General features: G+C 42.6%; 1 protein-coding gene across 1 annotated transcript; it reads right to left on the bottom strand.

Moving 5' to 3' along the window:
• Positions 1-16374: 16374 nt before the first annotated feature.
• On the bottom strand, positions 16375-188915 carry CDHR2 (cadherin related family member 2; the record flags this gene model as incomplete). The annotated part of the gene is made up of 28 exons (XM_082253570.1): positions 16375-16575; positions 23941-24001; positions 31527-31610; positions 33606-33719; positions 35613-35737; positions 44279-44339; positions 44719-44796; positions 89886-89966; positions 91291-91379; positions 101650-101752; positions 101852-102003; positions 103736-103785; positions 107256-107327; positions 108099-108716; positions 126883-126952; positions 128049-128288; positions 128378-128621; positions 133676-133737; positions 136326-136490; positions 138084-138239; positions 147555-147785; positions 154185-154303; positions 154386-154461; positions 164415-164558; positions 171572-171715; positions 182885-182974; positions 188724-188813; positions 188883-188915. The coding sequence occupies 28 exons, from the start codon at positions 188913-188915 to the stop codon at positions 16465-16467; spliced, it is 3663 nt and encodes a 1220-aa protein (XP_082109696.1). The 3' UTR covers positions 16375-16464.
• Positions 188916-202509: the final 13594 nt, after the last annotated feature.

Below are 202509 nucleotides of genomic sequence, written 5' to 3'. Positions count from 1 at the left end.
AATGGCATTTCTCTGGGTGATCTGGTTCTCATACTTTCTCTGCTAAAAACCCAGAAGAAGCGTGCAACAGAAGCAAAGTTCTTCCCGGTCATTGACTCAGAGAGTACAGAAGCCAGGGAAGCAGCATGACAACCAGGAAATATGCATTTTCTGAAAGATTGGTCAGCAATGGCAGTTACCAGGCTTCTTGCAATAGAGAGTACAAAGTAATTCCTTGACCGAGGTTCTATTCTGCAGATCAGAACAATACATCTCAGCCTAATAGCTATTGACAAACAGCTTAGAGAACCAGATGCAATAGGGAGAAGGTCTATATTTTTACCATCGTTTGTCAAGGGATAACTTGCAAGAGGTTCAAGAGACAGCTTATCTGTAGAAAAAGAATGTGATTCACATGAGCTTATATCAACTGCAATGTAACTGTGCATTGCATGTTCAGTTATACATGGTAAATCTACCAGTGATTTTGATTTGTCTCAAAAAATTCTTAATATGAAAAAATGGGTAAATAAATTTGATAGGAAAATGCTAATTTTACTTATGTACTGCATTCTTTGTTGTTCTGATTGCGATATGGCGGAAGGGTGGGGGGCAAGGCCAGGAGGCAGATGGATATTTGTCCCCCAGATCAGTACAAAGAATTTAAAGGTGGTGAAGTTGTAAAGCATCTTAAGTTCTTCTCTCCTCTCCTTCCTTGTGCCTCTCCTTTTTTTAAGCTCACTGTATTAGTCTCTTTTCTCCAGTTTCTCTGAGAATTGCTGTGATCTATCAGCCTCCTGGACCGCTATCAAGCTTTCATGATGACTTCTCTGGCTGGCTATCTTACTTTCTCTCCTCTGAAATACCCTCTAGCATTCTTTGCAACTTTAACATCCCTGTTATAAATGTTAACACTCTACCTATCTTTCAACTACTCAGCCTAAGCTCTTCTTTTGATCTAGCAATGAACACACACTTTTATTCATTGATGATAAATGATGATGGCAACACCCTTGACCTTTTATTCCTTCACCTCTGCAATTCTTGCAACCTCTACAACACTCCATTTCCTCTCTCCGATCACAACCCTATCTGTTTCACACTCTGCCTGTATTCAACCCCCTAACCCCTCCAACCAGCAAACAGTTACCCACAGAAACCTTTATCACTTTATCTCCTCCCTAGTCTGCAACAAACTACCTCTAGGACAAAATCTCACCCCTGTCCTGCCCCAAACTGACCACTTTGGTCTACAACAGCTTTTTTTCAACCTTCCTGGAAACACTCCTTATCAACTCTTTTCTACCTTTAACTCTCTACTTTGTCCTCCACTGTTTCCACCCACTAATTCACTCATTGCCCAGGAGATTGCCAATCATTTAAAAAACAAGATTAAAGCAATTTGTAATGATATTTAGACAGGCCATAGGCGATGCAAAATTATTTTCTGAAACCATGGGTTGCAGGAAAGGAATTCACACAATTCTTCTATCAACACAGACAGTGCTGACAGGGGAATCCTTCCTGCTGAGCAATTGTCTGCTCCCGGTGGGGGCAGGGGGGCGGGGGCAGGCAAGGGAAGCCATCCCTGCTGGGAAAAGACAGTGAATATTGCTGGAGGCTATAGCAGCCGTTAGCGATTAATCTCAAGTTAATACGGCAGGCTGGTTGTACCCTAAGTTGATCATTCAACTTGGTACATTCAGCCTACCCCCACACGGTTCGAATCTCAGTTGGTTCCTGCTGAACCGGCCAAGATTTGAACCATCTATGGCCAGTCTTACTCTGTCCAGAGCCTTCAACCCAACATGCCATGACTACCACTACATTTAAATTCTCCTCTTTTGAATCTGTTACCACAGATGAAGTTGCTAAAGTTTTCTTTATTGTCCAACTAACAACCTGCTCCTGGACCCTGTTCCCTTACAACTACTACAGTCACCCTCTTGCTTAATTCAGAGCTTTAAAACTCACATCTTCAATCTTTCCTTCTATATTGGCATCTTCCCTAACCATCTAAAACATACACTGGTCAACTTTACTCTTAAAAAGCCTAAACTGGACCCTACCAGTGTGAACAACCTAAAACCTTATACTTGCTCCAAAAACTTCTAGTCCACAACCACCTCAATGATAACAACCTTCTTGACTCCTTTTAGTCTGACTTTCACCCACAACACTCTACAGAAGCAGCTCTTCTAAAAATCACTAACTACTTGCCGTCTGCTAAAATCAATGGCCACTATTACCATTATACTCTTACCATTAGACCTTTCTGCTACCTTTGATACAGTTGACAATCTGCTCCTCCTCAAAAAACTTCCACTCCCTTGATCTCTGAGATCCTGCTCTTTGCTGGATCTCCTCTTACCTATCTCACCACACCTTCAGTGTCACCTACAACTCTAACTCCTCTCCCCCAACACTCTGTCCTCTGACCCTTCTATTCTCTATCTGTATCTCCTTTTCTATCCACACCTCCACCTAACTCTATCTCTCTACTCCTCTGCTCACACCATTAGTCTTCTCTTCTCTTAGTGTTTCTCAACTTTTTCAGTCAGGACACCCCTTAGAATTGTGCATAGTCTTGGTGCACACCAGTCTAAAGGGCTTGTTTATACTGGGAGGTGGAACACACACACACATTTGCCTGATGCGTGGTGATGCCAAAAAGAGGCAATGGCTTCTGTGCGCATCTACAAATGGCGTCACATTTGTGTGCAGTGCGGAAAACACGTGTTTTTCCACGTTACTGCCTGCACCTGGTGTGAACTAAATTTGCTCCCACATTATTCATTCTTTTTGGGACTATTATATAACAATGACTCACCCCCACCCCTCCATTCCCCCACACCCTTCCACTATCCAACCTTCTGTCCCAACACGCACACTTTCCCCTTTTACCATATTCATCTCTTTCCTCCACAGATTGGTACAGCTGCCTTTTTGCTTCTATCCACAATCCATTTATTTGCCTTCATTTCCTCTTATACACAGTCCAATTAGCTACCTTCCCATTCATTCTCAGTCATTCATTTGTTCTGTTTTTTCTCCTTCCTCTGTTGTAAGAGGAAGGGGTGGGCTCACAGATGTAAACACTACATTGTTTACATCTGCGGTTCTTGTGATTGATCTCTCCATAACCAAAAGCATAGTGATCCCAAGATACAGAATGGCTTGGTACACAGAGTCATCCGAGGTACGCTAAGTTCACAGGCATTAACGGGCAGATCAGGTGAATGATAGTGCTTTATCTAATTCCAACCTGATCTGTATAGGTGCTCCAGTTTTTACAGGCACAATTTGGTTCACAGGGGCTAAAAAGTTTTGTTATTGCACAACTAACGAACCTAAAAAATGTATTGTAATTTCCACAGTGCCGTAGTCATTAAGTTAAGTTCATAATGTACTTGTATACAATGCATGCTTTACAATCCTGTTTTGGCATATACAACATGTATATGCTAAATGATGTGTTACAAAAAAATGATGTCTTTTAAGATAGCACCCACCTTTTACCATGGCCATCATTCAATGCAGCCTAATTCACTTTATTTAGTCCGCAAGAAACTATTCCTATCATAAAACGGCCAGTTTGTTGCCAGTCCACTTCTGCTGTGATAATCAGTATCTGATAGTGGATACAATGATAGAGGCATGACCCCAAACAAACTTTTTAATCCATAATATGGATTTCTTGATTTTAAGTATATTGAAACATAATTAGTATAAAAAACAATATATTTTTATTGCCTGCAATCCTTATTGCCATTAGGGTCATAAATGTTATTTCTTAGGATTTTCCTTTGTGGCCAACTATTTAAAGGGTTTTATACAATGTTACTCTTTTCTGCAAAGTTGATTTAGTGACAATATCATAGAGACACATCGTATATTTTGTTTTTGCCATTTTTCTGTTTTTGTTAATCATGAAATCTCTCAGCCCACTAAGATCACTAACAAGACCATAATATAAAAAAGCAAAAAAGGTAATTTGCCCTGTGATCAGACTTAAAAAATAATGGAATCTGGATTGGAGTGCTTAAAAAACCATGCTCAAATTTTGAAGCTCCTAGAGGGCAAATGATTACAAGTTTTCAAGAAGTTTTTTCACTTCAAACTTTGAAATTGCCCTTGCTACGTAGATATCCTTGCTTAGATTAAAAAAAAACGAAATCAATATAATGTTATAACTAAAAACAATAAATCTTGCCATGGCATTTTTAAACCTTTGATACATTTTTATCTTTGTTTCACCCTGGTCACTAATGTCAAAGTCAATTCTGTATATCTGGAAAAGTTGAGCACTTTTATTTAGAGTAAGGTGCCTCTGTAGAAGAATAGAAGGCTTATTTATTGTCAACTGTTTTGTCCTTTGCAGCAGCATAGTCTATACAATCTGTAGATGCAAAAAGCAAGTACACCCTCCTGCGCTCAAGTGCTGTGTTCAAGGTACGCTATATTGCTGGCACTTAGGATCTTGCTGCCCTTTCAGGACAATGGGTATACATATAGACTGAAAACATAGAAAACAAGAGAAAACAAGAGAAGGGCGCACCGACCTAGTGCAATATCACAAGATATTTATTTATTGGAAAATTAAAAACATACCATACATTATACTCACAAGCATATGCTGGAAGTAAGCATAAAAGAAAAAGTTATTTTTGCAATCAGGAGACCTCCAAGACAAAATATGCTTTTTGGTAAAGCAGGAGAACTGGAAAGCATCTGTGGTGATGGGGCTGACGCATTTCAAGGGAGAACCCTCTTCATCAGAGCCAACTGATGGCTCTGATGAAGAGGGTTCTCCCTTGAAATGCTTACTTTCACCATATGCTTGTAAATATAACGTATGGCATGTTTTTTATTTTCCAATAAATATCTTGTGATATTGCACTAGGTTGGCATGCCCTTCTCTTGTTTTCTATGTTTTCAATCTGTAGATGCAGTATGGCCACCCCTGTAAATCAATTTTTTTCATATATACAGTATGTTTACACATATTACAGGATTTTGTGGGTGTTTTTCAGTGTAATCACACATTTGGTTCAAAATTTTTTGATATATTTTATATAAAAAAAGCTAAAAAGCTGAAATTAATATATACACAGCAGTGCTTACTACCCAAATCCTTCTCATACACAAATAAAAAAATCAACAAAAGTCCATATATAACCAAGTGTCCATCAAATCAACTTGTGTAGGTTAAAATAAAAAAAAAAAAAAAAACAAGAAATACTTAAAAAACTCAAAGAAAAAAATACAACCCATAATTAATAAGAGTTCTTTCACTCTTCAGACTTTAAATCATCAAATCGTCATCTGATGACGCCCTGTGGGAGGGTTGAAATGCGTTAGGCGGAGACCATTGCTGACATCACATCCAGCCGATGCAGAACACAATGCAGTGGTACTTCCGGTTTGGCAAACATACTTTTGAATATCTGTCTTTTTAAGTGAGTGTAAACCAATTTTTTTATAAAAGTTTTTAATAAATGGAGTCACACTATGTCTGCCCTTCTTGCTATTTGTTCCATATGTGGACATCATCCATGAGGAGGTGAGATCAAGTGGTGGAGAACTACAAAGCTCAGGAGTTCCAATTCGTTTTCACTGTGGAGAATACTAGCACTAGCATTTTTATAATCTTATATGCCTGGAGGAGCAAGCTGAGAGAGATGAGGATTACTAGTCTCAGCAAGCCCAGGATATCTGTAATATAAACTGCAACTGAGTTCTAACATTAATTTGTTAGGGTCAACAACACTAGGTGAGTGTGGGACCATACGAGGGGAGCATATCTGTTCATTCAAAGTTTGAAGAGTGTACAAACTATTTTTTTTTAACTCATTAACTATTTTTTTTTATCTCATTAAGTTTTTTAGTGAGTGTAAACCAATTTGTAAATTTGTAAATGGAGTCACGCTATGACTGCCCTTCTTGCTATTTGTTCTTTATGTGAACAATACCCATGAGGAGAGTGGTAGTGGTGGATAACTACAAAGCCCAGCAGTTCAAATTTGTTTTCACTGTGGAGAATACAAGCACCAGTGTTTTCTTTAACCCTATATGCCCGGAGGAGTAAGCTGAGGAAACATCATAAAGAGGAGGATTATAAGTGCTAGCAAGCCCAGGATGTCTGCAATCTAAAGCGCAACTGACTTCTAACATTTATTTGTTAGGGTCAACAACACTTGGTGAGTGTGGGAAATACATATAAGTGAGAACATTTGATGGTTTAAATTCTGAACAGTGAAAAAAAACCTTCTATTTATTAATTTTTTTTCAAGTTTTTCAAAGTATTTCTTGGTTTTTATTTTTTTTTTTATTTTAACCTACACCAGTTGATTTGATGGACACTTGGTTATATATGAACTTTTGTTGATATATGTTTTTGTGTATCAGAAGGATTTTGGCAGTAAGCAGCACTATGTATGCAGTATATTAATTTAATTCTAGGGCAATTAATTGCATTGTCTCAGCTGCAGCTCATAATAATATATTTCATCCACAAATGTTTCCAATTTTTAGAAGCACATTTATTTAGATCAATAGCACACTGGATTTTTCCACAACGCGAGATTTAGCAATTTTTTTTTATAAATAAAAGCTGCCCATACAGTTTAATTGTAGGAGAGGACAAGAAGACAAGAAAAATATATTCTTGCAAGGCACTAACAGCTAGTTTTTGACCATGCAGCCACGGCATGCACTCTAAGCAAATAGAAGTAGACTACTGAGATCTAACGGGTTGAAAGATTTATACTAACCTCTTCATAATAACTATCAGCCTCTCCCTAAACTTCTGACTTTCAGAAATAAACTTCAATTGCGTCATGCTTAATATATGCATAGTTAAAACAAATAGATGAAAATAGAACAGACTGCCTTGACGGAGAAGAAACACAGTGCACTGTACTGTGTTTAAACTTGCTAATGCTTATGTATATCATTCCACAGGATGCAAATCTATTTTTACTTCTCTTCTACCCTACCACATTCCATCAAACAACAACTCATGCAAAGCATCATATAACTGCTATTGAACATACCCTACCCATACCTTATATGCAATTAACTTCTGAAGCAAACATAAATACATATTTTTAGTTTGTGCCTAATGTACAAAGTACTTCACTAAATAGTCATCTTGCCATAAAAAAACAGGACCTTTAAACTGAAAATAGAATGGTATTAAAGTAGAGTTGGACATTTTAACTATGTATGGTACTTTGGCATGTGAGCAACCAATTGTTAGAGGGCCCATAAAGTAAGTATAGCAAATGCCTGCTTGAACAATGGTGACAGTGGACCCTTTGTCAGACCTCCTGTTCAGTCCTTTTCATTTAGGTCCTCAGCAGATTTCCAGTATCAGTAGAAATAATAAAGTATTGGGATGTTACAGAGCATTACAAGAAGATGAATAGCAGGATATATCACAGAGCAAAATGGTTAGATGTTCTTAGAAAAACTTATAGGCATAGAAACATGTACTTAGTGTAGCTAAAGTGAAAACCGGCCAGGAAGCATCTTTGAAAAGTAATACCCATTCTTGTGGTGACCATTAAAAAAGAACCAACATTGTTTCTTGCAAGTGGGCCCTAGACATTCAGTGTTTACTGCTTGTTGTGGATTAAGAGGCAGTCTAGCTTTGTTAGTTTCGTAAAGTGTGTTACTGTATTTTTTATACTACCTCTGTAAATGTTACTTTGTGTGGAAAGGAGTGATATGAAGCTTTCTAAAATGCAGGAATAAGACACAGAAATTTAAGAGGACTTCATTGGAGGCTGGTGGCACCATGGCAATCTAGTCTCCTAGGGCCAAGAGTAGCTACTTAATCCCCCCACCACCTTTTTCCAAGAAACACACACTGTTTAAAAGGAAGTATCCTTCCAGACATTCTTGAACGAAAGTGGGGACACATCTAGGGAGACCAAATTCCAAACACACACACTGTTTTAAAGGAAGCACCCCCTGATACATTCTTGAAGAAAACTGGGGACACATCTTGGGAGGCCAAATTCCAAACACACCCACTGTTTTAAAAGAAGTATCCTCCCAGATATTCCTAAAGGAAAGTGGAGACACATTTTAGGAGACAAAATTTCATACACTGGGACTTTATTTTTTGTCATATGAAATAATATCTGTTAGTTTGAGCAGTTCTTACCTGACTATATGAAGTGCTTTCCGCTTTGTTTTGGATATAAATTCCAAGGTGATAACTGAAAATTTAAAACATGATAATTCATCTAAAAAAAATCCCTTAAATGCTTTGCATGGTTTATTGTGAATTTTTTACTGACTTGTCGAGCTATTAATTTTAATAAGTGATATTGCTAATATTGACCGTAATGCAAGCTATGTATATTTTATGACTGTACACATAATAGTAAACACAATGTTCAAAATTGTAACACAATAAATTGAGTTCCGCAAAATCAAAATACAATGCTGTTATCTGAAGCCTAAATATCCAATATGATGTTGAAGATCATTTATGAAAAGAATAAATATTTCAGTAGTTAAACTAAAACAGCACATGCTAAGATTTTCGTGGAAGTACATGAAGTCTGCTTACACAATAAGAAGATTGCTACTATGGTCCAATAACAGTCATTGACGTTGTCAAAAATTTGGTCTCTTCTGTCAGTTTCCATAGAACGTCAGATTTTCAACTTTTTGCTTGTATCAGCATTGAAATGTAAACACATTAGCTATCCACTACGTTGTACAAATGTTTTGTGTATCTATTTCTAAAAAGTAGACACCTGAGCCCATTGCACTAAAAAATTATGTTTTCCATCTTTGATAAAACCACTGTTTCGCCTAATTGATAGGATGTGATAATATAATTTTGAGCAGCTACTTGAGCCTTTACACTTTACATAATTTTGATTTTTTTAATCTGAGTTGTGCTCCTGAAAGAATAGGCTAAGCGCAAAGGGTGTTGTGTGATTTTGAGAGCATTTAATGGCACAGCAGCTGAAGACCATAAGGCCCATGTAGAGAAACAAATTTAACATCAGAATTGTTAGATTGAGCATTGCCTGCCAGAGTGCCTGAAGAGCAGGTAAAGCTGCAACCAATATTACTTTAAGTAATAACAAGTGTGTGAATAGTGTACAAAGAGATTTATACTTAATTACTCACAGCCATTTTTGCTGGAAAGTTGTTTGAAAAACAAAACTGACAAAACTGTGAAGATCACTTTTAGAATTACTTTTGCAATGAGGCTAGGTTGATGATTATCTCAGGAACCTAGAGGACTTAACAGCATAGTGAATGACTGGATCATAAAGCCAGTTTTTTTTTTTAAGTGGGATGAACCCAAGTCTCCTGGGGGGAAGCTTTGTTGTAAATACAGATCAAACACAAAATTGACTAAGCTTAACTTTAACTAAGGGCAATCACTCCCATCCAAGTTTTTTATATTGTACTTATTAAGGTGAAAGGAAGGCGGCCTGTCCAGGATCTGTTGGCTGGAACTGGGGGTCAAAGTAAAACATTGTTTCCTATGATGTCCCTGTCCTGTCATCACACATGGTCCAGTTATCAGGAAATTTGTCATTTTAGACTTGATCTGGCAATGAATGAGCAAGGGCACAAAGGGCCCAAGACTAATACTTACAACTTGTGTTGTCCTCACACAATCTGGATTTGGCAGAACTTGTTATTAGATCTGATGCTCCAGTCTTAACTTGCATAGTGAAGTTAAATTTTGCATTCCATTAAATTCAGTTGATAGTTTTTGAAATTATGTAATATGATTGTTGAGATAGCCAGACATGATGTGATGTTTTTTTATGTAAATAACCATAACCACTACAGTGAAGATCATAGACAGAATTGCTAATGAAATAAAACATTACCTCAGACCTTGAACTTTGAGAGTGTATTACCTTTGTACATAGGTGTAAGATTACCAGACCTAATACTGGCCTGTGCTCCTAATGTATCCTACAACTTTGCATGCATATTTTATTTGCCTGCAGGCTTATAATATGTCTTAGGAGCGTTGGCACTTTTTCACATGGGAGACGATAGACTGCATTTTATATAGTACAATGTGAATAATAGAGACAGACAATCATGAGTAAGGTCACCTTTGTAGTATACCTAAAGATGATCAAACTCTAATGTGCCTCATTGTTTAATCGAATCAGGTAATTCAATGCAAAACATCACAGGTTTAAATCATAAGAAGTAAAGTGCCCTTACTTTTAATTGGAGGAGTAACCATCAACGCCTTGGCTACTAGAGATAGGGTTCTGCGTTGATGTTAAATGTAAGTTTTAGCTTTGTTAAATTTGAAGACTGTAAAAAGAAATCATTAGTCACAACCTATAGCAACTGTTCATTTAAAATGTAACTTTTCCTTTATTCCTGAGCATAAGAACATACCATCACTTAATGAGGTGTTAAAGCACAATCTCAATGGTTTTATCATTAAATTATCATACAATGGCTTTAATTCGGCAGAGTTTCTCCATGTACTTTTTATTGTAACATCTCTTGGTAATGTTGGTTTCTCTCTTAAAGCAGACCTGTCTTTAAAAAAATATCCCCTTCCTGGTATTCTGTTCACCCCATTACATTCAACTCATAAAACATAGCAGAAGCAACAAAATAGGTATTTATACTGCAGAATATGCTTGTCTGGCTTTCTGTGGTGGTCATTTAGGCATGGAAATTCTGCTGAAGGACAGGATCAAAGATCAGACTTGCTGGACCCTCTTCTTTAGAGATCATGTGCATAGATGTTTAGGCATTTTGGCAAATGACTGGCCTCCATAGAATGGTGGCCCAATGGTTTTGGAAGCAAAAGTAAGTATTCAGTGCCTTCGGCTACCTCTAATGTCTTCGTGAAGTGGGTTGGACAGGTTATCAGTGAAGGGGGTTGGGGAAGGGATCATATTTATATAGGTCTGCTTTACCAATTTGCCTTAGCCCCAGTGACAGATTGGTACCAGCCAGGCAGCTGTCTCTATCTTTAATATTCCTGTAGTTTCAGCAGCTGCTTTCCATTCCTCCTTCTTTGCTGTTCTAGTTAAAATGTGAAGTTCTAACATGTGCCATATAGTCCCTTATAATTACTTTAATGTGATATGGTGAAATGCTGTATTCCTGTCTTTTTTCCTTCTTTTTCCCTATCCACTTTGTTGTGGGTAAAAGTTGTAGAGCTGGACGTTGGTTAATAAAATCTTCAAAATACTATCTTTTTTTTGTCTTTCTTTGACTTTGCTTCTAGGTGTATAACTATAAATGTTTGTAGCAAAGTATCCTATCAACATAGCTCCTTCTGAAATGCAATGTCATTGCCTAAATCTGATTGTTTCATGTAACGCAACAGTCATTATGTAATGAATATCAATAACCACAGTAACAAATTATATCATGTTTATAATTCATTAACAAGCAAGACAGATAGGCTGTAGGGATTTATTTTTCAGGCCTGTTGTGGTGCTGAGTCACATAGTAGTTGCATTGGCTTATTTGCCTACAGTTATGTCCTTGATTGCCTTTTCAATGATTATGTACTACATCAAGTTTTACCACTGAAAGTTTGGTTCTTTGAAGTTCTTAAAGTGAATCTGTGCTTTTTCATGAAAAATGTACTGTATACAAGTTACCTCCGCTGCCTACCCTAGGTCTAAATTGTTGCTGTAAAATGTCAAAATCATAGTTCTACTTTAAACCCTTATTTTCCATCCATTTTCCATTCATCCCCCTTCAAAGGTCTGGAGTATAAATAATCCATAAACCTCAAAAAGTGAATCCTGTCTTGTGGACTTCTACAGACCGCTCTCTTTTTGAGTTATACAGTTTCAGTTATGCCGGCTGCTACAGGTTGCTGGGGTTAAATCTTACACAGCAATTGACCCAGCACTGTGACATGTAAGACACTTGTTCCTCCATGCAACACAAGATATTTCCTTCTGCTTTTTGCAAGGTGGAGGAATGAAGGAAGGTTAAGTATATTCTACTGGGGATGGTGGAGTTAACTGTTACAGGTTAAATGGGCATAACATAGCATCAGATGCATGTAGGGGAGAGTCAAAGGTGGGTTAATTTGTATACAGGTAAAAAAGAAAATGTAACTGTGGGATGGTAGCAGAGACTTAGAGAAATGTGATGCTATGTTTTAATGGACCTTCTTTAACGGAGAGGTACTTTATTTTGTCTTGGCAAAAAGTCCATGTGTTACTACTGCAAATATTATACTAGTATATTCACCTAAAGGTACAAAATTCTACAAGCTTCATGCTTTTAGCCAATAGGTAGATTCAGAAAAAGGTCAGGGTGGTCAATGAAAAAGTAAAGTCAAATATAACCTGAAGTCAGTAACCAGCGAAGTAGGAATACAGGGCCGCAGGAGCTAACACAGACTGGAGCACTGGGCTAGGAAATTAACCTAAACATTTTTCTTTAACTGTAATATTGGTTAGGACAAGGAGTAATGTCAGATGACATTCCAACTGCTTGAATAGATCTGTCATCTGTCCGTGCATTTAGCAGCCTCATGTCAGTAGCCTGGGTCAGCTACTCTGGTACATTCATACATGAGATGAAGAAAAGAGCAGTCACAGTGAACATGGAAAACTCTACAGCGCTTCTGGAAATATTGGAGGTACAGAGAACTTTGGGCAGAAGGAGCAGAAAAGTGGCACTTGAGAAATCACCAGAGTATTTAACCCAACAACATGGGCCCCCTTTCAAAACTGTTTGGGGTGCAGATTGTTGAGGGTGTAAATAAAGCTGCTGTAAACTACAGCTTCTGGGCACCCCAGAAAAACTGTTGAATGGGCTGTTGATGCACAGTAATGTAGACTTTAAACTACCTGACTCTTTTCTTCCAACATAACGTGCCATGATCCACAGAGTGTTCATAAGGAATTGCACCGAAGTGCTGCACAAATAGACCTGTTTGCTGTGGTAACCCATGGTAAAACACGCTTCTTACTATACATTCCTGAAGTGTTTTGATGTGAATCCTTTTTTAAACTCACCTTTGCTCACTCATATCAAAACTTTGCTATAAAAAATAATAAATAAATGCTGTGCTATCACCAATAGTTTATCTGCGAGTAATAACTGTCTGTGAACTGATGCTGCATGTGTTTTCAGCAATCATCAAAGAATCAGAAAAAACTATCAAAGACTCAAACAATAAAACAGTAAAAGTCTATATATTTGTGAATGTGGTAGTCCATACAACTTGCAATATATATCACTCCTATGTAAGTGCTGCAAAAACGTGCAAATAGAAAACACCTCCACCACGGTGAATCTCTTTTGGGCAAACTCCCACCTCACTGTATTGACAAAGGTCAATATGCATGCCAACACAACACAGACTCCTTTCCTTCTTAATCAGCAAGGACTCTGGCTCTTAAAGAACCTCAGCAGCTCAGGTGGGTGGATGGATGGACGATTCAGAATGTATTTCCATGTTAAAAGAGAAATGAGAAACGATATAGTACTCATTGTTATTTTATTTAAAAAAGCATAAAAAATGAAATCCACTCACATGTGTTAAGACCAGACATAAGACTATACAGCTTTAAAAAGTTCCTATCTGAAACCATCAGGACAGGTGGTAATGGATTGGATCCCTTAATGAGAGCTTCCACTGTCAGCTTGCTCTCTCTCCCAGTGCTGTGAAGCAACGCCTTGACTACACCTGTGAGTGGCTTTCTATTTTTATGATTTTTTTAAATAAAAAAAAACATTGAGTACTATATCGTTTCTCATTGTCTTTTAAATTGGAAATACCAATTGAATCGTCCATCCATCCACCCACCTGAGCTGCTGAGGTTCTCCAAGAGACCTCGCTGATTTAGAAGGGAAGGAGTCTGTTTAGTGTTGGAGCACATATTGACTTTTGTCATGGGGTTCAATACAGTGAGGTGGGAGTTTGCCCAAAAGAGATTCACCATGGTGGAGGTGTTTTCTACTTGCATGTTTTTGTAGCACTTACCTAGGAATGATATATATCACAAGTTGTATGGGACTACCACATTTCCAATTATATGGACTTTTACTGTTTTATTGTTTATGATTCGGTAATAGTTTTTTTTTCTGCTTTTTATGATTCATTGATGATTGCTTAAAACACATACAACATCAGTTCACAAATAGGGGGTATTACACACAGATAAATTATTGGTGATAGTGCATTTATTTATTTATTTTATACACATTCAAGTGATTATTTTTCACTTCATGCTTGCGGCTTTATTTTTTCACATGCATATGCGCAGATAATCACATACACAAAACTGTGCTACGTAGCCCAGTAGTAGCTATACCGATGCCACTGCAAAGTGTTTCAGTCAATTCGCTTCTGCTCATGCGCAGACAATCTACAATGATTCCTTTGAAAAGGCTTTCAATTATGCATTACCAATGGTGGATAGACTCTCCATAGCAACAAATGGAAATTTATGCTATGAGCTCATGCACACAGGCATATTTGCAGGTGAATGAGTGTACAGCATAAAATACGGCTGTATTTGCAGCACCTGCAAGCCTGAGGTGCTATGTAGTTCTACCCAAAGGAATGAATTACAATATACACTGTACACAGGTTTAAGCATTTAAACACTGGTACTTACGTTTACATGAGCACATGGGTGTATTTTCCTGAACTTGCAAGTGTCACATTTGGGAAAATATGCAGGTGCCTGAAAAAGCACGTACCGGCATTTACACATATATACCTTATGTACAGCGTATTTTGTAAATCATTTGTATGGGCTCCTAGGCACCACAAATGCAGGCATATTTTTTGCTGTTCACCTTTACAGTATGAGCCCTATTAGTACCGTTACCCCTTTAAAGAATTTTCTTACAATACCTGTATCTATCTATCTATGTATCTATGTATCTATGTATCTATGTATCTATGTATCTATCTATGGAGATCTATCCAATCTCCACTTCCACCTCTTGACAAGTATACAGTAAAGATGTCTAGTTGCAGGTTATAATTGAGGGTGGACACGTAGCTCAAACAGAGTCATTTGCCTTCATTTAATGTTTATCAGCAGAAAACTGATCATAATCTTATCTCTTATACATAATAATAATAATTTCTAGTAATATTTTTTTATTGTTAATAGATGAAGAACATATGGCCTAGGAGAGGCTGTGAAGTGGACATAATGAAGATCTTGCAGTTAATAACAAATGGCTCTCTTGTGTGTAATTATTTCTATATTTCTTTGCAGCTGAATTTATCTGACACTATATACATCTCAAATTATACAAATTACACAAATTTAACATATGTATATTCTTTGTAACATGACAGAAATTTAAATAAATCTTCAAAGAAAAGTTGTCACAAAAAAAAAAAATCCTGAACCCACTCCTTTTTATGTGTACCAGGCATTCCCCAGTACTTAATTTCACTCTTAACGTTCTATTTAGAAATGTTTTCTTCCAGGATTCACACATTTTTCCAAAATATTAGCAATATGCAGGATTTATAAATTATTGACAGTTTGCGCAGCGCTTTACAATATAAAGGGAAATGGTACAGTTTCAATACACAAGGATTAGGAGGGCCCTGCTGGTGGAGTTTACAATCTAAAAGGGAGTTGGAGGTGGTACAACAGCTAATAGCTGTAAGGGAAGAGCTGATGGAGGTAGTCAACGTACAGTAAAAGTTAAAAGCGCGGAAGGCTTCTCTGAATAAATAGGCTTTGAGTCTACTTAAAGGCAGACAGGGTAGGAGATAACCAGACAGAACAAGGTAGGCATTTCCAGAGGATGGGAGAGGTTTTGGAGAAGTATGTGGAGGTGAGTATAAGAGAGTGTGACAAAAGAACTAGGGAAAAGGGGGTAGGAGGAGCAGACTGAACAATTTGGGCGATATATCAAGATGTGGTTGGCGATGTAGCTAGCGTCAGTGTTGTGAATAACTTTGTTGTAGTTAGTATTTTGAATTCTATATACTGGGCTAGTGGAAGCCAGTGGAGGGATTGGTAGAGTGGTTGAGTCTAACAGCAGCGTTCATGATGGACTGGAGGGGGGAAAGCCTGTGTGGAGGTAGGCAAGTGAGAAAAGTGGTGCAGTAGCTTCTGAGTGAATGTTTTTTTTTTTTTGTCTTCTAAACACTGCTTACTAAATAATTCAATTAGAAAAATATGTGAATCTTGGGTGAAAGTTATGTGAATCCTGTGTGCAAACATTTAAAGACCCCGGAGTATCACTACCCCTGAGTGCTACTCTAAGTAACTGAAGGTATGTGCCAAACCAACTGCTCTCCCAGAACGCAATGCTCAAGGTCTTAATGGCCAATTACCAGTCCCCGGTTCTTCCACATGGGTGGAGAGGAATATGTCAAACATTACTTGGTATCAGCATTTGCCAATAACTCACTCAGGGTTGATTTAGGCACTGAGGGTCCATAGTTTAAAGAATTGGGTGGGGGAGTAATTTAATGGGTTTGTTTAAATCTTCTGTTGTGAAAGGTTACAGGTCAGTTGTGTCCAAAGCTGTATTGTTTTTTGACATTCTTTGTCTCTCATTAAGAGCAGCCGCCAAAGGTTCTTCGCCATCTTTAGCAGTGGAAGGTGCAATTTCCTACAGAAAAAGAAAAAAAAGGAAGCATAAGACTATCATATGCACTGCAAATATTGCTAAATTTAATATTGAGTCTGTTCAAATGTAAGAGGTACCACTAGTGACATTTACCCTTTTCCAATCTGGTCCTCATTGTGTTATGCATTAAAGTGTTAAAAGCATTAGGGCAGCCCATTGATTGTGAATAGGCTGCCAATGCACCAGAAAAGACAAAAAAAAAATTGACACTCCACTGTTCTTCTGATGCAGCACAGTGTGTTACTGTGCGTTGTGGTGCACTGCAATGCATGTGCCTCGGAGTTGCATTGCCTTAGAGCCAGTTCACACTGCCCCGATAGCTGCCGCAAGCTAAACTTTATATTCATGTTTAGGTGTGAACAGGCCCTTAAGCCTAGTACACATGATCAGAAAATCGTATGAAAAATACCACTTTCTAAGTAATCGTATGATAATCTGATCGTCAGTACACAGCTTTCGAGAGCCTATCAGGACAGGTTGTGCTAAATGATCCTATGGGACAGGCAAGAACATTTTTCTCTTACAATACCAGATCTTATGCTTTGTCCGAAAATACAATGCAAATACAATATAACACATTACATCACTTTCAAATTTGTATTCTGTTTTACGAGAGTTTTAGTAACTTTAGTAACCTCTTTATTTTCAATATGAAACTAGCATGCAAAAAAAAAAACAGACAATCATTCATCCAATAATCTCATCATGTGTACCAGGCTTTGGTGCAGTGGTCCCCAAACTGCAGCCCTTTGCATGCTTTTATCCGGCCCTTGATATACTATTTCATGCACTGGCACATGGGGCATAACAATGATGGGGCACAAATCCCCCCCGCAGACAACATTGATGGGGCACAAATCCCCCCACTGACAAAAATTAATGGGCACAATTCCTTCCCATTAAACAAACAATGGGGCACAATTCCTCCCACTGACGCCAATGATGGGGCACAATTTCTCCCAATGACACCAACAATGGGACACAATTCCTCCCAATGACACCAACAATGGGACACAATTCCTCCCAATGACACCAACAATGGGACACAATTCCTCCCAATGACACCAATGATGAGGCATAATTTCTCCCAATGACACCAACAATGGAACACAATTCCTCCCAATGACACCAATGATGGGGCATAATTTCTCCCAATGAGGGGGCACCATTTCTCCCAATGACACCAACAATGGGGCACAATTCCTCCAAATGACACAAACGATAGGGCATTGTTTTTTCCCACAGATGCCAGGACCTACTTCTAGTGGCCACAATCCAGCCCCCCTAAAGTCTGAAGGACAGTAAACTGGCCCTTTGTTTAGAAAGTTTGGAGACCAGCTTTAGTGCATTGGAATGCCATTTAAAATGCAACACTGGAAACCACCTTACCTGTGTCTGTTTGAATCCTTTGTGGTATCAATGCTTTGTTAGCTTTTTACTTAGTTGAGCTCTGACATTTCTTCTGTACAGTACGCTTAGTAAGCCCTACTTTTGGTTACATGTCTGTTCCCAGCTTCCACTTCCTGACTGTCGAATGCAGTGTGTCCTCTGCAGCTCCCTGGATAACCCATGGAGTCCCTTAATAAATGTTTCTTGGTAACTGTCCTGTCTTCATTGCTAGCATTGTTATTTAGTTTACTTGTACTTACTGTGTGTGTCTAAACTTAGTTAACTTTGTGTGTCCTTGATGTGATGTAAACCTTTGGTACCCACAACTCTCACAAGTACAGGAAGGGGTATGTTGAGTGGTCAAATTTAGAGACAACCAAACTCCCTAGCAGTTCATCCAAACCAGAGTAGAGTGACACAGGGAAAAGCTTATCAGTCTAAAGCCCTGTACACATGGCCTGAATGTTAGGCAGCATCAGCCAGTTCAATAGAAACCATATGACATCCAGCCCATGTGTTCTGCAGCCAGTCCGACAGAAGCCAGCCTATGGTCCGGCTTCTGTTGAAGGGGTATTACTGAAAAAGGTCTGCAGACTGGCTACCGATCTGCACTCTCAGCCAATAGCAGGGCAGTCCCCCTGTCAGAACACAATAGAACAGCAGGAGAGATTTTGTATTGTACGTTATATTGTTAGTACAGCGACTCCGACCTTAGCTGCCTGTATTTTTTTGTTCAGCCCGCTGGGTCCAACAAAAAAACGTAGCAGTGTATACTAGGCCTACGAGATGTAAACCAAGAGGAAGGTATGAAGCTGGTAAAGTAGAAGCGATTGTAGTGCACCATGAGTGTAGGTAATTTGAAAGAAAGGTTGTGTCCAATCTCACTAAAGGGGGTGTTTCTTATGCAAATGGATTCATACAAACATCTAGGAGACCCCACACTATTCTTCTTATTACCAGAAAAGTCTTGCTCATATGTCAGAGTCTGGATCTAAAGCCCAGAGATTGGCTTTATGTGTTGCAATAACAATTTTAGAACGAAGTGTAGTATAAAAAAAAATCATCATGTTCCTAATGACTAAAATTACTAAAAAAATACATACATAGTGTAGGGTACATAGTGTACGGTACATAGTGGACATTGTACAGCGTAGAAAACGTAAGGGTCTAATGTGTGCAATATACAGCACAGATATATTTTTTTCTTTTTTTATTCCATTACATACTTCCTCTGGAGTAAAGCTTGCCATAGATGACTAATTTTATTTCAAACAGCCAGTGAGCTGATTGGAAAAAAACATGGATTCCTCATCCACACAAGCAAGCTGGATGGAGGAATCCCCCCACTGTACAATTATATTCTGACAGTGGGATTCCTCCACTGTCAAAATACAATTCTGTCGAATGTGAACAGCTATATATGGATCTAATTCTATATGAAAAAAAGTCAGCACTAGTCACTAAGGTCAATATACCAAACACCTTTCCCTATATACCAGATGTGCAGCGCCACAAAATAACAATTCTGTGAATAAATAACATAAAAGTGCTGAGCTACTATATCAATAAGTGAAAAAATAAAATAAAACACAGAGTTCACTTAATTTAACTGTGTGCCCATTAAATATAAAGTCCAATATCTCCTTATTTTGTGTCCAATTTGTGTCTTCCTCCGAACACACATGAAATGGGCCATATGAGAATATACAGTATATCCACCAGTGTCTCCCTTAATTACTATGCACTCACCAAATAATAAGCTGCAACAATAAGCAGCAGAATGTGTACAGTGAAATCTTATGCACTCTTCCAGCTCCAATCTCCTCCAATAAATTTAAGGTAATGACATTCCTCACTGACAGGAGGCAGAAGATGCAGATTTTAAGCATCAATAAGAATATTATACTCCAGCTCCAAGCTTCTTCAGGCAGTTTACCAGTCAGTTCCATCATCACCACCGGAGGCCAATCACCAATGTAAAGTCTACTTTCCGAAAACAGGACATTTTGGGGGTGTTTGTACTTTTGCAATGTCAATTTGGTGAGCTTAAAAACATGGTATGCGATTTGAAATATTTACTGGATTTTCTGGAATCCTAATTCCTAGTACGCATCTTGTCACTAAGAAAAAAAAATGCACCGCTGCTGCATTTTCTATGCGTTTCTGATTCCTTTCCTATAGAAAGTTGTGTTTTTTATGAACTTCAGAAACAAGGATGAGAGTTGCGTTTTTTTATGCACTTTAGAAACAAGGCACCATAGATGCTGCATGCAGGATTTTTCAAAATGCACCGCATCTGCAGCACACTGATGTGACGAGATCCATAGGATTTAAGGGGAAATATTTTTATTGCACTTCTGGTTCACTTTTCAGATGCGTTTGAGCACAGCTGAGGGCAACAAAGGGCATCGGTGTGAAAGGGAACTTATACAAAACTAAAAAAGTCCCCCATAGTATGTTTTTTCTTTTTACTTACCTTTTTTTCTGATATCTTCTAGCTGCTCATCTGACATACTAGGTTCTCTTACTATTCACTCTTCTCCCCACTTTGGCTGCTCCCAGACAAAGCAGAGCCGATGTGATTACGTCTGCACCAATCTCTGTATAAGTACACTATGAGTGCAGGGTGCTGTGGTTAGGGGGCAGAGCCATGCTGCCCTGCAATCACAGTTTTTCTTAGTCACCTTTAACCACTTGGCGCCCCCTTTGGCTATAGAGTGGGCACTCTGTTATAGCCAAGTCCATGGAACTCGTCTAAACACTAATCGGGGTAAAGGGCCAATCACAGCGGGCCCTTCACCACATGATCAGCTGTCAGCCAATGACAGCTGTTCACTAAAGTAAACATAAGCCGGTTTTTGGCTTTTTTACCCCTCACGCTGTCAGCAGGAAAAGGAGAAAGTGGTTAACAGAATTCTGTTAGAGGGACATCGGTCCCCTTAGTGCCCACCAGTGCTCCTAATCAGTGCCCACAAGTTTCATCTATCAGTGCCCATCAGTACTGCTAATCAGTGCCCACCAGTGCCACCTATCAGTGCTGCCAATCAGTGCCCATCACTGGCTCATCATCAGTGTCACTTATCGGTATTCATCAGTGCCGCCTACCAGTGCCTATTAGTGCCCATCAGTGCCACCTATCAGTGCCGCCTCTCCGTGCCACCTATCAGTGCCCATCATTGCCACCTATCAGTGCCTCCTGATCAGTGCCCACCAGTGCCACCTCCTCAGTGCTTATCAGTGATGCCTATCAGTGCCCATTAGTGCTGCCTCATCAGTGCTCATCAGTGCAGCCTATAAGTGCCCATCAGTGAAGGAGAAAAATGACCAGTTTGCAACATTTTATAACAAAATCTGAAAAACGTTCTGTTTGTTTAACAAGAGTTAAAAAAAAAAAAAACAAGTGGTGAATAAATACTACCAAAAAAACTCTATTTGTGTGAAAAAAAATGATAGAAATTTCATTTGGGTACAGTGTTGCATGACCGCGCAATTGTCATTCAATGTGTGAGAGCAAGGGGGTATAATTGCCCAGTAAGCAAGTGGTTAAGTCCCCTATGAATTAGCGCTGAATTAGCAGGAAACATATTAGCTGTTGCCTGCTGCTTCCCCTTTTTGTAGTTGTGGCTTATTATTTTTTAGAAGAATCTACACTAGGTGGCTTTTAGATGTGCAGCCAACCAGTTTTCTTCCTTTTCCTTTCTTCAATTTGTGGATTGATTCTGTGAGTCTTTCTTACTGCAAGACTGAAGACATCTTGTTGTCAAGAAGAGGCACTGCAGGGGACAACTCTGGACTGACGGTCAGTGGTGTATTTTAGTTTTGTGCTGCCCTAGGCAAGACTAAATTCAGACGTCCCCCTCCCCCTATCTAAAATTTGTCCCACCCCTTCCTTTCAGATAAGCATTCCACTAGGATCCTCTTGTCTGTTTTTCAGGCTGACTTAATCGGACCCTCCATTCTCCTCTGTGGAGCAGCGGGTGTAATCTTCAATCCAATTCGGTCCGCTAAAAACAAGCAGAAGGGAATCTGTTCCCCTCCGTCTGGGCAGATTGGATCCAATTGCAGTCGGGTGTAAACGGACAGCAGAGTCTGTTTACATCAGCCCGCCCATAGAGCAAAGCAGGCTCAGCAGAGGGTGTGTCTGCGGCTCACTGTACGGTGGCGGATAGACAAGTAAGTAACTTTATTGTAGAAGAGTCAAAGCATGTCTCCTCTGCATTAAATTTCTCCTGCCTGTCCGCCCATTTAAAAACTTAGGACCAAAGTTCCACTTTAATATACTGTAGGTCTTATAGTTTCGGTCCTTTCCTCACTACAAGCCTAACTCCCTCCATTCTCCCCCCAGTACATAGAGCTCCCCCCACCCCCTAGCTCCCCCTTTCTCCCAAGCCCCAATACATAGCTTCAACCACCCCTAGCCCCCAGTACACAGAACTCTCCCTTTCCTCCCAACCTCAGGGCACAGCTCCCCCCAGAACAGAGCTTACCCACCCCTTAGCACTCTGGTACCCAGAGCTTGAGCTCCCCCTAGAACAAAGCACCCCTTCTTCTATCACTACCTCCCCAGAACAAAGCGCCCTCTTCTTCTCTCACCCTCCCTCCAGTACACTCAGCTACTCCTGCCCCTAATTCTCTACATACCATGAGGTTGGGGGAGAAGCCTGTCGATTGTCATGTGAGGAAGCTCCTCGTGTGAGCTCTGGCTCCCACTCCTGCTCATGTGCAGCCTGCTTGGCATTTCCCGGTCTTCTGGTGGCGGCCGGCTAGTCTGTGGCTTACCAGCGCCTCTGTCTTTGCTCAGCCGCAGATGTGTGTGCCCTACTTGTGTCCCACCTGTATCCCTGCACTGCCTGCACACTGCACTTCCCCTGTGCCCCCCATCCTCAAGTAAACTGTTGCATCCAGGGCTCCTGCTTCTTTCGCATCCCCTAGTCCTGGCCCCGCTGCCTGTCACTGTGCTCTGCAGAGCTGGGTAAACGTGCAACCAGGCTGGGGGGCGGCCCTAAAAAATGTCTCCTCATGACAAATGCCTTGTTTGCCTTATGGCAGGTACACCCCTGCTGAAGGTGAGCATTGGAGATCCAACTGCTTTTTTTTAAGCTCCAGAGGAACATTTAAAAAAAAATGCCTGGGTTCAGACTTGAGCTTATGTTTGTGTTCCCGCTTGTATTTTTTTTTTGCACATTTTGGAGTGTTGCTGCTTGTTGCTTCAAGTGAATGGACTGCCCTACGTGTGACAAACACCCCAAAGAAGTTCCAAAACCTTTTTTTGAGTGTAGCCTTATGTTTTTTTTTCACTATGGGCTTTGTAGTGCGGCAAACGCATGCCTGCTATCTGTGCTTGGGGTTAATGGCACCCCAAGCACAGTGCATTTGTGGCACGTTCTGGAAATGCCAAGTGTGAATGGTACCCCAAGCACAATGCATTTGTTGTGCATTCTGGAAATGCCAAGTGTGAATGGGCCATGAGAATTGAGAATGTTCAGAAATACAGATATCCACATAATTGTTACCTTTGGAAAAAGAGAGTTTAAAAGAAACCAACAGAGACAATATAAAGGATGCCATTAATGACCTGTCCTTCTGGTATGTTAGTTCCCTGGCTGTCATACTGATCCATTGAGTTTATTGCTCTATGCCTCACTGAGCTAAAGCAATGCATGCAAACCATGAGTTCTGACTTGGATGCGTGCTTCTTGCAAGTAAGACACTTATTATTAGAGTCAGTGACAGCCAAGCTAATATCATTTTTAAGAATTCAGCCTATAAATATAAACATATATTTGTACATATATACTGTATAAATAGGGGCATAAAGGAACTGGCTCCATGAATGTGCCAACAAACTTTGCACCAAAATAAAAAATCTAAATAAACACAAAATAATTTTGTATAGAAATAAAACTTGAGACACCAGCCAAAGGATGTGGTTAAATACAATTAGCTACTAAAACTTACCGGATATATAGATGTCTGACCTTTTATCCCAACAAAGATATTATTGTAATCAGAGTGCACACTGCAAAAAAGGGAAAATATGTAAAAATAGGCATTAACACCACATACAGAAAAATGAAAATGCTTTGTGAAGAATGTGAACAAGGTATACAAATTATTAAAAGCAGTTTTTTAATAAAAAAATAATTTTACCGCTTTTGAGCTGGGTAGGCTCCTGTCATAATGTGCAGGTAGGTGAAGGCCATTGCTTCTCCTTCTGAAAACATTATCTGGCAAGGTGTCATGCTAATTCAGCAGCTTTATTCATTTCTGTGACACTGACTGGCAGATCAGGGGTTCAGTATGCAGATCAGGGCTTCTCACTTTACAGCATGCATGCGTGTTCTATGTCAGTAGTGTATAAAGAGTTAATGCTAGAGACTATCAATCAACTAGAATGTTGAAAGGTAGGTTGGTAATGGTAATAGTTGGTAATTATATGACATAAATTACTACCCACCCCATGTTGAGGGCAAGCCGTCTGGTATGGTTCGGAGGGGGGGGGGGGGGGGCGCTCGCTCGTCCCTTCTCCTTTCCTGGCCTGCCAGGCTGCATGCTCAGATTAGGGTCTGGTATGGGTTTTGGGGGGATCCTATGCCATTTTTTTTTACATTTTGGCGTGGAGTTTCCCTTCAAAATCTATGCCAGACCCAAAGGGCCTGGTATGGATTTTAAGACGGACACCACGCCCTTTTTTTTTTTTTTTTTAATTTTGGCATGGAGTTCCCCTTCAAATCTATACCAGACCCAAAGGGCCTGGTATAGATCTTTGGGGGGACCCCATGCCATTTTTTTTCTTAATTCTGTCATGCGGTTCCTCTTAAAAGCCATACAAGACCCAAAGGGCCCCCCAAGCTGTTTTTACCCCAATTGTTTTTTAATTTACATTTTACAATTTTTTTAAATTTTACAATTATTTTTTTAAATTCAGCTCTCAGCAGGGAAGCCTTAACAACCTATTGACTGTGCACTCAGCGGGCGAAAATCCTGCTAAGTGCCGAGAAATTTCAGGTGTTAGGCAAGTACCTGAATGGCCGATGTTTAGGCCAAACCTATGCTCGGCTCAAACCGTTCATCCATCCATAGTAGTGCCTGAACATTGTAACCCCTCACAATTACTCTTGCTGGGTGCAGAAACAGGCCCTGCTGTTAAAAATTAGAAAAAAAAAAATGAAATTGAAATGGCATGCACCTGTCATACAGGTACAGAAAAATTGGGCCTTGGGTGTTGGTGGTGCCTGAACACTGTAACCCCTCACAGAAACGGGCCCTGCTGTGTAAAATTAGTAAAAAAAATTGAAATTACATGAACCTGTCAAAAAATTGAGATTCTGAGTCCTCTGGGTCACTAAGGATGACATTGTCAGGAGCAACCTCTCCCCAGCCATGTACTACTCCTGGGGTTTCTGGAGAATTAAAACCATCCCTTGAAGACTGCTGTATGTTATCCTATCCTCTATATCCACGCTGCCACAATCCTCCTCCTCCCCCTCCCCCTCTTCCTCCTGTGTGTTTTGTGGCCCTGCAGGAATGATATCTGCAAAAGGAAGTCCTCCTCTTCTTCCCACTGTTCTGCCTCAAGTGCCCTGTCCATGATTCCATGTAGCGTGTGCTGCAGCAGGAAGACTAGAGGGATAGTGTCACTGATGCATGCATCGTCACTGCTCACCATCCTCAAACAGTGACAGGACAGTGCATGCATCCTTTATCAGCAGCCACTGGCATAGCGAAAAGAAGGGGGAACGTGAGACCGTGGAGTTCCGGGTTGGTGATACGCAGGAGCAGAGGAGCGTCCCGTACACCGAACCCATGCTGCATTTACCGCATGAAGGCATTTTGTTTCTGATGTTTGAGTAAGTGCAATTTCATTAATAAACCCTAATATTAGAACATACTACACTATTGGAGTTTCCTTATCTTTCTCCCCATAACATCTTGGAATTACTTGGAGTTCCTTATGCGAGCTGAGCCATATATAAAGGGACCTGAAGGATAGCTTGGAGGCATTTGTGGACCATTTACGCTGCTTTAGACCCCCTGTAATTAAGGGGTCCACCAGCTTTGGTAAGAAGTATTTACCCCGAGCACTGGGTGGAGAAAGTCCCTTAAGGTGGAGGTCCCTCACTTGAAGTTAGAGTGATATTCAGTCATTGCTGAGAGATCTGTATTGCACTGGGCACTTTAAGGACTGTTGATATATTCATTTTACCAAGGACTTTTTTCACATTTAGGATTTTATTTATTTATAACCATTTATTCACATATTTATGGACACAAGCACTTTTTGGTTGTGTTTTAAGTGCTGAGCACAATTTATTCCACTCTTTTCACATTTTATGCGTTTTATACGTTTTTATTGCAGCTTGCACTATGGAAGCAATTCCTCTTATATATATTTAATTAATATATTTAATTAATTTATGACAATTTGATTGATTAATTTATTATCGAATATCACCATTTTTTGCGCAGTTTCTTTTGGGCCACCAAAATTTTTTCATTTATAGCGAAAAGAAGCCAAGCTCCCCTGAGCCTGTCCTTGTGCCATACTCCCACGGGTACTCAAAAAAAAAACACACTGCTGACGCAGAAGGAAGAGCACCTGCGACGCAGAAGGGGGGACAGCAATTATGCCCTAAATAATATTAGTGCTGCTGTGCCACTAAAAAAAACCCCTGCTGATGGAATAGCACCTGTGAAGCAGAAGGGGGGACAGGAGTTATGCACTAAATATTATTAGTAGTAGTGCTTCTACGCCAAAAAAACCCTGCTGATGCAGAAGAAATAGCACTTGCAACGCAGGAGGGGGGCAGCACCTACGCCCTAAATATTATTAGTGCTGCTGTGCCACAAAAAAAAAACATTTTAAAAAAACACATAAGGGGGAGTACTAATATTGCAGCAACAGAACCTGATGCTGAAAAAAAATACATATATATATCAATGAAAAAAAAATCGGATCAACATTGGTGTATACAGACGTGCTGTATACACCAACACATCAGTGGCACCACTACACTGTGTTTCACAAGAATCAGCACAGCACTACACTGACAGCACTACACTGACTGCACTACAATGACTGCACTACAATGACTGCACTACACTGTGTTATACAAGAATCAGCCCTACACTACACTGCACTGACTGTATTAAATTGACTGAAAGCACAATCCACTAACTACCTGCCTAATCTCCACTCCTAACACACTACACAGGGCTTCTGTGTAAGCAGCCTTTTATAGTGTGGGGCGTGGACTTAGCCCCTGAGCCATGATTGGCTAAAGGCACCCTCCCTTTGACCAATCATGGCTCTGACAGGACATTGTGCTGTGACTGGCCAAAGCATACAGGTCAGGTGCATGCTTTGGCCAATCACAAGCACTTAATGCACTGCAATCGTGCAGTGCATTATGGGTGCTCGTCGGCATATGTATATGTTGAATCAAGAAATTAGGTCATATAGCATACAGTGTATTGGATAACCCTTTTGTAGGAAATGAAAGAAAAATAAAACTGACAGGAGACGTTATACCCTCCCTTACTGAACATAATGCCAATTATGTTCAAAAGATCTCTGTAGGCATCAATACGGTGATATGATGATTAAAAAAACAACCTAGAACTTTTAAATATAACTTATTCACCAAAACTAGACCCTAGCATCTTGACAGCTTCTTTTTTTGTCTGACCAGCACTAAAAATTAGAGTTTTGAAGAATCTTTCCCAGTTCCAAATCATGTCCTTACAGCGGCCCTTTAATCTCTTCAAACTGGCAGAATGCTTCTACCTGAAGCAGAGAGGAATTAAGGACCACACTTGCACATGTTAGTGGTATGGAGCAAATTGGAGCATGAATAAAACAGACTCTGTTATCACAAAATAATATTTGAAATGTAAACTTGAACCAATTACCCAATATCATTCCTCTGCTCTTTACATGGAGATAATGTAAAAAAAAAAAAAAAAAAAAAACTCAACTCCTAGTTTTATCACACAACTTTTCCTTTTTCTTTCTATTTTCTTGCCTACTTTCCCTTTCTCAACCTTCTTTAACAGCTTTTCCCTTGGGCCCATGCCCTACATTGTTATAATTACTGTCTGGTAATCCTTTTTCCTTATTCTGTTTCTTCTGGTTAAGTAACTGTCAGATTCCAGAGGTAAGTGCATTTTAGTTCTGTTTTGACCTCTTACAGTACTTTTCAGTGCTGCCTAAATAGAATCAAACTTTATAGCAATTTATGTTTCCAGGGAGGCCCGGAGTAAAGGAAGAAGAACGTGAATGGAGGGCTGGCATGACAGGGGTTTGTTAGCTGGAGTCCTATTATTAAAAATATATATATGAGCTTGTATTATATTCATATGATTGGGTACAAGGTGAAGTGGGTGGAGCTGTAGCGGGGGGTGGTTAAGCAGCGTGGGGCAGGGGGTCTTCAGTTAGAAGAGAGATTAGCCAGGGAAAACTTCACTCCTGCCCGCCCCTGGTATTTTACCCTATTTCTTGTGGGCTGTTTTGTTTGTTGGTTGTTGGGGTGATTGTTGTCAGGCAGCCAGTAGGGTGCAAGGTCCTTGTAGGTTACTGTGGGCACAAAAAGATACTTTATAGGGACCCTTCTGAGGTACGGCTCCCAGTTGTTCTAATGGATTTATCTGGGGCTGGTTCTCTCCAAGCCGGTGGTGTTGTGGCTGGAGGCCTGTTTTATGTAGATTGCAGGTACTTTCTTTTGATTGATGCCTACTAGGACCTCGAGGCTCCAGTTATACTGTATTTACACAGTATTTACATTGTTATGTTTTTTATACAGTATGTTATTTATTAATTTGGTTAATAAAAGCCTGCTTTGGCCATTAACTCCAGCTTTTTGTTTTGTGGTCACTAAAAGCTTTGAGGGTGAGGTATAGGTCAGAGCAGAAGGGGACAAGACATCTTTAGTACCAGTCATGTTCCACCTTCATCACAATGCATGGAAATTGTTTCAGCGATTTTTAGCGGGACTGTGACATTGCAGCGGACAGATCGGACACCTATCTGACATTTTTGACACTTTTAGGGGGAACAGTGACATTACTACAGTAATCAGTGCTAAAAATATGCCCTGTTACTGTACTAATGACACTGGCAGGGAAGGGGTTAACACCAGGGGTGATCAAAGGGTTAAATGTGCCCAGGTGCTTTATAACTGTGGGGGGGGGGGGGGTGGGCTTGCTGAATGAACACAGGGACCTGTGTTCCTAAATAAGAGGAACACAGAATCCCTGTGTTCATTACTGACAGAACAGTGGTCTGCCGCGTTTACAACGGCAGACCGCCATTCTGTCTCCACGGGGGGGTGATCGCGGGAGCCCAGTGACAATCGCGGCTGCTGGACCCGCTGATTGGCTCCCCTTGTAGCCAATTGGCATGTGCGTGCGTCCCCACTAGCGGTTCTGTGAAACGACATACAGTGACGACATACAGTAACATACAGTTATGTCATTTCGTGGGACAGCGCCAACTTGCCGCGGTATATGTACTGCTGGCGGTTGGCAAGTGGTTAACATTTCAATTTATCTTTCGTTCGGCAGAAAATTTCCAAACTTGACCTAAATTTTTTTGGCTCAAAAACGTCACAGCCGATTACCGATTTGTTTCCATTAACTGGCCGAAAAACAAACGAACTGTCCAAATCGGCCAATTTTTCGTAAAGTGTATGGCCACCATTAGTGCATTTAGCTCTATAAGCTTTCACTGTCTTTCCTGTGTGTCAAAAAACATAGACATTATCCCAAATAATGCAATCTCGAGAGTCTTTCCCTTCAATTTACAGCTCATTTCTCTTCACTGATTCTTTAGGAACCTCCACCATTCATGTATTCTGTCATTGCAGAGTCATGCCAGTAATCTGGCTGCCAAATACACCACATTCTAAGCCTTGGCACCAAGTAGGCAGCAACCTTTTCACATAAAGCCTAACTCCAACTTCAACTTTTGTTTAAAGTTTTAGAAGAGGTGTTTCTATTTCTGCCTGTGGCACCACTAGGTGATTTTTCTTTATTTCCTGACCCTTAATGTCTGTGCAAGAATGAAAGGAAAATGGGCATTTTATATGCTCCCTTTTCCTCATGGGATAAGTGGCAGGGCTTAAAAATTAGTTTTTAGTCAGAATTTAGGCAGGTAAAATACATAGAAATTTACCTCAGGGAACCTGCCTGGAGATAGCTTAGTATAAGTGTTACACATCCTGACAGGTGATAGGTTCACTGACTGGAAAAGTGGGAAGGTGTTTTAGGAAAATTCTAGAAGATTCCAGGAGGCTATATAAGGAGGTTATATTACCTGAGGGGCTCATTCACCTCAGAACATTTCAAGCTTTGAGTTCCCCAACCCCCCCTCCCCTTATGTCGCGGCTGTTTGTTATGTGGTAAGTCACCTTTGTAACTATGCAAAGGCGGACTAGTGTGGGAGTTGTCTTGAAAGAAAAAGTTGTTTATTTATTGATGCAGCCTGAGCTGTAATGGCTAGGTTGTCTGGAATGTTTTTAATAAAATATTTGAATTTATTATTTATTTATATTTTTAACCAGTAATAAAGGGCCGCGGCCAATTTAAGCCAAGATTTCTGGGTCATTGTCTTTTTTATATAGGTAGTTTTAAATAAGTTTTTGTTTTATTTTAAGGGTTAAAATTAAAGATCCTGACTACGATCCCATTGGGATTGTAGTAGTTACAGGAACCGAAAAACAAAGACTCTAAAAAAAAAAAACACTCAAAACATTGTCAGAAGCTCAAACCATTTCCAACTCCACCTAAATGTGTTTTATTTCTCTCTCTCTGTGTCCTAACAGGAGGTTGAAGGGAATTTTTCCCAGTAGGGACACCAATGGCATCTGGGTTTTCTATTCCAAGATCTTCACTTAACCTGGCAACATTTTTTGCGCGCTTTTCTTTTCTGACACAACCTTGACACCCTCACTAGCAGTATTGGGAGTAACTAGTTACAAAGTAACTGATTACAGTAACTACATTACTTTTTTTGGTAACTAAGTAAAGTAACTAGTTACAATACTAATATTGGTAACTACACTACTTTACTAGGCTATAGGAACGCGCTTTCCTGCGTTACCCAAGCCGTGCGATACAATCATTATTTCGAAGAATAGAGAGGGATGAAGTTTATGACTTTTTGTTGCACTTTATGTTTTATTCTGTTTTTTCAGGTTTTGTTCTCATGTTTCCCAAAGCCTGTGTTTATACAATAAACTCTATGCAGAAAGAGTGTCATGTATCTTCTTCTACACGGTCAATTAAGAAAGAGGAAGGTAAAGTAATAAGTAGTGAAGTTACTTTTCAAATGCAGTAACTAGTAAAGTAATCTCATTACAATTTACAGAAGTAACTAGTAACTAGTTACATTTTTTGAGTAACTACCCCAACACTGCTCACTAGCTACAAATTAAAGAGTCCAGCTCACAGCTGGATTAAAAATGTGACTTTTGGTTGATGTCCCAGATGATAGTCACAGTTTAGGCAAATCTAGAAACTCGACATAAAAGTATATATAAACTCACCTGGCAGAATCACTAACAGAACTGTTTTCTTCAAAGCCCAGGTCTAAAAAGGTGCCCATATCAACATTCAGCATGGGGTTGGCACTGGAGATAAAAATACATTAAACATAGTGATGAAAAAAAAAATAAGAAAATATATATATATATATATATATATATATATATATATATATACACACACACATACTGTACATATACAGTATATATACACACACACACACACAGGGCTTTTTTTTCAGGGGGAATGCGAGGGAACGCAATTCCAGCGTCTCCAGCACTGAATGTATGTAATGGCAAGGGGTTCGGGGTGTGCTTGAGGGTCTATTGATCCTGGCTGCTGGGGAATCTATTATCACTAGAGGGGATTTGTTTTTGTGTGAGGGTCTGTTGTTGCTAGTGGGGGATCTATTGTTGCTGGGGGTCATACAGTATGTTGTTAGCACACATCTACTGTTGAGGGAGAGGTCTATTGTTGATGGCTGCTGGAGGACCTATTGATGGAACGCGGGGGAACGCAGTTCCGGCACCAACAGCACTGAATGTATGTAATGGCAAGGGGTGTGGGGTGTGCTTGAGGGCCTATTGATGCTGGCTGCAGGGGAATCTATTATCACTAAGGGTGATTTGTTTTTGTGTGAGGGTCTGTTGTTGCTGGTGGGGGATGTTGTTTTGTGTGATGGGGGGTCTGTTGTTTTGTGTGAGGATCTGTTGTTGCTGGTGGGGGATCTATTGTTGCTTGGGGCCATACAGTATGTTGTTGGTAGAGATAAACTGTTGAGAGAGAGGTCTATTGTTGTTGGCTGTTGGAGGTTCTATTGATGCAGGCTGTTGGGAGATCTGTTCTTGCTGCTGGGGATATACTGTTGCTAGAGGTGGCATTTTGTTGTGGGTGGTCCATTGCTGCTGCTGTGTGTGTCTGTGGGGGGGGGGGGGGGTAGGTCTATTGTTGTGTTGGGGGAACTATTGTTGCTGAGGTGGGGGTCCATTGTTGCTGGGGGGACCTATAGATGCTGGGGGAGTCTACTGATGTGTGGGGGACTATTGTTGCTGGGGTGGAAGCTACTGTTGCTGGGTGGACCTATGGATGCTGAGGAGTCTATTGTTGCTTGGGGGAACTATTGTTGCTGGAGTGGGGTCTATTGTTGCTGGGTAAGTCTACTGATGTGTGGGGAACTATTGCTGCTGGGGTGGGAGCTATTGTTGCTGGGGGGACCTATGGTTGCTGGGGGAGTCTATTGTTGTTTGGGGAACTATTGTTGCTGAGGTGGGGGTCTGTTGTTGCTGGGGAACCTATAGATGCCGGGGGAGTCTACTGATGTGTGGGAGACTATTGTTGCTGGGGGGGGGAGGCTACTGTTGCTGGGGGGACCTATGGATGCTAGGGGAGTCTATTGTTGTTTGGGGGAACTATTGTTGCTGGAGTGGGGTCTATTGTTGCTGGGGAGTCTATTATTGTGTGGGGGAAACTATTGTTGCTTGGGTGTGGTCTATTGTTTCTGGGGAGACCTAAGGATGCTGGGGGAGTCTATTGTGTGAGGGATCTATTGTTGTTGGGGTGGGTCTATTGCTGCTGGCTGCAGGGGATCTATTTTACTGCTTTTCTTGTTATCATTAAAAAATTACATACACAATATATAGCACCATAAAATCATACTTGGTTCTGTATTTTCTGAAAGGGGCAGTACTGGGAGGTGGGTAAGGGGTGGAACCAAGAGATGGTGCTAAGAGAAGGGTAGGGGCGGAGACAATGGGGGGGGGACTTAAAAAAGCCCTATATATATACACACAGTATTTCATGCAGAACACCAGATGTTAGTCAGTGATAAAAACATTTAAGTTATGATATTAATCCCTTTAGACCAGTGGTCCTCAACCCTGGCCTACAGGGCCCACTAACAGGCCAAATTTTCAAGATAACTGAAATACATCCCAGGTGATATCATTTGCTGCTCAGTGATTGCAGTACTCTAGTCTGCATCTCCCCAAGGTAATACCTAAAATCTGGCCTGTTAGTGGGCCCTGTAGGCCAGGGTTGAGGACCACTGCTTTAGACAACTATAGTCAACTATAGTCTCTTACCCATCAGAGTTGAATTTGTTGGTACCAGGTATGGCCTCTGCTCCTTGCACAGCTTCTCCAGGTAAGGATTTTGCAACCTTTGAAGCTTTGACAGCTCGTAATTTCCTCTTATGACTTTAAAAACAAAATACAGGGGTTATATCTTTAAACCAAATGTATTTGTTACCAGAATATACATAGATCTGGAAATATTATGCCCCTCCAATTGTAACTGTTTTAACAGAACAGACACTGCAGAAACAACATTGGGTCTTTGGCTTCTTTTTCCTCTCCTGGTGAGAGGATCCTAAATGCTGGAGAAAGCAGCACCATTTCCTAACAAAAAACCCTCTACAAATTAGCTACATACCCCTTAAAGCCTTGAACTTCTACCACTCAGACAAGAAAGTTGCCAAAGGTATCTCCATGTTCTATGACTCTCTACTGCACAGACCAGACCCCCTCAAATCGGTCCCCATGATTATATGGGAACGGGACCTTGCTTTCACGTTTACCCGGAACAATGGTCGAAAGCTTATAGCTCCACTTATCAAGATTCCCACTGTACGTCCCACTGGGAGATGATGTTGAAGTTCACTAACAGGTTGTACTATACCCCATACAGGCTAGCTAAAGTTTTCCCATCGCATTCAGATCTTTGTTGGAGGGATTGTGTCCATACTGTAGTATTTTTTTTTATAGTTTTTGGAACAGGGTCTTCCGCTGTATAGCAGAATGTACTGGTATCTTACGCCCACCTAAGAAAGAACTGGCGTTGTTGAATCTAGGTATAGATACGTACCCAACTCCCTATAGACAGATGGTCCTACATATCCTCCTGGCCTCAAGAACGCTGATTCTCCGCAGATGGAGAACCCTAGATATTCCTAGCTTCTCTGAGCTGGTCGACATTGTTAATGCTAACTACCACTTAGAACGATCTTTGGCGTACAATTCCCTCTCCTTTCACAAGTTTAGTAGAGCTTGGCAGCACTGGAAGTACTCCCACTAATACTGACATACTCAGCAACGTCTATGTCCTAGCCTCGTATTCCTCCTGTAGTGGACAGCTCTACTCTCCCAGCGACTTATGTTCCCATTTGGGGTGTTGGGGGAGTAGCTGCTACTCCACACTTGTGCTATATCTGAATCTGAATCTAAACATTTAGAACTATTGTATCTCAGTGCCTACAGTGCCTAATTACCTCGAATGTGCCTACTATAACTCCATACATGTTGTTATTTGTTTACGGATACACTTTCTACTCCCTACCTCCTCACAGCGTGTACCATGGTGCTGAAACATCTCCAATTCTCCCATTGTTTGTACTACTTCTTTTGTTGATTTTATGGTGATTAATGCAATGTTTATATGCTTGGTTGTTAAAATCTCAATAAAATTATTAAAAAAAAAAAAAGAGAAAGCAGCACCACATAACGATGTGGCAGCATTCTCCTGTATGTTAAGGTTGAGGTGGAGTTATAATACACTGGTTCACAGGACATGGCTTGAATGGCATTATTCAACCTGGAAAAGAAGGAGCAATGGATCCCTAAATGAGTGAGTCTGTAGGGAACAGTGCTGAAGATAGGACGAGAACAACCAGAGACCCTTCTTTTATTTTTTGAGGCTGGAACAGAATCTAGGCTCCGTTCACATTTTAATGCATGCATTGTAAAGCAAAACAATGCATGTGCCCTAAGAAGCAATGTTATTCAGTGAAGCTGTTCAGACCTATGGGATGCGGAGCGGTGTTGTACAGCGTTATTTGAAAATGAGGCAAGCCTGTTTTCTCTATGCATTTTCACATACTGTGATTCCCAATAGAATAATGAAAAATGCTCTACGCTGCATGTTAAAAATTAAACAAAAGCGGGCGGGCAGAGATGTGAACCTGGCCTTAGACCATTTTGTCCAAACTGGAGTTGGGCTTTATGACTGATTACAACATTCTTACATTGGTCCAATAATGACTGATTCTTTTCCAATACATAATCTACAAGATTTTGTTTGCAAAGCCCAAGTACCTTTTCCTCATACAGACTAAAGAGATGATCAGAATGATGATAAGAAGGATCACAACACCACAAAGGCCTGCAATGATTCCAATAAGTATAGTATTTCCTGTTTCCAGGGGAGCTGCAGAATTTCCCTGTTTGAAGAAAATGAGATATAAGATATAATGTATAATATGGATATTATATACATGTCCAATGAAATATATCTATATTTGAATGTCAGTGCTGCTATTTGCAAATACTGATCCCATGAAAGTATAACATAGTTACAGAACAACATTGTTCAATATAAGAATACAGTGGTATGGTTTGTGTTGCATGACTCATTGCTCAAGTTTTCCTATTAAAAACATGTACTGTATATACACCTTATTATCAGAATCACCTATGCAGTTTCCACGCAGCCACATTTGCACAGGCACAGCAGCCTATTCAAATGGGAAAAGGTTCTTGAACCTTTTGTAAAACCATAATGCGCTGCGGTTATCAATGTGTAGGGGTGCCTTAAAGGCAGGACTGGCCTAAGACACTGTGCTGTCTGGGTCCAGGAATAAAATGCTGCCCCCCCCCTAAAAAAAAAAAATAAATCACACCCAACAAAAGGCACCCCAAATCCATTATTTTAAATAAATATAAAATTTAGAAAATATTATATATACTGTTATCTTCTACCAAACACCCACTGTCTGTCCTCAGTCCTCCTATCACTACTGTGTCTGCCACCGCCCTAGAAGATCCAGCCTGCACTGCGTGAGATGGAGTGCGCTGATGTCTGACGTCATTGCGCACACCACGATCACGTGAGGGATGTTCCCTGGAGGAGGCACTCTGGCTCCTTATACTTATCAGTTTGCACTATGGGCGGCAGTATGAGATGGAGGAAATGCCGCCCATAATGCGCTGCAAACTGAAACTGGGAAAAAAAATCTTGGGAGTCAATTTGCTGCCCCTCTCCAAGAGCTGCCTGGGTCCAATGGACTCAGTGGGACCCATGGTGGGGCCAGCCCTGCTTAAAGGGTAAGTCCACCCTAACACAAAAATCTCTACATCTACAAGCATCCATTATCTAACACTAACCTATCTAGCCATGTAAAGAAGAAATCATACATAACTTTTCTGAAGCCGATCAAGTCTGGTCTCCAGCGGCGGAAGCTCTGCAGAGGACAGAGCCGACATTGGCTGTGAAATGGCTGGAAATTGATGTCACCCTAAGAGTTACTATAGGGGTTCTGTTGTCGGCTGCCTCCTCTGCACCCACCTCCACAGCAAACCCACCACTGACAGCTCATCTCGGGACCAGACCGGAGCGGCTTCAGAAAATATATTTATACTGATTTCTTCTTTAAAGGGCTAGATAGGTTAGTCTTAGACCATGGATGCCTGTAGATGAAGCGATTTTAGTGTTAGGGTGGACTTCCTCTTTAAGAATTAATGGCACCCCCATGTGCCTGCTAACAGCAGTGAGTCTTTGCTGCCTCTGCAGGAAAGCATGTGATTTACACACAGTCCTGTTCCCGCATAGATGTGAACCTAGCCTAAATGAAGATTCAATACGGCATTCCAATGTGCACTGCTTACAAACACATGATCGCTGCTTACAAACATGTGATCACGGCAATAATTGGATTTTTGACTTACCGTAAAATCCTTTTCTCTTAAGCTCATTGACAGACGCAGTCCTCTTTGAGTAATATCAGTAGGGTTATACTGCCCCCTACAGGAGTAGGACACTAGGCAGGAAAAACGTTCTGGCCACACCCTAGGGGCAGTCCCAGGGGGTATATCCTCTCACTTCTTGCTATAGGATGTCAGTTATGTAACAAAGCAGTGTCAGAGAATTCAACCCAACCCAACTCAAAAATAGAGGGGCGGGTACTGCGTCTGTCAATGAGCTTAAGAGAAAAGGATTTTACGGTAAGTCAAAAATCCAATTTTCTCTGTCGCTCATTGACAGACGCAGTCCTCTTTGATTAATATCAGTAGGGACGTCCCAAAGCAATGCCACAAATGAGGGGTGGGATAACAGAAATCAAATCCAATCCAGAAGGCTCAAACCGGAGCCAACCAGAAGCATCAAGGACTCGTCGAGCAAAAGGATGAGACCCAAGTGAAGAACCCAACAAACCCTCGAGGTAGACCAACGGTCTCCTCAAACAGCGGCCTGCAGAGCCTTGCGGCCAAAAAGAGGCATCCGCCGATGCCAGCACATCACCTTATAAAATTTTGTAAAGGTATGAACCGACGACCAGGTAGCCGCCTTGAAAACCTGAAGCACCGACGCCTGATGGCGGAAGGCCCAGGAAGCACTAAGCGCCCGAGTGGAGTGCGCTTTAACAGGGAACGGAGGAACCCGACCCTTAATAGAATAAGCCTGCACCACCGTCTGTCTGATCCATCTGGAGATAGTCGTGGCAGACGCAGGCAGCCCCTTTCTAGGGCCATCCATGATCACAAAAAGTGAATCAGTCTTACGAAAAGAGTCCGTAGTAGTCAAGTACACCCTGATCGCCCGAACCACATCCAAGGAGTGTAACGCAAACTCCCGAGGATGACTGGGCTTAGGACACAGGGAAGGTAGCACAATGTCCCCATTCAGATGAAACTCTGAAACCACCTTAGGAAGGAAGGATGGATTCGGACGAAGAACCACCTTATCCCTATGAACCACCAGATATGGGGAATGACAGGACAATGCGGGCAGTTCTGACACCCTGCGTGCAGAAGTGATAGCCACCAAAAAGGCCACCTTCTGGGATAAGGTAAGCAAGGGAATCTCCCTAATATTTTCAAAGGGAGGTTTCTGAAGAACCGACAACACCAAATTAAGATCCCAGGGCGGTAAGGGCGCCCGCACCGGCGGAGCCAGGTGCCGCACCCCCTGGATGAAATTCCGCACCAAGGACTGAGTAGCCAGAGGCTTCTGAAAGAAGATTGCTAATGCTGAAACCTGACCCTTGATAGTGCTCAAGGCCAGTTTCTGCTCAACCCCCTATTGCAGAAAAGCCAATATCCGGGCCACCGAGTAAGAACGTGGAGAAAACCCAAGGGATTCACACCACGCAATGTAAGACTTCCATGTGCGATGATAGACCTTTCTAGAAGTCGCTTTCCTCGCTTTAATCAGAGTAGGAATAACTGAAGCTGACAAACCCCTGTCCTTCAGCACCTGGGTCTCAACAGCCAAGCCGTTAAAGCCAGCGATCGTAAAGCAGGATGGAAAATCGGTCCCTGAGACAGCAGATCCTCCCTGAGAGGAAGTCGCCAAGGAGCGTCCGCGACCATCCTGACCAAATCGGCGTACCAGGCCCGATGAGGCCAGTCCGGAGCCACAAGGATGACTGGAATTCCCTCCACCTCTATCCTGCGAAGAAGTTTCGGCAGCAACTTGAGAGGAGGGAAGGTATACAGTAGCTGGTACTGCCCCCACGGAGCGACCAGCGCGTCTGCGGCATCCGCCTGAGTATCGGAGAGAACTGGAACAATCGTTCCGCCCAACGAAGGATGCCAGCCACTATACGGCCGCCAGAGCACTCTTGGTGCCCCCCTAGTAAGCCACGACCGTGGCATTGTCCAACTGGATCCGAACTGGGCTGCCCCGGAGCTGCTCGGTCGAGTGAACCAGACAAAATCTGATCGCTTTCAGCCAATACATTTATCGGTAACCTGGATTCTTCCAGGGACCAGAGCCTTTGAGCAGATAGTCTGCCGAGAACCCCACCCGGATAGACTGGCATCCGTGGTGACAATCGTCCAATAAATTGGGAGGAATGACTTCTCCTGACTGAGCATCGGAGACCAAAGCCACCAAACCAGAGACTCACTGGTCCGCTCGCTCAGCTGGATCCGATTGTCCAGGGAATCGGGATTCTGGTTCTATTTGAAAAGAATCTCCTTTTGGAGAATTCGGGTATGAAACTGGGCAAACAGTACTGCCTCGAAAGAAGCCACCATCAGTCCCAGAACCCTCATGCAAGTCTAAAGGGAAAGCCAGTTGACAGACAATAACAACTGAGTCGTCGACTGAATCTTTTGGAGTTTCTCCGCAGGGAGAAACACTTTTGCCAAGGATGTGTCTAAAGTTAGGCCCAGATAGTCCAGTCTCCTGGTGGGGGCCAGGGATGACTTCTGCAGGTTCACCAACCACCCGAACTCTTCCAAAGAGATCATGGTGATTTCCAAGTTTAGCAACAGAGCCTGCGGAGACTCCGCACGGAGAAGAAGGTCATCCAGGTAGCCTAGAACCGATATGCCCTGCTGTCGCAACAGCGCCAAAACCGGGGTCTAAAAAACTTTTGTGAAGACCCGGGGAGCAGAGGCGAGACCAAAGGGTAATGCCGCAAACTGATAATGGTTCTCTCCCACGGCAAAGCGAAGGAAACGCTGATGTCCTGCGTAAATGGGAATGTGAAGATAGGCATCCTTGATGTCTATGGACGCCAAAAAATCCATCTGATGCAGGGAGGCCACCACTGTGTGAATGGATTCCATTTTGAATTTTTGCACCCGGACAAAACAATTGAGCGCCCTCAAGTCCAGAACTGGACGCAGCTTGCCCTCTTTCCTGGGTACTATGAGCAGGTTCGAGTAGAACCCCTGAAAACATTTTCCCCAAGGAACCGGACCACTCCTTGTTGTATCAAGTCCGTCACTGCCCCCAGCAGAGCCTTTAAGCGATCCGGGGATAGTCTTATGATGGAAGGGAAGAACCGCACCGGTGGAAGTGATCGAAAACTCGATCTTGTATCCCGACCGTATGACCTCGCGAACCCATTTGTCTGGAATTCTGGAAAGCCACGGGTCCGGAAACCGGTGAAGACGTCCCCTCACCCCAGATATGGGGGAGGGTGCACCTTCAGGCTGTAGTGGTCTTCTTTTCAGGTCTGGAAGGACCGGATATTTGTTTAACCGACCAGCGTTAAGCCTACAGCACCTGGTATTCCCAGGTGGTCCCTCATACAGGTACTAAACAGGCCCAACCCTGTTTAGCTTCCGAGATCAGACGAGATCGGGCGCATTCAAGGTGATGCGGCCGTAGGCCCCTTTGAAACCCCCTGGGGGGTTTTTGGAGGACTTCGCCTTATCACTCGCCTCAGAGGAACGAAAAAACTTTTTATGAACGGAAAAGGAAGGTCCCCGTCTGCGACGAGGTCCCTTACCCTTCGTAGCCTGTGGTAGAAAGGTGCTCTTGCCTCCAGTGAGACCCTTGATAATCTCATCCAAGGTAGCACCAAACAGGCGATCCCCCTGAAAGGGGAGATCAGCCAAGGCTTTTTTGGAAGCTTAATCCGCCGACCAGCACTTTAACCATAACATGCGCCGGAGGACCACCGCCGAGATCGATACACGCCCCAACAATGGAGCGGTGTCCAGGGCAGCGTCACAGACAAACTGTAGCCCTCGTACCATCTGCTCCAGCAAGTCCGCTACTGCAGGGGGGAGACTTCTCTCCTCCAGGTCATGGCGAAACAGCTTGGTCCATTCTGTCAATGTTTGTGAAACCAGAGCACTGGTAAACACTGGCCTAAAGTCCGACCCTACCAGGAAGAATCTGGAGCGGGATATAGATTCCGCCCTACGATCCACCGGATCCCGAAAGGACGGAGAGTTCTCCAACAGGATCACAGTAGCTTTATTCAGTCTGGAAATCGGCAAATCCACCGACGGTGGTACCGTCCATCTTTTAAGGAGGGATTCTTCAAACGGGTAGCGCCTAGCAATCCGTTTGGAAATACCAGGGGTTCGTTTTGGACGGACCCACTCCTCTTTAATTATGTCCTCAAAACATTTGGACAAAGGAAACACCTTCGCCATCTTGGAAGGCTTGTGGGTACCAAAAGCAATTTCAGTATCAACTGCCTCCGCCGGTTTAACCTCAAGCTTAAGGTTTCCCGGACAGACACAGAAACGTCATCCTCTTTCTCCGAGGAGACAGGACCCGAGACAACAGCCCCAAAGGAGGAACCTGCAGCAGCAGCGACAGGCTCAGAATCTGTATCTGATGTGTCAGACGAGATAGGGGTAGGCGGGGGTCGCTTTTTAGCCCCCCGCCCTGACAGGCCACCTCCACCCGGGATACCAAAAGACTCCAAGACCGCTGATAGTAAGGGGAGAATTGGAGGGTCCCGTGGTCACCTCGAATGGATCAGTTGGGGACACATTTGTAGCAAGGTCCATGGCAAAAGCCAGGAAAACCTGTCAGCAAACAAATGACAAAAATTGAAAAAAAGGAAAACTCTTTTTTTTTTTTTTTTAAAGTAATCCCCCAGCGCAACAGCGCTCTTTAGTGACCACGTGCTTTGAAATCCCTCACAGAGAGAAGAAAGACCCCCAAAGACTCACCACCTGATGCACAGAAGTTCCTACAGGACTGCTCTCAGCGCTGTCTTTACAGAACAGGAAGTCTTGTGGATCGATTTACCTGGGCAAAGGGAGGGGCTCCTCCCCTTTAAACGCCTTCCGGCACTCCCACCGCTGCTTAGCCTCAAGCCAGGGCGAAGCTGGGTGTATCAAAGATGGCCACCGCCATACAGGGGACATCAAGGCTACGCCAAAATGGCGGCCCCACGTGGCCCACGAAAGGATGGCGCTCCGTGCGGGTGCAGCCGACCGATCGATCGGTAGGTGCTTGATAATATCATGCATGATTGTTTTAATGGTAACGCTTGCGGCGCCCTACTCCATCCTTGACCGACCTCAGTCATGGATTCTTCCATCCTTTATATAATGCAGGCCCCTTGCAGCGATAAACTTACAGGATTGTCAGCTCCCAAACCAAGCCTGCTGGAGTGATATCCCGGAAGGGGCGGCCTGGGCCCGAGCGGTACTCGGCTCGGCCTGCCGGCGGGAGGGGGTGCGCAGGGATGGATTGCGGCCGCCCCATTAGCGTGGGGGAGATAGGAGGAGTATGTTTACAGGATAGAGGGGAACCCGGATCATGAGGGTCCGACCACCCCACGGAGGGGCCCGCGTCCACCCGACAGAGGGAGAGGGGGACATTCTACTCACCATACCGGAACAGGCGGGCACCAACTCCTGACAGAACCCCTCTCCACCGAGGTGGGGGGGCTGTTGGCCAACACAGACGCCGCGACTCCGTTTCAGACTGGTCGTGGGCGACCTGGCGAGACGTTTAACTCGCAGGGCCAGTCCCTGTCCAATGGGACTATGTCGCGGCCGACCCAGCGCGGAGCTAGGGCCTGCACGCGCTCGTAGGCCGGCTGGGGTGACCACTGGATCTCAACATCCAGCCCGTCGCCCAGATCCAGCATAATTGCTTGAAGATCTCACAGGAACAAAAACTGGAGAAAAAAAGCTAACTAAAAAAGATTTATCTAAAAAAGCTTGCCAGGACCAGAGATCCCAGCAAGGAACTTAGGTCCTTACTCCTGACTAGGCAGAAAAAAACTGACATCCTGTAGCAGGAAGTGAGAGGATATACCCCCTGGGACTGCCCCTAGGGTGTGGCCAGAACGTTTTTCCTGCCTAGTGTCCTACTCCTGTAGGGGGCAGTATAACCCTACTGATATTAATCAAAGAGGACTGCGTCTGTCAATGAGCGACAGAGAAAGGCTGCATTTGGCCTGCTTTGCTTTCAAAGCAAATGCGTCTCAAAGTGATATGCTGCATTCAGATAAATGCAGCACAAAGCAGGTCAAGCAGAGCTTCAGAACTGTCATCCCTGCTGCACTATTGATGTAAATTAGAATCTTCTGACTTGTGCTTGACATGTGTTTTAAACATTGAAAAACAAAATGCATTGAGGTGTTCTGCAATGCAAACTCATTTAATCCATGACTTGGCAAATGAAGAGAAACCCACATTTATATGAGATTTCTCTTCGGTATATTCAAGCAGGCTGCAGCTAAATGGCCAAGATATGAGATAGAAAAACTGTGTAATGTTGCTACTAGATCATCCGTTTTTCAACCTTTTTTACCCTAGAGCAATGGTTCTCAACTCCTGTCCTCGGGACCCACTAACAGGCCAGATTTTAAGTATCATCTTGGGGAGATGCAGACTAGAATACTACAGTCACTGAGCAGCATAATATATCACCTGTGATGTATTTCAGTTATCTTGCAAACCTGGCCTGTTGGTGGGTCCCGAGGCCCGGAGTTGAGAACCACTGCCCTAGAGGAACCCATCAAATAAATTTCAGGCTTAATGAACCCCTGTTATTTTATTCATGTGGTCAGTAAAAAGATTGCCCCCTTACATTGGAGGTCAGTGGGAACAATGCCCTCCCTACATTGAGATTCAGTCTGAAGATTGTCCCCCTTACATTTGGAATCATCAGGAAGAATGCCACCCTTACAAGGGTGGTAAGTGAGGAGAATCCTCCCTTACAATGGTGGTCAAAATGTCATCCTTACAGACAGCTAAAAAGATCATCGTTGGACCTAGAATTATGCAGGCACCATCAGATGGGAGGTTAATCAGCCATAGCTCAAAAAAAAAACATAGCAACCTCTGTAGGAACCCTAGCCTTAAATTACTACTCTAGATGGTGCCTCCTAAGACCAGATCTTTACTTTGCTAATTTTAAATAGAGATGTGACTGAATACTGTGCTATTTGTTTTAACATTTAGGCAGGAGCTTACTGTATGTGCTCAATATCACAGTGAGGATTATAAACAAAGGTAACTAAATGGGTTTTATGATGTGAACTACTTACAATGACAGTGAGGCCATATGCCAGTAGGGTGCGCAGAGCATCTTCATCACCTTGTATAATTCTGAAAAAAAGGTAATTCATATAAGATGGAAATCCTGCGCTGTGTGTGTATAATTAACAATATGAGGGGCAGTTCACACATAAGAAGTATACAAAACATAACAAAGATAATAAAAAAAAGTGTAGCGCCTTATTTGCAATCAAGCATAACAAAAATATAAACACACTAGATGGATTAAGAACCGCTGGTTTTTATGAGACTGCAATATCTTGTAATACTTAGTATCCTATAAATGTAACACAAACACAAGGACCCAGACTTAATAGTACTGTATTATTTTAAAGCATTTTGTAAATTGATGTTGGATAACTGTAAGAAGTGTGCACAAAGCAAGCTTTTTTTTTTTTTTTTTTTTTTTACAATACACTTCAATACTGACCTGCTGAGTTCATCTGGTGTTATGGCAGTCCCATTGGTGTACACACAGTATACTGAGAGGATACTTCGTTCATTGGCTCTAATGGAGAGAATCAAGAATTGGTAGAAGAACACTCTGAGCTTACAATTGTTTTGAAGTGTACTACCAGCCTAATGATATGTAGAACATTGCTGTAGACTTAAAGTAAATGTAAAGGTTTTACGAACTCCAAGCCCTATCAACAGCAGAAGTAGATTATTACAAAGGACTTTTCTTCAGACCCGCTATTCTATCAAAAACATTTACCAAAGATATATAAATATATATAGATACATACACATTCATACCTCCTAGAGCTAGCAAAAAATCCTTTTGCTAAACTACTTTCTACTAATAATGGTTTTTCTAAAGATGTTTGAAAGGAGAACCAGTATTTCTAATGCATCCAAAAACCATGTGTAGTTATATATTTTTTCATCTAAAGTATTGCTATGGGAACCAAAAGATTAGTCTTGATATAAGCAGTGTGTGGGCAAGGCTTAACCAGTGTAGCACTACCTCTGTAGGACCTGCTGGTTAGGATGGGTCCTCTACTCTTTGCCTCAACCTCCAAATGAACTTCAGTCCCTCTGACACACTAAGTTGAGTGTACAAAGCATGCAATACCACAGGAAATCATTGAAAGTAATATATGGCAACCTGCAATAATACCATGTCAAGAAAACAAGCACTGAATCAATTAGTAAAGGCAAACTTATTATATTGTCACCGAATATGGTAGGTAAAGAGACAATCATGAAAATGGATTAAAAAGGGCAACAACACAATTTAGCATACAGAGTGATTAGTATTAAGGAATGCGCATATTATGACACTTGCCACCCAGATCAGCATAAACAGTTGCAAGGTTACCTAAAGTGCAACAGTGGGCAGTAATAAATATTGATTTACTGAATTTGGAAAACTATACTGACAAAGTGCATTAATGGTGACTATGCTAGGCCTAGACTGACTGGATGTGCACTGTCCAAAAAATGAAAGAAAGAGAAGGATCAAAAGGGACTTGCAGGATGGTTTTGCTGCAGGGGTGGTCCTTTATGTTGCTCTCCTGCTGGCTATCATTGGGGTCCTTTAGGAAGCAGTATTGCACTTAACGACAGTTTTAGTAAACAAGCATGCAGTATAGTTGCAGTAAAGATGCAGTCAAGATTTGGTACAGGTGGTATATAGGAAAGATATTAGTATGGTACAGGTACAGTGTAGATGTGAGTTAAATGCAGTGACAGTTCAATATAACTGCAGAATAGGGTTGGTATGGGCAGGGTATAGGTTTGGTAGAATTGTGGTATAGGACTGTTATGGCTTAGATGCACTTGGTGTCCTGTTTTTTTTTAGTTCAGTCTCTGCTACCAGTGTGAACAATGGTCAGATAACCCTCTCATCAGTTCCCTGGGTGCTGCTGAGAGCGCTTGCTGTAGATGGGGGCCCCCTCAGTCTCTTCCTGAAAGCCTCTGGTGATTAGCAGTGCAGGATCTGTAATGTGGACAAGCGAGTGAAGCACCTGGATGTCAAAACTGCTGTCCCATACAGTCACAACAGACATAACAGCCCAGTTACCATCTGACCTTGCAGCAATCTACACACACTATTTCTTAGACCTGAGGTAGGCATTTTTTCACTGTAGTCTGCTGTTTATATTTTTGCTCTCATGTTATACCAGTACAGTAACTCTCTGATTATATGATATATAATCTCTGCAGATAGTGGAGGCTCTACTCCTAAGAAGATTGCTTCCTGTCCCTATTGTAGCAGTATTTCCAGGCATTAGGCCTGAAATGGGTCTGCCATTGTTACTGGTGATACTTCCAACACATTTGAGTTGTGAACCAGGTGTGAGAACTGAGACAATGACCATTCCGGCATCTTAGGTTTGTTTTGTTTATTGTATTTTGGGGATGGGAGAAGGGAATGAGTGGGATACTCCTCTGGCTCAACTAGGTTTGTCTGGGACACTATACAGAAAAATGCCTGTTGGCGCTGTCCTGACGCCAGCTGAATGCCGGCCAGCGCTTCCTGGTGCTGGCAGATACTGTGATACTGAACTTGTGCTTAACCCTCGACTTTAACTTGTCTGTTAACTCAGAAGATCCAGGACTGTAGACACTTGACTCCTGACACTGCTTTAGCTCAGAAATCACTGAATAGCTCCCTTCACTGACTGAGATAGCTCTTTGTAAATGCTTGTGCTGCTGCAACTCTTAACTCGGTACACTTAACACTGTACACTGACTCTTCAGGGCCCAACAGCTGGGGCCCCCTTTACACTTCAGGGTCCTCTGACTAGGTACCCCCTCTAACACTTCAGGGTCCTCTGACTAGGTACCACCTTTAACACTTCAGGGTCCTCTGACTAGGTACCCCCTCTAACACTTCAGTGTCCTCGGACTAGGCACCCCCTTTACAGCTAGCTGACTCCTGGATCCCTGGGACCTTCATTGGAGTGGTCCCCTCTAACACTAGGCTAACCCCTTGGGGCAGTTCACAGTACTCACGGCCTTGGCAGGCTTTCCTGGAACTGAACCCCACTCCTCCACTGGTCCTCGGCTCACCGGATCCCCCCTGCAGCCCAGCTCAGCACTCTCTGGATTCTCAGGCAGCCATCCTAGACACCCGATCCTTCTGACAGGAGGAGAGACAGCCGTACTCTCCCTCCTGGGACTCTGCTTCTCGCCAAAGACGCTGCATCATGCGTTACCTTCAAACTTATACCCCCTCCCAGAATCCTCTGTGGCAGAATCTGCCTTCTGGGGTAGATACAAGCATGAATAGGCCACTGATTGGGTTTCCTCCACTGCCAAATGAGAATCCTCTAACAGAGCCAGTGGGGAGACTCCCCCTCTCAGTAGCCACACCTGGGAGACATGACAGCCCAGCTGAAATCATGGCCCTGCTGTTAGGCAGCAAAGGCCCACTATACTTTTACCTAGCACCTACCTGTAGGGTGCTACATCATCTATTAGGACATTTTTGACTACTCAACCCTACTTCAAATTTGTTACATTTAAATATTTGAATCAAACAAAACATGTATATATGTTGATATATATATATATATATATATATATATATATACATACAGTGCCTTGCGAAAGTATTCCGCCTCCCTGAACTTTTCAACCTTTTGCCACATTTCCAACTGATAGAGACATACCCCAAGCGACCACAAGCGACAGCTGTAATCGCCGCAAAAGGTGGCGCTACAAAGTATTAACTTAAGGGGGCTGAATAATTTTGCACGCCCAATTTTTCAGTTTTTTATTTGTTAACAAAGTTTGAAATATCCAATAAATTTCGTCCCACTTCATGATTGTGTCCCACTTGTTGATTCTTCACAAAAAAATTACAGTTTTATATCTTTAGGTTTGAAGCCTGAAATGTGGCAAAAGGTTGAAAAGTTCAAGGGGGCCGAATACTTTCGCAAGGCACTGTATATATATATATATATCCTTCAGGACTGACACAGTATATATTGTTTGTTGATCAAAATTTTTAATTATAAAATTACTGCTTGGCACCCTGTCTATAAAGGTTTTTCTCTGCTGCCACATATGGTATAGTCTTCATTCCCCTTAAAGGGATATACCCTGAGATTTAATACCAGTGAAATCAGTAATGCTGAAAAACTGCTTGCACCCCATTGGCATTTACATGTGTGTATTTATCATTTAAAGGTAACTTTCAGTTACATACTACTATGCCTCATAAGTGGTCTACATAATTTACTATTTCTATTCCACTCAAATAGCGTTATAACACACAACATGTGCTTGCTGTGACTTGCCCCACTGAATCACAGGTCTGAAGTCTGGAGAATAATAAATTAATAAATAATTTACAATAATACTTCTCCTACCTTCACTTTTGATTATTCACATAAATGTCTAGTTACATCTACACTGGTATGAACAACAACATAAAAAAGAAATGCGTATATTATTGTATTGATGCTATATATGCAATATTTTTAATTGTTATGTTCTTATTTTAGAAGATACCCTAATTTGCTAAATATGTTCATGCACCCTGAAGAAGAAAAGAAAAAGAAATTACATTTCAAAATGCGTTGGGTGTCTATCATTTGAATTTCCTGTTTGGTGCTATCAATTGGAAATCCGAGTGTACTAGAGAATATCTAGGAGTTGTGCAATAATCATTTTAATATTATGTAATGTATATATATTTTTTATATTTCCGTTACAATAAAAAAGATTTTGTAAAATTTTAACAGTGTATTTAAAATCAAAACTCTTTATGTTTAACTATGTGTTGCCATTAAAAGTCCCATTATGAGGGTTTTTCTCCATAATTCTACAGTTTAACGGATGTTGGCAACTGTCAGCTACTATTTCCATTTCTAGTTCAGTTTGGGTAGCAAATAACAACCCCCCCACCCCTATCCTCACCTCATACAGTAGCTGTTACCTACAACAATATTTTGTCAAAATTATAGATTTTTTTTTGTGTTAGGACTGACTATTAGGGTTGAGCGAACACGGACTGTATTATTCGTGTTCGTACCGAATAATTGGATTTTTGTTACCCGAACACGGACCCGAAAACTTTACTGTATATTCGGGTAGAATTCCGTGTTCGGTCGTTTTATTTCCGGGTTTTGCATGCTTTGGCGCGCTTTTCATGGCGGGCTTTCAACAGCCAATCAACAAGCGTTTAACTGGTGTGCCTAAGCCATCCCAGCCATGCCTACAAATGTATCAGTAGCTGTGATTGGCCGTCTGAAGCATGTGACCAAGTCTTTATAAGTTCGAGGCAGCGCCGCTGCGGCGTCATTCTGCTGTTTAGTTCAGGGAGAGAGCACACATCAACGTGCTGCCTGCTGATTAGGGACAGACAGGAAAAAAAAAACATTTGTGTCCGGATAGAATTGAGGGACAGGTCGGAGTGTGTTAGGCAGGGCAAGTTGTAGGCATTTTAGGGAGAGAGTCTGCTGATTTTTAGGGTCAGTGTGTTCTACAAACTACAATCGATATTGCTGTGTGGGGTGGGGTTTGCAGTGACCGATCTACGATCTTATCAATCCTTTTAGGGAGAGAGTCTGCTGATTTTTAGGGTCAGTGTGTTCTACAAACTACAATCGATATTGCTGTGTGGGGGGGGTTTGCAGTGACCCGATCTACGATCTTATCAATCCTTTTAGGGAGAGAGTCTGCTGATTTTTAGGGTCAGTGTGTTCTACAAACTACAATCGATATTGCTGTGTGGGGGGGGGGGTTTGCAGTCACCCGATCTACGATCTTATCAATCCTTTTAGGGACAGAGTCTGCTGATTTTTAGGGTCAGTGTGTTCTACAAACTACAATCGATATTGCTGTGTGGGGGGGGGGGGTTTGCAGTCACCCGATCTACGATCTTATCAATCCTTTTAGGGACAGAGTCTGCTGATTTTTAGGGTCAGACAGTGTGTTCTACAAACTACAATCGATATTGCTGTGTGGGGGGGGGGGGGGGTTTGCAGTCACCCGATCTACGATCTTATCAATCCTTTTAGGGACAGAGTCTGCTGATTTTTAGGGTCAGACAGTGTGTTCTACAAACTACAATCGATATTGCTGTGTGGTGTGGGATAGGAGATAGGCAGGTGTCAGTGGTCCACATCCATTTTGCTGTGTGTGGGCTGCAGTGAACACAATCTTTTTGGGGTGCAGTGAACACAATCTTTTTGGGGTGCAGTGACCACAATCTTTTTTGCCCACTGAGGAGGAGGGAGAAAAGTATTTTTCTATCAGGCACTGTGTGCAGCATTTTTCCTTCAGCTGTGCTGTGCTGAGTGACTGATCATACACTGCTGTGTTCAGTTCACATGTGCTATTGAGTGGTTTCAAAAATCATACACTTTTTTTCTATTCCACTATTCAATATACAGCCTTGGGTTAAAAAAAATTAAATTGTGGCCTGCAGCAGAGCTGAATGATATTTGGGGTTTTTGGGGTTCATCTCATACTTCTGAAGATTTGAGGGTGCTGCCTGTTTCAAACTCCTCCTACTCCTCATCCAGCCTTTCAGGGGTACAAACAATAGTAATTGTGGCCTAGTGTGGTTTTGTACGTGTTTGATAAATACACTTTTTTTGATCATATTTTCTATTCCGCTATTCAATAAAAAACTTTGGGGATCAGTTAAATTGCGGGATAGTCTGTGTTGGTACGTGTGAGATCCACCTTTCCAAGTTTTTGGGGTTCATCTCATACTTCTGAAGATTTGAGGGTGCTGCCTGTTCCATACTCCTCCTACTCCTCATCCAGCCTTTTAGGGGTACAAACAATAGTAATTTGGGCCTAGTGTGGTTTTGTACGTGTGAGATACATACACTTTTTTTGATCATATTTTCTATTCCGCTATTCAATAAAAACCTTTGGGGATCAGTTAAATTGCGGGATAGTCTGTGTTGGTACGTGTGAGATCCACCTTTCCAAGTTTTTGGGGTTCATCTCATACTTCTGAAGATTTGAGGGTGCTGCCTGTTCCATACTCCTCCTACTCCTCATCCTGCCTTTAGGGGTACAAACAATAGTAATTGGGGCCGTGTGGTTTTGTACGTGTGAGATACATACACTTTTTTTGATCATATTTCCTATTCCGCTATTCAATAAAAACCTTTGGGGATCAATTAAATTGCGGGATAGTCTGTGTTGGTACATGTGAGATCCACCTTTCCAAGTTTTTGGGGTTCATCTCATACTTCTGAAGATTTGAGGGTGCTGCCTGTTCCATACTCCTCCTACTCCTCATCCTGCCTTTAGGGGTACAAACAATAGTAATTGGGGCCTAGTGTGGTTTTGTACGTGTGAGATACATACACTTTTTTTGATCATATTTTCTATTCCGCTATTTAATCAAAACCTTTGGGTATAAACAATTAAATTGCGTGATAGTCTGTGTTGGTACGTGTGAGATCCACCTTTCCAAGTTTTTGGGGTTCATCTCATACTTCTGAAGATTTGAGGGTGCTGCCTGTTCCAAACTCCTCCTACTCCGCTTCCTCATCCTCTACCGCCTCCTCATCCGGACAGCGTAACACCTTCACCACCAACTTCAGCACGGCCAGGGGTAAACGACAGCAGGCAGTTTTAAAACTTGCCTGTTTGGGGGACAAACCACACACCGTGCAGGAGTTGTGGAGGAGCATGGAACAGCAGACAAATGAGTGGTTGCTGCCAGCGAGCCTCAAGCCCGGCCTGGTGGTGTGCGATAACGGGCGAAATCTCATAGCAGCTCTGGGCCTAGCCGGTTTGACGCACATCCCTTGCCTGGCGCATGTGCTGAATTTGGTGGTGCAGAGGTTCCTTAAAAACTACCCCGATATGTCAGAGCTGCTGCAGAAAGTGCGGGCCGTCTGTGCGCACTTTCGGTGTTCTCACCCTGCTGCTGCTCGCCTGTCAGCGCTGCAGCGTAACTTCGGCCTTCCCGCTCACCGCCTCATATGTGACGTACCCACAAGGTGGAACTCCACCTTGCACATGCTGCAAAGACTGTGCGAGCAGCAGCAGGCCATAGTGGAGTTTCAGCTGCAGCACGCACGCGTGAGTCGCTCTGCGGAACAGCACCACTTCACCACCAATAACTGGGCCTCCATGCGAGACCTGTGTGCCTTGTTGCGCTGTTTTGAGTACTCCACCAACATGGCCAGTGCCGATGACGCCGTTCTCAGCTTAACTATCCCACTTCTATGCCTCCTTGAAAAAACAATTCGGGTGATGATGGAAGAGGATGTGGCACAGGATGAGGAGGAGTTGCCCACATTCTAACTTGTGCTGATTACTGGGTGGCCACGCTGCTGGATCCCCATTACAAGGACAACGTACCGTCCTTAATTCACTCACTGGAGCGCGATGGCAAGATGCGCGAGTACAAGCGCACGCTGGTAGACGCGATGCTGCTGGCATTCCCACCTGACAGCGGGGCCACAGTGGAAGCACAAGGCAGAGGAGGAGGAGGAGGAGGAAGAGGTCGCCAATGCAACCAGGGCACCGCCAGCACCTCAGAAGGCAGGGTTAGCATGGCCGAAATGTGGAAAAGCTTTGTCAGCACGCCACAACAAACAGCAGCACCAGCAGCTCATATGGAACATCTTAGCAGGAGGCAGCATTTCACCAACATGGTGGAGCAGTATGTGTGCACATGACTACATGTAGTGAATGACGGGTCTGCCCCCTTCAACTTCTGGGTCTCCAAATTGGGCACATGGCCTGAGCTTGCCCTTTACGCCTTGGAGGTGCTGGCGTGCCCTGCAGCCAGTGTATTATCTGAACGGGTATTTAGCACGGCTGGGGGCGTTATCACAGACAAGCGAAGCCGCCTGTCCAGAGACAATGTGGACAAGCTCACGTTCATTAAAATGAACCAGGCATGGATCCCACGGGACTTTTCCGTACCTTGTGCAGAATAGCGATGGATACCGACCTTACCCACCCATTGTTCCATTTTTGCTCTTTCTCACTCTTTTGGGGTGTACCCTCATTTAAAATTTGTGAAAAGAAGCAGTGTTGGCTACCTCGTCCTCCTCGGGGCCAGATTAACGTAGGGGCTATACGAGCTGCAGCTCCAGGCCCCTACCTTTATATAGGCCCCGGATTGGCCATATTCACTGTTACCGCTCTTCTGTCACTTGTAAACACAGAAGTCTGGCTTCTATGCTCGCTTCCCCAGGCAGCTCCCTCAGAACCTCCCCACACAGCACGAAGGCCGGACAAGGAGGGACAGTTGCCGATGCATGGATGTGTTTATGGGCTTCAGAGACAGCATCCCATGTTGAATTAGGCATGCATGGCTGCACCCTTCCTCCTCTGGGTGCATGCCAAGGCACGGCCCTTAAGGCCCTTCAAAATCCTCAGCACCAAGCCCATGATGCTCTTAATCCGGCCCTGGTCCTCCTCCACCGCTGCTTCCACCTACACCGCCCATAGGTGTGCGCAGCCTATTGCATTAGGGTGTGCACCCCAAAGTTTAAATACACATGCATGTGTTTGCCTACATGTACATGGCCCCGATACATTACTCTCCCTGCTGGCAAAGTGAAATAGAGCAGAGCAGGTCAGAGGGAGATCTTTCCCATCTCCTCACTGGCAAACAGAGCGATAATGCTAATGTGCCCTAGGTGATTAGGGTGTGCCCAGGTACACCCGGCACACCCTGTGCGCACGCCTATCACACTGCCACATCCACCACCACCTCAACCTCCCTCCTACTCCATATGGGCCTCGTCCTTCCGAGATGAAGAACATTGTTTTATTTTTCTGGTTTTTTTTTGTTGTTTTAAGTTATTTCCCTATCCACATTTGTTTGCAGAGCACTTGCCATGCTCTTAACTACGTTTTGCTGCCATTTGCAGCACTCTAGCCCTTTCCATTGGTGTTTTAGAACCATTTTAGTGCCTGAAAGTTCGGGTCCCCATTGACTTCAATGGGGTTCGGTGTCCGGGAAAAGTTCGGCAAAAGTCCGGGACACGGACCCGGACTTTTTTTTAAAGTTCGGCCGAACCCGCCGAACACGGACATCCAGGTGTCCGTTCAACTCTACTGACTATCGTTTAAAAGAATGGGACACACTCATGTCCCAGTTCTATAAAAACTTTGGACGAAAAGAACAAAAAGATACCAAACTGACTTTTCTATTTACACAATTGAGGAAAATACTTGAAAAGAAATCATCATCATTCTGGCACATCAAATCCCTTCACAACTACCTTAAAGAAAAAATCAACCCATTTGGTCTAAGAGTACAAATTTTCCCAACTCTAGACAATCTTGACTCTACTTTTAAACAGCAATGGGAAGAGATCCTACAAATATGTTCCAGAGATATGATGAACCTTCCTATGGATGAATACAAAAAGCAAATTGTCGGATTAGACAAAAAGATTGACAAAAAATATTCTCAGAAAAGGGGGATAGAACCAAATCAAAGAACACTATTGATACAACAGACTTATTTCATGAAAACTTACATTTTATTATACATATCTTAAAACAGACAATAACAAAGGGTGACTGTCTTGTGGGAATATGCACATACAGTATATTGTAAACTTCAATTTCCGACTGGTTTCGCCGGACTGGCTTCCTCAGGGAATTGAAGATATATACAAAAAAGCTGTGGCATGGAGTCCTGGATTTATTGTGAAGTTTTGAAGAAAATAAAAAGGACTACACCTCCAAATAATCAAGGGCGGTGCGCATGGGACAGTGGCCCCCACCTGATGGGTGTCCCACAGAGGGGGTATGGAGCCCCCCAGAAGACAGCTTAGGATAATTAAAAGCAAATAATATAAGTTGTGTCAAAAATGCCTGGCGCGCCTAGGGATATTTCTTGATAAGAGACCTCTAGAGTGTGGATCTCAACAGCAGACTTTCCCAATGGATTTCAAGAAATTACACGCTGCACTCCCTGCGCCAGGTCCAGTCTCATTTGTGTAAAGGTGGATTATACTCCATATCAAGTAGTGGAAATCTGACTACCCTTTCTTTCCCTTGGATGTGCTTTACAACTTTTTTGATATATATCATCTGATGGCACTTTACCACATACTTATTTTTTTTAAATCCATTCGCAAAGCTTGCTGTTGAGATCCACACTCTGGATGTCTCTTATCAAGAAATATCCCTAGGCATGCCAGGCATTTTTGACACAACTTATATTTTTGATTTTAATTATCCTAAGCTGTCTTCTGGGGGGCTCCATACCCCCACTGTGGGAGACCCATCAGGTGGGGGCCACTGTCTCATGCGCACAGCCCTTGATTATTTGGAGGTGTGGTCCTTTTTATTTTCTTCAAAAATTCACAATAAATCCAGAACTCCATGCCACAGCTTTTTTGTATATATCTTCAATTCCCTGAGGAAGCCAGTCAGGCGAAACCAGTCGGAAATTGAAGTTTACAATATACTGTATGTGCATATTCCCACAAGACAGTCACCCTTTGTTATTGTTTGTTTTAAGATATGTATAATAAAATGTAAGTTTTTATGATATAAGTCTGTTGTATCAATAGTGTTCTTTGATTTGGTTCTTTGAGTACCTTTAAAGTCCCACACCCTAGATATCTATCCCCCTTTTCTTTGATTATTAGGGATGTTGGTACTCAAGCAGGTCTACTTGGCTCCACCCACCACTTTATAAAAAATATTCTCAATTGCCGTCTCTCAATACACACCCAACTTACTCACTACAAGAAACCTTGTTAAAAGAACAGGTTAAAAAATATAATAGAGAGAGATACTAATTAAAAAAGAAAATACATTTTGCCAGGATAAAATGGCATTCCAAGAGAATAAGGCCTATAGATGGCAAAAAGAATACACACAATGTAGAATAACAGAAATAGAAACAATGCTGTTTTTGATGATACACACTCCATTGTGTCACAACCTTCATCTCACTCTTCCGCTTTTTTCAAGGGTCCTCAAAATTCACAGGTCCTTGGAAAAACAAGAGATGTTTCCAGGGAGATAATCCGCAGGACCGAACGCACAAAAAACGCACAACTGAACAATCTTTACCGACACTTGCATGTGATGAGTCTAATTTGGTGGTAACTAATATACACGATGATGAGCAACCCCAGACTAGTTTCACGGTTGACACTGCACCTAATCTTCTCACTATTCACCCCAAAACCTCTTCACAATGACACATACCTATTTAGGATCTTGATCCTGTTTAATTTTCCAACACACTTAAAGCCACACCTCTAGCCGATAGGCCTAGTACTGCCCCTAACGAGACTAAGTATGAAGAAAGTAGACTGAATGTAGCTACCCTATCTGACTATGGACTTACCAAGGATGCACTATCTGTCATATACAAAGGCTTCAGCTTGTGTCCTACCCAAAATATAGACAAATTTGAGGTCATAAAAGACCTTCAACTCTTTGCCAGAAAGTTGATTCTTAAAACATTGTACAGTATAGTCACCAAGCCACAAACGATAAAGTTACTGCTACTTCTAATACCCTTGATTCAGAGTCAATCGAGGACCTCATCTCATCACTTGATTAATTGATCATCTTGATCTGTCCCAACTTCTACATCAAATTGAACAATTTAGCTCTGTTAACCCTTCAAGCTCATCTACACGCAAAAAGAAGTCCGATAAATTTCCTCCATTAAGTTTGAATTCAAATGTGTCAGCTTTTATCAAGCTGACGTAAGGAAACCAATAAACTAAAAGTAACTAATTCAGAAGGTACCAAACGGAGCAAGAAAATTTTGCACTATACAATTTATCTATAAATTTGAATATCACAATTAAGCCCTCTGATAAGGGGGGGGGGCAACATTGTGATATTGAGTAATGAACAATACATTACTATGTGCATGAAAATGATCAAAAATGAATCATGGTATCGACCTATCTCAAATTCAGTAATCAAAAGATTTAACAAAGAATTTTATTCATTAGTTCCTTTTCAAATGAAGCCATCACAAAAATTGACTGGGAATTCCTTGGAAATGAATATCCCCGAACACCTACTTTTTATGCCCTTCCTAAACCCATAATATCGGGCAATGGTTCCCTTATGGAAAATCTAAGCAAATATTTTGATGACCACCTAAGACCTCACACAAACAGTTTCCCTAGTTACATTCAAGACACTATTCATCTTCTTTGCATTTTAGATGGTTTATGTACAGCTGAATCTGCATTATTGGTAGCTATTGATGTAGAGGCACTTTTTAGGTGTATACTACGGATGGGCCGAACATCCCCCTGTTCAGTTCGCACCAAACATCTCAAACAGAAAAAAAGTTCTAGTGAACATCCAAACTCTATTAAAATCTATGGGACACGAACATGAAAAATCAAAAGTCCTAATTTTAAAGGATTATATGCAAGTTATTGCCATACAAAGTGTATGGGGACTTGAGTACTGACCTGGGGGACATGTATCAATGCAAAAAAAGTTTTTTTAAAACTATCGTTTTTAAAGGAGCAGTGATTTTAATAATGCTTAAAGTGAAACAATAAAAATAAAAAATTCCTTCAAATATCGTGCCTGGGGGTTCCCCTGATGTGCCTGTAAAGTGGCGCATCTGTACGATGTATGGAGCCTGCTGCAGCAATACTGACATTTCTAAAGGAAAGAAAGGCATGTAAACTTGCTCACGGCTGTAATGTATTGTCGGCTCCCAGCAATACAGGTTAAAAAAAATGAAAAAAGGCCATAAGGTCCCCCCCCAGTCCATACCAGGCCCTCCCCCCAAAATCCATACCAGTGGCACGGCCTCATTCTGACATCATGTGACTCCAGAAGGGGGCAGTGCCACTGGGTGACGTAACCCGGGTGGCCCGGCCCCTTGCCTATAAAAGAACTGTCAAGGCCAAAGATCGGCCAGACGGCGGGTAGCCTCTTAAGAGACTAAGAATTTTTTTTAAAAAAAATTATATTTTTTGGGTCCGTCGAGCACCATGATTGACGGTGGATTTGCATACTTTTTTTTTTTTAATAAAGGACTTGCCAAAAACTGTGTTCTGTGGTTTTTACTTTTTTACATGTAGCACTGCCCCCTTGAGGGCTGATGAATTCTTCACCTTTTCGGGTCCCTCTGGGTTACCGGTAGAAACTGCACGCAGAAACTTAATACGTTACTCTCCAGCTCAGTCAATGAACAGTCTAGGGGTTGTTGTTTTTGTTGTTTTATTTTATTTTGGGATGGGAGAAGTGGGATACTCCAGAACTTGAACGATTCCCAATGCTGAGGACTTCTATCTGAGGATGCGGCTAGGCCGCCGTTTCACCTTGCCACTAGAAGAATCTGAGGTAAAGGTCCTGAATAAACACTTGCTTAGCACTTATCTTCAGGGTACTCGCCTAGCACCCTCTTTTACTTCACCAGCTGACACCCATCCTCTGACTACCCTACTCCGAAGTGGCCCCCTTCCTGGTCAGGCCCTTAGGCACGATCCCCTGTACTCAGGATACTGCTTTTCAGATTCTCCAGTGTCTCAACTCTTCCTAGTCAGCTCTTCTGGACCTCTGGGTTCAGCTCCTCACTTCTGGCTCACCAGGCCGACTGCCTGTGACCATACACCAACCGCTGCAGAAGAGGAGGCAGCCGTCATCCTCCTTCTGGGACTCTGCTCACCAGCCAAAGACCACCGAGCACATGTTCTCCTGGCTTTTATACCACACCCCACAATGCACTGAGAAAACCAGTCTGTGCCAATCACTGGGGCTGTATCAAAGCCTGTGTACTCATTTGCCAGGTTTTCTTCACTGTCCAATGTGCCTCCCCATTGGACCAGTGGTGACACTCCCCCAGACCATATGAATCACACACTGAGCACATTGAGCAGACCTAACTCACAGATCCTGCTCCCTGTTAACTAGAGAGCAATGTAGAATTTACCTGCTGCTCCTCTGATAGTCAGACAGAGCCAAATACTATACTCGCTCTCTAGCACCTACCTAGGAGGGTGCTACATACACTTTTTTGGTGAATGGGTAAGGGTACGATGTACCCGATACCCATTCACATAGGGGGGTGTGGGTCTTCCAGATTCCGATAAGCCCCCCACTTGCACACCCCGACAACCACGTCAACATGGGGACAAGGTGCTTTGGGGGGGCAGGTATGGATTTTGGGAGGGACCCCACGCCATTTTTAAAAAAAAAAAATTGCGTGGAGTTCCCCGCAAAATCTATACCAGACCAAAAGGGCCTGGAATAGATTTTGGGGGGCCCCACGTCATTTTTTTTTTATTCTGTCATAGGGTTCCCCTTAACCACTTAAATACAGCACACTTTCACCCCCTTCCTGCCCAGACCAATTTTCAGCTTTCAGCACTTATTGGTATCTATGGGGAAAATTGGTCAGCTTGACATGGCACTGCTCCCTGTCTTTAACATTGGCGTCTATGGGAAATATTGGACAGCTTGACATGGCACTGCTCGCTGTCTTTAATCACTTAAGCCCCGTAAGATTTTACCCCCTTCCTGACCAGGGGGTATTTTACGATTCGGCACTGCGTGAATTTATTGGACAATTGCGCGGTCGTGCGACGCTGTACCCAAATGAAATTGACGTCCTTTTTTTCCCACAAACAGAGCTTTCTTTTGGTGGTATTTGATCACCTGTGCGATTTTTTGATCATGCGCTATAAACAAAAAAGTGACAATTTTGCAAAAATAACAATATTTTTCACATTTTTTTATATGAAATTCCTCCAAAAAAAATCAAAATTTTTTAACATTTTAGGCCAATTTGCTTTCTGCTACATATGTTTGGTAAAAAAAATCGCAATAAGCGTATTTTGATTGGTTTGCGCAAAAGTTATTACGTTTACTAACTAAGGGAAAGATTTAAGTCATTTTTATTGTTCTTTTTTAACGAGTAATGGCGGCGATCTGCGATTTTTTTTGCGGGACTGCGACATTGCGGCAGACAGATCGGACCCTTGACTGACATTTTTTACACTTTTGGGGGTACCAGTGACATTACTACAGTAATCAGTGCTATACATATGCACTGTTACTGTAAAAAATGACACTGGCAGGGAAGGGGTTAACTTTATTGGAGAAGGAGGGGTTAAGTGTGTCCCTAGGGGCGTGCTTCTAACTGTTATGGGATGTGGCTGTTTGTGTAACTACAGAGATATATGATCCTGCATAGCAGGACCGTATGATCTCTGCACTTACACAAAGGAGAATGACAGGCGGCTTTGTTTACATTAGCCGCCTGCCTTTCTCCCTCTGTAACGGACGATCGCGAGTGACTGGCGGACATCGGGTACGCCGGTCACACACGCGGGGATCACAGTGAGCGAGCGGGGACGGGAGCATGCCTCAGGCGGCGCGCGCTTGCCCCCTATTGGCTCGCAGTCGAATGACGTACCTCTACGTCACTTTGTTTGCACGGGGCTGACCGCCGCAGTATATGTACTTGAGTCGGCAAGCGGTTAACATTGGCGTCTATGGGAAATATTGGACAGCTTGAAATGGCACTGCTCCCTGTCTTTAACCACTTCCCGCCCGCCCTATAGGCGATTGATGACGGGAAAGTGGTTGCATTATCCTGACCGGACGTCATATGACGGGGGGCGCGCAGAGCAGCGATCGGTGATGCGGCGTGTCACACTGACACACCGCATCTCCGATCTTGGTAAAGAGCCTACTGACGTAGGCTCTTTACCATGTGACCAGCCGTGTCCAATCACGGCTGGTCACATAGTACACAGGAAGAGCCGTTGATCGGTTTTCCTCAGTACGTGCCTGACAGGCACGAGTAAAGGAGAGCCGATCTGTGGCTCTCCTGACAGGAGGGGGGTCTGCACTGGTAATCAGATCATTGATTACCAGTGCAGACCCTCGGGGGGGTGCCACTAGAACCACCAGGGATGCCCACCCATGACCCCAGGGATGCCCACCCATGACCCCAGGGATGCCCACTATGGCCACCAGGGATGGCAATCAGGGCTCAGGGAGCCCGCCAGTGCCCTCCCCATCAGTGCTGCCCGCCAGTGCCCTCCCCATCAGTGCTGCCCACCAGTGCCCATCATTGGCATCTATCAGTGCCGCCCACCAGTGCCCATTATTGCCCACCAGTGCTGCCTATCAGTGCCCATCAGTGCCGCCCATCAGTGCCGATCAGTGCCGCCTATCAGTGCCCACCAGTGCCGCCTATCAGTGCCCATCAGTGCCGCCTATCAGTGCCCATCAATTCCACCTATCAGTGCCGAGCAGTGCCGCCTATCAGTGCCCACCAATGCTGCATATCAGTGCTACCTATCAGTGCCACATATCAGTGCCCATCAGTGCCGTCTATCAGTGCCGCATATCAGTGCCACCCCATCAGTGCCACCCCATCAGTGCCTCCTCATCAGTGCCTGTCAATGCAACCTCATCAGTGCTCATCAGTGCAGGAAAAAACTTATTTATTTACAAAATTGTATAACAATCAAATGAAAAAAACATTTTTCAAACTTTTCGGTCTTTTTTTTATTTGTTTAGCAAAAAAGAAAAAACCTTGGGGTGATCAAACACCACCAAAAGAAAGCTCTATTTGTGGGGGGGAAATGACAAAAATTTGGTGTAGGTACAGTGTTGCATGACTGCGCAATTGTCATAAAAGCTGAAAATTGGCCTGGGCAGGAAGGGGGTGAAAGTGCCCTGTATTGAAGTGGTTAACATTGGCGTCCATGGGAAATCTTGGTCAGCTTGACATGGCACTGCACCCTGTCTTTAACATTGGCGTCTATAGGAAATATTGGTCAGATTAACATGGCACTGCTCTATGTCTTTAACATTGGCATCTATGGGAAATATTGGTCATCTTGACATGGCACTGCTCTCGAACTATCAGTGACAGGGATACAAAACTAAGGGAGCACTGAAAGGGGACCCAGGACTACAACATATACATACATTTCAAAAGTGGAGTATGCCTGTACACTACACTGATTGAACTAAACTGACTGAACTAACTATCCACTAAGTACCTGCCTAATTTCTATTGTCACACACTATACACGGCTTCTGTGTAAGCAGCAGCCATATATAGTGTGGGGCGTGGACTTAGCCAAAGGCAGGGTGCCTTTAGCCAATCATGGCTCTGACAGGACATTGTGCTGTGACTGGTCAAAGCATACAGGTCAGGTGCATGCTTTGGCCAATCATCAGCAATCAATGCACTACAACAGCGCAGTGCATTGTAGGGCGCTCATCAGCAGGCGAACTTTCCGCCGAGTGCCCCATTTGTTTGTGTGTTTTCAGCGAACACGCGAACAGTTGATGTTTGACTCAAACACAGAGCCCATCCCTACTGCATACCTCATGATAAGGGTTTGTCTTGTATCATTCATATCTTATCACAACGTTCACGTCATCAATGGCAACTTAATGAGTTCATCCTGACTTCTCTTGACTTCATCTTACGCTACAATGTTTTTACATTCAATGGCTCCCACTACCTCCAGGTGCAGGGTGCAGTAATGTGGACCTGTTGTGCCCCATCCTATGCCAACCTGTACCTGGGGGAGTGGTAGCATGACCTTATGGCCCAGGAAGCTCTATCTATGTATACGGACCATGTCACATTATGGTACCGTTACATAGATGACATCTTCGATATTTGGGATGCCTCTTTTGATTTACTACAGTCCTTTCCACATACCCTCAATGGGAATACACTAAATCTCCAATTCACAATGAATTGTGATCTCAACTCCGTAACATTTTTGGACGTAGAGATCCACAAAAACATAGATGGATCTCTATTAGGCAGCCTCTTTAGAAAAAGCAGAGCAGGGAATTCCATTCTCCATGCTACCAGCTTCCATCAGCAGCCATTGGTTTCATCAATACAGTACAGTCAGTATCTTCGAATTAACTGGAATTGCTCCAACAAAATCACTTTCAAACATAAAGCTGATCAACTAAGACAGAGATTACTTGCACAAGGCTATTCCATTACATCCCTCAAAAAAGCTTATAAACGCATAGTTTAAAAAACCCGTCAGGTACTACTATATGGCCCAAAAAAAAGGTACCTCTACAAATCTGCTATGAATTATTACAAGGTTCTCATATCAGCAGTCCCAGATCATCAAAATTGTATCTAAATATTGGCATCTACTTGCTATGGACCCCTGTAAACGACTAGGAACTTTCACCTCTGGGGGATGCAATTATTGCCGATACATACAGTAAACACTTACTCTTGAGTTTGACTGCCAAATGGACAAACTTACAAACCCCAAAACTATGCCAACTGCAAGACCTATGGCGTAGTATATCTCCTTATGTGCAAATGCCACTACTTCTATGTAGGAAAGACTAAAACGAATTCTGGAAGAGAACATATAGACACATTCTGTCCATGAAAACCTGCAATCCTGAATTACCTCTTGGCCGCCATGTCACCAAGGAAAATTTCCCAAAATACAGTTTTTTATTACTAGATCATATCCACCCTGGTCTACGAGGAGGGGGACTGGAACAAACATCTCCTCCAATTAGAGCTAAGGTGGATTTTCAATTTAAATGACACAGTATCTCCGGGCCTTAATGAGGTCAATAACTATAGACCCTTTTTAGAAGGGTTCAAACCAGGTGGCATGGAAATTCGATCTCTACATTCATTTAACAACATCCCTCACATAGTCAATTAGCCATTTCCCCATTTTGTTTTCATGTTCATATATGCATTAATTTATTTTTTCATCTATTCAATTATTCACATTTATTTTCATTATACCCACATTCCTCACACTAATATTCCCCTTCCTTTTTCTCCCCTCTCCCCCCCTTCTCTTTCCCTTTCTTCCCTTCTCTTTTTCCCTTTTGCTTCTTCATTTTTATCATTTAATTTAATTATTTTAATTTTTATTTTTTATTTTCAATAATACTCTCCCAGTGTTCTCACAACATTGGTAAAGTTCACATGTGTTCATTACATTGTTTTCATATGTGTTCATATACTGTTGTATACGACTTGATTTTGTTCTGACAACATTTCAAATGCAATTTCTCTGTTCGTCCACCGGGGCGGCAGCTGACGCCTTAGCAAGTCCACTTGTGTCCCCACCCAGCGCACTAAGGCCATTTCCTGTCTTTTCCAGGGAGGTCGATGCTGCTTTAACATTGGCTGGTGCGGGGTCAAGGGGGAGGTCATCTGATCCCACTTCTTTACACGCGCCTTCAGTAATTTCATGTGTGCCGGTGTTCTAAAATGTTGTTGGACCTGTTCTAAAATTTTGTCGGACCCATGAAAATACCGGACCTCGTCATTTCCGGTGAGACTACATCATACAACAGCTGATGTGATTCACCAGTGCGCATGCACGAGTCACCACTGCGCATGTGCACAAGACATTCTCGAGGTTTGGAAAAATGATAAGGGTTAATACGGGTTTGTCTTGTATCAGTCATATCTTATCACAATTTTCACGTCATCAATGGCAACCTAATGAGTTCAACCTGACTTCTCTTGACTTTATCCTACGCCACAATGTTTTTACATTCAATGGCTCCCACTACCTCCAGGTGCAGGGTGCAGTAATGTGGACCTGTTGTGCCCCATCCTATGCCAACCTGTACCTGGGGGAGTGGTAGCAAGACATTATGGCCCAGGAAGCTCTATCTATGTATACGGACCATGTCACATTATGGTACCGTTACATAGATGACATCTTCGATATTTGGGATGCCTCTTTTGATTTACTACAGTCCTTTCCACATACCCTCAATGGGAATACACTAAATCTCCAATTCACAATGAACTGTGATCTCAACTCCATAACATTTTTGGAAGTAGAGATCCACAAAAACATAGATGGATCTCTATTAGGCAGCCTCTTTAGAAAAAGCTCAGCGGGGAATTCCATTCTCCATGCTACCAGCTTCCATCAGCAGCCATTGCTTTCATCAATACCGTACAGTCAGTATCTTTGAATTCACTGGTATTGCTCCAACAAAATCACTTTCAAACATGAAGCTGATCAACTAAGACAGAAATTACCTGCACAAGGCTATTCCATTACATCCCTCAAAAAAGCTTATAAACGCACCGTTTAAAAAACCCGTCAGGTACTACTATATGGCTTAAAAAAAACAGACCTCTACAAATCTGCAATTAATTATTACAAGGTTCTCATATCAGCAGTCCCAGATCATCAAAATTGTATCTAAATATTGGCATCTACTTGCTATGGACCCCTGTAAACGACTAGGAACCTTCACCTGTGGGGGATGCAAATTATTGCAGATACATAAACACTAACTCTTGAGTTTGACTGCCAAATGGACAAACTTACAAACCCCAAAACCATGCCAACTGCAAGACCTATGGTGTAGTATATCTCCTTATGTGCAAATGCCACTACTTCTATGTAGGAAAGACTAAAAATGAATTCTGGAAAAGAGCATATAGACACATTCTGTCCATGAAAACCTGCAATCCTGAATTACCTCTTGGCCGCCATGTCACCAAGGAAAATTTCCCAAAATACAGTTTTTTATTACTAGATCGTATCCACCCTGGTCTACGAGGAGGGGACAGGAACAAACATCTCCTCCAACTAGAGCTAAGGTGGATTTTCAATTTAAATGACACAGTATCTCCGGGCCTCATTGAGGTCAAAAACTATAGACCCATTTTAGAAGGGTTCAAATCAGGTGGCATGGAAATTCGATCTCCACATTCATTTAACAACATCCCTCACATAGTCAATTAGCCATTTCCCCGTTTTGTTTTCATGTTCATTTATCCATTCATTTATTTTTTCATCTATTCAATTATTCACATTTATTTTCATTATACCCACATTCCTCACACCAATATTCCCCTTCCTTTTTCTCCCCTCTTCCCCCCCCCCTTCTCTTTCCTTTTCTTCCCTTCTCTTTTTCCCTTTTTTTTCTTCATTTTTGTCATTTAATTTAATTATTTTCATTTTTATTTTTATTTTTTATTTTCATCCATACTCTCCCAGTGTTCTCACAATATTGGTAAAGTTCACATGTGTTCATTACATTGTTTCATATGTGTTCATATACTGATGTATACGATTTAATTCTGACAACATTTCAAATGCAATTTCTCCGTTCGTCCACCGGGGCGGCAGCTGATGCCATAGCCATTCCACTTGTGTCTCCACCCAACGAACTAAGGCCGTTTCATAGTTACATAGTTACATAGTTAGTGAGGCTGAAAAAAGACACAAGTCCATCCAGTTCAACCTATGTGTGTGTGTTTGCTTTTAACCGTACATTGTATACCCCTGTATGTTGTGGTCTTTAAGGTGTCCATCCAATAGTTTTTTGAAACTATCAATGCTCCCCGCTGATACGACTGCTTGCGGAAGAGAATTCCACATCCTTACCGCTCTTACAGTGAAGAACCCCTTACGCACTTTAAGGTTAAACCGCCTTTCCTCTAGTTTTAGTGAGTGGCCACGTGTCTTATTGTATTCCCTTACTCTAAATAGTTTGTTCCTTATGCTAGGGTCGCCAGTACAGTATTTGTACATTGATATCATATCCCCCCTCAAGCGTCTCTTCTCCAGAGAGAATAGGTTCAGTGCTTGTAGTCTTTCCTCATAGCCGATGTCCTCCATTCCCCTAATTATTTTTGTTGCCCTTCTCTGGACTTTCTCCAGTTCCAGCACATCCTTCCAGAGGACCGGTGCCCAGAACTGGACAGCATACTCCAGATGTGGCCGGACCAGAGTCTTGTAGAGTGGAAGAATAATCTCTTTATTTCTGGAGTGAATCCCCTTTTTTATACAACCCAGTATTCTGTTGGCTTTGCTTGCAGCGGCTTGGCATTGCATGCCACTTCCAAGCCTGTTGTCTACCAGTACCCCCAGGTCCCTTTCCATCCTAGACTCACCCAGAGGTTCCCCCCCCTAGTGAGTAGCTTGCTTTCTGGTTTCTGGCCCCCAAGTGCATTACTTTACATTTTTCTACATTAAATCTCATCTGCCATGTAGTTGCCCACCCCGTTATTTTGTTCAGGTCTGCTTGCAAGATTTCCACATCCTGCATAGAAGATATTGGCATGCCTAATTTAGTATCATCTGCAAATACTGAGATTGTACTAGATATCCCCTCCTCTAGATCATTTATGAATAAATTAAACAGGATTGGTCCCAGGACAGAACCCTGGGGGACCCCACTTTCCACACCCGCCCAATCCGAGTACTCCCCATTAATCACCACCCTCTGTACTCTCCCCTGGAGCCAGTTCTCTATCCAGGTACTCACCTTATGGTCCATACCTACCTTCCTTAGTTTGTACAGTAAGCGTTTGTGGGGAACGGTGTCAAAGGCCTTTGCAAAGTCCAGATACACCACATCCACAGGCTTACCTTTATCTAAGTGGCAGCTCACTTCATCGTAGAAGGTTAATAGATTGGTTTGGCATGAACGATTTTTCATGAATCCATGCTGATTACTACTTATAATACCGTTTTCATTACTAAAGTCTTGTATGTGGTCCCTTATCATCCCCTCCAAAATTTTGCAGACTACTGATGTTAGGCTGACCGGCCTATAGTTACCCGGGATATATCTCGGCCCCTTTTTAAATATTGGTACCACGTTGGCTTTTTTCCAATCAGCTGGCACCATACCTGTCTGTAAACTATCCTTAAAGATCAAGAATAATGGTCTGGCAATCACCTGACTGAGCTCATTTAGAACCCTTGGGTGCAAGCCATCCGGTCCCGGGGATTTATTTATGTTAAGTTTCTCTAGTTTAGCTCTAAGTCTATCCTCTGTTAGCCATGGCGGCACTTCCTGAGGTGTATTATTTAGTTCGGCCTTACAAGCGGGGTTCGTGTAGCCCCCCGATTCCTTTGTGAAGACTGAAGAAAAGAAATTATTTAACACTTCCGCCTTTTCTCTGTCCTCAGTGGCCATTTTTCCTTTATCATCTTTTATGGGGCCAATGTGTTCTGGCCTCGCTTTCTTACTGTTTATATAATTAAAGAACTTCTTGGGGTTCTTTTTACTCTCCTCCGCTATATGTCTCTCGTGTTCTATTTTAGCCGCCCTGATTTCATCTTTACATTTCTTATTACACTCTTTGTAATGCTTGAATGCTGCCAATGACCCCTCAGTCTTGTATTTTTTGAAGGCCTTTTCTTTAGCTCTAATATACATTTTTATGTTGGAGTTTAGCCACCCAGGGTTTAGTTTTGCTCTTTTAAATTTATTTCCCTGTGGAATGCACTGGCCCACCCCCTTGTTAAGTATGCTCTTGAAGCACTCCCATTTTTCCTCCGTGTTCTTTGTTCCCAGGGTTCTATCCCATTTGATATTTTCTAGCAGCGAGCGCAGTTTAGGGAAATTGGCTCTTTTGAAATTCAGTGTCCTTATATTACCCTTGTGTTTCCTATTACTGTAATTAATACTGAAACCAATTGACCTATGGTCACTGTTCCCTAAGTTGTCCCGTATTTCTATATCCGTGAGCAGGTCTGTATTGTTGGTAATCAGTAGGTCAAGTACCGCATTGTTTCTTGTCGGTGCATTCACCATCTGACCCGTGAAATTGTCCTGCAAAACATTTAGGAACTGCCGAGCCTTGGCTGAATGCGCGGTTCCTTCTGCCCAGTCTATATCAGGATAATTAAAGTCCCCCATTATAATGACATTTCCCATCCTTGCTGCCAATCCTATCTGTAACATGAGGTCCACCTCACCCTCCTCCCTCTGGTTTGGGGGCCTATAGCATACGCCCAATATTACCTTCCCCACCGTGCCTTTCCTTTGAAGCTCTACCCATAGGGATTCTGCCTCGTCCATAGCTCCATTATTAATATCATCCCTCATATTTACCTGTATACTGTTCTTAATATACAAACATACCCCTCCCCCTTTTTTACCCTCTCTATCTCTGCGATAAAGGGAATACCCCTGAATGGTCGCCATCCAGTCATGAGAGCTGTCAAACCAAGTCTCAGTTATCCCCACAAAATCTAAGTCCTCCTCAAACATCAGCAGCTCCAGCTCTCCCATCTTGTTGGCCAGGCTTCTGGCATTGGTATATAAGCCTCGTAATTTTGATGTTTTTATGCTGCTCTCTTGATTTTTCCCCGTACCCACCCTGGGTATAGGGGCTCCGAACACCCTACCGCTAATGCCCCCATTTCTGCCCTCTGAAACTTGCTTTCCACTGGCTAATTCTACATCTGTACCCTCCCCCCCATTCCCTAGTTTAAAAGCCCCTCTAACTTTTTGGCCATCCTCGCACCCAGTACGGCTGCACCCACCCCATTTAGGTGCAATCCGTCCCTACCAAAGAGCCGGTGACCGACTGAGAAGTCGGCCCAGTTCTCCAGGAACCCGAAACCCTCCTTACTACACCAGCTCCTCAGCCACTCGTTAACTTCCCTAATCTCCCGCTGCCTCTCTGGTGTGGCTCGAGGTACAGGTAGTATTTCGGAAAATACTACCTTAGAGGTCCTAGTCCTCAACTTAGCGCCTAAGTCCCTGAAATCGTTTAGGACTCTCCGTCTTCCTCTGCCTATGTCATTGGTACCCACGTGTACCATGACAGCTGGGTCTTCCCCAGCCCCACCCAATAATCTGTTCACCCGATCCGCGATGTGCCGAACCCGAGCGCCCGGCAAACAACAGACTGTTCGGCGCACACGGTCTTTGTCACAGATTACACTATCTGTCCTTCTAATAATTGAGTCCCCTACCACCAGCACCTGTCTTTCCTTTCCCTTTCTCCCGGCCTTACTGGAGGAGTTCTTCCCCTGGCAGCTAGGGGCGTCGCTCTGCTCCAGCAATGCTGGTCCCTGACTGGTTTCCCCAACATCACACAACGGGGCGTATCTATTGGGGTGCTCCAGCCCAGGATCAGCCTCCTTGACTTGTCCCCTTCTACCCCTCCTAACTGTCACCCCTCTGCTCTACTCTGATGCCTGCACCTCCGATACTCCGCCCACCTCTGTGCAGGCCCCTGTCTGCACCTGATTGGTACAATCCTGGCTCTCCTCCGGTATGGACATTCGTCTCAGTGTTGCCAGCTGCTTCCCTAGATTCAGGACCTGAGCTTCCAGGGAAGCAACGTGCTCACATTTTGCGCATTTGTATTCGCCCTCGATCGCATGACCGAGGAACGCATACATATCACAAGATGTACACCGAGTCGCATCTCCACACCCGCCGGGCATTGTACCTACTATCTAATCTAATGGGGATTCAGCGATTTAAGTCTATCCTATGTGGCTATTTCCTGGCTTCCTAACGCTACCTTCTCACCCTCTGGTATTCCGCTCCACTCACTTGAACCCGGTCAGTCACCCAACACTCACAATCTCACAGCCCAGTCAGACGCACAACGCTGAGTCGCACAGCCTGGTCAGACGCACAACACTAAGTCGCACAGCCCGGTCAGACGCACAACACTAAGTCGCACAGCCCGGTCAGACGCACAACACTAAGTCGCACAGCGCGGTCAGACGCACAACATTCAGTCGCACAGCCCGGTCAGATGCACAACACTGAGTCGCACAGCCCGGTCAGACGCACAACACTGAGTCGCACAGCCCGGTCAGATGCACAACACAGAGTCGCACAGCCCGGTCAGACGCACAACACCGAGTCGCACAGCCCGGTCAGACGCACAACACTGAGTCGCACAGCCCGGTCAGACGCACAACACTAAGTCGCACAGCCCGGTCAGACGCACAACACTCAGTCGCACAGCCCGGTCAGACGCACAACACTCAGTCGCACAGCCCGGTCAGAAGCACAACACCGAGTCGCACAGCCCGGTCAGACGCACAACACCGAGTCGCACAGCCCGGGCAGACGCACAACACCGAGTCGCACAGCCCGGTCAGACGCACAACACCGAGTCGCACAGCCCAGTCAGACGCACAACACTCAGTCGCACAGCCCGGTCAGACGCACAACACTCAGTCGCACCGCCCGGTCAGACGCACAACACTAAGTCGCACAGCCCGGTCAGACGCACAACACTGAGTCGCACAGCCCGGTCAGACGCACAACACTCAGTCGCACAGCCCGGTCAGACGCACAACACTCAGTCGCACAGCCCGGTCAGACGCACAACACTGAGTCGCACAGCCCGGTCAGACGCACAACACTGAGTCGCACAGCCCGGTCAGACGCACAACACTCAGTCGCACCGCCCGGTCAGACGCACAACACTCAGTCGCACCGCCCGGTCAGACGCACAACACTCAGTCGCACAGCCCGGTCAGACGCACAACGCTCAGTCGCAAAGCTCGGTCAGACGCACAACGCTCAGTCGCACAGCCCGGTCAGACGCAAAACACTCAGTCGCACAGCCCGGTCAGATGCACAACGCTCAGTCGCACAACCCGGTCAGACGTTTCCTGCCTTTTCCTTTTCCAGGGAGGTCGGTTCAGCTTTCACATTGGCTGGTGCGTGTGCGGGGTCAAGGGGGCGGTCATCTGATCCCACTACCTTACACACGCCTTCAGTAATTTCATGTGTGCCGGTGTTCTAAAATTTTGTCGGACCTGTTCTAAAATTTTGTCTGACCCATGAAAATACCGGACCTCGTCACTTCCGGTGAGACTATGTCATACAACAGCTGATGTGATTTACCAGTGCGCATGCGCAAGTCACCACTGCGCATGTGCACAAGACATTCTCGAGGTTTGGAAAAATTATAAGGGTTGATAAGGGTTTGTCTTGTATCAGTCATATCTTATCACAACTTTCACGTCATCAATGGCAACTTAATGAGTTTATCCTGACTTCTCTTGACTTTATCTTATGCCACAATGTTTTTACATTCAATGGCTCCCACTACCTCCAGGTCCAGGGTGCAGTAATGTGGACCTGTTGTGCCCCATCCTATGCCAACCTGTACCTGGGGAGTGGTAGCGTGACATTATGGCCCAGGAAGCTCTATCTATGTATAAGGACCATGTCACATTATGGTACCGTTACATAGATGACATCTTCGATATTTGGGATGCCTCTTTTGATTTACTACAGTCCTTTCCACATACCCTCAATGGGAATACACTAAATCTCCAATTCACAATGAACTGTGATCTCAACTCCATAACATTTTTGGACGTAGAGATCCACAAAAACATAGATGGATCTCTATTAGGCAGCCTCTTTAGAAAAAGCACAGCGGGGAATTCCATTCTCCATGCTACCAGCTTCCATCAGCAGTAGGGTTGAGCGGACACCTAGATGTCCGTGTTCGACGGGTTCGGCCGAACTTTAAAAAAAAGTCCGGGTCCGTGTCCCGGACTTTTACCGAACTTTTCCCGGACACCGAACCCCATTGAAGTCAATGGGGACCCGAACTTTAAGGCACTAAAATGGCTCTAAAACACCAAAGGAAAGGGCTAGAGTGCTGCAAATGGCAGCAAAACGTAATTAAGAGCATGGCAAGTGCTCTGCAAACAAATGTGGATAGGGAAATAACTTAAAACAACAAAAAAAAACAGAAAAATAAAACAATGTTCTTCTTCATCTCTGAAGGACGAGGCCCATATGGAGTAGGAGGGAGGTTGAGGTGGTGGTGGATGTGGCGGTGACATAGGCGTGCGCACAGGGTGTGCTGGGTGTGCCTGGGCACACCCTAATCACCTAGGGCACATAGCATTGCCAGTGAGGAGATGGGAAAGATCTCCCTGGGACCTGCTCTGCTCTATTTCTCCTTGCCTACAGGTACATGGCCCCGATACATTACTCTCCCTGCTGGCAAACACATGCATGTGTATTTCAACTTTGGGGTGCACACCTTAATGCAATAGGCTGCGCACACCTATGGGCGGTGTAGGTGGAAGCGGCGGTGGAGGAGGACCAGGGCCGGATTAACAGCATCATGGGCTTGGTGCTGAGGATTTTGAAGGGCCTTAAGGGCCGTGCCTTGCCATGCACCCAGAGGAGGAAGGGTGCAGCCATGCATGCCTAATTCAACATGGGATGCTGTCTCTGAAGCCCATAAACACATCCATGCATCGCCAACTGTCCCTCCTTGTCCGGCCTTCACGCTGTGTGGGGAGGTTCTGAGGGTGCTGCCTGGGGAAGCGAGCATAGAAGCCAGACTTCTGTGTTTACAAGTGACAGAAGAGCGGTAACAGTGAATATGGCCAACCCGGGGCCTATATAAAAGGTAGGGGCCTGGAGCTGCAGCTCCAATAGCCCCTACATTAATCTGGCCCTGAGGAGGAGGACGAGGTAGCCAACACTGCTTCTTTTCAAAAATTTTAAATGAGGGTACACCCCAAAAGAGTGAGAAAGAGCAAAAATGGAACAATGGGTGGGTAAGGTCGGTATCCATTGCTATTCTGCATAAGGTACGGAAAAGTCCCGTGGGATCCATGCCTGGTTCATTTTAATGAACGTGAGCTTGTCCACATTGTCTCTGGACAGGCGGCTGCGCTTGTCTGTTATAACGCCCCCAGCCGTGCTAAATACCCGTTCAGATAATACACTGGCTGCAGGGCACGCCAGCACCTCCAAGGCGTAAAGGGCAAGCTCAGGCCATGTGCCCAATTTGGAGACCCAGAAGTTGAAGGGGGCAGACCCGTCATTCACTACATGTAGGCGTGTGCACACATACTGCTCCACCATGTTGGTAAAATGCTGCCTCCTGCTAAGACGTTCCATCTGAGCTGCTGGTGCTGCTGTTTGTTGTGGCGTGCTGACAAAGCTTTTCCACATTTCGGCCATGCTAACCCTGCCTTCTGAGGTGCTGGCGGTGCCCTGGTTGCGTTGGCGACCTCCTCCTCCTCCTCCTCTGCCTTGTGCTTCCACTGTGGCCCCGCTGTCAGATGGGAATGCCAGCAGCATGGCGTCTACCAGCGTGCGCTTGTACTCGCGCATCTTGCGATCGCGCTCCAGTGAGTGAATTAAGGACGGTACGTTGTCCTTGTAACGGGGATCCAGCAGCGTGGCCACCCAGTAATCAGCACAAGTTAGAATGTGGGCAACTCGGCGGTCGTTGTGGAGACACTGCAGCATGTAATCGCTCATGTGTGCCAGGCTGCCCAGAGGCAACGAAAGGCTGTCCTCTGTGGGAGGTGTATCGTCCGTGTCCTCTGTATCCCCCCAGCCACGCACCAGTGATGGCCATGAGCTGGCCTGGGTGCCACCCTGCTGTGAACATGGTTCCATCTCCTCCTCCAGCTCCTCCTCCTCCTCATCCTCCTCATCCTCCAGAACTGTGCCCCTGCTGGACAATTGCGTCCCTGGCGTTTGCGTGTGCAGGAACCCACCCTCGGAGCCCCTTGCGAATGACTGCCCTGAAAGCCTTGGAAATGTTACCTCTTCATCCTCCTCCTCCTCCTCATCCTGTGCCACATCCTCTTCCATCATCGCCCGAATTGTTTTTTCAAGGAGGCATAGAAGTGGGATAGTTAAGCTGAGAACGGCGTCATTGCCACTGGCCATGTTGGTGGAGTACTCAAAACAGCGCAACAAGGCACACAGGTCTCGCATGGAGGCCCAGTTAAATTAAATAGCGGAATAGAAAATATGATCCAAAAAAAGTGTATGTATATCACACGTACACAACCACACTGGGCCCCAATTACTATTGTTTGTACCCCTAAAAGGCTAGATGAGGAGTAGGGGGAGTATGGAACAGGCAGCACCCTCAAACCTTCAGAAGTATGAGATGAACCCCAACAACTTGGAAAGGTGGATCTCTCTCACACGTACCAACACAGACTATCCCCCAATTTAACTGATCCCCAAAGGTTTTTGATTAAATAGCGGAATAGAAAATATGATCCAAAAAAAGTGTATGTATATCACACGTACACAACCACACTAGGCCCCAATTACTATTGTTTGTACCCCTAAAAGGCTAGATGAGGAGTAGGGGGGGTATGGAACAGGCAGCACCCTCAAACCTTCAGAAGTATGAGATGAACCCCAACAACTTGGAAAGGTGGATCTCTCTCACACGTACCAACACAGACTATCCCCCAATTTAACTGATCCCCAAAGGTTTTTGATTAAATAGCGGAATAGAAAATATGATCCAAAAAAAGTGTATGTATATCACACGTACACAACCACACTAGGCCCCAATTACTATTGTTTGTACCCCTAAAAGGCTAGATGAGGAGTAGGGGGGGTATGGAACAGGCAGCACCCTCAAACCTTCAGAAGTATGAGATGAACCCCAACAACTTGGAAAGGTGGATCTCTCTCACACGTACCAACACAGACTATCCCCCAATTTAACTGATCCCCAAAGGTTTTTGATTAAATAGCGGAATAGAAAATATGATCCAAAAAAAGTGTATGTATATCACACGTACACAACCACACTAGGCCCCAATTACTATTGTTTGTACCCCTAAAAGGCTAGGAGTAGGGGGAGTATGGAACAGGCAGCACCCTCAAACCTTCAGAAGTATGAGATGAACCCCAACAACTTGGAAAGGTGGATCTCTCTCACACGTACCAACACAGACTATCCCCCAATTTAACTGATCCCCAAAGGTTTTTGATTAAATAGCGGAATAGAAAATATGATCCAAAAAAAGTGTATGTATATCACACGTACACAACCACACTAGGCCCCAATTACTATTGTTTGTACCCCTAAAAGGCTAGGAGTAGGGGGAGTATGGAACAGGCAGCACCCTCAAACCTTCAGAAGTATGAGATGAACCCCAACAACTTGGAAAGGTGGATCTCTCTCACACGTACCAACACAGACTATCCCCCAATTTAACTGATCCCCAAAGGTTTTTGATTAAATAGCGGAATAGAAAATATGATCCAAAAAAAGTGTATGTATATCACACGTACACAACCACACTAGGCCCCAATTACTATTGTTTGTACCCCTAAAAGGCTAGATGAGGAGTAGGGGGGGTATGGAACAGGCAGCACCCTCAAATCTTCAGAAGTATGAGATGAACCCCAAAAACTTGGAAAGGTGGATCTCTCTCACACGTACCAACACAGACTATCCCCCAATTTAACTGATCCCCAAAGGTTTTTGATTAAATAGCGGAATAGAAAATATGATCCAAAAAAAGTGTATGTATATCACACGTACACAACCACACTAGGCCCCAATTACTATTGTTTGTACCCCTAAAAGGCTAGATGAGGAGTAGGGGGGGTATGGAACAGGCAGCACCCTCAAACCTTCAGAAGTATGAGATGAACCCCAACAACTTGGAAAGGTGGATCTCTCTCACACGTACCAACACAGACTATCCCCCAATTTAACTGATCCCCAAAGGTTTTTGATTAAATAGCGGAATAGAAAATATGATCCAAAAAAAGTGTATGTATATCACACGTACACAACCACACTAGGCCACAATTACTATTGTTTGTACCCCTAAAAGGCTAGATGAGGAGTAGGGGGGGTATGGAACAGGCAGCACCCTCAAACCTTCAGAAGTATGAGATGAACCCCAACAACTTGGAAAGGTGGATCTCTCTCACACGTACCAACACAGACTATCCCCCAATTTAACTGATCCCCAAAGGTTTTTGATTAAATAGCGGAATAGAAAATATGATCCAAAAAAAGTGTATGTATATCACACGTACACAACCACACTGGGCCCCAATTACTATTGTTTGTACCCCTAAAAGGCTAGATGAGGAGTAGGGGGGGTATGGAACAGGCAGCACCCTCAAACCTTCAGAAGTATGAGATGAACCCCAACAACTTGGAAAGGTGGATCTCTCTCACACGTACCAACACAGACTATCCCCCAATTTAACTGATCCCCAAAGGTTTTTGATTAAATAGCGGAATAGAAAATATGATCCAAAAAAAGTGTATGTATATCACACGTACACAACCACACTAGGCCCCAATTACTATTGTTTGTACCCCTAAAAGGCTAGATGAGGAGTAGGGGAGGTATGGAACAGGCAGCACCCTCAAACCTTCAGAAGTATGAGATGAACCCCAACAACTTGGAAAGGTGGATCTCTCTCACACGTACCAACACAGACTATCCCCCAATTTAACTGATCCCCAAAGGTTTTTGATTAAATAGCGGAATAGAAAATATGATCCAAAAAAAGTGTATGTATATCACACGTACACAACCACACTAGGCCCCAATTACTATTGTTTGTACCCCTAAAAGGCTAGATGAGGAGTAGGGGGGGGTATGGAACAGGCAGCACCCTCAAACCTTCAGAAGTATGAGATGAACCCCAACAACTTGGAAAGGTGGATCTCTCTCACACGTACCAACACAGACTATCCCCCAATTTAACTGATCCCCAAAGGTTTTTGATTAAATAGCGGAATAGAAAATATGATCCAAAAAAAGTGTATGTATATCACACGTACACAACCACACTAGGCCCCAATTACTATTGTTTGTACCCCTAAAAGGCTAGGAGTAGGGGGAGTATGGAACAGGCAGCACCCTCAAACCTTCAGAAGTATGAGATGAACCCCAACAACTTGGAAAGGTGGATCTCTCTCACACGTACCAACACAGACTATCCCCCAATTTAACTGATCCCCAAAGGTTTTTGATTAAATAGCGGAATAGAAAATATGATCCAAAAAAAGTGTATGTATATCACACGTACACAACCACACTAGGCCCCAATTACTATTGTTTGTACCCCTAAAAGGCTAGATGAGGAGTAGGGGGAGTATGGAACAGGCAGCACCCTCAAATCTTCAGAAGTATGAGATTGTGTTCACTGTACCCCACAAAGATTGAGTTCACTGCACCCCACAATGATTGTGTTCACTGCACCCCACAAAGATTGTGTTCACTGCACCTCACAAAGATTGTGTTCACTGTACCCCCCAAAGATTGTGTTCACTGCACCCCACAAAGATTCTGTTCACTGTACCCCACAAAGATTGTGTTCACTGCACCCTAAAAGGATGTTGTTCACTGCACCCCACAAAGATTGTGTTCACTGCACCCTAAAAGGATGTTGTTCACTGCACCCCAAAAAGATTGTGTTCACTGTACCCCCCCAAAGATTGTGTTCACTGCACCCCACAAAGATTGTGTTCACTGCACCCCAAAAAGATTGTGTTCACTGTACCCCCCAAAGATTGTGTTCACTGCACCCCAAAAAGATTGTGTTCACTGTACCCCCCAAAGATTGTGTTCACTGCACCCCACAAAGATTCTGTTCACTGTACCCCACAAAGATTGTGTTCACTGCACCCCAAAAAGATTGTGTTCACTGTACCCCCCCAAAGATTGTGTTCACTGCACCCCACAAAGATTCTGTTCACTGCACCCCACAAAGGATTTTGTTCACTGCACCCCAAAAAGATTGTGTTCACTGCACCCCAAAAAGGATTTTGATCACTGCACCCCAAAAAGGATGTTGTTCACTGCACCCCAAAAATGATTTTGTTCACTCCACCCCAAAAAGATTGTGTTCACTGCACCCCACAAAGATTGTGTTCACTGCACCCCAAAAAGATTGTGTTCACTCCACCCCAAAAAGATTGTGTTCACTGCACCCCACAAAGATTGTGTTCACTGCACCCCAAAAAGATTGTGTTCACTGTACCCCCCAAAGATTGTGTTCACTGCACCCCACAAAGATTCTGTTCACTGTACCCCACAAAGATTGTGTTCACTGCACCCCAAAAAGATTGTGTTCACTGCACCCCAAAAAGGATGTTGTTCACTGCACCCCAAAAAGGATGTTGTTCACTCCACCCCAAAAAGATTGTGTTCACTGCACCCCACAAAGATTGTGTTCACTGCACCCCAAAAAGATTGTGTTCACTGCACCCCAAAAATGATTTTGTTCACTGCACCCCAAAAAGGATTTTGTTCACTGCACCCCAAAAAGGATGTTGTTCACTCCACCCCAAAAAGATTGTGTTCACTGCACCCCAAAAAGATTGTGTTCACTGCACCCCACAAAGGATTTTGTTCACTGCACCCCAAAAAGATTGTGTTCACTGCACCCCAAAAAGGATGTTGTTCACTGCACCCCAAAAAGGATTTTGTTCACTGCACCCCAAAAAGATTGTGTTCACTGCACCCCACAAAGGATTTTGTTCACTGCACCCCACAAAGATTGTGTTCACTGCACACCAAAAAGGATTGTGTTCACTGCACCCCAAAAAGATTTTGTTCACTGCACCCCAAAAAGATTGTGTTCACTGCAGCCCAAAAAGATTGTGTTCACTGCAGCCCAAAAAGATTGTGTTCACTGCAGCCCAAAAAGATTGTGTTCACTGCAGCCCAAAAAGATTGTGTTCACTGCAGCTCACACACAGAAAAATGGATGTGGATCACTGACACCTGCCTATCTCCAATCCCACACCACACAGCAATATCGATTGTAGTTTGTAGAACACAGTTTCCCTAAAATTCAGCAGACTCTGTCCCTAACAGGATTGAGAAGAGATCGTAGATCAGGATTGAGTGCAGATTCACCCCACCCCCCACACAGCAATATCGATTGTAGTTTGTAGAAGACACTGACCCTATAATTCAGCAGACTCTATCCCTAAAATGCCTACAACTCGCCCTGCCTAAACACTCCGACCTGTCCCTCAATTCTATCCGGACACAAATGGTTTTTTCCTGCCTATCTTTCCCTAATCAGCAGCCAGCACATTGATGTGTGCTCTGTCCCTTAGCTAAGCAGCAGAATGACGCTACTGCGGCGGCTGCCTCGAACTTATAAAGACTTGGTCACATGCTTCAGACGGCCAATCACAGCTACTAAGACATTTGCAGGCATGGCTGGGATGGCTTAAGGCACACCAGTTAAACGATTGTTGATTGGCTGTTGAAAGCCCGCCATGAAAAGAGCGCCAAAGCATGCAAAACCCGGAAATAAAACGACCGAACACGGATTTTTACCCGAACATACAGAAAAGTGTCCGTGTCCGTGTTCGGGTAAAAAAAATCCAATTATTCGGTACGAACACGAATAATACAGTCCGTGTTCGCTCAACACTAATCAGCAGCCATTGGTTTCATCAATACCGTACAGTCAGTATCTTCAAATTCGCTGAAATTGCTCCAACAAAATCACTTTCAAACATGAATTGATCAACTAAGACAGAGATTACTTGCACAAGGCTATTACATTACATCCCTCAAAAAAGCCTGTAAACGCTCAGTTTAAAGAACCCGTCAGGTACTACTATATGGCCCAAAAAACGGACCTCTACAAATCTGCTATGAATTATTACAAGGTTCTCTTATCAGCAGTCCCAGATCATCAAAATTGTATCTAAATATTGGCATCTACTTGCTATGGACCCCTGTAAACGACTAGGAACCTTCACCTGTGGGGGATGCAATTATTGCAGATACATAAACACTAACTCTTGAGTTCGACTACCAAATGGACAAAATTACAAACCCCGAAACTATGCCAACTGCAAGACCTATGGTGTAGTATATCTCCTTATGTGCAAATGCCACTACTTCTATGTAGGAAGGACTAAAATTTAATTCTGGAAGAGAGCATATAGACACATTCTGTCCATGAAAACCTGCAATCCTGAATTACCTCTTGGCCGCCATGTCACCAAGGAAAATTTCCCAAAATACAGTTTTTTATTACTAGATTGTATCCACCCTGGTCTATGAGGAGGGGACTGGAACAAACATCTCCTCCAACTAGAGCTATGGTGGATTTTAAACTTAGACACAGTATCTCTGGGCCTCAATGAGGTCAATAACTATAGACCCTTTTTTTAATTATTTTCATTTTTATTTTTATTTTTTATTTTCATCCATACTCTCCCAGTGTTCTCACAATATTGGTAAAGTTCACATGTGTTCATTACATTGTTTCATATGTGTTCATATACTGATGTATACGACTTGATTTTATTCTGACAACATTTCAAATGCAATCTCTCAGTTCGTCCACCGGGGCAGCAGCTGACGCCTTAGCCAGTCCATTTGTGTCCCTACCCAGTGCACTAAGGCCATTTCCTGCCTTTTCCTTTTACAGGGAGGTCGGTGCAGCTTTCACATTGGCTGGTGCGTGCGCGGGGTCAATGGGGCGTTCATCTGATCCCACACTCCTTACACACGCCTTCAGTAATTCCATGTGCGCTGGTGTTCTAAAATTTTGTCGGACCTGTTCTTAAATTTTGTCGGACCCATGAAATTACCGGACCTCGTCACTACCGGTGACACTACGTCATACAACAGCTGATGTGATTCACCAGTGCGTATGCGCGAGTCACCACTGCGCATGTGCACAAGACATTCTCGAGGTTTGGAAAAATTATGAGATAGCGGACAGCTGACTGAGAGGAGGCGGGGCTGATGTGGGATGGAGGACACCGCCGCATCATCAAATCCTTACAGGGGACAGGGAGGATTGTGAGAGCTTAGAGGAGGCGGGATGGAGGCACATGCAGAGCTGACTTAGAGGAGGTGGGACGGAGGTGCGGCCGTGTAATGAATGCAGGGCTTAAGCGGCTCCTTCTGTTCTATACTTAATAATAAAAAAATAAAAATAAGAAATTAAGAAATACTAAATGTAATGAAATACTAAAGATAAATATTAAAAACCAAATATGAAATATTAGGATAAAAAAAAATATATATATATATATATTTAAAAGTGGCTCCTTCTGTTCTAAGTATACTTAATAATAAAAAATAAATAATAAGAAATTAAGAAATACTAAATATAATTAAATACTAAAGATAAATATTAAAAACCAAATATGAAATATTAGGATTAAAATAAAGTATATATATATATATATATATATATATATATATATATATATATATATATATATACATTATATTATATAGTATACCTTGCCACTTTGACCAGACCAGACATAGCTGCAGCAGTGGGCATACTCTCTAGAAAAGTTTCAGCATCCTGTGAGTGTGACTGGAACACAGTAAAAAGGTTGATACAGTAACTAAATGGAACAATTTGGGTGAAGCTATGGCTACCAGCAGTGGCAAATCCAAAATGAATTGGGTATATGGATGCTGATTAGACCAGGGACTGCACAGATTGCAAATCTACAAGTGGTTATGTCTTCCAATATAGGGAAGGAACCATAAGAAGGTGTAGCACCCTCCTAGTTAGGTGCTAGGTAGTGAGTATAGTTTTGGCTCTGTCTGCCTATCAGAGGAGCAGCAGGAAAAATCTATATTGCATTCTGCTTATCAGGGAGCAGAATCTGTGAGTTAGGTCTGCTCAGTGTGCCCAGTGTGTGTGATTCATCTGGTCTAAGGGAGTGTCCCCAGCTGATCCAATGGGGAGGCACATCGGATGCTGGAGGAAACCAGGCCAATGACACGCAGGACTTTGGTACGGCCCCAGGGATTGGCACAGACAGTGGTCTCGGTGCATTATGGGGCAGGGTATAAAAAGCCACGGGCACACGAGGTAGAGGTCTTTGGCGGGAAGCAGAGTCCTAGAAGGAGGGTGGCGGGTGCCTCCTCTTCTGCTGCAGTTGGTGATGGTCACAGGTGGTCAGCCTTGTGTGCCAGTGGAGTGAGGTTGAACCAAGAGGTCCAGCTGACTGGAGGAGTTGGAGTACTGTGAGACTCTGGAAAAACAGTATCATGAGTACAGAGGATCTTGCCCAGGGGTCTGCCCAGAAAGGTGACCACTCCAGGAGTATAGTCAGTGAACGGGTGTCAACAATTGCATAGAAAGGGGGTACTGGGGGAGTACCCTGAAGAGAAATACAGATAGGAACACTTACCTCATCTTCATTGAAGTGGCAGGATGAAGTAGCGGCTTTGCTGCATTCTCAAGCTAGAAGTCCTCTGAATTGTGAATAGTTCAACAGTTGGAGTATCCCACTCATCCCTTCTCCTATCCAAAAATACAATAAAACCACAAAAACAACCACCCTAGACTAAACATTGACTGAGCCAGGAGCATAAAGTGTTAAGATTTCTGCAAGCAGTTGCTACGGGTAACCCAGGGGAATCCAAAAGTGTAATTTACCAGCAGTCCTCTAGGGGGCAGTGCTACATAGGTCTACCCAAAAGAACATGACTGTTGCACTTTCAACTGAAGCTGAGTGCATTGCAGCAGCACATGCATGTCAAGAAGCAATATGGATTTGCCAACCTTTAATGGACATTGGCTTAGACTAGTCAAAATCCATTCCCATTTTTGAAAGCAACCAGTGATGTGTAAAGCCGACACAATCAGAATGGATCATTCCTAGGATCAAGCAAAATAAATGTGAAGTATCATCTACTTAGGGACACTCAAGAGCAAGGTGTTATTGACATTCAATATTGTCCATCAGAAGAGATGACTGTGGATGTACTCACCAAGCCATTGTTAAAGGAGTGTCATAGTCTTCTTCAGAAGTACCTCAACATCATATAGCAAAACACATGCTGCTGAGAAGGGGTGTTGGAAGTGCAGCAGCATGTACATTGCACTCTGAACTATAGATGGCGCTGTAGTGATATACTGGCAGCTGTGTGTTTATATACGTGTGTCTGAATATTCTGCACAGGAAGGATGTTTTTTTCCTCTATGCTCTTTCTTGTAATGCTGTTTTCTCAAACGTGTACAGCATATTGTTCCCCTATGCAAGTAAAGCTGAATTCTACATTCCTCAAGATCTCAGTACCTCATCTTATCACATAACCAAAGTTTAATACTCTTGAATAATTCATCTTCCAATCCCTACTTTTGGTTACCTACTTCAGTTTTTTTTTTTTTTTTTTTTACTTCTCTTAGCATTGCATACACCATTGTTCATAAACTGATAAACTGTGACAAATTATTCTAATGTAATGTCAGAGCTATATTTATATTATTAATACAAAATGTATTTGCTTTCCTTATACTGTATACTGTATGTCATGTTTTAAAATTTTAAATATTTCCAAAGCAAATTATTAAAAGCAACAAATGACCAATGTGCTGATCTTTTGCAATAGCAATGTTATAAGTAAAATAGTTATACTAAGTTATACTAAGCACAAATAAAACCTCAAAAGCCAAATTGTTTTCCAGTATCTTAAACATAGCAAAATATAACATCCCATTCTGTTTTAACCACTGTTGATTTCTGGATTTTTTACTTCTGTTGAGAATGTACATTGATAATTCAAACAACCATATTTGGACATTCAAAACTTCATTATAAGCAAAAAATAATGAGCTGAGTTTCAGAAACTCCCACATGTCAGTCCTACTGCATCTGTTGTCAAAGCTGTCAGTCTGACATTAGAAATATGCCTACGGGAGGGGATAGCATAGATATGTCTTCATAAGTGTGCTACCATTCTTTCAATTTCCTATCAGCAGGGGATGAGAGGAGAGGTGACTAAGGAAACAGAACCTAAACAGCAATTTTATGCCCATAGATCTAAGGTCCTTTTCACATGGCACCTCCACTTAAAGCGGTTGTAAACCTAAAAAAAAAACCCTGCAAGACAAAGGCATAATGAGCTAGTATGCATGGCATACTAGCTCATTATGAATTACTTACCTTAGAACGAAGCCCCGACACAGACCCCCGGACACCGCTGTGGGAGCTGACATGATCCCTTGGTGTCTCTTACGGGTTCGGCGGCTCCGGCGCTGTGATTGGCCGGAGCCGCATGCGCGCGGGAGTCATTTTCCGGCAAGCTCCCAGCAAGGAAAGCGTGAGCGGCTGCATGCAGTGCAAATATCTCTAAACCGTGCCGGTTTAGGAGATATTAATTGTACCTACAGGTAAGCCTTATTATAGGCTTACCTGTAGTTAAAAGTGGAAAAAAGCGGTATACTACCGCTTTAACAGAATCTACTTGCTCAATGGGGGATCGCTCCGCTGATCCCCGCTGAGCGGGCGGATGACCAGTCCTGTGCACTCCGCTGTGCAGAGTGGACTCGGACAGAGTGCTCCAGTCCTCTCCTCTATGGGGAAATCAGGTGAAAACAGGCTGCCTGCCCAGTTTAATTCGATCCTGTCTGATCCGATCTACCAGGCGCATGGGAAATAGGACCACCATCCATCGGGATTTTGCAGGCAGCAGCAGTTGTTAGCGGACACGTGTCAACTAGGGTTGCCACCTTATCCCTTTGAACCAGGACACACATTAGTTACACAGGTTCTGAGGATGATTAAGGTGGTAATTAAACTCACTTAGTGCCCTATGTGCATTCTAATAGCCTCAGAACTTGTGTAATTAATGTGTGTCCTGGTTCAAAGGGATGAGGTGGAAACCCTAATGTCAGCTGAAATCTGCTGCTTCATAGGGGAGACTGGAGAGTCCGATCAGGTTCGATTAGCATGTACTGTATTGGGAACACCTGTACTTTTGCTTAATCATACAATTATCTAATCATCCAATCATGTACCCGGCAACACAATGCATAAAGTCATGCAAATACAGGTCACGAGTTTTGGCTAATGTTCACATCCAACAAGAGAATGGGGGAAATGTGAGTTTAGTGATTTTCACTGTGGCTGATTGCTGGTGCCAGGTGGGATGGTTTGGGTTTTTCTATAACTTCTGTCATATCTTTTTTTTATTTTTCATCTTTTGTTGTCTTTTACATCTGCTTGTCATACTGTTTGTGGATTTTTTAACATTTTTTTTTGTCATGTTGAACTATATACATAATAAACTGTAAGTTTAATGTGAACCTGTGGTTTGTCACTGTTGAGAAAAGGAGCATGATCACTTTAATGTCCCCTTAGAAGCTGCACATATTCGGGTCAATTTACTAAAGGAAAAAAGGCTGTTCACTTAGCTTTGTGAATGAGGTAGGCTCTGCTGACTTCTATCATCCAGTCATGGATGATGGAAGCAAAAATACTGTTACTTAATTTCCCTTGTATGTGTTTGGGTAGTCTTCTCAAAGGGAATTTTCACCACAATCACTAAGCTAACAGAAAAATCCCTTACAAAGTAAAAACTCCCTTGCAACGTAAACAGCTAATTTGACTTTAGTAAATAAACCCCATTCTCTCTGTTCTGTTTAAAATGCTGATATATGCAATGACATGCTTCCTAAGATCCAATCTGTACACTCGCTGCCTTGGCACCATCCACAGGCAGTATAACTCTTCCAATACAAAAAAGTTGAGTCCCTTGCAATTTCACATTAGATATGGTGTTATTGCAGTCTTTTGAAGTGTAAGAACACAATTACTTTCCTAAGCCCTGTCTCTGCAATGAACTGAAACTAGCAACTGAGAAGCAAAGAGTTGCAGGGAGTGACTAGCTAAAGACTGTATAAAGCAACAACAGGAGGGGGAGCAGGGGAACATATCAAAAATAACGAAATAAACAGACTGCTGTGGTAGCACAATCACATTTCCTTTTTTTCAAGTTCTGCTCTGCTCAGCATCCTGGAGAGAGGAAAGGAGGTCCTGCATAAGCTCCAATTCACTCTAGTTGGATCTTAAACGGCGCTTTGGACTCCCTCCCTGCCTGCATTTAACAGGACCAAATCAAGCACACCAGTCATATGCCTGGATGTATTTGGTATTTTCTTATGACGGTCAAATTAATTGGTGGAGAGGTAAAGGAAAGTTGAATATGTGCTGCTGGGGAGGGGCCATTCATTGCCAAAGAACAAAAAAAATAGGCTGCTGGTACCTAGAGATATTTGCACAAATTTGCAACACCCCAAATATACTTTTACTCTGGTAGGTAGTGTCAACACTTGCCCATGCCCCCAACTCCGTGCATTCCAATTATCTCATTACTATTACGTGCTATCTCCTTGGACAATAGGAATATTTGTGAGATGGGAGTAGGTGGGCTAGCGCCATCACTACCAGGAAGTGTCAGAGCATTACCTATTCAGAATGGCCTTGCATTTGGCTATGGTACAAGGAATGGTAGCTCTTGCAGGTATGTGCTGGCAGCACTAGGTGACTACTCGCTAGCTGCTCCCTTTTTCTCCTCTCTTTTTTTAATTACAGAATCACGTTAGTTGTTTATTAAGTGAGCACTTCCACTCCCCAGATTTTTGCTTTATGCCAGCATGCATGTACACATGTGCTAGGATACAAAACAAGTGTGTGTCCTAGAGTACAAGGTAACAGAAGCTTAAAATGTAACACATATTCTTGATTTTTGCCCACAGAAGAGTGCACATTAGAAATATACTTCTAAAGTAAGGTGGACTATCATTCAAGGTCATACCATAACACAATTTTGTAGGAGTTACCAGTTTAGAGAATATAAGATTACCTATTTGGCAAGGTCCCTTTCCACCATATGGCAATACAGTGGAACTGTTTCTCAGATAATACTTTTATTCAGTTTGCAATTTTCAACATATTAGATTTAAAGTACATTTCATTCAGGTACACATGGTACAAGTGTTTGTTCTTTACAAACTTGCAGAAGTCATACTTTCTATACATAAAGTAAATGATACGTTTACTTGTTAACGAATAAATATGAGCATAACTGGAGCTCTAGGAGAAACAAAATATTACAAGTAAAAGTAAAATCTCAGTCCATTAAATAAATTTACCACTGAATTAAATAAACAGACAACAAAGGATTCACTCTCTACAATTAGCAATCCAATGGAGAATCACTGCAGTCTTCACTACTGCAGTTTTCACTGATGTGCCTGATTGACAAAAAGTGCATCTATACTAGGGATCGACCTATTATCGGCAAAGCCAATATATCAAGGGCCGATATGCACTTTCCCCGATATATATCGGAATCGGCCTTATGGATATTTCGGAAAGTGTTTGTACCGGAATGATGCCTGCAGCTAGAGGCATCACCCCGGTACCGGCGTCCATAGCCGACGGTCGGCTGTCTTGTAATGACAACCGATGCGGCTGAGAAGCCACTCGGCTGTCATTACAAGGAGTGGGAGGGGATGTCCCTCCCCCCCCTCCTGCTGCCTTCCGAGGCTCGCCCGGGTCTCCTGTCCCACCGGGAGGCCCGGGGCAACCAGCCTGCACGGCCACCGAAGTCCCGATCAAAGCCGCATTCGGCTCTGATCAGGTCTCCATGCAAAAACCCGGAAGTGATGTTATGACTTTATTCACTTCCCGCCCGCCCTATTACAGATTGACGGCGGGAATGTGGTTGTATTATCCTGACCGGACGTCATATGACGGCGGCAGGATAATACAGCTCTGGGCGCCTCCCCCGGGGGCGCGCAGATCGGCGATCGGTGATGTGAGGTGTCAGCCTGACACCCTGCATCTCCGATCTCGGTAAAGAGACTACTGACGTAGCTCTTTACCATGTGATCAGCCGTGTCCAATCACGGCTGGTCACATAGTAAACAGGAACAGCCGTTGATCGGCTTTCCTTAGTTCGTGCCTGACAGGCACGAGCTAAGGAGCGCCAATCGCCGGCTTCCCTGAAAGGGGGGGGGGGTCGGCACTGGTAATCAGATCATTGATTACCAGTGCAGACCCTCGGGGGGGTGCCACTAGAACCACCAGGGATGCCCACTATGACCCCAGGGATGCCCACTATGGCCACCAGGGATGGCAATCAGGGCTCAGGGAGCCCCCCATTGCCCTCCCCATCAGTGCTGCCCACCAGTGCTCTCCCTATCAGTGCTGCCCACAAGTGCCCATCATTGCCATCTTTCAGTGTCGCTCACCAGTGCCCATTATTGCCCACCAGTGCCGCCTATCAGTGCCCATTAGTGCCCATCAGTGCCGCCTGTCAGTGCCGATCAGTGCCGCCCATCAGTGCCCATCAGTGCCGCCTATTAGTGCCCATTAGTGCCCGTCAGTGCCACCTATCAGTGCCCGTCAGTGTCACCTATCAGTGCCCATCAATGCCGCCTATCAGTGCCTAGCAGTGCCGCCTATCAGTGCCCACCAGTGCTGCATATCTGTACTACCTATCAGTGCCACATATCAGTGCCTATCAGTGCCGCCTATCAGTGCCACCCCATCATTGCCACCCCATCAGTGCCACCCCATCAGTGCCACCCCATCAGTGCCTCCTCATCAGTACCTGTCAGTGCAGTCTCATCAGTGCAGGAAAAAACGTATTTATTTACAAAATTGTATAACATAAACAAAAAAACTTTTTTTTTTTTCAAATTTTTCGGTCTTTTTTTATTTGTTTAGCAAAAAGGAAAAAACCCAGAGGTGATCAAATACCACCAAAAGAAAGCTCTATTTGTGGGGGGAAAATGACATAAATTTGGTGTAGGTACAGTGTTGCATGACCACGCAATTGTCATTCAAAATGCAACAGCGCTAAAAGGGGAAAATTGGCCTGGGCAGGAAGGGAGGAAAGTGCCCTGTATTGAAGTGGTTAATTCCGGGTACTGGTGCCATATTTAAAAAAAATGACAGCATTCAAAAAAGCCAAATTTGGCGTTTGGAATGCTTTTAAGTGCAGAGGATGGGTTTGGGGTCTTTTAGACCCCCAGATCCCTCCACAAGAGTACCTGTCAAGAAACAAAAATAAAAAAAAATAAAAAATTTTAAATGTACGAAAATATCGACCCATATCGGCCGATATCGATACGCGATTACCAAAATATCGGTATCGGCAATGAAAAAACAATATCGGTCGATCACTTATTTATACTACTGGACCTGCACCTGGACTATGCACACTAAAGTACAAGTTTTGAGTAAGCAATTAAAGTACTTTAAAACAAGCCTTTACTCAATTCTGTAGCTATAGGCATTGTGGGGAAAGTCTGATCATGTATTGTTAAATTAGATAAAAAAAAAACTATACCTGATTACTAGCTTACTGCAAACAAACAAAAACGTCAACTTACCGAGAATACATTCTGCCTGTGCCTTCTTCAGGTTCAATCCCAGAGACAAACACTGATGCTCCAGTTGCCTTTGAAATTTGCCTGTTAGGAAAAACATTAACAATCATTGTATGAAAATGCAACTCCAAGAAAAAATCAGTTGTACTGTTAATGCTTACTAAAAAAAAAGATCAGCACTTTCCTTGTGTCACAAAATCTGCTTAAAAACTGAACTTCAGAAAAACAGGCTGTGATTGGACAAGAATGGAAGAGATTTACAAATAAAGTGCTTTCCCTCCTTTCTCCTTCTGTTGTCATGTTCCTTGCTTGCAGATGTGCATACAGTAGAGCCTGATTGGAGGAAAGTAATGAGCATCCCTCTCTCACCCTGCTCTTCTAATTCTTAATTCTCCTTAAAGCGGAGTTCCAGTCCCCAAATATAATTTTTTATTTATTTTTGAATGCTCCTCCTCATTGTTCCCACTTCTGCTTTAACATTTCGATAGTCAACAACATTTTCCTTCTTATTTGTTTTAAATTGTTTAAATCATACCTGATCTCAGAAGCAGGCAGGGTCAAGGGTGGGCATCTAAAGCCCGCTAGTCTTTATTTCTGGGATTTCGGTGCAGCTGACTACCCAGCATGCACCTCCCGATCTTGTCCCTGCACAGTAATGTCAATGGACGGCACGGATTACAGTAATAGGTGATTCCCATGGACTCCTGGGATAAATGACGCTGATATCCCAGGAGTCCATGGGAATCACCTTGTGACGTAATCACCAAGGTGGCCGGACTGGAAGGGGTGCAAGAAATAAACGAAAAAAAAAGGTGTTCAAAAAAAAAAAATGTTTGGCCATTTACAATACCATTGCAGATGAGCATGGGAATGCTTGCAGGTTGAAAAACATTGGTGGAACTCCGCTTTAAAGGGTGTTTAATAGCTGTTGGTGTCTGTGGTAAAGAGATTTTCCCTTATTTTCTGTTCCCTCCCCACCTGGACAAAGGCACTAACAGCAATAAAACACCTATATAGTATAGCAGAGAAGGGCTAGCCACTAGAACCTCATGAGTCACCCTCAGTGTTGGGGGGGAGCGGCGGGGGTAGGAAGGTTTCTCTAGGAATGGAAATGTCCACATTTGGGACACAAACAACAGTATAAACTTAACAACAATGCAAAATGATTCCTTGCTCTATACAAAGCTAAAAAAAATGGCTTTAACAGTTTAATAATCTTCATATGTAACATGGTTTTCATTTATTGTCTTGACCACTTTTCGAAAAATAAACAGGGAGTAGGATTTGAAAGAGAATGCTCATACTGTATTTCATTTTTTAATGTGTGCTTCTAAATGTATTATACAAAATGAAAAAAATCTTTGCAAATGTAAAATAGAATCATTTTATACAAAAAAATACTCCTTACGCCATGATCAAAGCAATGTTTTCTGTCACTTCATCCACTGACTTTGAAAAGCGCAATATAGATCGATAAGATTCATCTATTGTAAATATCTGCAGGCAAAGAAAGAAGAACAATAAGAAAACATTACATGAGGATTACTAATATAATGATTGTACGTAATGAAAGCAAAGAGAAAATGTTATATTTACTGTTTTTTTCTGGTATACAATAAAACATAAATGACACCTTTGTTAAACCCAAAAACAAAAATGTAATTTGTTGCAGTTTACCACATTACTTAGTGCCGCTTCACATTTCTGCAATGCGGGAACGCTGCGAATATAAAGCGTGTTCCCGCATCGCATCCGCACCCCTGGCAGTTTACACTGCCATATGCAATACGCTGGGGGTGTCAATTAAAAGTTAACGGCACCCCCAGATCAGATCGCATATCGCAGTGCGATCTGAAAGTTCGCACAGAATCGGATCGCATTAGCGTGAACCACCATGCGATCCGATTCTGCTGCGGACCAAAAAAAGGGCCCTGTGCGTGTTTCAGTGCAATTGCTGTGCGAATTCAGCCATACAAACTGTATGGCTGAATTTACACCGCACAGAGATCGCATTTAATTTTAGGAGCAGTGCGCTCCGAATTACATGCGATCTCTGTGATCGCACAAATGTGAACCGGCACTTAAAGTAATTGTAAAGGCTTGTTGTTTTTTTTATTTTTAATAACAAACATGTTATACTTACCTGCTCTGTGCACTTGCAGGTTCGCACTATAGACACGTTTTCCATAGGCACCAACAGTGAGGCTCGGCCCACCCCCCTGTTCCCTCCAACCATGATTTCACTGACAGCAGCTCCCACTGCCTCAGCAAAACCTGTGAAAGCATGGAGAGGAGAGAGAAGAGAGAAGAACTGAAGCCAGGCACAGCACTGAATTGATGCAGCCTCTCAGCAGGTGGGCTTTAATGCCGGGAGGCCGCATATATGCAGCCCTATGTATGCCTTGCGTGCTCCCAACTTGGGAGCTTTCCAATCATGTGACTGCTGTGACAGCCCATCACATCAGTCACATGACCGAAATGCCCGCCCCTGCCTCCCGGCATTTAGAAGCTCTTAAAGGACCGGGAGGCAGCAGCAGGGAACAGTTAAGGGGGGGGGGGCTGGGAGGCACTGGTATTGGAAGTTTTTTTTACCTTAATGCAGAGAATGGAATAAGGTTAAAAAAAAACCTGTTGCCCTTACAACCACTTTAAGGCTCACACTGGTATTAAAAGCAGGCGTTTGAGAGTTGTTAAAAACGCCCCTCAAATGCCTATGCACAAGATACAATAGACAGCACATAGTTCTGTTCACACTATAAAAACATGAAGCATTAGCATCGTGTTGCTTCAAAATAAAGCCTCATGTGAAGTCAAGAAGCATTTGAAGCCTTTCAATGCCTCCCATTCAAGTCTATGGTAACGCTTCGCAAATGCTTTGGCTGGCAGTTGAGGAGCATTTGTGGAGCAGTTTTAACGCACCTTAACGCTCGTCAAACGCTTCAGAACTGCCCATAGGGCATTTGGGCAGCATTTTTAACTCCTCATTAACTCTTGTAAAACACCTGTCTAACGCCAATACTAAAGATCATTAAAGGGAGTTTAACGCCCATACAAACGCTATAGAAATTTAGTCAAGTGAGAACAAGTCTTAAATGTGGTGAGTTTTTTTTTTCCTTTATTTTCAACTGGTGATTTTGCCAATAATAAACTACCTGTCTTAGGGTGGCTCCACTCTGGATGAAGGAGCAGCAGAGACACCCTTACAGCACCCATGTACAGCAGCTTTGTCAATATGGATAGACAATAGTGTTAGATGTACTAGCAAACTTAGATGATTTAACATAAAAAATGAAAGGCAAACACAAGCTAACACTTTTTAAGCAGTAAAACAAAGGGTCCCCAGCACTCTTCAAGTTAAAAGTGATGATGGGAAGAGGGGATTTTAAAGTGCCCACCTTAACAGGAACACCAGATATCATAAATGTACTACTCCACAAGTTAATAAAAAACATGGTTCAATTTTTTTAATACATCAAATGTCTAAAAAAGTATACATATTCAATGAGGTAGAGACTGCTAGCCATGTTCTGAAAAAAATGTGCATTTACTATATTTTTTTAGAAGCCTGGAAAGCGTTGCAACAATGATCAGCAGATCACTTGCACATTGTACGGGCAGGCAGTTTCACACTTACAGGAAGAATCAATGAGCTACCAGAGCGCTCAACAGCGCTGTGTTAGTTCATTGAGAACTACAAGCCCACAGCTGCAAAAGATGTTGGTACTTATAGTTCAATCATTCACAGAACTCTGTGAATGAATGAATGACGTGGCTGTGTGGGCGGAGCCCCGCATGGCTACATTTTTTTTTTTAAAAAGTGACAGCTGATACGGGTACTTCTCCCCGTAATGCTGTCACACAGAGGCAGCAGATACCCAAGTGTGACTGCAGGTTTGGGAAGATAACAAAAAATGACATACACTATATTACCAAAAGTATTGGGATGTCTGCCTTTACATGCAAATGAACTTTAATGGCATCCCAGTCTTAGTCCGTAGAGTTCAATATTGAGTTGTGTAACAGATCAACCGGCACCCCGACCTGGTACCTCCGTTGACGGATGCTCCTAGTGCTACCCAAGGGCTTCAAGCACTCCACCAGATACCATACCTAACTCAGACCCCACAAACCGTCGCAGCTTGGTTGGGGTCTCACCGTCTCCTACCCACCCTGGACCTATGACAAGGCTCCAGGTTCCCGTGGGTGACTCTCTCTTTCCCCAGAGAGTGAAGCAGGAGCAAGCTCTTACAAGAGCTTAGTAATTATCCAAGGGAGTATGAGGAACATAGCAATCCCTTGTAGCATATTCCCTCAATAAGTAACAGAACTCTAGATTGAGGGTGAAGTAGAACTCTTTATTGAACAAGAAACAGACTTGTACACAGTTTTCCCCCACAAGGTTACTGCCCAGGTGGACATTGTGGAGGACAGGACATGACATTTTACACTCCCATACAGTGTACACAATCCCTCCCCTCTGCCTGATTACAGTAGCATATGCAGATGAAAGTGTATACAGGAATACAATTAACCTAAACTAATTATCTAGCCATCTGGACAGAACAATGTGAGGTCATTAGCATTTAACAATGGGACAGGCATAATCCACATTCTATTTCAATACACAAACAATAGGGAAGTCTGCCAATGACAGTTTGTGTGTCTCTCTCACAGACAAGCACACGGAATACACATTATCTAGGAATACACAGTCTAAGTCTCCCAGTGTAAAATAGGATTAAATCTTCATATTTCTATATGAAAATATTGCTGACAAATATCACTGTTCCATCTGAAGCAATTTAAACCATTAAGTATCTGTTTTTGCTTCCAGTGACGGTGAATACCGTCACAAGTTGGCTCACCCTTTGCAGCTATAACAGCTTCAACTTATCTGGAAAGGCTGTCCACAAGGTTTAGGAGTGTGTCTATGGGAATGTTTGACCATTTTTCCAGAAGCGCATTTTTGAGGTCAGGCACGGATGTGGACAAGAAGGCTTGGCTCGCAGTCTCTGCTCTAATTCATCCCAAAGGTGTTCTATTTGGTTGAAGTCAGGACTCTGTGTAAGCCAGTCTAGTTCCTCCACCCCAAACTCACTCATGTCTTTATGGACTTTGCTTTTAGCACTGGTGCACAGTCATGTTGGAACAGGAAGGGGACATCCCCAAACTGTTCACACAAAGTTGGGAGCATGAAATTGCCCAAACTGTTTTGGTATGCTGGCACCTTAAGAGTTCCCTTCACTGGAACTAAGGGGTCAAGCCCAACCCCTGAAAAACAACCCCACACCATAATCCCCCCTCCACCAAATGATTTGGACCAGTGCAAAAAGCAAGGTCCATAAAGACATGGATGAGCGAGTTTGGGGTGAAGGAACTTGACTGGCCTACACCGAGTCCTGACCTCAACCTGATAGAAGATCTTTGGGATGAATTAGAGCAGAGACTGCGAGCCAGGCCTTCTCTGTGACATCAGTGCCTCACAAATGCACTTCTGAAAAAATGGTCAAACGTTCACATAGACACACTCCCAAACCTTATGAACAGCCTTCCTAGAAGAGTTGAAGCTGTTATAGCTGCAAAGGATGGGCCAACTCAATATTGAACCCTACGGACTAAGACTGGGATCGAATTAAAGTTAATGTGCCTGTACAGGCAAGCATCCCATTACTTATGGTAATATAATGTATATATCTAAGCATGTGATGCTGAATTCTGTGAGAGTAAAAGTGCACACCAATTGATCTGAATAAATGCCTAGTGCAATGGCCGAGCACTCCCTAAGCTTCAATAATCTTTCTTCCAGCAAGGTGATCCACACGTTGGACTTACAGTGCATTAAAAAGCAAATCTTTTTATCACAGACGTAAACAAATTAAAACTCAAAACAACAACATGGCGGTATTGTCTTTGGAGTTTTAACTTTATCTTACTGCTGTAATTTGATTATGATATTAAAAGATGAATTTGTACTATAAATCATTTGTACAGATTCTCTTGCTGTAAGAACAATGTGATAGCTCAACTGCAAGGATAGGCCAGCACCATTGTGTACAGTCAATGCATAACAATGTACACAACATTGAGAGATCACCAACATGCACAGATTAGAAGGTAAGGTGAGTAGCACTGCTGTATTTAGGCCTAGGCCGACAAGGCCTAGGCCTAGGGCGGCACTTTGTGGGGGGGGCGGCAAAAAAGCTGACCCCCTGCATGAAACCCCCCCCCCCCCCCGATTCCGCCGCTGAACCTGAAAGAAAAAAAAATGGCCGCGGCCGGCCCGACATGCGCCCTGCGCATGTGCCGCCGCTCGGGAGAACCCGAACATGATGTTCGGCTATTCCCGGGCAGGTGGCGCCTGCGCGGTGACGCAATGGCGCCGGGCGGCGCCATTTTTAAATGGAAGGCGCCTCAAGGTAAGTGAGACTCGGACTCCTCCGCAGCAGATGCCGGTGCTGCAGGCATGGTACAGGAGATTCTCCTGTACCATGCCCGCAGCACCTGCATCGGCTGTACTATGCTGCCCACAGCCCTGCATCTTTTATATTATGCTGCTCAGTCACAGTGCCCACAGCCCTGCTGCATCTCCTGTACCATGCTGCCAGTGCCCAGTGCCCACAGCCTTGCTGCATCTCCTGTGCCATGCTGCCAGTGCCCACAGCCTTGCTGCATCTCCTGTGCCATGCTGCCAGTGCCCACAGCCTTGCTGCATCTCCTGTGCCATGCTACCAGTGCCCACAGCCTTGCTGCATCTCCTGTGCCATGCTGCCAGTGCCCAGTTCCCACAGCCTTGCTGCATCTCCTGTGCCATGCTGCCAGTGCCCACAGCCTTGCTGCATCTCCTGTGCCATGCTGCCAGTGCCCAGTGCCCACAGCCTTGCTGCATCTCCTGTGCCATGCTGCCAGTGCCCACAGCCTTGCTGCATCTCCTGTATCATGATGCCAGTGCCCACAGCCCTGCATTTCCTGTACCATGCTGCCAGTGCCCAGTGACCACAGCCCTGCATCTCCTGTACTATGCTGCCCAGTGCCCACAGCCCTGCATCTCCTGTACCATGCCCGCAGCACCGCATCTCCATGTCTGCAGCCCCTGCACTATGCCTGCAACTACTGCATCTCCTGTACCATGTCCGCAGCCCCTGCACCATGCCAACAATCCCTGCATCTCATGTACCATGTCCGCAGCCCCTGCAAATTCCAGCAACCCCTGCATCTCCTGTACCATGTCTGCAGCCCCTGCACTATGCCCGCAGCCCTGGCAGATTTTCCCCCTTAATGACCAAGCCATTTTTGCGATTCAGGACTGCGTTACTTTAAAGGACAATTGCGCGGTCGTGCAAAACTGTACCCTAAAAAAATGAATGTCCTTTCTTTCCCACAAATAGAGCTTTCTTTTGGTGGTATTTGATCACCTGTGTGATTTTTATTTATTGCGTTATAAACCAAAAATTGAACAATTCGGAAAAGAAAAATATTGTTTTTCACATTCTGCGATATAACATTCCCCCCCATAAAAATTTAAAAATCTAATTTTGTCATCCTTTTAGGCCAATTTGTATTCTGCTACATATTTTTGGTCAAAAAAATCCCAATAAGCGTATTTTGATTGGTTTGTGCAAAAGTTAGTAATAGCGTCAATCTGCGATTATTAGTGGGACTGCGACATTGCGGCAGACAGATCGGACCCCTAACTGACATTTTTGACACTTTTGGGGGTACCAGTGACATTACTACAGTAATCAGTGCTAAAAATATGCCCTGTTACTGTAATAATGACACTTGGAGGGAAGGGGGTTAACCCGGGGGTGATCAAAGGGTTAAGTGTGAGCCTAGGTGGTGTTTTCTAACTGTATGGGGGAGGGGTTTGTGAAATGACCATAGAGACCTGTGTTCCTATATAGAAGGATCCCAGGCGCTCTGTGATCATTTCAGGGAGAACAACGGTCAGCTGTATTTACAACAGCAGGCCGTCATTCTCTCTCAGCAGGGAACGATCGCAGGTGCCCGGCTGCAATTGCGGCCGTTGGCCCCGTGGATTGGCATCCTTGCTGCCTAGTGGGGGCCCCCAGGAGCGCTCTCACGAGCCAACGTACCCATACAAAACAACGAAATATACAAGTAGGCACTTTGTACCCACTTTTAATGTACAGAGAGGAAGAGGTGGAGCCTAAAGAGGAAGGGGTGTGGTTTATAGATGATAGGGCGGGTCTGAAACAGGAAGGGGTTTGGCCTTGACAGTAAGGGGTGGGTCGTAGGTAAATTAGGGGGTGCACAAGTTTAGTCCTGCCTAGGGCAGCACAAAACCTAAATACACCACTGGTGAGTAGGGGAACTTGTAAGTATCTGTCTCCTAAATATAAGGTGGCAAATCATAAGATGCATTTAGATAGTATGTGGTCAAATGTGTGTTTGTCTTTGAGCTACCTGTATGCCTATAGTCAAGACTTCACAGGAATAGTGATCAGATAGTTTGAAAATATCAGTGTTGGGCAGCTCTGTTACCCATCCTGCTCTGTAGGCTAAACATAAACCATTTGTGTTAGGGGAAGTACTGTCAGTCACAAATGTCCAGTGGTTTGTCATATTCTGCCTATATGTCTGACTGTCTAGCAGTGTCAATGCCCAGCTTCATTGTCTCTCTCCAAAACTGATTTTGGTCCAGGAGTTTCTTGTAATTGTAGTGCCCTCCTACCAGGATACTAGGTTTTGGGTTAGGGTTTGGTTTTGCTTTCTTGTAACCAGCAGAGCTGCGTGTGTAATTGTAGACTGCTCTATGCTCTACAGGCTGCTAGGTCTGTCTGCTTCCCCTTGTTTTCAAGTATGCAAGTGGTGTGATAAGACGGTGGCTGGGAGGTGTATAAATAGTTTGGAACCCAGACCCAAGGGTTCTTGTTCAGGAGGAGAAGTTCCCAGCCAGGGAGGGCTACTTGCCTTCCGGGGTGTATTGATGAAGGCCCACCCTGCTCATCAGGATCCCAGCCATTGCTGAGAGGGTCTGCTCAGCCACAAACCCTTTTTAGGGACCATAAGGGGTGCCACTGAAGACTTACCTCGGGTGTACACAGGGAGAGCCTGTCTGCTGGAATCAGGGTTGCATTCTATGCTGGAAGGACACTGAGTACTGACCCAGAGGAGAGAATTTCAGTGACCATTTGCTTTTATCATCTCTGCAGCTACACAATGAACACGGCTTGCCTGGCCTGGGTCATTAATATTGGTGTCCCAATGTTGTCCACTTAATGTCCCCAGTGCTTAAGGAACCTTCCAGTAGAGCTACTGAAGAGTGTATTTATTGTTCCATTTAGTAATATGGAGTATCCAAGTTGCCTAAGCAATAAATATTAAAAAGTCAATCATTATGGACTGTATTTCCTCAGTCAGTGCAAGCGGATGTTATTTGCCTAGCTGTTGCACTAGTGGTAAAAGAACCTGGGACTTTCCACTGGCAGGTCTAATTCAGGGTGGCGCTACATTATGATTTTAGACATTTCAGTATTACAGTACCAATTTGAACTGGCTACTTCAGTTTTACTTTATAAAACCAATAATGTGATATTCTTTTTTTGCCACAACTGTTTAAAATATTAGTATAATATAATTTTAGAGTGATTAGAATGTCAAATGGATACAACCTAGAAAAAAAGATGCCAACCCATGTTTACAGCTGTCATTGTCAATATCAATATTAGTGTTTTAATCTCAGCAACAGCAACCTTACATTTAGCCCAGTACTTGTGAGATCTGAAAAGGCAAATATCAACCTATCTGTTGGTATTTTACATTTCTGTGAAACTGAATGAGCTGACACAAAAAAAACCTAACTTAAGAAACCTAAAGCAAAAAAAGGGGGGGGGGACTACTTTACACCTAATTGAATAATATAATAGTGCACACATACACAAAAAAAAAGTTGCTTTCAAATCTTGCAAGGTTACTTAAAAGCACCTGCTCTTATTAAGTAAATATGGGGATTTAGTCACACCATATGGCCATATTGTGCTTAAGCCCACCACTACGTCAGAGTACCCCATTTTCAGTGGGTCCTACACTATTCATAGAAAAGATAAATCCCACTTTTCAGAACCATAGGGCATACTCACTTCTTGCATGGCAGAAGTTTGCTAGCTGCAGATTCCTCTGCTAAAACTGCAATATAATGGACCCCTCCTATAACTACTCACAGTTGGACAATGATAATGAGGTATTGGTGTGGGAGAGTGGGGTGTTCCACCCAGAAATCTGGCCAGGACTAAAGCTAGCTAACTTCTCCCATGCAAGGAGTGAGTATGCCCTATGGTTCTGAGAAGTGGGATTTATCTTTTCTATGAATAGTGTAGGACCCACTGAAAATGGGGTACTTTGACGTAGTGGTGGGCTTAAGCACAATATGGCCATATGGTGTGACTAAATCCCCATATTTACTTAATAAGAACAGGTGTTTTTAAGTAGCCTTGCAAGATTTGAATGCAACTTTTTTTTGTGTATGTGTGCGCTATTATATTGTTCAATCTGTATATTGGTCTTTTAGCGGCACCAACCTTAGAATTGTGTGTTTAGGGTGTGCCCCCCAATATCTTTTTTGTTACTTTACACCTAAGTCGTAGTCTGGGTGTAGAGTAGTAATGAAAGAGAAACACCCAAAGCCAAACCTACAAACACGACTTCAAAACCCAGAGTCTAACACATGAATGTATAACCTTAAACTGCTTGTACCAAAACAAAAAGAAAAAAAGGATTTAATTTGACACATGAGATAACACACACACTAAAAAAAACATGGCTTGACTTAAAGCAGAACTTTACCCATAACAACTTAAAAAAAATATCCTTTATGTTATGTATTATTATGTTACCAAAATTAGTTTGTGCTGTAAATTGCCTCCAGCACTGCTCCTGTTTTGCCTTGCCAGAGGCTGCCATTTTGCTGAAGCCCAGAGCCCCTGAGCAACAGTAAATCTTTAGTGTCAAAAGATCGGCCTCTAGTGGTTCTGATTTTCGGCACAATGCTAAAATAGGAGAGCAACTGAGCATGTGCAGAGTAGGGTGAGACAGTGCAAAACTGAATTTTAAACAGTATAAGCACTTTTGTAAAATGTTTTACATAGCAATACCTGCAAAAGGGCCAACTGAAGGGATCTAGCGGGACTTTATTATCTGTTCCACTTTAAAAACAAAATATCCCCAATGGACATGACCCCCATTATACCCCAACATAATTCATGAATAATATACTAAATCTAAAAGCTCACTTATCGTTCCTTTGGTGTCTGTAGGGCTTCCCTCCAATGCTGAACCCCGGGCATTCAAGAAAATCAAAATATTATAATGGTGAAGTATTCAAATAAAACCAAGGAGCAGTATCCACAGAACCAAAAGGCACAGCATATCTGAAATGTATCTTCCAAAATAGTGTCCAACGGTTGTTATTGGATGGATATAGGGACACAGCAGACACACTTTAAATACTCTAAGTACCTCCCTAAATGTCTAATACCTCCTGCTCAGGTTTTACACATCATTCAGAGCAGGGCAGTCAGAGCCTGCCATAAAGTGTCCCATTAAAAGAGTCTAGCTTATAAACATGGCAGGAACGCCTTATAGGTATCTAGCTATAATGTCCTTGGTACACAAAATGTGTGTATTCCTCGAAACAGGAGGCCTTGAAGTCCCATCCAATCATAACATACCATCATAAACAGGCACTGGAGTTCTATCATTATAATTAACAGTATCATTTATCAATGTTTTAATGAGTCAGCTGTCTTACTGTTATAGAGCGTATGGCATTAAGTGGAGGGTTTCCTTTGTCGGTCACTCTGACTGTTACATTATATCGCCCCTTCAATGTTCTATCTAGATTGCTGGCAACTCTGCAAAGAGAAAATAATTAGCATATTCATAATTCTATATTCAGTATATCAATGTAAAACAAGGAAAATGTTCTGTTAATCATTACGTTAATAACTGACCTGATGGAGCCAATGTAAATATTATTTTCATTGACAGTGACAGCGGTGAATAAATTGCCAAGTTGCTGGACTTCACCAGTTGAAAAGATAAAATCCACTCTGTCAACGGAAAAAAATAGCTCAGCATTTAGCCCACTGTCTTTATCTTGTGCCTGCAAAAAAAAACAAAAAAAGCATAAATATTCTTTAGAATTTATATCTGGCCACAGTGGGCAAAATGGCAGTTTGCAGATTTGTAAAAGGATGAGAAAGGAAAAGGCTGTTTTTTTTCTTTACAGGCTTAGCAGTGAGATTACAATTAGTGAGGTTTGGAGGGTGCCATCAGCCCTATGACAAATACTATAATTTTAAATACACAATTACATGTACGTGTGGCGATAATATGCACACAATGAGGGACCCTGCAATACCTTTGAGATACTAAGGACTGCCTAGGATGCAAGGGTAACTCTGGGATGGATAATAACAGAGCCGCTCAGGTGAGGTGAAGTACTCCGGTGCAGGTCGGATCCGCCATCCAGATACTGAGCAATCAAAGAAAAGTTGACCGCACTCAGTATAATGAAGTAGAAGTGTTTTATTCCCCATAAAACATGAATACATGCAGTGCATCACACGGACATGGGACAGGTTGACGCGCTTCACGATTCAAAAGATCGCTTACTCATAACCATATAGTTATGTCCGTTATAACTATATGGTTATGAGTAAGCAATCTTTTGAATCGTGAAACGCATCAACCTGCCCCATGTCCGTGTGATGCACTGCATGTATTCATGTTTTATGGGGAATAAAACACTTCTACTTCATTATACTCCTGAGTGCGGTCAACTTTTCTTTGATAACTCTGGGATGGATTGTGGAGTGGCCTGTTTGGTGTGCACAGGTGACTGGGGAGTTTCAGCTCCATATGTGATCATTCCATTATATGGCTACAAATACTACCCCCGGTATACATAATTATCTACTGTATGCGGGACCTTGATATTGCCCATAGGGTCACAATATGATGAATATTCCTCCATCTACAATTTACTAAAATCCTCCTAGCTAGCGTTCCTCTACATATTCTCAGATCTATCCAGTGGTCCTGTATAAGGTTTTCTTGACAGGACTTGAGACCAAGAGTCTCCAAGAAGGTCTTATTCTGCCTGACACGCTGTCCCCCTAATTTACCACACGGCTCTCAATTCACTCCTGTAGGTTAGCATAGGGGCATATTTATTAACACCTTTAGTGATAGATGCAGTCCTATGTACTGGTTAAGATTTACATAAACAGCTCACCAACCTTTTGCTTAAACATTGGAGAAGAGGAGGAGCTAAGAGTGCCAGTGGGGACCCCAAAAGAGGAGGCTCCGGGCCGCTCTATATACCTTATAACCTTATAAACCTTATAAAGTATAACATGTTTGTAATTTTAATTTAAAAAAAGAGCCTTTATAAACACTTTAAGTGAAACATGGAGGTTGCCATGCTGCAAGTACCAGCAACTAACTCAGAAGAAGTGTGCAGATAAGGACTTTTTCCAACTTTTTTTGATATGCATACTTGTTCTGGGTGAGTGACTCAAAGAACTCAACGCAGAGGGTCAGCAAACTAGCCAGGCAACAAGCATTTTTAAAAGGAGGTTAGCAAAATTGCAATTCCCATATCTCTCTAAAGAAAGGCAGCAAGATTCAAGTTGCTCTAGTCACAGAGGGATATTTCAGTGTTCTCTGATCTCTTTTTCTTCTACATATTCTCTACCCCAAAGCAGTTGCAACGGTTCTCATGTGGTTAGGTGACAAACTTTTATGCATACAAACAAATTAGAGAATGTCTGTTATTCTGGTATTTTAGATAGAAAATTGCAATTTTACAATAAAAATAAAAAGAGAAATACCTTCACAGATGCAACTTCAGTGTTGATAACAGCAGTTTCAGGAATAACCACTATAGAGATAGAAATCAATGAAACAAACAACTCAGTCATCATATTTTGGCAAAACTATTTTCAAAATGTACATGTGTTATAACAATATAAACAAAAAATAGTAGTTAATATACTAATATAGTATAATTTTATATTGCTAATGTAGGTGTGTTTCCTTGGTTGTTCGGTTCTAGTTATATTGTGTGACTGTGGTGACCATGTTTTTCCAGGTGAATGCAGCCTCCAAGTGTCCTGTAAAGCTTATCTGCTCAGAAAACAAAGATACACTATATTGCCAAAAGCCTAGGGATACCTGCCTTTACACACACATAAACTTTACTGGTATCCCAGTCTTAGTCTGTAGGGTTCAATATTGGTTGGCCCACTCTTTGCAGCTATAACACCAGTGCACAAAGCAAGGTCTATAAAGACATTGATGAGCAAGTTTGGGGTGGAATAACTTAACTGGCCTGCACAGAGTCCTGACCTCAACCAGAAAGAACATCTTTGGGATGAATTAGAGCGGAGACTGCGAGCCAGGTCACACTCCTAAACCTCGTGGACAGCCTTCCCACAAGAGTTGAAGCTGTTATAGCTGCAAAGGGTGAGTCAACTCAATATTGTACCCTACGGACTAAGACTGGGATGCCATTAAAGTTCATGTGTGTGTAAAGGCAGGCGTCAATACTTTTGATAATATAGTGTAAATCCTCACATGTACTCTGTTGCTCAAACAGTACATGTACAGTATCTCACAAAAGTGAGTGCACCCCTCACATTTTTGTAAATATTTTATTATATCTATTCATGTGACAACACTGAAGAAATTACACTTTGCTACAATGTAAAGTAGTCAGTGTACAGCTTGTATGACAGTGTAAATTTTCTGTCTCCTCAAAATAAATCAACACACAGCCATTAATGTCTAAACCGCTGGCAACAAAAGTTAGTACACCCCTAAGTGAAACTGTCCAAATTGGGCCCAAAGTGTCAATATTTTGTGTGGCCACCATTATTTTCCAGAACTGCCTTAACCCTCTTGGGCATGGAGTTTACCAGAGCTTCACAGGTTGCCACTGGAGTCCTCTTCCACTTCTCCATGACGACTTCACGGAGCTGGTGGATGTTAGAGACCTTGTGCTCCTCCACCTTCTGTTTGAGGATGCCCCACAGATGCTCAATAGGTTTTAGGTCTGGAGACATGCTTGGCCAGTCCATCACCTTTACCCTCAGCTTCTTTAGCAAGGCAGTGGTTGTCTTGGTTGTCTTGGAGGTGTGTTTTGGGTCGCTATCATATTGGAATACTGCCTTGAGGCCCAGTCTCCGAAGGGAGGGGATCATGCTCTGCTTCAGTATGTCACAGTACGTGTTGGCATTCATGGTTCCCTCAATGAGCTGTAGCTTCCCAGTGCTGGCAGCACTCATGCAACCCCAGTCCATGACACTCCCACCACCATGCTTGATTGTAGGCAAGACACACTTGTTTTTGTACTCCTCATCTGGTTTTTGCCACACACGCTTGACACCATCTGAACAAAATAAGTTTATATTGGTCTCATCAGACCACAGGACATGGTTCCAGTAATCCATGTCCTTAGTCTGCTTGTCTGCAGCAAACTGTTTATGTGCTTAGTTGTGCATCATCTTAAGAAAAGGCTTCCTCCTGGTCTAAGCACTGACAGGCTGACCCCCCCCCCCCCACACCTTCAATCTCTGCAACAATGCTGGCAGTACTCATACATCTCTTTCCCAAAGACAACCTCTGGATATGACGCTGAGTACCTGCACTCATCGTCTTTGGTTGACCATGGCGAGGTCTGTTCTGAATGGAACCTGGCCACCGTGCTGAAGCTTCGTTTCAGGGTCTTGGCAGTCTGCTTATAGCCTAGGTCATTTTTATGCAGAGCAACAATTATTTTTTTCAGATCCTCAGAGAGTTCTTTGCCATGAAGTGCCATGTTGAACTTCCAGTGACCAGTATGAGACAGTGAGAGCGATAGCACCAAATTTTACACACCTGCTCCCCGTACACACCTGCTCCCCATTCATACCTGAGACTTTGTAACACTAACGAGTCACATGACACCGGGGAGGTAAATGGCTATTTGGGCCCAATTTGGACATTTTCACTTAGGGGTGTACTCACTTTTGTTGCCAGCAGTTTAGACATTAATGGCTCTGTGTTGAGTTATTTTGAGGGGACAGAAAGTGTCACTGCTTTACATTGTAGCAAAGTGTAATTTCTTCAGTGTTGTCACATGAAAAGATATAATAAAATATTTATAAAAATTAGAGGGGTGTACTCATTTTTGTGAGATACTGTATATCTGAGTCTTGAAGAGTGAAATGTGTGAGTACTGGGGTTTCAGTAATAATCTGCAAGCCATTACTGAATCCTGAGTTCACTTAGGGCCCCATTTATACAGCAGCATTCAATTTTTTATAATTGTAGCACCCTCCTAGATAGGCTGATATGGTGTTAAAAATATTTAGTTATTTTGGCTCCTTTGTAGTCATTGGAACAGCTTTTAATATCTTTGGGCTGTACTGGGTCTGACTATTCTTCTTGCTTTCTAGAGGCTTCTGGAACACAGGGCAGGAAGAATACCAGGCAATCTCTGGAAAGGGTGACCCAGTAGGTGGCTGGAGAGGTATAAATTGTGAACTCCAGAACAGCAGGGTCTTCCTGTTGAAGGGATTCCACCTGTCTGGGTGGAGGTAGATACCCTCTCCCCTTGGGAAGAGTTCCACTGAGTCCTGTTCCTGATCATTGAGGTCATAGCTGTGACAGACCTGGGGGGCCTGCACCTAAGGATATCCTCAACACCCTCAAGACTTTACCTGACAGATCCAGTCTTCAAAGCCTCATTAGAAGGCATCTGAAGGAAGCTGAACAGGCACAGCTTCTCCGTGGGCAAAAAAGTGATGGACCATAAGAGACTGATCGCCAGTCAAAGTCATGTGACTAAGCTCTCCTCCAATTACAGAGTGTCTCTGCAGCGTAATGCAAAGAACACTTTGCAGGACACCTCAGGAGCCACGCCACAGACTACATTTTGTGAATGACTTGCAAAACATAGGCACAGTAGAGAGTGGATAGAATAATCTGCTCTCCTCTTGCGCAAAGTCTATTTATTAAGTTCTAACTGACAGTTCAAGCTCTCGTTAGCAGTTGTGCTTTTACCAGCAGCTCTCTTTATTGGAGAATGAGATCCATTAACCTCAACTACCTAACGGCCCTATTTACTATGAGATGCTGTCACTTGCTAAGAGTTATCAAACACTAAAAAACAGGCAAAAGCATAAATCATTTGCAAAACAAAAAGTAGAAGACATGCCAAAGCTGCACACTGCGCTTTCTGGCAATGTTATTTTAAGAAAGATTGTGCATACAAACTTTTTGAAAGCCTTTTGTCCCTCAGTTTTTATTTTTAACTAGCAAAACTATATTAAGCAAGTTCCTATGGAGCAAATCTTTGTTATAACTTACCAAATGCTTGGGTAATTTCTATGAATTCTGGAGCATTGTCATTGGCATCTACTATAAGCACTCGCTGGGTCACTAAGCACAAACAAGGACAAAAAGTTATTACATAATACAGTGTAAAGCAACTTCTAAAAATATATATATATTTCTTCTATTTAGTTTGTACTAAACAACATTGTCACAATTGACATTCCAGCAGCTTAAAGGGACGCTAAACTCTGGTTTAAAAAAATATCTATTCAAGGATGTAGTCTTTAATACAAAAAGTACCTCCTATTGCTCTCAGCCTCCTCCAAATTTTCAAATCCCCCTTTTTTTTTCCTGCTGTGATCTGACTTCCTGTTATAGGTCAGCTATGTTTGTTCTTCATGGTTCAACTGTATGTAGGACCTTACCCACCCTCTCTTGTTCCCTCTTAAGATGAACTAGGGGTTATGGGATTTGTAGTGTGCATACAGCGGTGCACATGATCGCAACTAATGTGTACAGCTCGTTCCAAAAATACAGAAGAGAAGAGGTTTGGAAGCTCACGGAGGACGTTACAAAGAGGCATAAAAACACAGTAAGAAACAATTTCATGAAAAATAGATTACGGGGCCATTGAGATGTGTATGAGTTATTTTTGGAGAATGAGGATGTAGTTTAGTATCACTTTGATGTAAATTATTAAATATAGACCAAAAATAATCAAGTATTGTATACTCGATCAGTCACCTATGTAGCTGCTATATCATTGTTCTGCAGATAATACATTGTTAGTTGTATGTCTGTCTGATTGTAATAGATTTGTAAATAAAAGATCCTTAAATGGTTACTAAGCAATAATATTGTTTAATATTGCAATACCATTGTTGCTGTATCTGTCTCCAAGAAGCGTCAGCTTGTCCTCTACACGCAACAGCATGTCTATCTGGTCGCATTGCTCATAATCAACATCTTTAGTATGATTCACAAACAGCCTTCCATCAGGTGCCAGCCACAACCAGTCGTAGCAAATGCTGCCTACATCTTTAGAATTCTTAAAGCAGGAGACAGACAATGTCTGGAATTCAAGAAGATAGTCTGTGTCGGGATCAGTGGCATTCAAGAGTGCAATCTGTTCTAGACCTCCTGTCCTATTTTCAACAACATAGAGATCCACCAGAGTTGATTGGTATATATATGGTGGTTCATCATTGAGATCAAGCACTTGTACAAAGACTGTGGTATCTGCAGTGTGACTGATGCCTTGAAATCCGTAATCCTGTGCTTCAACAATTAAAGTGTAACTCTTCTGCTGTTCATAATCAAGTTTGACTTCAGGATCTACGAACAGCTGCCCAATATAGTGGCCTGAACTGTTGGCCTCATTTTGTCCTCGGATGATAAAGTTTCCAGATCCGCCTTGAGAAATACGGAAACTAATACGGTTATTTATTTCAGTCTGATCTGCATCACTGGCTTTAACTATCCCAACATAGGCCCCTGAAAGGCAGAATGGGCATTAATTGGCTATGATTGTAAAAATACATCATAATACATCCTATATCATGTGCTTTAATGATGATACATGAAATTATGCCAAGGTGCAAGGCATTGCTACTGAATATGCCCAACTGGCTGGAATTGTGTTAGTTAGTGTTATGATTTTCTGTGCAAGATAGATTAGATACAGTGAGGGAAATAAGTATTTGATCCTCTGCTGATTTTGTACGTTTGCCCACTGACAAAGAAATTATTAGTCTATCATTTTAGTGGTAGGTTTAAATTAACAGTCAAATACAGAATAACAATACAATGGAGAAAGGTTTGGGACTTTAAATGAGGCATCTCCTGACTAAGGCTTGGTACCTCCATCCCTATTATTTGAAAGAGAAAGGGGACTTGGGACTTTAAATGAGATGCGTGACTTTCAGTGGGTATAAATACAACTAACTACCTAAGGTAATTCATATATGTACATATAGGTAGAACATATAATACAATATAAAAGATTGTAATGTTGAGAGCAAATTTATTTAAAAAAAACTCATCAACAGATGATAAAATTATTGCATAATAGAAAAATACATTCCAGATACAATGGTTTCCCTGGGCTACAACTGGATCATAACATATAGAACGTATATGTGTTATGGATATCAACAAACAAAAATACATTATTATATACAGTCCAGGCGCTTGCAACCAAAAAAACCCCTGTGGAAAAATAAACCAGTGGTCACTTTAAAATGCCAAAACCACTCACAGTGCCACCAGTCCCCAGCATGGGATGTGGATGCAAAAAGTTTTGAAACAGTATATGGACAGCGCAGAGTGATGGTGTATATAGGAGAAAACCTATAGGCAGCAAGCACAAGATAAAAGGAAACTAGTTTATTGACAGTCAAAAGTTGAAATTGCGAAATGCAAGTGGTTATCACACAGTCCTGGATGGCAGTGAAAGGACCCATAATGACACTCAAACCGGTCTAGGTGCCGCTCTCTCTGTCTAGGTGTTGGGGTCATTAGATGGATTGGAGACCCTCTATGGAGCAAGGAATGGATCCAGACGGAACGTGTATCGTGTACACAAACGCCACGAGCAGCACAACTTCCGGGAATGACGTCACTCAGTTACTCAGTAACCAAGCCCAGTGCAGGAACCAGTGTGGAACGCAAGCTCGCTTTGTTGCCACGACTAGGTGTTTCGCACGCATGCGCTTTGTCAAGTCACAGGAGTAGCGGCAACAAGGTGAATATAAGCCCAAATAAGGGGCGGGGAGTGGGCAGAGCTGGCGGAGGGGCATAAAACTTCTAATTATTAACCCTTCAACGTCCTCACTCCTACCCATTGAATGGATATATACCAATGACACAGTGTAAACTAATCTACCAAAATACATTCACAAAAAAAGCTATAAAAAGCAAAAATAAATAATCAATTAAACTAAATGAAACAAAAATATTATAAAAAAAAGTGTTATAAAAAATCAGAAATATCAAAAAAAAGTAAAAAAAAAACCTTGGGAACAATAATTGCACTAAACTATATTGTGTATTTCTAGGTCCTTATTTAGGCCATTAGGCGACAGAGATCCAAACTTGTAAATCCAGAAAACGTCCCTCCTGAGAAAGGAGGGAAAAACGTTAATTGTCAGTGAGCGTACCTTTAGAAAAAGCAAAAATAAATAAACAATTAAAATAAATGAAACAAAAATATTATAAAAAAAAAAGTGTTATAAAAAGTCAGAAATATAAAAAAAAAAGTAAAAAAAAAATAATAATTGGGAACAATAATTGCACTAAACGATATTGTGTATTTCTAGGTCCTTATTTAGGCCATTAGGGGACAGAGATCCAAACTTGTAAATCCAGAAAACTTCCCTCCTGAGAAAGGAGGGAAAAACGTTCATTGTCAGTGAGCGTACCTTTCAAAATCGTTTCTATTGCCATCACCTCTAGACATCAAGCATTTTTGTTGTGTGTCTCCGAAGAAAGTGGCGAGGGACACTATGTTTATCACAGCCTTTCTGTATAAATCTGCGGCATTCCCCTATGCGCCTGCGCAATGTGCGCATGGTGCGTCCAACATAGAGCAAGCCGCAAGGGCACCACAAGACATAAATGACAAACTCAGTAGCGCATATGATAAACTGTCTGATCTTAAACGTGTTGCCCTTATTGTCACTAATAGCAGTCTGTCCATGTGAAATAGATTGACAAGCCAGACATCCCCTTTATCTACATTGAAAAATACCGATCCTATTATCAAAATAGGACCTAATGTCAATTGGGGACCTTCTGTTCTAGGCCTGTACTTTACTAGGGGCCAAAATAATTTTAATAGTGTGTGCCCTTTTGAACGAATTAATGTTTTTTTTTTTTTTATAATATGGGATATGGCTCTGTATTGATCATTCAAACAGTAGTAAATCTTATGGTGTTTGCATTATAACTAATCTTTAGTGAAGGAAGCTTGAAAAATGTACTCCTATCTTCATTTTTCAACCTGCCATCATCCGGCTTGGAAACACAACATCCCCAATGGACAATTTCACAGACTAAGGAGAAATTGTTCCAATAAGGAAGATTATATGACACAGAGATCATTGCTGATTAAGAGATTTGAAGATAAGGGTTACCCCTCATCCCTTATAAAAGATGCCTTCCATATGCACATAGATCCAGTTTCAGTGGTTAATGGACATACAAAGGTTAGTAATAATGCAAACACCATAACATTTACTACTGTTTTCAATGATCAATACAGAACTATATCCCATATTATAAAAAAAAACATTTTAATATTCTTCAGTTGGATCAAGGTTGGCCCCTATTTTGCCTCCTGTTCCTCAGGTGACGTTCAAAAGGGCATGCACTATTAAAAATATTTTGGCCCCTAGTAAAGTACAGACCTAGAACAGAAGCCCCCAATTGACATTAGGTCCTATTTTGATAATAGGATCTGTATTTTTCAATGTAGGAAAATGGGATGTCTGACTTGTCAATCTATTTCACATGGACAGACTGCTATTAGTGACAATAAGGGCAACACGTTTAAGATCAGACAGTTTATCATATGCTCTACTGAGTTTGTCATTTATGTCTTGTGGTGCCCTTGCGGCTTGCTCTATGTTGGACGCACCATGCGCACATTGCGCAGGCGCGTAGGTGAACAACGTGGGTTTATACAGAAAAGCTGTGATAAACATAGTGTCCCTCGCCACTTTCTTTGGACACACAACACGAATGCTGGATGTCTAGAGGTGATGGCAATAGAAACGATTTCTAAAGGTACGCTCACTGACAAGGAGTGTTTTTCCCTCCTTTGCAGGAGGGAAGTTTTCTGGATTTACAAGTTTGGACCTCTGTCGCCTAATGGCCTAAATGAGGACCTCAGAATACACAATATAGTTTAGTGCAATTATTGTTCCCAAGGTTTTTTTTTTTTTTTTTTTTTTTATGTTTCAGATTTTTTATAACACTTTTTTTTTTTATAATATTTTTGTTTCATTTATTTTAATTGATTATTTATTTTTGCTTTTTATAGCTTTTTTTGTAAATGTATTTTGGTAGATTAGTTTAAACTGTGTTATTGGTATATGTCCATTCAATGGGTAAGAGTGAGGACGTTGAAGGGTTAAGAATTAGAAGTTTCATGCCCCTCCGAAAACTCTGCCCACTCCCCACCCCTTATTTGGGCTTATATTCACCTTGTTGCCGATACTACCGTGACTTGACAAAGCGCATTAGCTCAAAACGCATAGTTACAGCAACAAGACGAGCTTGCATTCCACGCTGGTTCCCGCACTGGGTTTGGTTACCGAGTGACGTCATTCCCAGAAGTTGTGCTGCTCGTGGTGTTTGTGTACAACGGCCGGTACACGCACCGGCGGCGTTCCACCTGGATCCATTCCTTGCTCCATAGAGGGTCTCCAATCCATCTAACACCTAGACAGAGAGAGTGGCATCTGGACTGGCTTGAGTGTCATTATGGGTCAATTTTTAATGTCCTCACTGCCATCCAGGACCCTGTGGTAACCACTTGCACTTCGCAATTTTTAACTTTTGACTGCCAATAAACTAGTTTCCTTTTATCTTTTGCTTGCTGCCTATGGGTTTTCTCCTATATAAACCATCACTGTGCGCTGTCCATATACAGTTTCAAAACAAAAATACATGTTGAACAGAAATATGTATGCAGTAAGTATAGAAACGCATGATTGTGATAAATTTGCATCAACAGGCTCACAGTGTTTCGTGGACTTTGCTTTTTTTTTTTTGCCCCACCCTGCCCCCTGTGTTTTATACTGGTATTTATACTGATATTAGTTAGTAGATTTACTGTTTGCCCACACATTTTCCTTAGCTATGCATGCATCTGCTCCTGATGAAGTGGAGCGAAGTCCACGAAACGCGTCGAGAATAACAACACTAATCCAGAAAAACACATTTCAAAAAAGTTATAAATTGATTTGCATTTTAATGAGTGAAATAAGTATTTGATCCTCTATTAATCAGCAAGATTTCTGGCTCCCAGGTGACTTCAATACAGGTAACGAGCTGAGATTAGGAGCACTTTCCTAAAAGGGAGTACTCCTAGTCTCAGCTTGTTACCTGTATAAAAGACACCTTTCCACAGAAGCAATCAATCGAATTCCAATCTCTCCACCATTTTTTTTTTTTTTTTAAGCCCGTGGTGTGTGAACACACTCAAAGACTAAAACCGGTGCATAAAAAAGTGCACACACACAAAAAGTGCACAAGGCGTACATATAGCCCTCCTCTGAAGAGGAAGGGCCCTAACCCTGATCCCCTGGGGCGCAAGACTCCTGACAGGGACTAAGGTACTCACTATGGCCTACCCAGCCGAAGCCAGGCAGACCCCGTTCTCCAGGGAGACTGTCAAAACAACCCACCCCAAGTACTTGGTGGGGCTCCCCTGAAGGGAGACCCAATAAGAGAGGGCAAACTAAGCCAGAAGGCCATATCCACCCCCTCCCAAGACGTTCAGGGCAGGCCCGAGGACCTACGCCATACTTGTCGTGCAGTAACCAACCAAAAAGGGACAAACGTGACACACAACAAAGAAAAAAGAGTGGGGGAAGGGAAGTGGAGAAGTGCTGGGTAGTGTCAAAGTGCAAGACCTTGACAGGCCCCCCAGCCAGGAATAAAGAATTCCTCTGGTGCTGGCCAAAAGGCCTGTCCCAAGAGGCAGGTGCGAAAAAAGTGTGTATATGGTGCAGTGACCAAGGTGCCAAAAACTCAAAAGTGAATTGCGCCTCACCGATGAGAATTACGGCACCCCTGGGCTGCCACCCCAGGGACACATATACCACAGGCTTTTTTTCGGTCCCAACCTCCGGCCAGACCAGTGTAGCCTATCCCCACCAGCAGACATCAGAACCTGGACAGCTTAGGGAGAGCCTACCTTCAACTGGGGACAGGCCTTTTGCAAGACCAGAATCAAAACCCAGGAGAGAAAGCCCTCCCATCGCCATCCCATTCCTCAGCCTATTAAATCCAGGAGCAATTCCACCGGCCACCCAGTCAGACCGGCTTTTTTGCTCCCTTCAAACTGGTTAGAACAGCTTAACCAATTCAAATCAGAGGGCGGAGGACCCCACATGTGGAGTTTTAATGATCATCAGAACAGTAAGGAATCAGCCCACAACGATATGGGAGAATCTTGTCAATGATCTCAATGCAGCTGGGACCAAGAAAACAATTGGTAACACACTACGCCTTGAAGGACTGAAATCCAGCAGTGCCCGCAAGGTCCCCTGCTCAAGAAAGCACATGTACAGGCCCGTCTGAAGTTTGCTAATGAACATCTGAATGATTCAGAGGAGAACTAGGTGAAAGTTTTGTGGTCAGATGAGACCAAAATCAAGATCTTTGGCATCGACTCAACTCATTGTATTTGGAGGAGGAGGAATGCTGCCTATGACCCCAAGAACACCATCCCCACCTTCAAACATGGAGCTGGATACATTATGCTTTGGGGGTGTTTTTCTGCTAAGGGGACCGGACAACGTCACTGCATCAAAGGGACGATGGACAGGGCCATGTACCGTCAAATCTTGGGTGAGAACCTCCTTCCCTCAGCCAGGACATGGGTCGTGGGTGGGTATTCCAGCATAACAATGACCGAAAACACACAGCCAAGGCAACAAAGGAGTAACTCAGGAGGAAGCCCTCATAATTTTCACCACTATATCATACCACTGAAAAAAACTAAAAAAGTGTATTTATAAATAAGGTTACAAAATACGAGAGTAATGCAGTATGCAATGATACCTTTTTATTGTACTAACCTAACACTTAAAAGACAAGCTTTCAGCGGGGCCTGGACGGCAATGGTGTAGGACACACATGAGCTGAGCTCTGCTCCTGCTATATCCTGTTTTACTATCCTGGGTGCCTCAAACTGCTTATACATTGGCATTAATTGTTGGGGAGACCGCCGCCACTCCGAGGGATATGTCCCTGCCGAAAAAGACCGCGGCGGCTGTACAACAGCTCGATAAATTCCGCCGCTTGGATCGGGATACAGAGGCCCAAGATGGAGCCGTTCCGTCGGAGACTCCTGCTGCAGACACCGACCGTGTCCTGGAGGCCATAGCTACCTGTCAAACCATACTCACAACTAAGATTGAGGAGGTAAAAACAGATGTATTATTTATCCGGCAAGACATGGCTAAATTGAGAGACAGGGTGACTGAGACGGAGATCAGAATTAGCAGAGCTGAGGATGTTTTACACCCTCTTCAACATGCTGCAGACTCCATGCATCGTCAGCTCCAGCAATTAGCACAGAAGCACGACGATTTGGAAAACAGGGCACGCCGCTGTAATCTGCGTTTTATCGGGTTGCCTGAAGGTGCAGAGGGCTCGGATGCTGCAAAATTTTTGGAGAACTTATTGATAAAGCACTTTAGCAGGGAAGCCTTTTCTGTCATGTTTGCAGTGGAGAGAGCTCATCGCATGCCAGCTCGTCGCCCACCCGAGGGCTCCCCTCCACGCACTCTTATCGCTAAATTTCTTAATTTTCGTGACCGCGATGCTGTATTACGGTTAACCCGAGAACGGGGCAATATTACCTTAGCGGCATTCCCGGACTTCTCTGCTGAAGTACAAAAGCTTCGCTCTCGCTTTACAGATATTAAACGGCGCCTAGGTGTGCAACATTTGAAGTATGCAATGCTGTTTCCAGCTCGGCTGCGGGAAATCTGTGACGATAAAGCTATCTTTTTTGTAGAACCTTCTTTAGCCTCGGAGTGGTTGGATTAACGGGAAGCTGACCGCAATCATCCTGCCTGATTACCAGAGATGTAATACTGTTTTTTTTTGCTGAAGTATTCTAGATTTATTGCTAATCTCTCTGCGTGTCAAAATTGCACTTGACTTTGTTATAAGGCAAATCCTCCTTTTTTTTTGTGTGCGTTTTTTTTTTTTTTTTATTTATTATTAATTTTTTTTTTTGTTTTGTTTTTTTTGTTCTTTGGTCAGTGAACCAATGTGAAATATTGGTCATGGAGAATGGAATCCCACTTTATACTTTAGTGGACACCACGTTTTCAAATTAATTTTGTTAAAGGGTTCCTAGTCCTGATGGTATCCTTCTTTAAGTTTTGATTTATTAGGCACAGGAATAGGACCCTTGTTGCAGGAGTGACGCTTTTATGGCTCTATTACCATCAATTACATGTGTAATTTTATGTGTTCTACAACCAATCCGATGCAATCTAGTGTATGGTCGCCCCCTATTGCCAAATGATAGTCGTGAGGAGCTGGTATTTTTTTTCACTGTTTAAATATGGGTTTTTTTGCTCAGGCAATAGCCCCATTCGTGTTTTGTTTTATATGCCTGCTCTTCATGGGGTCGGGGTATTATGCTCCCACACAGTTGATGCTGTGATGAGCGGGTGGGGGGGAGGTGGTGGGTGGGTTCAGTTGTTTTTTATGTTTTCTCACAGTTTAATTCACTTATTATGCACTTGATGTGGTTGCTTAATGGATACAATGATCGTTTTTTACTACATGCTTTTTCTAAATATAATGAGATGTGTACACCTGCCTTGGGAGTTCCCCGCACATATATATGCTGTTTTTCTTTTTTATCTTTATGCTGTAATGGCTAATGTGAATTTTCTTACGTGGAACGTGAGAGGCCTCCGGGACAAAGTGAAACGTTCCGCCATTTTTAGTTGCCTTAAAACATATAGAGCAGATATTGTAGTTTTGGTGGAGACGCACATTACTGGACAACTCCAGCTTGCGCTTAAGCGTCCATGGATTGGATGGACGTATCATGCCACCTACACTTCTGCTTCCCGAGGAGTCTCGGTTTTGATTTCTAAGCATGTGCATTTTTCCCTTATTTCTGTTCGGTTGGACTCCCAGGGCAGGTTTGTTTTTCTGCATGTGGTTTTATACAACAAGCAGTATCTGCTTCTGGCTTGTTATGTCCCCCCTCCTTACAGCTCGGAGGTGGTTCAGGAGGGCTTGTCCTTTGTGGCTCAGCACCCTGATGTCCCGGCTGTTTGGATGGGGGACTTTAACATGGTATTGGCTACGGCCCTTGACCGTCAATGTGTTGTGACGGCTCAGGGGTCTCAGCCCCTCACCCAGCTGGGACGTCTGTTCAGGGATTTCGCCCTGACGGATACCTGGCGTTATCAGCACCCCCATTTATGCCTGTACTCTTGCTTCTCAGCCACCCACTCCACGATGTCACGTATAGATTTTATTATAGTTTCAAACTCCTTACTTCCTACGCTCCGGGATTCGGGATTTGAGCCCCGCTCCCTGTCTGATCATGCACCCTGTTGGTCCTCTTTTTGTATAGCCCCCCAGGCGATCCCTCGCCCTTGGCGTCAGCATCCTTTTTGACTTACTGCTATAGAGGACCAGGAGGGTCTGACTCGGGAGTGGTCTTATTTTTTTTCCATTAACGTTGGCTCAGCGGCCGCGGGGATGGTGTGGGAAGCTTTTAAACTTCATGCTCGGGATACTCTGGCCCGCCAAATCAATCGATTCAAGCGGTCCTCGGGTATTGCTCTGGCTGCTGCACAAACACATTTGACTTCCCTGACTAATAGTTGTTCAGTTGACCCATCACCTGGTAATGTTTCTGCATTGTTTTTTAGTAAACAAAGGGTTTTTGAACAGGGAGAGCAGGCAGGTAGACTTTTGGCATATCTAGCCCATCTGGATACTAAACCTCCGGTTGTGGTTCAGCTTAGGGATTCTGATGGGACTCTTATTTCTGAACCGCCGCAGGTGGCTGCTGCGTTTCGTTCTTTTTATGCTCAATTATATACCTCTCAGTCGTCGGTTGTCACCCAGGACACCAGAGAATTTTTTCACAGTATATCCTTGCCCCAGTTATCCGATGCCCAGCGTGCGGAATTGGATGCTCCTTTATCAGCAGATGAAATTGCCAATGCCATTGCCTCTTTGGCCATGGGTAAAGCCCCCGGTTCCGATGGTTTACCCCTCGATTTTTATGCGACTTTTTCTGAATCCTTATCCCCGGCGCTCCTTTCCCTTTATACCCATGTTCATGACATCGGCCGTCTGCCAGACTCTATGAGAGAAGCCAATATTATTATTCTGCCAAAACCTGGTAAAGACCCTTTATATCCAGAATCCTACCGTCCCATTTCCTTACTACAGGCGGATATTAAAATTTTAGCTAAAGTGTTGGCGTTTCGCCTAAATAAGGCCATACTTTCCTTGATACACTCTGATCAAACTGGCTTTGTGCCAGGCAAAAATACTGCAATGAATATTCGCCGTTTATACTGTATATGAATCTGCAGGCTGTTCATGATGGGGTGGGTACTAGAGCCTTGGTGGCGCTAGACGTCGCCAAGGCCTTTGACTCATTTGAGTGGAGTTATCTATGGGAATGCCTGCGTGCTTTTGGATTTGGTCCAGAATTTATTAGATGGGTCCAAGTACTATATTATAAACCTGTAGCCAGGATATCGGTCAATGGATGGACATCAGATTCTTTCCTTCTAGGCCGAGGTACCAGACAGGGCTGCCCTTTATCACCCTTGCTTTATGCGTTGGCTGTGGAGCCTTTGGCTTCCCAGCTTCGGTGTCACCCTGATGTCCATGGATTGTGTCATTTGGACCTGACTGAAAAGATCGGTCTTTACGCGGACGATATGCTCCTATATTTGGAAGACACGGATGACTCTTTATGTTCCGCGTTGCGTATAATAGAACAGTTTGGATCCCATTCAGGCCTACGTATCAACTGGTCTAAATCTCAAATATTACCACTGGACCCATCCCCACCCTCAAAAGTTTCTGCTTCCCTCCCTTTGCAGCAAGTTGCGGCGATTCGGTATCTTGGGGTTACGATTACCAAATTTCCTACAGACTATGTGCGGGACAATATTGAACCTCTAATTGATATGCTTAAACAATGTACTCAAACATGGGCTAGGTTGCCATTGGGATTAATGGGTAGGGTAAACCTTATTAAAATGATTTTATTACCAAAATTTCTTTATGCCTTCTGGCACTCCCCTGTCCCAATCCCACTGAAATTATTTAAAATTATTGACCGTATCCTTAATTCCTTTGTTTGGGGACCTGAGCGTCATAAGTTAACATGGGTGTCACTTAAAAACCCTACGGATAAGGGGGGTGTGGCTATACCGGATTTTCGATCTTATTACCTTGCGTCGCAACTTTCCCATTTTTTTTATTGTAATAAATTGGAGGCTACCAGATACCAAACCTTAGTTTGTCAGGGATTTCCTCAAGCTGTTTACACCCCTATGCAGGTACTTTTACGAAAATGTGGTCCTTCGCCTCGAGCGATGGTGATGAATAATTTGTTGTTCCATCACCGGAAGATTTGGGCGATAGCGGCAAAAAAGTTAAATTACCCTCAGATACACACCAGGACCCCCTTATGGCATAACTCAGGCCTGCGAGAGCTTCTATCTATCCCGGATTGTCAGTTGTGGGCAACTAGGGGCATACTGTATCTGGGCCAGGTGCTTTGTGATTCAGGCGTTCGTTCCTTTCAATCACTTAAAGCTGAGTATGATCTCCCTCCGCATATGTTTTTCGATACGCACAGTTGCGTCATGCACTACATGCACAATTCTTGACACAATTTCCCATTTTACAAGATATCCCTCTGCTTGAGGTGTCTTATCTCATCCTTATACATTGAATTGCGTGGTGTTAAGAATGATCGCCAGGTGACCCGGATACAGGCTTGTTGGGCTGTGTATACGGGTCCCCTGGATGAGATGGATTAGGACGATATCTTGGTGGGCCCTAGGTTGGCTTCACCCAAACTTTCAGAGCGTGTGACTCAGCTGTACATCTTGCATAGAGCTTATCTTACTCCGCTTAGAATATCGAAATATAGGCGGTCATATAACTCCTCCTGCCCTCGTTGCCCCTTGCAACCGGGTACGTTTATACACCTCATTTGGTCTTTCCCGGATATTCAGGCTTACTGGACACAGGTTATTACGTTTTTGCACGATCATATGGGCTCCCCCTTACAGTCGGATGTTTTCTCCTGTGTGTTAGGTTTGTTCCCTGACTGTGACATTGATACATTTTTTACCATTTTTCTTCAGGAATCTATTTTTAGCGCTCGCAAACTTATTGCCAGACAGTGGATGCGTGAATCAGTCCCTACTCTTCAGGACTGGATCGCGGAAATAAATTCTGCTCTTCGTTATAAACGATTGATTTATAAACACAGGGGGTGTCCCAAGAAATTTGATAAAATTTGGAGTCGGTGGTTAGAGAGTACTCGTACATTTAATGTATAAATTGTTTGTGATTTTATTTTTCCTGAAGTCTTTGGGGGATGGTGGGAGGCGGTGTGGCCGGGGTATGGATATGACTGTTTGATTATTGCTCATAGTGACAGGATGTAATTTATATATTACCAGGGCGGGGTGCTGCTGAGTGAGATATTTATAAAATTGTATCATTGTACTTCTTCTATTGTACGGTGAAGGTATATCTCGATTCACTTATTTCACTTTAAGTGTTTCACAAGTGTGTAACTCACGTGTTAATGAGTTTTTGTATTTTGTATTGTATTTTTGCAGCACAAATGAACTTATTTTATATTTAAAAAAAAAAAAAAAAAGACAAGCTTTCAAGAGTTTTACTTTCTTCCTCAGGTATTGCTTCATACCTGAGAAAGAGGAAAAATCCTAAAAGCTTTTCTTCATAGTTTAAAGCAATTTCAGCAAACATTTTATGCAGTAATAGTCCCTAGTATTGGTGCAAGTTTACGCAGTATTAACCCCTAGTAATGGTGCCAGTTTATGCAGTAGTAACCCCTAGTATTGGTGCCAGTTTACGCAGTAATAGCCCCTGGTATAGGTGCCAGTGTCCACAGTATTAACCCCTAGTATTGGTGCCAGTTTATGCAGTAATAGCCCCTATTATTGGTGCCAGTTTACACAGTAATAACCCCTAGTATTGGTGCTAGTTTATGCAGTAATAGCCCCTAGTATTGGGGCCAGTTTATGCAGTAATAGCCCCTAGTATTGGTGCCAGGTTACACAGTAATAACCCCTAGTATTGGTGCTAGTTTATGCAGTAATAGCCCCTAGTATTGGTGCCAGTTTATACAGTAGTAACCCCTAGTATTGGTGCCAGTTTATGCAGTAATAGCCCCTAGTATTGGTGCCAGTTTACACAGTAATAACCCCTAGTAGTGGTGCACCGAAATTTCAGCAACCGAAATTTTCAGCCGAAAATGGGCTTATTCCATTTCGGCCAAAAATGGGTTAAAGATGCCGAAATTAGCGATGGCCGCCACGGGCACAGCGCAGGTTTCAAAAGTCCCGCCTCTGGCCGGCGGCCCGCCTCCCGGTCACTACTACAACTGTGTGAATGAATGAACTGACACTCCGGGCGGGCGAGCGGCCGCTAATAGCTATAACTATGTGAGCCCTTCACTTCCGTGTCAGGCGGGTATCTCCTCTGACACGGAAGTGAAGGGCTCACATAGTTATAGCTATTAGCGGCCGCTCGCCCGCCCGGAGTGTCAGTTCATTCATTCACACAGTTGTAGTAGTGACATCACAGGGAGGCCGGCCAGAGGCAGGACTTTTGAAAGGGTACACTGGAGGAGCGGAGAGTTTGCCTGTGACATGGAGGTGCTGAGTCACTGCCGACAAGGGGGAGGGGGAGGGGCGGGGGGGCTGAGGCAAGGTTACCATTGGCATTAGTATTATGCAGCATGAGGGGATTAATGTATTGCCACTGCTGGTCACTGATGCATTAGTGACCGACCAGTTGCAGTTATTTAACCCCTTTGTGCAATCAGTGTCAGTGCAACCAGTGTTAATTAACACTGATACTGGTTGCACTAATGCAACACAAAGGGGTTAATTAACTGCCACTGGTTGGTCACTAATGCATCAGTGACCAATGTGGCAATACATTAACCCCCTCATGCTGCATAATACAAATGCCATTGGTAATTAAATTGACCAGATATTACCAACAGCGCATGTCTAGAAAAAAATAATAATAAAGTATCTGTGGTGGGTGGTCTATTGGGTCATCAGAGTACATTGGAGAATTTTACACTGCACACACGGCGCTGTGCACAGACAACGTTATCTGGGTGCACAAGTAGAGGGGAGGCCGCGGACGGATGGGACCCCGCTGGACATCTATTACTAACCTCTATTGACCCACTTGCCGTAAGGGGAGTTTGAATTGCCTACACTATATTGCACTAGCACGGAGGGTGACACCACCACTGCACTATTGGAAATTTTCATCTGACCGTCTTTTTATTGGACTTTAATACTGTATTTATTGCTTGGACTACAGGTGTATGTCTCTGCCTGTTTGTGGCGTATGCCCCTGTTCCATCTATTTTAAAATAATTTGGGGGAAAAAAGTCATTTTCGGTTTCGGTTTCGGTTTTCGGCCAAGGGGGTTCTTCCATTTTCGGTTTCAGTTTCGGCCCAAAATTTCATTTTGGTGCATCCCTAACCCCTAGTATTGGTGCTAGTTTATGCAGTAATAGCCCCTAGTATTGGTGCCAGTATATGCAGTAATAGCTCCTAGTATTGGTGCCAGTTTATGCAGTAATAGCCCCTAGTAATGGTGCCAGCTTATGCAGTAATAGCCCCTAGTATTGGTGCCAGTTTATGCAGTAATAACCCCTAGTATTAGTGCAAGTTTGAAGATTGATTGGTGTTAGGCACCAACCGTCCTGCGCAATGAAACGTGAAACCAAGTTAATCCAAATGATCCACAGTGAATGGAAAACAAAAGGAATGGGAGCCGCAACGTAAACGTGGAAACACGCAAGGAATGAATAAAATTATATATAAATATATAATGGCCGCGCTCACCAATAAATAAATAAATAAATAAATACACCCTTAATTGTGTTTAGACTTATAACAATAGAATTAATAATAGTGAATGATAAAAATACCAGTGCATGGATAGTCAAACTATCTCCAGGTATCACCATAAACTATATACATATAAATTAAACAATAGTTAGGCCCCAATAAGTGGCTTCTAGCAAATCAGATAAAAATATATTGTATAAATATTATATAAATATGCAGTGATACACCAATACAATAAAAATAGTGCAAGATTTCAAAATAACTGTGCAAAAAAACTGTGCAGATAGTAGTCCCAACAGCAATGTTTAATGGGCCAAAGACAGTCCAATAAGCACCATCCAGAAATTGGAATATCAGAGGGATCCGGATCTGAACTTCTTACGGTAAAGACACCTCCACCATACAAACAGACCACCCGGTGAGTCAAACCTCTTACCAGAGATGGTAGACCCTCAAATTATAGTGGGTCAGTGAGAGCCTTTGTAAGACAGGGTTAAGGTGGATCCACTGAATACCTCCAGCCGGGGATAGACCGTCCTCCTTAGAGTCTTTGTATCAGGATGCTGGACTCATATGCATCATACAAACAGAGAAAGACTCCATGGTGAAGCAAGTCAGATTAAAGCAATTTATTGAGAGAATAACACTTACAATGTAGTAGAATCAGATAGATGTTAGTGACAAACAGCCGAAGTTTCGGGGAACGCCGCTTCCGTGTTCCGGCACTTGCTTTCCACCCAGAGCCCGGAAATGACGTAGAACGTGGCGTGATGTGATCAGACGTCCCGACGCGTTCCGTCAGCGCGCAGCTGATGTTCTCGAGAACGTATTTATGTATTCATTTATTTATTGGTGAGGGCAGCCATTATATATTTATATATAATTTTATTCATTAGTGCAAGTTTATGCGGTAATAGCCCCTAGTATTGGTGGCAGTTTACATAGTAATAACCCCTAGTATTGTTGCCAGTTTATGCAGTAATAGCTCCTAGTATTGACGCCAGTTTACGCAGTAATAGCCCCTAGTATTGGTGCCAGTTTATACAGTAATAACCCCTAGTAATGGTGCCAGTTTATGCAGTAATAGCCCCTAGTATTGGTGCTAGTTTACATAGTAATAGCCCCTAGTATTGGTGCCAGTTTATGCAGTAATAGCCCCTAGTATTGGTGCCAGTTTATGCAGTAATAACCCCTAGTATTGGTGCCAGTTTACGCAGTAATAACCCCTAGTATTGGTGCCAGTTTATGCAGTAATAACCCCTAGTACTGGTGGCAGTTTACGTAGTAATAACCCCTAGTATTGGTGGCAGTTTACGCAGTAATAGCCCCTAGTATTGGTGCCAGTTTATGCAGTAATAACCCCTAGTAATGGTGGCAGTGTATGCAGTAATAGCCTCTAGTATTGGTGCCATTTTATGCAGTAATAACCCCTAGTAATGATGGCAGTTTACGCAGTAATAACCAGTAGTAATGGTGCCATTTTATGCAGTAATAAAGCCCAGTATTGGTGCCAGTTGATGCAGTAATAAAGCCTAGTATTGATGCCATGCTCTCAGTGCGGAGGAGGTAGGGAAGAATAGTGAGACCTGCCAATCACAGTGATGAAAGTGTTAAGGCCAGCCGTGACAGTGGCGGCGGTCTTAACACTTTAAACAACTTCATGGGAGAACTTTATGATTTCCCCTCGGGTCTCCTGATGCGCTACAGTACAGTACACCTCTCCATCTGGGACTCCCTCCGCCACATGCCGTGGCGAAACTAAGGAGGAAGGCTGCTACAGCGCACTCCTCCATCCGGGACTTATGCCCCTACAGCAGGGGTGCCCAACCTTTTGAGGAGCGAGGGCCACTTTAGCGACATGGTAACCAGTCGTGGGCCACAATGACCGGAGCGGGCAGATGACAGGTCCGTGTCCACTAAGCATATGCAGAGCAGAAACGGACACAGCTCTCTTTACTCTATGGGCCCTCCAATCCGCCCAGACAGAAGGGGTTGTTGTTAGTTTACATCTGCCGCTCTATATAGGTGAATGGAGGGTCCGATTGGGTCCACCTGAAAAACAGACATGTGGAACCGATCGGACCGATCGTGTGAAAGGGGCCTAAGGCTGCTTTCACACAGATGCACTGCAGTTCACCTGTACCTCAACTGACCTCAATATTCAATTTCTCCTCAGGATTCCTGCTGGTTTCGCTGGCTGCTGCTGTCCCCCTGGCCGGTATAGCTGGTGGCTGCTGGTGGGTACTACTGTTGGGTACTGCTGGCAGGTACTGCCGGTGGGTACTGATGGCAGGTACTGCTGGCTGGTACTGCTGGTGGGTACTGCTGGCTGGTACTGCTGGCTGGTGTTGCTGATGGGTACTGCTGGGGTGTACAGCTGGCTGGTACTGCTGGCTGGTACTTCTGGCTGGTACTGGTGGTGGGTACTGCTGGCTGGTACTACTGATGGGTACTGCTTGCTGGGTACTGCTGGTGGGTACTGCTGTCTGGTACTGCTGGCTGGTACTGCTGGCTGGTACTGCTGGCTGGTACTAGTGGTGGGTACTGCTGACTGGTACTGGTAGGGGGTACTGCTGGTGAGTACTGCTGGCTCCTTTGAGACACCAACGGAGTGTGACGGGAGCCGGCACTGAAGAAAGCATGTGGGTGCAGTAGAGAGCAGAGCTGATGCTTCCTGTATCGCTCCTGTCACAAGCAGAGTACATTTGATATCACTCCGCCTGTGACAGGAGCCAGAACTATACAGGAAGCATCGGCTCTGCTTCCTCTAGTGCGGCACCGTTCTTCACAATAATACTCGTGGATGGCGGGTCGGGAACCCGCAATCTGGGCTTACCGATCTGCCATCCCAGAGCAGGAGGTAGCCAGGATCCTGTTGGGGGGCACATGGGGGGGCATATGGGGGGAACAGCGTAATGTTGGGGGGGGACATGGCCTCCTCTGCCCCCCCCCCTAGTGAAGTCCCTGTTTGAGTTTTCTAAACGTCTGCCTCGAAAACCTTAATGACTTGGAGAGGATCTGTAAAGAGGAGTGGGACAAAATCCCTCTTGTGCAAACCTGGTGGCCCACTACAGGAAAAATCTGACTTCTGTGATTGCCAACAAGAGTTTTGCCACCAAGTACTAAGTCATGTTTTGTGAAGGGGTCAAATACTTATTTCCGCGTTAAAATGCAAATCAATTTATAACTTTTTTGAAATGCGTTTTTCTGAGTTTTTTGTTGTTATTCTGTCTCTCACTGTTAAAATAAATCTACCATTAAAATTATAGACTGAGCACTTCTTTGTTTGTGGGCAAACGTACAAAATCAGCAGGTGATCAAATACTTTTTTCCTCACTGTAGATAGATTAGATAAATAGAATAAATAAATAGGATAGATAAATAAGATAAATAGACAGACGGATAGATAGATAGATAGATAGATAGATAGATAGATAGATAGATAGATAGATAGATAGATAGATAGATAGATAGATAGATAGATAGATAGATAGATAGATAGATAGATAGATAGATAGATAGATAGATAGATAGATAGATAGATAGATAGATAGATAGATAGATAGATAGATAGATAGATAGATAGATAGATAGATACACATATTTGAACATCTATTCAGGTTTTGTGGTATGATTTGCTGTGGGTGTGCAAATTTGTAGTTCCATCACAGCAAACAATAATGTTTAGTAATAGTGAGACAAAAACTTTATGCATAGACAGCAAAAACAAGGTTAAGCCACTTTACGCAATAGCATATCATAGTCTGGTAAGAACTTACCTTCTGTACTTTCATTAACAGAAAATCTATACTCTTCTTGAGTAAAAAATGGAATGTTGTCATTTAAGTCCTGAAAAATAAATTAGTATATTACGTTAACTAGAAGTCACATGTCATACATAGCAGTGTTAGAAGTAAAAGAAACAGTATTAAAGCTGAATTCTGTAGGAAAATTGCAATGGGACTCCCTCAAACTGTAATGGTTGAATGTTCATGAACCCGTTTAAAGACCCCCATGTGTGATCCGGACAGCCCAGTCAGCAACAACCACATACACCCACCCCACTGGAGCAAGTGGCAAACCAGCTCCTACCTCACCCAGGGAGGGGGAGGGGGGGAAGGTGGGGGTAGGTTAGGGCCAAAAGACCACCGTGACTGTTAGAGGGGCTGGGGGGAATGGAAGGAAACCCGGGGGGTCCAACCATCCCAGGGATGGGACACGTCCACCTTGAGGGATCACAAAAGGAGAGGGGGGACGCTACTTACCACACCATTGAACCAGGTGGGCACCACTCTGGGCAGACCACCTCCCCATCTTGGAAAGGGGGGTGCTGCGGGCCAGAGGTACGCTGCAACTCAGGTCGTGACCAGGGTTGTGACCAGGGCTATGCGTCCTCCTGAGGCATTTACCTCGCTGGCCAGTTCCCGTCCAGTGGGACTATGTCCTTACTCCTGACTAGGCAGAAAAAAAAAACTGAAGAGCTAGAGCAGGAAGTGGGAGTATACCCCCTGGGACTGCCCTATGAGCGTAGTCAAACTTTTTTCCGCCTAATGTCACTTCTATGGAGAGCAGCATAACCCAAGGGTCAAAGAAGATATGGAGCTGTGTCCATCAATGAACGAAAGAGAAACTAAATTTAGCTTAGCAGTCACACCAGACAACAACAGATTTTTTTAAGAAAGCAGTTAAGGTTAGCCTGGTAAACATGCAATCAGCGCTTAGCACCATCTGCTTTTTATTTTAATTATTAATTCAGATCATAAAGGAAGAAAATATATATATTATGCGTTTCCTTTGATTTTTTTTTTTTTTTTGTTTCAAGATAAGCCTGAATGTATCTATTATGGATCTTTTTCTATGCTATAATTGGTAGTGCTTCACTCGTAAAAGAAGTTATTGCAATGTTTTGTTAAATAAAGATATTTACTCTTAAGCGTAGCATTACCTCAACATTAATGGTCACATTAACTTCTGATGATAAAGAGGGGACTCCCAGGTCATATAATTCCACAGTAAGTACAATGCGTCCATTAAGTGTTAAATCAATTTCTTCCCGATCCAAAGGAGTCAAGCTGGTGATAACGCCAGTGGTGGAGTTAATAGTGAAATTTTCACTTAAGTAACCTTCTAGCAACCGAAATCTTATTATACTGTTATTATTGCCTGGTTCATCATTGTCAATTGCCTACAAAAAAACAAAAAACATCCATATGAGATCACAAGAAGGAGGAAGGACTTGCGTATATCATAGTAACCATTAACATGGTTCTTTACCTTAATCTCAATGGAAACCTCCTCAGTGTTCTCATTGACAAATATATTATATGTCCCTATTGCTTCTGGAGGCCAGTCATTAATATCTATTAAAGTGATCTCAAGAAGAGTAGTTCCAGTGGCATTCATTCCATCCTGAGCTCGCAGAGTAGCATAATACTGAGAAAGCCGTTCTCTATCTAAAAGATCTCCATTGACCACTGTGATTTCTCCAGTAGAAGGGTTCACTGTGAAAGAGTTAAGTCTAAAAAAAGGAAATTGTTACATGTGTATTAAGCTAACCCAAGTGATTACACACATTGAAGAACAGTAAAACATGTACCTGTAGCTGCATATATATAATACAAGAATAGAAGCAGCAGAGTAGTTTCTTTCATGTGACAGTGACCAGGCAGCCTAGCTTCACAGGTGCCTATCAGGAGTTTGATAAAGCACACTCACCCACTCTAGTTTCTTGATTACATTGATATTGAACTCAGGGTGTGGGATCTAGGAACAGAAATAGCTGTTCCACACTGACACTAAAAAAGTAGGCCTAGGCAAAAAGCAGCTGTAGAAGGCTTAAAGAAGGCTTACCAGAAATGCTACATAATTTACTTACACTGCCTAGGTTTGTTTCCAACTCTAGACTCAATCCCCCCCGTGGAGGTTTAACCCACATTTTGCTTGATGCTCTCTGCAACATTACATTGTCAGGGTGGTTTTTCATGCTGACACAGCCTCAGTGGAAGGGTCCAAGATCCCCATCACTCTAACTGTGTCTTTAGTCATCCAGGCTGAATAATACTTTATAATTTAAATCCCTATTGGGGGACTAATTAGAACAATTTGCATGGAGATAGGCTTTAAACAATATTTAGAAACCATGATCTAAACTAAAAACTGTCCTTCTTAAGGGTAGTATCTGGGTATTGATTTCAACAGTTAAGGCCTAGTAGGGAAGGTGATCAACATTTTGACTAATTTAACTTGCCATTTAGTGAATAAAGAACTTACAAAGTCTTTTTATCTCTTGTGCTGTAAATGAACCATTAAAGTTGGTTGCCCTGAAGGAAAACATGGGGTATTCACTCAAGCTGAACTTCAGCCTTACGTTCTGTTTTTCACAGTTGTACAGGCTCCTCTCCTGTACTGAAATTGTTTGCTCTGATTTTACTGCATGGTGTGAGCTTCTCATATTGTGCATTAGAAGCTGCAGAAAAATAGATACAGACCACCTCATTTCTTGACTGGAAGATGTCCAACATCATCTAGATCTTTCCCCACCAGGCTCACTGTATCTGGCCTGCTGCTTTTATTAATTGGATTTCAGTTCTTCCAATTATGAAGGCTCTGCATCATGTGTAAGCATTACCTAGTACAATCTGCTTGCAAGTGGAGTAGGCTTCAGAGCTCTCACTCCTCCATATTGACACCTACTCATGAAGGCATTGTCATATTTGCATAACTCCTCCTAGGATCAAACCCACTGCTTGCCTCAGGGCTATGAACTCTTAGGAAGAGTACTGAGGATGTTTTCAGAAAGCTATGTACAGCACCCTGTAAGCCCCTCCCACCAGCCATGATCTGCCTGCATTACATAAAGAGACACAGAACTGTCACATGGTATAAAAATGAAAAGGTTTTATTATAAAGTATTCAAAAAGGGTTTTATCCATCAGCATATTAATTGGGGGGGGGGGGGCAGGGGGACCAGGGAAAGCAAAATGTAAGTAGATTAAACTAAGGCTGGCCATACACTATACAATTTTCTTGTTCAACTTTCCTTTAGATTTACCAAAACCATGTAATATAAGTTCAAACCTGAACACTTTCAATTTGTATGCAATCAGGCAGGCCCTTGCACTACATAGTTGAAGGTAAATCTAAAGGAAATTGAATAAGAAAATTGTATGGTGTATGGCCAGCCTTAGGCTTTAAATTGATATGTTTACAAGGTCACTCTAAATATATTTTGAGGGACAGTATACACCTTGATATTCAGTTGTCACTTTGCCATTGAAATATTCTTCATGACTCAAGCACACGCATACAGTATATACCCTTATTTACTCAGCACACAGGCTGCCTTTTCCTTCATGAGAGTGTACTAACTCAGAAAACGAGGAGAATACAAACTCTAAAAAGCCTAATGTGGAAAAGAACTTGGCCAATCATTTTAATAAACTACCTGTATTGTTCAATTAAAAACACAAAACAAGTAATGCCTAAAGAATACCAATATAGAATATTAGGCCTTTGGTTCCTCTGAGATTGTCCTCAGATTCTATTCCAGCAGGATATTGCTTTACTATATTCCTGTATTGGTATTCTTTGGGACTCTACATGGAAATAAATCAATGAGTAGTATATATATATATATATATATATATATATATATATATACACATACATATACAGTGCCTTGAAAACTTATTCATACCCCTTGAAATTTTTCATGTTACAACCAAAAATCTAAATGTATTTCATTGGGATTTTATGTGATAGACCAACACAAAGTGGCACATAATTGTGAAGTGGAGGGGAAATGATAAATGGTTTTCAACATTTTTAACAAATAAATATCTGAAAAGTGTGACGTGCATTTGTATTCAGCCCCCTTTACTCTGATACCCCTAACTAAAATCTAGTGGAACCAATTGCCTTCAGAAGTCACCTAATTAGTAAATAAGAGTCCACCTGTGAGTAATTTAACCTCCTTAGCGGTATTCCCGAGTGTGGCTCGGGGTGAAATTTCAGAGCCATTAGCGGTAACCCCGAGCCACACTCAGGGTACCGCTAGGGAGATCGCTGAATCCTGTAAGAGAGGTTACTTACCTTGTCGCCAGAATCCCAAGATGTGTCCCTGCAGCATACGGTGGGCGGATCTTCCGCCCGATACTGTGAGCCCCGGCTTCCGTCTCCTGCGACGTGACGCTCACAGGGGGGAGGAACCGGCGGCAAATTCAAATAGTAAAACACACAAACACACTGATACATTACAAAATAAAATAAATTCACATTAGTTTGCCCCCAAGTGCCCTTTCCTGCAGTTTTACTGTACTTTTTATACATATATATATATATATATATATATATATATACAGTATATTTATAGTTATTTATTATTTTATAATTTATGATTTTGTGTTTCAAACTTTATCATACCCAAGATGTTATAAAGAAGAACGCACAGTAAAAAAAAAATCATATGTAAATAGTTGGTTTGGGCTCCTCGTTCTTAAGAATTACATGCAAAATAATGGTACCGCTTTCAGCACCTAAAATCAGAAACAATCATACCGCCAGGGAGGTTAACTCAGTATAAATACAGCTGTTCTGTGAAGCCCTCATAGGTGAATAAACCCTAGTCAACAAACCACATCATGAAGGCCAAGGAACAAACCAGACAGGTTGTGGAGAAGTTTAAAGCAGGGTTAGGTTATAAGAAAATATCCCAAGCTTTGAACATCTCACGGAGCACTGTTCAATCCATCATCTGAAAATGGAAAGAGTATGGCACAACTGTAAACCTACCAAGACATGGCCGTCTACCTAAACTGACAGGCTGGGCAAGGGGAGCATTCATCAGAGAAGCAGCCAAGAGGCCCATGGTAACTCTGGAGGAGCTGAGGAGCTCAGGTGGGAGAATCTGTCCACAGGATAACTATTAGTCATGCATGCCACAAATCTGGCCTTTATGGAAGAGTGGCAAGAAGAAAGCCATTGTTGAAAGAAAGCCATAAGAAGTCCCGTTTGCAGTTTGCGAGAAGCCATGTGGGGGACACAGTATGTGGAAGAAGCCGTCCTGGTCAAATGAGACCAAAATTTACCTTTTTGGCCTAAAAGCAAAACACTTTGTGTGGCGGAAAACTAAAACTGCACATCACCCTGAACACACCATGAAACCCCCACCGTGAAACATGGTGGTGACAAGCATCATGTTGTGGGGATGCTTTTCTTCGTTAGGGACAGGGAAGCTGGTCAGAGTTGATGGGAAGATGGATGGAAAAGACTTGAGACTGGGGCAGAGGTTCACCTTCCAGCAGGACAACGGCCCTAAACATACAGCCAGAGTTACAATGGCATGGTTTAGATCAAAGCATATTCATGTGTTAGAATGGCCCCGTCAATGTCCAGACCTAAATCCAATTGAGAATATGTGGCAAGACTTGAAAATTTCTGTTCACAGACGCTCTCCATCCAACCTGAAAGAGCTTGAGCTATTTTGCAAAGAAGAATGGGCAAACATTTCACTCTCTAGAGGTAGAAAGCTGGTAGAGACATACATAAAAAAACTTGCAGCTGTAATTGCAGCAAAAGGTAGTTCTACAAAGTATTGACTGGGGGGGGGGGGGGGGCTGAATACAAATGCACGCCACACTTTTCACATATTTATTTGTAAAAAAATTTGAAAACTATTTATCATTTTCCTTCCACTTTACAATTATATGCCACAACATTGTGTTGGTCTATCACATAAAATCCCCCAAATAAAAACACATTTACGTTTTTGGATGTTTTTGGATGTAACATGACAAAATGTGGAAAGGGGTATGAATACTTTTTCAAGGCACTGAATATATACACAGTATATATATATATATATATATATATATATATACACACTGTACGGTATTTTTTGTTTCAGTTTTTGTCCAATGTAACCTGATTCATTGAGTGCAATTATAGATTAGAATATTTTGAAGTACAGTCATTTTCTATTATATTGTTTTGGTTTTTTGATTATTTCTGAGTTTGTAATTCTACTGATCCAATCATCCCAGTGGATGTTAAGTGGAAGTAAACTGTCTCAATCAACATTAACTGTTTTTAATCCTTATGCTGCTATCCTTAGTAAGCTATTTCTTTGAATTTGATTTGAATTTTAAAAATTAGTTAAATAATGTTTTCGATTTGTGGTGATCCGATACAGTTCCACTCTAATATTATTTTAATTGCTTTCAGGTGTGGGTTAGGGTTTTAGGGGAACAATCACATTATTAAAGATATTTTTGTACATGTTTTATTTTTTGATTTGTGTTTATGTTTTTTTTTTTTTGTTTTTGTTTTTTTTTTGTGGGACACCTGAATCTGTTTATACATTGTTGCTGTTAGTTCAGCATCTATGTTAAAAGCTTTGACTTTGCATTCTGATTGGAGATCCACTTGGTTGTTCTCTTGTTCTAACAGTGTAAAGAAAGAAGGGTAGTGGGGAAAGTGAGAGGCTAAAGTATACTTCCGCTATGTATGTTCATTCTTATATGTGGAGAAAAGATACCTTCTTGGATCATAAATAGGCACGAATCACATACTTACATGGATGGTGGCAGCAAGCCATATGTAATTAATCCATATATTCCAGAGTCAAGGTCTGTTGCCTGAAACAAAAGACTTTAATGAGATGACTGGTGTCCTTGTCACTTCCTGTGAACTGATCTGATTTATTAAACAATGTTATCTTCCTTCCATGCTATCTTCTGCAAAATATTAATTCCTCCATCTCCATATAATAGAGATGAAGATCAGAAAAGATGTTTGTAGTGCTTTCCTAAGCTGACATCCATGGCTCCATCCATAGAAACAGTGAAGCGAGTGAGGGTAGGCACCCTAGAACAGGAAGTAAGCTATTTGTAGGATTAGGAAACAAGGAAACTAATACAGCGATCACATCTGAGGACTAGGTATCTGCAATATATTTTATTTTTGTTTTTTGATTTAGATATGCTTTAGCAAATGTTGGAAAAACATTCTTGCAGATAACTATTTACATTTGTGAATTATATTAACAAATAAAATATGTTCCATTTCCAATCTAAAATACCACAACTAACACCCAAACAGGTATCAAGGTAATTTCGATCCTTTATGGTTTTATGAGGTTACTATTCCCATTCAGACCTGATATATTAAATGATAAAATTAAATGTATTAGCTGCAGTCAGATACATTATATGTACATTCATGTACATACATGTAAAGGCGTCTTTACACGCAGTGGCAAAACTACCACCATTGCAGTCCACGTGGTTGTAAAGGGGCCCATGGCGGTGTTTTGGCCCAATAGGAGCAGACTTTCATTGTTCCTTCCCTGCTACTAAGGCTGCAAAGTGGCAGCAGGTGTCCTATGTGTTCCAACACATGGCACTGCTCCATTAGGCATCACAAGATGGCATTGTAGATCAATGCCTCCCTTAATTCAGAGCAGTCTGCCATCAGTGCTTCCACCTGCTGGAGCGTGAAGTCCCATCCTTCTACTCCCAGTCATGGACTCATCAAATGACTGGGGAAAGTAGGAAGTTTCACTTTTCAACAGCTGACTGTACTAATAGGGGGAGAGGGGTGGATTATATGCTGCAACTCCCTTCCCCCATACCCTACTCCATTACCCTTAAGGCACCCAGGCAGCTGCAAACCCTCCACAGTGCCTCCTAGTTCCCATAGTGCCCCCAGCTCTTATAGTATCCCTACATACCACATTGCCTTTAGCTACTACATAGTGCCTATGAGCATATGCTATAAAAGCATACTATCTGCATTCGGAGCATATGGCTGCATATGTACAGGTGCTTTACACAATTCCCAGCACATAACTATGTACTGCCACATCTTCTAATTCATCTTAATGGGCGGGTGTATGCAGCATTTGTGAGTCCCAGGGCAGTGATTATGCAGGATCTACAGATTGTATGGCCCTTGTATGCCTGTGTGCATGAAGCCTAAGGCCTTTTGCGCACAGGCGGAAAAAACTGCTGCTGTAGCCAGTTAGCATTTTGTTTTTTACAGATCTGAACACAGGTGCATTTTTGTCAACGGGACAATCACATGGCTGCATAAAGTCCCATAATGCAGCAACGCTCTCAGAGGCAATATAAAAAAATTCTGCGGATAAACATCAGTAAAATATTATGTACAAGAGTGCCTAACAGAGGAAGTGTTGTAAGCACACAACTGGAAGTGTAAAGCTCATTGAATTTCTTGCAGGATCAACAGGTATTTTTCAATACTTGCAGCATTTTTAAGAGACAAAACATTGAGAAAAGTGCATGTATTACAGAGATCTGCTAAAAATATTTTTTTTCATTTTGCCCATGTACATTTTAAAGTGCTTGTACAGCCTAAACTTTATTTACCATAATGCATTCCTTGCATTAAGGTAAAAAATGTTTAGGTGTCAGCATCCCCCCTCACCCCCCCCTTTTACTTACCAGAGCCCTCATTCGATCCAGCACTGTGCACATTTGCGGCTCTTCTCTCCCCTCATTTCTGTGTGTCGCTCATTGGTTCCTAGTGCTGTCAATCAAAGCCAGTGATGAGGGAGCGGGGGCAGGGCTGACATGTGAGCACGCACGAGTGCCCCCAAGGGGAGTGGCTTCCCATGGGGGCACTGGACAGAGGGAAGGGGCCAGAAGGCGCCATTGGGGGACCCCAAAAGAGGAGGTTTGTGGCCGCTATGTGCAATTCCATTGCACAGAGCAGGTAAGTATAGACATGTTTGTTTTTTTAATTTTACCTTTACAATCACTTTCATTTTTTATTTTATTTTTGTTTATTAATTTTTTTTTTTATATAGTGTGCAAAGTTTAGTCTATTTATTCCACTGGGTCATGTTTCAAGAAAGAAAAGATAAAAACACAGTACCTAACCATTTAACTTTTATTTTCTCTGTCAACTCCTCCTCACACAGTTATTACTTTTTGTATCACTTGCTCTTCTCATTTAGATTGTAAGCTCATATGAGCAGAGCCCTCCTAACTCTCTAGTTTTGAATTGTATTGCAACCATACTATCTCCTTTTATATTGTAGTTCAGCAAACTATTGGCCCTATATAAGCCAAGTACAATATTAATAATAATAATAGTATGTGTAATTGGATGCACTACAAGGAATGAACAAACAAATGTAATTTTGACCAAACTGAAAAATGATCATAACGTATGTGCCCAGCATGAAGTTCATTTTATTTACCTGAATTATTCCTAGACTTGTACCATTAGCACAGTGCTCTTCAACCTCAAGCTTATACAATGGATCAGGAAATTCTGGAATGTGATCATTAATGTCTATCAGCTGGATGATCACATTAGCCACGGAGCAGCAATCATATGAATTTCCTGTGTCATTAGCCACAATCTAATGCAGAAAAAGGTAAAAACAAAAAAAGGTTGACTTGGTATCAAAAAGAAGTATGTCATTTATTCAGGCTACGTCACAGAAAAACAGTTTTGATCATTTATTTATTTAGGAGTTATTAGGGAAATTGCAGTGTTTATGTGCTGAAGACCTTTTATTTACTTATTTTCTCTGTCATTGCAGTTTTCGCAGTACTTATGCTTTATTAGTCATCAATAACATAACTGAGCATGCCAATAATTTGACTCTTTCAGGCTAAGATAATGAATAACTTAATCAGCCTGCGATAACCTGAACGGTTCTCATTTTTAATAGATGAAATTGATTTAACTAAAGTTATTTATGTATCATTTGACGTTTTTAGATATATTTGTGTTAGAGATCAACCTAATGAAAACCATTACCGTGGTTTATTCACAAATAAAGCTGTGATTCTATGTATATTTTGTGAATATCTATGTATATGAGACCAACCTTTTGATCATCCTATTATACTGCTGCTTAAAATAGTATACTTTCTGAAGTACTGATTGGTAGCCAGAGAATATGTGATCTAGACTGCATAGGCTGAGGGCACTTTTTTTTAACAAATGAGAAGAAAGAGGTAATTTTATTTTTTTTAAAGAATTTCCCAAATAAAAATACATAATAATGATTTGTGTTGCTGCTGACAGACACTGAGTAAATTTTTGTAAGGCAAGAAATTTAATGATGTGTTTATTTTAAGCATGAATTTGGTCACAACTGCATTAGACCATTACATTACTGCAACATCAGCATAAAAAAAAAATAAAGGCCCTCATCTGGTTTTAGTTGCATTGTACATCTGCAATCCATTCAAAGCAGTGTCTTACTGCAGTGCATGTTAATGCATGGTCTACTGCATGTGCACAGGTGTAAGGTTCCATTCACTCCAATGCGTTTTTTCATGCTTTTTTCAGACACGCAGGACATTATTTTTAACATGAGGTCCTATGGAGCACGTTCCCATCAATGCATTTTTGTGCCTCTGCATTTTTGGAAAGGGTCATGGACTTTTAAACGCAATTCAATTGGTTCAATAGACTTCAATGAAGAAGCTGCAGAAAAGCATGTAGTTCATTTTTACTGCATTTTTTCTCTGATTTGTGTTTTTAATCTGCCCAACAAAATTTACCCACAAAAAGCATATAAAAATGCAAATTGCAGCAAAAGCGCTGCAAAATCGCAGGAAAATTGCATTTAAAAACCCACAAACAGCACTGCAGAAACACTCAAAAGCAAACTGCATAGGTGTGAGCCCTAAGAACCCATAAAGGGGGATGTTAGGTTTTTTCATCCTTCATTTTCTAAACTGCAGAAGACACATTGGCACCAGGTTGATTGACACAAACAGTTATTTCCTATAAATACACAGTGGAAGCAAAACTTGAGAGTTCATGGCAGAAGTTTGAGGAGAACCATAAAGAGGTTTTATGGTTTCCACTAAAAGATGTGAATAATATGTGCTTAAGAAGAAATATCTTCTACTTGGTGTTGGATTATCATACATCATGTTCAACATTATTTCTCAAAAAATAGATTTGCATTTTATCATCCTCAATACTATCATACCTCAATATTCATCACGTGAACAATTTCATAGTCAATAGCCAAAGAGTTTTTAACCAGAACCTGAACTAGACCAGTGTTAATCACTCGAGTTGGAGATACTGTAAAATAGTCAGCATCTTTTCCCCTCAAATACAGGTTAAAGGCTCCATTCTGATCCTAAAAATATATAAAATAAAATAATAAAAAAAGTACAAATAGTAAAAAAAGCACAAAGCAAAGAGTTACATAGTTACTTTTAAAAAGACATAAAAAAAAGTTAAATCTATTAAAAAAAAAAGAAGAAAGAAAATAGAAGAAAAAAAAGTTTAACTTAAATTAACAGGTAGTATATGTTATTTCTGCTAAGTTACACTACTAGTAGTCCTTTAACAATCAAAGTAGCTTATGAAAAAAGAGTACAGATTAATGTAGAATTCAAGAAGTTACTTAATCTAAGAGCCATCAATAAGGCTTAATGTGTTCAAGCACTTCAATATAGGGGGGGACTGCGCTTCAAGGGTAGTATAGTGCGACTCGATGTAGCTCATAAATAAATTAAACTTCTATTTTATCCCCTGAGGAAGTCACGTGGTATAGTGACGTATCGCGTAGGGGCGTACACTGAACAAACCGGAAGGGACGTTACGGGACACAGACGCTAAGTCCCGCGGCTAAAGAACGCACTTTGAAAAAGTCTTAAATGTGAGTTACTATATGTTTTTTGTGGAAAATAAATGAAATATTCTACTACACTATGATGGCCCCATTATCTTATTGAGCTCTAACGATCGCATGCCAGACAGAGGAAGGATTAATATCCCCCCTGGTTAAGGAGAACTCGCAGTCCTCCTAAGAATACTGAATGGTGACACGCTGACACAGGAACAGAGGAGAGTCACTAAAGCTGGCATAAATACCATAAGCGTATTGAATGCATAATTGAAGTGAGCAGCTAGTGCACCTATAAGTGAGAGCACTGAAGAGTACCTTTTCTCACGGTCACCTAAGGTGGAGGAGATGTTTTGAGATATTTGAATATAAAGAGATGTTGGGAAAATATCACCTATAAATTGGACAATATAGCACTTTTATTTTTTACTTTTTATATATTTTTTTTTAGGAATAAGAATTTGTAAAAACCCACATTGAAATATATTATATATATGAATTTTCCTGCACTAACACAAGCACTTGCACTTTAATATATACGTTTTGGAATATTTTTATAAAGTGTACACTGGAGCTACTAGTTGATTTATTGCACTAATATATATTGGCACCTTATAAAGAATAGATAATTGCATAATTTTAAATTTTGGTTCACAAAAGGAGCACATTTTTTATCAACTTGCACACCATTTATCCACTCTTTATATATCATTTTATGTAATTAGTAAGCAAATCATATTTTTAGTGATGATATGAAGATTGATGATTGATTTGATTGCACAAAAGCACTTTCCCCCTCCTGATTAAGAAAAAATATTCATTTATTTATTGACAAGAAATAATATCTACTCTACTGTATATTATAACCGTCTGACTAGGAAATAGAAGTTTAATTTTATTTATGTGATACATCGAGTCGCACTATACCACCCTTGAAGCGCAGTACCCCCCCCCCCCCTATATTGATTGTTCCATTAAACTGTTTGAGGTACCAGTTACTGTACGTGCAGCATCAGGGGTGAAATTGGATTTTTCAGCATTGTTCAGCATTGTTCATAAACAAGAATTACTTTATTAGATTAGAATATTTTCAGTGAAGTGCATGTGATAAGTGGTGATGTAATGCTCAATACTTGTACTTGCAATATTGGCTACGCTATGTCAAAAATTGATCTATGGTTTCACACATTTTCTGCCAAACACAGGAGGGGCCCAGGTCAATTTTTATGTGTTTTTTTAAGCCCTGCACCTGTAATCCTGGGCAACAAGCTGCAGTACACTTGCACATGCATACATGTTTTACCACTGAATATAAGGCAGATGTTCATTCAAAGCAGATACACATTTAAGAAGTAGTGATAAACAGGATGTTCGAGTCGCACCCACCGACGAGCACCCCATAATGCACTGCAAAAACAATGTTTTTGGTTTAGTGCACCACCAACACCCAAAGCCCAATTTTTCTGCACCTGTTTGACAGGTGCATGTCATTTAAATTTTTTTTCCTAATTTTTAACAGCAAGGCCCGTTCCTGTGCCCAGCAGGAGTAACCGTGAGGGGTTACAGTGTTCAGTCACCACTAACACCCAAGGCCCAATTTTTCCGCACCTGTTTGACAGGTGCATGTAATTTCTATTTTTTTTTTCTAATTTTTAACAGCAAGGCCCGATCCTGTGCCCAGCAAGAGTAACTGTGAGGGGTTACAGTGTTCAGGTGCCACTAGGGATGGGTGAACGGTTTGGGCCGAGCATAAGTTTGGCCTAAACATCGCCCATTCAGGTACTAGCCTAACACCTGAACTTTCTTGGCACTTCGCCCGCCAATCACACAGTCAATAGGTTGTTAAGGCTTCCCTGCTGAGAGCTTAATTTAAAAAAATAATTGTAAAAAGAAAATGTAAATTAAAAAAAAATTGGGGTAAAAACAATTTTGGGTTTGTATGGCTTTTAAGGGGAACCCCATGACAGAATTATGAAAATAAACAGCGTGGGGTCCCCCCCCCCAAAAAAACATTTATATAAGGCCCTTTGGGTCTGGTATAGATTTGAAGGAGAACTCCATGGCAAAATTTAAAAAAAAAAAACATCATGGGGTCCCCCCCAAAATCCACACCAGGCCCTTCGGGCCTGTTAAAGATTTTAAGGGGAACTCCACGCCAAAATGTAAAAAAAATCCATACCAGACTCTTATCTGAGCATGCAGCCTGGTAGACCAGGAAAGGGGGAGAGACGAGCGGGTGCCCCCCCCCCTCCTGAATCATACCAGGCAGTTTTCCCTCAACATGGGGAGGGTGCTTTTGGGTGCCCCCCAAATTACCTTGTCCCCATGTTGATGGGGACAAGGGCCTCTTTCCGACAACCCTGGGCTGTGGTTGTGGGGGTCTGCAGGTGGGGGGGCTTATCGGAATCTGGAAGCCCCCTTTAACAAGGGGGCCCCAGATCCTGTCCCCCCCTATGTGAATGGGTGTCAGGTACATCGTACTCCTACCCATTCACCAGAGAAGCATACAAAAAAATAAACACACAAGACAGTTTTTAAAAAGTCCTTTATTTAAAAAAAATAAAAAATAGTGTGTATTCCCGATGTAAATCCATCGTCAATCACGCCACCCGCCGCACCCGCCAACCCGAAAAAAGAAAAAAAAAAGCTCTGCTCTCGGTGAACACTTTCCACGAACTGCCTATTCGCAGTTCACAGTTCTTATATAGGGAATGGGTGGGGGCACACCGGTGACATCACCTGGCAGCCCCGCCCCTCGTGACATCACCGACCCTGCATGCACTGGTCCGTAACTTCATGAGGGGGCCCCTGCCCATTCCCTATATAGGAACTGTCAAACCGCAAAAAAGTAGTCTGCATGAAGCGTTCACAGAGAGCGGAGTTTTTGGGGTTTTTCTTTTTTCGGGTCCGCGGGAGTGGCGTGCGGTGTAATTCATGATAGATTTACATTGGGGGACACTATTTTTTTACTTTTGTGTGTTTATTTTTTTTGTACACTTTTTTGGTGAAAGGATAGGGGTACGATGTACCTAATACCCATTCACATAGGAGGGGGCCAGTTTCTGGGGCCCCCTTGTTAAAGGGGGCTTCCAGACTTCGATAATCACCCCACCCGCAGACCCCCATAATCACAGCCCAGGGTTTTCATGAAGAGGCCCTTGTCCCCATCAAGTCCCGCAGACCCTGATAATCACAGCCCAGGGTTTTCATGAAGTGGCACTTGTCCCCATCAGAGCCCCAAAGCACCCACCCCCCCCCCCCCCCATGTTGAGGGCATATGGCTTGATATGGTTCAGAAGGGGGGCACTCGCTCACCCCCCACCTTTCCTGACCTGCCAAGCTGCGTCTAGTATTGATTTTGGGGGGGACCCCACGCCATTTTTTTATTATTTGGGCATGGGGTTTCCCTCAAATCCATACCAGACCCAAAGGGGGGGGGGGTGTTCGGCCCATCCCTATTAAGAAGTAGTCGGGACAGATTTCATTCTGTTGCATTTTAGAGTAGCTGAGAGGAAATGTATAAATTGCTCTTCCTAATTATAATTACTCTGTCTCCTGTCTTAAAAGAGAAGTATGAGTTAAAAAAATAAATAAAATTATACTCACCTAGGGGGTGCTGCATTAGACTGAGAATTGAGCGCTCAATGAGCGCTGATCACTCAGTTCTCAGTATTCCATGAGCAGAGAGCTGCCTCCCTGCTCTGCCCTTTCTGCGCTCACCGGAGCACTGGGCTGTGGAGGGGACAGGAGTGGCTGGCTCAGGCTCTCAGTGGCTCACTAGAGGCTGAGCCAGCTGCCGGTCCAGGCTTCTGGGCAGACCCCAACCATATGAGAAAACAAATTGTTATCCCAGCTCTACTACTGCTAATGTGGAAGTTCATGAACTGTAATCCGGTGCTCTAGCCAGGGTGTTCAGGTCCCATAGGTAAAATTCTTGAATCAGGAAGGCTGGCAGTTTGGATGCTCCTACATAAAAGTACTTTATTACATGGGTAAACAGGTACAGGCTATATGCTGATGCGTTTTGGCTATGGAGCCTTCATCAAAGCACTACCATATGGTCAGTATTTTTTCTGAGCCCGGACTGGCTCTGTAATGTCAGGCGACAGTGAGCTTTAGCCCGCTGTCGGCTGAAAATGGGTCACAGAAGGGCAGAACGAACCGCACTCCTGTGATCCCCAGGAGAAGTTGGCTATACTTCTCCTTTAAGTCCGTCTTGCTGCTCCTGGTAAGCATTGCCTAGCTGTCTGAGAGAATTGATAAATGTCACCCTGTGTGTTTACAAGGCTTATATGAAGTTAACCATTTCCTCTCCTGACACCCCAAAACAGTGATTTCCACCATCAGCCAGATACAATTCTGAGCTTCCCCCTGGAGATAAATGTCCCACCTATATACAGCCTGAAATTTAATTAGGCTGACCATTCATGGAGCAAATTTTGTCTGGATCCTGATAAACTTGTTGAAATTTGCTCAGTGATTGTCCCCCTCCTGCATGACACCCTCAATTTTAAAGTTGGAGAAGCCAGGTGTAAATATGTCAGTTCCTTCATCTAATCAGATGGCTGTCAAAATACAATAGCCAAAGCAAGAAATTAATTTATAAATGTCATGTAGCCTACAGGCTGAATAGAAAACAATCTCTATGTGTATGGCAAACTTTAGTTACAAACAAACTTTTCTGTATATCTACTAATGCACATAACAGAATGAAGCAAAAGGGTTATGCAATATAATAATAAAATCCCCTCAGAAACATTTGTAACATTTGTAACTTTTTTATCCCAGTCAGGGATTTTTAACCACTTCTGGACTGGAAGGTTTTACCCCCTTAATGACCAGGCCATTTTTTGCAATATGTCAATGTGGTAATTTAGCTGACGATTGCGCGGTCGTACGATGCTGTACCCAAAAAAAAATGATGTCCTTTTTTTCCCACAAATAGTGCTTTCTTTTGGTGGTATTTGCTCACCTCTGCGATTTTATTTTTTGAGCTATAAACAAAAAAAGAGCGACAATTCTGGAAAAAAAAAATATTTTTTACTTTCCGCTTCTACTTTCTGCTATATAAAATTCCCATAAAAAAAAATGTAAAAATCTATTTTTTTTTTTTTTATCAATTTAGGCCAATTTGTATTCTGCTACATATTTTTGGTACAAAAAATCCCAATAAGTGTATATTGATTGGTTTGCGCAAAAAAAATTGTGTCTACAAACTAGGGGAAAGATTTATGTGATTTTTATTTATTTATTTATTTATTTTTTTACTAGTAATGGCGACGATCAGCGATTTTTAGCAGGACTGCGACATTGTGGCGGACAGATCGGACACCTGACATTTTTGACACTTTTAGGGGGACCAGTGACATTACTACAGTAATTAATGCTAAAAATATGCACTGTTACTGTACTAATGACATTGGCAGGGAAGGGGTTAACACCAGGGGCGATCAAAGGGTAAATGTGTCCCTAAGGGGTGCTTTCCAACTATATTGGGAATGGATTTGCTGCCTGAACACAGAGACCTGTGTACCTAAATAGGAGGAACACAGGATCCCTGTGTTCATTACTGACAGAACAGCGGTCTGCCGAGTTTACAGCGGCAGACCGCCGTTCTGTCTCCACAGGGAGCAATCGCGGGTGCCTAGTGGACATCGCGCCCGCCGAACCTGCTGATTGGTTCCACCTGTGGCGCCCCCACTAGCGGTCCCACAAAGCGACATACAGGTATGTCGACCTGCTAAAGTAAAACTACAGCAGCTGGTCGGCAAGCGGTTAAGCAAAGAGTTTAGTGACCAGGAAATTGCTGCAAGTGAAATGTAAACCTAAACTGTAAAGCCTTATTTAATTTTTTTATTAAAATAATAAATATTTTTACCTGCTGTGTGCAATGGTTTTGCACAAAGCGGCCACGAACCTCCTCTTTTTGGGTTCCCCCACTGGCGCTCCTGGATTCTTCCCTCTGTCCAGTGCCCCCATTGGAAGTCGCTTTACATGGGGGCACTCGTGCGTGCTGGCATCTTGGCCCCGCTCCCGCTTTCTCGTCACTGGCTTTGATTGACAGCACTGGGAGAAAATGAGCGACACCCAGAAGAGAGGGGAGAGAAGAGCTGCAAATGTGCACAGTGCTGGATCGAATGAGGGCTCCTCTTCTGGGGACCCTGCGAGTGCTCTCGTATCTTCCTCCATTGTGAGTGCCACCAAGCTACTTGTAATTGGGTCACTTGTGCAGGCTTGCTCCTGAGCCGGGCTATCTGTGGGCAAGCCGCTGTATCAAGATCTGGCTCAGGTAAGTATTTAGAGGGGACCGGGGGGGGCCCAACATGAGAAGTTTTTAACCTTAACTACTTACAGACCACCCGCCACGTATTTACGTCGGTACTTTGATGTTAAATACCGGTGGTATGGCGGCAGATAGCTGCCATAACTGCACTATTTGTATACGCGGCCAGCGGTCCTAATTCACATAAGAGTAGTCCCAGTGGCGGATTCGCCACTGGATCACTTTTATGGGCGGTGAGAGAGGTGCCCACCCCCCTCCCGCCGCTTCCCAGTCATTTTCCCCACTTACCGGAGCCGTCGGTAGTGGGCAAAACGATCTCGTCTGTTCCAGTCCAAGGCAGGAAGTCGCGTGAGGGCAAGACGGCGTCATACGTCGCTTCCGCCCAACGGTCTTAAAGGGCCTATTTTTTTTCCTTTTTTTTCCTTTAAGTATAGATGTGAGATCTGAGGTCTATTTACCCCAGATCTCACATTATAGAGGACCTGTCCTGCTTATTTCTATTACAAGGGATGTTTACATTCCTTGAAATAGAAATAAAAGTGATTAAAAAAAAATAAATAAATTTAAAGGGACAGTGTAAAAAAAAAGGTAAAATACATAAAAAAAAAAAAGAAAATAAATTTAAAGCGCCCCATCCCTCCGAGCTTGCGCGCAGAAGCGAACGCATGCAGTGTTCAAACTACACATGTGAGGTATTGACGTGATTGTTAGAGCGAGAGCAATAATTCTAGCTCTAGACCTCCTCTGTAACTCTAAACTTGTAACCTGTAAAAAAATTTAAAGCGTTGTCTATGGAGATTTTTAAGTACCAATGTTTGTCGCCATTGCACGAGTGTGCCCAATTTTGAAGCAATATTTTTTGTAATATTCTCTTTCAAATTATAGAAAAAAATTGGGCTAACTTTACTGTTTCCTTTTTTTTTTTTTTTTTTTTTAAAAAAGTGTATTTTTACCAAAAACATTGTGTTTGTTTGACCACTGCGCAAATACGGGGTAACATAAAGTATTGCAATGATCTCCATTTTATTCTCTAGGGTCTCTGCTAAAATATATATATATATATATATATATATATATATATATATATATATATATATATATATATATATATATATATATATATATATATAAAATGTTTGGGGGTTCTAAATAAGTTTCTAGCAAAAAATACATATTTTAAATTGTACACAGCAGCAAGTGTCAGAAATAGACCTGGTCCTTAAGTGTTTAACCTGTTCCCGACTGCCCGCTTCCAGGCAAATCGGTGTAGCTGTACAATGCTCGCATAGACGAGGCTAGAGGTCGAGCGCGCGGCAACCAGCGGCGCGCTTCTGCCCCTGCTCGTCAGTGGGGAAGCCGATGCATGGGGCAGGTGGCTCCGATTGCCGCCTGACACCCACGATCGTTCCCCGCTGAGAGAGAAGAATGGTCAGCTGTTGTAAACACAGCTGACCATTTTTCTCTCTGGAATGATTACAGTGCCCATGTGATCCTTCTATATAGGATCACAGGTCTCTATGGTCATCTCAGAAGCCCCCCCCCCACAGTTAGAATCACTCCCCTAGGCTCACATTTAACCCCTTGATCACCCACAATGTTAACCCCTTCCATGCCAGTGTCATTATTACAGTAACAGTGCATAGTTTTAGCACTGATTACTGTAGTAATGTCACTGGTCCCCCCCAAAAGTGTCAAAAATGTCAGTCAGGGGTCTGCTCTGTCCGCCGCAATGTCTCAGTCCCGCAAAAAAATCGCAGATCACCTCCATTACTAGTAAAAGAAAAAAAAACAATATAAATGACATAAATCTTTCTCGTAGTTAGTAGACGCAATAACTTTTGCGCAAACCAATCAAAATATGCTTATTGCCATTTTTTTTACCAAAAATATGTAGCAGAAAACAAATTGGCCTAAAATGTTAAAAAATTTAGATTTTTCAATTTTTTTTTTTTATAATGTCTTATAGCAGAATGTGAACAATATTGTTTTTTTTTTTTTTTTTCGAAATTGTCGTTTTTTTTTTTTGTTTATAGCGCAAAAAATAAAAATCGCACAGGTGACCAAATGCCACCAAAAGAAAGCTCTATTTGTGGGGAAAAAAGGACATCAATTTTATTTGGGTACAGTGTCGCATGACTGCGCAATTGTCCGTTAAAGTAATGCAGTGCCGAATCGCAAAATAGGGCCTGGTCAGGAAGGGGGCAAATCCTTCCAGTCTTAAAGTGGTTAATGTAGAGAATGCAATAAGGTAAAACACCTTCTGTTTTTACAACAACTTTAAATAAACAATACAAGCTATTTTGGTTCAGAAATGCAACCATGTATGTGGAATGAATGCCCCCGAAAAAATGCTCCTGGTAGACTTGCTTGCCATTAAAGACAACGTCAATCTCATGGTCATCCAGTAGGGCCAGGTTTCAAAATTCTATGCCAGTTCACTTGAGCATTTGCTAATGCAGGCCCATAGGCATTAAATAAGTCATCCAGTGGTAAACGTCAAGATAATGGGATGTGCACTTATATGTCAGGAAGCCGAGTACCTTATCAGGGTCATTAGCAGTGATGGTAAGATTTGCCACGGGTACCCGCACAGATGAATGTTCTTCTATTTCTCCATAGAACTTTGTCTCATGGTCAGTTTTGAAATTACAATCAGTTACTTCACAGTTGTAAAATTGGGGTTTATTATCATTTAAATCCAATACACGGATTGTAACAGTTGTAGTTGCTGTTGCATTTTGTCCATGTATATTTAAATTCTGTTCTTGGGCCTGTAGAAAGTAGAACAAAATAGCCATTCAAATATATACCAAAGCAAAATGTTATGATGTAATGTAGCGTATACTTTATGGAATTTATAGACATTTAACCTTTAACAAAACAGTTAATTATTTTTAAAAAATGTCACATTTCCTTATATACACAACCCACAAGTTATAAAAAGATGAATCTAAATATTTAATATGAAGCCACAAGAAATGTTTGCATCGATTTTTTAAATTGTGAGTATTTTTATATTTACCAATGGGTTTAAACAAATATAACAGGCACAGGATAATATTGACCGGATGGTTATGTTAGGCAATGATGCACAAAACTGAAAAAGTGGCAATTACAAACTACAATGACAAGCAAAAAGATGTTATACAAATGGTGAAAAGAGACCTCCCAATATGAGTTTGCATCTAGGATGAGGAAAAACATTGGACACAATGGGGTGAATTTACTAAAAGCAAATAGGTTGTTAGAGAAGTTACACTGTGAAAGGGAATTTTCCTGAGAGCTTAGTGAATGTGGTGAAATTTTCCTTTACAAAGTCTAACAAATCATGTGCAAGAAAAGTTAATGACTAGATGAGCGATGTCAGCAGAGCTTCAACTCAATCACTAAGCTCTGGGTAAACTTCCCTTGCAAACTACACCTTCCTTTGCAAAGTGAGCAGCCTATTTGCCTTTAGTAAATCACCCCCGCTAACTAAGGGGCAGAGCAGACATCAAATAATGTCTGCAAGGGAATATTGCAGTTTTAATAGGCGGACACCCATGCTATGTAATAAATAACAGAAAATGCAATAAATAACTATTTACTTGGTAAAGAATGTTTTTAGTAGAGAGGAAGATGGAAACGCAGGTAAAGAGGTGGATTAGACTGGGTGAATAAAAAGATTAGAGGTAAAGGATAAGGCAACAGTACAAAGTTTTTCATATTTATAGCGATCTTGCCGTGCCAAAAAACACATCAAATTGGCAGCAGGATCTAAAAGCATGCACAATAAAGAGATGCTATCATCTTCAATTACCTGCGTAATTATTATTATTTTTATTATACAGGATTTTTATAGCGCTGACAGTTTACGCAACGCTTTACAACATAAGGGCAGACAGTACAATTACAATACAATTTAATACAGTAGGAATCAAAGAGCCCTGCTTGTTAGAGCTTACAATCTAAGAGGGAGGGCCAAGAGATACAATGGATGGATGAGTTTTCAGGGATCGTCTTAAAGTGGACAAAGAAGGAAATGGTGTCACAGATTGGAGTAGAGAGTTCCAGAGGATGGGAGAGGCTCTGGAGAAGTCTTGGAGGTGAGCATGGGATGAGGTGACAAGGGAGCTAGAGAGCAGGAGGATTTGAAACAGTACTCCATAACAGAACATAGACTTTGCTTTTTTTTAGGCAAGCTCTCAGTTCAAGGTTTTCCTGTTTGAATCCAATTCAAAATGTTACAGATCTCTAAAAATTATTTTTGAGAATGCTCTTGCTTTCTCTAAATTGGCCAGCTATAACTATATGTTAGCGCTTAGAATTGTAAAGCCTCTTTTGTACACACTTCTGGTTCTCATAACATGAGTGCAGATACCTTCTATATCATTCTCATGTATTATAATAGATTCCTAAGCTTTTGGAAACAACCCTCTCTTTCCTTTTTAAACATTAGAATGTCTTAGGTCAGAGGATCCATTTCAATCATTTGTAAACCTTTATATATACAGGCAGTCCCCGGCTTACGAACAAGATAGGTTCTGTGGGTTTATTCTTAATTTAAATTTGTATGTAAGTAGGAACAGGTAATTTTTTTGTAACTCCAGCCAAAAAAAATCTTTTTTAAGATTTGAATAGCTTACGGAAGTGTTAACTGGCCATGCAGTGATGTGGGATTGCTGACAGGTCAGCTGGACAGTAGGTGGCAGCATGCGGTGAGCAGCAAGTAAAGCTGCCTCTGTTCCTAATGTGGAACTTTAAAAATGAAGTCCTGCTAGATCACTTCAGGCTGACCCTATTTGCAAGTATAGCTATGAAAAACATTAAAAATAAGTGTCTGTTTAAAATCTAGTATTACACTGTCTCACCCTGCTCTGCACATGCTCAGTTGCTTTCTCTTTTTAGGCATTGCCGAGTTTGTAGAGGCCGATCTGCTGACATCCTTAAAGCAGGACTAAACTCTCCTATGTTTTTCAGCCAAGGAAGCTGCCATATTGGCCTATGTTTGATTTGCCACTGCCATGGTGCTACGCATGTGATCAGTTATGACACCAGCCATTTAAAGTGGAGTTCCGTCTCCCCTTCCACCCCCTCCAAAAATTAAAAGTCAGCAGCTACACATACTGTAGCTGTTGACTTTTAATATTAGGACACTTACCTGTCCTGGAGTCCAGCGATGTCGGCAACGCAGCCGATGTTTCCATCGGCTGTTGAGTGCTGCCGCCGCCGCGTTTGCCGGTAAGGGAAACCGGCAGTGAACCGCAAGGCTTCACAGGCGGGTCCCTACTGCTCATGCGCGAAGCGCGCAGCGCATTCGGAATGGCTCGGCAGCGCCGTCTCCCAGAAGTGGGGAAGGGTACCTGTCAAAAACAGGTACTCGTCCCCCCCTCCCCCCTGAAAGGTGCCAAATGTGGCACCAGAGGGGGGGAGGAAGCAAATAAGCAGAAGTTCCACTTTTGGGTGGAACTCCGCTTTAAAGGTTTGACAGTTTGGTTGAGGACACAAGCAATTTGGTCAGTTAGCAATCCAGGAATGTCACTGTTTGTTGAAACCGTTACATTTTTTATTTCTGCTTTATGATTTACTGCTTTTCAGGGGCTCTGGGCTTCAGTAAAAAGGCAGATTCCAGCAAGAAGAAACGAGTTGTATGTAAGTCGGATGTTTGTAACACAGGGACTGCCTGTAATTCAACTTTAACCACTTTGCGCCCACGATTTAGCAGAAAGACGGCTACAGAGCGGGCTTAAAATGCCAGGATGGCGTACATAGATGTCCTCCCGTTCTCCGCCCTTGGGACTCGGCTGATCACAGAGCATGGTAAAGGGCCAATGACAGGGGGCCCTTTACAACATGATCAGCTGTCAGCCAATGACAGCTAATCACAGAAGTAAACAGAAGCCAGATTCTGGCATTTTTTTTCTTCACACTTTTAGTGTGAAGAAAAGAAGTAAGCCGTTAACCAGCTTCTGTTAGAGGGACATCGGTCCCCTTAGTGATCACCAGTCCTGCAAATCAGTGCCCTCCAGTGCTGCTAACCAGTGCCACCTATCAGTGCCCACCAGTGCCACTTATCAATGCCCACCAGTGCTGCTAATCAGTGCCCACCAGTGCCACTTATCAATGCCCACCAGTGCTGCTAATCAGTGCACACTAGTGCCATCTATCAGTGCCTATCAGTGCCACCTCTCCATGCCACCTATAAGTTCCCATCAGTGCCACCTATCAGTGCCCATCAGTTCCACCCATCAGTGCAGCTTCATCAGCACCACCTCACCAGTGCCCATTAGTTCCACCTATTAGTACCCATCAGTGCTGCCCATCAGTGACCATCAGTGCTGCCTAATCAATGCCTCCTGATCATTGCCCACCAGTGCCGCCTCATCAGTGCCCATTAGTGCCACCTACTAGTGCCCATTAGTGCTGTCGATCAGTGCCCATCAGTGCCGCCTCATCAGTGCCCATCAGTGCAGCCTATCAGTGCCCATCAGCGCCACCTCATCAGTGTCCATAAGTCAAGAGAAAATTTTTATAACAAAATATGAAAAACTTTTTGGGGTTTTTTTTTCAGAATTTTCTGACTTTTTTTGTTTGTTTAGCAAAAAATAAAAAACCCAGTGGTGATTAAATACCACCAAAAGAAAGCTCTATCTGTGTGCAAAAAAATGATAAAAATGTCATATGTGTACAGTCTGGGCTCGAGTCCTTTAGGAACACAAGGGAACGGCGTTCCTGTACTTTTTCCACAGCAGGAACGCCGTTCCCATTGGCAGCAGCGTCCTGCAGGCAGGGCCGCTGTCAAGGGGGAACCACAATCCCCCGCTGTGCAGCTATTTAGAAAAAAATGTCTCCGGGCCCCCTGTGTTCGGTGGGAGCGAGAACAGTAAGTGGACTATTTTATTAGCTTCGGGTAGGTGGATTAATCCGCCGCAGCGTGCTACAGAACTCAAGCCCGGTCACCAGCCTCTTCAATGTGAATAGACCGTGACAGGCTGGGAACGCTGCAGCGGAATAATCCGCCTACCCGAAACTGATAAAATAGTCCACTTACTGTTTCCGCTCCCACCTAACACAGGGGGCCCGGAGACATTTTTTTTTTCTAAATAGCGGCACAGGTGGGGGATTATCTAAGTGGTGGACAGGATTTTGGAGTCCCCGCCCACTCTACCTGCCCCCCCCCCCCCAAGTTCCCCAGCTCAGTGGTGCCCAGAAGGAAGGGAGAGGACCAGAAGTACCAGCAGTGCTCAGCTGGTCTCCGGGCTCCCAGCTCCAGGAGGAACCACCTGCACCCAGGCCGCAGGTAGAAGATGGCGTCCAGACCAGGTACTGGGGGAGACTAACAGTGCTGCATTTGAATTGTTGTCTTAGCACCGGTTCACATATATGCGATGACAAACATTGCATGTGATGCGCAGCGCGCTGCTGTGCAAATCACATTCGATGTGTGTGCGATGCAAATTCAGCCATACAGATTGTATGGCTGAATTTGTATTGCATTTGGACACAACTCACACAGTACCCTTTTTTTGGGTCCGCACCAGGATCAGATTGCATGGCTGTTCACACCCATGCGATCCGATTCATGTTGGAACTGACAGTTCGCACTGCGATATGCAAACTGATCTGTGGGTATCATTAACTCTGTATTGACACCCCCAGCGATTCGCATATGGCAGTATGAACTGCCTGCGAGTTGAATGCGATGCGGGTACCCGCAGTGGAATATGCAGGGTTCCTGCATCACATATATGTGAACTGGGTCTAATACCAAGCACGTTTGGAGTGACACATCTGGGGGGCATTGCTTTTAATTAGGGTACACTAGTGTTGCCCTCTGAAGAGTGAACCACAATGGATCACTTTTCAGAGGGTGTTTGCCAGCTGGCAAGGAAGCATTATGATACCTCCTCACCATCTAATTTAATCCTTAAAAACCTGAACTACCTACAAAGGTTCCCCTTATATCAGAACCCCCTCCTTATTGCATTCACTCTGCAAGAGGAGGTCTCTGGTCACCAGAGTCCCCCCTACATCAGAGTTCCCAGTATTCCCCTTTACATCCATCTGCAGGATTCCCCCTTACAGTGCAAGGGGGAACTCTGTGGATGCTGATGTGAAGGGGAGCTCTGATGTAAAGGGCAATGCTGCAGACCCTGATGTAAGTGGGAACTCTGATGTAAAGTGGAATGCAGTGGACTCTGATATAAGGTGGTCTCTGGTCACCAGAGCCCCCCTTATATCAGAGTTCCCTTTTAGAGCATGATCTGCAGAATTCCTCTTTATGTCAGAGTTCCCTTGCATTGTAAGGGGGAATCCTGCAGACTCTGATGTAAGGAGGAACTCTTTGCTGGCTAAGTATATTAACCTGACCTTTGTGTAAATGGAGAAATATGGCTTTTGACTTTTGTTTAACTTAAACACATTGCAAATAGCACTATCTACATGTTTATAGTTTAAAATATTGATATTTGCACTGTTTACCACAGAATACGGGCATTTTAGGTACTTTTTTTGCAATGTCAAAGGGGGGGGGGATCTTGGGTGAGTTGCCACACTTTTTTTTCCCAGGGCTTGACCCCTGGGTACAGTGATGCATGACCGTGCAATTATCATGCAAAGTATGAGAGCACTGAAAGCTGAAAATTGGCCTAGGCAGGAATGCGGTATAAGTGCGCAGTAAGCAAGTAGTTAAAAGGGCTGGGGTGGATTTGCTTAGCAACATGTTACATGTTAGGCTACAATCACATCTAGCCGCTAGACGCACATTTTTTGTAGGTTTTTCACACAACAGGCACCAAAGCTAAACAAACACTCCAAAAGAAGCACCTTTTTTCGGGCCTAGAGCTTACTTCATTTCTTAACATGTTTGTGGCATGTTTTGCTGTGCATGAAACACGCTGATTGCATTTAGGATGGCAGTAACATTCATGGAAAGTGCAGATGTGAATGGAGCCTTATACCCAGGCTGAATACGTGTGTAACATAATGCAAAAGATGGAGTTAGCCTTTAATGGTTTGACAATTTTCTGCATTGGCTCCTTTAATTCTCTTATTCCATTTGGCTCATGTTATATATTAACTTTTAGTTTTAAAGATTTGTTAATTCACTTATAATAGTGATATATTTGGACATGTTTTATATGTTTCTTTACACAACTGTAGTCTCAGATGGATTCAAATGTGATACTTACCATCACAGTCAGTATAACTTGCTCATCATTAGCCAATAATTCCTCTCTGTCTATGTCACCACTTACACGAATTTCTCCAGTCAACTTATCTATGTTGAAGAGATCACTCACTGTGGAATCTGAAGACAAAAAATATCCAAATGAAAAATCGATATCCAGTTTACACTTCTAATGCTCCCTCCCAGTAGTTGGCATACTTACTATTGATGGCATATAGGATTATATCATTAATTCCTCTGTCTGCATCAATGGCTGAAACTTTCAGAACTAATTCGCCCTAGAAAATACAAAATAATGATAAAGGGGTTTATTATTTGACAGGAAAAGAGGATGTTTAATTTAAATGTAAAAATTGGTGATAATTCATTTGTACTAAAAGTGTTAAATAAAATGTTTTCTTCACTGTATGCATGTTATAAAGCATTGCATTTCACTGTGTGCCACATGTTACAAAAAAGGTGCTCTTCCCTGTATGTGAAAATTCACTATAACATTTCATACACTATATATATATATATACACTATATTCATTTGCAGCACTATTGTACCTCATGTTGCAGGTGGTATAAGCCTAGGTCAGTCATGGCGAACCCTGGCACCCCAGATGTTTTGGAACTACATTTCCCATGATGCTCATGCACTCTGCAGTGTAGTTGAGATTCATGGGAAATATAGTTCCAAAACATCTGAGGTGCCAAAGTCATCACTGGCCTAGGTTAACATACTGTATATGTGGAGGGCAAACGTGTGCATAATCTTGGGCATTCCCCACCCACACAGAAAAGCGCTGCTCTTTAGCAGATGCCTGGGTGTGCCATTAGATCTTAAAGTGGTTGTAAACCCACTTGAAAGTCTTTTGCCTATAGGTAAGCCTATATTAACCACTTTAACACTAGCCACTGTGCTGCTACTGCGGCACAGTGGCTCGTTATCGTCTAGCGACGTAGACCTACGTCGCTAGACTCCTCCCCTGTAGGCGGCGCTCGCGCCGCCGGAGGCGCGCTCCCGCTGTTTTCATTCACAGCGGGAGTCGGGCCAGGGGAGGAGCGGCGGCGATCGCCGCCACTCTGCCCCGATCGTCGGGGAATCCAGTTTGGAGATCCGCCCGCCTGTGTAAACAGAGCGGGCGGATCTCCTCAGTGACAGGGAGTGACAGATCGGAGTGTTCAGCATAGCTGAACATCCGATCTGTCCCTGGCTCACTCAGTCACCCCCCCCCCCCCACACACGTTAGTAAGCACCAGGCATACATTAACCCCTCCCTCTCCAATAAAATTAACCCCTTCCCTGCCAGTGTCATTTTTACAGTAACAGTGCATATTTATAGCACTGATTACTGCAGTAATGTCACTGGTACCCCCAAAAGTGTCAAAAATGTCAGTCAAGGGTCCGATCTGTCCGCTGCAATGTCGCAGTCCCGCAAAAAAAAATTGCAGATCGTCGCCATTACTCGTTAAAAAAAAAACACCAAAAAAGACATAAATCTTTCCCTTAGTTAGTAAACGCAATAACTTTTGCGCAAACCAATCAAAATACGCTTATTGCGATTTTTTTTTACCAAACATGGGTAGCAGAAAACAAATTGGCCAAAAATTTTAAAAAAAATTGGTTTTTACATCTTTTTTGGGGGGAATTTCATATAAAAAAATGTTAAAAATATTGTTATTTTTTCAAAACAAACGCTCTTTTTTTGTTCATAGCGCAAAAAGTAAAAATTGCACAGGTGATCAAATAACACCAAAAGAAAGCTCTGTTTGTGGGGAAAAAAAGGACGTAAATTTCGTTTGGGTACGGCTTCGCATGACCGCGAAATTGTCAGTTAAATTCGCACAGCGCCGAATCGCAAAAAGTGGCCCAGACGTAAGACAGCAAAATGCTCTAGTGGTAAAGTGGTTAAGGCTTACCTATAGGTGCTATAAATATCTCCTAAACATGCACCGTTTAGGAGATATTTACAGTCCATGCAGCTGATGACATCATCGGCGCATGCACTCTGAAGGAACGGCCACCCGTGCCGTTCCTTCAGAGCCCAGTGCAGTGAACGGTGGCGTGATGTAATGGAGTGATGTAATCGCGCCTCCGGCCAATCAGATGGCCGGAGGACGCGATCCAGGAAGCAGGACGGCCGAACACGTCGTCCGTCCTGTCGGAACTGCAGGGGCTTCGTTTTTAGGTAAGTACTTCATAATGAGCTAGTATGCGATGCATATTAGCTCATTATGCCTTTGTCTTTACAGGTTTTTTTTTTCCACATTTTTTTTTCAGCGGGTTTACTTCCTCTTTAATAGCACCCCAACGCATTGGCACCTGCGCGCATAGTGCCGCAGCACCATGTGGTTTCATGTGGCACATTTTTAAAAGGAAATGAGCATGTACATATGTGAACCTAGGCTAAGGCAGAATGTAGGTAAATAAAATGCACCTGCTCTGCTTTGAAGGAAGTTGCCTCTTAAAGCACTGCTCTGAAAATCACATGCTATGTCTGTGCGATGCAAATTCAGCCATACAGATTCGGACAGAACACGCACGGGACTCTTTTTTGGGTCTGCAGCTGAATCGGATCACATGGGTGTTCACACCAATGCGATCTGACTCATGTTGGAACTGACAGTTCGCACTATGGTATGCGAACTGATCTGGGGGTGTCGTTAACTTTGTATTGACACTCCTAGCGATTCGCATATGGCAGTGTGAACTGTCTGCGAGTTAAATGCGATGCGGGAACCCACAGTGGATTTGCAGGGTTCCCGCATCGCATATATGTGAACTGGGACTAATACCAAGCCCCGGTTCACACTATAGTGATGACAGACATCGCATGTGATTCAGAGCGCACTGCTCTGAAAATCACATGTAATGCCTGTGCGATGCAAATTGAGCCATACAGATTGTATGGCTAAATTTGCATCAGATTCGGACAGAACACGCACAGGACTCTTTTTTGTGTCCGCAGCTGAATCGGATCGCAGGGTGGTTAACACCAATGCAATCTGATTCACTGCGGTGTGTGAACTGATCTGGGAGTGTCTTTAACTTTGTATTGACACCCCCAGCGATTTGCATATGGGAGTGTGAACCGCCTGCGATTTGAATGTGATGCGGGAACCCGCAGTGGATTTGCCGGGTTCCCACATTGCATATATGTGAACCAAGCCTAAGGCTCCTTTCACACGAACGATCCGATCAGATCCGCCTGTCAGTTTTTTATACAGATCTGATCGGATCCTCCATGCATCCCTATGGGGCAGCAGATGTCAGCGGAGACATGTCCGCTGACACCCGCTTCCATCCGCATCTGATCCTGTCCGTGAAATCCGGACGGATGGAAACCCTATTTTCCATCCGTCCAGGGGATCGGATTGGATGGGATCGGATGAGAGCGGACAGGCGGTCCGCTCTCATCCGATTCCCCCATAGAGAGCAGTGGGGCTCTGCCACCTCCCTCTCTGCACACAATGCGGAGACGGAGCTGTCATCCGCCTGCTCAGCGGGGATCGGCGGATCGATCCCCCCGCTGAGCAGAGAATGGTCCGCACCGCACAGCGGACTGTGTGAAAGGACCCTTAGGCACTTTAGGGTTGAGTTCCTAAAGGCAAGTAGGCTGATCACTTTGCGAAGGGAAGTTGCACAATGCAACATAATCTTCCCAAGAGATGTGGTGCAATTTCACTTTGCAAAAAATGATCAATCACGAGCAAGGAATTAAAAAACAATATTTTTGCTTGCCCATTATAAATGAGAAAAGTCAACAGAGCTTCACCTCATTCACTAAGATCTGTGAAAAAAATCCCCTTGCAAAGGAATAGCCTATTGGTCTTTGGTAAACTTACCCCTTACTGTCTACATGCACTGTGCTTTCCAGCTTAAGCTACATGTCATTGGTAAAGATGGGCTTCCTTCTACCGACAACAGCAGAACAGTTGGTATGGGGACACATTGTACATCTACAGTTGCCATTTTGCAGGGCTGGGCTTCTGGGGTGTCCCCTGTGGACTCCCTCCTGACATACCTGCCCTTAATTTATCCACTGCTTTATATGCTCCCACGGGAGGCAGTGTGTCTCCACATATATTTGTAAATGTCATACTAATAAAACCTTTGTTTTTAAAGGAGAAGTACAGCCAAAGCTTGTTTGGCTGTACTTCTCCTGTGGATCACAGTAGTGCTGTTACCCGGCTTCACCAGACAGTGGACTGAAGTCTGCTGTCTGCTGACATCACAAAGCCGGTCCAAGCTCGGGCAAATTTAGGACAATGAAGTCAGGATTCAGCCACATGCCTGGACCGACACCCGAGGGCTCTTTCACACGGTCCGCCGCCGTAGGCAGATCCGTGCTGCTCAGCAGGGGATCGTAAACACAGATCCCCGCTGAGCAGGAAGGTGACATCTCCCTCTCCGCTCTGTGTGTGGAGAGGGAGATGTCAGAGCCCCATGCATCTCTATGGTGGAATCGGATGAGAGCGGACCACCTGTCCGCTCTCATCCAAACCCATCCGATCCCCTGGACGGATGGAAAATAGGGTTTCCTTCCGTCTGGATTTCACGGACAGGATCGGATGCGGATGGCAGTGGGTGTCAGCGGACATGTCACCGCTGACATCCGCTGCCCCACAGGGATGCATGGGGGATCAGATCCGCCTAAAAAACTGACAGGAAGACCTGATCGGATCGCTCGTGTGAAAGGGGCCTTACTCAGCCTCTCAGCGGGCCGCTGAGAGCCTGAGCCGGCCGCTCCTGCCCCCTCCACAGCTCAGCGCTTCAGTGAATAAGGGGGTGGCAGAGCAAAGAGCCATGACTGACAGTCACCAGCTCTCTGCTCATGGAGCCCTGAGAAATGCGTGATTGTCTTAGAGCCGGTGGGGTACAGATGCAGCATCAGACCAATGCTGCATTCACCTATTTAGGTATATTTCTGCAAAAAAAAAAAAAAAATTATTTTTAATGGAAGTTGTTAGACAGTGTAATTTTTCTCTCTAACTGATATGTGGAACTTGGATTTGTTTGCTTTATTCAAAACCCCTTAATGTGAACTTCACCTTAAAAGCAAATTATAGATTGCGGCAGTTGACATTTTTTGTTTGTAAAACAGTAGAACATGCCTGTACAATGAGAGTCAGCATTGCCATTTAAGACTCTCATAGACTGCTCAAATTTCAGCTGTGTAGCCCACGAGAGAGAGAGAAAATTCTACTGTCAGCCATAGTATTTATGCAGCTGCAGCGCCCACAGTTGCCGATTCTGCCAAGCACGCCGACAGAATGCAATGATAGTTCGCCCAATATATTTCCATCAGGCTCAGTCAAATTTTAGCTGGGCGGTGCTTGCAGGGCCACCCAAAGCTCGAATTTCAGCTCATTCACCAGGAATTGCCCCAAAAGTGAGCTATCTATGGAAAACAATAAAATCTCCATTGGAAGCAGATGCAATAGGATGACAACACTGGAGAGCACTTGGGAGACAGGGACAAAATGTTGTCCCCCCATAACAGGATGTGCCTGGACAATGACTTTCATGCAAGGACTACCCGGTATTATTTTATTGAAAGCTACAGATTTTAAAAGATTGAAAATGATCTTTCAAATTATCTTACCATCTTAAAGAGGTTGTGAAGCAAAAAATAAAAAAAATAAAAACCTGAAAGAGAAAGGCATAATGAGCTAGTATGCATCGTATACTAGCTCATTATGAAATAATTATCTTAGAACAAGGCCCCCGCAGTGGCTCTCACCGTTGACATGGCCAACATGTTCACCCGTCTTCCTTCCGGGTTCTTGTCCTCCGGCCATCTGATTGGCCGGAGCCGCAATGACATCACTCCCGCGCATACGCACGGGAGCCGCCATTCATGACACAGGGCTCTGAAGGAACGGGTTCCTTCAGAGTGCATGCGCCAGTGATGTCACTGGCTGCATGCAAAGTAAATATATCCTAAAGGGTGCAAGTTTAGGAGATATTTACAGTACCTATAGGTAAGCCTTATCATAGGCTTACCTATAAGTACAAGTTACAGAGGAAGCTTCACTTCCTCTTTAACCACATCCATACCGGTGCATAGTAATATGATGCCGGCAGGATGGCTTTACCGTTCCGGGCGGCCGTCATATGACGTCCGCCCGCTCTAGCTGCTACTGCGCGCCCCCGGGGGCGCGCATCGCAGCGATCAGGGGTGAGGCTCGTCCCTCGGACATAGCCCATCCCTGATCAAGGTAAACAGCCAATAGAAATTGGCTGTTTACCATGTGATCGGCTGTGTCAATCACAGCCGATCACATGAGCGGCTCCAGCACGAGCCGCTCGTTCTCTCTGCAATGCGCGCCCCCGGGGGCGCGCAGAGCAGCGATCGGGGACGAGGCTCGTCCCTCGGACAGAGTCGATCCCCGATCTAGGTAAAGAGCCAATGAAATTGGCTCTTTACCACGTGACCGGCTGTGTCCAATCACAGCCGGTCACAAATGTCAACAGAGAACACGGTAACTAGCTGTCACCGTGTTCTCCTCCTCACACACTAATCCTGTGTGAGGAAGAGAGTGTGGTAACAGCTAGTTACCAAATACAGTGCACGCTAAACACACTGATTGCCCCCCCCCCAATAAAGAGCACCTGTCACTAGCCCATCAAAGTACCCGAGTACCTGTCACCAGCCCATCAGGTACTCTGATGACAGGTACTCGGGTACTCTGATGGGCTGATGACAGGTACTCGGTTACTCTGATGAAGGGTACTCTGATGACAGGTACTCGGGTACTCTGATGACAGGTACTCGGGTACTCTGATGACGGGTACTCGGGTACTCTGATGACAGGTACTCGGGTACTCTGATGACAGTTACTCGGGTACTCTGATGATGGGTACTCGGGTACTCTGATGACGGGTACGCAGGTACTCTGATGACGGGTACTCGGGTACTCTGATGACGGGTACTCGGGTACTCTGATGACAGGTACTCGGGTACTCTGATGACGGATACTCGGATACTCTGATGACGGGTACTCGGGTACTCTGATGACAGGTACTCGGGTACTCTGATGACAGGTACTCGGGTACTCTGATGACGGATACTCGGGTACTCTGATGACGGATACTCGAGTACTCTGATGACGGGTACTCGGGTACTCTGATGACAGGTACTCGGGTACTCTGATGACAGGTACTCGGGTACTCTGATGACGGATACTCGGGTACTCTGATGACAGGTACTCGGGTACTTTGAGTACCTGTCAACGGAGTACCCGTCATCAGAGTACCTGAGTACCTGTCACCTACCCATCAGAGTACCCGAGTACCTTCCACCTGCTCATCAGAGTACCTGACGCCTGAGTACTTGCCGCCTGCTCATCAGTACCCATCACTACTCATCAGTACTTATCAGTACCCATCACTACTCATCAGTACTCATCAGTACCTATCACATATCAGTACTGATCATCAGTACCCATCAGTACAGTATCACCTATCAGTATCAGTACTACTCATCAGTACCTATCACCTGCCTGTCACCTGCCCATCAGAGTACCCGAGTACCTGTCACCTGCCTATCGGAGTACCCGAGTACCTGCCACCTGCTCATCAGTACCAGAGTACCTGTCACCTGCCTGTCACCTGCCCAACAAAGTACCCGAGTACCTGTCACCCTTCATACAGCCACCATGTCCAAGTCCAAAAAGGTTTATATACGTCCTCCGTTTAAACCTAAATACCGGTGTTATGGAAGCAGATAGCTGCCATAACCCTGGTATTTTTTTAATTGGTGGACAGTTGGCTTTCCGATAAGGGTGGTCCCAGCGGCGATCACCCTTCCGGGATGGCTGAAGAGGTGCCCCCCCCCCTCCCGCCTCGTCCGGTCCTTTTCCCCGCTTACCGGACCCGCCGGCAGCGGGGAAAACGATCCGGTCCCGGATCCTCACAGACAGGATGTTGAGTGAGGGCAAGCTTGCCCTCACTTGACTCTATGGTCTTGGAGGACCGGAGCTACGGAAAATGTTGTTGCCTAGCAACCGGTTTAAAGGTCCTTTTTTTTTTTTTTTTTCATTTTATATAATATTTTTTTTTTTTTTTCTATCTTTTAGTGTACTTGTGAGATCTGAGGACTTTTTGACCCCAGATCTCACAAAAAAGAGGTCCTGTCGTGCCTTTTTCTATTACAAGTAATGTTTACATTTCTTGTAATAGAAATAAAAATGATCATTTTTTTTTTTTTTTTTTGTTAAACGGTGTAAAAATAAAAAATAATAAATAAAGTAAATAGTAAAAAAAAAAAGAAAAAAAAATTAAAGCGCCCTGTCCCCGTTAGCTCGCGCGCAGAAGCAAAGCATACGGAAACCCCGCCCACATATGTAAACGGTGTTCAAACCACACATGTGAGGTATCGCCGCGATCATTAGAGCAAGGGGAATAATTTGAGCCCTAGACCTCCTCTGTAACTCAAAGATGGCAACCTGTAGAAATTTTTAAATTGTCGCCTATGGGGATTTTTAAGTACCAAAGTTTGTCGCCATTCCGTGAGCGTGCGCAATTTTGAAACATGACATGTTGGGTATCTATTTACTCGGCGTAACATTATCTTTCACATTATGGAAAAAAATTGGGCTAACTTTACTGGTTTCTTATTTTTTAATTAAAAAAAGTGAATTTTTTCCAAAAAAATTGCGTTTGGAAGAACGCTGCGCAAATGCGGTGTGATAAAAAATATTGCAATAATCTCCATTTTAATCTCTAGGGTCTCTGCTAAAAAAAATATATATATAATGTTTGGGGGTTCTAAGCAGTTTTCTAGCAAAACAACTGATTTCAGCTTGTAAACACCAAATGTCAAAAATAGGCCTAGGCAAGTGGCTAGGATGCATGATGATGCTCCTTGAATGTTGGGCCCCTCTATATGGCTAGGCTGTGAAAAAGTCTCACACATGTGGTATTGCCATACTCAGGAGGAGTGGCAGAATGTATTTTGGGGTGTCATTTTTGCTGTGTACATGCTATGTGTTAGGAATATCCTATAAATTGACAACTTTGTGTAAAAAAAAAAAGTTTTTATTTTTTTCCCACATTTTCCAAAAACTTGTGGAAAAAAATGACATGTTCAAAGGACCCATAATGCCTCATAGAATATACGTTGGAGTGTTTGCTTTCCAAAATGGGGTCATTTTGTGGACTTTTCCATTGTATTGGTGCTCTAGGGCCTTGAAAAGTGTGATAGGTAGTAAGAAAGTTTTATGTGTATTTATGCTCCTAAAATGCCTTATGGTGCTACTTGGACGTGGAGTCTCTTTTTGTGGCCAGGCTGTGTAACAGTCTCACACATGTGGTATCACCATACTCAGAAGGAGTAGCAGAATGAATTTTGGGGTGTCATTTTTGCTGTGTACATGCTATGTGTTAGAAATAGCTTATAAATTGACAACGTTTTAGGAAAAAAAAGAAAAAAAAATTTTTTTTCAATTTTCCCAAGAATTGTGGGAAAAAATTATAACTTCAAAAAACTCACCATGCCTCTTACTAAATACCTTGGACTGTCTACTTTACAAAAAGGGGTCATTTGGGGGGTATTTGTACTGTCCTGACATTTCAGGGCCTCAAGAAAGGAGATAGGCCATCAGTACATCTGGTGTGATCAATTTTCAGTAATTGGTACCATAGCTTCTAGACTCAATAACTTTCACACAGACTAAATAATATACACTAATTTGAGTTAATTTTACCAGAGATATGTAGCAGTATAAATTTTGGCCTAAATGTATGAAGAAAAATTAATTTTTTGCAAAATTGTATAATAGAAACTAAAAAAAAGTGTTTTTTTTTCAAAATTTTTGCTCTTTTTTTGCTTATATCACGAAGAAAAAAAAACCCAGTTGTGATCAAATACCACCAAAAGAAAGCTCTATTTGTGTGAAAAAAATGATAAAAATTTTGTTTGGTTACAGTGTAGCATGACTGAGCAATTGTCATTCAAAGTGTGAGAGTGCTGAAAGCTGAAAATTGGTCTGGGAAGGAAGGGGGTCTAACTGCTCTGTATGGAAGTGGTTAAAGATTATCTGAGATTTTAGTGAATAGAGTTACAATATATTCACTTTATACACTTACTGATGCTTTGAACATGACTGAATTAATGTTACCGTTTAAGAATGCCCTTGTTGAAGCAGTGATTCCAGGGACACTGCTTTGCCCAAATCTGTTGGGGTTCTAATACCTTTGTAGATTGCTTCTTACAATAATATCAACTGAGGAATTACTTACTAGTCTGGTATGTTCATAAATAGAAGCCACATAAGGAGCTCCAATAAACTCAGGGTCCAAATCTCGTACATCTGCAACATTTACAGATACATAAGCTGTGGAGTTTTGTTGAATATAAGCACCATTAAGCTGTCCACCTCGGTCCTGTAAGTTTCAATACAAATATTATTTATTGTATTTTTATTTATTTTATATTATTTTAACACTGTAATGAAAATCACTTTAGCAATAACAAATAAAACATAATATTAGCAATAAATTTAACAAAATGTGTGTTCATCCAATCCATCTTATAGGGAACATGTCAGGTTAAAACATCTAGGAAATGCCTTTCTTCAATTCATTTTAGAGATGCCAACACCAGGGATGCCACTGACTTGGAAAGAGGGACAGAGGGACTTTGTTCCAAATCAGGGACAGTCCCTTAAAATCAGGGACAGTTGGGAGCGATGCATGGGGAGATGTTTATCTATTAGAGCAGGGGTCTCCAATCTTCTCAGTGTGTGGACCACATTGTATATTTAGAAAATATTCATGAGCTAAAAAAAAAGCTGTCACATTAATAATTCAAGTTTAAATTGATGAATAAAATGCTTCAAGAAATAACTTCACATCAGAGGTCCCCCCGATCACATCAGAAGAAGACTTGCTGCAGGCCGGCTAACCCGTTCTAAAAGGCTGGATATGGCCCACGGGCTGTAGTTTGAAGACCCCATATACTTATACACTTTAAACAAGACACCAAGAAAACCTTGCTTTATTGTTAAAAGAATGTAATTTTCTTTTAGATAGAGCAGCCTTTCTCAACCCTTGAAACAACTTTCCAGTCTCAGAGAGCCCTTACTAAAAGTTACTATATCTACACCTCATGATATCTTAGTGTGATGATCAGTGGAAAAAATGCTCCTTACATTTGTGGTCATTGGGAAGAATTATCCCCTTACAGATATCTAAAAAGAAATCTAAAAAGATCAATGGTATGTAGCACCCTCCTAGTGGGTGCTAGGAAAAGTATATAAGTGACCCTGCCTGCTTATTAGGGGGGCCTTGATTGTTCAGTTAGGCTGTCATGTGCTGTCAGGTGTGACTGTTGGGCTTGGGGAGTCTCCCCACTGTACTCAATGAGGGCTCTCATTGGGCAGTGGAGGAAACCTGACCAATAGCACACCAGGGCTTGTATCTATCCCAGAGAGGGCAGAATATGCCGCAATGCATCCTGGGATGGGGTATAAGTCTAAGGGGTGTCTTTGTCGGGAAGCAGAGTCCCAGGAGGAGGGTGACGTCTGTCTCTCCTCCTGTCAGTGAGAGGAAAGGTGTCCTGGGCGGTTGGCCTAGAGGACAGAAGGTTGAGCTGAGCTGCAGAGAGGGATCCAGTGTGCTGAGGACCGTGCAGAGCTGTTGGGGCCGGAGTTTTCAGGAAAGCAGAGTCGTGAATATTGTAAATTGCCCCGGGGACTGCCTAGGATAGGAGACCACTCCAGGAAGATCAGAGGGATCCAGGAGCCAGCTAACCAGGAGGAAGCTTAGAAAAGGGGGTGCCTGAGTCTAAGCCCTGAAGAGAAGTATAAGTGTAAAGAGGGTGCCGATGCGGGCCCTGAAGTGTTAGGAGTTGCAGGAGGGTTAAAGGACGCTGTGTAAAGGACTTTGTGTCACCGAGGAGTGTCAAAGTCAGTGCAGAGTTAACAAGACAGCAAGTCAGCGTTAACCGGCATTGACTGGCATTCAGCCGGCATCAAGTCAGCGTCATTTTTCTCAGTTGTCCCATTACACTGTGTATAGTCGAGCCAAGAGGAGTATCCCACTCATTCCCTTCTCCCATCCAAGTTCCTAAAATAAATACAAAACCCAAAGATGCTGGACTGTTTCTTGTCTCAGTGCTCACACTTGGAGAACATGCTTAAATGTGCTGTTGTTACTAGTGGTAACCCTGGCAGACCCCCATCTGGCACAATGCCTGGAAATCCTGCTACAGGTATTAGTGGGAACATATTTTATACTCATGCTTATTATAGATGAGTAAACATATGTATGCGAGTACATTACTGAACTCAAATATAACATTTTCTATTTTTGTTTTACTGCTCCATACTCATCGCTGTATTACTGATCCTTACTCAGCTGTGTGCATTGTTCCTTAGATAACAATGCATCTCATTTCAAATCAGTAAAGAAAAAAAAAAAGTGGCATTTTTTACTCCTGTGTGCAGGAGGCCTAAGAGAACTTGTTTGGTTTTGTTCTTTAGAGAAGTGTGTAAGCAAATAGTGATGGACGAACATCGGCCGGGGCGGTTCGTGAACGCTGTAACGGAACAGGGCACCCCGGACCGAGTACCTCCGTTGAAAGATGCTCCTAGTGCTTTCCGAGGGCTCCAAGCACTCCACCAGACACCGTAACCACTTCAGATCCCATGAACCGCCGCAGCTTGGTTAGGGTCTCGCAATCTCCTACCCACCCTGGACCTACGACAAGGCTCCAGGTTCCTGTGGGTGAACCTCTCTTTCCCCAGAGAGTGCAGCAGAACAAGCTCTACACAAGCTCTTAAAAGAGCTCAGTGATTCTCTAAGGGAGTATGGAGGACCATAGCAATCCCTTGCAGCATATCCCCCAATAAGAGACAGAACTCTAGATTGAGGTTGAATGAACTCAGCACAACTTTATTGAACACGACTTATATACAGTTTTCACCCACAAAGTTACCACCCAGATGGACCTTGTTGAAGACTGAACATAATATTCACCATCCAATAGGAACAGAGTTTTACACTCTCATACAGTCTACAAAATATACAATGTGAGACAATCCCCCCTCCCCCTTAGCATCTAATCAACATTCCTATAAGTTTCTCTTAAAGCACACAGACAGGTGGGCTCATTAGCACAGTTAACAATAGGTGAATGGAAAAGCTGCCTCAGACCCTATTTTAGACAAAAGCACTTCAATGATTAGCAGCCATGCTGTCTCTACCAGTTCCTGGATGCCCATATAAGGAGTGGACTTCCTGTACCTTACAGTTTACAGGAATAAAGGTTTAGCTTCCAGGATAGAGGCAAGACTCCATTAGCCCCATGACTTATCCGTCTTTAAATTCCAGTGACGGTGAGTCCCGTCACATATCTTCCCCCCAAAGGTAGACTAATCCAGGCACTAGACCTCCAATCGGTCTGTGCCTGAGTTAGTCAGGTAACATGTCCCAAAGAGTCCATCCATCATGGCAGCTTCCTTGACAAAGTTCCACATAGTTTGTAAGTTTGTCCTGGCAGGGCACATGGAGCTCTCATAGCCGATCAGTCTGTGAAAGTCTGGTTTGGGCAGGCCAGACTGGGCTTCTTGGGCACCCTGTGTCCCTCTAAGACACAGGGTGATTTAGACATAAGAGGAGCCTAGTAGGCTGAGAGAAGAACTTTCCAACCTCTCTAAGGTAGGCTGTGTTCCACAGGCCCTCCCAATGTCTGCACCCACCCAGTACCCCAAACAAATTGTCGGGAAAACAGTGTTACTCACCCAGCCAACCTCTGCCTCTCTCGCAGAACATACCCGCTGCTGGGGATAAGTGTGGACTGGCCCTTCTCCTGGAAGTCCTTTCAGGCGCTGGAGAGAAGACAGGGTGGTGGGGCTCACTTCGTCAGGCTGTTGGGGATCTGGGCCGACTGTCCAGCATCCCCGGGGTTGTACAGATAAAGACTGTAGCTTTTGCAGGTGCTGGGCAGAGGTTGGTAGCACTCTGCCCTGTTGCCAGCTCTTCTGCTGGGTTGGGGTTTGCGAATACTACCCCCAGAAACTGGTTGGGGGTCTGCTGTAGAGAGGAGGGATCGCCTACCTCCTCCTCCTGGTATTCCTGCGGGACAGGTTGGGGATCTGGACCAGCCATCCAGCATCCCTGTAGGTCTGGTGCAGAGACCGCGGTCCCATCTGTACCATTGGGGTCAGGGCTGTTGTCTCCCTGTGGTTGGGGAGAAGGATTAGTGGTCTCCTCTCCCTGGAAGGTACACTGCTGCTGGGAAGGAAGGACGACACCTTCGGCTCCCTGTAACTCCTGCTGTAGCTGGGGATCTTGGCCGGCTGCCCAGCCTCCCTGTAGGGCCGGTAGAGAGACCTTGGTCCCATCTCCACCTGCCATCGGTGGGTCTTCACAGTACCACCAGTCTGTACTGTCTCTCCAACTCAAGGGTTGTGGGTCTGGATCTGCCACCCAGGACTCTGGCTCTGCTTGCAGGGTAGATTGGGGTGGAATGGAGCAGAGCAGGCGTTGGTAGTCCTGCTCCAGTTCCCACTCCATTGTGACCAGATGAATCAGGTCTAACACCAGGTCATCTACTCTGGGGAGATCCAGTAGGGCTTCCCTGGTGTCCTGGATTTCCCAGCGCCTAAACACTGCTGGACATCCAAAGTCCCTCTCTTCAAAGGCCTCCCACAGCAAGCCCGGGCCACTATAGTCCTCACCTTCCGGCATATTGTTGTCAGCCATCCAGTGGTCGTGCCGGGTAGCGTACCACTTTAGTGCCCGGTAAGCTTCATCCAGCCACAACTCCTTCCAAATCAGGTTCCACAGCTCCGTCACCCACTCATCCAGGGGTTGCTCTCCTAGGAAAGGTAACCGCAGGGCAACGTATGCCTGGAACCGCTGTTCTTCGCTGGGAAGGTTCTCTCTCCGCCTCCACTGTGCATCGTCTAAGGCCTCATACCACATTTCCTTTCGAGTGAAATCTCTCCAGTCCAGTATGGCTTCCTCTGATACAGGCCCATCCTGTTGGACCAAGTGTTGCTGCAACCTCCAGACAAACTCCTCCTCATATGGGGACGCTGCACGGGTGTTATCTCGCTCCATAACGTTACCGGTGTCTCCGAGCTGCTTCTCCTCACACTAGGACGCCACCCCACCGCTTGCCACCAATGTAACGGAACAGGGCACCCCGGACCGGGTACCTCCGTTGAAAGATGCTCCTAGTGCTTTCCGAGGGCTCCAAGCACTCCACCAGACACCGTAACCACTTCAGATCCCATGAACCGCCGCAGCTTGGTTAGGGTCTCGCAATCTCCTACCCACCCTGGACCTACGACAAGGCTCCAGGTTCCTGTGGGTGAACCTCTCTTTCCCCAGAGAGTGCAGCAGAACAAGCTCTACACAAGCTCTTAAAAGAGCTCAGTGATTCTCTAAGGGAGTATGGAGGACCATAGCAATCCCTTGCAGCATATCCCCCAATAAGAGACAGAACTCTAGATTGAGGTTGAATGAACTCAGCACAACTTTATTGAACACGACTTATATACAGTTTTCACCCACAAAGTTACCACCCAGATGGACCTTGTTGAAGACTGAATATAATATTCACCATCCAATAGGAACAGAGTTTTACACTCTCATACAGTCTACAAAATATACAATGTGAGACAATCCCCCCTCCCTCTTAGCATCTAATCAACATTCCTATAAGTTTCTCTTAAAGCAGACAGACAGGTGGGCTCATTAGCACAGTTAACAATAGGTGAATGGAAAAGCTGCCTCAGACCCTATTTTAGACAAAAGCACTTCAATGATTAGCAGCCATGCTGTCTCTACCAGTTCCTGGATGCCCATATAAGGAGTGGACTTCCTGTACCTTACAGTTTACAGGAATAAAGGTTTAGCTTCCAGGATAGAGGCAAGACTCCATTAGCCCCATGACTTATCCGTCTTTAAATTCCAGTGACGGTGAGTCCCGTCACAAACACCAGCCGCAAATTTTCTCAAAAGTCCGCAAACCACAAGTTCGCGGCGGGCCCCCTATTGACTTTAATGGGAGGCAAACTTTAAAACCTTTAGGTCATATTTGCAGCCACGTACTAGCTGTGCACAAATAGTCCCAGCACATGGACAATGTCATAACAGAAGTATTGCAATTGAAAAAGTTGCCCTAAATTGTTTTTTTTTATTTTTTTTACTGCAAAAAATATATATTTTTTTTTTCATAAATCAGCCAGAACTGACAGCAGCCGGCAAATACATTGTCTAATACATAAAGGGTCCATTCACATTGACAGAGCGATTTGTGTGTGACTGCAGCCAATCTCTAACTGCCTCTAAAGCAACCACTGGATACCTGCCCCTATAGTAAAGAAACTGTAATAGACCCTATAACAACATTGGAACATTTTAAATGACTTTTGTGGACATTGCAAAGCGATTTCTGTGTGACTGCAGCCGATCTCTAACTGCCCCTAAAGCAACCACAGGATACCTGGCCCTATAGTACAGAGATTGTAATAGACCCTAAAACGACATTGGAGCATTTTAAATGACTTTGGTGGACATTGACAAAGCGATTTCTGTGTGACTGCAGCCGATCTCTAACTGCCCCTAAAGCAACCACAGGATACCTGGCCCTATAGTAAAGAGACTGTAATATACCCTAAAACGACATTGGAGCATTTTAAATTACTTTGGTCGACATTGACAAAGCGATTTGTGTGTGACTGCAGCCGATCTCTAACTGCCACTAAAGCAACCACAGGATACCTCTCCCTAAGCTCTAAAGATACTAGACCTATACCGAAATACCAGCCCTCAAAAGGACTTTTGTGGACATTGACAGAGCGATTTGTGACTGCAGCCAATCTCTAACTGCCCTTAAAGCAACCACTGGATACCTCTCCCTAAGCTCAAAAGATACTAGTAGACCTATACCGGAAAATACCAGCCCTGAAAAGGACTTTTGTGGATCTTCACAACGCTATATGTGTCTAGCAAACTCTCCCTGACGAGCACATCAGACCTCTCCCTACACTGGCAGAAAGCGGAATGTGAAATGGCCGCCAGATCGGGTCTATTTATAGGGTAGGGGGACTGTCCATGTGCTGGAATGTTTCAATTGACTGTCCCGTTCCACCTGACGGCTGTGTCACGGGTCAAAGTTCTCCCCAATGTAAACAAATATGGCCGCCGCGAATTACGCCATGTGTCCGAAAATTTGGCGGGTAGCGAACAAGCAAAATTCGCTGCGAACCGACCTCCAGGCGAACCGCAAGGCCATCTCTATAAGCAAAGAATGGTCAAAAACATGCTCAGAAGTTGCTGAAATTATATTAAACTCTGACACTGAATATAACAATATAGCAACTTCAACATAAAAAGTAGAAATTAAAAGCAAAAAGATGCCCATAACACACAAATGATCTTACCTTGGCTAGAATAATTAGTTGGTAAAAGGTGCTCAACTTGTTGTAGTCCAAAGTGTCATTAAGTACAATATTTCCAACTGTAGGACTCGTGTCAGCTTGTGGTTGGATGTCAAAAAGGTGGGGGCCTGGAATATTTGGTATGATCTAAAGAATCAAGGCAACAATAATTGGTACAGTCAAGCAGGGGTACTAGATAATGGCCAATGGATAAAAATGTATGTAATGTAATGTATAATCACGTCAGATACAACATTTATGGTTCCCAGGAGCAAAATAGGGGTCATTCTGAAAGCCGTTCTCTATTTGACTAGATTGTCTAAAATGCTATGACCATGTAGATAAATCGTTCTGTTATTTAGACAGTAATATCATTTAGGGAAAATTAAGGATTAAAGACTAAATGTATTATTGTTAAAGAGGAATATTGGTTTGACACATCAGGGAGAATTCGGCTGAATTTACAGCAACCTTAAGCTTGCGTCAATCTTGTCTTTACATAGTTTGGTGTTTACCGACACTACCCCTCTATTTGTTACTGCTCCTACGTAGGCTGCAGATAGGTGGGCAAAATCTGCAGTCCCTTGAAGTAAAGCAACCTACCCTTCAAATATCCTGACTACAGAAACTACTGTTCTGTAACACCATAATGGCTGCTCACATTCACATGTGCCCATTCTCATGGCGGATGGTCACATTCATATGTGCCCAAAAATTTGCATGTGATCTCTACTAAGCCCCCGTTCACACCGATGTGACTTGTCATGGGATTTGACAGGTCCAAATCTCATGACAAGTCGCACCCTATTGTTGGCAATGGAACTGTTCTTGTCATGTTACATGATACTGTTTATTATAATGTACTGTTTCTTTAATGCTCATCTTAAGTTTGTCTCTTGTGCCACTTCGTAGTTTTCATACTGGAGGTGCTCCCCTCCCCTTTTTTCTGTATCAGTCATTTTTATGCTGTACTTCAATGTGACATGTTCTCTCTCCTAACCTGTATGGAAGAATCCTTCTTTTTACCTGTTGTAACTGCACATTCTACGGATCATACGACAAATAAACATCGCCAGATCTTCTTTCATGTGAGTTGTGACTGAGTAAGCTATCTGGGAAGGTGATTTGGTATGGATAATCTCATCAGGGCAATGAGCGCAATGTGCTCCTGAAAACCACATTCATAGCCTTTGCAGCCATACCAGAATAGTAAAAGAACGTATACAGCAGCTTGTACAGAGATTGCTGTGTCACAGGACAGATCATAGTGAAGTCTAACTGTGTGTATTGTATGAGAAGTCTGCATACAACCCCAGCACAGCTTGTTACAGCTCCACACAGTATACAGACACTCTTCACTGCTACGGCCAAGCCTGTTTACTTCAGGCCATCATGAGTGGAAAGGGCTCAGTATGTGATTAAACACCATAGCATGCTCCACACGGAGAAAGCCAGGATGAGGACCCAGAGCCCAGTACATTGGCTAAACGCTCTGTGAAACCCACTTGGAAGGTTAAAGAGAACTATGAATCTATGGGAACTGAACTAGCAACCAGTTTGAAGCAGATTTGGGATAAAATCCTCACCCACATTGATGTGATTTCATGTCCCAGCCATGAGGTACTGCAACTAGAGGGCGCCATAAAGCATCTCTCTGCTTCATATGAACTGTACCAGACTACAAGCAATAAATATAAAACCTTTCTGCAAACAATGAGGAGTCCTTAGAGCAACTTAACAATGTCCAGCTTCTTAATGTGGAAAGAGAAAGCTTTATCCAGCGAACTAAAGCAAAGGCAGAAACAAAATTAATGCTGCCACAAGACACTGTATCTCACAGATCTGTATCCACCAGACATTCTAAAAGTTCCTCTAGATCCTGAAGTTCAAGGCACTCAACGCTTAGTGAACAGCTTATAAATGCCTGTGCCGAAGCAGAGGCTATCAAAGTACAGGCTGCATATGCAAAAAAGAGAGCAGACATGGAGGCTGAAGCTGCAGCAATGGAAGCTGAGGCAACATGTCAAAGGGCAGCAATGGAAGCTGAGGCAACACATCAAAGGGCAACAATGGAAGCTGAGGCAACATGTCAAAGGGCAGCAATGGAAGCTGAGGCAACACATCAAAGGGCAACAATGGAAGCTGAGGCAACATGTCAAAGGGCAGCAATGGAAGCTGAGGCAACACATCAAAGGGCAACAATGGAAGCTGAGGCAACATGTCAAAGGGCAGCAATGGAAGCCAAAGAAAAACAGCAATGCAAGCTGAGGCAGCATCTAAAGCAGCACATCAAAAGGCAACAATGGAAGCTCAGACAGCACGTAAAAGGGCAGCAATTGAAGCTCTACAGGAACAGAGCAACTACGAGGCAGCTTCAGCAAAAGTAAAGATTTTGGAACAAGCCATTTGTGCAGATGGAAATGCTAGTGAAAGAGTCAGCGTCAAGGCAGATGTGGAAGATCCTTTAGAACGCACTAAGAACTATGTTCTAAACCACAGCAGTGAACACTCAATTGCCTCCATTCTTCACGACAAAGCTAGGACTTCACCACATCACCAAGTAAAAGCTGTTCCAGCAACTTCCTACATGCAAAACCACCCCAATGCATCTCCCGACTGTCATGCTGATTCTGCATATGTCACAGAACAGCACACTAATCTGCAAGCAAGTCACAAACCTCCTGTTAACAGTACCATTCCTGACTTTAACCCACCAACTCAGCTGAATGCCCTTGCTGCACCATACCTTCCCACGTCTTTTTGCAATGATGCCATAAACAACGCAATTCCGCAACATTCAACCAGCAACCTCCTACATAAAGTCAGAGGCAACTGATAGAGCAGAAGTATATACTTCGACGTGAGCTCACCAAGTCAGGCCTAGTAAGCTTCGATGACCATCATGAGAACTACAGAAGCTGTAAATCTGCTTTCAAAACTACAATAGGTGATCTTGGTATTACTGCTGCTGTGAGGAACTGGATCTGCTGATCAGGTGGCTTGGCCCTCAATCTAAAGAACGTGTCAAGAGCCTCAGGTCAGTCTACATCGACAATCCAGCTGTGGGTCTCACCGCTGCATGGGAGCATCTAGAACAGAGTTATGGTAGTCCTGAAACCATAGGGAATGCATTGCTCAAACGATTGGAAAATTTCCCAATGATATCCGGTAAGAACAATAAAGAGTTCCAGAGACTCAGTGACCTTCTTCTCAAAGTCCAGCTTGCCAGAACCGACCCTAAACTACCTGGCCTCAGTTACTTGGACACTGCTCGAGGAGTTAACCCTATTGTTCACAAGCTTCTGTATGGCCTACGAGAAAAGTGGATCCAAATTCGGTCATCATACAAAAGGGAAAACAAGGTTTCCATTCCCCCGTTCTCCCACTTCTGCGATTTTGTCAGGAAAATTGCTGACACCAATAATGACCCTAGTTTTGCATTCAATGAGCTCAGTACTTCCTCGCTTAAAGGTAACAACCTACATATCATCTACAGGAACTGTAGAGGTCCGGTGTATGTTAAAAAGACAGACATTATTCCCACTCCCACCTCAGCTCCTGCCTCAAACAAGAGTGGCAAGATCGAAAACCCAAACCGATTATGCCCTATCCACAAGAAGCCACATCCCCTCAAAAAATGTATCGGCTTTAGGAAGAAGCCCCTACAAGAACGACAAGAACTCCTAAAGATCTTTGAGGTATGTTATAGATGCTTTGCTTCCACTGATCACTTTGCCAAGGAATGCAAAACCCCTATCAAGTGCATAGAGTGCAGTTCCGAGGACCATGTGCAAGCTCTCCATCCACTTGGGTCCAATCCTTCACAACCTGCAAACCTTTCTCCCGGGACAAATCACGGCGGGGAGAGTACAGATCAGGTGCCCAATTCCACCATGATATTTTCCTCATGCACTGAAGTGTGTGAGGAAGGCCACTGTGACAAGTCTTGTGCTATCACATTGGTCTACATTGATTTTTATTTGGATTTTAGGGTACTGTGGATGTTTGATCACTTGAAGTAGCTTTGAATCTGTGATTTTAATTGCTTGATGTGGCCATCTGGCATTTTGTTCCATGATATTTGGTTAATGCGGTTATATCCGTGAATTGAAGTTGGAGATATATTGGAGCAGCTATTTCAGTCTATTTTTTACTGAAGACAGACACAACATTGGTTTTAGGAGTTGGATTGATGTGTGCGATTTGGATTTTATGATCTTCTTACATCTTTTATTGCTTTTTAAGTAGTAGTTTTATACAATTTACCCTGATATATTTATGGAATTATTTATGGAATATTCTACATGGTGATACCCGTTTTATCCTATCATAGGAGTTCTTATTGAACGTGTGATTTTGGGTAGCTCAGCTTGAGCCCCGTTAAGATTTCTTCCCACTAGCGCCGACTCCTTTTGCATATTAACAACAAAGAGGTAATGGCACAAGGACAATGGCATCAACAAAGAGGTAATTGAGTACCTTCCCCAGCTGTAGCAATCTATGGACTAAGAAAGGCAGCCCAGTTTGGAGAAGCTGAGTATGGATCCTACGCTCGTCAATTTGTCGAAAAGGAACTTTTACGTAGACGATGGACTCAAATCCTTTCCTACTGCTAAAAAAGCAATTGATCTTCTCACCAGAACAAAGGAGATGCTATCTGTAGCAAACTTGAGACTTCACAAGATTATATCTAACAGTCAAGAGTTAATGAATGCATTTCACTCTGAGGACTATGCTGCCAGTGTGAAAGACCTTGACCTTGGGTCAGATACGTCTCCTATGCAGAGAAGTCTAGGTCTGCTGTGGAACATCAAAGAAGACACTTTCAAGTGTCTACCTGTGACAAACCTTTTACCAAGAGAGGAGTCTTGTCCATAGTGAATAGCATCTACGACCGACTGGGATTTATAGCCCCAGTCACCACCCAAGGTAAGATGCTTTTAAGACAGTTTACTACTGATGACATAGATTGGGACACTCCGTTACCTATTGAGTAACAACAAAGATGGGAGAAATTGAGAGGTTATCTGAAGCCACTAGAACAGCTCCAAATTCCACGTTGCTATGCCCAGTCTCCATTTTAGCCGCTAACCAGAGGGAAATCCATATTTTCTCAGACGCATCAGTTGATGTTATAGCTGCAGTGGCCTATTTGAAGACCTCAGGGGTTAGTGGAGACATACATTGCAATTTTGTTCTAGGTAAGGCAAAGCTAACACCAAAATCTGCACTTACCATACCTAGACTTGAACTTTGTGCAGCCGTGCTAGCAGTGGAAATAGCTGAAGTCATAAAGAGTGAAATTGACATTAAAATTGATTCCTTCACATTTTACACACACAGCATGATACCACATTCTTCACATATGGGAGGATCCTAGGAGCGAATGATTGGAATTGCTCGAAGAAATCTCGATTCCATGTTACAGGACCACAAGTCTTCATTATTGACTCATGAGACTTTGAGTACCTTTCTCTCGGAAGTATCCGCCATCATTAATGCAAGGCCTCTAGTACCAGTATCTTCTGATCCTGATTCTCCAGTGATTCTTACCCCAGCCACACTCCTTACTCAGAAGGTTGGGACTACTGTGACATCTTCTGCTGAGATCGACCGGAAGGATATCTATAGGCGTCAATGGAAACAGGTGCAACACCTAGCCAACGTGTTTTGGCACCGCTGGAGAAAGGAGTACCTGCATATCCTTCAAAGCCGTTCCAAATGGCAAACACCCAAGCCCAACCTCAAAGTAGGCGACCTTTTTCTTCTGAAAGATGGAGAAGTCTGTCGCAATGAGTGGCCTATGGGTCTTGTAACAAGCGTGATGTCCAGCGATGATGGAAAAGTTTGGAAGGTTGAGATTATGATAACCAAAGGAGGTTCCGCTCTGACTTTCTCACGACCAATCACAGAATTGGTACTTCTTCTCCCAAGTGAGTGACTTATGCAAGAGTATCGGCTGTACGTGCTATGGCGGGGAGAATACTATACTACTATAACTGTTAACTATGCCACTGTTGAAGTTCCACAGCTATAAACTGTTGACTACAGGACTTTAGCCATCTGTTTTTGCACTTTATGTTTGGTTGTTCATTTACTGCATACCTTCTTGTTTTGTAGGCATCTCTTATTTATGGTTTACTCACCAGTATTATTTTCAAATGTCTTCTTCACTTACAGGTTCAAGTTGGACTTTTGACATTTGGACTTATGTTTATATATATAATAGGCTTTGAAATCTAGATTTCAGGCAGGGAGTGTCATGTTACATGATACTGTTTATTATAATGTACTGTTTCTTTAATGCTCATCTTAAGTTTGTCTCTTGTGCCACTCCGTAGTTTGCATACTGAATGTACTCCCCTCCCCTTTTTTCTGAATTAGTAATTTTTATGCTGTACTTCAATGTCACATGTTCTCTCTCCTAACCTGTATGGAAGAATCGTTCTTTTACCTGTTGTAACTGCACATTCTATGGATCATACGACGAATAAACATTGCCAGATCTTCTTTCATGTGAGTTGTGACTGAGTAAGCTATCTGGGAAGGTGATTTGGTATGGATAATCTCATCAGGGCTATTTATGCCATGTGCTCCTTAAAACCACATTCATAGCCTTTGCAGCCGGTCCAGAATAGTTCTGATGGGTGTGACGCCAACTTTTCAGTGGTGCACCGATTTGAAAAAAGGTCCTGCACTATTTTTGGTAACTTCGGTGTGAGTGACTTACATAGACATCAGTGCATGAAGTCGCACAGATATCAGCCAAGTCGCACCTTAAGTTGCACTGACATTCGGCTTTGAAATCATGTGATTTCAAGTGAAGTTGCACAATTTCAAAGCCGCATTCAGTGTGAGCGGTGGCTAAAGGGAGAATAAGCCAATCTAAACTCATCAATCTGCACACATGTTGCCATGTGAGTAATATACCTTTAAGTCTGACAACCCTATTTAATTTTGGCTGCTTGCTGGAAATCTTACCCTACATTCACACCTATGCACTTTTTTTTGCTTTTTCTGTTTTGCAGAAGCGCACTACAGTATATTTAACATTGTTTCCTATGGTACTCGTTCACAACTATGCATTTTTCAGCCCGTGCACTTTTTTTCCCGCAGCAGATTGAGTTTTGCGTGTCATAGACAGAAGGGGGATTTTGTTTGATGCCTCAAGTCAAAGAGGTGGGACTTTTACGGGCAAGTGAGTTTATACACAAATGTAAAAAAAATAGTCAAAATTTATTGATACAATATTGGTTACAATAATGCATATATATCCAGTGCATATGTGTTTGGGTTATAGACCCAAGTGGTGTTTAAAAGAAAGGAAAGTTTTGGAGAATATCCGTGACATAAGTGAAAAGGTGACTTTTATTTTTGGACGTTGCTCTCTGTTTTTTCCAGGCGTGTTGCTTGGAAAAGGTTCACAGAGATCCAACTGTAAGTCCAAAGCGCATTTTCCGACGCGTTTCAGCTACTGGGTAGCCTTTTTCAAGGACTTTGGGTTATCACTAATTCTGTAAAGATAGTGATAATTGTTGTTTAGGTCTTTTTTGTATTTTAATAAGGTATTTTTGCTTAGTATTTGTTAATTAATATATACATACTTTCTCTGTCTATTTTTGTGAGCCTCCTTTTTTCTGGACGAATTCGCAGCGGGAACCACTATGGTGCAGTCTGAGGAGTATATACATATATATGTGTTATATATTAGTATATATTGTGTTGTATAGGTTTGGAGGTAAGTATCTAAGGGCTTACTGTATTGCTGTCTTCCAATTTTTGAAGTTATATATTCCCCCCATAGGAATAAAACAAAATAAAACTCCCCCCTCACTCTCTCCCTCCCTCTTACCTTCTCCCCTTGTTCCCTCTTCTTTCCCTCTCCCTTCCCAGAATATACCCCAAGCCTGATCGCCCCCATATAAACCAGAGAAACACACCTTTGAAACTGCTGTTAAAACTAAGTTTTTTTCATTTATTTTATTCATCCCATTATTTGTGTATATATTACTTATTATATGATATAAAATGTTTGATTTCCTTTAAATATATGATCACTCTGTGTTATTGCTTGAGCCTCATGCCAGCCTGGACAAAGTCGCACCCGGCACGGTAAACCCCTGGACAACCAGGGGTTAAGATGGAACATCGGGACATACCATCTCCCCCATCAAGATCCCCCTCCCGGAGATCTTGGTTCCTCCTCTCCGTGTCGGCGGCCAATACGCAATGACGGACCACGGGATGCGCGCGCACCTTCGGGCGCATGCGCAGTAACCCGGATCGCGTCAATTGCGTAACAAGCCGAGTACGTGCGGGACCCACTGCGCCTGCGCGACAGGCTTTATAAGGCCGGGGAACCAACGTCTCTCCACGATTCCCTCACACTGAAGGGACTGGAGAGACTGAACGGCAGCACGAGGAAACAACCACTAAACAGTAAGTCCTTAAGGATGACCCCTCATCCACTGGAAATACCACAAGTCACCTAAATAACCTTAAATAATAAAACCAGCACTTTTTAGCTCACTGGACTCCATGTATATATTTGTTCACTAACAGAAAACTTACTAAGACTGAATAATTGTGATCACTACACACCAATCAATGATTGTGCGGGAGGAAAAAGGTTTCCCTGATTACACACCTGCCATATAAGAGTAAGTGTATACACCCAAGGCTCACACCGGTATGTGCGTGCATATATGTGCATGCATGCATGTATGCACATATATGCACATATTAATATACATGTGTAGAGACTGTACAAACACCCTAACAAAAGACCTGGAATATCTTTCAGAAAAACCTAATACTATACTCATAAGAAAAAACCTCAAAAAACCAACAACTAAAAGGGGAACAGGTCACTTCCATTGTAAGTACCCCACCTAAGAAACTAACTCAAAACCTATTCCGCTACCGCACAATCATTTAATACTACATATATGTATTCCCAGATCTATTCATCATAAGAATAGGATACCACCTCCTACACTCTAACTTCAAAAATTGGAAGACAACGATACAGTAAGTCCTTAGATACTTACCTCCAAACCTATACAACACAATATATACTAATATATAACACATATATATGTATATACTCCTCAGACTGCACCATAGTGGTTCCCGCTGCGAATTCGTCCAGAAAAAAGGAGGCTCACAGAAATAGACAGAGAAAGTATGTATATATTAATTAACAAATACTAAGCAAAAATACCTTATTAAAATACAAAAAAGACCTAAACAACAATTATCACTATCTTTACAGAATTAGTGATAACCCAAAGTCCTTGAAAAAGGCTACCCAGTAGCCGAAACGCGTCGGAAAATGCGCTTTGGACTTACAGTTGGATCTCTGTGAACCTTTTCCAAGCAACACGCCTGGAAAAAACAGAGAGCAACGTCCAAAAATAAAAGTCACCTTTTCACTTATGTCACGGATATTCTCCAAAACTTTCCTTTCTTTTAAACACCACTTGGGTCTATAACCCAAACACATATGCACTGGATATATATGCATTATTGTAACCAATATTGTATCAATAAATTTTGACTATTTTTTTTACATTTGTGTATAAACTCACTTGCCCGTAAAAGTCCCACCTCTTTGACTTGAGGCATCAAACAAAATCCCCCTTCTAGATATATAGGGACGGAGGCAAAAAACTACTACTCTGCTACAGGATCAAAACAAACCCCTGCGTGTCATAGACTTCAATGGAGTCGCACGAGAAACATACAAATGCGTATTTTTATGTGTTTTCGGGTTTTCTTTTTTACACTTTAAAAACACTGTAAATAGCTGGTTGCTAAGGAGCGGGCCGGGAACCGGCTTCCACATCCTTACCAACTGACAGCTGAATTGTAGAAAAAAAAATTGCTGGCTAAAAATTTGAGAAAAAAATCCCATGGGGCCCCCTCCAAATCCATACCAGACCCAGCATGCACCAGTCGAGGATGTCACAAAGGGTTGGGGCCACCAGGTGACATCACAGAGTGACCCTGCCCCTTAGCTATTCAAGAACTGTCAGATGGAGGAGTGGACAGTCGGCGGTTAGCCTTCGACGAGTGTGGAGCCCTTTCTTTTTTTGGGTTCGGCGGTGCAGCGGGCGTCGTGATTGACATTCGATCTACATCAGGGCACATTATTTTATTATTTTAATAAAGGAATTGTCAAAAATTGTGACCTGTCTTGCCGAGTTAACCCTTTTACAGTGTTAGTTCATACCCCATAGTGCAATTACAGGCCCAGGCAGGGCTGCTGTTAGAGATCACGGGGCCCCATATAGCCTACCTCTTCAGCGCTGTCATTGCACTCACAGGTGGGTTTCCATACCCCCTGGGCCAGATAATCATGAAAATGAATGCAGCCATCACATCTAATAATCAGTCAACTGTGATAGATTACACGTTTTTAATTTAATACTGCTTTATAGTTGGGTCTGCACAGAAAGAAATTTGGGTGATGGCGACATTTTGACAGGTTTGCGATCTTTAAATTAGCAATCTATAGATTACTATAGCAAATATCTATTGCTGCAGATGTGAAACAAGACTTAGGCTGGCCATACATGGTTCAAATCTTAGCTGGTTCAGACAGGTTGAATGTACCAAGTTGATCGATCAACTTGAGCACAACCAGTCTGCAGGATTCTCTTGTGATTATCGCCAGTGGCTGCTATAGCTGCTAGCAATAATTACTGTCTTCTTCCGGTGGCGGTGGCTTCCCCTGCCCTCCACCAATGTCTCCCCGTCAACACTGTCTGTGTTGATGTTGGAATCATGTGAATTTCTTTACGCACTGTGTATGGTCAGCCTTAGTTGCATCAGCTCTGCCCTTCCACGATGTGAAAGCATTTTTTTTGTACAGTGTGCTGTAGCTAGATTAGCAGCCCATAAGCTGATCTACTTGGTTCCTAGGTTTAGTAATGGTCGAGGGCTGTAACTGACAGCTGGCAGTTTTAGCACTAAAAGATTTTAGGGCCTCTGGTACTCAGCATGCAGTGGACCAGATCCGATTTGAGCTTGAGTGGGTCACATGTTAGGCAACAGTGTTTAAAAATATTTCTCCACCCTATTTAGGCTAAAAATGTCTAGACACTTACAAATGTTGATCAGCTATACTTAGAACATACAGTGCTAGATAACAAATAGACACAACCTAACAATGATTGAATATGACAGAATAAGACAGAATAAGACAGGTTATTATTTTATTTTACATTTTACATGTTTTAATCATTCTGTTCAGGTTTCTATTAGGCAAAATAATAAAGATGTAATTTATTCTAATAAAAATTCAATACATACCTGAATAATCTCAAATGAAACTGGTGCTTGTCCATCATCATCATAATCTTTTGCTGTAACACTGAAAATGATAGTTCCTATTGCAGTGCTCTACAAGTTGGTAAAAATAGACAGAAAAAAAGACAGAAAATAGTTTAGCAAGTTGTTTTAGTTATCTAAAGTGTAACTGCTATCATATTAGAATAATGGTATTAATGACTAGAAAGACAAAATTAATCAAAAGAGGGCACCATCATTCGAGAATTTATGTAATAGTAAAACAAAGCACTGAGAAATGAGCATGGCTCAACATGAGCCTGAAATTGTAATAATGTTATCATGATGTGTTCTGTTCTTTGTTTGCTATATGTTTTTACTAAGTGGCAGTGGCGGCTGGTGCTCAAAATTTTTGGGGGGGGTGCAAAAAGAAAAATGTAATAGGTATTGCTTCCCGGCAAAAAACGCGGTAAAAAATTGCGTGACTTTGAGGTCCCCTGCCAGCACAAATCCCCCTAATCCCTCCACAAACCCCTGCCAGTTAACTTCCCCACTGGCATGAATGGATGGATGGAGACATGGATGGATGGAGACATGGATAGATGGATGGAGACATAGATAGATGGAGACATGGATGGATGGAGACATGGATGGATGGATGGAGACATGGATGGATGGAGACATGGATAGATGGATGGAGACATGGATGGATGAATCTAGAAATGGATGGAGACATGGATTGATGGATAGAGACATGGATGGATGGATATATGAATAGATGGATGGGGGCATGGATGGATGGATGAAGACATGGATAGATGGATGAAGACATGGATAGATGGATGGAGACATGGGTGGATGAATGGAGACATGGATGGATGAAGACATAGATGGATGGAGACATGGATGGATGGAGACATGGATGGATGGAGACATGGATAGATGGATGGAGACATGGATAGATGGATAGAGACATGGATAGATGGATGGAGACATGCATGGATGGATGGAGACATGGACGGATGGATGGAGACATGGATGGATGAAGACATAGATAAATGGAGACATGGATGGATGGATGGAGACATGGAGGGATGGATACATGGATGAATGGATGGAGACATAGATAGATGGAGACATGGATGGATACATGGATGGATGGATGGATGGATGGATGGATGGATGGATGGATGGAGACATATATAAATGGAGACCTGGATGGATGGAGACATGGTTGGATGGATACATGGATGGACACATGGATGGATGGACACATAGATAGAGGGAGACATAGATAGATGGAGACATGGATGGATGGAGACATGGATGGATGCATAGATGGATGGAGACATGGATGGATGGATGGAGACATGGATTGATGGAGACATGGATGGAGACATGGATGGATGAAGACATAGATAAATGGAGACCTGGATGGAAGGAGACATGGATGGATGGAGACATGGATGGATAGATACATGGATGGATGGACACATGGATGGATGGAGACATAGATAGATGGATGGATGGATGGATGCATGGATGGATGGATGGATGGAGACATGGATGGATGGAGACATGGATGGATGGATGGAGACATGGATAAATGGAGACATGGATGGAAGGAGACCTGGATGGATGGAGACATGGATGGATGGACACATGGATGGATGGATGGATGGAGACATGGATGGGTGGATACATGGATTGATGGACACATGGATGTGTAAGGTTTTGCACTTGGGGACTAGAAACATTAAAGCACAATACACGTTAGGAGGGGAACCCTTGGGGGAATCAAAAATGGAGAAGGATCTGGGAGTCTTGGGAAGGGATGTGTTGGAGCTGGAGAGAGTACAGAGAAGGGCAACTAAACTAATTAGGGGACTGGAGGACATTTATTATGAAGAGCGTCTCCAATCGCTTGATTTATTCTCCCTGGAGAAGAGACGCCTGAGGGGGGACATGATAGCAATTTTTAAATATCTCAATGGGGATCTCAGCTTAGAAAAAAAGCTGTTCAGTCGAAGGGATTGCATGAGGACTCGGGGGCACACAATGCGATTAGAGGAGAAGCGTTTTAACCTCAGGCAACGTGGGGGGTTCTTTACTGCTAGGGCTACAAGATTGTGGAATTCTCTACCACAAGATGTGGTTTCTGCAGGTAGTATGGTGGCTTTCAAAAGACTATTAGACGTACATCTCAAGGAACAGAACATTCAGGGGTATGTGAGATGATTACAGCCACACACACCTACACAGGTTGAACTGGATGGACTATTGTCTTTATTCAACCTCACCTACTATGTAACTATGAAACTATGTAACTATGGATGGATGGACACATGGATGGATGGAGACATGGATAGATGGACACATGGATGGATGGATGGATAGAGACATGGATAGATGGAGACAAAGATAGATGGAGACATGGATGGATGAAGACATAGATAAATGGAGACGTGGATGGATGGAGACATGGATGGATGGAGACATCAATGGATGGACACATGGATGGATGGATGTAGACATGGATAGATAGAGACATAGATAGATGGAGACATGGATGGATACATGGATGGAGACATGGATGGGTGGACACATGGATGAATGGAGACATGGATGGATGGATGGATGGATGGATGGATGGATGGAGACAGATAGATGGAGACATGGATAGATGGAGACATGGATGGATGGAGACATGGATGGATGGACACATGGATGGATGGAGACATGGATGGAGACAGATAGATGGAGACATAGATAGATGGAGACATGGATGGATACATGGTTTTGAAGAGCCGACGGTCAGCGCTCTTGGCAGAGCTAAGATCAGAGCACACACAGGACAGCACAGTAGCACACTGAGACATGCAGCCTGCAGGGGGACTCGGAGAGAACGGGAGGCTGTGGATCGGCTGCAGAGGGAGAGAGCTGCTTGTCAGCTGCCGGCCCCACTGACTGTTAAAATGAAGCAGCATGCACGGGGAAAAGCAACGATGAATGTTTTATGGAGTTGGCTGGATCAGGGATTGAGAGGTGATGTTTTGGGATCATGTGGTTTCACTTACCTGCTGCGGCTGGCACTCGACTCTGTCTGTGAGACGTCCACGGTGCTCCTCCTCGCTCTAAAGTCTGACGGCGGGCGGGAACCAAGTGAGTCAGAGTGACTGACGCATGCACCGCCCCCACCACGAAGTCAGACGGGATGTCCTGAATGATTGGTCCAGGCTGGAGTCTGGACGAATCACAGTACTAGCATGTAGAAGTGGGGAGTGTCGGGGCGCATTGCTCTGCGCCCCGATGACACCCAGAAGGCCGCCAATCGGCGCCTCTGCTCTCTCCACATGGGATGCCAAACCCCATCCCCCCATAGACTTCAATAGGTCCGGCGCCCTAGTTGGCTTTAAAAGGTATTTTTTTTTCTTTGAAGATGCTGATTGGGGGGGGGGGGCGACGCCCCTGCGCCCCCTATTGACCGGCCGCCACTGCTAAGTGGTATGCTGCATTAGTACGGGAAAGTCTGAGGAGCCTGGGGGCAACTGTGTACCTGAGGTCTCACTGAGTTGTGCAGCGCAGAGTGGTTTGTAACCCTCCCACTAATCCTGTGGTTCAGCAGTTGAGCGATGATGGAGAGGCCCCTCATGGATCCATGGCTTAAGCTCCAGCAAACCTGTTCTGTACTGCTACAGCTGCAGATGATGATCGGCAAACCAGCTCTGTCTGGCTGTGGATGCAGATAATGACTGACTGGCCCGTTTTGTAAGGCTTTGAATGCAGGCAACTAGGCCACTTTGGCAGGTGAGTGCCCTGTGGCTCAGCACTCTTACTGGATGTCTGGACGCTCCCTTCCCCTGTCTGATGCCAAGTCCTTAACTTTTCCCTGAGAGAGAGTAAACAAAATTCCCTTATCTCCTCCTTGAGTCCGAAAGTCTTTTGGGAACTGTAGTTCTGCAGCCATTCCACACAGTGTAGCAGTATCTCCAGACCCCTGAAGAAGCCACGTGACGCGGAAGTGGCGTAACGCGTAGGGACGTTCGGACCGGAAGTGACGCACATCGCGGAAGTGAGGACTGCGATCCCACTCCGACGCTATCCTTTTGCGCTTTGTTTACTCAACAAATAAGAGTGGTTTTTATATATATTTTAATAAAGTACCCGTTATCCATACATACTTGCACTATCTTGAGTATTCTGCTTTGAGATCCATTGTGACCGTGGGGATTCTGGAGAGGGAGAGGGAGCCAAGTCACCCGCAGCAGCTCAGATATCTGACCCCAGTGGAGCACGTTATAAGATTGGAGAGGAGCCCCCTGGATTATTGATAAGGCTTTTATCCTTAGTCTTTAAGGTGAGAGGCTAGAACACCTAGAGGGGATAAGGAGAAGCACCCCACCACTTTCAGCACGGTGTTTGGTGAAGGAGTAGCACCTGTGGATATACTTTACCCACCTGAACACTTACCTTAATTATTTGGACTTTATTTCACTCAGACCGTTATATTTTTTGTGAAGCACAGAGGACACTTTGATATATTTATATATGCACCTGAGCACTTTATTTGTCACTAGAGCATCATCAGCACATTAAGTGGTTTTTTAGAGTACTGCACTAATATTTTAAAATTGTTTATTATGAATATGGATTTATCTTATATGGTTTAGTTCCCTTCTATATTTATTGTGACAGGCACACACACCAGATACAGTTTATTTATTTATTTAATTATTTATTTATTATTGTTTATCAACCCAGAAGCGCAGTACCCCCCACCTGTTTATATAAAAATTAACATGTTATTAGATTTTTACTCCAGGAGTATAAAAAGCGTTTAGAAATTCTAGATAAATGCTTAAATAATGTATTACAATTTAACTAAACTCATTCGATTTTAGTCGACTAAAAAATATACTGGAAATTTTAGTTGACTAAAATACGACTAAAACTAAAACAATTCAGATGACTAAAATGCGACTAAAACTAAAATGGCAGTTTAGACTAAAACTAAATCAAAATGTGACATCAAAATTAACACTGGTTATATATCACAACGGCTAAATCTGTGTCTGTAGTGCATGTCCAAACCTTAACACCATAAATATTAACATGTTATTAGATTTTTACTCCAGGAGTATAAATAGTGTTTAGAAATTCTAGAGAAATGCTTAAATAATGTATTACAATTTAACTAAACTTATTGGATTTTAGTCGACTAAAAAATATACTGGAAATTTTAGTTGACTAAAATACGACTAAAATGAAAACAATTCAGATGACTAACATACGACTGAAACTAAAATGGCATTTCAAAAGACTATGACTAAATCAGAATCGAAATTTGTCATCAAAATTAGAAAAAAGGAAAAAAGGAATGTATACCAGCGCTATGGAGTTTTCCGTATACTGAATCAGGCTTAAAAGGTTTAAAAAGGTGGTGTAAGCTGCCTCCAACCTACCTCTGAGGTAGTAAAATAGAAAGAATTGCAAAAATGTTGGGACCGGCGCTACCACTTATAAAACGTGCATGTGCAAAATAGAAAGTGCATATAGTGCTAAAGGTGCACGCAATGAATATAAATATATATATATAAAGTGCTACGTGCTGTTTATGGGCTGTGCCTTGTATACCATACTGTAAACATCATATGTTATGCATATACTTATACAATGTCCCAGCTTAACAATGTAGACAGGGAAGGGGAAGCAGAAGAATCTGCAGCTACTGTACATGTAACAGCCGGCTACAGTAATAATTAAATTAATGTTTTATATCTTTTACCTCCTATTACTTGTAACATTATTTCTACTAGAGGACAGAAGCCAAGATCTCTAATTTATAAAGCATAATTTAGAATACCTCATTGACTGTGGTAGAATAAGGTGTGCCTTCAAATATCGGTGCATTATCATTGCAATCAGTCACAGTTACAAATAAGGTCCTGGTAGTCTATGAAGAGAGGAGATGAAAGAGAACATTTACCAGTACAGATAAAAGCCCCACATTGCAATGCATTGCCCAGTATTCTTCGCTCTGCATTTCACCCACCATAGTAATGACTAGAAAAAAAATTTATACATGCAAGTGCAAAAGAGAGCTACAGTTACTGTAAGATTTGTGATCCCGTTTATAGAATCAACATTTAAAAAGTTATTTATTTTTTGTGTTGAAGCCTGCATTCACACCGGAGCAGAGCGTAAGCAGAGCACATTCCTTGTAATTCAGAAGCACTTTTCATTCCTGCCATTTTCCAGGCAACTTATAGCTTTTTGAGATGGGAATGAGGGACACCTATTAGCAAAAGTATGTAGGCATAGAACACACCCCCTGCCACACCCCCTTAAAGGAAAATTAAACAAAACAATTATTAATTAAACCCACAAGTTTTTTTTTGTTTTTTTAACCACTGCTATTCCTTTATATTGTCTTTTGAAATTTACAAATGCAGCAAATTAGAAACTGGATGAAAGATTTAGCACCGGAAAACACTTTTTGAAAGATGAAAAGTGTGTTTTATATACAACTATATAGATCGGACCAAAATGAGGGACAATTGAGGAGGACAGAGGGACTTTGTTCCAAACAGGGACAGTCTCTCAAAATCAAGGACAGTTGGGAGCCATTCCAGATGGTTTACAAGTGTATCAAGTTTTGGGAGTTTGTTTCCTGGGCTGGGCAAGGGAAAGAGAGAAGTGCTATAGCAGGTAAAAGTTGTTCAGGTGTAAGAACGCACGCGCATCATAGGTTGAACTGGATGGACTGATGTCTTTTTTCAGCCTCACAAACTATGTAACTATGTAAAAGACTTGTGTATCCCATGTTTACAGGTCTATGGTACCAAAAATGCCTGAATACACTCAAAAAAGCTCATTTGCTCTTTTTTGCGCATAGAATGTAGGGCAACTAAGTGTACAAGTATGAACAGGGACAATTTGAAATAATGGGATTCTGCATGTTGAGCATAGTCAAGCGTAGGGAAAGGAGCAGAAAAACAAGTGGGAATGGGGGCCTAAACAGGGATGGGCATGCTGTTGTCATGGGAGGAGGTGTCATCAAGGCCACCATTGAAAAGCATGAAAAGATTCTCTAAGAGTAGTACTGACTGTACACTTACCTCTGCAGAGACACACACTGAAAAAATGGAACTCCAGTCACTTTTTTTTTTTTTTTTATAGAGTGGAAAAGGGTTAGAACCCCTTTCCTGGCTGTAAATATTAAATGATAGTCAGGGGTTTGAAACCATACCAAATACAATAAGGTCTTTTTAAAAATTACTCATACACACTTGGGCCCTGCAAGGATCTCCAATGACTGTGCGCTTAGAAAAGAAAGACTAAGCATTTTTACACCAAAATGGAGCTCTGTTCTCTTCACTGTACACTGCTGCTACAGGTGTGATATACAGTACATGTGACATAACCCTACTAAGCAATGCCTGTATAGAGGCCAATAAAACTGCGGAAGCTTACTGTTTGAGTTCCATCAGACACTGTCAAAGTTATTAAAAGTGAGGTTTTGACCTACAAAGAAAAAAAAATAAAAACTGAACCAATTATAGCATTAGATTATACAAATTAACAAATATTAATGCGTACAAATATTCATGCACATTCTTAGATAGGACATTAGTCACTCATATATAGAATGTTAAAAAAGACATCCCAATGAAGAAAAAACAACATACAAACATACAAACTGAGGATCATTACTAGTTGCATTGTATGTTAAGCAGACCCTGCAATAAATAGCAGCTTTACATAAAAAAAAAAAAAAATAATTCTGAAGGAAAAATACTTTCCCAACCCCTGGCTTTCACCTGTGGTGCTTTGAACGGGGAGACATCTTTCTGCCATAAGCAAGATCCTAGAGAATGCTGAGTATGCCCCAGCAGAGTGCAGGATTGTATTCTTGCAAGGTTTGGGATATGTAGCATTTCCCGGCATCTCAAGAATGATGATGTCAACCTTGCCTAGGCACTGTATGCAAAATCTGGAGGTAAGGTAAGAATATTTGATTACTATTTCCCTACAGTTTTTTTTTTTTTTTTTACTGTAAAGCTGCTACTGTGGAAAGGGTGAGAGTGCCTGGATCCTGTGTTTTTATTTTTCACTCCATCACTATCTGCATGCACTTAGTAAAATTGTCCAGTAAGTGGTCTCCTTCCGAGATGCCTTGTAACTAGATACCCCTATTTATTTATTTATCACAAAGGGACTAAGTTTGGCCCAAAACTAAAAAGCCCAGGAACTGCTTTGCTAACAGTTAACCCTTTCCCCAGCCTGGGCAAGCCAACTTCCTAACTAATACAAAGAAACTCACACTGTAGGCAACCTGCCTACACATGTGTTTTGTGAGTGCATCTTGATTACTTTTTTGTATAATAAATGGATTTATTTTTAACTACTGCTCTTTAAGGGTGTTCCGTATGTCAGTTTTTCCTCCCATCCTTTTGCATGTCTACGGGATTGCGGACGTAAGCGGATGACCATCCGCTGACATCCGTTTTGCATCCATTCCGTTCAGTTCCGTTTTTTGAGACGGAAGAGAACCCTAATTTTCTTCTGTTTAAAAAACGGAATGGATGCAAAAACAGATGTCAGCGGATGTCATCCGCTAATGTCCGCAATCCCATAGACATACATTATGTCCGTTTTTCATCCGCAAATGGATGGATGAAAAACGGACATACGAAATGGACCCTACAAAAGTGCATCCGTGTCTGTTTAAAAAAAAAAAAGCGACTGAACAGATAAAAAAACTGAACTGACCATGTGAAAGGACCCTTAGTCTTTGTCCTGGATCTCTGTGTTTTTTTACATGTCTCTGGAGCTTCCCCCTCTGGTTATCATATAGTTGATTTATAGTTGATGCCTCTGTATGTTTCATGGTTTTTACCGTGGCCATTTTTAGTCTGTTTATTTCCAATATTGCTGTTTATCACACACAGCTGGCTATTCTTCATTATCAGGATAATTTTAAACAACTATTGACCCTGACACATAACAGGAATTCATTTTAGTCCAATATTTCTCCCTTTACCCATGTGCCCAACCCTAGGGTGTCAGAGTAGAGTTCTCAGTAGTGTTTTACTTTTTTGTGAGTAAATTAGAGAAGGGAGAAGGGACTAACAAAATGATTTATGTACTGGTACTGAGTAAAGAGCTGAGGAATCTTTCGGAGCTATAGAAATAAACAGAATAAAAAATAATATGTGAAACTGTGTGAAAATTATATTGTATGTATTTGTATGGAAATATACATACCACTCCCAAAGGAGCTTACAATTTGCTGCCTCCAACTGTCACATTTGACTCTTAATTCTATAGGGTCTATGCTATTTGAAAGCATTTGTTTTTGGTAGACTTTAGTAAATTTTGTGAACTCTGTACTGTGGATTTTATCGTTAACCTCCTAGGCGGTAATCCCGAGCGTGACTCGGGGTTGGTTTTTCATATCAGGAGCGGTAACCCCGAGTCACGCTCGGGGTGGATAGGCAGAGAGCGCAGCGGTGTTCTCTTACCTTATCCTGGCGATCCAGCGATGATCTCTCATTGCTGAGATCGCCAGCAGAGAGTCCCGCCGCTCCTCCGTCGGTGTGATCACTTCCTAGTTCCGTTCCCTGCAGCAGCAATGCTGCATGGGAGCGGAACTAGGGAGGGAAATTCAAAAAAAAAAAAAAAAACGTTGCACAAAACACATAACACATTTTATATTTTATACATATATATATATATATATATATATATATATATATATATATATATATATATATATATATATATATATATGCATATATATATATATATATATATATATATATATATATATATACATATATATGCATATATATATATATATATATATATATATATATATGCATATATATATATATATATATATATATATATATATATATATATACATACACATATATATATATATATATATATATATATATATATACCGGTGTATATATATGTATGCATATATATATATATATATATGCACACACACACATATACATATATATATATATATATATATATATATATATATATATATATATATATATGTATATATATATATATATATGTATATATATATATAAAATTATATTATTGATTCAATTATAATTCATGCGTTATATATTACACATATATATATATATATGTGTGTGTATATATATATATATATATATATATATATATATATATATATACACATACACACACACATATATATATATATATATATAATATATAATGCATGAATTATAATCTAATCAATAATATAATTTTATTATATATATTATATATTAAATAATACAATTATATTATTGATTCGATTATAATTCATGCGTTTGTGTTTCAAATTTATCACTAGACTCTTGTTTTGGTCAGGTTTAAGTCAGTAATTACTAAGAATCGTAGGCCTATAATACATAACGCCAAATTTCCATGAAAACAATTGTACCGCTTTTGGTATGTAATTCCTGACATAATCATACCGCCAGGGAGGTTAAGTGATAAATACTAAACATTGGCTGGCCCAGCTTGTAGGCAGGTGCGGTTAACCTTCCCACCTGTACGTGGCTTCACCATTATTGCATGGGAAGGGGAGTCTCGAAAGGGAATTGATCCTATAGTGGCTTTGTCCAGTGCCTTGAGAGAGGAAAGTAGCCTGATCAGACAGTGAGCTCTCAAGAGACTTTGGTGGCCATCTTAGGTAAGGGGAACCTTTGAAATAAGAGACCCCATGTCATTTTAGAGCATTCCTGGTGAGTGAGTGGTAGGGAGAGGAACCTGTGTGTAAGGGACAGTGCTTAGCACAGGGTCAGGTTCCAGACAAGGAGGGATAGCTCAGGGAAGACTCCTTCACATTATACATTCTGGTAAGCGGTCCAAAGGCGTTGAGAAAAAGCAGACTGCAGAACATCCTTTGGCTACGCAAGAAGAGACACTGCTGCTGGTAACAAAAGCCATCCTCTGGTAACATATTCTGTAAATACTGAAACTGTATGTTCTCTGGATTTCTTATATCAGTGCTGAAGATCAGTTTATCTGTTGCTGCCAAGTGCCCAAAAACTGTGCACAATTTTTATAAAAAACATCAGTACCCTATATACTATGCATGAGTATTTCCTCCCAATTCAAGGTGCCTAGTTAAGGCCCTGCCTACAAACTGGGTAAAAAGTCTAAGATTAACCATGCTCAGAAAATAGGTTTTAGTCTATAACTGGCAATTAAATATTAATATGGGGCCAGAGAATACATATGCAGGCTTTGCATCCTACTTAGTAATGCTGTACCACCTCAGCAAGACAGCTGACATAAACACAGTGCATGCACACTGTCGGCCCTAGCTTTTGATGGACAAATAGCAAGGGTGAGTAATGTCTGCTACGTGCCATTTTCATACAGTGTTGCCATTGCACCATACATTTTTTAAAACATTGATTTTAACATGTATATTACATGTCATCTTGCATATTATGCTTTAATTCAATGAGACATACTTTTTAGATCACAGCATGATCTTTTAAATTTGTATACATAATTTTAATTGGAATACATATTTTGCTTACAACAAAACTTATTTTCTTTTACATGGCTGTTTTTTATGCCTTTTTTTTAAATTTAACCTCTTTGCTCATGCCACCTACCTCATAATCTACAGAAATAGCAAGAGTCACCACACCAGTGCTAGAATTGCAGTTAAAGTAATATGAATCTGGTCCTGCTATGCCATATGTCAAGATGTCACCATCAGCATCAGTAGCAATGATAGTGAATATATGTGACCCTGTTACAAGAGAGAATAAACAAAATATGCAGCTGTTAATAACAAAGAAGAGAGAATGTTAGATATGCAGATATTTTTAACACAGAAGACACATGTAGCACCCTCCTAGACAGGTTTCTAGGATGATAGGTAAATTTAGTTATTTTTGGCTCCTCTATAATCATTGGAGCAGCTATTGATTTCTTTGGGCTGTTCTAGATTTCACAGGCTACAGGTTTGATTGCTTACCCCTGCATTCTGGAGGCTTCCAGAACATAGAAGGTTGGAAGAGGAGAGGGAGGAGCCTGTCAATGGCGCCAGCCTGGAGTACGTACTGATGTTGTGTGGAGATCCATCCGGAATGCTGTATCTAGGAGCTCTCTAACCCCCCACTCCCCTGTGCGGTTAATCGACACTCCTTGAGACCCCCCCCCCATCTCTCTTTCATGTCCCGCCGCTAGGAGATGACGCCTGTGGACTGATTGTAATAGCGACTCGCTCCAGTGCCAGAGGAAGCTGCTGCTGGTGAAGCCGAGCCCCGAAGCCCGTAGGGGTGGAGGCGGAGCGAAGCGCTCCAGATCATTGAGGACAGGTGGCGGCCGGAGGGCGAGTGGACGCCTGGAGAACGAGACAGCCAGGACGCTGCGGGAAGCCGGAACGCTTGGTCCGACAGCCGTCCGCGCCCATACAGAGGAGAGCCGGATCCACATCCAGCGGAGAGGGAGACAATCCGATCCCGAACTTGAACTACAGGGAAGCGGTGAGAGGGGGAAAGCCACCCCCCCTTTTTTTTTTTTTTTCTACCTCCTAACCCGCTCTGGGATATTAAGCTGCAAATAAGCATATGTATGATTACTGGCTGGAGGAATTATCTGTCCCTCGATAAGAGCCCCTAAGATGAAAATGAAGAACAAGCAGACAAAAGAGGGGACAGGGAAACCTGCAAAAATCACGGCAAGCCCCGGGACTATTAAAATGTATATGACCCCGCAAGGGAAAGGGCAAAATACACTGCCCGAGAAACAGCTAGTCGTAAGACCAAAACAAAATACAGAGGGAAGCAAAAAAACCAAAGGTCAAAAACCCACGAGAGCAGGTGGAGAGGAGAATTTGGAACTATCAAGGGAGAGTACACAAACAGTAGAGGATGGTGAAATGGGAAGAGAGGAGGATTAAGAACAAAGGATCACCATCAAAATCAGAGATGATGGAAATGTTTGCTAGCATAGAGAGATCAATTAAAACTGAAATGGCTACCCTCCATGGACACTTCGGCACCCTCGGGACACTTTGGCACCCATACCGTGTGACATTTATTTTATGATGAATGGGAGTAAAAAATCCTGCTTATCGTCTATTCCCTCTCCCCATACCATATTCCTATTCTCAGGCACACCCCACGTCTTGGACCAATACTCCTCTCACACTTCGCTGACCTCTAGCCACGAAAATACGCATCCAGGGCAGGTATGATACATATACTTCTATTGCTTCGTTATAAGACCATTCAGACGCCCAAGTACTAAATACAATTATATATATATATATATATATATATATATATACTATTTTGTCTAATTGACTGATTTTTAGGTATTCCACACTGACCTAGATGCCCACTTAAGACTGTTAGGACCAACTGTGGATCATTGTGGCACCCACAGTCCTGCTGTCTACCAGCCAAATTCTATACTACTTTCCTCTTCTCCTGTGAACTATGTTCAAATGAGACCCGGCAGTCTCCTTTCCGTTATATACCGTTTTAATCGACAGCCCAGTTACCTCTATAGAAGGATTTCCTTTGGTAGATACCCGTAGTGATAAAGATGTTCATACCTTTTATAGAAATGGAACTCTTCCTAAACATGTCTTTACTTGGTATTATACTAAATGAATTTTTTTACATAGGTACACTTAGGATATTGAACTCTGGTTGACCCCTGAAGAAGGGTGCTACACCCGAAACGCGTAGGGTCCGGTCCGGTTCTCTCCACCTATGGTTCCTAGGAGTCTTCTGTACAATAACTGGTCTGTCATTGCATGCAATTTTTATTCCTTGTAGATCCAGCTGATTGCTGGATACACACATATTGGTGATGTAAATGTCATTGTTTTTCTTATGTAATTAAATGTATATTTTATACTTTTTTGTCCAATTTTTTCAGTGCATTAGTGACATATAAAGTCCCAAACCATTGGGGGTACCCCCTTTTTTCTCCATGGAGACCTGGGTCATATCCTGATTAGGGTTGATGAAACAGAGTCGAGGACAGACACCCATAGAAAAAAGTTAGAAAAATTAAAAGAGCAAATGAAGAAAATATAGATTGACCAAAGAAATATGTTATATAAAATGGAAGATCAAGAGAACAGAAATAGAAGAAAGAACTTGCGAATTAGAGGACTGCTAGAAAGAGGACAAGACGAAAATTTAGAAGAAATGCTGGAAAGTGTATTCAACCCTCTCATGGGAAAAGCAAACACAGAGAAAATTGAATTTGAACGAGTCCACAGAATACGAAAACCTGCAAACATATCCAGAGAGAAAACGAGAGATGTGATTGCAAGATTCCATAAGTACGAGATAAGGGCCCAGATCTGGGAAAAAATGAGAGATAGACCAGTATTGAAATGTGACGGAGCAGACCTTCAAGTCTTCCCAGATTTGGCACAGGAAACTATTAACAGAAAACATATCCTAAGACCAGTAGTAGAAGTCTTAAAGAAACAAAACATACAATACTTCTGGAGTCAACCTGCTGGCCTAGGAGTACAGCGAGATGGGAGGACTGTGTTATTAAAGTTCCCAGAAGATACTCAAGCTTTCTGTGACTCATTAAACATACCAGTAATGGACTTTCTGGGATGGACAGATCAGGTGACCCCAGAAGAGGAAACAGAGGAAGAGGATCAAGGCCAGAGGAAAATGAAGAAAAATTCCAAGAAGATGACAAAAAACTGAAATAGAGACCAAAAGGGGACTTCGGGATGGAGGGAGGTCGGGGAGAGGGCCGATGGGGGAGAGGGGGGCGGAGAGCTAAAATTGAAGAGAGGGGGGAGGGAATAGTAAATTTAAAAAATGAAACCACTCCTACAAGAAACAGCCAGGCCAAAAGAGACCCTTGATACCCATTGTGACATCAGGTCCCAGAGGACTCCAGTGGAAAGATAAGAGACAGAACACCAGAGAGGGGAATAAAAAGCGGAAATGGTGGTAGTTAACCTATTATCATATAATGTAAGGGGATTAAACTCACCAGTCAAAAGGAAAAAATCCTAAAGGAAATAAATTACTTAAAAGCAGATATAACATTCATACAAGAGACCCATATAACCCATGCATCCAATGTTAGGATATAATCTCGGAGTCACCCCACCTGCTTCTACGCGGACTCTCTCAAGAAAAAGTCCAAGGGTGTTGCCATTGGCTTCGCCAGGGGTATTGGATCTGTTCTTGAAGAGAGACTAGCGGACCCAGAGGGAAGATTCCTCTTTTTAAGAGGGAAACTATTTAAGGAGGAAGTTACCCTAGTAAATGTATATAGCCCTAATGAGGGGCAGGTAGACTTCCTGGGAAAGGTCCTGGGAAAACTAACAGCATTTAAAAAGGGAGGTGTGATCTTGGCCGGAGATCTCGATTTATGTCTCGATCCAAAAATAGACACCACTTCAAAATTCAACGAAGTAAAAAGGCTCAGACAAGGAAACTCAAGGAAAAATTATTTACAAATCAATTGGCGGATATCTGGAGAATTCTCCACCCAAAAGAAAGAGACTTCACCTGCTTCTCGAATGTCCATGGTACATATTCGAGAATAGACTATATACTAATAGAACATAGATGGATTGAAAGAGTAATCGAGGCAGGGATTGGGACCAGGAACTGGTCAGATCACACCCCCCATCACAGTTAAGATAAGAATGAGTAGAGAACAGCCTAAAATGGATGCATGGAAAATCAACGAAGAATTGATTAGGGATAAAAAAATGGGGAAGGGAAATAGAGAAAGAATTGGAGTCCTATTCCCAAATAAATGACATTGAGGAATCACCAAAAAATATGGTATGGGAAGCACAAAAAGCCTATATGCGAGGCATTCTAATTTCCAAAGGGGCACAAAGGAAAAAGGAAAGAACAAAAAATAAAGACAGACTGATGACAGAAGTCTTCGAACCAGAGCAAAAACACAAAAGAACTCAAGACACAGTTACAAATAATCTACTAGAGGAAAAAAAGAGGAGAACTGAAGGATCTATTAGAGCAGGAAATTAAATCAAAAAGATGTGCTGCGCTAAAATATAGTGAATATGAAATCACCAAAATAAATATTCAAACTTATTTTTAAAGTGAAAAGACGATTAAAAATAATCAATAATCTGTGATATCATCAAATACTGTGCATATAATAAAACTAAGAATTTATCACGTGTGACAAAGCAATCTGTGCAACATGAGAAAGAAAATATGAAAACAAGAGGATATTTAAATCCCAATGAAGTCCATAGTAATAGAACACAGAGGTGTTTTCAGGAAGATCAGCCACAAGGTCCCAGAAATTATATACACACGACACTTTATGAGGATAGGGAGGACACCGATGTGCAAATCACCAAAGAAAACCAGGATGGCTGCTTACCAGAAGAAGTTGGTCTCTCAAACTAATGAGTAGACCAAAATGAGCTTGTGTGTAATACCAAGATTGGCCACAGGATGTCTCCTTATAGACTGGAAGTGGCAGCAGAGGAGTTGTCGTGATGTGGATATCGCATTTGAGTCTATAAGGAGACATCCTGTGGCCAATCTTGGTATTACACACAAGCTCATTTTGGTCTACTCATTAGTTTGAGAGACCAACTTCTTCTGGTAAGTAGCCATCCTGGTTTTCTTTGGTGATTTGCACATCGGTGTCCTCCCTATCCTCATAAAGTGTCGTGTGGATATAATTTCTGGGACCTTGTGGCTGATCTTCCTGAAACCACCTCTGTGTTCTATTACTATGGACTTCATTGGGATTTAAATATCCTCTTGTTTTCATATTTTCTTTCTCATGTTGCACAGATTGCTTTGTCACACGTGATAAATTCTTAGTTTTATTATATGCACAGTATTTGATGATATCACAGATTATTGATTATTTTTAATAGTCTTTTCACTTTAAAAATAAGTTTGAATATTTATTTTGGTGATTTCATATTCACTATATTTTAGCGCAGCACATCTTTTTGATTTCATTTCACTTTGGTTTTTCTATGATTCTTTTGTGCAGCAGCTTATCATAATAATTTTGTGTACTAATAATTATTTTAATTGATTAGCGCAGAAATTCCACCATTTTTTCAGAGCAGGAAATTAGACAGGAATTCAACAGGTGTGTAAAAGAAAAATATGCTATAAGTAATAAAGTGGGGAAAAATTTGGCGAGAATCTTGAAAAAAAAGAAAGGGGCGAATTTCATAGATAAAATAAAGAGTAAAAACGGGGAAATAATCCATACAACATCTGGGATAGCAAGGGAATTCCAAAAATATTACGCAAACCTCTACTCAGTAAGAAAAGAGGATAGACAGGGGATTGACCCAGATAGGAGTGAGAAAATTAAGGAATATCTAAGAAACGCTAAGCTGACAAAGGTTGACGAGGACAAGTTAACATTACTGGACATACCAATCTCAGACCAGGAGATAGAGAAGGCAATGAAAGAAACTAGCTCAGGAAAAAGCCCAGGCCCCCGACGGGTTTACAATAAACTATTATAAAAAATACAGGGAGATCCTAGTACCAAGACTGAAAGATTATATGAATGGTATAGGCACCCAATATGAGATGAGCAAAGAGGCCCTCTCTGCATCAATCACCGTCATCCAGAAAGATGAGAAAGACCCATTACTGTGTTCTAGTTATAGACCCATCTCTCTTCTGAATGCAGATGCAAAACTATTTACAAAAATATTAGCTACAAGGATGAAGGGTCTAATGACGGAATGGGTGCACAGAGACCAAGTAGGTTTCATTCCGGGACGACAGGGGCGGGATAATGGAATAAGAACGATCCTCCTGATGAATCAAAGGTTAAAAAATGGTCCACTGAATATGATACTGTCAATAGATGCTGAAAAAGCATTTGACAGAGTCAACTGGGAGTTTATGATAAGAACGTTGGAGGAGTTGGGAATAGGACCTAGAATGATGGCATGGATTAAAACACTATATAACCATCCAACCGCAAAAGTAAAAATTAATGGAACAATGTCGGACTCCTTTGAAATGTTCAATGGAACAAGACAGGGATTTCCCTTGTCCCCAATGCTGTTCGTCCTTTCCCTGGAACCACTTTTAGCAACAATCAGAGAGTGTCCAGATATTAGAGGGATAAGGATAGGACAGGAGGAACACAAGGTTTCTGCTTTTGCGGACGATATCCTGCTATATATTTCAAATCCTAGGACCACCCTGCCAAATATAATTAAAATTATGAAACAATATGGGGAACTATCAAATTTAAAAATCAATCAAAATAAATCAGAGATACTGAGTATTAATATTAATAAACAAGAAGAAGAGAGACTAAAAAGTGAATTCCAATTTAAATGGAGAAAGGATGAAATAAAATATCTAGGAATCAAATTAACATCAACCCCAGATAAATTGTACAAAGTAAATTTTATCCAATTACTGAATGAAATAAAAACAGAGATAAATAGACTCTCTCCAAGGATCTTCTCATGGATAGGACGAATAAATATGATAAAGATGATAATCCTCCCAAAAATATCATATAAATTCCAAATGCTTCCAGTCCCAATCCCACAAACATTTTTTAAGACACTTAAAACTTTGATAACCCGGTTTATCTGGAAACACAAAAAACCAAGGATTAAGTACACTACACTAAGTAAAGGTAAGGGACAAGGGGGATTAGCACTACCGGATTTTAAAAAATATTACCAAGCGTCAATACTTACACTGGTGATAGAATGGAGTAAAAAAAGAGCAACAAAAGTTGGGTAAAAATAGAAAACACCATGAGTGATACACAGCTAGGGAAGACTTTCTGGATCCCTCCAAAGTTTAGAAAATTAAATATTAGTACACACACAATTACACGTCAGACCCTTAAAATCTGGGATAGAATACATTTAAGAGAAAAATGGAAACACAATTCACCGTTGATACCACTCCAAAATACAATTTTTTTTTCACCAGGGGAGGGAATATGGTAAATAGATTGAAGATGAGGACGCACGACTGGGAGACATAATAGAACGGGGAAAAATTATAACGTATTCAGAACTAAAACGGAAGAAAATGGACTGGAAAATAAATGAGTGGAGATACTATCAATTGAGGCATTTTGTAACCACTTTACCTCAGCCATTAAGAGATAAGAAAGAACTATTACCCTTTGAACAGCTTTGTGTCTCAGATAAAGTAGTGAATAACACTAAAAGAAAAATGGGAGAGGGATTTGGGACCATGTAATGAAGAATTACAATGGGGAAAAAGTTTAAAACTTGTTCATACCCCGGCGATAGATAATAATACAGAAGAAATGAACTATAAATTGCTCACTAGATGGTATAACACCCCGGATAAAGTGGGTAGATATCAGACAGAGAGCTCAAGAGACTACTGGCGGGGAAGTCAGGAGGTGGGCACAATAACTTCTATCTGGTGGGAGTGCCCAAAAATTAAAAAATTTTGGAAAGAAGTCTTAATCTTGATAAATAAAATTACGAACATACATATCCCTGAAGATCCTTGGAGGTGTTTATTCCATGGTACACAGATGTCAGTAAAACAATATGAGAGAACATTGATTCCACATCTGTTGAATTCGGCAAAAAGTCTAATTCCTTTAAAATG

Source organism: Pelophylax lessonae, assembly GCF_965119305.1.
Source record: "Pelophylax lessonae genome assembly, chromosome: 4".
Taxonomy (NCBI): domain Eukaryota; kingdom Metazoa; phylum Chordata; class Amphibia; order Anura; family Ranidae; genus Pelophylax; species Pelophylax lessonae.
This window is presented reverse-complemented; position numbering and strand designations above follow the sequence as displayed.